Source organism: Cottoperca gobio, chromosome 24 (genome assembly GCF_900634415.1).
Source record: "Cottoperca gobio chromosome 24, fCotGob3.1, whole genome shotgun sequence".
In the NCBI taxonomy this organism is placed as follows: domain Eukaryota; kingdom Metazoa; phylum Chordata; class Actinopteri; order Perciformes; family Bovichtidae; genus Cottoperca; species Cottoperca gobio.
The window spans coordinates 19294026-19561525 of NC_041378.1; the positions used below are offsets into that span (position 1 = coordinate 19294026).

A 267500-nucleotide genomic window follows, 5' to 3' on the forward strand; every position below is an offset into this window, starting at 1 on the left:
CGAGCCAGTTCTCCACATCGCTCAGTGGCTGCTGCATATCTCTGCTCGTGCCGAGGCTGTCCTCCGTACAATCTGCTGCTGCCTTCAAGTGATGTCGGAAATGTTGTAATTACGATTTGTGCGCACGTAGCCTAAATGACTGGACAAGTAGTAAATGTCCTACATCTGACATTTTGTATTCAAATACTCGACTTGGCGTTAGGTAATGTCAGGTAAATTAATCCACATTGGAAAGACTATCATATGTATTTGTTTACCTCAATCAATATATATATATATATATATATATATATATATATATATATATATATATATATATATATATATATATATATATATATATATCTACACTACGAATATGTTTCTCTGCAATTATGTATTTTCTGCACTGAGTGTATTACAAACATAATAGGGGCACTTCCCCTTTAAGAAAACGGGTCAACAAACCATTACTTCCTGACTGCTGACGGAGGATCGTGTTGGCGCCAAACTGGGACCAATGAGGAGAAGGTCAACGCCTACTCCATGTATTAGATGCGATGATTTCAAATGTTTCGGGACACACTGGAGCGGAGCCGTGAGACCGCAACGATGGGGCTCTTTGAGCCATGCGGTCTATGGAAACGGCGACGCAAAATGTGTCCTCAGCTGAGAATATTTTCTATGTTTGACTTATCACGTTAAATAAATATATCGATTGAACTAGAGGATTGCTGTTTTGATTCGACATTTAGGCTCCGAGTTCTTCAGCTTTGTCCCAACCCTTTAGTAATGAATAAGCACGTCATCATCATGCCCACAATTTTATTTTCCTCTGTGGACACACTGCAGTGGAAGCAGGTCTGTGGAGTGCAGGCAGGAGCCACAGTGTTTGAGTTCATGGCCCTTAAGGTTCCTCAGCCACAAATACTGCAGCCTATGCAGGAATCATTTTGTGGCACATAGGGTGGGAATATCACAGAAACATACAGATATAGGCCGTACCTACCTGTATTTACTAAAAGCTAGGCATATTTTAATATTTCATGACATCAGCCTTTGTAAATTATTGCCTGCTACTTCAAATGATTTTCTAATGTCTGGATCTTTTTAATAGTGCCAACTGCTTTTTCTTCTCAAAGAATTCATGACCTTTACCAATAGTCTCTTGGTGTTTTTCTTTCCTGGTGTCGTTTCATTTGGATTGCCCTCATCGTTTGCTAGCTTCTCACAACAGAGGACACCTTCTGGCCGAGACCTGTCCTGTCCTTCAATAAAACCAATATTAAGGTAATTCGAGATATAGCTTTTTCATTTTTGATACTGATGAGTCATCAGCAATTTTACATTTCTCAGACTTTTAGTTTCATTCATAAAATAGTGATGCTCTGACTGCAGAAAACCCCAGATGAGTTGCTGACTAGCGGACCTGACCAAAGTGATTGAGAAATTGAAATAACTTTATATTTTAAAACAATATTTGGTATTTTCCTCAAACCAATGATGGATTAAATGAGCACACACCAGTTGACACCTAATTGATTGCAATATTTCTTCTGAACTTAAATGGACCATAAGTGGTAAACGTCAGTTCTCTATAATTTTCTCTATCTTTTAATGTGCTTACTGAACTCCCCGCATAACTCAAGTTTAGCTTTTTCTCTAATCCCTTTGTATTATTATTGTGTTAGTATTGAATATATAATAATCATTTGATCTCACTTAATGTCACAGTTCACCTCCGCTTCCTTTTTACAGTGGCCATTTGTCATCTCTCCTTGACTGGTTTCACCGGCAACAAAAACATTGAAAATAATTAACAACCCTATTCAAAGAAACAAGGAGAGGAAAACATATTACATATTGTTCTTATATTGTAGGATTCCCACATTACCATTAAATCACAGGTTCCTCAGTTTGTTGTACTGATTTGCAATTGTAATGAATCCTTCAAGTCATATACATTTTGCAGACCAGTTAGTTTAATAAACTTGCTTCACATTCACATTGTGTTTGTTGCTCCAAACACTTCCTCATACCTCAACAACGAAGTAGGTGATTTGTCCTCGCCTTCCAATATGACCGCTAAAAATACTATTTTTTTGAGTGTTTTCTGATCTGCCAACATTAAGAATAGGTGGGTTGGTGAAGGTTAGACAATGACCTTGGTCTAACTGCTGGTATCCACGATGTGAACACCAGCAGTAATATGGAAACAGGTTTTTAGATGTTATTATACATCTAATATACTGCTGTATATAAATCTTGGGTGCATCGTATATATTTAATATTTTTCTCTGGAAAGCCAGCTTGGACTTCTTCCTCCCTCTCAGGTCTTCACACTGTTGAGGATGAAAAGAGCTCATGTGGCATGATTAGCTACTTAGTTTTTATTGTTAATCTCTCAAACTCCAACTGCTGACATAACTTGACATAACCGTGACGCTGTCATGGTTATGTCAAGTTATGGTACAGAAGAGGACCCAACTGCAGGAAACAGACAAGGTTTTAACAAAAAGCGAGCCTTTAATAAACTGAAATCTGAATCAGAAAATACAAAGTAACAAATAAAACTGAAGAAACACAAACCGAACCAGAGGTAGACACGGGGTAGACAAGGGGTAGACACGGGTGACGCACAGCAGGAAACACGGCAGTAACACATACACACAATCAATCTTTATTTTTAAATAGAACATGATATTCAGTCTCAGATGTGTGCGTCAAAGAATTTTCAAGGCAAAGATACTTTAAATCCACTGCAGCCTTGCACTTCGCCAGTAGAGGTCACTGTAACTGAAGCTTCGAGTAATGAACCCATTTCCGAAACAATTGGCTGAAGTGGTTCAGTGCTTCACAAAAGCTTAATTTACCCATCACTAACGGCAGGTAACAGGCACATAATATGAAAGATGATCCGACAACGCACACTGGGGCAGACAGAGATATATACACAGACACCAAACGAGGGAACAAGACACAGCTGGGGGAGAAAGACAAAGACACAAGGCCAGGGTAAATAGACACAGGAGGAACACATTAACAATCAGGAAGGGAAGGAAAACACACAGACAGGAAGTACAGCTAGACATGACACAAGGGGGAGTGAACATTTAAAAAATAAAACAGGAAACCAAAATGCAACCAGACTGTGACAGAAGCAAGCATCACTCAAGCAGGAGGAAATAAGGCATCTGTTAGGGACTATTTGTAGAGGTGGATTTGGTGCTCGAGGGCACTGCATGTGGGATTGAGTGAAAATGAACTACAGTGTGTGCGTTTAGTTTTTTTTAAACAAAGTTTTATAGAAACAACAAATCAAATTTCCTTGACTCCACAATATTATTACATAAGTGAAAGTAGTACACAACTGCATCTCACTTTAAATCTAGTTTGTCATATTACTATATCCAAAACTATTTTGCAAAAAGGTTTTAAATAGTAAGAGCAAACTAGAACCCCTTCATCTATATCTGGAGAGCAAAGAAAGCACAAGTAACAGCTACAGCTCACTTTGAGTTTGACTAGCAACAAGTCATCTCATGGCTACCTTGTAGGAAGTCGGGCATTGAGCAGTATGCCTATGCCTTCTGATAGGATGTTGCAGCTATATTGCTGTTTTTCCTCCACCAAGCCACAATGATACCAATAGAAGGAATCGGAGTTTTGGGCTTCCGGTGGAATCGCAATGCATGCTGGGGTGGCAAGACTAGAAAAGTGAGCACCAACTCCACAAGGGCTGCCATATTGGATTTATTCTCTACGTGTTTACATTTTATTTAGCTTATTCTTCAAGCGTTTTTACATTGTATTGGCTAGTTTTTAGTGTGTAATCATCGCTCTTCTAGTTATGGGATTTGGATACCGAAATTGTGTGGTGAAAGGATATTCAAACAGTGGGAGAAAGCTAAATAAATGGGCAGAATCTCATTGTGAGCTTCACGATTGCAAAAATTGTGACTGCAAGCTTATTCTTCAAGCGTGTTGTAAACAAACCTACTACTCTACAATGAGTTCTGAACTCCTTTCTTATGATGAGGTTCAGATGTGGAAAGTCGAAGCTTCGAAAGTATTTTGCCGCAAGCGGAATTTAAAGGTTTAAGGAACAAAACTCGAGCTTATTGCCAGGGTGTTTGCTGCATCAGAAATGGGCATTGAGGAGCAACCAACAGCTAACGAAAGACTTTCAATCACAGAAAAAGAAAAGACTAAGCTTTTGGTTATGCCGAGTGGCGTTTCAGTGCCTGATCCCTTGACATTGCAGGATGGCTGGGTCAATGAAAACAACAGCATGACTTCTTGGCCGCCGATATACCTTAGCGATATAACATTATTTTTAATGTCTGACCATCCAGGGAACGATGTCGAGTTTCATAAACAAACTTTGAACGAATACAAAGAAGGCAAAGCATTTAGACTGTTTAACTTTGGCTGGTTGAAACAAATATCTTTCAATCCTCTCGCAGATTCTGAGTATAGCTTTTTGAAAGCAAAATGTACTCATTCAATGAAAATCTCCCATACGCCACATTCGGCATGGATCTGCGCAGTCAAGAAAACTGTCGATATCATAAGTCCTTATTGCAGTTGTGTTGCAGGGTAAGCTATTATAAATATATACCCAACTTGTTTTTGTTAATTATTATAAAACTCAATATATAGAAAGTACATTTGTCAATATATAAATCAAGTAGATAGACTACATACCCCTGGTCGAGTTCAGGATCAGGGAATTCATTTGTTGGTTTTCCTTGCATGAAATGTTCACTGCAAATCCGTGAAGATTTCTTGGGCTCCCAAGACTTCCCATTGCATTGGAGAGCTTTGGTCCATGCTAACCTTCTATCATTGTTTGTTAGTGCTGTTGGAAATGGAAATAGTTTGAACGGGGGCTTGCAGTCGCAACTTTTGCAATCGTGAAGCTCACAATGAGATTCTGCCCATTTATTTAGCTTTTTCCCACTCACACATCCTCTCACCACACAATGTCGGTGTCCAAATCCCATAACTAGAAGAGCGATGATTACATATTAATAACTAGCCAAATATAATGTAAACACGCTTGAAGAATAAGCTAAATAAAATGTAAACACGTAGAGAATAAATCCAATATGGCAGCCCTTGTGGAGTTGGTGCTCACTTTTCTAGTCTTGCCACCCCGGCATGCATTGCGATTCCACCGGAAGCCTGAAACTCCGATTAAGTCTATACATGTGACCTGTTTACGACCTTCATTGCTCTGGATTTCATGTTTGACATTGACAGACTTGTGAATCAGCTGACTGACTTTAAATTAGGTTTCTTTAGAGCAGTCTTTCTCAAAGAGTGGTCCGCGGACCACTGGTGGTCTGTGAGCGACCGCTAGTGAGGATATTGGTAAAATGTCACATTTGAAATGAATATATTATAAGTTTAAAGTGTTTCTCAAACTGTTTAAAAATGACTAGTATAGAGTGTAGCCTAGATGTAGCGTAGCTATGAAGGTTCATTTACGTCATAAATGATCTGCACGGTCAACTGACAAGATGGATTGATGGCTGTAGACAGGGTCAGTTAAAAGAAAATGAAATAAAAAATCTGACGCGACAATGAAGGTGCATCGTCACAGTTTGCATTTTGCTCTCAGTAGCAAATGATCTTGCTGTGGGTAAGTTGCGGCTCTGTACGGACATAAACTCAGTAATAAATGTAATCTACATTTCATATCATGTGTAAAATCAGCATTCACCGTTTAAATCTCATATGAACGAAATGCTTGTAGAATCCATAGTTGTATTTGTATTGTTGATTTAATGTGTGAACGAGCGATATAGAGAAGGTCACATAAAGCTCATCATTAGGCTGTCATTTGTAATATATTGTTAGAGTGGTAAGCAGGCCTATTATTTTGGGATATTTGGGGAGTTAGGTGGTCCGTGAGTGTGTTTTTATTGGTTAAGTGGTCCTTGGTCTGAAAACGTTTGAGAAACACTGCTTTAGAGGAAAACATAAACATAGGTAGTAGTTTGTTTATAGCGTCGCCTTGTGTGTGATTGGTAAACTGTCTGGTATTGATCTATAGTACTACAATGTCTCTCACAACCTATTACTATTTCCAGAGGCTCTGTAATCCAAGCAGCATGCAGCTTGATGAGCTTAATGAGCCTGTAGCTAACGTACAGAAGGAGACTGAAGAAAGTCATCAACACCCTGAGTGTAGAAGCTCAGCAGGACGCTCTGCAGCACAACAATGAGTTGATCTCTTTCCAAACACAGATAGCCAGCATCTAGGAAATGTTACATGCTGATGTCTCATACAGTGATGAGAAGTGAACTGAAACCCAGCATTGTCAAAGGCTCCACAAAACATCTGAGAGGATCACTGCTGCTGCTAGACAGACTGACAGGACATGTGCTGTGGATATTCATGAGACTCAGAGGACAAATTCTAACATTTAGGCGACTTCTCGATTTTTCTCTCTTTTCTTTCCATTTGCATACACATATATCAAAATGTAATGGACAGATTGTGTCAATGATTACATTATGCTTTGGGGAGAGCCATCAGGTCAAAATACGTTGGCCTCACCACTGAGAAAGCTAATAGTAATTAGTAAAAAAGCTTTAGTAATGTAACCAAAAACACTCTTAAGAACTTTCCTGCCATTCAAGCCACATTGACACAGCATATTCTGGACATCAGTGTAATCCATCAGAAGGGCTTCCAGCATTCACACTATGTGAGCCTGCGTGATTGCAATTGACTGATGTACTGTAATGTATAGAGGGGGATCTTCTCTCATCCCAGTCAGTCACCTGAACTACAGGTCAAGAAAAGCCACTCTAGCTTTGATAATATAATGATAATGAACATTCAGTAAGGAACTTTGCAGCGATCTGTGACATGTGGCTAGCAGCATTACACAAACTGTATAAGTGTGAAGCGTGGGACAAAATATCTTCACTCACAAAGAGCAAACCATTATGCTCAGACATCTAAAAAATGTACCAGAGAGAACTAACACTTTCATCTGCCAAGGCCACAGAGGATCACTTGAGGAAAAATGTGTTAACACTGCTCTGTCACACAGAGCTTTCCATCTCGTCTCATCAGTCTAACACATTTCCAAAGCTGCACACATACGTCTCAGTTGTCTCGGGGGGCGCTGGAAGCAATATTTTTGAAAAGGGGGTGTTTGTTTTTGGGGGGCGTTTGTTTTATAGGCTCTGCTATGTTGTTAAATCTGAGATTTGAAAAAAGAGCGAGGCAAAGTCCTTATTTACTTGGCAATAAACCAAATTCTGAATTGATTCTGACCAGTGTTCAGGCAACTGTGTTTTTAGACTTTTATTTTACTCAGCAATAAAGTGCTGTTTAAAAGCATGAATGTTTTTCCAAGGACACACCATGAACGCCGTGTTATTGACGTGGTTACAGATTTACAAGAGGGTGTTCCGCTGACAGGCGTGGCTCTCCCCACGGGACCCTTTTACAGAGCATTTGGACCTGAACAAACAGTTAAGAGTCATATTTATAAGTGTACACATATTTTATTTTATAACAATTAGAAAATGTTTTCCAATTGTTAAAACTAATAGGAATTAATGGTAACAAATTATCGCTCTAGTCGGTCTTGTTCCTTTGTGCTAGTTTTTCGCGGGAACACTTAAGAGTGCAAATTGTTTCACAGTTCTGAGGCTGCTGTGTTTAACACCAATTACAGTTTGAATGTCTGACCCGTTTCTGATTGGCTGCAGTTTATGACACTGATTAAAGTTGGAATCTCAAACTTCTTACGTTGCATTCGTTTAACATTCCTGAATAAAATGTCTTTGTTTGCTCCCTGGGTACATGGTGTATTAGGGCAATTGAAGGTAAAAACAACGACAAAAGAATATAATAGTATTTATTATTATTTTGAAACTTTATTAAGTAACTTCAATCAGAACCCTTCTAGCCCACTGGGTTTTGTTGGTTTCTTCACTGACGTTGGAACGAGTGGCCCTGTTGGTCTCATCCCCTCTTGTAGTCAGGCTTCACCACAGCAGAGTCCAGGTCTGGTGCCTAGAAATGAGATGGTGGACAATTTGTGGTTTCAGGTGTGTATGCTCTCTTACAGTGTGTCAGGTGGATCCAGGATGCCCTTTCAGCAATATGAACAGCCGTTGGCGTCGTCAGAAACACCTGGAATGGACCTTTTTGGGGACGGTAACACAGTGAATAGTTTCTCTTCGTTTTAACTTTTTGCTAGGCTTTCTCTAACTCAGGCAGGTTTTCTGCTACAAATGCTTTAAAAGTAGGTAAATAGTATGGTCTCCCATACAACATTTCAAATGGAGAGATGCCTGTACTGCCTGGCAAGATATGCATGATGGTAAACATTTTACCCATGACATGCCCGTTTCTTCCATTGACCAAGGTGGCTGGTAGCTGAAATTGTTTACCGGTCAGACAGATTTCTTACCAGCCGAAAATAATACTTTTGCTTTTTACCATTGTAATTTTCTATTATTACTATTTAGCATTTCATCTTGGTAGAAACTGTAGGAGCCAATTAGCGCTCCTACTATAAGTAGGAACCAATGTTTGTTGACGGTGGTGTTACTCCTTATTTGGGATGGAGGTATCTGGTCTTGGGGAAAATAACCTTTATCCTCTCCCAGAGGTCATCACTCAGAAGCAAATGCCAGTCACTGCAGACAACATTGCTACTGCTATAGATGTGGAAAGGTGGAATCATTTGAGAAAAATTCATATCCCAGCATAAAGGCCAATGTTGAGATGTTGATAGGAACCAATGCTCCCAAGATATTGGAACCTTGGGAAATTGTCAACAGCTGTGGAGATGGCCCATACGCTAAAAGAACAGCGTTGGGATGGGTCATCAATGGTCCCTTAAATGGAAATGGCAGTAATGTTGACATGGAGTTGTCTTCTGTTGTGGTAAATAGAATCTCTGTAAGCAACTTGATGCGCAGGCCTAACATCTGTGGAACAAGCTCTGATAATGGATCAGACAGGAATATGCGGTGTGACGGGTGTCTCGCTGGAGTTACCATCCTCCAAATCTCCACAGAGACAAAGCCTTGAGGAATTCTGACTTCCCCTGTTGAAGCCAGCACACTGGACACAGAGGAAAACCCAACAGAACACAAATCAATCACCAAGCTGTCTGATGATCGAAATGATTTGGATCTGTTTTGGAAGTGATGGGTTCGGGAATACCTGCCGTTACTACAAGAGAGGCAGAAGTGGAATCAAAAGAAAAGGAGTTTGGTCGCCGAAGATGTAGTCATCATGGATTCTTTAGCTCCACGTGGTTCCTGGCCTCAGCAAAGTATTGGAGGTTTTTCCTGACAAAAGGGGTCTGGTGCGCTCTGTCAAGCTGCAAACCAAGACCAACATTGTCCAAAAAAAAAATATTAAAAATAAATAAAATGAAATGTATTTGTATAGCCCAATATCACAAGTTAGACATTTATCTCAGTGTGCTTTACAGACTGTACAGGTTACGAACACCCTCTGTCCTTAGACTCTCGCATCGCACAAGGAAAAACTTCCTAAAAGAAACCCCACAATTAAAGGGGGAAATGGAAGAAACCTCAGAGAGAGCAACTGAGGAGGGATCCCTCTCCCAGGACGGACAGACATGCAATAGATGTGTGTACAGGATAAACAACATAGTACAAATACAACATTTGACAGAAATTATGTTGTGTTGAAAAAGGGAAAGTATGGATGAATCCAGGAAAATGTCAAAAAGGCTTCCCAGTGTCCAGCAGGACCAGGACAGCAGGCGCAGCCACGATTCTTGATCCTGACGTAAACTTTATCAGTGGCAACCTGTCACAGGTCACTTTACCTGTTAGTTGTCTCTGCTGAGCCTGGTTCCATGGCTGAGTCTTGCTGACAGGATCTGTTGGGAATCGAAGCCGGGTCTCCCGCGTGGTAGGGACGCTCTACCACTGTGCTACCCAGGGGTGATAGGCTCAGATGCAGAGACAGACACAGGCTTGGAGTGGGTCAGAAAAGAAGTCTTTACTTTTAGAGCAACAGGGCAGACAACTCAAATACCTCCAGACAACCAACAGGTAAAGTCTGGACAAAAACAGGATCAACAGAGGATATCCGAAAAGCAGGCAGCAAAAGGATCTCAAGAGCTAAAGAGTAAAAAGGCAGTTAACTAAGGAACTCGAGACAAGGGCACAAAAACGGACACTTCAAGAGACGGCTCAAAAACTCACAAACTTGGCCTCCGGCAACAAATCAAGACTCAGCAATGAACAGAAGAAAACAGGCAGCTTATAAAGGCTAGCAAACAAGGAACAGGTGCAACCAATGAAACAATAAAGACAAGCACATGACACACAGAAATGAACGGTGGCGACCCCACATGGTCAAAAGAGGAACTGCAGTCCAAAAACCCTGACAGTTTGGATGAATCCAGGAAATTATTGTGAGACCTGTAACTAAACTTTGTTTAGTACAAGAAGTGTAGATTGTTGAATTTATGTCTGGAAATTCATGTTTTCACCGTTGGCTCCTTTTATTGTTTGCAGTAAATTGTTTGTTCCACCTGTACTAACAATTAGGGGCCGGTGTGTAGGAGCCAATTAGCGCTCCTACTATAAGTAGGAACCAATGTTTGTTGACAGTGGTGTTCTGCTGGAAGGTTAACAGTTTTTGACCACACACACACATACATACACGGACACATACACAAGTTGGCGGAGGTAGCGTTTGCTCCCGCAGGCTAACCTATTGTGTGTCTAAATGTCATGGTATGTTTGCTGATGGAAAAATAAATAAATGGACTGAATGTTAATGTGACTAATGTTGAGCCATTATTTCCACTTGGTGTATTAATGCTGTGGAATTAAAATACATGCAGTTAATCAAAGACTGTTTCATCCCAGCTGAGTAGGAACTCATCCATCTGTTACTTTTCTTTGAAAGAGATAAATAACATGCTAATGATCATCAGGGTTAGGGTAAGAACCAAATCCAAAATGCCAGGTACAGGGACTTGTGAAGTCACACAAAACATTATTATGCAAGCATTCAAATCTTTAATGGAAATGTGATTAAATTACAGACTATGTCTGGCAAGCAGTTTTAATTATGTAAAAAGGTTTTTATATGACTATTCCTTATTAGATTCTGGAAAACTAAAAATGCATTGACAAATCAGTATTGTAATATGACCAGTCAGAATAATTCATTGATGATTCAAGATATCTTAAATTACAATCTGACAGGTACCTGTACTGTCTGATAATCTGTATATAAAGGCAATAAAATAAAGACTGCCACTGCAGCCTCCTTGCAAACACAAACACGTACTCAAAGTCATGGGTGAGGGTGCTCCCTGTGACAAATGGATGGGCGAGGACTTGGCAGGGAGTGATCCTCTGATTGGCATCTATCTGAGGCATCGCCTTTATCAGGTCAATGCTTCATTTCTTCAGCCTTCATCATATTGAACTTCAACTTAAAAGAAAGGACAAATACAGCAGCAGTAAAGTACATTTTCAGATTTTTAGGAACAGGGTCTAATTAAGTCAATTTTCAGCAGCTAGAACGCAATTTACCAGTAACAAAGTTTCCAAATCGTCGAGGTTGTGGAATTGGTTGATCCTGGTGTCTGCGGGAGGTGGGCAGTCCGGCCCTCTTGAGGTGTCTAAAAGAAGGTTCAGTGCATTTTTAGATACCTCTAAATCATGTTAACTTGTGGAAAATATATTCATAACTAGAGAAGACAATGTTATGAATGAGGTGACTCTTCGTCTTGTCGTACCACCAGTCTCTAGTTATCGGGATGTGTTCTGACAAAAAGGTTTTCATAGTACCACCCTTTTTGCAGAAGATGGACAGGAGGTACACCCAGGAGCTCCATAATGGAACACATCTGTAAATAAAAATAGCATCACATATGCAAACAGGATGCCCATCCTTGTTAAGATAACACAATATGTGGATGCAGAAGTACTAGATTTTATAGGACTGCAGTCAATGACTTACTAAATAATATTCACGTTCATTTAGGGAAACAATTTTGGATATTTTTGATAAAGACAATAATAAGAGAAAGAGAAGAACAGATCTATCTATCTATCTATCTATCTATCTATCTATCTATCTATCTATCTATCTATCTATCTATCTATCTATCTATCTATCTATCTATCTATCAATCTATCTATATATAATAAATATAATATTTATTATTATTTAGAAATGTTATTATGTAACTTCAATCTCATAATAACATAATATAGCAGCCTAATGATAAGAAAAATTATATAAGAATTTAAATACAAAATGTATATAATCAATATGTAATACAAATAATAAATACTATGAATAATAATCAGAATAATACAAACAGAATAATAATCAACATTAAAATACAATTAGCCTACATTTTATTTGATGGGGGGCGGTAAGGGACCTGGATAATGGATAGGGGGGCGCTGGCCCAAAAAAGGTTGCGAACCACTGGCTTACAACATACTGTTTATACGTCTGGTTAGGTGTGCGGCAACATTAGGAGTGTGCAGGAGTTACCATGGTGATGTACCTGCTTGAAAGTGAGCCACTGTTGAGAAACAGAAATGCCAGAGTTAAGCCAAGACATGCGGGTTCATGAGACTGGCTTGTGGCCAAGCAATCACTGTGGAATGCTATCGATCAACAACCCCATCAGGCACCCAAATATATTATTATGGTCCCTTTGTGCGGCTGTAGTAAAACCTTCCTTATTGCTGCTTTAACAAGACATAGCATATTACGGATAAGCAAAAATGACTACTGAAGGTAAGTTACATTTCCTGGCCAGAAACAAATGAATTTGAATAGATACAGAGCGCTGCGGCTCTGTGGAGACACTGTGTGATGCTTTCAGAGAGGGTTAGTCCATTCATCAGAAGCAGGTGCACTGATTGAGTTACAACACAGCTCAAGCTGTACACGTACTTTTTAAGACTCTATTGTGCAAATATACCTGGCCCTTAAAACTAAACTAAACATTTAGTAATTTTCATTTTTATTGTATTTAAAGTATATTAAAGATACACAATTAAAAACACTTTGGTTGGGCTTTTTTCTTGAGGTTTAGATTTACAATATTCATGATGAATTAATGTAAGTTTTTGTCATGTGTCGTCGAGTTTGTTGAGTTGTTCATGTTGTCTTGTCACTTCCTGTTTTATTTAGTACCTACCTCTTGTTTCTCAACCCAGATCCCTTTACTTCCTGTCTTTGTGTGGTTTCACGCCATCGTCAGCATCTGCCCCGCCCCTGATTCTTTCCACCTGTTCCCACTCACCTCTTGTATAAATTGTTCTGTCTCCCTTTGTCTTGTGCCAATTCGTCTGGTCATATCCTTGTAAGAGTGTATGCAAGTACCAGCGATCCATGAAGTGTGCTTATCCGATACATTTGTATATCCTCCTAGTGAGTGTTTTCAGTTGTTATTTTGATTTATGGAAGTAAACTTTTGTTTGTTCTACACTACCTCTATGTCTGGAGTCGTGCAATTGAGTCTTCCTTCCCTGTGTCCGAGTCGTAACAGTTTTTCCTATTTAGCAGATTTCTCTGACCATATACAACTATTGTGAAAGGCTTAATTTTCTCTAATTTCCTAATTCCAAGTGCATTATTATTGCTATCAGTAATATTTAACCTTCACAGTGATCCCTACACTGTACAATGTAATGTGGAAAATGACACAGGTAAAGTAATGCACAACTCATATCTCAATAGCTTTTACTTTACCCATGTAATGCTTTCATAAGCACATGTATACATACATATAATACATACTCACTTTTCTCTTAAAATCAGCAGGGTTTTTCATCTTTGACAACTTCAGTTGTTTTATAAATACCGGTAGTTAAAAATCACAACATTTGTACACATACATGTGTTTCTTTGGACAGCAACAACATGTATATTCCCACTACAGGTATGTATAGGTATGTCATATACAGGTATGTACATCGATGTAATAATTCCTGAAAAGGTGGTTGAATATACATATAATACTTTAATATAATATTACATTAATACGGAGAGAACGAATATGGAAAATGAACATAAACTGGTGTGGAAGTACAGGTGAACAGTACACTGGTTGAATACATGAAAATGTTATGTAAACTCTTTTCTTAAGAAAAGTACTTCTTGGTGGATGTGTATGATGTTGGTTTGTTCTTGACCTTGTTGAATATGACACTAGGTGGACCTTGAGTTAGGAATGTTTTGTCAAAGATGCATGACTTATAGAAATGACATTAAATAGACTGTCTGGTTCTGATATGTGGGATCACAAACACTGCTAATATCACACAATCCAGAAAGGCATCAACTCCGGTCAGCAGCAGAGCCTCTGCAGTGTCATTCCTGGATGTCTGGCAGAAGCCCAAATGAGCCTGTCTCCACGTGAAATAAGCTATCTGGAACGTTGCTGGAGTGTGGAACCAGTTTACTACTTGAAGAGCAAAGTGGCAATATAATACGAGACATAAAGTTGTGCCAGCTGCCCGCCGTCTTCCCATCTGCCCCTTCTCCAAAGGACAGCGCTGCTGTAGACAAACAACATGAGTATTTTTGGATTAAAACCCTGCACCCAAACCCCTGAAGGTCTCCTGGAAGGTTCCAGCAGCCTGATGGTTATGGAAACTCATCAAACAAATAACCTGTAAAACGGAGACACTTGCGCAGTTTGGTGGAATTTGAAAGCCCACCCACAGAGAGGTGCTGTGAAGTGTTTTAGTGCTGTTCAAAGTCGAGAAGATGTGGAAAAAATGCTATATATGCCAAGAAAACAATTTTATATTAAAATTCAATAATCTTTTCTTCCAGTAAAACAAAATACGACATGTGCTTACGTAAACAAGTAACAACCAATAAAAAAAAAACTTTTAGCAACAAGGGAGGTGTGTGTGTGTGTGTGTGTGTGTGTGTGTGTGTGTGTGTGTGTGTGTGTGTGTGTGTGTGTGTGTGTGTGTGTCACAGTCCTCTGTAGCTCCGTACGTGCAACATTCTAAGCCCCCCCAACTTTTTAGCTGTCCAATCAAATGCAAAGGATTTGATATCGATCTATCGAATATTTCCGTTTCACTGGGGAAAACATCACAGTACAGAATCTAAATAATTCTTAACTTCTGTTTCACTGGGACTGTAAGATAATAAAAAAAGTGTTCTTACACAATATGACTGTTTCCGAAATCATTCCCTCTTTCACGACTCCCAATAGGCACTAGTTTATTCCGTATTGAGGAGTTCATTGAAATTTTGGACACTTTTGAATCATCATTTTGTGTGTAACGTCACTTTACAGTAACTGTAAAATGTAATGCATTGCATTGTGGGATTGTTGGCAGAAAGTAGTCTCCTATTTTAAATCCAGTTGTTTCTATTTTGCCATTCCCTTTGATCGCTGTGAAACATGGCCATAAAAGACTGCACACTTTTTACATAAAAGCCTCACAGGAAAGGGAGGTTGGATAATGCCCTCAAAGTCGCTGGAGGGCTTTTAATGTAAAATGTCCGGAATGTTTAGGAAGTGTTGTGTTTTATTGACAGTACCTAACGATTAAAAAGTGGATTAGGGATTTAGGAAAGTTTTTTTTAGCAGATTTTGATCATATGCACTGAATGAATCAACAAAGCAGGTAAACATGGAGGAAGTGTTGTTTTCATCAACAGCAAGTGATGATTGATTAATTAATGAAAATACTAGCAGATCAGAAAACATGAAGGGGTCTTGTGGAAATATGATCAAATATACTTATAAACAAAGTAAAATATAAAAAATAAGGATATTACAGTATGTGGATATCTTCAGATTTGATGGGCTACATTGAATAAAATATCAAGGATGTGAAGCAAGGTCTAGTTGACTGATGACAGTTGAGTTTCTGCTTAAAAAACTTTCAGACAATCCAACATGACAGCAGCCTGTAGATCAGGGGTGGGGAACCTTTTTCCCATTTTTTTAAACATCCTTCGAGGGCCATACTAATTATTAAATGATTATATAATTTTAAAGACACAGCCCATTCATTTCACCTTTCTTATATGCTGTGCAAAAAAAGCAACTTTTTTATCCATGTATCTTTCCGTTTTATCAGAAAACAATCCTTTATTAGTCCCACAACGGAGAAATGTATCTTGTCACAGCAAAATAACATATGAAGTGAAAAGGCAGTAAACAATAATTAAATATAATACAAAATAATATCAGTACCAAGTGATTGATAGAAAATAAAGTGAGTATTGCACATGGCAGTGATAATTGCACAGCAGTGGTGGAACAGTCTGTTCTTGGTGTGGTGGCCTACCTGTCTATCTTTTCATGTTTGTATGTTCCACTGTGCAGAGAGCTGCTTGTTGGGCCAAGTTTTTTGACATGACGTGACCACGTGATGAGTGTTGTGACGTGATCCGCTCGTGTTGTGTTCAAGGACCCTGACCTTGGGAAAAACAGTCAGTCGGCCATTTAAAATATTGGCGTCTAGTCTTTTTTGCTAGTGGATTTTTTTGCCGTGCGTTTTACGAATTACCTCGAGGGCCGGATCAAATGGAGGTTCCCCATCCCTGCTGTAGATGATCCCATCAACACAGGCCTGTATAGTCACCAGCCCACTACTGTATATGCAGCAGTGTTTGGCGCCAAAGGAAGTGGAAGGAAGAAATTGAAGTCAGCGTGAAATCGATGAGGTTTCTTCTCACAAGTGAATAATCCCCCCCCCTTCCCTTCTATCAGTAAAGCGTCTCTATTGATCACACCTCCGTGGCTGCAGACAGGTGGGCAAATTGGCTTTGAGAAGATGAAAGGTAATTCGGGGAGACAAAGATATTCAGAGCCTGGTGTTGGTTTCAGTCAATGAGTACTCCCTGCTAGAAGTCCAGGTTTTTTGACTGATATTATTCCTCTCTTGGTCGTTTACTAGCCAGTGCTTGAGGTGGGAAAGAATATGTGCCAGTACTCCCCTTATTCACATCTTGGCTGAATTAGTAAATAACTATTAGCTACATTTAAAATTATACGGTGAATAAAAGATACAAGGAGATATTACTGATGTTTTTTCTTGACTCACGTTATTGTTGGATAACATATGCATTAATAGGCTCTTGGCTGCTAGGAGTGGCACTAGCATTAGCTCGCTTTTTCCCTGCCTACATTTAAAAACATTGGATTTGATTTTCGAAGCTCTGTTGTGTCATCTTCTGACTGTTCGTGTTCTCTTTGTGTTGTTCTTCTGGAACCAGGCCTACAATATTGTGGTTATTGCAACATAACATAACATAAGCAGGCAGGCGAGAATGGGAACAGGTGAGCGTCAAGTAGTGCCCCCTGGGTAATGCAGTTTAATTAGGTCCATTATGAATCACCCAGAGAACCTGATATGAGGGCAGAAAAGAGTACTGGCAGCTTGAGAGGTGCCGCCTCACAACAAGTCATGGAACACCAAAGAGTAGACCACTAGCTCATCTTGTTCTACCTGCATGATGTACAGTTTGTCCAAATTAACATGCTAATTCACAACATAATTTCTCCATACATCCATCCATCGTCTACCGCTTATCCGGGATCGGGTCGCGGGGGCAGCAGCTCCAGTAAGGAACCCCAATCTTCCCTTCTCCGGGCCACATCCTCCAGCTCCGACTGGGGGATCCTGAGGCGTTCCCAGGCCAGTGAGGAGATATAATCTCTCCACCGAGTCCTGGGTCTTCCCCGGGGTCTCCTCCCAGCTGTAATCAGAGGTTCGACTACCGGCCGAACCCTCCTTTCCAGTACCTTGGAGTAGACTTTACCAGGGAGGCTGAGAAGTGTGATACCCCTGTAGTTGGCACACACTCTCTGGTCCCCCTTTTTAAATAGGGGAACCACCACCCCGGTCTGCCAACCCCTAGGCACTGTCCCAGACTTCCACGCAATGTTGACGAGGCGTGTCAACCAAGACAGCCCCTCAACACCCAAAGCCTTCAGCATTTCTGGACGGATCTCATCAACCCCTGCGGCTTTGCCACTGTGGAGTTGTTTGACTACCTCAGTGACTTCCATCAGGGAAATTGACGATGATCCCCCATCAGCTTCCAGCTCTGCCTCAACCATAGAGGGCGTGTTAGTCGGATTCAGGAGTTCCTCAAAGTGCTCCTTCCAGCGGCCGATAACCTTCTCAGTTGAAGTCAGCAGGGTCCCACCCTTGCTGTACACAGCTTGGATGGTTCCTCGCTTCCCCCTCCTGAGGTGCCGGATGGTTTTCCAGAAGCACCTTGGTGCCGACCGAAAGTCCTTCTCCATAGCTTCTCCGAACTTCTCCCACACCCGCTGCTTTGCCTCTGACATGGCAGAAGCTGCCGCCCTTCTAGTCCTTCGATACCCTGCAACTGTTTCCGGAGTCCTCCCGGATAACATAACCCGGAAGGACTCCTTCTTCAGTCGGGCGGCTTCCCTGACCACCGGGGTCCACCACGGTGTTCGAGGGTTACCGCCCCTTGAGGCACCTAAGACCTTGAGACCACAGCTCATCACCGCAGCTTCAGCAATAGAGGTTTTGAACATCGCCCACTCAGGTTCAATGCCCCCAACCTCCACAGGGATGGCTGAAAAGCTCTGCCGGAGGTGTGAGTTAAAGATCCCCAGGACAGGGGCTTCCTCCAGACATTCCCAGTTCACCCGCACTACCCGTTTGGGTTTACCAGGTCTGTCCAGAGTCTTCCCCCACCCCTTGATCCAACTCACCACCAGATGGTGATCAGTCGACAGCTCCGCCCCTCTCTTCACCCGAGTGTCCAAAACATGCGGCCTCAGATCAGATGATACGATTACGAAATCGATCATTGACCTTTGGCCTAGGGTGCTCTGGTACCACGTGCACTTATGAGCATCCTTATGTTTGAACATGGTGTTTGTTATGGCCATTCCTTGACTAGCACAGAAGTCCAACAACAAACGACCGTTCGGGTTTAGATCAGGGAGGCCCTTCCTCCCAATCATGCCTCTCCAGGTGTCTCCATCGTTTCCCACGTGTGCGTTGAAGTCTCCCAGCAAGACTACGGAGTCCCCTACTGGAGCCCCCTGCAGGGCTCCATTCAGGGTCTCCAAGAAGGCCGAATACTCAGAACTGCGGTTTGGGGCATAGGCACAAACAACAGTCAGAGTTTTCCCCCCCATAACCCGAAGGCGTAGGGAGGCGACCCTCTCGTCCACCGGGATAAACTCCAACGTAGCGGCGCTCAGCCGGGGGCTAGTGAGTATCCCCACCCCGGCCCGACGCCTCACACCTTGGGCAACTCCAGAGAAGAATAGAGTCCAACCCCTATCCAGGAGTACGGTTCCAGAGCCAAGACTGTGCGTGGAGGTAAGCCCCACCAGATCCAACTGGTAGCGATCCACCTCCCGCACTAGTTCCGGCTCCTTCCCCCACAGAGAGGTGACGTTCCACGTCCCCAGAGCCAGCCTCTGCTGCCCGGGTCTGGTCCGTCGAGGTCCCTGACCATCACTGCCACCCGTGTGACAGCGCACCCGACCCCAACGGTTTTTCCCATGAGTGGTGGGCCCACAGGATGGATGGATGGGAGGCACGACGTAGCTTCTTCGGGCTGTGCCCGACCGGGCTCCGTGGCAAACCCGGCCACCAGGCGCTCGCTGTCGGGCCCTCCCTCTCGGCCTGGCTCCAGACGGGGGCCCCGGGCTTCCTCCGGGCAGGGTCTCTCCTTTCCTTACCCTTTCTTTCATGAAGTTGTTTTTTAACCATTCTTAGTCTGGCCCCTCACCTGAGACCAATTTGCCTTGGGAGACCCTACCAGGAGCACTAGGCTCCAGAAAACACAGCTCTCAGGTTCATAGGGACACACAAACCTCTCCACCACGATAAGGTGATGGTTCCCAGAGAGGAACATAATTTCTTTACTATTATTTATCTGTATCAGATCTATTATTTATCAGATTATCATCATAATGGAAATGAAAAAATAACCACACATGGACTAAAATATCAGAACAAAGCGCCTTAGAGTGCTCGGCCATCCTGACTGTAAAATTAGTATCAATTGTAAAAAAAATCGTAAAAACACATGAAATACACTTAAAGTCTTTGTGCATTTTGGTAAAAGCAAAAAACAGATGTTTAAAATCCCCAAGGAAATATGACTTTTTTAAAGATACTGAATTTTACCAAACCAAATCAATTGTACTAGCAATATGTGACGTCATGAGAACCAATATCTCACGAGATCATATTTCAGGCAATGGTTACAGTGAAAAACACTGGTTGTCAGAAGTGGGATTTGAACCCACGCCTCCAGAAGAGACTGCGACCTGAACGCAGCGCCTTAGACCGCTCGGCCATCCTGACTGTAAATTAGTATGAACTGTAAAAAAAAATCGTAAAAACACATGAAATACACTTAAAGTCTTTGTGCATTTTGGTAAGAGCAAAAAACAGATGTTTAAAATCCCCAAGGAAATATGACTTTTTTAAAGATTCTGAATTTTACCAAACCAAATCAATTGTACTAGCAATATGTGACGTCATGAGAACCAATATCTCACGAGATCATATTTCAGGCAATGGTTATAGTGAAAAACACTGGTTGTCAGAAGTGGGATTTGAACCCACGCCTCCAGAAGAGACTGCGACCTGAACGCAGCGCCTTAGACCGCTCGGCCATCCTGACTGTAAATTAGTATGAACTGTAAAAAAAAATCGTAAAAACACATGAAATACACTTAAAGTCTTTGTGCATTTTGGTAAGAGCAAAAAACAGATGTTTAAAATCCCCAAGGAAATATGACTTTTTTAAAGATTCTGAATTTTACCAAACCAAATCAATTGTACTAGCAATATGTGACGTCATGAGAACCAATATCTCACGAGATCATATTTCAGGCAATGGTTATAGTGAAAAACACTGGTTGTCAGAAGTGGGATTTGAACCCACGCCTCCAGAAGAGACTGCGACCTGAACGCAGCGCCTTAGACCGCTCGGCCATCCTGACTGTAAATTAGTATGAACTGTAAAAAAAAATCGTAAAAACACATGAAATACACTTAAAGTCTTTGTGCATTTTGGTAAGAGCAAAAAACAGATGTTTAAAATCCCCAAGGAAATATGACTTTTTTAAAGATTCTGAATTTTACCAAACCAAATCAATTGTACTAGCAATATGTGACGTCATGAGAACCAATATCTCACGAGATCATATTTCAGGCAATGGTTATAGTGAAAAACACTGGTTGTCAGAAGTGGGATTTGAACCCACGCCTCCAGAAGAGACTGCGACCTGAACGCAGCGCCTTAGACCGCTCGGCCATCCTGACTGTAAATTAGTATGAACTGTAAAAAAAAATCGTAAAAACACATGAAATACACTTAAAGTCTTTGTGCATTTTGGTAAGAGCAAAAAACAGATGTTTAAAATCCCCAAGGAAATATGACTTTTTTAAAGATTCTGAATTTTACCAAACCAAATCAATTGTACTAGCAATATGTGACGTCATGAGAACCAATATCTCACGAGATCATATTTCAGGCAATGGTTATAGTGAAAAACACTGGTTGTCAGAAGTGGGATTTGAACCCACGCCTCCAGAAGAGACTGCGACCTGAACGCAGCGCCTTAGACCGCTCGGCCATCCTGACTGTAAAATTAGTATGAACTGTAAAAAAAAATCGTAAAAACACATGAAATACACTTAAAGTCTTTGTGCATTTTGGTAAGAGCAAAAAACAGATGTTTAAAATCCCCAAGGAAATATGACTTTTTTAAAGATTCTGAATTTTACCAAACCAAATCAATTGTACTAGCAATATGTGACGTCATGAGAACCAATATCTCACGAGATCATATTTCAGGCAATGGTTATAGTGAAAAACACTGGTTGTCAGAAGTGGGATTTGAACCCACGCCTCCAGAAGAGACTGCGACCTGAACGCAGCGCCTTAGACCGCTCGGCCATCCTGACTGTAAATTTAGTATGAACTGTAAAAAAAAATCGTAAAAACACATGAAATACACTTAAAGTCTTTGTGCATTTTGGTAAGAGCAAAAAACAGATGTTTAAAATCCCCAAGGAAATATGACTTTTTTAAAGATTCTGAATTTTACCAAACCAAATCAATTGTACTAGCAATATGTGACGTCATGAGAACCAATATCTCACGAGATCATATTTCAGGCAATGGTTATAGTGAAAAACACTGGTTGTCAGAAGTGGGATTTGAACCCACGCCTCCAGAAGAGACTGCGACCTGAACGCAGCGCCTTAGACCGCTCGGCCATCCTGACTGTAAATTAGTATGAACTGTAAAAAAAAATCGTAAAAACACATTAAATACACTTAAAGTCTTTGTGCATTTTGGTAAGAGCAAAAAACAGATGTTTAAAATCCCCAAGGAAATATGACTTTTTTAAAGATTCTGAATTTTACCAAACCAAATCAATTGTACTAGCAATATGTGACGTCATGAGAACCAATATCTCACGAGATCATATTTCAGGCAATGGTTATAGTGAAAAACACTGGTTGTCAGAAGTGGGATTTGAACCCACGCCTCCAGAGGAGACTGCGACCTGAACGCAGCGCCTTAGACCGCTCGGCCATCCTGACTGTAAATTAGTATGAACTGTAAAAAAAAATCGTAAAAACACATGAAATACACTTAAAGTCTTTGTGCATTTTGGTAAGAGCAAAAAACAGATGTTTAAAATCCCCAAGGAAATATGACTTTTTTAAAGATTCTGAATTTTACCAAACCAAATCAATTGTACTAGCAATATGTGACGTCATGAGAACCAATATCTCACGAGATCATATTTCAGGCAATGGTTATAGTGAAAAACACTGGTTGTCAGAAGTGGGATTTGAACCCACGCCTCCAGAAGAGACTGCGACCTGAACGCAGCGCCTTAGACCGCTCGGCCATCCTGACTGTAAATTTAGTATGAACTGTAAAAAAAAATCGTAAAAACACATGAAATACACTTAAAGTCTTTGTGCCTTTTGGTAAGAGCAAAAAACAGATGTTTAAAATCCCCAAGGAAATATGACTTTTTTAAAGATTCTGAATTTTACCAAACCAAATCAATTGTACTAGCAATATGTGACGTCATGAGAACCAATATCTCACGAGATCATATTTCAGGCAATGGTTATAGTGAAAAACACTGGTTGTCAGAAGTGGGATTTGAACCCACGCCTCCAGAAGAGACTGCGACCTGAACGCAGCGCCTTAGACCGCTCGGCCATCCTGACTGTAAATTAGTATGAACTGTAAAAAAAAATCGTAAAAACACATGAAATACACTTAAAGTCTTTGTGCATTTTGGTAAGAGCAAAAAACAGATGTTTAAAATCCCCAAGGAAATATGACTTTTTTAAAGATTCTGAATTTTACCAAACCAAATCAATTGTACTAGCAATATGTGACGTCATGAGAACCAATATCTCACGAGATCATATTTCAGGCAATGGTTATAGTGAAAAACACTGGTTGTCAGAAGTGGGATTTGAACCCACGCCTCCAGAAGAGACTGCGACCTGAACGCAGCGCCTTAGACCGCTCGGCCATCCTGACTGTAAATTTAGTATGAACTGTAAAAAAAAATCGTAAAAACACATGAAATACACTTAAAGTCTTTGTGCATTTTGGTAAGAGCAAAAAACAGATGTTTAAAATCCCCAAGGAAATATGACTTTTTAAAGATTCTGAATTTTACCAAACCAAATCAATTGTACTAGCAATATGTGACGTCATGAGAACCAATATCTCACGAGATCATATTTCAGGCAATGGTTATAGTGAAAAACACTGGTTGTCAGAAGTGGGATTTGAACCCACGCCTCCAGAAGAGACTGCGACCTGAACGCAGCGCCTTAGACCGCTCGGCCATCCTGACTGTAAATTTAGTATGAACTGTAAAAAAAAATCGTAAAAACACATGAAATACACTTAAAGTCTTTGTGCATTTTGGTAAGAGCAAAAAACAGATGTTTAAAATCCCCAAGGAAATATGACTTTTTTAAAGATTCTGAATTTTACCAAACCAAATCAATTGTACTAGCAATATGTGACGTCATGAGAACCAATATCTCACGAGATCATATTTCAGGCAATGGTTACAGTGAAAAACACTGGTTGTCAGAAGTGGGATTTGAACCCACGCCTCCAGAAGAGACTGCGACCTGAACGCAGCGCCTTAGACCGCTCGGCCATCCTGACTGTAAATTAGTATGAACTGTAAAAAAAAATCGTAAAAACACATGAAATACACTTAAAGTCTTTGTGCATTTTGGTAAGAGCAAAAAACAGATGTTTAAAATCCCCAAGGAAATATGACTTTTTTAAAGATTCTGAATTTTACCAAACCAAATCAATTGTACTAGCAATATGTGACGTCATGAGAACCAATATCTCACGAGATCATATTTCAGGCAATGGTTATAGTGAAAAACACTGGTTGTCAGAAGTGGGATTTGAACCCACGCCTCCAGAAGAGACTGCGACCTGAACGCAGCGCCTTAGACCGCTCGGCCATCCTGACTGTAAATTTAGTATGAACTGTAAAAAAAAATCGTAAAAACACATGAAATACACTTAAAGTCTTTGTGCATTTTGGTAAGAGCAAAAAACAGATGTTTAAAATCCCCAAGGAAATATGACTTTTTTAAAGATTCTGAATTTTACCAAACCAAATCAATTGTACTAGCAATATGTGACGTCATGAGAACCAATATCTCACGAGATCATATTTCAGGCAATGGTTACTAGTGAAAAACACTGGTTGTCAGAAGTGGGATTTGAACCCACGCCTCCAGAAGAGACTGCGACCTGAACGCAGCGCCTTAGACCGCTCGGCCATCCTGACTGTAAATTTAGTATGAACTGTAAAAAAAAATCGTAAAAACACATGAAATACACTTAAAGTCTTTGTGCATTTTGGTAAGAGCAAAAAACAGATGTTTAAAATCCCCAAGGAAATATGACTTTTTTAAAGATTCTGAATTTTACCAAACCAAATCAATTGTACTAGCAATATGTGACGTCATGAGAACCAATATCTCACGAGATCATATTTCAGGCAATGGTTATAGTGAAAAACACTGGTTGTCAGAAGTGGGATTTGAACCCACGCCTCCAGAAGAGACTGCGACCTGAACGCAGCGCCTTAGACCGCTCGGCCATCCTGACTGTAAATTAGTATGAACTGTAAAAAAAAATCGTAAAAACACATGAAATACACTTAAAGTCTTTGTGCATTTTGGTAAGAGCAAAAAACAGATGTTTAAAATCCCCAAGGAAATATGACTTTTTTAAAGATTCTGAATTTTACCAAACCAAATCAATTGTACTAGCAATATGTGACGTCATGAGAACCAATATCTCACGAGATCATATTTCAGGCAATGGTTATAGTGAAAAACACTGGTTGTCAGAAGTGGGATTTGAACCCACGCCTCCAGAAGAGACTGCGACCTGAACGCAGCGCCTTAGACCGCTCGGCCATCCTGACTGTAAATTAGTATGAACTGTAAAAAAAAATCGTAAAAACACATGAAATACACTTAAAGTCTTTGTGCATTTTGGTAAGAGCAAAAAACAGATGTTTAAAATCCCCAAGGAAATATGACTTTTTTAAAGATTCTGAATTTTACCAAACCAAATCAATTGTACTAGCAATATGTGACGTCATGAGAACCAATATCTCACGAGATCATATTTCAGGCAATGGTTATAGTGAAAAACACTGGTTGTCAGAAGTGGGATTTGAACCCACGCCTCCAGAAGAGACTGCGACCTGAACGCAGCGCCTTAGACCGCTCGGCCATCCTGACTGTAAATTAGTATGAACTGTAAAAAAAAATCGTAAAAACACATGAAATACACTTAAAGTCTTTGTGCATTTTGGTAAGAGCAAAAAACAGATGTTTAAAATCCCCAAGGAAATATGACTTTTTTAAAGATTCTGAATTTTACCAAACCAAATCAATTGTACTAGCAATATGTGACGTCATGAGAACCAATATCTCACGAGATCATATTTCAGGCAATGGTTATAGTGAAAAACACTGGTTGTCAGAAGTGGGATTTGAACCCACGCCTCCAGAAGAGACTGCGACCTGAACGCAGCGCCTTAGACCGCTCGGCCATCCTGACTGTAAAATTAGTATGAACTGTAAAAAAAAATCGTAAAAACACATGAAATACACTTAAAGTCTTTGTGCATTTTGGTAAGAGCAAAAAACAGATGTTTAAAATCCCCAAGGAAATATGACTTTTTTAAAGATTCTGAATTTTACCAAACCAAATCAATTGTACTAGCAATATGTGACGTCATGAGAACCAATATCTCACGAGATCATATTTCAGGCAATGGTTATAGTGAAAAACACTGGTTGTCAGAAGTGGGATTTGAACCCACGCCTCCAGAAGAGACTGCGACCTGAACGCAGCGCCTTAGACCGCTCGGCCATCCTGACTGTAAAATTAGTATCAACTGTAAAAAAAAATCGTAAAAACACATGAAATACACTTAAAGTCTTTGTGCATTTTGGTAAGAGCAAAAAACAGATGTTTAAAATCCCCAAGGAAATATGACTTTTTTAAAGATTCTGAATTTTACCAAACCAAATCAATTGTACTAGCAATATGTGACGTCATGAGAACCAATATCTCACGAGATCATATTTCAGGCAATGGTTATAGTGAAAAACACTGGTTGTCAGAAGTGGGATTTGAACCCACGCCTCCAGAAGAGACTGCGACCTGAACGCAGCGCCTTAGACCGCTCGGCCATCCTGACTGTAAAATTAGTATCAACTGTAAAAAAAAATCGTAAAAACACATTAAATACACTTAAAGTCTTTGTGCATTTTGGTAAGAGCAAAAAACAGATGTTTAAAATCCCCAAGGAAATATGACTTTTTTAAAGATTCTGAATTTTACCAAACCAAATCAATTGTACTAGCAATATGTGACGTCATGAGAACCAATATCTCACGAGATCATATTTCAGGCAATGGTTATAGTGAAAAACACTGGTTGTCAGAAGTGGGATTTGAACCCACGCCTCCAGAAGAGACTGCGACCTGAACGCAGCGCCTTAGACCGCTCGGCCATCCTGACTGTAAATTTAGTATGAACTGTAAAAAAAAATCGTAAAAATACATGAAATACACTTAAAGTCTTTGTGCCTTTTGGTAAGAGCAAAAAACAGATGTTTAAAATCCCCAAGGAAATATGACTTTTTAAAGATTCTGAATTTTACCAAACCAAATCAATTGTACTAGCAATATGTGACGTCATGAGAACCAATATCTCACGAGATCATATTTCAGGCAATGGTTATAGTGAAAAACACTGGTTGTCAGAAGTGGGATTTGAACCCACGCCTCCAGAAGAGACTGCGACCTGAACGCAGCGCCTTAGACCGCTCGGCCATCCTGACTGTAAATTAGTATGAACTGTAAAAAAAAATCGTAAAAACACATGAAATACACTTAAAGTCTTTGTGCATTTTGGTAAGAGCAAAAAACAGATGTTTAAAATCCCCAAGGAAATATGACTTTTTTAAAGATTCTGAATTTTACCAAACCAAATCAATTGTACTAGCAATATGTGACGTCATGAGAACCAATATCTCACGAGATCATATTTCAGGCAATGGTTATAGTGAAAAACACTGGTTGTCAGAAGTGGGATTTGAACCCACGCCTCCAGAAGAGACTGCGACCTGAACGCAGCGCCTTAGACCGCTCGGCCATCCTGACTGTAAATTAGTATCAACTGTAAAAAAAAATCGTAAAAACACATGAAATACACTTAAAGTCTTTGTGCATTTTGGTAAGAGCAAAAAACAGATGTTTAAAATCCCCAAGGAAATATGACTTTTTTAAAGATTCTGAATTTTACCAAACCAAATCAATTGTACTAGCAATATGTGACGTCATGAGAACCAATATCTCACGAGATCATATTTCAGGCAATGGTTATAGTGAAAAACACTGGTTGTCAGAAGTGGGATTTGAACCCACGCCTCCAGAAGAGACTGCGACCTGAACGCAGCGCCTTAGACCGCTCGGCCATCCTGACTGTAAATTTAGTATGAACTGTAAAAAAAAATCGTAAAAATACATGAAATACACTTAAAGTCTTTGTGCCTTTTGGTAAGAGCAAAAAACAGATGTTTAAAATCCCCAAGGAAATATGACTTTTTTAAAGATTCTGAATTTTACCAAACCAAATCAATTGTACTAGCAATATGTGACGTCATGAGAACCAATATCTCACGAGATCATATTTCAGGCAATGGTTATAGTGAAAAACACTGGTTGTCAGAAGTGGGATTTGAACCCACGCCTCCAGAAGAGACTGCGACCTGAACGCAGCGCCTTAGACCGCTCGGCCATCCTGACTGTAAATTAGTATGAACTGTAAAAAAAAATCGTAAAAACACATGAAATACACTTAAAGTCTTTGTGCATTTTGGTAAGAGCAAAAAACAGATGTTTAAAATCCCCAAGGAAATATGACTTTTTTAAAGATTCTGAATTTTACCAAACCAAATCAATTGTACTAGCAATATGTGACGTCATGAGAACCAATATCTCACGAGATCATATTTCAGGCAATGGTTATAGTGAAAAACACTGGTTGTCAGAAGTGGGATTTGAACCCACGCCTCCAGAAGAGACTGCGACCTGAACGCAGCGCCTTAGACCGCTCGGCCATCCTGACTGTAAATTAGTATGAACTGTAAAAAAAAATCGTAAAAACACATGAAATACACTTAAAGTCTTTGTGCATTTTGGTAAGAGCAAAAAACAGATGTTTAAAATCCCCAAGGAAATATGACTTTTTTAAAGATTCTGAATTTTACCAAACCAAATCAATTGTACTAGCAATATGTGACGTCATGAGAACCAATATCTCACGAGATCATATTTCAGGCAATGGTTATAGTGAAAAACACTGGTTGTCAGAAGTGGGATTTGAACCCACGCCTCCAGAAGAGACTGCGACCTGAACGCAGCGCCTTAGACCGCTCGGCCATCCTGACTGTAAATTTAGTATGAACTGTAAAAAAAAATCGTAAAAACACATGAAATACACTTAAAGTCTTTGTGCCTTTTGGTAAGAGCAAAAAACAGATGTTTAAAATCCCCAAGGAAATATGACTTTTTTAAAGATTCTGAATTTTACCAAACCAAATCAATTGTACTAGCAATATGTGACGTCATGAGAACCAATATCTCACGAGATCATATTTCAGGCAATGGTTATAGTGAAAAACACTGGTTGTCAGAAGTGGGATTTGAACCCACGCCTCCAGAAGAGACTGCGACCTGAACGCAGCGCCTTAGACCGCTCGGCCATCCTGACTGTAAATTTAGTATGAACTGTAAAAAAAAATCGTAAAAACACATGAAATACACTTAAAGTCTTTGTGCCTTTTGGTAAGAGCAAAAAACAGATGTTTAAAATCCCCAAGGAAATATGACTTTTTTAAAGATTCTGAATTTTACCAAACCAAATCAATTGTACTAGCAATATGTGACGTCATGAGAACCAATATCTCACGAGATCATATTTCAGGCAATGGTTATAGTGAAAAACACTGGTTGTCAGAAGTGGGATTTGAACCCACGCCTCCAGAAGAGACTGCGACCTGAACGCAGCGCCTTAGACCGCTCGGCCATCCTGACTGTAAATTTAGTATGAACTGTAAAAAAAAATCGTAAAAACACATGAAATACACTTAAAGTCTTTGTGCATTTTGGTAAGAGCAAAAAACAGATGTTTAAAATCCCCAAGGAAATATGACTTTTTTAAAGATTCTGAATTTTACCAAACCAAATCAATTGTACTAGCAATATGTGACGTCATGAGAACCAATATCTCACGAGATCATATTTCAGGCAATGGTTATAGTGAAAAACACTGGTTGTCAGAAGTGGGATTTGAACCCACGCCTCCAGAAGAGACTGCGACCTGAACGCAGCGCCTTAGACCGCTCGGCCATCCTGACTGTAAATTAGTATGAACTGTAAAAAAAAATCGTAAAAACACATGAAATACACTTAAAGTCTTTGTGCATTTTGGTAAGAGCAAAAAACAGATGTTTAAAATCCCCAAGGAAATATGACTTTTTTAAAGATTCTGAATTTTACCAAACCAAATCAATTGTACTAGCAATATGTGATCGTCATGAGAACCAATATCTCACGAGATCATATTTCAGGCAATGTTTATAGTGAAAAACACTGGTTGTCAGAAGTGGGATTTGAACCCACGCCTCCAGAAGAGACTGCGACCTGAACGCAGCGCCTTAGACCGCTCGGCCATCCTGACTGTAAAATTAGTATCAACTGTAAAAAAAAATCGTAAAAACACATTAAATACACTTAAAGTCTTTGTGCATTTTGGTAAGAGCAAAAAACAGATGTTTAAAATCCCCAAGGAAATATGACTTTTTTAAAGATTCTGAATTTTACCAAACCAAATCAATTGTACTAGCAATATGTGACGTCATGAGAACCAATATCTCACGAGATCATATTTCAGGCAATGGTTATAGTGAAAACACTGGTTGTCAGAAGTGGGATTTGAACCCACGCCTCCAGAAGAGACTGCGACCTGAACGCAGCGCCTTAGACCGCTCGGCCATCCTGACTGTAAATTTAGTATGAACTGTAAAAAAAAATCGTAAAAACACATGAAATACACTTAAAGTCTTTGTGCCTTTTGGTAAGAGCAAAAAACAGATGTTTAAAATCCCCAAGGAAATATGACTTTTTTAAAGATTCTGAATTTTACCAAACCAAATCAATTGTACTAGCAATATGTGACGTCATGAGAACCAATATCTCACGAGATCATATTTCAGGCAATGTTTATAGTGAAAAACACTGGTTGTCAGAAGTGGGATTTGAACCCACGCCTCCAGAAGAGACTGCGACCTGAACGCAGCGCCTTAGACCGCTCGGCCATCCTGACTGTAAAATTAGTATCAACTGTAAAAAAAAATCGTAAAAACACATTAAATACACTTAAAGTCTTTGTGCATTTTGGTAAGAGCAAAAAACAGATGTTTAAAATCCCCAAGGAAATATGACTTTTTTAAAGATTCTGAATTTTACCAAACCAAATCAATTGTACTAGCAATATGTGACGTCATGAGAACCAATATCTCACGAGATCATATTTCAGGCAATGGTTATAGTGAAAAACACTGGTTGTCAGAAGTGGGATTTGAACCCACGCCTCCAGAAGAGACTGCGACCTGAACGCAGCGCCTTAGACCGCTCGGCCATCCTGACTGTAAATTTAGTATGAACTGTAAAAAAAAATCGTAAAAATACATGAAATACACTTAAAGTCTTTGTGCCTTTTGGTAAGAGCAAAAAACAGATGTTTAAAATCCCCAAGGAAATATGACTTTTTTAAAGATTCTGAATTTTACCAAACCAAATCAATTGTACTAGCAATATGTGACGTCATGAGAACCAATATCTCACGAGATCATATTTCAGGCAATGGTTATAGTGAAAAACACTGGTTGTCAGAAGTGGGATTTGAACCCACGCCTCCAGAAGAGACTGCGACCTGAACGCAGCGCCTTAGACCGCTCGGCCATCCTGACTGTAAATTAGTATGAACTGTAAAAAAAAATCGTAAAAACACATGAAATACACTTAAAGTCTTTGTGCATTTTGGTAAGAGCAAAAAACAGATGTTTAAAATCCCCAAGGAAATATGACTTTTTAAAGATTCTGAATTTTACCAAACCAAATCAATTGTACTAGCAATATGTGACGTCATGAGAACCAATATCTCACGAGATCATATTTCAGGCAATGGTTATAGTGAAAAACACTGGTTGTCAGAAGTGGGATTTGAACCCACGCCTCCAGAAGAGACTGCGACCTGAACGCAGCGCCTTAGACCGCTCGGCCATCCTGACTGTAAATTAGTATGAACTGTAAAAAAAAATCGTAAAAACACATGAAATACACTTAAAGTCTTTGTGCATTTTGGTAAGAGCAAAAAACAGATGTTTAAAATCCCCAAGGAAATATGACTTTTTTAAAGATTCTGAATTTTACCAAACCAAATCAATTGTACTAGCAATATGTGACGTCATGAGAACCAATATCTCACGAGATCATATTTCAGGCAATGGTTACAGTGAAAAACACTGGTTGTCAGAAGTGGGATTTGAACCCACGCCTCCAGAAGAGACTGCGACCTGAACGCAGCGCCTTAGACCGCTCCGCCATCCTGACTGTAAAATTAGTATCAACTGTAAAAAAAATCGTAAAAACACATTAAATACACTTAAAGTCTTTGTGCATTTTGGTAAGAGCAAAAAACAGATGTTTAAAATCCCCAAGGAAATATGACTTTGGAAAGATTCTGAATTTTACCAAACCAAATCAATTGTACTTGCAATAAGGGACGTCATGAGAACCAATATCTCACGAGATCATATTTCAGGCAATGGTTATAGTGAAAAACACTGGTTGTCAGAAGTGGGATTTGAACCCACGCCTCCAGAAGAGACTGCAACCTGAACGCAGCGCCTTAGACTGCTCGGCCATCCTGACTGTAAAATTAGTATCAACTGTAAAAAAAAATCGTAAAAACACATTAAATACACTTAAAGTCTTTGTGCATTTTGGTAAGAGCAAAAAACAGATGTTTAAAATCCCCAAGGAAATATGACTTTTTTAAAGATTTCTGAATTTTACCAAACCAAATCAATTGTACTAGCAATATGCGACATCATGAGAACCAATATCTCACGAGATCATATTTCAGGCAATGGTTACAGTGAAAAACACTGGTTGTCAGAAGTGGGATTTGAACCCACGCCTCCAGAAGAGACTGCGACCTGAACGCAGCGCCTTAGACCGCTCCGCCATCCTGACTGTAAAATTAGTATCAACTGTAAAAAAAAATCGTAAAAACACATTAAATACACTTAAAGTCTTTGTGCATTTTGGTAAGAGCAAAAAACAGATGTTTAAAATCCCCAAGGAAATATGACTTTGGAAAGATTCTGAATTTTACCAAACCAAATCAATTGTACTTGCAATAAGGGACGTCATGAGAACCAATATCTCACGAGATCATATTTCAGGCAATGGTTATAGTGAAAAACACTGGTTGTCAGAAGTGGGATTTGAACCCACGCCTCCAGAGGAGACTGCGACCTGAACGCAGTGCCTTAGACCGCTCGGAATCCTGACTGTAAAATTAGTATCAACTGTAAAAAAAAATCGTAAAAACACATTAAATACACTTAAAGTCTTTGTTCATTTTGGTAAGAGCAAAAAACAGATGTTTAAAATCCCCAAGGAAATATGACTTTTTTAAAGATTCTGAATTTTACCAAACCAAATCAATTGTACTAGCAATATGTGACGTCATGAGAACCAATATCTCACGAGATCATATTTCAGGCAATGGTTACATTGAAAAACACTGGTTGTCAGAAGTGGGATTTGAACCTACGCCTCCAGAAGAGACTGCGACCTGAACGCAGCGCCTTAGACCGCTCAGCCATCCTGACTGTAAAATTAGTATCAATTGTAAAAAAAAATCGTAAAAACACATGAAATACACTTAAAGTCTTTGTGCATTTTGGTATGAGCAAAAAACAGATGTTTAAAATCCCCAAGGAAATATGACTTTTTTAAAGATTCTGAATTTTACCAAACCAAATCAATTGTACTAGCAATATGTGACGTCATGAGAACCAATATCTCACGAGATCATATGGTCATATGGCAATGGTTACAGTGAAAAACACTGCCTGTCAGAAGAGGGATTTGAACCCACGCCTCCAGAGGAGACTGCGACCTGAACGCAGCGCCTTAGACCGCTCAGCCATCCTGACTGTAAAATTAGTATCAATTGTAAAAAAAATCGATGTGTCGATGTGGCCATGTAAAGTGTTCATTACCCACCAGGTATGAGTTACTAAAATGTTTTACGCTGACACATCTTCACTATGGCTGCAATTGCCAATATCCATGTACATATACAGACTGTCCATGTACAAGTTAGAAAAATCTTTTAAGTCACACATGTCAAACGCACAGAAACCTAGCAACCGCACTACGCTCTCATATCAGACGTGTGGATGTGAGGAACTTTCTACTAAGAAGGAATAGAGAAGAAGTGTCTAATCAATAAATCCGGAATACCGACATCTGTAGAGGAATTGGCTCTTGAAATTGAACTTTCTTTGAAAGGATGGAGCAGTTCAGGCTTCAGTACAAAGATGTAGACTTTGCAAATGAATATATGAACCTCTTGTCAATTTCAGACATTCAAGATTGAAGTACTTTTAATGTGATATACCTACCTTGTGAGGCTGCCAGCTCTGTAATCTCCTCAGTTTCACCCATTGAAGATACCTTCTCCACAATCCCACTGACTCACCCCAATGCATCCACCAGCTTCTCATCGCAAGAACAATAACCTGTAGCAGCAGTAATACCCTCATATTGTCCTCTCCTGACTCCCGTTCCTGCTCTTTACTTGAAACGTTTTCGTGCCACGCTTTTCATATTGTGCCGAGATGCTGCTCCAGAAGGGAAATTATGATTTGACTGCAAATGGAAGTCTTCTCTCTCTAACTCCCAAAGTCCGGTCTGATATTCTTGAAAGCCTTGCAGAAGAAATCATCAAGTACACAGCATATCCAAGGGATTATCAGTTTGAAGAAGTTGCTGAGGCCTTGGTACAGACCCACCCATGTTTGCATGAGAAAGCAACTCGCACTGGGCTTTGTGGATGGAAGCACTACATTAAGATCAAGATGATGAACTTCCGCACTAAGCTCGGCCGAGCTGAACACCCAGAAGTCATTGTCAACTCACTTAAGAACAAACCATAAAGAAGCCCTGAAAGGTAGAGGTTCATTTCTGTCCAAACCATCCAAGACGCGAAACCACAGACGTTGAAAGGGGTGCTCTACTGACAGAGGTAAAAATAATAGAATCAGGAATGATCAAGGAAAAGATGCAGCGTACCTTCCCGTACAGACAACAGGAAGTCCTTCAGGAGCCGATGATTACAGAGGGTTAGGGTTAGTTTACTTTGGGTATGTCGTTTGTAGGTATTTTCTGGTGAATTCGCCAACACTGTAAGAGGTTAAAGCAGCTTAATACACATATATCATTATATATTAATAATATTACTTATAATGTTAAACTTAAAGTTCAGTATGTAAATCAATGAATTGACCAATGTCATTTTCTTTTGGATCTTGTTGGTGTTCTTGTTTCACAATGAAGATGTAGACATCAAGCGCGACTGTCTTACTGACTTATTTATATATTTACATTGATGTTATGCTAATATGCTCGTGTGTGTGTGTGTGTGTGTCTGTGTGTGTGTGTGTGTGTGTGTGTGTGTGTACTGAAATATTAAATTGTGCAGCTATCAGTGTGGCACGTGATTGATCTTACAACGTGTCAGCTGTATATAGCCCTGGTAAAGTAAAACAGTTACAGGTACAAAGTTTGAGAAACTATGGAACACAGTCACGAAACACTCAAACCATTATTTCAGAAATTACTGAAATTGTAATTACATCATAAAGTAAAAGTTTGGAGTTTTCACCCAAATAGTTTTATAGGCTTCTCCATGCGAGTGTCAGAGATCCTCAAAGTTTGACCAGTAAGCTCTTTCCTTATCAGGAGAACAAGTGTTACTGTCTTCTTCCAAAATGAATGAGGTGGATCTGGAGCAGCAAACAACTAATTTTACTAGCGATTCAAAGAAAAAATGTTTTAAGGATGCACAACACACGTGGGTTTAAGATTTATTTGCAATGTTCTTTTCCAGTCGGCTGGCTTCTAAAATGACGGAACTAGTTTCCTCCCTTTAACTCTTACAATCCTCTTTTGTTGGTTGAACTTACCTCTGGCGATAAGAGGCATGATTACACTTCGGTTTATGTTGACCGTGTAGCCTCATATGTTACCATATTCTGTCAATGTATCCATCAGAGCTGCGATAGACTGTTCTGGATGCCAAAGTATGCCAATAAATCGTCTGCGTAAAGAGACTGTTTGGTCCATGTTGAGGTAGAAATATTATTTTCAAGTCGAAGGGCAAGGACTTTAGAGAAAATTTTATATTCACTGGGTAGAATTTAAATAGGCCTGTACATTCTCCAAAATGTGGGATCCTTGCATGGTTTGGATAAAACAATTAGTTGCTGCTCCAGTGACTCTGGAAGTTACCTGTTTCTATAGTGTGATGGCTTCTATCAGTTTGGGGCTCTATGCCTTGTAGAATTCCCTGGGGAATTCGTCATGGCCTGGTGACTTTCCTGAGGCAAGTAAGGTGAAGGCTTCCATCACCTCCTCTTTTGTAATACTGCCCTCTACTGTCTTCTTATTGTAATCTGATAATACAGGAAATAAAGGTTGTCCAGAAAATGCCTTACGCTCCCAAGGTTACATCCTTGAGATGTGGATTGGTAGCATCTTAAAAAAGCCTTGTTAATCTCACAAGGATTACTCGTTACGTATGTATTGCCATATTTCCTTCCTAATCTGCCAGGCTAATAGTTTCCCTGCCTTGCATTTTTATTGTGTTTTATGTTCTAGCTGTTTTGACTTCAATTATTGGATAATAATACTGTTATTCAACTGTATGTGTTGTTCTAATTTCTCAATCTCATTAAATTTGTCTTAGATCGGATTTTATCTAAATACTCTTTGCGTTCACCAGAGGTGTAAAATATGAGTTGACATCTGAGGCAAGATTTCATGGTGACCCATACAGTATTAGGATTTACTGTATTCTGATTTATATTAAAAAATGTGTCAATTTCCCTGATAATCATATTCACAAAAGAATCATTAAGTAGGTGGGGTGTAAATCTCCATCTATTATGCCTGGAACCTGGCGTGGATGCAGGTATTGTGACTAACAAGGCAGCATGGTCAGATAGAGTCCTTCCCAAAACTCACAAGAGGTAACTTTATGTACTGTGGAGGTGGGTATCAACAGTAAATCTATACGGGTATAACTATTGTGGACAGGAGAATAAAATGCTACCAAATGTTTACCAGCCCCATACCAGCATCTCCTCTCTTACAAATGTAGCAGTCTGTGCTAGAGAACTGGTCTTCTGTGAAGACCGATCAAGGACCGGATGCAAAACTAGATTAAGATCTCCACCAATGTCGACTTCAGTGTGAAGGTCAGATAGATTAAAAAATAATTTCTCAAAGAATTAGGGGTTGTCAATGTTTGTTGCATGGACATTAAAACCCCAAAACCCAAAAGGGTTCTTGGTGACCAATTTTACCTGAAATGTGACAAACCTATGAAATAGTATTTCCTCCTCCTCTAGCGTGGGATGTATATGATGAAAATAATATGTGGCTATAGCTTTCTTGACACTGTGATAGTCGGCTGTGTCAGGAATGGACAAGAGGGGGAGTACAGGAACCTGGTGGAGGAATTTGTGAGGTGGTCCAAGTCGAACCATCTGTAGCTGAACACTTCCAAGACCAAGGAGATGGTGGTGGACTTCCGAAGGATCAGGTCACACCTGCAACCTGTGTCCATCGAGGGGGTCGATGTGGAGGTGGTCAGGTCCTACAAATATCTGGGCCTGCAGCTGGACGACAAGCTGGACTGGACGGCAAATATGAACACTCTTCACAAGAAAGGGCAGAGTCGTCTGTACTTCCTGAGAAGGCTGGGGTCCTTCAAAATCTGCAAAAAAACTGCTGTTACTGTTCTACCAGTCTTTGGTGGTCAGTGCTCTCTTCTATGCTGTGGTGTGTTGGGGAGGAAGCAGCAAGAAGAGGGAAGCTGGGCGGCTGGACAGACTGGTGAGGAGGGCTGGCTCTGTAGTGGGCACAGAGCTGGACTCCCTGGTGACAGTGGCAGAGAGAAGGACCCTGTCCTGCTCCACAGACAGGCTCAAGAACTCTTCTGTCCCCCTGGCCATAAGACTGTACAACTCCTCTCGGTGATGGCAGGGATGAAGCAAACATTTCAAACATTCAAACCAAAAACTTGGGATCAATAAAGTACCAACCTACCCACCTACCTACCTTTAATTTAAAATGCTCTGTCAGATGTGTCTCTTGAAATAAGGCTAAATCAATATATATATATAATCAATATATATATAATATGTTTCCTTTTCACAAAATTGTTTGCCCCTCTAATATTCCAAGCCAGACATCCCATTGTTCTGACTATTTGTATTTTCATACACGGACTGCAACAATAAAGATAAAACCCTTCAACGTAAAATAAATAGTGTACACATTTTTTAGATACACATACTTTTTATTCCAACAATTCACGATGAGAATGAGAGAATAAAGGGATAAAAAAATAATAAAATGGGCATTTCCATACTTCTCATGAGTGCACTTTAGCTTATCACTTCACACCCACTGATGAAAACCTGAAATCGGACCCGATCCAGTGTAAGTTCTTTTCTCGGTGAAAGTGTCCTGATCCTTAGCTGTGTATGCTCCTGATTACGTCACCTGTCTGAAAGCTGTTTGTTTGTGTTAATGTTAAGGCTACTCCTTGTTCTTTTGCTTCTCCTATTTCAAAACAAAGGCAACTGATAATAAAGAGTAGACAAAGGAGTCGGTAATATATTGAATGGTCCATTGGTATATCTTGATAGATTATGTCTGCGAAGGAATCACTCTGCCACTTCAACTGACTCAAACGTTCTTGTCGCCCCACTGCGGGTATCTACCTTCAGGGTTGGAGGATAAAACATCCCGTATCTCATTTTTGACTCAATCAGTGTCAGATTTTAGCCTCCCCTTCATTTTATCAATAGATAATCTATTTGGATTAGATGGGCAGCAAATGCTTTGGGTATCACGTCAACTCTTTTTTCCATCGCTCACAAAAACCAGACTGTCCAAGCAGCTGCCAGCGTCTTTGGTGCTAGCCATGCTAATGCTAGCCGACACAGGCTCCCTCCCCTCATCAATTTTCTTTTTCTCCTCTGCCTTTTTAGGTGACATTTGGAACACAATTTTTTATGTTGGCATCTCGGGTGGAGGTCAAAAACGCAAGGACTAAACAAGAAAGATTACGTGGTATTTGTGAAGTATTGTGAGAGCTCTAGAGCATAAGAGATAGAGATAGAGATAACGTCTTCTGCCTCCATTTATCCGTCCGCTACAGTATGAAAAAAAAGAAAAGTCTAATCAACCAAATATTTTGCCACCCCCCTGTAGTACCTCCGCGGATTCCTACCCCCCTGTTGGAGACCTCTGCTCTAAATTATGCTGCCGTTCACATCGCCGCCATAACCGGAAGTTATTCCACAGTTCTTGAGAGATACTCATTATGGCAAACTGATTTTGAATGAGGTTTACAAACTACTGTAACAGACGCTGGAAGTTGACGTTAGATATTGGCTCTCGATGTTTAGTGTCTCTTTGGTTTGCAACTTATATAAAATATTGAATAAAGGTTTGAGAGTGGAATGAACACACATGAATTTTTACACTGATAGGGGCCATACATAGATTATTTTGCCATTTAGTTTGATCTGGAATTTTAGACTAACCCCTAACCCCAACCAATGCCAATCTTCTACAAATTGAGCAATTGTGTGGGTTTCATATACTCTCAATTCAGAAATAAATAAATGAAGACAGCCGACACCTCATCATCACTTTTCTCCTGAGTATCCAGTCTGTGTTGAGCTCAGCAACCTCTTCACTCTTTGCATGACATGTCTATTTTTAACATTATGTAAATGAAGACTGACTCAGCGGCGATCAAAGCAGAGACCTTGGACCGATTGACCTTTTTACATGACCTCTTTTTTTTACATTCTGTTTTTTTTTCTTTTAATAATAATAATAATAATAATAATAATAATAATAATAAATTGTATTTATAAGTGCACTTTTCATTTGAATAAACAAAACTCAAAGTGCAACAGAGTATAAATGATGAAGCAAAATATACATTTAAAAACATTAGGTAGACAGACAAGACATTTGGGCTTTACCAACATGCAGCCCATTGCTTTCTGTGTGTTACAGTACTGTTGTAAATACTGGTTAACGCCTGCTTTAGGCTGGTCTCACACTGCAGTCAGACCGGTGAACTAATGTGAGAATGTGTACAACATAACTAATTTAGACAGCCGCTCAGTGTAATACCCACACTCATTCTCAATCTGGCCTTCCCTTTTCTCTGGGTGCATCAAATCAAATCAAATCAAATTTATTTGTATAGCCCAATATAACAAATTATACATTTGTCTCAGTGTGCTTTACAGACTGTACAGGATACGACACCCTAAATCCTTAGACCCTCGCATCGCACAAGGAAAAACTTCCTAAAAGAAACCCCACAATTAAAGGGGGAAAAATGGAAGAAACCTCAGGGATAGACTGAGGAGGGATCCCTCTCCCAGGGCGGACAGACGTGTAATAGATGTCGTGTGTACAGGATAAACAACATAGTACAAATACAACATTTGACAGAAATTATGTTGTGAAAGTGAAAGATGTATCCAGGAAAATGTCAAAAAGGCTTCCCGGTGTCCAGCAGGACCAGGGCAGCAGGCGCAGCCACGATTCCTGATCCTGACGTAAACTTTATCAGTGGCAACCTGGCACATGAGAGACACAGAAACTCCGGGGATGATGAGTTAGTAACATACATTTACATAAATGCATATAGATAGAGAGGGAGAAGAAGAGAGAGGGAGGGGAGGAGACAAGAAGAGAAGGAGGAGAGCAGGGAGGTGTCCCCCAGCAGTCTAAGCCTATAGCAGCATAACTAGGGGCTGATCCAGGTCAAACCTGAGCCAGCCCTAACTATAAGCTTTATCAAAAAGGAAAGTCTTTAGCCTACTCTTAAATGTGGAGAGGGTGTCTGCCTCCCGAACACGAACTGGAAGCTGGTTCCACTGGAGAGGAGCTTGATAGCTGAAGGCTCTGGCTCCCATTGTACTCTTAGAGACTCTAGGAACTACAAGTAACCCTGCAGTCTGGAAGCGTAATGCTCTAGTTGGTTTATAAGGTACTATGAGATCTTTAAGATATGCTGGAGCCAGACCATTAATTGCTTTGTAAGTCAGGAGAAGGATTTTGAATTCTATTCTGTATTTTACCGGGAGCCAGTGCAGTGCAGCTAATACAGGAGTGATATGATCCCGTTTCCTTGTTCTTGTCATTACAAATGTCGCTGCATTTTGGATCAACTGAAGAGTCTTAAGCAACTTTTTGGGACAACCTGATAACAATGAGTTGCAGTAATCCAGCCTTAAAGTGACAAATGCATGGACTAGTTTTTCTGCATCATTTTGAGACAGGATGTGTCTTATTTTTGCATTGTTACGTAGATGAAAGAAGGCAGTCCTTGAGATTTGTTTTATGTGGGAGTTAAAAGACAGATCCTGATCAAAGGTAACGCCAAGATTCCTTATGGTGGTGCTGGAGGCCAAATTAATACCATCCAGACCTTCTATGTCATTAGAAAATGCGTTTCGGAGGCGTTTAGGGCCAAGTATAATAACTTCAGTTTTGTCTGTGTTTATCATCAAAAAGTTGCTAGACATCCAAGTTTTTATGTCCTTAAGGCATGCTTTAAGTTTAGTCAATTGATTGGTTTCATCTGGTTTAATTGATAGATATAATTGGGTATCATCCGCATAACAATGTTTAACTTATGTTTATAGAGTGGTTCCTTATAATATTGCCCAAAGGAAGCATACATAAGGTGAATAGAATCGGTCCAAGTACAGAACCTTGCGGAACTCCAAGACAATGCCAACACAATGTTCTAGTCTCTGTAGTAGAATGTCATGATCAACAGTGTCGAAAGCAGCACTGAGGTCTAACAAGACAAGAACAGAGACAAGTCCTTTGTCTGATGCCAATAGAAGGTCATTGGTAACTTTCACCAGTGCCGTCTCTGTGCTATGATGAACTCTAAATCCAGATTGAAAAACCTCAAATAAACTATTATTATGTAAAAAAATCACATAACTGTTTTGCGACTGCTTTCTCAAGGATCTTAGCGAGAAAAGGGAAGGTTAGATATCGGCCTATGGTTGGCTAAAACCTCTGGATCAAGACTAGGCTTTTTAATAAGTGGTTTTATTACAGCTACTTTAAAGGATTTTGGTACGTAGCCAGATAATAGAGACAGGTTGATCATATTTAATAACAAGGTGTTAATTCAGGGTAAAACTTCTTTAAACAGTTTAGTTGGAATCGGGTCTAAAAGACAGGTTGATGGTTTAGACGGTGAGATTGTTGAAGTTAGTTGGTTAAGGTTGATTGCATTAAAACAGTCTAGATATATTTCAGGAGTTACAGATGTTTTTAGAAATTCCGGAGGTTCAAGTTAAATCATTACCAATTGAGACATTATTAACATCAAATCTGTGGTTTAAACACCATAACAGTAAAGAGCATTCTTTGAAGTCATAGTTGTGCAGCTGCTGAGATGAGAGGAGTGATATAGTCATTATAACTTGTGATTATAATCATTGTGTTTAGTGTATGTTTGGTACACAACTCCTTGCATCGCAGAGGACAAAGGTCGGACAAAAGCAAAGCCGCCTTCAAAATCTGGCATTTGTTTCCTTGAATTCCTTGCAAAAATAAATGATGTTACACATTTTTTCTACAAATGCAGTCTTTTAATATGAAATTACAAATGCACACACACAATTGTGATAAGAGTTTGTAAGAACAGAGGGTATAAGCAGCGTATATTTGCTTTATGCCCCCAGTCAGCCTTCATCCCGTATGTAAATACTGTTATGACCCCTCATGACCTCATGACCTTATTACCTTATTAAAGGTATTAACACCCAAAGCTGTTCAATGCATTGTTTGCAGCATTATGCATCTAAAATGTCAAGCCCCTCACTGTGTGCAGGCAAAAGTCGGGCTGAATTATCAGTATTTCAGTTGAATCCCTGCCAACCGCCACAGAGTGTAGGGTTTGAAAGTGGATGAAATTAACATAATCATATTCAGCCTGTAATTAGCATAGTCAAAATTGAAGAGCCATCCTGTTATAAGCTTAGTCCTTGGTAGTGAATCTAATACATGATTACAATAACCCTAACCCAATGAAAGTGTATTTGATGTTGAATATGTTTTGCAGAACAGCCTCTTAGCTATCATGCCGACTCAATTAATGTGCTTGATATTACAGTTTTGTAATTCTGCCCGCAGACCAACAGAGCAGACAAGTAGAGTGAATAGTACATACTATATGATAATAATTTTGCATCAAACACAAATATGAGTATCCTCTCAATAACATGTGTCTGCGCTCTAAGAAAAGCTGCTGTATTCAGCACAAAAGGCCATTTGGTGTTATTTGTTGATAAAAACTACTAAAAAGTAAAGATAAAATTAAAGATGGTTTGTTTCAATGATCCTACCCCAAGAACTTGTATGCCAACATGGATGCAAAGTCCTTAAAGTACTGCGATGAAATGAAAAATGTAACATCTACAATTTCGTGTCAGCTGAGGTTCCACCTGATGATTAATGGGCAACTACTCTTGATGCAAAAATAAGTCCTATTGTCTAGAAGTCTAAGATAAAATGAGCCTACTTATCACTTCATTTGTTTCCTCAGTGAACCTTTTTTAATAATGAGTTTATGGTCTCAACCAATTAAGTCTTCAATACAGCCTGATGTTCGTTTTGTAGAGGATCGTCCCATTTAGAGTAAAATAGTCGTCAAAGCAGCGTATGCTTTAGGGCGGGGTTATCTTGAGATTGACAGGCCGCTACCACGGTGTTGTCTGGTCTGGGTGCTCTCTATGTTACAACTTTCATGTGTTTTCAGTTAATAAAAATTCATTTTAACATTTTGGTTGCCTTAAAGTTAATTTTTCAGCGTTCTGTTATACTTTGCTCACCCCTCTCATGTCACTTCTGGTCATTATCATCCTCCCCGTTGACCTTGGTGTGGAGCTGGAGGGATGTGTGGGGTAGGAATAGATTTGTGCTCGAAGTAATTTATTATGTGCTTCCATCTCCCCAAAATCTTAGTAATTTGATAGACAAGGATTAGCTTCACTGCAGCACATTGTGTCAGGATGTAAAACAATGTCTTGCAGGAGCCATTGAGCTTTTTGGTTAGATTATAGTAGGACTTAAAGTTAAGTTACCTATTGATAAATGCCTGTTTGCTTGAATGAGCCTTGCCCTTCTCCAGGAATGTTTCACTCCTAATATGGATTACAGCTCACTGAGTATAGCATTTTGTCTTTGTATTGACATTTCCCTCTGTATCAAAATGTTTGCATTCTTTCTAAAGTTCATTAAGGCCAGACATCTACTTGACAAGTCTGAACTCTCCATATTTGCAGGGACAGAGCATATGTATAACAGCTCTTCTATGCCCCTAAACTCATACCTCTGTTCATTATCAGACATTAAATTGGTGTTGTCCTCATAATTTTCATGATGTTACAGTTATATTGACCAGGGAAAACCAAAACCTTTCCACAACGCAACCCACTGCTCCTCCTTGAAATGACAAATGGCAGTAAACAGAACACAGCCTCACTCTTCTGCAACCTTTGAGGTGTGTCTACATGTCTCTGATGATTCATTAGCCTGTTTCACAGTGACCATCAGAGACAAGTTGACACTGCCCACAATCCACAGACTGCTGCTAATGTGTTGGTCCAGCTGGAAGTAAAACACCAGCCCATGTCAGCTCCTTCTCGACTAAACAAACTACGATTCCGCCAAGTGACATTTAACTCATCTGCACACGAATGATTCATTCTCCTGAAGTAATAACTACTGCTTAGATATTAACATAACATTAACATTGTTAACATTTTAACATGTATGTTGAAGATATTGCAGCATTGTGTTTAACAGTCATCATCTGAAGTGTATCCCTGTATCTCTGATCAAAATCAAATCAAAAAGGCGCTGAACCTAAGCTGCTCATTTAGATTGGATCATGCTTTGACAACGTCCACTCATTATTTTGCATCAACCTATACATTAGGATATGTGCAGATTCTGTTACTGATAGCAGCTGAAGCTGACTGGTATTGCATGAGTTTACTCATTACTCATTGGTCAATGTGAAAATGTGAAAAGAAAATGCAGTTTCATTTTCTTTTGAACCAACGAGGTTGTCCAACAGCACCGGAGAAGCTGTTATGCACTGCTGTGAATATTTATAGCAGCCATACCGCTAATTCATCACATGTACTGTACCTGTAACCTATAGGCAAGGTAATATCTCAGTCATCATTATTAAACCTCAGAATGATTATCAATTATTCATCTATCGCGCTCATATTGAAACAGACACTGCAATTCAGGATCAAATTAAAGGATAATAAAAAGCGAGGTAAATAATTTAAAATGAAGGTTAAAATGTGCCTTTGATTGACATTTTATACAACTCTATGTAGGCTGCAAAAATAATAACACAATCAGTGACATTGGCAAACAATGCCGGTGGTTCGATCCCCGGCCGCTGCGGTCAACATGTCGAAGTTGGGCAAGTTACTGAAGCCCAAAAGTGTGAACGTTTATCACTGATGTGCTCATCCAGTCCAGTAGCCTCTGACTCTGTGTGCATGTGTGCCTGCCGACATGGGTTTTGATCAATGAAGCAGATGAGTCTTCTCTTTTAAGTAGAGGACTATTTGTTTCTGTCTTAGTCATAAATACATCATTGTTATGTCTGAATGTGTAAATTGGAAAACAAAATGCACCTGTGTGCCAGCAGAAAGCAGTGAGCATACTGATAATGATTAAGTCAATTGTCAACCTGAACTGCATTGAAATGAAAACTACTGCCAGCACAAACAGAGCTCAGCATTATAACAGAGTTGACCTGATTGATATGAATTTCGCTCTCTGACTCATTGTTGAAATAATAGATATATCCTGTTGCAGAAAGATATGTTGTACTGCCTTCAAAAGCAGCAGCTCATTCTGTTCCACATGAATACTGACTGTCAACAACTTTATACTGTCTCCTAACAGCAAAACGTAGGTGACCAAAGGGTCATTCAGGATTGCGTGCGCGAGCGTGGCGCGGTTTCCATTTAGTTCTCCCCTCTCCTTTCTTCTGCTCTGTAGGTGTCTGCGCACGTGTGTGTGTCAGCTGCGAAGCCCCGCCCTTTGCAAAACGGAGACGAAGGAGAGAATGTGAAAGCGCAAAGTAGACAGTACAAACTGAAACGTGCACATACATTAGATCAATAACATAAGCGTTTAGTTTATTTAATAAAAGAGCACCTGTGAACGTGAAAAGTGAGTTGTGAATAAAACATTTTTTTCGAGAAAAATGAAAAAAAAACACCTTGAATTTCAGGCAGGGCGCTGGGCTCCGTTGGCAGGGCGCTGCGATGGTAGGGGAAACACTGTGATCTATCACACGCTTGTCCTTGAACGGCTACCTTCTTGTCAACCAAAAAAATCTTAACTGCTGAGCTGCTCTTCCGCTGCCAGATCAGATATATATATATATATATATTTTTTTTTTAGCTTTTATTTATACAGGTAAAGACATCTCATTGAGACATTTTCAAGAGAGACCTGATCAAATGGCAACAGCACCATATAAGTTACATACTTACAGGACACTAAACACAGAGGCAACAGTCAAAATAAAACTGTCATGATCGGGATTTTTGTATATCCTGTTTTATTTTGAAGTGTTCACTCCCCCTTATGTCATGTCTAGTTGTACTTCCTGTCTGTGTTTTCCCTCTGTGACTGTTGATTTGTTCCTCCTGTGTCCATTCACCTTGCCCTTGTGTTTTAGCTTCTCTCCCCAGCTGTGTCACGTTCCCCTCGTTTAGTGTCTGTGTGTATATATCCCTGTCTTTCCCAGTGTTCCTTGTCAGATCGTCATCTAAGTGTCACACTTGCAGATGTCTCCCCGTGCTCCCCGTGTCATCCTGGTTTGTCTTTTCAGTTTACTTTTTACCTTTTGCATTTGTTATTTTGTAAGCTTTTTGGAATAAAGCCCTCTTTTTGTTAATCTCCTCGTCTTGCATTTGAGTCCTCACCTTTTCCCCACCGTGACAAACATCATAAAAAAAGCATCTTGGACTTATTTGACACAGTCAACAACAATGTTAGGAGGCAGCTCTAAGGAGCAAGAGCTGGCAGAGAGAGAATTGATGGTTTTCCAAAATCTCCTAGGATCATTTAAACTGTCTATGGTCTGGGATAAGTAAAAATCACTTTTGGCTTTTTTAATAAAGTGCTTAATTTTAGAACAATAAAATAAAGTGTAGCAGCAGCTTGAGTTTCCCTTTTTCTTTAACTGTTTTACATCTTGATTTAACTCTCAACCAATGTTAGAATAAATCAGTCTCAACACATCTTAATTGAACAGTTTAATCCTAAACTGTTCTCTGTGGCTGATGATGCTGACAGGCTTTATTTTGTCACAAATCAAATCCATATTGGGCTCTGAGTGCTTATTTTCTGTGCCCTCAGTTCAGACTGGAGTGGGTATGTTTGGTCAAAAACGTTGTGCTTTGTCTCATAGTGGCGTTTCACATCACCACTTTTAATGAGCACCACGGTCTCTGAGCATATGAGACACTGGTGTTGTGCTCCAGTGGGAAGGATGAACATGAATGAGTCCATTCTGGGTTGAAAGCTCTGTTGACTTTTCTCTTCTTGGAGAGCGCCATGAGTAGTTATTGTTCTCTCCCTGTCTGCCGTTCACTCGTCTGTGTTTCTCTCCCTTTCTCCGTCTTCTCTCCCTGTATCGCTAACTCGTCTTTCCATCTGTCACTCGCCTCTCGCCTCTCATCTGTCTGTATAGACGGAATCGGAGTTTCGGGCTTCCGGTGAAATCGCAATGCATGCTGGTGTGGCAAGCCTAGAAAAGTGAGCACCAACTCTACAAGGGCCGCCATATGAAAGTATTTTGCCGCAAGCGGAATTTAAAGGTTTCAGGAACAAAACTGGAGCTTATTGCCAGGGTGTTTGCTGCATCAGAGATGGGCATTGAGGAGCAACCAACAGCTAACGAAAGACTTTCAATCACAGAAAAAGAAAAGACTAAGCTTTTGGTTATACCGAGTGGCGTTTCAGTGCATGATCCCTTGACATTGCAGGATGGCTGGGTCAATGAAAACAACAGCATGACTTCTTGGCCGCCGATATACCTCAGTGATATAACATTATTTTTAATGTCTGACCACCCAGGGAACGATGTCGAGTTTCATAAACAAACTTTGAACGAATACAAAGAAGGCAAAGCATTTAGACTGTTTGACTCTGGCTGGTTGAAACAAATATCTTTCAATCCTCTCGCAGATTCTGAGTATAGCTTTGTGAAAGCAAAATGTACTCATTCAATGAAAATCTCCCATACGCCACGTTCGGCATGGATCTGCGCAGTCAAGAAAACTGGCGATATCATAAGTGCTTATTGCAGTTGTGTTGCAGGGTAAGCTATTATAAATATATACCTAACTTGTGTTTGTTAATTATTATAAAACTCAATATATAGAAAGTACATTTGTCAATATATAAATCAAGTAGATAGACTACATACCCCAGGTCGAGTTCAGGATCAGGGAATTCATTTGTTGGTTTTCCTTGCATGAAATGTTCACTGCAAATCCGTGAACATTTCTTGGGCTCCCAAGACTTCCCATTGTAATCCTGTCTCTTTACAGCTTTGGTCCATGCTAACCTTCTGTTTTTGTTCTTTAGTGCTGTTGGAAATGGAAATAGTTCGAACGGGGGCTTGCAGTCGCAATTTTTGCAATCGTGAAGCTCACAATGAGATTCTGCCCATTTATTTAACCTTTTTCCCACTGTTTGAACATCCTTTCATCACACAATGTCGGTGTCCAAATCCCATAACTAGAAGAGCGATGATTACATACTAAAAACTAGCTAAATACAATGTAAACACGCTTGAAGAATAAGCTAAGTACAATGTAGAGAAGAAATCCAATATGGCGGCCCTTGTAGAGTTGGTGCTCACTTTTCTAGGCTTGTCACACCAGCATGCATTGCGATTCCACCGGAAGCCCGAAACTCCGATTCCGTCTATTCAGAGTCACAATGTTTGCCGCCTGGAATGCTCAGATTTGATTGGCTGTGTAGCATCACGTGGGATGGCTTAACTCAAATGCAATTGGTCTGTGAGTTACCTGAACCGCTAAACCAGTGCCGTAAATACGAGAAAAGCTGCGCCGGTTAAAATAGAAATGCCCCGTCAAAATTGAAAATCCCTCAATAATTTACTGATTATAGGTCCGGGTCCGGATAGGTCAGTGTCTGGGTCCGGACTCGGACCACGGTCCGCCAGTTAGTGACCCCTGCTATAGTACAAGTATATTATTTATAATCATCTACAGACCAACAATTTCAACGGACTTAGTAATAGACCAAAGGATTGTTACTAACTCATCATCCCCGGAGTTTCTGTGTCTCTCATGTGACAGGTTGCCACTGATAAAGTTTACGTCAGGATCAAGAATCGTGGCTGCGCCTGCTGCCCTGGTCCTGCTGGAAACTGGGAAGCCTTTTTGACATTTTCCTGAATTCATCCATACTTTCACTTTTTCAACACAACATAAGTTCTGTCAAATGTTGTATTTGTACTATGTTGTTTATCCTGTACACACGACATCTATTGCACGTCTGTCCGTCCTGGGAGAGGGATCCCTCCTCGGTTGCTCTCCCTGAGGTTTTTTCCATTTTTCCCCCTTTAATTATGGGGTTTCTTTTAGGAAGTTCTTCCTTGTGCGATGCGAGGGTCTAAGGACAGAGGATGTCGTAACCTGTACAGTCTGTAAAGCACACTGACACAAATGTATAATATGTGATATTGGGCTATATAAATACATTTGATTTGATTAGAATCTCGTCTATTTAGATATTGAGATGAAAATCACAACAGCAGGTACAATCAGCTCCTCAAACTAGCAAGCACACTCAAAATCAAAATCATAACTATGAGCCCACTTACCTATAAAGCCTCATAAATATCCTCTTTTCAGCAATATATTTAAAAAAACCGCTACTAAGCCATTGCCAGATGTCCACACGTTCGTTTCCGGTAGATATCCACTGTGAACATCGTCACATCGATAAAAGCCCATGAACAGGTGTTGCAATCTGTGAAATCAGCTGATCGATTTTTAACATTGTGCGATCATAAACAGTCATAACTTAATACCTTGTGCGCTCGTCGCGGTTCAGACACTTCCTGTTTGTAGCATGGACTCTTAGCGTTAGATTAACATTTCATTTGAACCAATCATCGGAGCTTACATGGGTTTTTTACAACCTTCATGAGCCAATGAGTGTCAACTTGATAAGGAAATCCCAGCCAGCAGCTCAGCCTCCCGGTGGCGCGCACATCGTATAGACAATGAACTACCACATTAAATTTGATTTATGTGATGTAATAACCTGTCCCTCTCCTTTAACAATATGCAAAACAGATCAGAGGAGAGGAAAACACTCAGTTCCCCTGGAGTGGAAGCTGGAGTAAGGCAGTATGGTCAACATCCAAAGATGGATGGGGTAATACTGTACAAGATACATCAGGTGTACTGAATAGAAATTTTGCAATTTGCACAAAGGAGTAAGAGGAATGACATGTAAGAATGCAAATGATTGTAATCCATTATTCCTCACCACCATTTCATCGTATCCTATGGATTAGAGAGTGTTTGTTTTAGCAGCTGAGGTTTTGTGAGCAGGTCCACAAGGACATTTAGGATAAAGTAAAGCTTCAGTGTTGTAAACAAAAGCAATAACTTAGTTCACGAGTGCTCAAACATTCCACAGACTTGCACAGATACATGTGAGAGCCAAAAACCTGATAAAAGTGGGGTCTACATTTCTAATTGTGGGAAGATAACATTGAATATTGACTTCATGAAAAGGAAAGAAAAGGTCATTTTTTTATGCCATATAAAATGGCAATGATAATTCCTTGTGGTTGGACATTTTAATAATTCTTCATTTTGTTAAGGACCCCCTGAAGCACATTCAGGACACTTATTATAGGTCATCTTGAAAATGCAAAACTCTTATAAAGAATTTGTATAAAAGAAATACAAGTTTTGCAAAGAAGAAGTTAGAGGCAATTCTAAAATGGAAAATGTATCATGTATGAAGGCAGACAAAAGAAAAGGGGAAAGGAAAAGAAAAGAAAAAGAAAGGATCAAATAAGAAGATCAGATCAGAAGTTAGTCAAATTATGAAAGCTCACAACCAAGGAATTTAAATAGATGGTCCTCTTGGAAATGCAAGACAATAGATGGCAGCATTTCTACACAAAGATCCATAACAATATTCAATTCAATTCCGCGTGTTGAATCCCAGCTCCTATGTGTTGATCATTAGCTCCTATATGCTGTAGTGTCATATAATTCACATTAATTTCCCACCTAATTAAACTTAAACATCCCACTGAATCTTTTGTAACCATAAGTGAGACACTTCCAGTACTATAAAGGAGGGAATATTCAAGAAGTAATGTAGTCATCATGATGGAGACTGTGGAAGTGATTTGGGTTAATGGTGACTGGAGAACAGGGTGATGTCTGGGATGCGTAGTGGTTATAATATATATAGAACAAACCTGTGTTCTAGTGTGAGGGTTGTTATTTTAAGTCGTATATGTCTCCAGCTCTACTAGAACATATATGGCATGTGTTTATTTACAAGTACACTCCACAGGTTATCTTTAAGGAAGCACTCCATCCATTTATAAGCCTAATTTACTAAAATGTTGGCATTTACTCCGTAAGCAATGTGCAACAAATAACACAATCCAATCGCATTACAAAATTAAAGTAGGATCCAATGTTTTTGGATCTTGACCCGGGAACTAAAGTCAGGATATCCCGGACCCCTCTGCTTCAATTTTGAACATTATTTTAATAAAATGTGTCTTGTGCAAGGTTCCCATCTTTTTGGAAGTTCATTATTAAATGCTGGATTACTGAACCCGTATTTTTCCTTCTATCCCGTTTTCCTCCCGTTTAAATATTTTCCCGTAATTATCCCGTATTTTTAACCTTTAAAAAAAAAGGCCTAATTAAAAAAAGTGTACAGTGGCCTCCGATAGAGCAGGTGGCAGTATTATGTTTAACATGAGCTGGAAAATGTTATCTGCCAGTAAACACACAGAAGAAGAAGAAAACGGGAAAAATAACACAGAAGAAGACGAAAGCATATGGATGAGAGTCACAGTGAACGGGAGATAGATGGAGACGCAGTTGTACCTGCTAAAAAAGTTTAAACTTTATGTAAGTACCTGAACAAATGGGAGGAGACCTTCCCTTATTTATTAAAAGCAGAGTCGGGAAAACTAATGCTTTTTGTAAAGTGTGACATTTAGATTTTAGCTTTGCACATGGCGGAAAAAGCGGTGTTCGCCAGCATGAAAAAGCATCCACATGCACTGTCAACGACTTCATGTGTGATAAGAATTGTTTCGGAGGCAAACCAAGTGACCAAAGCTGAGGGAAAGATGTCGATGCTTTGCGCCAAACATAATGTAGCCTTCAGCTTCTGTGATGATTTCAGTCGCAGTGTAGCGGACATGTTTCCCGACTCTGCCATCGCAAGGAATTATTCGTCGGGGAAAACAAAAGCCACACAACTCATCAAATAAATTGATGATAATAACTAATAAATAAAATACATACATGTTATAAACATGTCTGTACAAGTAATACATACATTAAAATAAACATGTATTTCCTGAATGTATATACCCGTCCTTTATGTGGTACATTTACATTATATGGGTGGGGGCTGGGTGGCAGAGAGCTGTTAAAATATGGAGTCCCCCCAAAAATTCCCTTATTTTGAAATTCGAATGTTGACAGGTATGTAATAACATTTCCATAACAGCATTTTTGAGAAAAGACTTGATAAGACTTTTGGGCAGATCCTTTTCATTTATTGGAACACAGTTGAGGTAGAAAACATGGGTAAAACACATGGGAAGCTAGTACAAACCGTCCAAACACAAAACAGAATACATACAAAAACACACAAGTAGATCTGATTATTATGTTAATCAAATGCATACTCTTTGATTTTGGTATAGCAATTTAAAGCAGACCCACATCTGAAACTGTTCTCCCAACTTTGATGTTAAACAGAGAGCTGAGAGGACATTTGGAGGTGCCAATGGCTGGTATAACAATATTTGTACATGTATCTTTAACTTCAATCAAATAAAAGTAGATTATATATTTCAACATATACATTAAGATTAAGTATACCCTTCTAAAAATAGATATGACATTTCTCACAATGTTTTCAGAAATCAATCAGAGAGAAATATGCAGTACCTTAACAACTGCTTGAATTAACATTATAAATGCATCGAACATCCACTTAGAAAAAAAGGAAAGGAAAGAGAAAGTGTTTTAACCTCAGAATCCTGCTAATCCATAATTCCTTCCTCCATTCATATCCCACCTTCTTTTTTACTATTGCAACCCTGACCAATCACAGCTGGGCTTTAGGCTGTCGTCACAGCGGCACTTGGATCCAACTGGGTGTCCTCACCTCTTCTCAGTGGGCTGCCCGGCCTATAGGAGAGCAAGAAAGGAGGGGTAAAGGAGTTTTAGCTCATGAGTTGATTATGTGGGGTCAGAGGGCTAATCCAATCTGGATTAGACCATGTGGTTTCTCTACAGAGAGGAGGTGAGCTGGTAACATATAACTGGGCACTGTGACTGTAGGTTTGAATTAGAAACACTTTGTAATAAAAGCAGAGTAACTAAATATCTACTGGTAATCGATATAAAAGTATAGCCTCACAGGGATATAAATAATCCATTTTAAAACTGTTATAAACTAAATAAATAATAATAAAAGGCTACAGACTCCTGACCTATCTCCACTATGCAGGGCTGGGCGACGGAGTGTCTAATGAAGTGTAGGATACATTTTTTGAAGCTTGACCCATATTAGGGACTGAAAGTCAAGTTTTTGACAATTCTCTTTTAATTGTCTCTCACAAGTTTTTGTTTCAGTTTCACGAAAGTACCAGTTTACATTACAATGCTTCAGTTCATATTGCACGTGAGTGTTGTAAATTGCTATTAATAACATGGGACTTTGGAGTCCCGGGGGTCTAGGGTATGGGGCAGTTTCCAGTTTTGAACAGTACAAATATTTTTTGTGTTTACCCCTTATCTGCAGCCCAATGTTTGGAATGGGTGTGCTGCTTCTTTCCTCATGCCCCTTGTTCTGTATCACATTTTTTTGTTAGTTTGTTTTTGTGTGGATGTACATTATCTGTTTCCACCTACAATCCCTACTCTACTCCATTCTCCTGTCAACTGCAGAGTAGCTTATATATAGGTCTCATCCCTTTTTTTATTCTAGGTATCTACTCGTACGTTTAAAGCCACCTTTCACAGAATAAAGCATTTTAAAAAGCTTGTTATATATGACCAAATGAAATTTGACAGGCAATTGTCTTGTTCTCATTGTCTTCTTACATGTAGAAGTGAAGTGAACAACTACAGACCTGTCTCTCTTCTTCCATTTCTTTCCAAAATTCTTGAGCCTACGGTCTTTAATAAACACTCGTCTTACCTTCCCCAGAACAACCTTCTTGAGCCGCACCAATCTGGTTTCAAGGCAGGTCACTCAACTGAGACTGCACTCCTCGCTGTCACTAAGAAACTTCACACTGCTAGAGCAGGCTCCCTCTCCTCTATTGTCATCCTTCTGGACCTTTCTGCTGTGATTGACACAATGAACCACCAGATCCTCCTATGCACCCTTCAAGAACTGGGAGTCTCAAGCTCTGCTCTCGCCCTGCTCAAATCCTACCTAAAGGACCTACAGGGTAACTTGAAGAGGGTCTCTGTCGGACACCTGTCAACTCACCACTGGGTCCCCTCCTTTTTTCTCTGTCCAATTTACTTGGCTCTGTCATTCACTCCCAGGTCCGAATTCCAGGTGGCACAAATCTCTCCTTGTTTGGCCGAAATCTCTCAGTGGATGTCCGCACACAACTTGAAACTTAACCTCGAAAAGATCAAATGTACTTTTCTTTCCTTTCCACTCAGACTCAGACTGCAAGGAATCTGGGTGTGACACTGGATGACCAACTACAACAGTCCTCTGCTCCGTTCACTGGTTACCAGTGGCTGCCCAAATCTGCTTCAAGACACTGGTGCTGGCTTACTGTGCTGTGAATGGATCAGGCCTTTCCTACATCCAAGCCTTACACAAAGCATACACCCCAGCTCGCCCCAGATACTCAGTTACCCCTCAAATAAAAAACGCTTGTTTGCTTTCCTGGCTCCAAAATGGTGGAGCAAGCTCCCCATTGATATCAGGTCAGCACACAGTCTCCACACCTTCTGTCGCAGACTGAAAACCCATCTGTTTTTACAGCACCTTGGCCAATAACAAAAATAAATAAATCAAAGAAAATTCTTATTTCTCTATGTGGCACTGGTTGGCTTATTTTTAGCTTATGATGGAGTTTTTATTCTATTGTTTCTGTATGTTGCACTGACATTGGTTTGGCTTATTTGAAGCTATTGTTTTGCACGTAAAATTATTTCACCGTAAGTCGCTTTGGACAAAAGTGTTAGCTAAATGTAATGTAATGTTGTTCAGTAGATCCAGTTTGTCATTTTGCCTCGAGAAACTGTTGAATGCTTTCAGTTTCAGAGAATGTGAAAGGGCAGAAATGCTACAACAAAGGCCTTTTCATCCTAATAAGAATCAACAGATTATTGTTACAATAGGCATGCACATTTTGTCTTATGCTCTTAGTAATTTATATAGTTTATATAGATTTTCTCACAACATAAGTTGAGGGTATGATTTAGGCTTGAACCAATGATATTTCAAATTTGCAGCCAACATCAAATGATTTATGATTCAATTACAATGACAATACGCCTTGTTTTACAACTTGATAAAAACTTCATTAGGAAAGACAATTGGTATTATAGGTAATCAAAAACATGAGCACTATTTCACAAATTAAGTAGGCCATCTACACATACAAGTAGATAAACCAGTTTGTGTGGCTTATTTATTTTGTGTTTGCTGGGAATGCAGATTGTCAGATGTGCTAATATCATTTACTTATTATTATACCCTAATCACAAGGATCTAACCCTTCCTCTGCTTCAAAATATGTCAATGTTTTATATAGCAACAGACCTTTAGCTTTATGGAAGCCTATGGCATAGTCATGTTTTAAAGCACATCATTTCTAACTATGGACACTGCGGCACACTTTCCCCAAGTATTACTATTATTCTATTCTATAAGTAACCAGCCGGTCAAGATTTCTCTCAGCAATAAAGCAACTACAAAGACGAGCAAGTTTTATTTGGACCCACAACTTTGTGATATTACTTACGTATATTCTGTGGTAACAGTCTCACTCCCCTTGGCCTGGGTAGAAGCTGAACATCCACCTTTGGAAAACTCTGAATGGGAAGTCAAACTTGGCCTCTGTTCTGATTGGGTGCGACGGGTAGAGTTGTCTATCCCTCTCGTGGGAAGCCGACCTCGGGAGGCCTCTCCCCATAGTTTGGGAAGTACAGAACCTCCAGAGGGGAAGCAGGGCTGAGAGTTTTGTGAGTCCTTTCGACAGAAGACTGAGCGGGCATCACGAAAAGACACAGACGGAATGATCTCTTCAGTGCTATTATCTGTGGCACGTGTCACTGTTTTTGGAGAACTCGGACGAGATGTGGACTGAGTTCTGAATGCAGGAGGGCTTGGAAATCTGTGGCACACAGAAGGACAAGATGGTGGTAGGCGGACTCTAGAGACAGGTGGGGCTGTCACAGGCTGGCTGTAAGTGGACATCTCACATTCATAAAATTCATTACCTCCGCATCTCTGCCCCATTCTGGCTTGAAGGGGTGAAGGTCCTCTGCCGCTTAATTTTGCTTTATCTCTCTTGTCAGAAGTTTCTCCTGCATTGTGCAGGTGAATCATCTTACATGCCTGTTGATAGAGACAGTTAACATTCTCCATTTCTGGATCCAGATCAGTTTCTGGTTGCTGCTGTGTATCTTGTGCCTCCATAACAGCATCTTGCCTTACAGGACGGGCAGGCAAGATACTGATCGATCTTGGCCTCATGCTGGCTCGGTTTGGCAGCACTTCCACATTCTGCATGGATGCCTTGAGGCGCTGGGAGACTCCAGTCTTTTGGTTTATTATTGGGAGACTTAGAGCCGAATATTCCTGTGACCCTTCCTTATTTCCTGGTATGCCGTCATTTCTCTGAAAGGAATTGTCCATCAGAACCTCTGGGGGCGGAGGTGGCAGGTTGTCAGCATCTAGGTCATCTCTGCCTTCAGGCCAGCTGTTATTGCTATTATTGTTATAGCTGTTATTGTTGCCATTGGTGACTAACCCCCCCTCATTTCTATTTACTGTGTCAGATAATTGAAGGATCCGACTTTTCCTGTGCCTCCTGATATGAGGTGGGATATTAGCAAGGCTCTGCCCTGGTCTACCATCAACCCCTTGGCTAAAGGTATTTATGAGCCTTCTGACAGAGCGATGCTTGGGTGGTTGGGGTGCTAACATTGGTATGAAACCAGGTGATTGATTTGTTCTGAAAGGGCCTTTTTGTGCACCTAATGATCCACTTATTGAATGCCGTCTTAGTCCAGCTCTATACAGGGTATAATGAGAACCTGCTAGCTCCTTCTTTTTCATTTGTTGATCCAAGTTCTTCTGGCTCTTTTGTAGCTCCATCATAATGTTTACACACCTGGTTGATGAAGAGTGTTCAGGTTTGGTTGCAGTGACAGCAGTCAGGGGCCGTTTTACTGTAGGCTGCCAATCCTGTATGTAATTACTACACATGGAAAGAAAAGGTTGACTGGGATCTGGTGGGGAAGAGTTCGACCTCTTCCTCTCAGGCCTTTCACCTTCATCATCCTCATACTCTTCATCGTCATCGTCATCCTCGTCCTCCTCCTCGTCCTCGTCCTCTTCCTCGTCTTCGTCATCTTCATTATATCCTACCAGGTTGGGTAAATTAGTGGGCAGAGTATCAAATGCACCACGAATGTTGATTCCAGATCCACAACTTCCAGATCCAGAACTCCCACGGTGGCGGCGATGCCTTTCCGACCCTGTTAGACTCTCATTTTCTCCCCCAATACCGCTGTCCTCACTGTGCAGAGCCAAATCGTCGGGGTTAGACTTCCTCATGGCAGCCTCTTCCACCCGTGCCAGCACTTGAGCCAACCTTTGCTCTGCTGCCTGCTTAGCCTGCAGCTTCTCAGTAAGTAATTTAGAGAGGGAAGAAAAATACTCCACTGCCTCCTCAAGGGTACTGTCACCCAGTGCTTTGACCGAGCCCCCCACAAACCTAATTTTCTCTGTTGAATGCTGGAGCAGTTGCTGTAATAGATCTGGAGGTGGATTTGGGGGGTTGGCTGGATCAGTCATACATTTTGGTGGCATAAAAACTGGGCCCATCATTCCAGAATTCAAGACCATGTAATCCCCATGCTCCTTCAACATGAACTCCCCCTCTTCAGCCATCTCCTCTAGAGCCTGGTTGATCTCCTCGAAGCGCAACACGAAAGCAAACATTGTGGGCTGTATGGACAGTTGTGTCTCTGCGGCCTGGTCCAGCAGGCTCAACAGGGTCTCATATTTGGAGATGTTTGGATTTAGAAAGGCATAGGCTTCCTGGTGAGCCCTCACCATGCATGGCGGGAAGTCCAACTTTGTCTGGACAATAGAGGATTTTTTCTGCTTTTCGGTAGACCTTCTCTTGCCTTTATTTTTCCTTCTTTTCTCCGTCTTTTTAATCTTATCCGTTTGTAAAACCTCTTTGACTATTTCTTGGGGAATCACATTCACCTCTTGTTCATTTATGTCCTCTGTGTTTTGGGCAACCGTTGTGTCAGAGGCAAACTGAGACCAAGCAATCTCTTTTGTATGATGTTCTTCAATGGGTAGAGGAAGTTCATTTTCTTTCTCGTCGGTCTTGAAACATTGATCCTTCTGTTCTTCAGGTCTAGAGTCAACACCGTCTTGTGGTGCTTCAGCCAGAAGATTCTTTTGAGGTCCAGGGCCTTCTGGCTTTGAAAATAACTTTCCTTTGGATGGAGAGCAACCCATTTTTGCATACAAACGTGGTTCAAGAAAACCTTAATCTCTTTCTCTGAAGAAAAATGAGTCAGGAGAAAAAGTGAAAGCCCAAGAGTAAATCCATGGGTAAGGATGTGTGTATTTCGTTAGTCAAGGTCTTCTAGAATCCTCCAACAATGTCCATTTGCTGGCAGTCAAGCCTTCTCATACTAGTTTGCCTATATTTATTCCGTTATTTTATGCTTTCTCCTCAGAATTTTGCGTTGAAAGAGTGCAGGAAAGACAGCTGCAACCTGTTGAGTGAACCTACCAAGGCTTGGGATGGTAAGGAGCTGAGAGGATAAGACGGATTGGGAGGTTTCTACCTTCTCTCTTCTACAGCATGCACAGATGGTCATGTTAAGTCCATCAACACACACGTTCACGCACACAAACACACACAGGCATGTAAGTCTTTAAGCTCATCAGGTTAATCAGAGCCAACTTTGTCAGGTGATGTTTTTAGCCTCATCCACTGTGCTGTAGGTAATTTCCATGCAACTGTTGGGTTCACTTGAGAGATAAACAACGCTGTTTTTTGCAGACTGATTACCAGAAATATCCAACTTACCTTGTTGTATCCTATATAATATTTTACCGCATTGTAAATATAGAAATATAGTACAACTTTTTGATGTTGTACACACACACGCACACACGCACACACACACACACACACACACACACACACACACACACAGACAGACACACACACACACACACACACACACACACACACACACACACACACACACACACACACACACACACACACACACACACACAGAAACTCACTTGTAGCCTTTACCGTAAATGTGCAAAGAGAGAAGAGTTTCAAGCTTTCTGAGAAAATGAAGACAGGAACTACATTAAGAGAGCTATCAAGTCACACTAGACACCTATCAGGTTGTGTTGTCACACCTTCATGTCATTGTGACAGTTTGGCACTCTTTACAGGAAATCTCTTGGACCAAAAATATTTGATCACCCTTACGTCAGCTAAAATGTCCATTTTAAACAATGGCGAACCTCAATGTCATCATAAACCAAAAGAAATTCTCACCTGGCATTAATCCAGTGCAAAAAATAAACTGAATTGGTTTGCGTGAGAGATATTGGTAGGCTTGTCATGTATTTATATTTGATTTCTAATCTAAAAATAGGTGGTTTGAACACTAAAGTTCAAAAGTTTGGAATATCCTGACTACCCTTTTTTATGTATTGTCTTTTGTGCTTTTGGGTTGGGGAAAGTACTCGTTAAGAACTAATTGATTTTTGTATGAAGGCCTTGCAATAAAAGTAATATTTTTCACATAGAGAACAAAACGCTGTACAATTTTTCAACCAGACTGACAATTAGGGCAGAAAGAGAATGACATCTTTGAGCAACAGTTTAATATGAATAGAAGAAATAACAAGTCATTGGTCAAAGAAATTGGAAGCTTATCATTAAAATGTGTGCAGATTTAAAAAGGAACCTGTTTTATTGTGCACAATATTGCCAACATATATGCCTATATATAAGCCTTTATAAAACGGACATGTCAAATCAAGCAATCTGATTGGTTCTTAGCCGTGGTATAATGAGCGTATATCACGGGTGGAATTGTAGTTACTTTTCACAACAAGTCAGTATCCCTCCGCGTCTGAGAAAAAGCTACAACCGTTACAGCTGTTAAATTACGTCCGTTAAGAAACAAACTTACAAAGCTTTACTCTGGAGGAGTGGATTGATCAGTGCCTATCTCCAGAGAAAAAAGCCCCTGAAAGACGACATGCAGAGCTACGTGAAGAGCAGGTAGACCAAATGAAAAAAAAACGAAACGAACAGCGTGAAGCAAACAAAATGGGCAGTTAAGTGCTTTGAACATCATTATTTAATAATAAAAACTATTTAAATTGGAGTGTGTATTTTTCTTTCATATTGCCACACTTGGTAACCGTTTTATAAAAGCAATAGCTCACTTCAGACCGTGATATATGCTCATTATATCACAGTGAAGGGGGTTAACTGCCTCCGCTTCGCGTCGGGCCGAACCACGCCCCTTAACTGTGATATAATGACCATATACCACGGCCTGTCGTGAGCTATTGCTTAAATATACAGTATAAATATATATATAAAGCTGAACCTAACAGGCCTGTTGCTTTAGCAACGCAATTCTTTAAACCTCACAATAGAAAGAGAAGGTTATTCAAAGTTTATTCCTATTGGAATTGGATCAAGGAATATCAGCTGAACATAGTATAGACTGAAAAATTACAGTGTAAACCTCTTCAATCTAACCACTGAGTAGACTGAAGAGGGCCCAAAGACAAAAAGACTAACAAACTCCTGATTCAAAAACTACAAATTCAAATTTGAAGGATATCTGGGGAGCGAAAAATGGTTACAACAGTATTCTCCCAAATCATGCAACGCTGTGTATTATAAAAGAAGCTAACTCTCTCAAAGCATCTCAGTAATCCTCAGGTGTATTGCAGGAACTGGGAAAGCTATTGGCTAACCGAACAGAAGGAGCTTAAACTGCTGGAGGTCTACTTAATGTGCTGTCTGTCTGTAAGGAACTTTACTTTTTGAGTACATTTATATATTTTACATTATACTTTAGCACAATTCACAGGTAAATATTGTACGTATAATATTAATATACTCTAGATACTCATGATATTCTCTCTTATTGGCGTGTTTGAGTTTTGCTCTGGTACGTTTGTGTACTCGGTTTTTATCTGTTTTGGTGACCTCTGAAGTTGCTCGATCCATTCCTGATATATGTTTACAATCTTTCTATACTTCTGAGTGTTTATTCTGTAATGTTATTATGTTGGTCTATTCCATACACACAATATCTATTGCATCTCCGTCCGTCAAGGGAAAGGGATCCCTCCTGTGTCGCCCTTCCTGAAGTCTTTGAAGGTGTTGTAAGATGTACAGATTGTAAAGCCCCTCGAGGCACATTTGTGATTTTTTTGGGCTATATAAATAAAATTGACTTGATTTGACTTGACTAACTCCACTGTATATTTAGCAGCTACAGTTACTAGTTACTTTTACCTAAGATTTGACCTACATTCAGCTTTTAAAATATGATCATCTTATAAAATATAATTAGTTCTTAATGATGGAGACTTGAACCTTCCCAACACACCAATATGATATAATATAATATGATATAATATTATATAATATGATGTAATATAATATGGTTTTGCTATACTTAATTACTTAAGTTTACCTCGCTCATATATGCAGTGTTATTGTGCTGTATGAAACTCTTGTTTATGGTATCTCTGATATGTTCTTTTCTGATTTGTAATCAGTATAATTTTCTTGTCCAATACCGTCTTCACAGTTTCACAAGTGTTTAGGTTGTAAAGATGTAAAAACCTCACATGCAATCCACTGTCTTCAACCTTATTTGAAGTGTTTAGCTCACTACGTAGCTGTGCACCTATTTACCTATTTATTTCAATATAACCAAACACATAATCCAGGTATTGTCACTGACACATGGATCTTACATTTTTTGATTCATGCACAAAAGAAAAAGTGATCTGATTGAGATCTAACTCAATCTAAGTAGATTAAAGATAACTCTCTATTTTCTGCATTTTAACACCGATTAAATCTCTATATCATACTAGTTCTTGGGTGTGTCAGCAGAAACAGAAAACACTGCTACAATAGCTGCATTGTGACTTCAACTGTTCACAGAGAGTTGCAACAGCACGGAGCAGGATGTTGGCTTCCTATCTTTGCTGTTACCAGGAAGTATTTGATCATTTTTATGAATGCTGACAATGCTACATCACTGGTTTTGAAAAGATCAGACTTAGATATAGGAAAATATGAAGCAGATGAGAGCTACAATGAGAGATTAAACTACGTGTTTTCTGATGTCTTCAGATCCATTGTTGTTGAGCAGTGTGGCTGTGTTGGCAGGACTAACGGCTTTAATACCTTTGAGGTGGATCAGTAGTAGTTGTGTAACAATCAAGTAGCTATGTGTCAGCTGTTGGCCTTCCAGCTTTGTCTCTTGAAGTAAACTCTGAAGTTGACCTCTCGGCTGATGACAGCGGGCTTTCCTTTACCATGCATATGTTAATGTGAGCACACAAACAGACTACATCCAAAGACCTGATCTAAATATCACTTACTGTTTATTGATTGATTTTAACCCATATGTCCTTTCACATATTCACTACTGTGGGTAAGTGCAGCCAATTATATATATATATATATATATATATATATATATATATATATATATATATATATACATATATACACATATATATATACGTATATATATATATATATATATATATATATATATATATATATATATATATACATATATACATATATACATATATACATACAGTATATCTCAAAAGTGAGTACACCCTTTAGATTTTTGCAAATATTCTGTTATATCCTTTCAGGGGATAACATTATCCTACTGAAACTTTGATATAACTTAAAGTAGATAAATGAGATATCTTTTTTAAACATAAAGAAGAAATCCAATCCACTGCAAGTGGAATGCCTGCCAGAGTAATATGTATGATGTTTAGTAGTCAGATGTAATGTTCTCTAAACATCTATCAGTCTTATCGCTGCACATGTTAAAGCCTCTTTTGTGATCAACTGTTGCGTCTACAATGGGCTTAAGAACCAAGTTAAAGCCTCCAACAATGATAATTATTCCTTTCCCTTGAGTCATTATTAACTCTGGTATTTGAGTCATGAGTTCAGGCCCTACATCTGGTGGATAGTAAACGTTCATCAGAGATATTTCAGTTGAATACATTTTTCCTACTGCCAAAATAAATCTTCCTTCCTTATCCTGTAAACAGCAACTCCCCTTCTTAATGAGCTATATGAGGACAAAAACACTTGTGCAGATGTTATTTTACTTTTTATCTTCTCCTTATGTCAAGTGAGTTTCTTGGAGAAACAGTATATCTCTCTTTTCCTCCTTCAATTGTTGAAGTACTTGTTTTTATTAATACAGCTCTTGAGGCTTAACATTGACTTAAATGAACATTTATTTAAATCATTTTCAAGTTACTCATAAAATAGATATTTTATGTTGTTCTATGTATATGCATGATTCTAGCTGTTAACTCTGCGTATCATTTGGTGCATCTTTTTGTTCTGTAGTGTATACTGCGTTGAGGAGTGTAGATAGGATATAAACAACATGGAAGGTGGGAAGGCCAAACAAATATAGTGCGTAATAAAACCAAAAGGTGACTTTCTTTGCTACCTTAAAGCTTTGGTAACATCTAGAACTAGTATTTATTGTACCTGTCATTTTTCCATCACAAAAAAAATATTAATGCACTCAGAGCTCCCCAAACAATCATAATATAATTTGGTACGTTCTGATTTCCTCTGTTGTGCACTTTTTCCTTTAAAGCTCCCCTTTTGAGTTTCTGACTAAATGTTGAAATGGATTAATTGCAGAGATTAACAGAGATCATTAAACTTGCATGTCTACATATATGTTACTGTCTTTTACTCACTTGGTGAACATTATAAATAGGGAATGTAAGGTATCATTAACAGTAGTCAGTGAATATAGATAGACAGCCTATTAAATGCAAAGTATTCATAGTTTACATTTGAGAAGATTATTTGAAACAAGCTCTCAGTCTCAAAAAGGTTGGTGACCCCTGCTTTAAATGCTTTAATCCATGACTCCAACTGGGCTTCCTGGATCATATTTCATTGTCTCAACAGTACCTGAAGCAATACTCCCTTACTAACCCATGTTGTTTTAACTGCTGCTTTTGGTCTAAACATGAATAATGTTTTATCATTTGATATGGCCCATCAACAAATAGTGCACAGCTTTTACATTCACTTTCAATTCACATCGTCTTGACAAAAAGAAAGCCTTGTTAAGTAGCAAGTTATTCAGCTATTTAACAGTATGTACTACAGTAAATGGTAAATGGACTGTCTTACAAATGTTGCACATATGAGGTACTTAGTTTATTCCAAAGTAAGTTTTTACAATCAAGGAATTTGCTTTGGTGTGTTGGTGCATAACATAAACAAAGTATAAGAAAATTAAATAAAAGCAAGTATTGCAAACTTAAATATAGAAATAGAAAATTAGAATAAAAATATGAAAATATACTGTAGAAATATGTAAAATACATCAACAGTAAAATGAAAGAGCTGTGTCGTTTATAAAGTGGTAGTTTGTGCAGTAATTTGCAAAAATGTCCAAGGAATACAAAATGTACAGAAATAAAGTCCTGACGATGTGGGTTAATGTAACGCATATAGACAGATGTGAAGTCGGTAATGTAATGTGTCGTGTCTATGGGAGGGGGAAAGAGTCCATGTCTGTGGGATCCTGGGCCATGTTGATGAGGCCAGTTGCAGATGAGAAGAAACAGTTTTTTCTGGCGTTTCTCACAGACCGCAGCCTCCTGCCAGAGGGGAGTGTTTCAAAGAGTTTTTGTCCAGGGTTGGCTGTGTCGGCCACCATCTTTCCTGCCTGCCTCACAGAGTCCTGGTGTCTTACAGGTCCTGGAGGGACAGCAGAATTCAGCCAATCTCCTTGTCACCTGACCGAATGATACGCTGTAGTCTGCCTTCGTCCTTCGCTGTGGCAGCAGCATATCAGATGGTGATGGAGGAGGGGAGGATGGACTCGATGATGGCAGTGTAAAAGTTCACCATTGTCTTTGGTAGGTTGAACTTCTTCAGCTACCACAGGAAGTACATAATGTTCTGATGTTCTGCCCAGGAAGTGGGAGGACTCCAAAGTGTTGACTGGAGATTCACCCAGGTTGATGGGGGCAGGTGGATTGTGGACTTCCTTCCGGAAGTCCACAATCATCGGCGCTGTCTTCACGAGTCAAATATTTTTTACTTTATATAACTTGTAGTGGTATACAACACAAATGTGTCATCCTTGGTTGTCTGTATGTTGAAGAATACAACATCAGAACTTTCTTTTTTTAGTTTATATAGATTTACAGCACAAAGATCTTACAAAAGATTGACTTTCAAAAGGGAAATATCAGTGCAGTGCATATCAAACTTTCCTGGAACCAGTTTTAGCAGGATATACTCCTCTTACGTCCCCTTGTCAGTTTTTTTCCTATCCCAAGATAGAAAGAATTGCTCCTCAATCTAGTTGCTGTATTTGATATGAAAAACGTCTCACTACTTTGTGAGAGTTTATTCAATCCAGGGGTATCTATGTCTATCTCTGTCACCAAATCAAGATTTGGACTGGAGATGATTCGCCATCTCCTCAGAATCCTTTCCAATGTATCTGTATTTGACCCCCAAAGTGCTTGGTAGCACGTGGGTAAAAAGTGACAAAAGATGATGCCATAGCTGGATACTAGAATTGCTGAAGCCTGAACAGGAGTGCCTTTTTCATTGTTGGTGATATAGACTGGGATAAAACACACCCATACAAACAAGTACATCAACATGCTAAAGATTATGTGGCCTGTTTCACTGAACTCCTGTGGAACCTTCCTGCCTTTAATGGCCAAGAGGAAGCCAACCAATGCTAGCAGAGCTATGTAGCTCAACATAATACCAAAACCTATGTATGTCTCACCTTCACTACACTGGATAACTTTCGTCATGCTTTGAGGGGAAGGAGGTGTGTCATCAATATGAGGAGAATCCAAGATCAGCCATAGAAGACAGATGATCCCCTGGACAGTAGTTATGATGATGACAATTACAGGTGGCTTGTAAAGTTTGTGTAGTCGCCGGCTTGTGAGCCGACCAAAGGGAAGGAAAGCCAGGAAGGTACGATAGGCCTTGACTAGGATGCAGGACACACACAGGGTGAAGCCCATGGCATACATTACCTGGCGGGCCCGGCACAGATGTACACTGGGCTTGCCCATGAAGCATATCACACTTGCGAAGCTCACTGACAGACCAGCCATCATCACACAGGACAATCTCACCTCAGCTCTTTTCATAGGTGGGGAATCTCTGTACACCAAAAAGATAATGAAGATAACCAACAAGAGCAACGTGCCAAAGGCTGCGGCTGCCATCATGACGATGGGATGAGGATGGCTCCATCGCAAGTAGGACTCCTCCCTTGGCCTGCACTCATCCCAACCCTTGAGAGACCAACTTCCATTGTGACACAATTTGCAGATATGAAGGTCTGTTAGAGATAAAGGTGATGTACATAATAGTCAGAAATAAGGCCACTCTGTTATTTTTAGTTCTGCAGGAGGCCAACAAATCTGAAATCTGAAGTTCACAGCAATAGAAACACAATATACTTTTAAAAGCCACCTGTTATTTACTTTGAAAAGAGGCATATGAACAGCATTACTCAAATATAACATATGGGCACAGCCAAAACTCTACCTGTAAGGGCCCCAGTGGGTTTATATTTGGATGTTAAATTTAACACAAAATCAGTATCAATATTAATCAGACATACCCCAGCCATCTGAGTAGTACCCCTCCAGACATTGGGTGCAGTTGTAACAGCAGGACACGTTCAAGATCTTCTTCACAGAGCCAGGAGGGCAGCGTTTTGAGCATCTACACTTAGGGTTCTGAAAGAGCAAAACAAGGGAACAAGAGTATCTGTAACTGATCAATCTGTAGAGAGATGGCCTGTAACTTTGAAACTAGCCTTTGTTCCACTAAACCTGGTCTTTCTAAAAAGCTGAAACATATCTTCTACTACTGTAAAATACAAACTATTGTTTTAGCATTAACAAAATGTCATGTGAGCAGCAATCAATGCTATAATGCTGTATGAGTATGCTGGTGTCTTACCGTGGTATTGGCTGTTGCAAACCAAATGAAATCTTTCTTATCGATTTCTATTTGTTCAACAAGGACGTGGTATTTCCCAATCCTTTGAAATCTTCTGTGGTGTCCATCCTTTTCCCACATTATCAGATCATAAAAACCTAAGAAATCACCATTTTTGTCAAAGAAGAAGTTGTGGTTGTCGAATTTGAACTGAACTTTCTTCAGTTCTTCAAGAAGCTGCAAGGGTAGAAAAAACAGTAAATTTGAATTGTTCTTTTGCAGAGATCAGTCATACAATTTCCAAAAGTATTATTATTACATTGTAATTTCTAAATTAGAAAGAAGCTACACTTTTAAATTTAAATCTGTTCTCATGTGAAGATGATATAAATTCTTACCTTCCATGGTGGGAAGTTGATTTCTCCCGAGCATGAAGAACTATTGCACTTAAGTAGCTTTTTGAGAGCATTTGCTGTGGCCCTCACAGCTACTTTATTAAGGAAGGCATCACTTGTATCCAGAGCCTTTACAAGATAGTCATCATTTTGCTCTTGAGGATCCTTGAAATTACATGCATCGCCAGATTTAATTTTCAGGAGATCAGGAGAGGGACAATAGGATGGAGGTTTGTTTGAGAAACATTCTGGTGTGCAGTTGAATCTCAGGCTCTTGTATTCTTCAATGAAGTTGTTGTATCCTCCTGGGGTTGCTGTTAGATTCTTGAGATATTCATCAAATGATTTACTCTTGCTCGTAACAAATGTAAAACCCAAGATGTCCCCAACCTTGTTGATGCCATCCATTTTGGCAAGAGAACTGCTCCTGGACCAGGCATCACTGGAAATCCAGATCCTTGATGTGTTTGTCTTGATCATTTCCTTAAAGAGGAGCTCCACCAGCTCTGCCTTAAGGATTAGCAGTACCACCTGGGCACTGGAGGATTGGATCTGCAGGGCGACTTGTTTGATTCGTTGCATGCTTTGGGAATGATCGAGGTAATGAGGCACCACCTCCTGGTAGTCCAAGCACACACCATTTTCCTCAGCATCCTCGAGAAAGCTCTGGAAAGCTGCACTGCCGTATTCATCATCCCCATACACAACCCCGACCCAGTTCCACTCATAGTGACGCATCATTTTGGCCACTGCTTTGGTCTGATGCTTATCACTGGGAATAGTGCGCATAAAAACTGGGTAGCGCAGTTTATCACTCAGGTCTGGTGCAGATGATGTGCTGCTAAGCTGAATAAGATACAATTAGGTTTTTTTAAGAATATTTTTGAATACAGAAAAAAATATAGTTAAATATAAATTGTATGCAAGATTTAAGCACCCAAAAGTCCCCTGAAATCCCAAAATTTGCACAACAAAAATAAGGACTACACCTTTAAATATTAGCAGGGTTAGTATATTACAATATTTGATATACTAGAATACTACAAATATGACAAATATTATAAACTTTTAATTATAATGAAATATGCTTGCTTGGTTCATTGCAGGAGGATAGCACTGAGACCTATGTCTGAAATACACGGCCTGTCACTGAAATTGATCATCCAACTCCCGATAAGAAGCCAAATATATATTCGACATATATTCACTAAATACAGGGCAGTGAAATGTTGCTGATCAGACAGAATTTTATGACTTACTAGAGGGATCATGTATACATTCAGGAGTCTGGCCACAGCTATGGACACCTCAGAGTATAAAGCTCCTAAAATAATCTTGACTCTGGGCCTGAAGTCGTTGTAGTCGCACTCTACATTCAGAGTCCTGTTGACTGTGAGCATGTACCCCACATTCTGCAACGCCTTGCTCGCATCAGAGCATGTGTCACACATCAAATACCCAAGACGCACTCCTGGGAGGAAGCCAGCTGCATTTATCGCCTCTATTTCGTGGATTGCAGCCAAGGATCTCATAAATGACTCCAGATGAAAACTGAAAATGGACAGTGAAGAAAAATATTTAAGTCTCTGGGTTCAAGGAACTGTGGTAAAAAAAGCAAACTGTTAACATATTTTTTTTATAAATGTAAATCTTAAAAAAGGTATCCAAAAAAAGTAATTAAAAACATTAACTCTATTGAAATGTCTTATTAGGGCCATTGTAGGTATACAAAAAAAAGAAAATTATGAAGCTGGGGGACTGGGGTAATATTCCGAGAACAAACTCAAAATTTCAAAGATCAAAGTTGTAAATTGAGATTAAATTTGGATATTCTCTGGGATTACAGTTCTGAGGAAAACCTCACCAATTGATGAGAAAAAAAACTTTCTCTGGAATTAATAAATCATAAATTTGAGAGATTAAATCCACAAATTTAGGAAACAAAAGAAAAAAAGAAAAGGGAAAATGGTGGGTTTTTCTAAAGAATCACATCGTTTCACTCTGCCTTTAATCTCAAAGAATTTCTGTTTTTTTTTCTCACACAATTTATAAGAGAGAATGAGAGAATACCTTTTTATTTAATGTTCTTCTAAATGTGTTGTTTAGTTTTTTCTTTGATTTACGTCATCAGAAATTATTTTTGCCTTTTCTCCGAATATTTGATATATTATATATTATAATAATAATAATAATAATAATAATAATAATAATAATAATAATAATAATAATAATAATAATAATATATATATTTTTTTCCTTTTTCTTTTACCTACAATGGCCCAAATCACAGTCTATCTCTAGGAGACATAATAAATACAATTCTTACGCAAACTAATAACACTACAAGCCACATATTTAAAATTAAAGATATACTTCCTGACACATATGTGAATACCATCTAATGTAGAAAATATATCTGTTCTTATACTCACTCTGAGCAGTGGTAGCTGTCAGGTCTAATCCGTTCATGTAGAGCCGTCACTTTATGATGGCATGGCGACAATATACCTATCACAATGTCCCCAGAAACCTGTGCCCCGCAAATAGACTGAGCAAAGTCACATCCATCCACAAGAGCTGGGATGATGCTCAGTATTGTCAGGGTCGAGAAGAAGCTGTTCAGCAGAGGGCACATCCACATCTTGAATGGCATGTTTAAAAAAGCACTTCAGGGATGTGCAGGAACACTTATCTCTCAAATTAAATTTGGGAGGGGCAAGACATCGTGTGAGCAAGAAACCTGTTTTAAGGAGGAACTGAAAATAATATTTCTTGCTTTAAGTGTTATCCTCCAGACACTCCCTTGTGTGCTGACACAAGGAAGCATATACTATCTTTACCTGATACAATTGTTGGGTAGAATAATGAAGAGTGCTGCTTCTGTGGTTCCTGAAGTGGAAGCGAAGTTATTTATTTGCCACTTGTTCTCATAAAAACAATATCATTCTCATAACTGTTTGCTTTTTGAAGTGGTTTTCTTTTTTGTTTGCTGAGACAGCCCAGCATGAACTGTGTTGTTCTTTAATCTGTTTGGCTGTGCACTCTTCTCTTGCCAGGAAGTCTGAGGGTGCAGCTAGAGTGCTCATAGTAGTTGAGTCAGACCAGAATTGGTCATGCAAAAATCAGGTACGACAAGACAAAGTGGCAGCACACCTACTGTAGGAGGGTCAAGACAGCATTCCAACTGCTGTGAAACTTTAAACGTTTAGGATTTTTTGTCGTTTCCCTCTTAACATAACACTCTTTTGTCACACACACAAGTTGTGTTGGGACTTTGTGTTATTTCCTCTTTTATACAGGTTAGTTGATGCTTAGTTTCAAGTCTCCATCCATCCACCCATGCAATTTCAACCCGTTCTAGATTTTCACCTTGTCACATACGCCTGGTCAGGGTCCCTTGCCGTCACCTTTTAACGCATTCGGTAATCCTAAATGTCAAACTATGAGGCTCCACCGTGGTCGCAGTTTTATGGTTAATGCTGTGAATTTAAAGAAAACTACTGGGTTATGTTAAGGTTGGTTAGAATTAGGAACACATTGTGGTTTGGGTTATAATAAGTATGTTTGGTATGTAAGTTAAGTATAGTCAACATATATTAGTCACCTTTGACTTTTGGTTCCACACGGGACACAGACAGCGGTCTCCTGGGTGAAAGTCTTGTGTTTGTGCCATCCATCAACCCTGACCTCCTTCCCATGTGATCTTTATACTAAATCACCTGACTTCCGTACTATTTTGCTGTGGCTGTGTTGCTGTGGTTTGTATTGGAATTAGTTGAAATCCTGTTGTGTTTCAAACAGACACTAAAGGTTGCCTTGTGTGTCGAGAGTCATGACAAAATGTTGGTATTTGACGACATTAGAATGCATATTTCCATATCTGTTAATCCTGAGCGGGTCACAGGGAGCTGGAGCTAACACAATTTAATATCCCAGTTCACCTGACCCACATGGTAGAGGGTGTCACAGGTCAACTCGGTTCTTGGGAACCAAATCCCAACCAGGGACCCAGTCGAGCCATGTCCAAATTATATTCAGAATTTACGATTGAACTCATTCTACAGTATAATAATACTGTCTTCTGCAAGCAGCTACAAATGCATTGATCAATATTTTATGGGGCATCATTTTACACAATTTCATTGTATAATCAATCAAATGCCTTGGAACAACCACATGGTACTATAGTATATCTGTATCTGATAGACATACATCAAATAATCCCCATTACTTATATACTGTGTGTATATATATATATATATATATATATATATATATATATATATATATATACTGTATACTCATAATGTAGCTGACAACTGTGTCAGCACAATGTAACTGGTATGTTTGTTAGATGAGAGTGACTCGTGCAGAGTGGCAGACATTGTATCACTGTTGTACAGACAGTTTGGGGTTTGTAGATTGTTTACCCAACAGCCAGTGATATTTCCAGTATAAAATACAAATAGGTGTAAACTGCTTCTTTCCTCCGGCTGTGAGACTCCTCAACTCCACTCCACATTATTATGTATTAACCATGAATATTCTTTATATCTCTCTCTCAGTATATATTCTATAAGGATGTGTATGATCGTAGCATCTCATTTTAATATTTGTATTATGTTCTACGTTTGTGTATCACACATGGGCTACAACTTTTTATATTCTATTTTGTATATTTCACTGTTGAATCTGAATCTTGTAAAATGGCACAATCCCTAATAAAGAAGAGCACTTCTTTTTGTTTAACAGTCTTGGTTTATGCTAAATAAAACGATTCTTCAAACACAACAGTGATCCATATTGTAATGCTTCCTATTGTTTTGTTTTTTAGCAACAAACAAGAGTTGATTTGATATATTAATTAGGTTAATATCTATATATATCTATATAGAAAACAGTAGTTTAAAAGTGATCCATCTAAATTACATTGAGAGCAAAATGTGTTATTGTTCACTTCAGTTTGTATTCTAGTTTCTGTGACTTAAGTTATCAGCTTACACATAATAATACATTCAATAATTAATAAAAAGCAATCGAGTGGTGGAGTTAGGTTTAGCACTGAGACTGTTGTTACAGTGAACAGCTTTGTATTTCAGGAGGATCATGATCAGCATCGAGGACCTTCAGATATATCTGGACAATGTTTCCCTCTGCTGGCAATTTAAAGCCAAACATGTTGTACGTGCCTGTCCGTGAAGAGCTGGCACACACATCCTCCGCACAGAGAGTGCAGGTGGGGGTCATTTGGGAGGGGAGGGGGGTGCAGTTGGTTGTGTGACGTCTGACTCTGAGCTGGTGAAGGGTGTCAAACCTGCAGTAAAACACACTCAGCTCCTCTGAGTTGATGGGTCTCCTGTAGCCAGAGCTTGATTACATGGATAGATTGCAGTAGACTCTGTTTTTCGGGCCCCTACTTGCACAATTTGATATTTGGTAAACAAACAAAATTATTTTTAACTTCAGAATGAACAAATGGAATGGATGCAAGAAATTTACGACAACAAGCAACACACAAACAATCACAATCCAAATCATAGTGACAGCAGAAAGTACCTGGGCATTTACAAAATACTGTAGCTGTGGTTACACTTGAATATTGTACTGTGGAAACAGGAACACACAACTGCTGCTAGCTCAGCTGCCTGCCAGCTGCAGCTCACCACATGCTGCAGCAGATGATTCTACCTGCCACCCCCGGCTGATTTTGACTGAATCATAAATAAATAAACATATTTAGCGTCCTGCTAGTGCTCGTTTTAATGTAAGTGCTCTGATTAATACATGTATTCTTTTATTTTGAAACATTATCCTTATGTTGTTGTTACAGGCTGCAATGGTGGACATGGCAATAAGTCTATTGCTCCCAGTAGCAGCAGCTTGTATATGAGACGTTTAGGGAATAACGGTAAATTGTACCGATAGTAATACTAAGTCCTTCACTTGTTGTAGGTTTGTGTAGAGCAATTGATTGTATTTCTAAGATGTGTGTTGGGAACTCACATCAGGGTGATCGAGCCATGAGACTCAACTACCCAGGATCCTTTATACTTCATTTCCTATTCCTGCAAACGGAAGTCCCCTAAACTCCGCCCGAGGACTCAATGTACAGTAGCGATTGGTTATTGTAAGCCCTGACGTCTTAGGGTCAACAAAACCACAACCCAACAATGTGTTTGACTTCCAGTTAGCCAGCACTGCTAATCTCCAGTCACCAGTTTAACGCATGAAGAGCTCTCCACTCTTCACAATAGGAGCAACAAGTAGTTGGCAAAGAACAACTCCATTCTGCAGGATAACAAACGGAGCGACCGGTCTCCTCCGTCCTGCACACAGCTGAACAAGCTGTAGCTCAAAGACACTGGACTCATCATCACAACCCTTCAGCCTGGCTCATTTTCTTCATCTCAAATGATTTGCCAGCTTAACTAACAAGCAAAGTAACCTTTCATGGACTGGGCATAGTATATTATTTAGTATACATTGACTTTACACGACTGAGTAAGCACAGAACATGTGTTGGTTTGTTTTTTATTCACTGAACTGTATTGTGCGATCTGTTGTATTGATCTAATAGGTAACATTAGGTGTTTTCACCAGTTGATGTGTTCGTATCGTACACACAGACATGCACACAAACCTCTTCTTAACCCGGCTCCATTATCATACATGTTACCCTCTCACAATAATCGTGAATTTCTCTTTTACACACACACACACGCACACACCTACACACCCACACACACGCACACACACACACACACACACACACACACAGTGTCATCCACCTGATGCAGAGATCCCTCTCTCACCTGGAGAAGGCTGGGGGCACTGTGAGAATCATCTTCTTTGATTTCTCCAGTGCCTTCAACACCATTCAACCCAGGCTGCTGGGGGACAAGCTGGAGCGCTCGGGGTGGATCATCACCTCACCAGCTGGATTCTGGGCTACCTCTCCAACCGTCCACAGTACGTGAGGACCAGGGAGTGTCACTCGGACACGATTGTCTGCAGCAAGGGGGCCCCCCAGGAAACGGTTCTGGCACCATTTCTCTTCACCCTCTACACTGCAGACTTCACCCACAACACAGCAAAGTGTCACCTGCAGAAGTTCTCTGACGACTCTGCTATTGTCGGCCTCATCTCTGATGGGGATGACAAGGAGTACAGAGAGCTGACACAGGACTTTGCCCTCTGGTGCCAGAAGAACCACCTCCTGCTCAACGCAGGGAAGACCAGGGAGCTGGTGGTGGACTTCAGGATGCGCCATCATTCCCCCCCAACACCAGTGAACGTCCTGGGAACGGACATTGAGATTGTAAAATCTTACAAGTACCTGTATCTGAACAATAAACTGGACTGGTCAGATAACTCTGCTGCTCTGTTCAAGAAAGGACAGAGCAGCGTTATCTGCTGAGGTCTTTAGAGTCCAGGGGACACTCCTTAAGACCTTCTTTGACTCTGTGGTGGTGGAGTGGTCTGCTGGGGCAGCAGCATCTCAGCTGCTGACAGGAAGAGACTGAACAGACTGGTGAAGAAGGCCAGCTCTGTCCTGGGGAGCCCACTGGACACTGTGGAGGGGGACAGCTGTCATCTCTATTGGACAACATGTCGCCCCCCTCCAGGACACTTTGTCCGCACTGTGCAGCTCCTTCAGCGACAGGCTGCTTCACCTGTCTCACGGAGAGATACCGTAGGTCCTTTCCCCCTGCAGCGGTCAGACTGTACAATCACCACGGCCCCTGGTACACCACCACACCAACAACACACTATTCCACCACTGTGTGCAATTATCACTGCCATGTGCAATATTCACTTTTACAACTTTTTATTAACAACTTTGTACTTCTATTACTTTTATTCTATTTCATTCTATTTAATTATTGTGTACTCGCCACTTTACTTCATATGTTCATTTGCTGTAACAAGGTAAATGTCCCCGTTGTGGGACTAATGAAGGATGTCTGATTCTGATACAGTGCGTTATAAAGTGCAGTTATAGGAGCCAACATCTGACATTATTACTCTGGCCTCATCACATATTTTAAGGCCCTTTTAAAATCCCTGTTGTTTTATATGGTGCAATTGACAAAATACATTTCTGATTAACCGAGTCAAGTAATCCCTATTTACTGACAACTACCAAACAATGCACACAGAGTAGGAGCAATGGGGAGGTCACTGCCCCAGAGCCCAGACCCTTGTCTACAGGGAAGCATACTTTGTAATGACAAATACATGATTAAAAACGTTTACTTAGTTTTAAATTGAGTATACTTTCAAGTTAATTCCTCTGGAAATGAACAGCTGACTAAACTAACTAACAACTGTTGCAGACGAAAATAATTGAATGAACTTTCATACTCAACAGTACAGTATGTGCAGGGTTGCGTTCTTCCTTCATTGATCATTTATTGTGCAGAGATTGTATATTTCATAGAGTCAAGAAAGACACAATAAGATCATCACTTGGATTCCTTTTAATTAAAAAAATCAGTCACCAATGATGTTTCACATCACCTAGCTGTTCTCAATGATCTATGAGATCCCATTACTGTTAAAACTCAAATAAATTAAAATCAACAGGGCTTCAATAGCAGTAGTATTAGTAGGTAACACTTAAGAATGAGGTTAGACAAATAAACGGATTATTAAAGCCTGAACTAGTGTTTAAGAATATGGCTGTTTGTTCCCTAGTGTTCCCACTACTAGCTGCTCTGCAAAACAGTTCAATCAAACTCCAGCTCCCACTAAATTCAATCAGTGGGCTAGCAGAGTGATAAAAGTCACGTCTTTAGATTCATTCATTTGTCCCCAGACTGTAAGTGTTCCTCTGCGCAACTCTATGATGAAGTGTTAGCGCGTCATAGCCATGCAGGCTGTTCAAACACACACGTGCACACATCATGCAAAAATAGAACAGTTTTCATCATGCATCATGTCACACTGATGCTACACATCCCTCTGCTTGTCCCGCTGGCTCACAGGCAGGCCCGGTGGTTTGAGGGAGGAGGGGATGGGCAGCTCGTGCAGGCTGTCCGGGAAGGTCGCAGGGCTCAGCTGCCTCAGAATAGTCTGCATGGCGGTTAGGAGCAGCGGCGCCGGGCTCCTTCCTGCCAGGTACATGCACGTCTCCTCGCCCAGCACCTCGCTCCAGCGCTCCGGCTCTCTGTTTAGAGCCACTTTCATTTTAAAGTGAACAATTGGCATGAACATGAGCAGGTTGTCCAGACACTGCCTCCTTCCTCCGCCGTTCGCCTCCTTGGAGTCCCTGATTTGTTCTAGAATGACATCTAGCGGCGTCAAGCCGTTGTGGTCCTGGGCTTGCGGAGACGCTCCGTTCCCCAACAGCATGATGACCGCCTCGGGCCGCAGGAGCTCGCAGGCCAGATGTAAAGGGGTTCTGCCGTCCTCCATGTGAAAACACCCGTCTCGGTCCGTGTAGGAGGTCACCCTGGTTATCCGGTGGGTCTCCTGTAAGATGAGGCCGAGAATGTAGCGTCTGTCGTAGCGGACAGCCATGGCCAGGTGTGGGGCGGAGGACGGGCAGCAGCAGAAGCGCTCCCCGGGCTTTGCTAACGCTTCGTCGGTGTACCGGCTGAGCAGGTACTGAGCGTACGCCTGGTGGTCGTGAACTATAGCGTAAAGCAACGCCTCAGACGAGGTATAACTCCTCTGGCTGGCGTCCTCCTCCTGGTAAAAAGTCTCCATCGTCCGTATTTCCTCCAGCATCCAGACCGGCTTCAGGTCCCGCACAGCCCGGTAGAAGAGCAGCGAGAAGGACTTGCGATGCTTCTCTGTGCTCTGAGCCGCCGAGCTGACCGTTAAAGAGGCCATGGCGACAAGAGACCCGAGTAACTTACGTCCTCAACGGGTCAGACAGCAGACAGCGTCCTTCATCGCTCTGGAGCCATTTCTTCTAGAGCTGCAGAGTGACAAGAGCAGAATACACACACATTATGTTTACTTACACATCAGCGAGTAAAAACGAGGCTGCAGCGCTGTCATTTAACTTACAAAGACACTCACATTCCTGTACGCTCCTGACAGCTGCTGCGGGATTCCTCTCTGCAGTACTGAGTTAGTACGCATGCGCATAATGTAGTAACGTCAAAAGAGTCTTGGAAACTTTATTGACAACTGTGTTCAAATATTTCCTGAAGGGTTAATAGCAGAGTGTATAAAAGTCAAATGTCATGGAATATATCCTACTGTAGAGTAGTACTGTGATTACGTTGAATACATGACAAATTATTTTTATTATTTTTACCTGCAGTAACCGTTACCAGTCCACTAAAACATGTTTTAAGAAATAATTTACTATCGCAGCCTTTTCTTTGCCCAAGGATGATTAAATAGGTTTTAAAAACTGTGCTATTTTTTTTTGACTTTTCTCTTTTTTTTGCTTTTTATTCTTGTACCCATTATGTTCCTTAAAAATCCATAACATTTTAAAAACAATATGACGAAGCAAAATCACGTGTTGGTGTCTCCAGGTCCACTGATGATGATGAGTCACAAATACAGTAGATTGTGGTCATTTTAAGGGGTCACTGCAAAACAATAGAAAGGGTAATGCAAAATGAATGCAATTAATTAAACAATTAAATAAATAAATCAAACAAGGTAATTTAAGGTATTAAGGTATTTAATGCCTGAACATTGTATTTTCTTGCAAAACAAATATATAAAGTTTGTGATAACTGTAACTTGTAATGGAATAAATATGTCCTTAAAACCTCTAGTATTTACTAGTATTTACTTTGTGGTAACATAGTTTGAAAAAAATTGTGCCTGTCCAAATCAAGGGACTGGCATGTATCTGACAATTGTAAAAAAATATTGCATCACTAAAGTGTTCTTGTCAGGAAACCATGTTTTTACAGTTCAGTGAGATTTGGAGAGTTTCCTGGGTCAAAATTGTGATCTCAAAGAGCAGAACGCAACCTTTCATCTGAAAATGAAAAATAAGTACCTGTAAAATACCATTTAGGTAGTTGTTTAGGAAAGTGCTGTTTTATTGTCTATTGTCTATTTGACATTTGACAAGTGTGTGTCTGCAGAAATTAAAAAGGGGAAGTTACTCTGCAAATAATATATATATATACAGTATATCTCAAAAGTGAGTACACCCTTTAGATTTTTGCAAATATTCTGTTATATCCTTTCAGGGGATAACATTATCCTACTGAAACTTTGATATAACTTAAAGTAGTCAGTGTGCTGCTTGAATAACAGTATAGATTTATTGTCCTTTGAAAATTACTCAGTACACAGCTGTTAATGTCTAAACAGCTGGCAACAAAAGTGAGTACACCCCATAGTGAACATGTCTAAATTGTGCCCAAAGTGTCAATATTTTGTGTGACCACCATTGTTATCTAGCACTGCTTTAACCCTCCTGGGCATGGAATTCACCAGAGCTGCACAGGTTGCTTCTGGAATCTTCTTCCACTCCTCCACGACGACATCACGGAGCGCACGGATGTTGGACACCTTGCACTCCTCCACCTTCCTCTTGAGGATGCCCCACATGTGCTCAATTGGGTTTAGGTCTGGAGACATACTTGGCCAGTCCATCACCTTAACCTTCAGCTTCTTCAGCAAGGCCGTTGTCATATTGGAGGTGTGTTTAGGGTCATTATCATGTTGGAAAACTGCCCTACGGCCCAGTTTCCGAAGAGAGGGGATCATGCTCTGCTGCAGGATGTCACAGTATATATTGGAATTCATGTGTCCCTCAATGAAATGCAGCTCCCCAGTGCCGGCAGCACTCATGCAGCCCCAGACCATGATGCTGCCACCACCATGCTTGACTGTAGGCAAAACACATTTGTCTTGGTACTCCTTACCAGGGTGCCGCCACACACGCCGGACACCATCTGACCCAAACAGGTTTATTTTGGTCTCATCAGACCACAGGACATGGTTCCAGTAACTCATGTTCTTGGATTCATTGTCTTCAGCAAACTGTTTGCGGGCTTTCTTATGCATCGGTTTCAGAAGGGGCTTCTGTCTGGGGCGACGGCCATACAAACCGATTTGATGCAGTGTGCGGCGTATGGTCTGGGCACTGACAGGCTGACATCCCACTTCTGCAACCTCTGCAGCAATGCTGGAAGCACTCGCACGTCTATTTTTGGAAACCAACCTCTGGATATGACGCTGAGCACGTGGACTCAACTTCTTTGGTCGACCCTGGCGAGGCCTGTTCCGAGTGGAACCTGTCCTGGAAAACCGCTGTATGATCTTAGCCACTGTGCTGCAACTCATTTTCATGGTGTTGGCAATCTTCTTATAGCCAAGGCCATCTTTGTGAAGCGCAATAATCCTTTTTTTCAGCCGCTCAGAGAGTTCCTTGCCATGAGGTGCCATGTTGTCCAGCATTCAGAGAGAATTGTGCCCAAAACACCAAATTTAACAGCCCTGCTTATCATTTACACCTGAATCCTTGTAACACTAACGAGTCACATGACACCAGGGCGGGAAAACAACATCATTGGGCACAATTAGGACATGTTCACTATGGGGTGTACTCACTTTTGTTGCCAGCTGTTTAGACATTAACAGCTGTGTACTGAGTAATTTTCAAAGGACAATAAATCTATACTGTTATTCAAGCAGCACACTGACTACTTTAAGTTATATCAAAGTTTCAGTAGGATAATGTTATCCCCTGAAAGGATATAACAGAATATTTGCAAAAATCTAAAGGGTGTACTCACTTTTGAGATATACTGTATATATACTTATAAATGTCAGTGTAACAAGTAATCGTAATATGAATCATAAATGAGGACAGGAACACTGCTGGATCTGTCTGAACAGGAATTATAAATCTACTGCTGAGGATGAGGTGCCCTCTTGTGGAAGAATAATAGCAGGCTGCCTGCACTTTTTCCTGGTATATGGTGTCAAAACATTGTGCTGCGTTCACTTTAAACTATAAAGCACAACAAGGGGTGAATTACTTCTTATGGTTATGTGCTCTCCATGGCATGATATTTTATTTATTGCAGTAACAGAGAGAATGTGTGAAACTGTTCATCAACTGTTCATCAACTGTGCCTAACAAGGCTATTGAATGTGAGCAGAGGTGAGCAGCTATTCCACCGTCAGATGGATGTCAGAGGAAGATTTCCATTTCGCCAATAATTTGAATTTCATTCACAATTCATAATAAGCAAATAGCTAATAAACAGAAAATGCTACATTGCGATGGTCGTAAATCAATATATTTTTATTACAAAATGGTCGATGGGTACCCCAAATCTGGCCCACAGGCCTTAAACTGAGTATCACTGGGCTACTGCCTCTCCTCCATCCCTGAACAGAACTGCAAAGTGCTGCTGTTAGTTTTAAAATGACACTTGAACTTCAGTGCTTTGTCCATGCAGGAAATGAACAGAGAAGGTAAAAACTATTTTCCAAAGCCTCCTGAACCAGCAGATCCACTTTGAAACTATTAACACTCAAATACAAATGACAATCAGGCTCTTTACAGCATACTAGGAAGCCATTAATGGAAACGTGTTATCTGCTATTTAACACACAAAACACTTTAGTCTGCACTTGACTGAGCTCTTTGACGTTTATAAATCTGCAAGTCTACATGAAAGACATTGCAACTTGGTGAAGGCTGAAGGAGGTTATCCTTCTGCATCAGGAGAGGAGGTGAGTCGCTCCAGGCCAATAGAGGACCAACGGCCAGTGGTAGAATCAAAAACAAAAACGTACATCTTCAGAATCATTTGAAAGATGCTGTAATCACATAAAAGCCAACACACTGGGGGTTTAAAGGAGTTCAGGCAGCAATGAGACTTATTTATGTGGTGACCATGTTCATGCATGAGAACAGGCTCAAAGACATCTGATGAAATGATGAGTTTCCTTTTTTTCTATTTAAATCAAAGGCTTAGACAAACAGATAAAGAAGAATAGCAGCTTACATTAGCAGCTAGCTTGGTTAACAAGATGCATCCTATAATAATAATTCCTGTTAACCTGTTAATATTGATTGGGATGCTAACGATCGATCGATTTGGCTATCGATAATAAGGCTTGTTTGAAAAAAAGAACAGCCGACTCCTGAGAGTATCTTTGAGTACAACCGGACGCTGAACAACACCGTGGTAGTGACCTGTCAATCACAAGGTAGCCCCACCCTAAAGCATACACTGTTTTATCGTCTTTGCTCTAAATTGGACCATACTTTCCAAATCAACATCAAGCAGTAGTGAAGAAGACTTAAGACTAGTGATTCAGACCATACACTCATTATGAAAATGTTTACTGAGGTAATAAATCAAGTAACAAGTAGGGTCAATTTCTACACAATTGGACTTATTTTTGCCACCAGTGGATTTGATACTTTATACTTTTACTGCACTACTTTTCAGAGGATATGACTCTGCTTCTACTCTATTACAGCTAAAGTTAGGTTAAGAGGTTAAGCTGTTGTAGATTACAGCCAACAGTATGTTTAACTTAAACAGTAGCCTAATGAACAATAGAAGAATTGTACAACAGTTGTAATAACAGCACATACATGCTCAAAGTTATTGATAATGAAATTCCAAATCCATAAGCATGCACATTTAAACACCTGGCTATCCATCAAAGATAGTACTTGCCCCCTTTAAAGATGAGCATAACACTATTCTCCTCAACAGCCAATTCCTCTGTTACAGTGTTGTCTGTTATTATTGTGTGTCTCAGCACAACATTGACAGTGTACTGCTTCTGTACGCTGTTCTCAGTACAGTGTACATGAAGCATTAGTTTTGTGTAGTAATCTTTTTTCATCACACTGGGGCAGTAGTGATCTACGGAAGGTGGACTCACACTGTATTGTAGATGTCTAAATGTCCTCCAAACAGGATGTAACAATACAACATCTTTATCAGTGTGCTGCATTGTTGTACATCACAGCATGTCTGCAGGTCTTTCGGGTTACTTGGGACACGGGATGGTTAATACAGAATAATGCAAGGGATCGGTTGCAGAGAACAGACTATGTTAAACTGGAGCAATGATTAAAATCTGTGCTACGCTTCCTTGCCTGGTGTCCATCATCCCTGGCTCTCATCACAGCTCTGGAGCACTCAGACCTCCGCAGACTTTCATCTCACACTGAAGCCATGTTATTTATAACCAAATATCATATCCAATGTCTCAATGGGCCTTACACTCTCATAACAAAAACAGTTACTGAGCCAAGCTCCGACAAGCTCCCAAAGAAGACAGCATCCTGTAACATCCAAACTTGGGAGTGGCAATTCAGACAACTGTGGTGGGGGGGGGGGGGGGGGGACTAGAAATACAATCATAAGCTTTTGAGTCAAATGTTGATATATTGACCTCATTTCCACCTGGTATTAACATGTGATCTGAGGGTGGATGGATGGGCCAAACAAACACTGGCCTTTCACCAGGATACTGCTGTTTGTACTTATCTAATACTAGTACTTAATCTTTTCCTAAACGTTACCAAGGTTCTGCACTGCAGGGCTCATGCAGGCGCACTGATCACTCTTGTTGCTGGACATTCGTAGGACAACGCATGAAAGATGATAAAAAAAAACGTTTGGAGACGTTGGACTAAGAAACTCACTTTCTTTTATTTTCGTTGGTCACTATAGTTCGATTCTTTACTGTCCAGAATGTGGGATGTAAAGTGGCTGCACCTCTCACAACAGAAATTATAAAGCACGGTTGCCTTGTTTAAGGAATTCAATGTAAAGAGACACTATCAGAAAAAACATGCTGACGCATACGACAAGCTAACGGAGTGGCCGTACTGAAAAAGTGAAGCAACTCCAAGCTGCTCTGGCATCACAACAGCGATTCTTCATGTGGGCCTGTGAGTCAAATGAAAACATCACCAAAGTAAGCTACGATGTGGCCATGTTACCTTTTACAGAGAGTACGTTTACTGTGTTACTGTGAAAATGGTGGAGAACATTTGCCCTGAGAAGAAGCAAGAATGTATTAATGTTTGCCTGGCTTGTAACACTGTGGTATGGAGAATTAAGGACATATCGTCAGATATTCAGAGACAATTGGGGGACAGGGGAGTGACTTTTGATTATTTTTCATTAGCCTGGGATGAAAGCACAGATGCATCTGTGACAGCTCCTGATCTCTTTAAGAGGAGTTGATGACGACATTAACGTAGCACGTGACCTTTTACGCATCTCAACCACTGCCCTCAAACCAGACCTGTCGACTGAAATCCAGATCTCAGTATCAGCCTTCTCATTAGTGTCAGTTACATGTTTCTTGATCAGTCTGGAATTCTGAATGTTTTGAACGGTAACATTGATCACTATTTACAATGAAAAGCCAAAAGCACAATTAATATATGTACTTGGACTTAAAGCACTTATTTTATTAAACTCTTGAATAAGATGTGGCTATAACTGTTAATGTTATGTACTTTCTGAATTATCTTCTAAAAGACAAGAGCAAAATTCACACGTTTTAAACTTTAATGATAACAGAAAACGTTGCATTACTTATAACTCCTGTTTAAAATGAACATGAGGTAGAGATATTTATCAACTTCATGGAAGTTTAAGGTATTCCATATAGTTTGTTACATTATTACATTACAGTTCATTTAGCTGACGCTTTTGTCCAAAGCGACGTACAAACAGTGCAAACAATCATGGAGATACAACTCCGAACAGCAAGAATCCTGCAAATACATTATCTTCAAACAGGTACAATCGTATAAGTGAATACTGTCTTCAAATAAGCCAGTTTGAAGTGCAACATACAGAAACAATAGAATACAAATTCAACTATTAGCTATAAATAAGCCAAACCAATATAAGTGCAACATACAAAGAACAGTTATTTAGTTTTCTTCATTCGGTCGAGGTGAAGTCGAAACAGGTGAGTGTTCAGTCTATGACAGAAGGTGTGAAGACTGTCTGCTGTCCTGACATCGATGGGGAGGTCGTTCCACCATTCTGGAGCCAAGATAGCAAACAGGCGGGTTTTGTTTGAGGAAAATCTGGGTCCCACTCGTAGGGAGGGAGTGGCGAGCCGATTGGTCGACGCAGAGCGAAGTGAACGCGCTGGGGTGTATGGTTCGACCATGGCCTGGATGTATTGTTCAATGTTATCTGACTCTCCAGTTCTGAATGAAAGGCAGAACTGTGTTTGTAGAGTTGTTCACACCTGAGTGGCTTATATTTGGCTACATTGCCATTTGAAAATAAAGATAATTGTGACAATGAAAATTGTTATATAACAGTGTATTTTGTATGTAACTTTTCTAGTTAAAAAATGTCAGAAGGGAATATTGGTGCCCGGCCTCTTCACATTATCAAATCTGGCCCTCTTTGAAAAAAGTTTGGACATCCCTGCCATAGACCATTTTTGAAGACAAGATGCACAACCACCTAAGAAAGTCTGTCATCAGGGGAGGAAAGCCATGAGATGTAGTCGAAAGCTTAGGAAACAACAACTAAGTTGACACAGAATTTATTTTTCATCAAAATGACTTTCAAAGATATACCGTACATGTATTTTACTGTAAAGTCTACAATCAAGGTCCACTTACTGACCAACACATCTTCCTCAGCAGATGGAACTGACTCTGTTGTCTCGCTCTACACACACTAGATGAAGTTAAAGAAAATTCATGGGGAAATACATGCATATATTAATGACTCTGTGATCCTGTGACATTACTCAGTGTGTCTAAAACTACAAAGAAAGTACTGAAAGCACCTGAGAGTCTGTTTTGTATAGAGTGGACTTTGGACCCAAAAGCAGAACTCGGACAGAAGTTTGCAAAAGGTTCACAAGCAACTCTATTTTATGGAGTGATTGCGGTGAGTGTGGAGAGTTGATCCGGGTATTTGCGGTGGAGCGAGGCATTTAAGGAGAGCCGAGCCAGCGGCAGGAAAGCAGACTGGCGAGACGCTGAGCAAGGCAGGTGGAAACCACAGCAGGAAAATGGACCTGAGGCTCAGGTAAATGCAAAGTTATTCAAAGTACAACTATTAGAACTAGAGACTGGTTGCTGCACTAGTACCACACCCAGACAAAGACACGCAGAGAGAACAAACAAGAAACACAAGGGAGGGCTCTGCTAATTTGCCAATCATATACATAGCTTGGGAACATTTGGATGGCTGCGAGACAAATCTTTGAGATGTGCAGGACTGAATAAGTTTCTAAAATTGAAAATTTAAATTTTAGTCTAGATGACTAGTAATTACACAGTGTTATAAAAACAACTGTGATTCTTTCTTTGTCTCTCAACGATGATACTTCTGTAATCTGATCACATGTAACCCATCACAGTGCAGGCCTGCTGAGTCGCAGGACGTCTGCCTTATTGTCTACAGCTCTCAGTGCTTGATTTATTTGTTTCCCCCCTGGATCTCACACTAAAGCAGAACATGGCTGGGAATATTTCATATTTTAGTGTGACAAATTGCCACGACTAATAGTCAGCTCTAATCAAAGATGCCTTTGATTTACAGCTGCAGCCTCTCATCACCTCCGGCTAAGCCTTTGATTGAATGTGCATTTGGTGGGTGGTCAGCAGCATGTTTGAGCTGTGGCCACGTCCCTTTTATCCTCAGTAATTACACTCCTCTAGTCCCACCAATTGAATTAAATGTCAGAATGAGTTGGCTCAACAAGCACTTTGAAAATATAATGTTCGCACTGCAGATCTGTATGGGGTCCTGATTTCTATGCGAAAGCGTTTAATTTTTCCGCCAATTACTGGTGGGCTCTGCTGTGCACAGATGCCATAGATCATGGCTGTGTGTGAAGGTCTGTTTGTGGATTCTGATCTGGGAGCAGTGATGATGACACAAGCACCATGTGAGTCTATTTACCAGGGTTACACCTCCATATCAGTCTGTAAATATTACAGCGTAATATAGCAAACATTCACCACAAAACCTCTGAAGGTCCTTTCCAAAAAGAATAGATATATTAAATATGTATTCCTCGGCTGTTGACAGAAATCCTTGCGCTGCCTGGAGTGCTGAGGTGAGGGACAACAAGTCTCCTGTCCTTGTAGGACTCAGCGTTAGCAGGAGACTGTCGAAGACAAAACAACACATTGATGTTTGTTCAAATGGCTAAAATGATATATGTTTACCTGATTGGGACCTTCAGGGCTGTGTGACACTGATGTCTGACTGCTGCTGGTTTCTACCGACAGTCCACTTCAGTTTCTTTGAACCATGACCCCCATCTTAAACTTTGTCCCAAACTGTCTGTTTACTGTTTACATCCATCACAGTTTACACACCAACTGTCGGCTGCAATGAGAAGTTATTAGTGACATTTCAAGAGCACTCATTTTCAGTTTGATCTCCAAACAAAGTGGTTTAGATCATCCGGATAAACTGTTGAGTCTAATAACGTGTTTGTGTGAAAAGGCAATTTGGGAAATATGTCAAATCAAAAACAGAGGATAAATTCAGATAAATGAAACAAAAATAAAACACACATGGCAATATAGTGAGCATCATTGATATCAACTCTGGGTTTTAGTTTTTATACACGTCACTGCGATAGGATCACAATTTTAAAGAAATATGGCAATATCATAAGTGTATATATAGTGTATAAGTATTATAAGTGTTTGACCCATTTCTATACCAACATTTCACTGACAATCAGACCTCCTTATACTCTATCCTGTCTGCTCTCTGCACTGCTGAATTGATGATCTGCTGCACTGTATATGCTGTATTACATGTAGGAGTCATAATGATGTACTCATAATGAGGATGACAGTTTAGAATGCTATCAAAATCAATCTTAAATCATCATGTTGAATCTCAGCATGGCAAATGCATTATAATGAAACGCACCGGTTTTCATCAGACTTACTTAATTATAGTTTTAATAGTGTTAACTTCGCGAAATAAAGATTTTACAAATGTGCCATAAATGTCACAGTTAGTTGTACGTAGCTGCATGAGAGCATGTAGTCAGTTCCTCTGCGTGGAACCTAAACACTAGTTAGTAGAACATGTTAGACAGTGAGCACCATGATGAGGACCTCAGACCAGGAGAGCGTTGCACTTCCTACAGAGCGACTGCTGTAGCATATCTGTTTGAGCCCCACTGTGGAGGAGGAAATCCTGCTGAGGTGAGCAGAGCGAAACACAGAAAGAGCAAGACGAGGGGACACTGCTGCGGCATTATCGAATCAAACAGAACACCGGCCTCTGAAAGCGACAGGCAGTGGCTTCTGTGCTGACTGATTTTGTTTCCATGAATGGAACATTTTGAAAGCACTGTTAAAGGAGTCAGAGCGAACCTACAGTACATGTGACATCCTGATTTCAGGTTTTCTCTTGTTCGTACAAGGTAACGTTGACAAAGTTGTCCATCCCTCCTATCTGGAATGTTTGGGTCAGGATTGTGGTGAGCTTCTGTCCAATCAGAATAAATGTATATCTCCTTCCTCTCACCTTCCAAATGAACCCAAAGACAAAAAAGATGTTTTACAAGGGAAACCATACTTATGCTGAATTAAGTGATATTACACAATTCACTTAATTCAATTCAGAAAATATTGCAAAAGCTAAAATATGGCTTCCTGCTTTGGGAAATTACTGGCACTATTTTAAGGTGTAACCAGAGAGTAGTTAGTCGGCTTAAACATTAAAAACCGCTAAAGTACTCCCTTTTGTTTAACATCCATAGAAAATATCCTCGGGCTAGATTGTCATGACATTAGTGGAGGATATATTTATATTTCCCAGCAAATGTTGTGTCTCCATGGCCTGATCTGCAGTGCTGTCCTGAGGGAAATCTTTCATCGTAACCCTTCTATTGGTAAGAAGCCGCAAAAGCATCAGTATGTTGTTTATTCTGCCTGACAATTTAGTTTTGTTTTGACCATTTCCTCAAGTGTTTTAGGTGGATTCTGTCTTGAGAGAAGCCATAAGCCTCTGTCCTATCTCCTCTAAGCCCTCCCAGCACAGTCCCACAGAGAACAACATTGGATCTTTTACCTGCAGCAGTCAGAGTTGCTGGCTGAGGATCAGTAAACCCAGTAAGGTGGTTAGCGAGACAGAATCAGAACAAGATGTAAAACACTGTTCTTGAATTTAGTGGAGATTGCCATGGCAGAACAAAGCCCCAGAGGAGAAGAGGCCGAGGAGTGACAGCTGGAGGCCGAGGCTGATGGAGGGGCAGAGAAATGCCCAGAAACATCCAGAACTTAGCAGAATGAAACAAAAAGAGAAAATCCTGTTCAGATACAGACACCACCACACACTCCTAGTGGGCCATCAGTGATGATTCAGAGGGAATATTGTTGTATGAGTTTACACTTGTTTTGTTTTTTAAAAGAATCCTGCTCATTGTGCCTTTAAAATCAATGTTTCTTTTCATTTCTTTTTAAGTAGCTTTGAGGTTGTAGGACCATCTTTCGCCACGCAGACAATATCATACATCATTTGTTTGAAGATATATGATGTTTAAACTGTGTAAGAACATTCAAATCTAATACTTGTTCAGCCTTTGGTATCTTTGGAAACCTTCGGATCTCCGCCAGAATTAAACCTTTTTGTGGATTTGATCAATGACTTAGATCTGACTGACCCAGGGTCAGTGAGGGTGAAGAATCTACATCCCCACCCTATTAGGAAAATGAAAGATGATGTCTGTATAATACTAATATTAACACACTATTAACATCTATTTTTATAATGGGAACCGAATTATGCTCGCATGACAGTAAAACACATAATATCACACATACAGTAAGAGCCCTTGACCTAACACTTCCAGATAGACTATAATGACACAGACTCCATTCAGGCCGCCGATGGCTTCCACTCATTTCTTTCTTTAGGAAACATATCTAATAATTTTCTAAATAATTCTGAACTCAATACTGCACAACACTGCTACGCCTCACGCCAGTCACCATTATATATCGGGTTCTGGTATGAGCAAGTCTAGTTATTAAGAGTATTAATGATGATTAATATTACAACTATGGTTATTCATAAATTATAAATAGGAGTTTATAATATCTGGTACTACAATGAAGTAGGTGCATTAGCTCAAAAATACATTAAAATGGCTGTCGGAAGGGCTTAGTTGTCAAAATAATTTATAATATTATAATGACTTATCTTTAGTATGACTTAATTTACACCAAGTCATCTCTAGGAGCACCAACTTTGACACAAAGTAAAACGATGGTGATGATCAGGTGACTCTTTTTTGGGGTTAAGATAATAACTTGTGTGTAATTATTTTGTGCACACAAGGCTCAGTCATTTCCTGCTCGGATGAGTGTTCGGGGCAGCAGGACGATCTTTTTGGGATTGAGTCAAAATAAACTACAGTATATGGTAATGAAGGAACATGTCACAGTGGGGCTCACTGATTAGTTTTTCACACTTTTTGGACCGTCTATGGAGCTCTATGGCACAGAGGAAGAGGATACATCAGGCTGTATACATACACCATACTTGTTAGTAGGATACACCGTTGCTGGTTTGGGTCTCCACAAGATGTTTGTTGATAATCAGAGAATAGAGGGGAAGCACTGACTTCACTTTCCCACCACAACACACCCACTTAGTCGGACTGACAACAAACAATATTCTGCAACATGGCTGCCGTTAGTAGGGGAAACTGTGAAACAACTATCTGCTGTTTGACTTGACAGTGATCCTTACAATTTATCAAAGAACCAGTGGTCCATGGACATTGACGTGTGGTCAGTAATTGGGTTTCCTGACATTTATATGAGCCTGATTTTGACGGCGGGGAAATACACAAAGCAAAGCCTGAAGGCATACAAAGCCTCAACGCTTGGTCCTACATCAAGGTGGGATTTGTTGGCAAAATTGATGTGACGATGACGCCAATAGATATTCTGGTTGTTATTCTGTTTTAAATGTTTTACACCTTTTTATTTGGAAGCTTGTAGACTAGCTTTGTTCGTAGCTAACACTGCCACTCACTAACTTCACGGTATGTGTGCAGGTAAAACACAGCCAGAGAATCAAAGTCATTGAATCCTTGGAGAGACAGTTATGATAGTTCATTGTACCGTTTTTAACTGTCCGTTATAAATCTTCTCTATCTACATCTACATCTTCTTCTTCTTCTTCTTCTTCTTCTTCTTCTTCTTCTTCTTTTTCTTCTTCTTCTTCTCATTTCTGCTCTGCTCTATTTCTACTACTACTGAATGGCTGTTCAGATTGGAACGTTTATTTTATTTTAGTCCCTGGGCAGGCACATCCACAATACGTTACTTAGTTAGCACCTAATTTTATCGGTTGGCTTGATAGAATGGGCCCACTGTTTATGTTTCATAGCTAATAATATTGGATATTCTAATAATATATTGGCTGCCAAACTGGAAATGTCCCCGATTTTCACTTCAGAAATCTTGTCACCTTATTGTACAAGCGTGGCAGGACTTGCATGCAGCAGCGTTAGGAAAACTGGGTTTGCCTTGGCCAACGTTACCTAACACTATATAACCAACTATATAACCCCCCGCCCCCCGGGCGAGCAACAGTTGTGTTTAGTAGGATATGATGTGAGTTAAAGTGAAGTCTTTGCATTTTTTTTTTTGCATTGTCTCTATCAGATATTTTCTGTTGCTGTCAGATGAGTGTGGTTATGATGGAATAAAAAATATTTTAAGGGACATTGCATCCTGAAAAGATTCAAACAAAAGGAAATTATAATAATACATATTGTTTCTGTTTACATCCTTGAGGACAAACAAAGTAATCAGTCACAATCACAAACTTCCGCATTTATTTTTCTTCTTGACGTAGATATCTGTGTTTCCTGTGGCACTGGGGGCTGAACGCTCCGTGTAACCTTAGGCTTTGACAGTATATTGGCTTGTGTCCGGACGGCAGAGACGAGGAAACAAATCATGTTTTTGTTTCCGCTGACATAGTACTTCTTCCCTGGAGGGGAACAACGGGCTAATGGATTGTGGGTCTAACCTGCGTAACGGCAGCAACAGGAAGTTTGATGATCCGGCGGGAAGTCGGCTAAATCAGTGCTATCTGCTATCTGCTAACGGAAGATCTGCCCGTCTCTCTCCCACACTCTAGTCCAGGGGTCGGGAACATATGGCTCGAGAGCCATATATGGCTCTTTCGATGACGCGATATGGCTCGCAGACAATTTTGAGCTGACATTTTTTAACATGATTAACAAGTAATAAACAATTATACTGTGTCATTTTAAAGTAAAACATTTAGCAGCGGATTTGTTTTTAGTTCTCCCCTCTCCTTTCCTCCGCTCTGTCTCAGACTGCACAGCGCACACACTTACACACGTGTGTGTGTGTGTGTGTGTGTGTGCGTGTGCGTGTATAGGAGTGTGTGTATAGGTGTGTGTGTAGGTGTGGGTGTAGGGGTGTAGGGGGCGGAGCCCCGCCCGTCGCGAAACCGAGCAGAGGAGAAACTGCGCAAAGCAAGCAGTAGACCGGGGGGTCAAACTCATTCACAGAGGGCCAACATTAGTAAACACTGAAACGTGCTCATATATGAGATAAATAACGTAAGCGTTTAGTTTATTTAATAAAAGAGCACCTGTTCAATGAAACACTGATACCGCTATTAGTACTCGGAGACGTGTTATATTAAAAAATGCACACGTAAAGTTGCATTCAAATTTATATGGCTCTCAAGGAAATACATAAAAAAAATATTTGGCTTTTATGGCTCTCCCAGCCAAAAAGGTTCCCGACCCCTGCTCTAGTCTAAGGAGGCGATGTCGCAAGTTGTTTCTGCCACTTTGGATTTAATCAAAACAAACTATGAAAGCGTGCAGGGATCATGGATGTGATGTTGACCGTGAGTCTGCTGAGTCAGTAGCTGTACTTCTTCTCCCTCTGTACTGAGGAAGACTGCAGCTACACTGACTCACTATCACCTCTAGAGGAACAAGTGGTATTACAGTCTGGACGGAGCTCAGCTAGCTGTTAGCATGCTAACTTCAGGAGATATCTCTGCAACACAACACAGAGACGTCTTTGCCATAACGTCATCACTGTTACCTCTTCACACTCTGGTGGTAATGTTAGTGCATTGTTTTAATGTTTCATGTTTAAATTCTGGCAGATCTTACACATCGAACCTTTAAGTGTCCACTATAGGACATCAAAACATCAAGATGTATGCTGGGTAAACTGGTAACAGAGTCTGTGGCTGGGTATATGTAAAGCCTGCATTTCAACACTTTAGTTTTTTTCTTATTTAATTGGCATCAAGTGATTTGTATTTGATAACTCGTGCCAAGTTTTGTGCTGACCTTGTAGGCGGCTTCTGTTCTGCTTTTTGTAGATTTGTTCAAAGCACAAACTACAGTGTTGAGTGCAATGGCAGCTCCTGTATGCACGAGAGTGCGAGAGAGCACACACACGATGCTCAGACTGGCCCGTAAACCAAGGTGAGCATTTAGTTTTTGTTGTTGAACCACGAAATGTAAACATAATTTTATCTAATCTGTTATAAATTCATCCAGTGAATGAATCCAATTTACCATAATGTTTCATAAGCATTCACTTATGGAAACGGCATGCATCTGCTTTCTCAGCGTAGCTTATTATATAGTTTGTGTGATTTTCAGTCCCCATACAACCCGACTGTTGCAGTCATAGAGGAAATGCTCTGACATCACAAGGTTGTCTCAGGAGATTTTTAGTTTTATCTTTGTAGCAAAAACAACAAATTTGACCACACAAATATATTTTACAGCTCCAGGTAAGAAATGTGCACAGTTGCACTGTAACAACACAGTGGAGCTTCTGCTCCTCTCCTCCTCTCCTACTGCCACACAAATTCCAGCTGGAGTATGGTACAAATAATATACAGAGACACTGTACACACGCAGTCATATCAGAAATATCACAAAAAAGTCATTCGGACAACACGTGAGAAATGACAGCATGGGTGTATACACTGGACTAAACTGTCTCGTGGGTCAGTTCGGCAGAAACATGCAACACCAGACACTAAAAGCAAACAACTTCATGTTGTTTAATAGAAACGTTCTCGATAATAAACTAAGGTTTATTATTACTTTTACTTATTAAACCCATATCTTCTCCAGATGGTTTAATACCATCTGGAGGATTTCTATGAACATTGACCAGTGTATGGAGAGAACACAGAGGAATGTTAGTTCTCAAAATGTGATCTCAACTGAAACGTTTTGGAAAAAAGTGTATCCGTACAACTTAAAGCACAATTTTCAAAACATATTCTGAAACCTTTTGAAAGATGTAAGTAACTTTCAAACTTGGTAGACAATATAAGAGATTTAGTGAGTAGACCTGTATATTTTAAAGATACTAAACAATTGTGCATAAAGGGGGAATTCTAGTTTTATACAACGTGGGTCCAAAGGAAACATGGCAAAAGAGAGGGGTACGTTGTGCTTGTTGACACTGGAGTTATATGGTTTGCACCTTTACAATAATCCAGTGGTCTGTGTTTTATTGTGGTTACTTACTAAATGAAAATAATACAAATACGCCTCCCAGCATCACTTAGGTGTCCACACACAGATTTCACCATTACTTCACATACAGATGCCCTATTTTGGTACAGAATCTGTGTATAGTTGCTGGTGGCGAGAAAGGGAGGAGAACTGCAGTAACAACTGACCCAAGTTCAAGGTAATTAAAATAGTGCATGATAGGCGATGAAGTTATATGATTATATCACATCTTTTTGCTTAATTATACTGATTCCTCGCAGGCTGATAGCAAATGTTCTGTGGTCCAGTCTTATAAATACTAAATATATTGTTACATGTCCTACCCCTATATATATATATATATATATATATATATATATATATATATATATATATATATATATATATATATATATATATATTTATATATAATGGATTCATAGCATCCAATATTGGCCTGAAGGCGAGGATCATTTCAGTGAGCTGTGGGAATTGTTTGGTTTTGGGGTTTTATTGGGTGTCAAAACAGAGAGAATCTTTTTTTTTTTAAATGAATAACAATAAAACCCCATAAAAAAACATTTTAGGACATTGGTCCTAACAAATGTATACAAACTAAACAGGCCTAATTATCAGGGAACATCCCACCCATTGCACCACTTTCTGCTTCAATAATTTGGCATCTTTTAAACAATTAACTGAGTGTTCACATATGGTACAGCCATAGTTTAGGAGATGATGGGTTTTATAATCTATGCAGTCCCAAACAATTTGATATGATTAGCATACAGAATTATTGAGCGACCCCTCAAATATATACTCTGTATAGAAAGTAAATATATTCCCATACAGCTTTGTCAATAAATTTGTTTTTCTTAAATCTTTATGAATAAAAGCATCACATCTACGTATATACACTTCACCATTCCACCAGAGAAGGTTAAACTGCACCAGAAGGTAACCAAAATTAATTTACAGTAAAAGTTTTTATAGCGTAACCACTGGTCAGCCCGTGCTCTTGTGTCAAGGCAGAGACCAGTAACGGATCGTTTGTGTTTGACCAGCAAAATAAAAAATATAAAACTTTAATTTCATGTATACAGTATAATAGCAGTCCATGGGCATGATCACATATTTCAGACAGCACTGCTCTGTCATTTCCCTTTAGCGCTGATCCATGTCTGTACAAAGTGTGACGCAAAAACAATTCAAAATCTTATTCCTGAAGTTTGTATTTGGCTATGACTGTGAAAATCTTTTGTCCTGTCCCACTTGAGTCTGAGCGATGGGGTGGAAGGGATGAAAAGGAATGTGCTTCATGCAGGACAAAGGCTCTTCGACCAGCGGGTCTGTCTTGGCTTGGCTGTTGGCCGTCTATTTGGGCAGTGTTTGTTAGTTTGACGGTCCATCTTTCCTAGACAGTACTCTCCATCACCCAGTCAGCACTGTCTATTGTCCCCTTGCTCCCACCCGTGTCCCCCTCCTCATCGCACCGCAGCAGCATGCCATTTACAGACAGGCTCCTCTTAGTCCAGATACTGCTGATCCTGCGTGGTTTGTTGCACAGCTTAGCAGCCCCGCCGCCTGTTATGTCGCCCATGTCGAAGGACTGGCTCCGTTTTGGCTTGGAGTCCAGAGGTAGCATGAGGAGCCTGCTGAGGCTGGAGTCCAGTGTCCGGCCCAGCAGCGGCTCCATGTCTGTCAGGGGTTTCCCTGCTGCCATGGCAGCAGTACTGTAGGCTCCCGGGTCGCGGCCATGTGTCCCCCGCAGCTCCAGCGAGTTGAATGCCCCGAGCAGGTGGTCCAGGTTCGTCCGGGGCTTGGGGTTAGCTGACCTCCAAATGTTGGCAAGTGTGCTGTTGGGGCTGTATGAGCCCCCCGCCATGGAGCCGGAGGATGAGGAAGTAGAGGTGAGGCTGCTTTGAAGGGAGCCACACTTGAACTCCACCACCTCGTCCTGCAGAGTCATTTTGGCCTTGACCTTCGGCTCAGGGTGAGGCTGGGGCATAAGAAGTCCATTTTGCCCGATTCGACCCCCGTTGGTCTGAGAGTGTATGTCACTGACACTGGTCAGTTTGCCCAACGGGGTTTCAGTATCTGCAGCTTTGTAGCGCACCATGAGGATAACGATGAACACGAGCAAGGTGGCGACGATAATGCCCCCCACCACCAGGATCATGGTGCCTCCAAGCAGCTGGCTCGGCAGAGACTGGCACTGAGCGTAGTCGTCCTGGGTGAAGAAATTGCTGCAGCCCACGACGTTGGTGGCCGTGAGTGTGGTGGCCGTGTCATCCCAGGCGGCTAGCACACACAGATCGTAGCGGGTCCCCGACACCAGATTCGTCACCAAGAAGGCTTTGCTGGAGGCCGGGATCATCCTAACAAAAAATAAACAGGTTAATTACTCTATTAAGATATATATATGTTCCTCTTCTAAAATCAGCATCTGAACAGGGTACACTTGTAATTTCAGCACATGGAGACTTAACTAACTGCTGCAAGCTCTTTGCACTGAGCAATTGTTCATTAATAAAGGAGAGCCAGGATCTCCATTTGCATTCCCTGGAGTTTCTCTCCACAGCTAGGTCTCTGCAGTTGCTGCTTTAACAGACAGCCAACAGTAATTGGCTTTATCTCTCAGAGCCATCTGTCTTGCTGCAGTGAACAGAGGGTCCATTTGATATTGGAGCTCTGGAGCAGGGATAAATAAATAAGTAGAAAACTCAGGAATGGCAAGAATGACTGGAGAGTGTGGCACATTTTGTGCATGCCAATCCAGCAAGCCTCCAACTGCCCAAGGCGAGACACTCAGCGGCCAGCAGCAGAGGGCTGGAGGTTATACTTCTGCAGTGACACTGACACCTGTTGTTTAAATTATATCACTCATTCATTTCTAGAGCCACTTTCCCCTGCAGGGCTTCGCAACCTTCATGAACCTGATCGTCTAACCTTTAGTCCTGCTTTTATCTCTCTCCAAGAATTCTACCAGCTTTGTCCATTTTTCAGCTGAAAATCTACTTTGATTCTAAACTGTAGTGTTTTTCAAACTAGGTTCAGGGCCATATGGGGCCTCTAAACGAGGGGCCTGTGGAGCTGTGGAGCTGTGGAGCTCAATTGATCAGCTTAGAAAACACTAATATGGTTCATTTTAAAGGCAACTTGTTCATTTTGTTTAGAAAAACTATGACTAAATACTTTTGTCAAAAACTTTTTTTTCCATGACTAAGACGAGACGATGATGACAAGAAGTCATCAAACACTAACTGTGACGGAATCAACAGTCAATATTGATGACAAAAAAAAGTCAGGCGGATGTGCATGCAGTTCCATTCAAACTTCAATGGAGGGTACTCATCGGTCTGCTGTTTGCTGAACATATCCTTTGTGTCAACAGGACTAAAGCATGGGGATGCGGAAAGTATAAATTGGCCTTAAGGCCTTGCTCAGGGTGCTTTTTTTGGCATATCCAGATTGTATTCAGATTGAATTTACAAAATAAACATGTGAAATACAATTTTTGGTGGTGATTTGAAATGTGACTCCAATCAGATTTCTACAGATACGTCTGAGTCCGGACGCTCTGGATGCTCAAGTCGGATTTCAAATGGTCTTTTGCCTAACTTGCAACATGAAATACACACACACACACACACACAAAGCCTGCCATGACTGCATCACGGAACATCGCATTGTCTAACAGCCTCCTTCGTCGCTGAGTGTTTCTGGTGCGACGGAAGAGTTCTGCGATTTTAAAGGCAGGCGAAATGATGAAACTCCGTCACCAGCATAGCTACATACTGATGTCTAAGTCATTACCACAGCAGCTCATGCAGGTTGTGATGTATGGACAAAAATCTGATGTGATCACTTGCAAATAACAATGCGGATTTGCCTGCAGTGTGAACGTAACCTCAGACTAAATAAATCAATATCTGGCAAAATTAACACTAAAAACATGGTATTTTGCTGTTTACTTCAGAAGTCTTTTTGAAGGTGTAGCATGCAGACATCCTTCATGTAATAGAAATATGAGCTGCAGGTTTTGACCCTTGGTCAGCTCATTGTGCCAATTTATATCACATTTTTCACCAGAAGGACATTTATCCGACAAGCAACAGGGATCATAGATGAGTCCAACACTGTTTTCTATATCCCAATTAGTCACCACAGCTCAAACAAAATAAGCTTTTTTTCCTATAGAAAAGTTCCACTTTTCAAACAACTTGTGCTACAGTTCATTACACTATTATAATTGGCTGCCTGGGATTGGGAGTGAAATTCTTTAGCCTAGTGATGCTTCCGCTGTGCGCTGCTCCCTCCTGTGTCTGGGTCTAATTGATTTCAGGTTGTCTGCATAGACTGGCTAATTCATTTTAATTCATAGGAATAAAGCCCGAGTCCAGAGAAACCTATGCCCATGCTTATCACGGAGAGATAAAGTTTTTTCCCGCCCCTTCAGGCTGCAAAAGGCAATTTGTCGAGTGGCCTGCTTAGCTCCCGATGATGGCGGGAGGCCATACCATTAATCAGAGTGAAAGCAGGGGAGAGGAAGAAAAGAGTGGGAGAGGAGACATAGGAGGAGATGGGCTCTTGGCTTAGGCTTCTTTAAGCTTTGCGAGAGATTTGTCGGTTAAATATTCGACATATTTTCTCTGTTCAAAGAAAGAGCTGACAAAACAAATAAACTATTACTCCAGGCTGCATTTTGTTTTAATATCATCAACCAGTAAAATATATATATATATAAAAATATTTCATGTTCTGGATTCTTTTTTGCAAAGAATAGCTGAAACCTTATTCAGACAAATACAGACAAGGTCGTGCCAAATTGTCTCCTGGCCCATTGATTCAGCCTAAACATCGGGGTGCTGCTGGGAAAATTGATTATGCTTATATAAGCAAAATCCTTAATGGCCTCTCTCTGGCTGCTCCTCACTCTTAGACTCTGCAGCTGTATTGAGGATTAAATGGGCCGTGACATTTTTGTGTCTGTGTCTATACCCTTGAATATCTCCTGGTTGCACTAAAACATCCCCTACATCTAACTGTAATGGATGAATGCATTAGGAAGAGGAAGTTGTGATGGAAATGGTGCCACCTTAGGCCTGTGGGTTGTGTTGCAGTCTGTGCTTGATATAACTCTGATAACAGAATAGCTCATGAAAACATGAAGCCAGCACTGCAGGGAGTCTTCATGTATCTAGCTATAAGCTCTCATATGGCAGAGATATGAGCACGCAACAGCCAACATGAAAGGGAAAGGTTCACGGCCAGCACCATAACTTTAAAAAGTAGCTTGAAGTATACCTTCTGTGACAGGTAGAGAATAGTCATAAAGTCTGCTACTAACTCTAACAGTTTTCATTTGTAAGAGGATGAATGTGTACTTTTTAGTTTCAAAAAGCACACAGTCTGTAGATATTACTCTCCAATCTTCTTTTAGTTTTATTCTCCACCAGCTCCTCTCCGTGGCATAGAATGGGTTTATCGTAAATGGGATTGATGAGAGGGGAGAAGTGGGACATGGAAACACAACAAGAGGATACAAATCAATGTGGAGCTGAACTGCAGAACTGGTGATCTGTGAGATTGTAACCACGGTGAGAAACACTGATAATATGAAAGTATTGATAAGTGCAGCTTTAAGATAATGATTTCTCAATGACCAACTCTGAACTGTTCAATCCAATGGTAGAAGAAGTGTCCAGATCTTTTACTCAAAGACATGTATAAATATCAAATTACAGATTAAAGATAATTACAGGTAAATATGACTGTAGAATATGGTGATTTGTTGATGTACTGAGAGTTCAGTCTTGACCCTCTTAAGCTCCTCTGATCTGCCAAACCAAAATCACAAAATCTAATTTGTAGCCAAAATTGAAGTTGTGGCCTATTTTGCTTTGTAAAACAGAAATGCACTTAAAACTTGAAATCCAACAAATACAATCTGTCTATAACTATAACTATTATAGGAATTTAGAATTCCCAATTGCATGTATTTGCACAGGCAGTTTAGAAAAACACAAGTCTCCTACTGGAATTCTGCACTAAACGATTGAGGTGACTCAACCTACGCTGAGGATCCACGCCTATAGCCCACTTGAGACTGTATGCATAGTTCCCTATCCTATCCCATACACTCACATACGCACTGAAGGCCTTTTCAGACATGGACAAATATCATTTATCTCTTAAAGTGTCTTTAAAGGTTCAATGTGTAGTTCTGAGCCACCTGCTCCAAAGAGACAGGGGGCAGTATTTCACCTTATTAAAAAAGCCAACTAGAGTATGTCAGCCTGTAATTATTATTTATATTGTGTATTGTATTCTACAGCTATATATCTCTCTTCTATTATTATCTTATATTTACTGTGTATTTTGTCAGTCCGTCAGACCGAACTTCTTGACGTAGATCGTAGATATCTGTGTTTGCCCTGGCACTGGGGGCTGAATGCTCCCTGTAACGTTACGTTTTCACAGTTAGTATGTTGTCTTGGGTCCGGACGGCAGAGACGAGGAAATAAATCATGTTTTTGTTTCCGCTGACCTAGAACTTCTTCCCTGGAGGGGAGCGTGCAGCCGCTCTGGCGGCTCAGATACGGCCGTAGTATATCCCAGCACCGGGAGTCACAGCGGGCTAATGGATTGTGGGTCTAACCTGTGTAACAGCAGCAACAGAAGGTTTGATGATCCGGCGGGGAGTCGGCTAAATTAGTGTTATCTGCTAACGGAAGCCTCCCGTAAACAGTGACAACTGTCGTTTTCTCGTTTCGGCCACTTTGGATTTAATCAAAACAAAATATGAAAGCGTGCAGGGATCATGGATGTAATGTTGACCCTGAGTCTGCTGAGTCAGCAGCTGTACTTCTTCTCCCTCTGTACTGAGGCAGACTGGACCTACAGTGACTCACTATCACCTCTAGAGGAACAAGTGGTATTACAGGCTGGACGGAGCGCAGCTAGCTGTTAGCATGCTAACCTCAGTAGATAAGCTTTGGCAGGTAAAATATATTTATTTTGCAGGATCGTGTTTGTTGTTGTAATATTTATTGCACCACTACCCAATGTTCTAAATAAGACTAAAAACATTAATGTCTTCCAGGTGAGTTTTAATTTCTCCACCCCTGAACTTCTTTAATAATGTAATACCAAAGTCACCTGAACGTGTTACAAGTGTATTGAAAGAAATTCCATTGAAAGAAACGTTTTGCCATATAAAATATTAAAATAAAGTGCTTTTTATTTTTAATGTCGAATCCATCCAGTAATATCTTACTTCTAGTTTAAATCCACACATGGCTTTCTCTAACACTGACACTATTAAGACATAAGAACTTCCTGCTCGTTACACATTACATGTCTTGCAATTGCAGAAGTGCACACAGGATATTTCCTTTGGTCCTGGTGGAAATGTCAAGCTCCTGGAAGAAGCTTGACATTTCAAAAGGAGCTGGTGTGGTCCTGCTCAGATCAATACACTGCAGTTTGTTTTTCAGGATCGAAGCAATGAATCCAACACACTTTTCGGCTCAGCTATTAGTCAGTAATGGTGTCTTTGGGAGCTTGATTTCAGTCCTGACACATCTTTCTAACAGAGCAGCACAAGCATTAAATTCCATGACCTGATACTGTAGCCATTATGTGTGCAGTAATTATATGGTGCATTCTTACCTCAGAAGTGGATAGTAATTACATTAGGTTTTAATAAATTATGAACATGAACATGCATGAACATAGCAACATGAACCTGTATTGTTTCTGTCTCAGCCACACCCAAACCACAGCAGCAGTTTTGGAACTCAGGCAGATTAAAAACCAGAATTTCCACCAAATAATAATATTATACGTATATATATCATCCTAGGCTCAAAAATAATTTTAAATGTCCCGAAGTCAGTGTAAACTGTCATAAATTCAATACGTTCCCTTTACTTAGTTATTGTCATCTGTATTTGTTATTTAATTAGGAAATCAATGATTGCTGTAATTTAAAAAAAAGTCTTGCCGTTATTAGTTTTAATTATGTATTATAGCTGAGCTCGTGTTAGGAAGTTAAACATGTCATAATTCCCTCTCTAATATCTATTTTTTATTGTTGTGAAATAATCTCGTTCGTACAATTGAAATTATCCAAGTTTCGTGCCAGAACCTACATTTGAACACATCATAATAATGTTATAATGTACCTCCGCCCAATACTAATTTTTCTTTAAAAATGTAACTCAATGCAACCTCCATTAACGTTAGCTGTTAGCTCCGTTATTTAGGCAAGCAGGACTGTGCTGCCAACCGGCTTCAAACAGCTAACATTTACTAGCTCTCCTGCTGATTTCAACATAATAATAATAATAATAATAATAATAATAATAATAATAATAATAATAATAATAATAATAATAATAATAATAATAATAATAACAATAATAATAATAATAATAATAAATTGAATTTATATAGCGCTTTTTGAGACCTCAAAGCTGCCCAAAACATAGATTTGTTGTTGCCCCCCCCAGGGCCTTGGGCCAGGGTCATCTTTTCCCTTTGACCCCCTCTGACAGCGGCCCTGTACATGGTTCATGCATGTTAAGTTGTCCCGAGAAAATGACAGCATCAGTCATTTCTGCAGGTTCCCCAAAAAAGTGAAAACATCCTAAGTCAGGTGACGTTGTTATGGATTGACAAAGTCTGTGCAGGCAGAAGGCTGATATAGGTCAACAAATTATCAAACTTGTCTTAAGTCGTAACATACATAATATAATATTGATGTAGTATTACTAATTACTAATTACTTAATGAGAGGATTAAGATTTGACATTTTATCTCAATTTTACCATAAATACAGGTGTGTGTATTTTGCCAAGTAAGATAACCTGTGATTAAAACATTATCATATACCCAAAAAACATAACTAACTCACACATACTTGCTCATAAAGTTTGTCACTTTTCACATAGTTTGTATACTCTTACTCAAGTTGTTATTCTGATGACTGCTTTAACTTTTACTTGAGTACTTGTTATTATATAAGTATATAGGTATTATGTATAGTACGTTTTTGGCAACTCTACTCACCTCTGATTATACTGCAGTCACAAACTTGGAATATCTCAGAATAGTAAAACTTTTAGGGATTTGAAAAAGCCTTCTCCTGTTTTGAATAAATTCTCTGGGCCCTCAGGCCTTCACATTCACCCACTCTACATAAAGGATCACCTAACACCTTAAAGTAACAATGTGCCAATCATGGAAACTGGGGCAGTGATAACATTGTCCTCCAGCTCCAGTGTTTGAAGAGGAAACAGCTGACAACTCTTACTTCTTGTGCACAACAGTGGAACACAGCTGAAATTATGAAGTTGTCTGGATCCTTTGAATCGCAGCAGCTACAGACTTATTTCCAAACTTCCATTCTTATCTAAACTTTTACCAAGAGTCGTCTCCACTCAACTTTCTTCTCAATTCAGTTCGGCTTTCATAAATCAGTCTGTGAAACATTTCTGGCTGCTTTCAGAACAACGTACAGCGCAGACACTGCCCTTATTAAGGTAGGAAATCACATTCTCATGGCAGAATGAAAGCTTTATTTTAATTCCTGTAGATTTGGGGCAGCATTTGCTAACATCCTAATTGATCAGCCTGTGAAACATTTCTGGCTGCTTTCAGAACAACGTACAGCGCAGACACTGCCCTTATTAAGGTAGGAAATCACATTCTCATGGCAGAATGAAAGCTTTATTTTAATCCCTGTAGATTTGGGGCAGCATTTGCTAACATCTTAATTGATCAGCCTGGGTTGGCATTAAGGACTTGTTGGTTCAGCTCTTATCTGTCTCATATTCAAATTCAATTCTTCAGAAGACATTATTGGTTCAGTTTGAGGTCACTGCTTTTACTTCTACAGCTCCCAATCAGCCATATTATCCATACTCAAAATGAGTTACTTCCCTTTTCTACTAATGATATGCAGCTACAACTAAGCTTAGATTACAAACCGTCAAAGAGCTGCTGCATTCCTTTTTGAAATGTCTTTCTTGTAAGTTTCTTTCGCATCTAAAGTTACACAGAAGCTTAGGTTTCTTCTGTGACGATCAATGCAACGGTTCCCTCTCCTCCCCTCTGGTAGGCGCTACAGTGCACTGTACTCCAGAACGAGCAGACACAAAATAGTTTCTTTCCACAGGCTGTCACTCTGATGAACACTTAACACAGGAAACACTCGCTGTGCAATAACCAAGTAAGGCATCATAAAACATCTACTGTACCTGTAAATTATGTTTCTACACTTTTTTGTGTACATGTACATATTATCATTATAGAAAAAATATTAAAAGGAACGCATATCAACATATATATATATATATATATATATGTATATATATATATATATATATATATATACTGTATATATATATATATATATATATATATATATATATATATATATATATAAAAACAACATATATATATATATATATAAATATATACACAACATATATGTGTCTTTTGAAAGTCAGATAAGTGAAAATACAAAATACATAGCTAATTTAATTAATTAATTACTGGCTAACTTGCTGCTAACTTGTCCCATGTCCTTTGCCAGTTGTCAGAAGGTCAGATTTGCATGGATATGTATGTCATATTTATTACTTTATTTAACAATGCGCTATGATCTTCTATAATTGTGTCTTACAGGTCTGTGCTGAATGATGAATGATGAATGATCATCAATTATTGCTGCTCTGCATGTCTGCATGTGTGAAAAAATTATTCTAGTGTAGGCTGTGTGTTGCTTCGTGTTGCTTGCATGACTACATTTATTTAATAATGGATATTGTTGCTGTAATTTTGTACTAAAGTTTTGTTTCTCTACATGGCTTGTGCACTAATTGAGAACGCTGTTGTATTTGCAGTTTTTCTGGTGTCTTGTTGTCCATCACCACCTTCGCCAAAAGACTGCAGTTGAAAATGAACCAGCTGCCTGACACTGGCACATTTACAGAAATGTTGATTAGTGTGTGTTGCACCTATAAATAGGTGTATATATAAATAATAATAAATAAATAAAATGAAATAAATAAATAAAATGAAATGAAAACAGCTGTTATTTCCGTTAGTCCTGTATAGTTTGGTACATATGCTATTTACATATTTACATATCGTTAAAAGTGTTTTACAATAGTATATTCCTTTTACATATTTATATTTAAAATGTGGATTTTCAAACAAGAATGTTTTTTGAAAGAACATACAAGTATAAATTAGATGCTAGAGTTGTACTATATACATTAATTACATGAAGGACTCAAAAACCTTCTTCCTACTTAATTATCTGGGTGAAACAAGAAAGAAAATATGCTTCATAATGAAAGCAACAAAAGGCCACAGCCCTGAGGCTACAGCTCTAAATATCTTGCTTTCCACAGTTTTGAGAAGAGATTTAAATGGCATTAAGTAATTGGATTTTTTCTGGCTGGTTTCACATTCGTTTTAGAGGCTGTTGCGGTGCAATACAAGCCTCATCTATTACAGTTTCATCCCCATCAAATGATGTTGGATTGACAGTAACCCCAGCCTCCTGAGCTTAGAAATTGCCCTGGTTCTGGACTGCTGAGCATAATCGAGCCCGGTATAGAACAGCACTGTGCTTAGTGAGGGAGATATCTCATGATGAAAGGGTGATGAAGAAGGGAAAAGCGTTGCTTTTATTGCTGTTAAACAATGATGGACAATATATATATATATGGTGTTGGCTGTATCTCTGGGATGTGCCAACATCTGTGTAAAACATTATGGAAAGCTCTGTAATACACTGATTCCAATGGGAATTATGGCTGTGTGATTCTGTACATCCGACCATCTTTGTTTAACACCAGATGCTTTTCCAAAACACAACATTTTGTATGTTTAGTTTTGTGCTAAGCCTCTCATTCAGATGCCATGACCTTTTCTCTCCATGCCCTTCCCTCCTCGTCTTTCAGTAATGACCATGTACTTAGTGCTGAACAAATATTGAAAAAAATATGAACATTGCCATAATGACAACTGTCATTTCTAAATTGCACAAGGGTGCTGAGATTTCAAATTAGACAGCTTCTAAAATAAATGATTAGTATTGTGCACATTTCTTTTCAATTTAGGTGAAACTGAACATATTAAAACCATAAAAGCTGAATATAATTATCTGAATACGAACAGCTTATCATTAGGTTGTTACGACAAAAGAAGACACAAAATGAGCTTTAACTTGCGTGTGTCTGGCCACCATATTAATTGTCCAAAAAAATCACTCTCCGTTTAGGTCTGATTTGTTCTCCACCAACTCCTAAACTAGAGACTAGATGTTCCATTATGTTCGCCAGCCAGTTTCTAACTTTTCCTGTGGCTTGGTGCTGGACAGGTAATGTACAGCAGGGGTCATAGTAAAAGCTTCATTCAGATTGTTTTGCACTTTCCTGCCAATTTTCCATGCTCTGCCAGTTCTAATAGTCTTTGTCATTCCAGATCCCTCTATTATCATCCCGTCTAGAAGTTGTCCCCAGCTCTTTACACTGTTCCTCCTGATCAATACCTGCCTGCACACCTGCCCCTTATTTAATCATAATCAGCCACTGGCTGCCTTTAAGCTTCAGCCATTTGCTAGAATGTCCATGGGCCATAGAGGACATTTTGACACATGAGAATAGGAAGAGCACAGGTCTAAATAGTAAAATAAATGATGGCATAATTCCTTTTAGCTATTTTAGTTTAAGGGTCCTAGTATTGTGCATGCCGATACATTGTCACACGATCATGGTTTACTGGGACGCTTGACAAAGGCTGTGGTACATTTCAAGATTCCTTAAAGAATAAACCTGTGTATATATATATACAGGTATATTCTTTAAGGAAGTGCTTACCTGTAGATCAGGACCTCATCATCAGAGCAGTTGTACTGGAGCTGATACATCTTCACCTTGGGAGCTGATTTGCTCACTGTCCACTTGACCAGTGCTGAAACAGATGTCACCTCAGAGACAGACACAGTCCTCTCTGGTTGGGTCTTGGGTACCCCTTTGCTGATCCTTGTAGTCCCTGTGATATCAGAGAGGCGTGACTTTGGTGGTGCTGGTGGCCCAGTGCCGTTGCTGAGATGGGGGAGCTGAACGATGGACACCTCCACGGAGGCGGTGGACTCCCCGGCCACATTAGCAGCAATGCAGGTAAATGAGCCAAAGTCCTTGGAGGTGGTGATGGTGATAGTTAGGGTTCCGTTGCTGTACACTGTGGTTCGGGAGGAGTTGCCAAGCAGCCGATCCTCGGGGGAGATCCAGTGGATGGTAGGAGAAGGGTCTCCAGTTGCTTCACACCTTAGGCTGGCCGTCTGGCCCTCCAAGACCAACATTCTGTGGGTGTGCTGGGTAATAAGAGGTGGCAGACACAAAAACTCCTCCTCCTTCACATTCCAAAAATAACGACCCTTCAGGGCAGGAGGGGAGGCACAAGTCTCCAGGTCGTCGTCTCTCTCAAGCCTCCGCAGCCACAGCATCTCACAGTTGCAGTGCAATGGGTTCCCGCCTAGACTTAGTGACAGCTGGGGAGCATAGGGTGTAGTCAGGATGAATGAGTCCTGTGCACGGGCAAAGATGGGGTCTGGTGGTAACTTCTGCAAGCGATTCGAGGTCAGGTCTAATCTCGCAAGCTTTTCCAGGTCAGTGAAGGTACCCTCTGGAATAAAGTCCAACAGGTTGTGGTCCAGACTAAGCTGGTGCAGGTTAATCATCTGGCGGACTGAGTCCCAGGGAAGGGAAATTAGGTTGTTGTAGGAGAGATCCAGATCCTCCAAGGTAGGTGCTATGTCCTCAAAGGCCTTGTCATGGATGCGTCTCAGTTGGTTGTTGTTAACGATGAGGTGCTGCAGGTTGACCAAGCCTCGCATGTCATCAGGGCCTACCTCCATTAACCGGTTGTTGTCCATATGAAGCGAGCGCAGTGTTTCCAAGTCACCAAATGAGAAGGGCTGAATGTAGCCGATGGTGTTCCTGGAGAGGGTCAGGTCCACCAGGTCTGTCATATTGGCAAAGTCCTGTTGTGTAATGCGGAGGATGTAGTTTCCTCCCAGACGGAGCTCAACCGTGCTGCGGTCAATGTCCGAAGGCACGAATAGAAGGCCTTTGGATGGACACAACGTCCCCAGGGATTCGGACAGATTCTGACATACACAGTACTTAGGGCATGCATGGGTGATCATCACTGTGGCTCCCAGTACCAGCAGGCAGCAGATGATGTGGTCCATGATAGAATCATACATAGGAACCTGTGTGAGAAACATAAAGAAAAATAAAGACGGATGAGTTAAAGGTAACATTGGTAAACATTATCTTTAAAACTTCTTCATCATTTCAACAGGGAACCTCTGAAAGAACATAGAATCTGGGTTAAACGGGTTAAACGATCTGAGATGGAGCTACAAGCCTAACTATGCCTTACCAGAAATGATGAAATAATAATAATATCCATCTGTTAAATGGGATCACTTTAAATGTCTGTCTGCATCATTTGAAGAAAGATGTGTAGAATTTTTTCAATGGTCACTTCCTCATTCAGAGAAAGTAGTTGCATCCCATTCAGAGGAATGACCAATGATAACAGATGGTAATACACTTGGATTTGGTGGAAAAGGCTCTGCTCTTTGTGTTAGCTCCCGAAGAATTTGAGTTGCTTCCCTCAATGCTAGTCAAATTATGTTGGGAAAACTAATACTGCGTACATGAACACACACTTACTAAAAAAAAAAAATCTCAGTTAGCAGTTAAGCAGGAGGTGCTTGGGGTGGTGGAGTTGCTGAAGGAAATGACATTAGCACGAAGTGTCAGGACTGAGAAGTGTCGGGTTATATAATGGTCGCGTTCAACACCGTTACAAATTATTTGGACATTATTAGTCACGTGGTTGCGAAACAGCTGGTGGTCAAGCATGACTGAAGCAGTTGATGCCAAGCAGCTGATGGAAGTGTTCTGCCTGAAGTAACGTTGTGCCCCATGAGTACAATCTTGTTATTACACGTTTGAAGGGAGGCCAAAACTGTGGGATAAAATCCAATAGTAATTTCATTGACATTTAATTCAAAACAATATACTGTTTATTGTCAATTGTATGCATCTTGTGTCTGTCTTGTACAGTGTGTTCCATGATGGCATGTCAGTCTTCGGCCCTTAGGGACACTGGATCTATTCGGGATGTGATGTAACCCAGATCTATTTCTCTGGGTGGATAGAGCACTCAGGTGTATAGAATTCTGCAATCATAATGTAGTCCTGCGATCAGGAAATACAGTGCAACAACTCAAGTGCAGAGCATTAGACAGCAGGCGCTCAGAGACTTGGTGTGAGCTGGAACAGCGGGCTGCCGCGGGGACTGTGGTGATAAGCTGTATCTTTTATGGGACAGTCATAAATTAGCATATCTTAGTAGTCAAATAAAATAGGGCCATTCCAGCCTACTACACATGATGCAGTCTCCTCCCTTCCTTGTTACCCCATTATGACTGTAGAGACAACCTGCAATTTTATTCATGCATTTTTGCACATGTGATAATCTTTCTGACAAACAGCGTAATAACTTTGATAAAGGCAGCAACAGCCTAAAATAAAAAAGTATTCCAAATTAATTCAGTATACCACTGTGCTCATTTACATGCAGTGCCATTATTCAATGTTATTATTTAGAACAAACACACAGATAAACAGCATGAAATAATAAAAACAGCATGCTTTCCAATATAAACTGAGATCATCCCTTTTTTCCTTGCTGGCTCACACATGCATGCACACATCTACATCTGTACAGTGCACACATACACTCACAGATGGCTGCACACACCCACATTCAAATGTTCAAACACTCAAGTACACACCATTGCATTACCGAATATAGTCTGTGATGAATCCTATATTTGCATTGAGTTTGACTATTTCTATTCCTATCAACTGCAACCGAACATTCTTTTTAATAGTGTAATATTACTCCATTTCCATGATTGTCTAATCTTTGGTAGAATATGTACCTGTATTTATCTGATCACATGGGACAGTATGTCACTTGATCCTGAGGTAAAAGTTACAAAATTTTGTGACTGACTTTCTGGCAGCTTGTTTTTATCTGGTGAAATATTATTTTTGGGGATTTTTTTTGGTGCAGTTTCTTTTCAAAATGCAGATTAGGTAGATTACTGGTCCTCCTGCTATTTGCAAAATAATTTTGTAATCCTACCTGCTGTTGTTTTACGAATGAAATGCCTGTGCACCAAAACAAATCCTAAGAACGCTCTACCAGACTATTTGTATGGAACAACAAATGCAAAACTTTTCATCGACTGATGCTATTTTAAAAAATCAATATTAGATCAACAGAGTGATATGAAAAATGGCCCAGATTATTGCTGTACCCAAGGACCCAAGTATCCAAAGCGCCTGAAACTGTTATTAATAAACTTCATGCGCTGTTGATTGGTTATTTTGCCCCAAACTTCAGCCTAGAATACGGTACATTACAAATGACCTGCAAAGTCCTTAAGTATGTGCTCACTGGGCTTGGGGTACACAAATAGAAATCTTCCATCACAGAGAGCAGGGCACTGAGGAAGAGTGTTTAGTAAATCATCCGGTCAAAGTCAAGGGCGCTCTGTGGAGGATGGATGGTGTGGAGGTCAGGGAGTTAGCAAAACGAGATCTCTCCTGACAAGTCAAGCATGGCGGCCATGCAGGTGAGTCGCTCATATGTTGAACAGCGCCAGGACAGCAGTAATCAGCGAAGGCCTTGAAGTGAACACCCATCACAGCTCCTGACAGACAACCCTCGGGGCCCGCCAGGCACTAGCCTTCATGCCCTATCTGGCCCAGAGGTGAATGAGTAGCGACCAGCTGGAGAATCATTTCACTGCAACTCTTATTTCGACAGCGGCAGGCCCCTACTGTTGCTGTAGAAAGACTTGGAAATGTTCTCAGTGTTGTCATGATAACCACAATTTCAACACTACCTCCATACCGTTTGTGAAAGATTGAAGTCAATATTAAATTTCCTGAACATTCGCAGCTTTCACCGACCGTGTTGTGCATGCTGAAATTTCATTTCGGCATGAGCTCCAGAGGGTATAGAGTCTGCACAGACATCTCCTGGCAAAGAGGAGCAGAAAAGTGGCAGAAATGAAATATACAGAACCGCGGTCTCCTGACAGCACACTGCAGCAGTCAGTGCAAAATTCATCTGAAAACAAGTCAAATGTGTGAAAAATAGGAACAACATCAGTGTACCTCACACAACAGTACAGTACAGTACAGTACAGTGCACTGGCTGATTAAAATGTTACCAGCAGATAAATATGGCCTAAAACTACACATCAAAACTCTGCAAGGGGAGTTACAAAAGATACGTTTCTGTCTCTCACTGGTTCCATTGTCTGCTGTAGCATCATGACAGAAGATCATTTTTAGATAGTAAACTTTGTAATGTTACCAACAACTGTCTTGTCACCACAGTACAGAGGGTCTAATGCAGAATTCCTTTTAAAGTCGGAGGATATATGAATTTTCAAACAATTCAGCTGACAGAAAGTCTGAGCACACACACACATCATCTTTGCCAAATATGCTGTTCCACATACAACAGCTAGTTTGTATCTTAACAGAAGGCTGTCCCTTTCTTCTCTGGTTGAAAGTTTCAGTGTATTTTACCTTGTGCATTGTTGCACCTGTAAGTAAACCTACAGTAATGTCACAGGTTACTGGAGTGCACCTGCCCAATACTGCGGCAAGGTGGGACGTTAAACAGCAGGACGTCAGACAATATTTCCAGTTACTCTGTAAAAGTTTATATTTAGTTGTATTCTTTCATCCTCCCTCACATTACTGTTTCCCTTTCTGTCCATATGACAGGGCCAACATGTGCTCAGGTGGTACATTTAGCTGTTCTACATCACATGCCAACCACTAATGAGAAATGATGACTCAGACATTGGTGAATAATGTGCCTCTCTGTCCTTACATTGCTAGAACAAGAATCATTCTCATTAGTAAACAGCTGGTGGTGAGAGGTTTCCCTGTTGGTTTATACTTCTCTTCCATGTCACAGTGAGGATGTTGCCTCTCTGAGTAATTGGTGTCTACAAGTCTTCTTAGGAAATATCTTCAAATTCAAATAATGGATGTCATTTAATGTACCGGCATCAATAATATGAACAGTGCTCCTGCGAGAGAGGCATACTCCTAGGGACGAGGGCATGAGCATTTGTATGTGGCAGGCTGCCCTTCATAGGCAAGTCTAAAATACTGTACAAAGTGTGTCCCCTCCTTTCCCTTACAAAGATGTGTTGCTCATTGGGCTGTGACTGTGACATGATCACACATGTAAGTAGCGAGTTTCCACAGCAGTTATTCATAGAGGTTGAACTGTGCTAACGTGTCATCGCATAGACAGTGCTAGCTTGCTGTTCTGTGCCGTGCTAGAGTCCACAGCCCAGCATAATTGCCTTCACTGATGTAAACGGCTGTTCCTTCTGTACTCAACTGCCAAAGTAAAGGAGGTTAGAAAGAGGTTAGAAAGAGGTTATGCAACACTTTTTTATACTATACTTGTGTAATTTCTCTGTATACTCTGCTGCAATGAGGATTTGCACTGGGGAGGGTGACACTGTGACAATCAGACTTATCTCCTTCACAGATATGAGATTTGAGTGTAAGTCTGTGTGTTGAAACTTTTGTCTGCAGGAGAGCAGCTGCGGAAGCAGGATCAGGGCCCTGACATTTAATCTTATCTCTGAGACATGGCAGACTAGCTTCTATTAGCATTCTGTCGCCGCCGGGTTCTGTGAACAGCTCTAAGTAGCTTTTGGGGCAAAAAATCTCCCTATCGTCTTCAGAAGTCTGCCGAGTCTGCAAGATGTTACATTAGCTTTGCACTTTAGCGGATGAATGAAGAGTTTAATAGAAACAGTTAAAGTGTTAGCCTGAGGAGGTGTGACCTGTGCAGAGGAGAGGAGGTTGTGGAGGCTTAGAGAAGAGACTAGACGGGGAAAGAAAGACTGCTGGGTTTGTTGAACCTGTTTGTGCTGTGACGGTAGCTGCTGGGCAACATATGTTTTAAGCTTAGAAAGAAAAACATTGTTATGCACTGATACATGTATTTTACATGGGTTGGATAGATTTGTTAAAATATAATAACGTAAAAATACAATATCTATAGAAAATATATTACATTACAGGTCATTTAGTGGACACTCTTATCCAGAGCGACTCAAAGTGAACTAAGTACAGGGACAGTCTCCCTGGAGCAGTTTACTGTGAGGAAAAATACTTCGAGAAGCAGTGGGTCCTCCCACTTAGTGACTCTATGTTGTGCCTGGTGCATCTAAGTCCTTTGGATATTACAGCATATTGTGATGCATGAATAGACCGACAACTTGACCGTGCATTAACATGAGTTTCTGGTTATCTAATCTATGGAATGTTTATGGATTGTTTTGTATGTATATACGTATGAATGCTGACGTCACACATAATTGTGTCATTCCCTACCTGTCACACACACCTGAGCCCCCACGTGCACACTGGCTGTTTCTGAGACATAAGCACTATACTTTGGAATGGGACTTTTTATGCTGAAGTGCCATTTTGAGTTCTCCCGCATGGCTGCAAGTATTTTTCTAGTTACACCGACCTCATTTATCAAAAGTGACAAGGAGGCGTTTTCATAAGAGCCACTCAGGGTAAAGATCAGCTTATTCAGCTAACTAACAGAAAGAAAACACCCTGAGAGTCGATCCACAGCGCTGTCGCTCTCTGCCTAGTTCAGATGTGGGTCTGCCCAGCTGTGCCTCTCTGTCTCTCTGTCTCTCTCTCTCTGCAGGTCTCAGCTCTGCTTCCAGGAGGCTCTGTTCAAAAGATTAATAATTGGAGTTGGAAGCAGAAGTGACATCATGAAATTGCTTTTCCTTTGTCTGTCTAATTAACCTTCTTGCTAAGTGCTCTGAATAGTCTCTCAGATTCCTCTTTGGTGTGACAGCAGTACTATGGGACACTTTGGCCTTGAGTGGAAAGGCTGCGAGAAACTCTTTTGGGTGGTAATTCTTCCCAGATACAAATTATGGAGGGATGCTGGATGGGCAAAGAACAAGAAAGAACAAAGACTGTAGAAAAACATTGACATAGCACCCATGCACTCGGTGAGTGATTCCAAAATTGGGGTCGACAAAGCTTCACGGGGGGTCGCGGCTTCTTCTTAATTTTAAATTGGGTAAGAGAACTTAAAACAATAGAATTTTTTTTATGAAATTGTTAAAGTTTGGATTATAATTTAGGTATAAGGTTTTTACAGAGCAGCAGTAGAGATTATCAACGCATTAGCTAATTTCAATAAACCAGGTTTTATCTGTGAAGAATAACAAAGAAATGGACAACAACCGATGATATTGGTCAAACAAGGACATCATCTGCTCAATATCTGGGCAGAAGATGAATTAATCAGCAGTTATAAAAAAGATAATCTGTGAAGCAGACTATTATAATGGGAATCAGGTTTTTTCACTTTACATAGAATTATGTTAAATCATGTCGCCGAATGACTTACTAGATTTAATTTAACAATATGTCAATGACAGTTGGATACAGTTGAAGACTTTATTTACCTTGTCAGTCATTTAAAATATAAATGAACTAAAAACAACGTTAAACATCTTACTTTAGTTCATTTAACTTAGTTCACAGAAAGATTGTGGAGCTGTGGAAGTTAAATATCAGCCAAAATAAAAAGTATTTCTTTAGGAGTCATACAAAGTCATACGTTAGGATTTAATAGTATCATCTGCGTAACGGGGAACCCAGATCTGTTCTATTGAGGAATATGTTAAAGCAGTCTGGAAAAGTAGCAAGGCCAGCGGTCAGTGACTTCAACATCTCTAGTCTGTACTTCCATCATGGTGGGGTCACCAAAGGCAGATTCAGTTTTTTGGAATTAATACTTTTTGGGAGTTTAACAGCAAAAGTGACCCGAACACATTGTAGCCCACTTGTGTTATGGATTGTTCAATGGTGCTTACTGTAATTCCAGTAGGACAGGGGTGAGATTGTTTGAGATGATTTTTGCTCTTGCGGCTTGAGGCCTAGCTTGGAGTGAAGCGATAGTAGAAAAGCGACTAATGGTATGCTATGGCCTGAGCCTTGGCTGATATTGATGTGGAGGAGATGCAAATTCAGAATGCTTTGTTAATGCAATTGAGAACAAATTATCACAGCTCACAGTAGTTACTTGTAAGTGCTCCAATGGTAAGTCATATTATAATGTGCAGGCAGAAAATGGTCTTCTTACTCAAATAAATACATATTTCTTCTTTGTAACTACTGCCTGAACTTCTGTCAATAAATCAATTCATTTTAGTCTTACATTTTTTTTTAAATGAAAGGTAGTACGTCAAAGTCTCCACAAAGACACACAGAAACATTGAAATGATGATAACACTGAAGCTCCACACCTTCATGCACTACTGATGAAGGTAGTACATGTGGTATCAACAACTGATGGAACAGGACCTCAAAAAACCTTTCTAGAAACCTTTCTGTTCATTTCCGAAAATATGAAAGAGCCTTTCATTCTCCTGCTATGCTGCAGCTGCCTCTAACCTCCCTCTTTGCACTATAGATCATACTGCCACAGAGCACTGACCTTTATGGTCAAGCCTCTCCAGCGACAATACTGAGAGAGATAAGGGGCTCCAATGAGAGGAGTCTCCTTAAATGCCAGTGCAGCTGAGTGAAGGGCAACACACACCATGGACTGGCATGGCTACTCCCTCTCTGAGTATGAGGATGATGACAAATATTTGTGGTCACAAATCATTTAAACCTCAACAGCGAAATCTCATGTCAAACTAAAATGGCACTCGGAACAGACCTCCGGCAACGCCACAGTTGTTTACTGAAGCTCCGTCCACCTGGTGAAAACGCCCTCAAGCTTCGATACAAAAACACGAGACATTTCCTCGTTTCTGCCACCCCGGACCGAAGCAACATACAAACTATTAAAAAGTATCGCTACATGGAGCGTACAGCCCCCAGTGCCACAGTAAACACACATATCTGAGCTCCACGTGAAGATTATGAGAAAGCAGTGTTATTTAGACTCTCAGAGTTTTACCAGTTTGGTTGAATTGTGCGTATTCTTAACCCCTGACTGACAGACATGCAGATAGTCAGACAGCCAGACAGGAGTAATACATACACAGTAAATATATCAACACTAGAGAGATAGAGAGATATATAGCTGTAGAATACAATACACAATATAAAGAATCAATCAGAATACTCAAATACTTAACATAGGAGAACATACTCTTTTAGGCTTTTTTTTTTATAACTAATGACTGATTGTATGGTCCCAGCAGTAGAGGTGAAATACTGTCCCTATTTCTCAGAACTACACATTGTACCTTTAAACAACCCGTTGATATCTGCTTCCGAGTTGTTGTTCCAACTTGAAGGTGTGTTCACGTTCATTTCGCAGTCGGTAATTCATATTTTCCACCACATAAATGCAGCACAAATGTCCTATCCTGCAATGCTAATGAAAGTGAAACATAATGTGTTTCTCCATAATCCCGCTGACAAACCGAGCCAATAACATAACCTCTTGGCAGAAGTAACCACACTTATTTCATATTTAAATTACTTTTAGCCTTAGCTAGCTATATAAAGGAGAATGAACTAGAAAGTTCGCTTTGATCTCTGGAACAGACAAAACACCCAGTTGTTGTCCTTGAGCAAAGCGCTCCTCTCTTGCTCATTCGCTGTAAGTAACTCTGGATAAGAACATCAGCTAAATGTCAAAACTGTAAAATGTAAATTACAAGTTCAATACGGCTTCAGGACATTCAAGGACACAACAAGCTTTGTCTCCACGACATGGCACAAATATGTATTACTGTACACACTGCACTTACATTGAAGACTCACACACACACACTCACACAGAGCCCGATGTGCAAACACAAACTTTAGCTCTACAGTGGACATCCTCTCACTTTGATATTCTTTACTCTCACCTGCTTCTGATTATTTATGATGTGCCCTTCATTGCTCTGCTTTCAAGAAGTGACTCGCTTGCTCTTTAAACTATAAGCAAGTCATAACACACATTCATTATGCATGCAGCTCAGCTCATACATCTCGACTCCCGGACTCTGAGGCCAATCAAACGAGGAGCCAGCGAGAGCACGGAGAGCCGTGTTTGTGAAATTATCTTCCAAACACGAAGCAGTAAGCTATAGTTAACCCATTTGCCTGCAAGCATCACTCTTTCAGTACTCTCCTCTACTCTCCTCTACGATCCACTGCGCTGTCTTCCAGCGAACACACAGTCACACAATACAAGCTTTTAATCTAAGGATGGAAAACAAACTTTCACAGTATTTATCATCGTCAGACATCATCTTACCTCATCATACTATGATTCTCATCACAACAGAAGTTCATCTGTCAAATTTCAGTAGAGATGCAGCCTCCAGACAAGCTAATATCTGCCTCCAGCTGCTGACATACATCTGAGGAGAACCATTGCTCCACTAGTTTCTACATGAAGAAATGTGTTCATTATGCTGTGTTAGTGTCTCATTTCATCATGTGCATAAAAATAGCAAGTCTAAACACGCAATAATGCCAAATATACTGTACTTCACATACATATCAGGAGAAGTGTTGCATTACTCATCAGGGCTGCATGGTATAAAAGCAGTATGTGACGCAATGAAACTTGAACTCCTGCGTGAAAGTTGGGCATGAAGCAAAGCCTCCACACCCTTCATTTCCACCTCACTACTTTTCGCACTTCTCCCTGCTTTGGCATTACATGTTGGAAGTGGGGGGGTGTAATTGTGGGGGGTGTAATTGCCCAATATAATTCCTGGGATGCTGTGCTGCTTTATAGAAGTAGTTCTCCAAGTGTCTAGTGGTTGCAGAAGGGGCATGCATGACAGGTGGGAAATATGTAGCTGAACCTAATTGTATGTGATGTATGTGGTCAAAACAAACAAACAAGTAGCAAGGCTATCCAGATTTAACTTATTAGGGTTTATTTAGATGACTGAATGTGTAAGATGGACAGATTTTGACCAATTAAGAACATATGACAAATCTCATCTTGGTCCAGGGTCTTTGGCAGCTTAAACAAAGTTTAATGTTTCATTACGAAAATAAAACTTAATGTAAAGTTGGAAGACGCTTCTAATTATGTTATTTCAATAAACTCGTTCTGTTGGAAATGTCCCCAGTGTTGGCCGTGACATTTGTTCTGCTTTTAAATGGCGCCATGAGATAAAAGGTTTGAAAGCCATTGTCGTATATGGACTCAGAACTTGTGTTATAGGTTTAGTGAGTTACCATCGAGCTTAACACACTTTTATTTTTAACATGACTAGAGGGCCAATGACCACTTCCCCACTTCGGGCCCCCTTGCCTCGGATCCCACCCATCTTCAAACTCTGCATTCATTTTGATCTCAACTACACGTCTGTAAAGTTTTGTGACTGGTGGTGGTGACAAAATCTACAACTCAAAACCTCCTCTGTGGTAGTTCCTGCTACAGCAGGTGTCTGACTCTGACACAGACTCACAAGCTGAAAACAACCCCAGCGTCATTGTCTCGGCCGGTAACAGTAAAGGGACTCAGAGTGTGCGTCCTGTCCAGACTCTCTCTACTTGTTCGTCACAGCTTCTACTGCAGCAGTCAGAGATCAACAGAGTAGATGGAACATTCATAACACGTCCACATCAGGATCAGCACATCCAGCTCAGCAGGGTGGACCAGAAGAAATGGGAGGTTCCATTTACCTCTGCAGCTTTATCTATCTGTACTGCCAAATGACGGTTGTGAAACGAGAGGCCAGATGTACACATATCCATCAGTAAACTTTGAAATTGTGTGATTTTTTAAATAAAATCATATTTGTGCAGGAGAGATTTTGCAGAGTAAACCTTCCTGGACTGTTTACTATGTGCTGCTGTGAGGTAATACTTTCATCCTGTTGTTTATCTCCCAGCTTCATATCACTACTACTACTCCACTATCACTTCCACGCCACTCTACCTCTGAATATAGAAACACTGAATAACTCACGATCATCCAACACTCTATTACCGTGTTATAGGTCAGCCCATTGTTTGAGCTACTGTTGCCTTTTGCACTTTTGATACCACATTCGAAAATAACTGCCCAGTAGTGTTCTCTCTATCGCAGAGAGCTTTCTGGATTTCCAACTTCCCTCTTATCTGTGTGTGTCAGACACGTTCCAAATCCTCCCACACAAAAGCCTGGCAGGCACACACACGTACACTGCATTCTCACTTACACTCGAGCACAGTTGGAGAGGATCACATTCCTTTTTTTAATGCAGGATGATTTGCTGAGTGCAAAACGACAACACCCTGTATTCAACTGCTGCATTCAAGCCAAGAAGCAGAATGTGGAGGGTGCACATTGGAATGGTTGGCACGCTGATGACCACGATGCCCATGTGGAAGCCACCGTTGGCGAGGGCTCAAACTTTGCAGCAACCCGTGTTGAAAATGGGACTAGTCTTTAGCAGCTTTGCCAGTGTTAGGCCGAGGTAGGACAGGAAAGCAAAACATGTTTTACATCTTATAAACATCACTGTGTTCATTTTCAGGGGGCGTATCCTTCATGTTCACATTTCAAGACGGAATACATCATACCAAAAGTGACAGAAAAATGTAAAATGCATCGTTCCAACATCTAAAATGAAAGAATTTGAGAAAATTCTAAAGAAAAAGATAAAGGCCCCGAGGCCCCAAACTGTTCAGGCTCCCAAAGCCACACGTTCAAAATAAATTGTGTTCTGGTAATATGTTTAAAGAGTCAAAAAATAAAAACATGGCACGAGGTGAAACTAAAATTACCGGCTTGCAGTATGACTTTGCAACCAAGTTACAGTTTACATTCATGTCTGTCCAAAATGTCATCACTTCATCACTTTATTCAATTCATAATTTGTGTAAAATATTTGATAATTAGCATATGAATTCTTTAGTTATGGCCAAAAACATGGCATGATTAAGTTCAAGTTCTTGAGACGTTTTAGCCAAATTTGTAACAATTCCCTCCAGGCGTTCATGAGAATGGAGCGGATGGACTGACACGCGGACAGACAACCTGAAGACATAACGCCTCCAGCAACAGCTGTAGCAGGCATGACAAGGATCTCTACCTTGCAGCTGTCAAGTTGTGTAAACTCCCTACTAAATGTTTTTGTTTGCCAAGCATCTTGAACCTAAAATATATTTAATGTTTAAAATCTAAATCTGACTTTCAACCAGTTGCCACGGATGACCTCTGAGGTTCACTGGCCTAACAGGGTAACGTGCTTGTCTGTACCAGAATGTAATTATCAAGGGAATTAATATCAAGGCTTTTTACCACCCAGGAGCACAAGGATCCACAGGAGGACGTGCAGAGAAAGTAAAAATAGACCATCGAAAAAAGAAGTGATTACAAGGTGTACAGATTGGTATGGCAGTCACGATTGCGAAGATGATGATGATGATGATGATGATGATGATGATGATTGCAGTCTTACTGCTGCTAAGAAAGCCATTCATCCTGTGCGGCTCTCACTTGTATGCGCTATTTCAGATCCCAGATTACAAAGCACAGAATCAGGGGAAAGTCTACCGTTTGGATCAAAGTGTTGATGTGTTTTATTGAAACATGGGATTTATTATTATCACAGTTTCTGCAGTCATTAGTTCATTAGACACAATTCAACAGTTGAGCAAGTAAATATAAGCTGGTCTTTTTCTGTTATGTGTGTATGAACCTTTCAACTCACAAAATAGAGAACATTGTTATTTTTCGCATTCTAATTTAAGCCTTATATAACTTAATTCATAGGTGTTACAGGCTGATCTTAACGCAGAGAAGCCAGCGCACTCCCCACAACCCCATACATGGTAGCATTAAACTACAATGAGACAGGACAGGAACTGTTGTTCACTGGTTTCTTGCAGCTCTCTTGGTGCTGTCAGTGAACCAATGCGGAGGTTTTTTTAGATTATTCTGAGATGAATGCAATCCTCCACAGGGATCCTGTCTTTTGTGGACCATGAACTGTGCAGCTGACCCACTTTACACTGTTTACTGTTGGTTAGCTTTGCTTTTGTTAAGATGCTTCACGGGACGTTCAAGGAGAGTATTCACGGCTCGGATTGTGGGAGTTTACTGTAAAAGAAGGGATTAATTACCTTAGTAAAATGTATCGACAGAACACAGGGTAATCTTTGAGCAATGAGAGCAATTAAAGCACAATGAAATATTAATAAGCTTGGATTTCTCTGCCCAAATCCCACAAATTGCTCTTTCTCCTGAGGGGGAGCTATGGCCTCTCTGAATGCAGTTTGCATCTGTTGGAAAGGCGAAAGAGAAAAATTCAAAGAGGCATAAATTGTCTGGAGCATACACTCTTCCTCCATAAACACTCATGCAGACAATTTATGTGCCGCTCTCCACTGTCAAATAAGTCATTGGTGTAATGAAAAGCTGTGTGTGTGTGTGTGTGACCAGTGGGTATATTTAGCCACGGAAGTGTGCGGATAAAATGCCATTATATTGTTCATTTCAAACCTCCACTCATAGTGAGTGAAGCAGACACACTGGCAGTGTTAACTGTCTCCACTTTTTTCCAGATTCCTCAGATTTATTTTAAATTAGCAGTGAAAGAAAACATTTATTTAGTCGTTTCGTTGGTCTCGACAGAAAAACACGAAGGCAGGACGTCTCTTTGGATTCTGTCCAGGGTTCGAGTTATAATCTGGCTTTATTGGGGTCTCTAAAATAACTGGGGGGGGGGGGGGGTCCAGGGGCGTCCTCACCCAGAGAAAATGTTGCCCGTAAAAGCGCACATTTTGTGCTCTGTGTATATGGAAAATGAAGCGTTTACAGCAGACTTTTCTATGCTTACTGCAAATTGTCAAGTTCTGAAGAGTTCTGCCACCGGTGTGGCCCGCCTGTCCTGTGTTCCTAATGTGATTTGGCATCATTTAGCTAACATTTGTCAAACAGTGAAGACGACACTCTCAGCTGAGCGTGCACACATTCATACAGAGCATGTGGGGGCAGCAGTGACACATGCAGACAGGCACGTTCCTCTATCCTCATGCCTGTTGTCTGAAGCTGGTTTTGGTTTGAATTATTCTTCCATTCAAAACAGTAACACCAGAGCAGCCGGGGTTGAGTTGCTCATTTCATAGCTGACACACAGTTTAGAAATACACTGTATTACCGACATACACCTGCTCAGCGCAAGTGCTCCCAGAGTCAGGAGACGCAAACAAACAAACACAAGACTTCTCCCGTGTGAAACCAAAACTCAACGAGTTATTTTATGTTAAGTAACAAACATACTTATTTCAACCCAAACCACGATCTTTTAGTAAATCCAACCACGTAGTGTTGTTGCCAGTAGTTTAAACTGGGATCATAGTGGAGCCTTCTGCTTTGCTGCCAAGGTCTCCGAACCAAGCGTCCGTATGTGACGAGTTGGGAATCAGAATGAGTTGCTATCGGACCAGTTTCTTCTTGGAAACACACTCAACTATAAAGAAATTGGCAAAAATGATTGTCAAATTTATTTGTTAATATTTCTCTATTATTCTACTATAACGGTGGGCCAGTGTATGTTTGATTGACGGCTGAACACAGAGACTCCATGTAAACTAACTTGTGTTTGGTAACTGTAGCTACAGTAACAAGATAAGAACAATGTTTAGTTAGCAGTGAAAGGGGAAAATAAGCACTGTACCATAAAGCATCTAAACTGACCAATGTGGACATTTTCTCTTTAATATGCTACAGCTGGAAATCTAATATTTAAAATGCAATGGTTTAAAGTTTGTGTTGTGTGTCAGGCTATTGTCTGGCTGTTAGTGTCATAGTCAGCCAATAATAGAATGATGACAGATACAGCTTGAAGCCCTGGTCACACTAGAAAGTGGCAAATGTGAAGTTCATCTGTGACACAGCACAATGGAAACAGATTTAGCAAATAAATCATGACGTACATAAAGCAGGTGACTCAAATATCACTCATAACATGACGGTGGATAAAAAAACCATCATGAATGGACTGATGAGGAGACTTCGTGAAATGAATACAGGAAAAACAAACCGTAGACCATATTTCTCATTGTTTGAGGTTTGACTGGATCTCTTTAAATGTAGCCATTTTGTTGCTCTGCAATGTTTTAGTGACACCCGACTCGACAATCAGCGCCACGGATTGTTTAAGGAAGTATGTCTGTTTCAGACTGTCAAGCTCTCGGCTCCCTCAAATGTCAGCACAGTCAAAACACGCTGCTTGTGGCATTCATGCATGTCAAAGTTGAACTCTAAATATTTGCACAGCTGTAACTCCCTGTACAACCCAATGAACACATCAACTGGCTGCACTGATTCCATTGAAAAACATCGATCTTGCTTTGAAATTTGCCTTTTCCGCTCGGACAAGCCTCATCTGTACTTCCAGCAAATGTTAGCAAGCTAACACGCTAGACTAACATGCATAGTACACATGATTCCTTCTTATCATCAGCATGTTACTATTGAAGAAGAACAAATGACAGTGACTGAGATGTGTTATCCTGGACGGCCTGCAGGCGATGAGCTGGCTGGCTGCCGGACTTCCTCAACTGTTTCTGCTGAATGTGTCCTGGCACCAGTTGTGTCCCACAGTTGTTGGACTGGAAACCAGTTCAACGCTTTTGAACACAAGACTACAGAATGATGTCCAACAGCTGAGAAAATGGCACCAACATCAGAGTCGGCAGCTCTGTCTACGTACTGCACTCTTTTTCACCGTCGATGTTCAAATAGAATTTCACCTTGCAGAACTTTAAAAGCAGTTATTAAATCTTTATGGAAGTCAGTAGTGTTTGCTGAATCATGAAAGCACCTATTGTATATGTGCGTGAGCAAGATGGTATGTAGACACACACAAACAGAATGAAAGTGAAAGCCAACAATGCAGTGATGTGTAGACAACTGGGAGATGAGGTTATTAGCAGTGACAGTTTTTATTAAGCTATCCGTCTCAAACGCACTGACACCAATCCTCCCTCTGAGCTTGCCTTTCTGACCCTTTTATTACACATAGTGAAAGCACAGCAGTCTGATGGAGATGACATTTTAAACGGGGAGACTTTGTTGTGGCTGGATTCAACTGTGCAGTGTAATACAGCCAACACATCCAGGCCTCCAGTCTCACAGTGGTATATGCTGGTGGATATGAGCTGTCTGGATCTCCACTATCATGAACCTCATCACAGTTGAACAGACGTTTATCTGTCAAATTACAGTTCCATCAGCCTCGGATGAACTAATATTTACCTCCAGCTGCAGATAGAGAAACACTCGCTCCATCAGCTGAGAACAAGGAAATGTGTCCACTACGCTGTAAAGATTTTAAGCATTTATTCATTTGAAAACAACTGGAGCACTAGATCCCAGTTTATCACTTCAAGCCCCCGTATACAGAAAAATATCCCTGTAGGGACTTAGAACATACTTAGGTTCAGGTACAGATAACATACTTTAAGTTCTTGTATGTAACACCAGTATAATATTTTAAAAATATTGGTAAAACTGTGCAGAGGTTAATTCTTGGAAACAATAGATTTACAAAAAATCAGTCATAACTATCAGGATGGAGTTTGACATTGCAACCACATTTTAATCATATCTCAAGATTGTTGGAAAACCAGTGAGTGGAACTATAGTTAAGATTAAAGTTAACGTTTCAATCTCGAAGATCTTCGTCGTGTTGTCTGTGGCGGCACCTAAGGCAATAAGCAGTAACTGCAGGTGTGTTTTTGGATCTTATTTTCTTTGTTTGGCCATAGAAACGTTTTACACTCAGCCCGGTGAGGTGCACCAGAGCTAACCTGCTCATTCAAAAGGTATGCATGAATGTATGCCCTCACAGTATAGTCTAACAACAATCTTAGGCAGTTAGTATATATTTTCGAAAACGCTTTTTTTTTATGAAAGCTGTGAAGTTTAACTATTTTTTTTTTTTTTTACTTCAAGTATTCCATGTCCCCTCCACCACCATGGGACACACAAACTCTTCATTTAAATTCTTAAAAGCTAGCAACATATCAGCCTAAGGCAGTTTGCTCTCTTGCACTTCAGGGGACAGCAGTGGTGTAATACGCATTAATACTGCCCTTAAAAAAATAAAAAGAATAAACAAAACATTAGAGTGCAATTAGATGAATAAATAAAAAAGAGGATAGGTTGGACAAATTGTCAAACATTCAAGCACATATCTGCAGTATGTGGCCTGAAACAATAATACTCAACACTTGGCAAACACAAACCTGCCACAACAAAATGCTGATTTCAGTGAAGCACAGACGGGGAGCAAAGCGATGGCTAAATAAGTGAGTTCTGTTTCTCCAGCGGCTGTTAGGCTTTACTATGTCCCGTCTGTGCAGATCCATCCATTAGTTCTGGATTTGACAGATTTCTGGTGCCGTCAAGCTGTGGCAGCCTGCATACAGGCTCCAAATCCCTGTTTGTTTTCTCCAGGTGTCTCAGTGACACCAACACCCCCTCTACCTGGCACTCAGTGACTCATAGTGCTTTTGCTAGAGGTCCAAATGCTGAACAATAATGACTCCCTCTGCAATTATCAACAATTATCTTCAGCTTGTGAGCATGCTGGTGGAGACATCTGCTACTGGGATCAGTCAGGTCTCTGCTGTTCAGCCTGCAGCGTGCTTGCATATATTTGGGATGGAAGATAGATGGAAAGTTAAAATCCGAAAGGCTTTAGGACAGTGACCTGGTTCATTGGTGCTGACACAGTACAAGACGGTTAGATGGCGCAGGGCGAAACAAAACCGGACCTCACATATTTAGCTAAGCACATCAATTGTACTGTAGGACAGCAGAGTAAGCATACAAATACACAGGTACACACTCAGGTACACGCTCAGTACACGCTCAGTACACGCTCAGGTACACACTCACAGCTGTATCTTGAAAGTTATTAAGGATCACAATGGTTTATTACAACTTGGGTCTTATTTTTAACTGTTGGCCATCGTTTCTTTAAGTAATACAAACAATATTCACCACATATGGTTCATATTAAAAGCCTTTCTGAATCTCCAAAGGGGTAATCCGACCTGTTCCTGGTAGGCTTTCAATTTGAAACATCTTCAGGAAGTGTTGCATTTCACTGATGGGTAACTTAATAGCAATTAAATAAGACTGAATAAAACCGAATAGGAGAAGCAACTGGGAATAATTAGTGAATGGAAACAGTGTTTGTGTTAACAAGAATATGTTTACTGCCACGCTGTGTTGTACTCTTGAGTATACTTAGGCACATCTGTACTTAAGCACAGTTGTGTGTTAAACTAAATGCTAATGTCAATATGTTCACAATGACAATGCTAACATGTTTACATCTTTGTTTATCATGTTAGCATGCAAACATTTGCTAATTAGCTTATTAGCGTCAAGACTTTTTTTGTTCATGCTGGCAACAATTTGAGAATCAGTCGTCATTTGCTTTTATTTGAGAATTTAAGAAAACATTTAGAAGACACTTATTCCGGATGTGAATGAGGAGTTTAATCTAGAACTATTTTAGTCTTGGCTTTGCGTCGTCAACAACCAAGGTAGCAGCTGTTGCCTTGAGGCTCTGCAGTCAGCCAGTGGCTTCAGAATTTGGTTATAGAAAATGAAAATGCTGTCGTTAAAATATTAGAAAAAAATTAGTCAAAAAGTTTGTTTTGTGATTATGAAACCCTGACTTTCTAATAAGGAATGCACTGTGATGCTGGTCCCAAATGAAAATAACAGCCTTTATAGGAAGACACTTTAAGAGGATTTAATTTATAGCCTGACATTTCTTAGAATCAGGATCAGCAATATAAAGCAAAAGATTATCTGCACATCTCAACAATTTATGCCCTTCTCCAGGTCTCAGCAGTCCCTTAAAAATGAGCCTCAGAACAAGGAAGGGAAGGAATATAATAAATAAATCCAAATTATGTGGTTTACACAAATCCAAGTTTACTAGGAGTAAGATGTTAAAACTTCCTTTCTATCCAGTTGAAGACAGAATTTGAATGAGCTAAAACTCTGGTTCCATTCTGTGTTCTTCATATGTGAACTATTTGTGTCTTTGCCATGTTACTGCCAACCACACACAGACAGCTTCATCTCCACAGAGTGCAGTTGGCATTAATATCTCCAGAGAGTCTTGCTGGATAAATGCATCCGCAAACTGCCTGTAATGTAAATGAAAGTGTAACTAATGAACAGGATTTTGTCTTGTCTGAACGCTCTGCAATCACAGCGGCACAGGAGATATTAATGCCAACTGCACTCTGTGGAGATGAAGCTGTCTGTGTGTGGTTGGCAGTAACATGGCAAAGACACAAATAGTTCACATATGAAGAACACAGAATGGAACCAGAGTTTTAGCTCATTCAAATTCTGTCTTCAACTGGATAGAAAGGAAGTTTTAACATCTTACTCCTAGTAAACTTGGATTTGTGTAAACCACATAATTTGGATTTATTTATTATATTCCTTCCCTTCCTTGTTCTGAGGCTCCCTTCCATCCATCCATCGTCCATCGTCACATACAATAATTCCAGAGACTGAACATTTGCTGTAGAATTAAACATGTAAGCTTCTTCTTAGTGCAAGTTCTGACTTGCACTAAGAAGAAGCTTACATGTTTAATTCTACAGCAAATGTTCAGTCTCTGGAATTATTGTATGTGACGATGGACGATGGATGGATGGTACTGTACTTTGTTGCTAATTACCAAATATTAGCATGTCAGCATGGTGAACATGAAAATTGTACCTGCTGTATACCATGTGTAATATATGGCAACATTTAAATTTTAAACCCTAACCCAATTGCTAAATATTATTAACAGAATGTTAAGAGGTAACAGTGTTGAAGTTATGTCAAAGACTTCATCTATTGAGTTGCAGAGATATCTACTGAAGTTAGCATGCTAACTGACTAGCCCCGGCCTGTCTTATAATAATAATAATAATAATAATAATAATAATAATAATAATAATAATAATAATAATAATAATAATAATAATAATAATAAGCTTTATTTGTTTAGCACCTTTCATACAAGAATTGCAGCTTCATAGAAAAAACATAAAAAAGAGTACAAAATTAGACAGAAGAGCATTTACAGTACAATAATCACAGTGTTGATGTAAATGAGTGTGAAATAGCATTAAAAATAGTATGAAATATAAAATATAAAATAGCATTGGAAATCAGGCCAGATTTCCCTATCTGTGCCGGGAAAAGCCATCAGAGCCATATTTTGAAAGCATGAAATCAACAATGGGCCCCTGTGGCCTTTCAACTGGTTTACTCCTTTTGACTTTTTACGTTTCAACCGATAGCTAATAGGGCCTACTCTGTAGGACTTTTTATTTATCTTTCGGGTCGCCGCCGGGTAATTATTTTTAAACTAATCTCCTCTGGGTCGCCGCCAGGTATTCTATATTTATTTCAATGCTTGCTTTAGTATAACACAATAATCTTACTGTGGGACGACGAAGTGACCGCCGTCTGTTTTAGTGTAATCCACCCGTATTATTCACTTTACTTACTTTTGTCTCTACAAACGTCTCTCTGTCAACTAAAACAACACCAGTTGATTTACTGGGCCTGTCACTCAGGACTTCCTTGTATTTAATTTACCAGTACGTGTTCATAAAGCCAGTTTTTCTCTAATAATATTCTTTACTTTTCCACTAATTGTGTAAAGAACTTGAAACACATTTATCAGAGAAACTTCCTCTTGTTCCCGTGGTAACAGTCTATTTGATCTCAGGTTTTTCAAAAATACACACTCTGAAATGTATCGAAGTTACCTTTACACATTCAATGTTAAAGCAGTTATAGCTGCATTTAAATGGGTTTAAAGTAGCAGCATTAAAATAGCAGCTTTAATATTACAGAATAAAAACATTTAAATGATTAAATAGCAGAATATAAATAGTAAAATATCACCATTAAAAGGCTAATAGTAAAGAGATAAAATAGCAGCTTTAATAAAAGCATTTAAAGTAGCAGCATTAAAGATTGTATAAAATATCACCATTAAAAGGCTAAAGTAAAGAGATATGTTTTTAGCTTACTTTTGAAGATATTGAGCGAGCTTGCCTCCCTAATGTCTGCAGGTAAAGTGTTCCATAGCTTTGGTGCATAATTGCAAAAGGCTGCATCCCCAATTTTCTTTTGGATGTTTCTGGGACATTTAATAAACCAGTAGTGGATGATTGTAATGTTCTTGGGGGCACATAGTTTATTAGAGAGTTGGCAGTGTAACTTGGTCCGGTTCGGTTTAGGGCTTTGTGTACATGGAGGACCATGTTCCTCTAGAGGTGATAGTGAGTCACTGTAGCTCCAGTCTGCCCTCAGTACAGAGGGACAAGAAGTACAGCTGCCCCAACTGGCTTGTCAATAATACAGCCACGGTCCGTGTCTGTTTTATTGTTGTTTTTTTGGATTGAACTCTAGGTGGCAGAAGCAATAAAATGACTCCATTGCCTAGACATCACAGCCGCCGTGAGGCTGTTTCGCCCCGAGAGACGGAAGTAGCTTTAGTTAGCGGAACTACAAATTGCACCTTTAAGGGAAGATTCCAGTATGATTCAACCTCATACTGTATGTGGCTAGAGTGACTCTATGGGTCACGCTAACTTTGCCCTCGCCACTTCGCAAAATACACGTGAAAAGCAATTATATGTGAGGGATTGATATGACCCACCTTACACCCTAACAGCTACATTTTATTTCCATGCCTGACAGCCTGTATGACACATACATGAGCTGTGATTGTGTACACGACAGAGAAAAAAGTCAGCGATAGAGATGGCGGGTGGGTCTGTCCTTAGTTTTGTCTGAATGCCTCCTCCAGCGCAGGAAGCGTTTATCCCGCTGCTCTCCCACTCGTCCTCTGTCGCTTGTCTCTGCTTGGACAAGCTGCTTGCATTAAGATTGAGGGATTACATTTCTGCCTCCCTGTACATGACAGACAAACCTCCAACTCAACAAGCCGGGTTTTTTGACAGCTTCAGCTGTAGTTTGATATAAAACTATTGAAAAATATTATCAGTCAGGTGTGATAATCTCACTTGTTTTCACTGCAGTTCAAACTCACCTAGGGACCTGAAAGATATTAAATTGTCTGCAAACAAGTGGAGCATTTTGCAGTGTTTTAAGGTCTTTAATCTGCCATGTTTTAAATGCACATCCTTCACCTAAGAAAGTGCAGTGTTTCTTAAACGCTTTTTAGTTTTTGTGAAATACATCATATTATATCCAATCTGTCACACATATACTACTACCCTATATATCCCATGGTGATTGATCACTGATAAACATCCGTAAATCTGCCTTGAGATCATACAAAAATGAGACTCCTTATAACTTCAGATTCTGGCTCGTAGTCATCCTTCCAGTGATCGTTGTTTGTACAATGATGATTACATTGCAAACAGGAATTAGTAGCTAATTCAGCATGCCTTTTCATGGTGCAGATTTGTCAAAATATAAAGAAATATCGTGTAAAATGGGGCTCACAGCCAATTCACTGTTTTCCTGTTTACATCACCCAAAGCCAAGCGGCAACCTCAGGGCTGAGCAGTGAAGCCCACGTGGAAGTGCCAACAATAGTAGTTTCCTGAATGGCCACTTGAGGCTGCCTCCAAAAGGGAGCAATCTTCTTAGACCTCCATGTTGAATTTGCCGAACTTTACAGCAGAAATAAACATGTTTTCAGTCGGGTACAAAACACGGTTTTGGTGGCTATAGCATATTTACCTATTCATGACAAATGTGCGGGGGTATATTCTTATATAAGTCTTCCGTTTTAAGGCATAAAGTTCCGTATTATTAGGGGTGAGGCCAATTTGACGGGGCGGCTATCTCAGGTTGCTAACCGCTGTAGCAAAACGACTCTTCAGAAACCTACAGTTGATGTCACGGATACTACGTCCATATGTTATACAGTATATACAGTATATGCCCAAAGCGTGAGAGGAACCCTGTTGGATAAATTAAAAAAAATATTCATCCCTTAAGAAAAACAATAGGAGTAAAGCTGCCTTCACATGATAGGACATGTTCTCTATGCTAACTGAGAGGTAGCCTGCAGAGCCCTGCGTTGAAGGCAGCTTGTTAGTTTTGTTTCTATGGTTACCTCCCCTGCTTGCCTGAGACGCTTCATACAGCTGTTATCTCATTGGTTGCGCTTTGAAAGGTCAGCGGCAATCAATGTCAAAGTTGAAACAACGGCACTTCCCGCAAAAGCAGCTTAACAAAGTCCATGAAAAGGTTCCTTGCTGTTACACTATCTGCTTTTATGCACTAAAGCCCATAATTCTCAATCAACAAAGTGATATATCCTAAGTACAGTTTAATTCTAAATGTATACATTTTAATTACCCTGACTACACACAGCTCTTTCTTGCTGTTTCTGCAAGTTAACAGCTAAGAAAGTCTTTAAGTTTAAAGCTCTGTTATCTTGGGATCTGGCTTGAAATTTTCGTTTAAAATCTATATTGCTAATCCTGTGAGCAGAACATATATAATCTGTTTTATACAGGAACAGAACAGTTTTTCTATGATTAGTAAGAAGGCGATCGTTAAAGCAGATTTCATATCAGTTCTGGACTATTGATGATTACATTTATTAAAGTTGATTGACATTCTCTTTCAGATAGGTGTAATAAACATTGGTATTTGTAAAGCCCTTATTGGTAAGCTACCACCACTTAACTATGATGCTGGAGTGAAACTTTGGTCGCTATCAAACGCTCTCAAATGATCGACTTCTGCTTAAAGTCCCTGATTATGCTCTGACCTTGGAAAGTCTGCCTTTTTCCTTTAGTGCTCCTCATTCATGGAAGAAGTTCCAGCGCACTTTAAAGATCGATACCCATCCAACCTACACACAGTTCCAAAACATGATCAAAAAGTACAGTATATCAATCTGTATCCGTTTTAGCTGATCTTTGTTTTATCTTTGAATTTTATTTAGTTGTGTAACGGCTTTGACTTGCCTGTCATTGATGTCAATGTGAACGAGGACAACCTCAGTGAACTTTTCGAGTTTGAATAAAGAATGTTTTATACAGTAGGTAAATTAATGTAGTATGTTTGCCAAAAATGTTTTGATTAAAGGTATATTTATTTGCTTTTTCACATCTTTCAACAGCATCCACATCTGATGCCAAAGACCAACAGAGACAGAGGTCATGATTAAAAGTTTTTATCAAACTACTATTTTCAAGGTTAATTTCCCTTTAAGATGACAGCGTGATCAAGTAAAATATGGTTTTGCTGTTCAAACATGCTTAACAGCACTGTTGGCATCACATCTGTGACAAAAGCGTCAGCTCACAGAGGAAACAGTGGGGTGTATGCTGTTCCAGAAACACAACTACACATATAAACACACAATGGCATGCTTCAAATGAGCTATTTACACATTAACGCAGGAAGACAAAGCACTTTCAAGGCCTTCATTTGCATTTGTGAACCTTTGGCTGTGCAGATTTTACACTTTCCCCTCCTTCCCTTCCTGTGTTTTGTATTATTGATAGGGTCAATATGATGGTGAGAATTATATGACTTTACCATAGAGAAACCTTCATATTGTCCGGCAGTGGCTCAGTCAGTAGGGGCTTGGACTGTGAGCCGTGGGGTTGCTGGTTCAAGTCACCGACCTGACCTAAAAAAGGTGTGACTGCTACTTGGAGAGGTCCCAGTTCACATCCAGCCCTGCTGTGGTGCCCTTGAGCAAGGCATCCCCATTGCTCCCAGGGCGCTGTACATTAGCTGCCCACTTCTTCTGGTACTAAGATGGGTTAAAAGTAGTGATGTGAGGCTTCGAAGCGTGTGTCGAGTAATTGCGGAAGATTTTTGTGAAGCGCTTATCTATCTATCTATTATCTTGTGTTGTCGTAGTATGGGTTGTTGCTGTTGAGTTGTTGGTATTGCGTTTGTATTGGATCATCATGGAGCCAGCCAACTAGCAAAACAATTGTTATGCACGCCAGCATCATCTTCCCTGTGAGCAAGTAACGGTCCGGGGTTCGAATCTGACCAGTGGCCATTTGCTGCATGTCATTCCCCTTCATCCAATCTTAAACTGTACTATCATTTAAGGCGTAAAAAGCCCACATTTCTTTTCCCAGCACTCTTCATCAATCTTTATTTTTAAAAAGAAGATGATATTCAGTCTAAGATGTGTGCGTCAAAGAATTTTCAAGGCAAATATACTTTATATCCACTGCAGCAAGAAGCTTTGAGTAATGAACCCATTTTCGAAACAATTGGCTGAAGTGGTTCAGTGCATCACAAAAGCTTCATTTGGCCATCACTACTTCACACACCTAAGCCATGCCATTATAATCACTCTGCCGGTTTTACATTTATTGTCCACTTACAGTAGAGCAAATGAAGCACCATGAAGCTTCGGCTCATGAGTGAACCAATTGGATGGAAAGCTTCAATGCTTCATGAAGCTTCATCTCGCCATCACTAGTTAAAAGCAGAGAACAAATTTCACTGTGTGTGCTGTGTGCTCTGCATGTGTGACCATTAAAAAGAGGGTTTCATCCCTCTGATTCTATCTATAATTTCATAAATTTATTATACTGCAGTTAATTACATTTAACTGTCGAAAAAAATCTCTTAAGCAGTGCCTTGAATGCCAAATTCAAATCCCGGCCGAGGAAACAAACATTTTGAACTAACAGTTTGGTCCGGCCCCAGAGACAATGAGGAAGTGGACTGAGGTTTGTTAATCCTGATAACACTCTCTGTTGTTGTGGTTTTGGTTTGGGGAAAAAGATGAGAATATCCCGAGGATACCTGCAGTAATGATGTGTCTGTTTTGGACAGTAATGATAACGCTGATTAAAGCAACTCTGATTTATGTATCGCTCCCATCGGAAAATGAGAGCAAAATGTGATATGGGAGTATCGCCCAGGGTGAAAACAACTGCAGCCACGACATGCACTGATTCACTTGGATGATTAGAGGGAGGGAGATGTACGTGTGTGTGTGTGTGTGTGTGTGTGTGTGTGTGTGTGTGTGTGTGTGTGTGCATGTGCGTATGTGTGTATGTCTCTATAAAACCCTTTTTGAAACTAAGCATATAAACCAGAACTCCAAAGGTAGAAATGTATATCTGCAACAGATTTGAAACTGACTAGTCAAAACATTCATTTAGATATGTTTAATAACATTTTGACTACTGAAAATTCTAATTGAGATACTGTATCACTTAATGCATTGTGTGCGGAATCTAATTAAAGATATCTACATTTCAGTTTTGACTGTATGAAATGTGATTTCCAGATATATTTTATTTATTTAAATCCAGTGTCTAGCAAAAAATTGAATTATAGACATCTTTGATTCAGTACACTTAAAGATATTGAAATGGTTGGGAAATCTAAAATAATTCTTAAAGGGGCATCTACAGTTGACTAGTCGAAATCTGTGACTGTGATCTGTTGAAAACTGTATTCTGACTAATTAAAATTAATTTGTGCAAATGTGATTAAAATGAAACATATTAGATGTTTCCTGTTACAGTAAACAACACAAACACATCGGTCAGTTTAGATACTAAATGAAATGGCACTTTTAGTTCAGAAAGCTATTGGTCACACATCTATGAAGACCAAGGGGCAACTCCTGCGTCTGAGAAGAATCCAACTCAAAAGAGCCTTAAACCAGCAGGGCCATTGTCTGGTTGTATAAAAGTCTGAGATAATGACCCTACTTCTCACTCAGAAAACATTTTCCTCATGAGTTTATTGTCTCAATGACTAGTTTCAAGTGTTCTTCAATACAGCCTGATGTTCATTTTGTAAATGATGATCCCATTTAGAGTAAAATAGAGGATAAACAATAAACCTTGTGATTAACACGTTGCTGTTACGGCGTCGTATCAAGGAATTTTTCAGCATTCAGTTGTACTAAAAGAGAGTCAGCTGTTAATTCAGTAAAGTACATCTTGTTTTAACTTAGAATGTTTTCTGCTAGCCAAAACTAGAAAACACAGATGCACCTAACTAACCATGCTAGAAAGCTAACTTAGCATTTTCAATGCTAACGGTACCTGGCCCCGCCGGGCCTGCATCTCTCCAGGTCCATCGTTTTGTCTAAATATGGTCACTTCTTCTTCAAAAAACCAAGATGGCGACAGCCAAAATGCCAAACATTAGGCTTTAAAACAGTACTTTAAAAACTATTGGGTGACGGCAAGGTGGCTACGTCCACTTCTTAAATACAGTCTATGATGAAGACACAAAAATGATTTGCACCTAGCTAGTCAAAAGTGTTGACAAAACAAATAGAGCCTCAGACTTTGAAGCACAACCCACATTATCTTTCCAGCTGATGTACTTTCATTCAGCAAGCACCCTCATCCCACTAAATCACATGCAAATGATGAATTATATAGTTCAAGGCACTACGTAACATCCCATGCGCTTTTGTAAATGCTGTCTAACCATGCTAAATCTGACTTATTAACTTTTCAAAGCTAACAGGCATAAAGAGAGTAGTGTTAGCGATGTAGCCGTACCCTGACAATGCCCACATGGCCTGTGTACACTGATGGCAGTGTGAAGACGGAGGCTGGTATTACGCCAGGCAGACACACACAGTGTTTCCATATGGTGGTCCCCTCAGAGGGAGGACATATCTGCTGCTCTGCCAGACTGCCTCTGTGATCTGGTCCACTGGGTACTGAGCTGCTGAACACATCAGCACATTATACCATATTTTGTGCAGTCACATTCATGTCAGGTCCTTAACTATAACAGCAAGTTGGAGGACGTACTGCAAATTCTCAAAAAGAGGCCTTGAATGACCTTAACTGCAGAGTAAACAATGACCATATTCGAAAGACTCTTATATATACACACGATAGGTTACTTCTATTATTTCTGTCAGTTAGAAGCATCCATGTTTTTTACCCACTTTAACTTGTTGTATGCTTGTCGTGCAAACTCAACTCAACTCAACTTCTTCCAGTTTCCTCCTGTTTACTGGTTATCTTGACACATTCAGATTAATGTCAATGTCCACACATCCACAACTGAATGTTTTAGGCCTAAACTGATTATTATAATATATTGGAAAATTATGGATGTTGATAATTAACCGTTAAACCGTGAACCGATTAAGGCAGTTAAACAGTTAAAAATATATAAAACATTTGAAAAATTAAAAGCTGAGGATGAAGAAAATAGAAAGTACGTTCACCAATTAATTCCAAGTGTTAATTAATTCCTATTGTTTCATATTAAGAGCATATTAGGAAAGGGAGATATCCTGACCTTTCATTGACAGTAGCTTAACAGCGGACAAAAAACAAAACAAACCAGAACAACAGCAAAGTAATTGGAAATCACAATTGTAATTAATGTATGAATGAAAATAGTGTTTGTGTTTACAAGAGAAAGCAGAAGAGTGACGAGTGATGAGTAATGTCTCCCACTCGTCCTTCACTAAATACGCTTTTTATCTTATCTCTTATCTTAGCAACCAGCCTTTCTTTGCTCATGGTGGAGCCCAGATATTGTTCAACACTCAGCCATTGTTTGAATGCAAGCTTTAATTGGAGAGCTTGCAGTATGAGATTAATTGGAGATTGGAAATGATTGAGTAAGACATTCAACATAATGTAGAAGTATTAGTGTGGGTAGTTTACATTAAGTCTAAGGGACTGTGTGAAAATCACTGATTAGGGTGAAATCCCCTTGCTGATTTTTTGCTCACGCCTATTCAATTTATCCTAATCTTGGGTAATTTAGGACATGGCACAGTGTAAAACATTTAAATGAGAAAAAAGCACAGATGATTTATAATCTAGCAAGAGCCAGCACAGGAGGAAACCAAAACACAGCTTCCACTTAACTGAGTCTTCAGTGTGTGCTGCTTGTATCCCTTTTTAGTGTCTTCTGCTGCTGGTGGGGAATACACAACGCCTCATAGCTGTTTCTCTCCTGACTGCAAGGCTGAACAAAACCATTTACAACTACGGTCTGAAATAAGACAAAATGAACAAGGTTCAATGTCTGATTCACATTTATGGGTTCAGTAAATTCCATGTCAATACTTAGTACATCAGTATTCCAATAAATTACTCTCGTATTGAATGATTCTGCAACGCACGTTTTATGCCTACTGCCAACTTTTAGTCCCAATTATGTTCCCGCTATGTATCGAGAACATTAACAGGAGGATGGGGAGCATGTTAATAGTAACTGTAATAGTATTTTTGCTCATCATTGTGATTTCTTCATCTTAACATCCATTTCTTCATCATTACATATTGGCTATATCCAGCTACTGAGAAAATAAATACTTAAAAAAACATAACCACTGGTCGGCCAAGGGGATTGCAATAACTGCCTATTAGATTTTGATATTTCTTATGATTATATGGACACTTTTGGCTCATGGAGTGGGTCAATGTCCACTGTGGACAATGAAAATCCACAGAAAGATAAGGGAAATAATTAGTTTTGATTAGTTTTCCAGATACTTTATCATGGACCGGTTTGGTTATTGGGTAAATTTCCCCTGAGCTCACGGCATAGCTATCTGACCTGTTGTGGACATACAGTATCTTGTTTGGACGGATGGACAGACAAACTAGTCACATGACTCATTGCATTCTAGATCTGCTGAAACTGTAAATTAATATAAGAAAGAACATTTGGTTTGATTGCATAAAGAGGATGTGGATGCACGCTGGGCGGTGCAAATTAAGGCAAACATGTGACTGTGTTCATTTAAACAGTTTCCACTTTAAGATTCTTTCTGCAATTGGTATTAGCACAAGTGTGAGATGCGACGTATCCTCAGAGGTGGTACCAATTAACCTTGGCATAGAACCTCAATCTGATGCTAACACTGATATTAATATTCTCTTCTCTTGCTCCTCCACTCAGGAGAAGCTCCTGACTGAAAGCTCTGTTTTCTCTCGCTGACGAACAGACTGAAGGTTCTCAAGCAGATGTGTTTTCTCAGCAGAAATACAGAAGAGTTAAATGAGTAAAACAAGAACACGTCCAGCATCACATGTTGCTAATTGTTGTTCTGATCAGTGAAATAAAACAGTTTGGAATTTTCCTTCACAGTCGGCGGGACAGTAACAGAAACACTGAGAGCTTCCTGTACTCGTGTCACTCTCTTTTGGGAATTTCTCCATCAACAGCAGCATCTGATCTCATACACATGCAGGGTGGGGGAAATGTTGCGGTGCTCAAATCCCTCAGCAGCCCCAGAGCTGGGGTAAGGTAAGTGGATGTTAGAGAGAAGAAAAAAACACAAAATACAAAAAGGCAAGGGTAATTCATCTTTTACATCCACAACCTTGCATTGATTTAGATGTCGCCATGACAAACACTTGTCTGTATCTAGTGCTATTTATAAGAAGGTAACAACACGTTTCAATGCATAAATCAGGGACATTAGAAGCAAAAAAAGCTACATAGTGCTAGTGTACAAGTCTGAGAATAAATGCAACACTTTTATTTATTTAGAACTTGGAAACAAAGTCCAACAGGCTAAGGATGGAGGCAGGGATTGTTGAGTGATGAGAGTACATTAGAGGGAGTAGAGGAGGAGGATGTGGAGCACAGGATGATTCAGTGCGGAGACTGGGAGCTGAGGCTATTAGACATAGATCGCAGTCTTATCGCAGCATGTTGAGCTAATATTTTTTGAGGTGAGGGAGTCCTCTATCAGCCCATTAGAGAGACATTAAGTTATTTTAATTAAGTTATACTGTGCAATTTTAACCAATTTATTGGATTAAAATAAAGTTTTAACACTTAATATCTGCTGGAAATTAGAAGAACGTCTGCTATGAGAATAATCAGGATGCGGGGGCCACATTAATGAACATGAACACAGTGGAATGGAGCAGAAACCAGCGATTGTATTGTGATCAATTGCAGTAAAGCGTTCCTGTCTATTGAACAAATTCAGTTATACAATAAAAAGGTTAGATTTCCTATCTGGTGGCAGTAACAGTTGTCAAATATTTATATTATTGTATTATTCACAGGGTGGACACAACTGAACACATAACAGCAGAATGTAGCAGAAATTAAACATTTTATTGAATTTGATTGCAGATGGGCTCCTGCACATCAAATTCATTTGGTAATTGAAACATAGTTTTCTTATCTGGTAACAGATTCATATGCCTCCACTGACTCGCCTCTGGTATAGAGGGGGTGGACAAATTAACAGGAAGATCTGACAGTAAAGGAGAATTGTATGGGCGGCGGTGGCTCAGGAGGTAGAGTGGTCGGCGATTCGATCCCCGCCCCCTGCAGTCAACATGTCCTTGAGCAAGATACTGAACTCCAAACTGCTCCCGATGAACGGTGTGTGAGTGTTTATCACTACTGATGAGCATGTGGCACCTTGTAGAGTGCGTGAATGCTGACATGTGTTGTAAGGCGCTTTGAGTGGTCACTATATAAATGCAGTCCATTTATTGCAGTTTCTTTCAGTACATTAATTACATTTGCACATTAATTTAAACATTCTTTTTTTAAACCTGTAGGCAGGTATAGTTCTCACAGGTCTGCTGACTCTTGTGCAAATTAACAGAAAAGAGTTGGAGTGTATTTGATGGCAGTAAGGGGTTCCTGTCTCTTGAACTTATTCATTTAATAATTGAAAAATGTAATTTCTTTTCCAGCAACAGATTGTCTTCACACATGGGGGTGATAGAATAAAATGTCTCTATTTAACACATTCATGTATCACTTGAACGATTAGGTTTCTTATCAGGATAGTCTTCACGTAGCTTCACTATCTTTCCTATGCAGTATAAAGGAGGAAAGATGGTCATGCTGTCAGTTGAAAGGCACAGAAAATAAACATTGTATCGTATTTTCTTGTGTCTATCGAACTCATTTGTTTATCGATTGAAAGATTAGATTTGTTATCTGGTATTCTTCACAAAGCTCTGCTGCCTTTCCTTCAGTATACAGGGGGTGGACAAAGATAGTTCTGCCGTCCTCCCTCTCTGTCACTCTCTGTCCTCAGCACTACTTGAGTTGCCTGATGAGTAAGAGAGCTGTCTCCCTGACCTCTGACCCCTGACGCCTGTGGTGCTCTGCCTTTTAGGCTTGTGCGAGGTTTGCTCCACCCCGGGAGAAGCGAGAGGGGACTTTGATCTGCGAGAGCTGAGATTGCTAAAGCCCTTCTGATTCTGAGGCGGCATGAAGGCCGACAGCCGTAATACCACCTGACAAACTGAATCAGCTTATCAGTGAACCAAACACTGCATCAGACTAAGCAGTAGGAGTCCATGTTGCTGAGATTTGCTTGTCACTCGTCTTGCTCTTGAACAGGTATGAAAGGTGACAAGCCAGCTTAATATAAAGCAGGTCATAGAAAGTAGTTCAACAGTACATGGGTTTATAAAGGCTGAAGGCAGAGTCAATGTTATTATATCGGAGCTGTCATATAGTTGGTATGCCCACTGGAAACCTATGCAAAAACTCCAGTCGAAGAAACAAGTACTTTCATATTTGTCGATATACTTTGATTATTGTTGATCTACAACCTTCCAATTCTTTGAGCAGGCATGGCTTCAGAGCTTCAATAAGAAACAATGTCACAATCTACAGTAGGTACACACTATTAATAGAAGTAAATCTGTGAATGTAATGTGTCACATTTCTCTTTTGATTGTCTCATCAGGGGACATGTGACTTATTAAACCTGGAGTAAAAGAAGGCCGACAGGTAACTGTATCTCAACACGGCAGGATAGGTAACTTTGTTTACACAGCAGACAACATAAGTTACATGGGCCTGTTTCATAATATGTGCTACATGATTCGCAACATAAGAAGTCTTTGACAATATTAATTATTCAAAACAAAAGCCATACTTGCATCCTACAAGCACCCTGTAGGATCGCAAATGTATCTGCAGTTTGAGAGATAATGCTTGTTGAAATGCTGATTTGAATTAGTAGCTACAGTGTTTCGAACTGTTTATAAGTGCCGTTGTATTGAGTAAAATTGTAATATTAGCCCAATGAATTAGCAAACTAAAGGATAACAGCAGAATATCGAGAAAAATTGGACCGTAAATGAAATAAGCCGAGTGCGAGAGGGCAGGACTCTGATCCTTCAGTCCTGAATGAGAAATGTAGTAATTCGAAAAGACTCTTGAAGCCTCCAGCCAGTGGACTTGTTCAGACGAGGATGCACCTCAATACTTGGAAGGTGTGCCCGAGGTTGTGTACAGTCGGCGTGGTGCGTTGAAATCCTCACATTATCCGTGAAACATAATCAGAAGGATTTCAGCCTGGGAATGCTCTGATATTTCATGGGCAATTCTCAGATTGATCCACTCAGCTGCAATTGCTGCTCATGCTCTTTAGATAAGAGAAGCCGACAGAAAGAACGTGACTGAAGAAATACATGAAATCCCATCTGTAGGAAATCCCATTGCCCTGAGAGAGAAATGCACAACTCTGCAGGGAAAGCTCTCCCCTGTAGGTTTTAAAACAGAACACCAGTCACCAGAGAGAAGCGTGGTGAGACACAAGAGGTTTAACCTTTAAAATAATGCGTGTAGAGTAATCGTTTGCACCTATGAGTTCCTATCTGTTCCATGGGCGCTGTTTGAAGAACTAGCTATTACATTACGTTTTAACAAGCTTTAAACAATTTGCTGAATGTTTAGTCATCCCATAAAGACAATTGAGAGTCCCCAAAGTTAGTTTTCTGTAGTTAGTTAACATTCATGAGTTATGTGTGAATGAGTTTTCCTAACTACCAAATTAAAACTCGAAGTCTGCATGCTGGTGTCTGCCTTGCCAAAGATGATTCCCTCGAGCAGGAAACACCAACGGTTTGATGAAGGTACAGCACCGACTGGACTGTTTCTATTTGTTAGAATGTTGCTTTTTCTGTAGATAAACAATCAGGTGATCGCACCACATTTTCAGTTAGTCATCCTTAACTTGAGTAAATTACATATCCTCGCAGTCTAATATCAAACCTTTGTTTAAGGTGACTTACCAGCAGTTTGTCATTATTCAATACAATGCTATTTTGAATGGCACAATATTTTTGAGTGCCCTTTTTAAGTACAGGCTTTTATGTAATATTTAAAATAGGAGCAAAATGTGTAATTTTTCTGTAGAATACCAGCTGGTTAGAACAAAAAGATCCCAGGGAGTCCTAAACAACAAGTAGCAATATATTACTTTCTGTAGAAATAAGTATTCTCTAATTCTTTCTAAACAAAAACAAATGTAGTCAACTTTTTTTCAAAACCAATCACAATTTAAATTGATAAAAAATCATAACAAGATATTTTCCTCTACATCTACACCCAAAAGAATAAATCACTTGTGATTTTGAAAAAAAAAATGAAAAGCAGTAAAGGTGTGGTGCATTCAGAATTCTTCTGTAGGCTCTTTTATTTGCCTGCGTTGCTCTCGGCGGCCTCCTCTCCTATCTGGTTGCTGCAGATTGATTTGCTGTTTGCGTGCTGGAAGGTGATGCATAGTTGCCTTCTTTGGATGAAAGGCATCTGCTGTCAATGCCTTTAAAGTCAAACATCTGTTATTGCTAAGGACATCTTTGGATTAGCTTGAAGAATGATGAACTCCACAGAGCTCCTACAGCACTGATAGATCCTGGTTCTTAACACATGTATCAGCTGCTCTTCTAAAACTACTCCAGGCTCACTGCTCAAATATAGTTTTATGTGAACTGTCTTTACTTCTATATATTTAAATACAGCAGCAGCGAGTGCTTTAAAAAAGAAGAAATGTGTTGGTCGTGGAGGCGACAAGAATTCCCTCACAGTGTATTTTCTATGTCATTGAAGACCTATGCAAACAGCTGAATACCTCAGGAGTATTGCTTGATGATATTGAGAAAGTTTTCCAGCCTTTGTCATGGGCAGGAAGCTTGTTGCAAACATTGATTTATATAAAGTACAATAGATGCAGCCTTTGGTGTTTGTTCCCACTGCTCTACATAAGCCTGAGGACAATTTTAGTTACTACTCCCCCATTTCTTCACAGTCTTTTTACAGCAGCTTTGAATCCCAAAAAGGCTGTAGTCTGCCTCAGCAATCAGAAGTAATGTATTTCTAACATCCATCCTGTGGTCAGCTCTGCCAATCATAATGAGTGTACCAGGGGTCAATCCCAGCGAGCAGGCTCTGTCCAACATGGTCGTGTGCCAACAAAGTGGATTATGGTCTACTGTCAAAATCAGATAACAAAACATAAAATCCTCAATATATGAAGTCCATAAAGTTCAAGCAATTTTAAGAAGATCTTCAAAAACATTTTTTTTTACTGGCCTTCATTTTGGATTCATCATGGATTAGTGTGGACTCAATTGTCCCACTGCTGCAGAGCATTTGGTGCCTTCCTTATCTTTCCTCTACAGCCAACGTCAAGCCAAAGTTTCCACTTATACTTAAAACAAATATTCCATTATTACTGATTACTGAGCACATTCATGCTCCTCAGAGGTTGATACCTATTCTATTTCCCGTTCCCCACAACATTTCCTCTAGCACAACCCTCAGAACAAACTACACATTTTAGTAATTGTTAAATGATCTGCCACGTACTTAGTTTGAAACCATAAGATTGATGCATTAGCAGGGCTGTAACTATCAGATAGTTTGAGCTCATTACATATACCACTAGTATCAGTTTATGCATAGTGTTCGCTACCAAACTCTGTTCTTATAAGAATGATTGGGTCTCAACAATTGGATTCAACACAAAGTTTGGTGCACACATTTATATTCCCCTCAGGATGAATTGTAATAACTTTGGTAATTCCGTGACCTGATAGTGCTAAATGTTAGCATGCTAAACTAAGATGGTTAATATGTTACCAGCTAAACATAAGCATGTTAGCATTGTCATAGTGAGGATGTTAGCATGCTGTCGTTAGCATTTACCTAATAGCAACACAAAGCCCAAGTACAGCCTCACAGAGCTGCTAGCATGGTTGTAGACACTTAGTGTTGTGTAAACTCTCAGCTGCAGACATTAGTATCAGTTTGGCTGACTTCATCAGTATCTGTGTGTTCATTGTATCTACCACTCTTACATTGTTGGGTGTAATAGATCACGGTCTCTAAGGTCTGCTAGGCAGGCTTGAGAAAGTTAGTCATGTTGGACTTCAATGTGCAACAGAAGGCTCCCTCCCCAGGTATATCCTTTCACAGTTTGGACATTTTTGTTGTATTACAGTTGGGCACAGGTTGTTTGTTCATCTTGCTGTGTTTCTGGCAGTTCTTACCTGCACTGTGCTGTCTCTCTGCCATAGATTCACTCACGGGCTCAGCCCGCTAATCGCAGCCTCCTCGTGTCTCACTCCTACACCAACAGAAACAGACGACCTGCAGAACAGAGGATGACAGCACATCTTCAGCTCAGACATGCTCTGTCACACAACAACAAGACTTGCACGGTCATGCAGGCTATAACAAGCACCCTGCAGTAACACATATTTAAAGCACCATACCAGTGTTTTCACATGGTTTATCTCATTTATTTGATATTCATTTACAAAACTGCTGGACACTGAAGTCTACCAAAGTGATATAGAATTGTAAAGGAATCGTTCATAACTAACTACTGACTCCAGCTCCGTGCGTAATATGCAGCTCTATCACTCTAGTAAAGAAAGCAAAATATCCAAAATGTTGATCTATTAGATAATACCGCTTAAGTAACGCCACATGCTTTATTGTTGTCTAAGTTCTATAGCTTGGTCGGTTTGATCGGTCAGAACACAAAAATGTTCCCTCCCTTTGGCTCAAACTAATTTTGTCCAAGAAGAATGACATTTGGTATGGAGGTCACGTGTTTTTGAGGTTGTGTGAATGCATGAACGTGTGGATGCCTGCCTGTACATGGTCGCAGCTCTTGCCAATTTGCTTTTGTTCTTATTGGGAAATGGATTGTGCAGATTAATTGGATTCATTCAACTAGTAAGGCTGGAATTATTGTTCTTCTTAGATACCAAAAAACATGTATGTGGGTCGACGCAAAGAAGGGTCTCATGGGTAACCATTCGTTGCAGTTCAGGCTTTTAGAAATGTATACTATTATAAAAAACTAAACAGCAACACCAATGTTTCCAAATGACCCATATGAACATCCACCTACGAGCACACTGGAAGTGCTTGGGTCAGCTTTGACATTTTTCTATATTGGTGGCAATACGAGCTGTGATGGTTTCAGGAGTTCCATATTTCCATAGTGGTGTTGCATTTCTACAATAAGCTTCTCGGCGAAGGTTTGATTTCAGATGTGGGCGACACAATCCCAGTAAAGAAATATATATATACATACATAGTATATACTGTATATCCTTTTCAGCCCTGAGAAGCTTTTAGGCCACATACAGTCCCAACATCCTTCACCAATAAGGTAGAGCAGCCTGTATGTAGCCTGAGAGGCAAAGCCCTGGGCAAAAACATCCTATCTACTTTTTGCAGCTCGTTAAGCCAATTAGTTTGAAAACACGATATTATAATGACTGAAGGCAACTCAGACAAAAGAAATTGATGCACACACACACATACAGGACTCTGCTCCACCACACACACTACACACTTAAAAAATAAAGTGAAAGTGGAATTAGATGTTCAGCTCAAATAGCTTCCTGTCCAGCTATGATGAATAGAGTAACAGCCAGCTCTAGTGCAGGAAAACCCCCGAGATAAGTTCCTGTAACACCAGTGTCACTGTAACTAGTCTCAATGGACGCTCTGCTGGGACAGAGATGAATGGTAATGACATTTGGTTCTCTCTGTGCTGACATTTAAAGCCAATTTACACATTTTACATTTGAGCTCATGTTCAGAGTGAATTAAAGATTCAGCTTGCTACGACAAGAGGAGTGTATTTAATTGTTGTTGTTTATTGTGATTTATGTTTCCAAGCCAACACTTGTACCGTCTGTGTTCATGGAATGTGACCGATGGATGCCCTCGGAAGGGGTTTACTCATAATAAGGCAGTGCTCCGGCTTGTTAACAGAAGAGAGCGGTGTGTTGGTATGTGCTGGGGTTTTCTGTCCTTGGTGAATCCACACAGTGCAGAGCAGAACAGCACCACAGGCAGACCTCGTATCAATATCTGCAAATCCTGTCTGGCAGCAGCCTGATCCCACAATCATTTACAGAATGTAAATAGGATGCTATCATCTAGTTGACCTGTCGCAGACCAGTCTCATCACACCTTTATCTGCATATTCATCCGACTAGTAACAGCTGAGTGATCGCACCCTTCCTTATGCTATGTTCTATTGTTTTCTGTCATTTCCAAATTACAAAGATCAAAAACATGACATATCTCATGTGTGGGTTCAAATAGAAAGACACAAAATGACTGCAAAGACACGCAAGGCAACTCAAAATGAATACAAAGAGTCAAAAAGCAACTAAAAAGAGATTCAAAATGACAACAGAGAGAAACAAAGTACCACAAAGAGATGTAAAATGACTACACAAAGGAACAAAACAACCACAGACAACAATAACTACAAAGAGACACAAAACCTCAGAGAGATGTGTAAGGATTACAAAGAGACACAACACAAGAAGAAGAAGAGGTCAAACAACTTTTAACTCTGTGTCTTGCTCCTATGTGAAATAAGTGGTGGGTCCATTTGCATGTATGTGCTCAGGGGCCCATTGTCTCATGATCAGGCCCGGTACCAGGTGCAATGCAAAGAAATGTTATAGTTTTAGAATAGTGGTGTTAGAAAAGTCCCACTTATAAATCTTTGTAAAGGTAAAAAACAAACACGCAAACAGCTGCAGTCCAAAAATAAAAGTAAATCGAGTCACTCAGTGCATACAGGTCTGCTGTTATCCTGCTACACTTGTGTTAAACATGCATGAGAGAAACTGAGCTCACAATGAGATCAGTTCCTGTGTGGGACATCATCTGTGCACAGTGCTGACCACACGGAAGCATGAGCATCACTCACTTAAAGCCACAGTATGGCAACCACACAGCTCCAACCTCTCACACTGTATTTCTGGACAGTATCATCCATATATACCTAACTTTAGTGTACTTTTAGTCTGGGTATGTTTTTCCTGGTTTGGGCATCTTATTTCCCAATGAATGGAGATCTTATGGCAAACAATGATGTGTTAGACCAGTGCTGGAGGAGGTACTCAGATCCTTAGTTTTAGTAAAAGCATCAATACAAGAATGTAGAAATACTCCATTACAAGTACACGTCCAGTAATTTAATAAAAGTACAGTTTTATCAACAAAATATACTTAAAGAATCAAAGTAAAAGTATTTTTGCTGCAGTAAAACGGCCCCTGTGACTGATATATTATTATATCTGTTATATTAGACATTGTTAATACAGATTTTACTGTTGTAGCTGTGAGGTGGAGCTATAGTTCTAACAACTTTATATACAATTAGATGTGCATTAAGAAGAAAGAACAATATGTATATTCATGTTTTCTCTAATCTTTGCTTGTAATTTATAATACATATTAGATAATTTGACTTCTTTGGGCCTGAAACTGTAAATGAAATGATGAGTTAAATGGAACGTGAGTGGGGAGGGGAAATGTCTCTTTGAGAGACTAACAACTTATAGACATCTGAAACTCTCTGTGACGGCCACATGCCTAAAAGGTTTGGATCACTGATTTCTTATTTAACAATACATTATATTATATTATATGGACTCATCATGTGTTTTATATAATATACAATATTAATCTGCGTATTTACCATAGCTGTCAGATAAATGTAATGGAGTAAAAAGCTCAACATCTCCCTCTGGAAATTGGAAATACTCAAGTATAAGTGCAATTATGTCAAAATGTAACTTACTTTTACTTAGCACAGTGCTTGAGTAGATGCACGCAGTTATTTTCCACCACAAGCTCGCGTCCACATCCGGACTGAAATACAACTGAACCCAGACTAGCAGCAAACACTCAGACTTCCAGCTTCACAGCAGCTTAGGTTAGTTTAAATATCATCTCTTTCATCCTCTGACTGTTACATGATTTGGCCAAATCAAAAACACATTTGAAATGAAATGAACTTAGTTCTCACTGAGAAGCTATTTATCCTATTGTCTTTGGTTGTATGTGGGAACACAAATAACCCTAGCATCAAGACCTTTAGCTAAGCCTTTACCTTCTTTCTTTACCTTCAGTTTAATACTATTCATTTAGAGCTGCTGCTCAAACACGTTCCTCATAGGAGTCCGGTTATACTGTCGATTACTAAACATTAATCCACTCCTTCCTGTCAATCACAACCCAGTATAACACTCACACTATTGATCGACTCTCTCGCCTGTGACACTGCAGATGTGTGTGTTGTGTATCCCTGATGTGGACAACACTGTGCTTACAACTCTGTGTTAGTTTTCAACATGTACTCCTGTTTCTGTTTAGTTTCGAGATACACACAGAGATCCTGTTCCTCTTTGTGTGTCCACTTTAATTCAGAGTGAACACTGTGCAATCTATGGGAAAGTGCATTATAGGCGTGTGTCAAACAGCCTGTGATGTGAAAGCGACACAGGCTGCACCATACTGCTCAGTGATCATATCTTTATATAACATCTGTTACGAAACAAATATGAGCATTGGTTGTGGTTTTATTGTGCTATGTGTAGGTACGGTCCACTGACTGTGGATTCCCCGTCCACGCTCTATACGACGTCCAGTTTAAAGGGAAGTTTAGGAACATAAATCTAAAGATAAATGTAGAAATGATGACTGATTATAGAATTTGAATGCCATTAAGATTGATGATTGACCCTGTAGCCTGGCACTAGAAAACATAACTAGCCACTGTACCTCAATATACTCTAGTTGGCACCATATACACCTTTTTATTGTCATACCACACTGGTGGTACTAAATGTTCAGAGAGTCTATATCAGAGCATAACTATACTCACTGTGTGGAGTCATAGTGCAGGGATAGAGTGTCATATCCTGCAGTAATGAAGTGTGTGATCCGACACAGGAGAATGCATGTATGCCCGGGTGCTAATACATTCTGTGCTGTGGGAGGCCTTTGTGTGAGGGAGCTTCTCCCAGAAATGAAGCTAATCCTTCCTGACAGAAAATCACTGCGGCACCAAAATGTTTAATAACCTACTTTCCGTGATTACACCGTGGTACACCTGCAAAGCTCATTAGCTTTAGGTTATCAAGATGAAAGATTCAAAGGGTTTTTATAAGTCAATTAAAAGAGATGAAAGATAATGAGTTTGATGGAAAGCTTTAATAGGCTTTTCTGTTATATGTCTTGTTGAATAAGATAACACATTTTCAAAGGGCTCAGATCCTAATACAAGGGGGGGGGGGGGGGGATTGAGGTGCATCTTTTTTTTCATTTAGGGCTTATTGTTTTTTGTTTATTTTTGGTTAACAGATTTTCCTTGGTTTAACCTGATGATCACCCAGATTTTAAATTCCCAGGCATCAAAGAGTTGAAGCGCTCATTAGTGCTAAAAATCCCACTTCATTTCTACATGGTGTATTTGCCATAAATGTGGCTATTGTGACTATTGCAGAGTATATAACTACTCTGTTACAAGTACAGTAAAAGTCCTGCAAACAAAATCTTACCAGAGTAGTATCAGCATCAAATATTTAAAGTAGCAAAAATAAACCTACTCATTATGCAAAGTAGACCATTTCAGATTCATATATATTATATTACTGGATCATAATTATTGATGCATTAATATGTTCATCACTTTAATGTTGCAGCTGGTAAAGTTGTGGATTATTTTAATCGCTTGATATATTTGGGTAGTTTGTACAATATTACATCCTGATTAATTAGTTGATTTATATTTTGAATCAATCTGAATCAATAAAGTAACTAAAGCTGTCAGAGGAGTGTCTTGTAGTACACTAGTATACTACACTTGTCATGTAGTGTAGTATATATATATATATATATATATATATATATATATATATATATATATATATATATATATATATAAAGTAGCAAAATGCTCAAGTAAAGCACCTACAAATTTTACTTCAGTACTGTACTTGATAAACATGATTTTTACATGTACACTTCAAAGTCTGACCAAAAATGAAACGCAGAAAGAAGCTGCCTGTAATAGTAAAAACGGCGACTTGCATACGGATCTAACTCTGGATCCCTGTCCACACCTTCACCTGCTTTTATACTGAGCATATACAATGCTGCAGGGATGATGTTTTTCTGTACTTTGAACTGAAGTTATTGTCACACTGGTTCCCTGGACAAAAAGTATCTTAAGCTTGTGTTAACCAAATACCTTTTTTCAGGCTTCTAACCCATTGAAATAAACCCATTGGCATTGCGCTCCCAGAATGCAGGGTTACTTGTGGTTCCTAGAGTCTCTAAGAGCACAATGGGAGCCAGAGCCTTCAGCTATCAAGCTCCTCTCCAGTGGAACCAGCTTCCAGTTTGTATTTGGGAGTCGGACACCTTCTCCATATTCCTTCTCCAAGCTAAAGACTTTCCTTTTTGATAAAGCTTATAGTAAGGGCTGGCTCAGGCTTGCCTTGGACCAGCTCCTCGTTATGCTGCTATAGGCTTAGACTGCCGGGGGACACATCCCTGCTCTCCTCCTCCTCTTCCGCTCTCATCCCCTCCCTCTCTCTTCTTCTCCCTCTCTATCTGTATGCATTTATGTAAATGTATGTTACTAACTCAGCATCCGGGGCATCATCCATCAGTTTCTGTGTCTCATAAGGCAGGTTACCGCTGATTAAGTTTACGTCAGGATCATGAATCATGGCTGCGCCTGCTGCTCTGGTCCTGCTGGACACAATGCCTTTTTGACATTATCCTGGATTCATCCAAACGTTCTATTTTTCAACACAACATAATTTCTGTCAAATGTTGTATTTGTACTATGTTGTTTATCCTGTACACACAACATCTATTGCACGTCTGTCCGTCCTGGGAGAGGAATCCCTCCTCAGTTGCTCTCCATGAGGTTTCTTCCATTTTCCCCCCTTTTAATTGTGGAGTTTCTTTTAGGAAGTTTTTCCTTGTGCGGTGTGAGGGTCTAAGGACAGAGGGTGTCGTAACCTGTACAGTCTGTAAAGCACACTGAGACAAATGTGTCATTTGTGATATTGGGCTATACAAATACATTTTATTTGATTTGATTGGCTTTGAGACGAGGGAATTGGAATTACTAAAATGCAGACTCATTTCCGGGTTTTAGGACTCAATACTGCACCACTTATATAGTAACATAATAACATAATGACAAAGCTTTGTACAACGGGGCATATAGGCAAATCATTTTTTCACTTTGGTTAACATTGTGATGTAGGGAAAGGTCTTGGCAGAGGTCTGCACTATCCAATTGCACTTCCAATTTTATCTGTGATGAGTAATAAATGAAACATTTAGGAGCAAATCTTTTTAAGCAACTCTTTTTAGTGTCTTTCCCCGGGCCAGCTTGTCAAATGTACTGAGTGCTTGTGAATCCCAGACTTTTCCCACTTGCTGTTATCATAGGGTGCTGCTCATAGGAGGAGCAGTACACGGACCCAGCGGCACTAAATGAACGAGCCAGGACCGATTGTATCGGATGGTCCCATCTCCAGAGAAGGGAAGTTGTTCTTCTGACTCTACAAAGTAAAATGTTATGTATTTTACTGTTTTCGGTATTTATGAAATATAGCCATAAAATATGATTGGGTAATAATTTAACCGATTATTCCGACACCACATGAATGCAGCACAAAAGCCATATTATCACTGATCAGTGACATTTCTGTAACATTGTATTGAGCTTACATAGCCTACCTACATACAGTACAAGTGGAATGCTGAATCAATGCATTAAAATGAATATACTATATTTAATGCATTAAAGAAAGGTTTTGCGGGGCGTGACGCACTAGCTGTCGAATGTGCATGTACTATAATGGACTGTCACGGAGAAACTGACACCATATTTTGTAAAGAGTATCAAAACTCAAGAGGTTCGAAAGGTTTGATACTTTTACATGTATCACCTGAAAGGAACCGAGAATGTGAAAAGGGTCGGTGTGCACATCACTACTGGTTATATTGTCTGGTTAAACATCAATTACCCTCTGTATTGTCTTTATTCACTTAACAGTCATCCCACTCTGAGCAGGAAGATAAAGCATGTTTCTCTCCTTAAGAACAAAACTTCCTCTATGTCTCATTTCCTCTCCCCACATTTGGTTCTTGAATGCACCACATAACAATGAAAAATTCAGCAGTAGGTAAAAGGCTCTTGTTTTTCTCCCCACTTGAATTATTGCCTGCTCTAATACACATTCCACACTCACGACTCACATTTATACTCTGGATATTTACGCACATTTCCTTTGCATAATATTTCAACTAATGGGACACTAATGGAAGCATTCCTCTTTAAGCCACCTCTTAAAGCAAGACATGCTTCCTGTTAAATGGCCAGTCATAGTCTGTCTGCGGGGGCCAGCGAAAAAAGAGCTAAGAAGGACTTTAAAGCCTAACCATTGGGAAGTACTTTGTGTTACCGACTGAATATTAAAAACTGCCAATGAAGAGTTATTCAGATCTTTTTAATCATAATTTAAATTAGTGTTTACAGTTTGTTATTTTTTGTTTAGGCAGCTTGTGTATGTGTATGTAGTATTCAAGAGATGCTTTTCTTTTCTTTTAAGGATTTTTTTTTTTTTTAAACAAATTAAGGCCGAAGTTATGATTATTAAATTATTTCATTAAATCTATTTATTTATAACCTTTATTTAACCAGGATAGGTCTCATTGAGATTAAAAATCTCTTTTTCAAGAGTGTCCTGGCCAAGATAGGCAGCAGCATAGTTACAGACAAAAAACAATAAAAAAAACTCAGTCACTCTGGAAAACAAAAAGACGGGTCAGAATTCCAGTTTTTTCAGGTTGTGCATGATTTAAAAAAAGAAAATGGATGCATGTTTTCTTGTTTTTATCTTGAAATGGGTAATCTAATTTATTAGATTATTGTTTTATTAATTAATATATAATGATTTTGTTTTGGTTATTAATAATTAACTAATTGTGGTGTATGAAATGTCAGGAAAAAAATGTTTGTCTGATGAACAACCATCGTTCTAGTCGTTAATTTTTTTCTATACTTTTCTGTCAATCAACTAATCTATTGATTGATTTTTTCTGCTTGAAAACAAGCATGTTTATATTCCTCAAAGTCAGGTATAAAAAAAATATTGTCAAAAATCTTAACAAAATCTCTTGCGTGGTGGTCAGGATGGATGGGAAGTAAGCAAACATTTGTTACAGGTCTGTGACAGGATACAAACTCTTGTCCATACCACGACCTGCACTGTCTTACTTTCTGAATCACTTCACATCGGGCACACTTCCTTCACTGGCACCATAAATATATTGTGAGGTGTATAAGTGAGGTGATTCCTCTGGATAACAGAATATTCTGATCAGCACACAATCCTTAATACAAAGCAGTTTCTTTGTCATCTGCGGGAGACAGCTGTGCAATTTAAACATTTAAATCAAAACAATTAACATGTTAGGGGACATTCCTGTTTTGTGCTGCTTGTCCCCAACATATCAGCCTGAGGAGACAATTCAGAACTGACATTTTGGGGTCAGCATACACATTTCTTGAGGAAAGCGAACTCCAAAAGTCGATTTTCAAGGAATAAAGTGTGCTTGCTGTGGTCTGCCCACTCTTAAAATATTAATCTTAAATAAAAGCCAGTCCTTGGTAATCTGCACCAAAGCAGCCACATGACACAGTCTTCCTGGAAAGCCAGCGTAAAAAGTACTAAAGCTCCATTAAGTTGTTGGGGTCCACATCCTTGGTTGCAGATGATGATGGAGAGAGCGAGAGAGAGAGAGAGAGAGAGAGAGAGAGAGAGAGAGAGAGAGAGAGAGAGAGAGAGAGAGAGAGAGGGATAGAGAGGGAGAGAGAGAGAGCGGGAGAGAGAGAGAGAGAGGGAGAGATAGCGGGAGAGAGAGAGAGAGGGAGAGATAGCGGGAGAGAGAGAGAGTGGGAGAGAGAGAGAGCGGGAGAGAGAGTGGGAGAGAGAGAGGGAGAGATAGCGGGAGAGAGAGAGAGAGAGAGGAAAAATGCAGCACAAACAAAATGTTCTGAATTCAAGGTAATAACTGCACAAATAGCTCTAAAGTTATATAAGTTGGACTTTCAGATGAATCTCATCGCCAAAATTGTGATGACTTACAGTGTACATGTTACAAAGTGCCATTAAATTGCATTATGGCATGAATTCACCTTTTTTGTCCGAAGGGAATTAGACTCCACCACAACACTGGCAAAATACTAAAGGTTTATATTTAACTCTAAAAACGTCATCACAAAGAGCTTTAACAGCAGAAGACTGTGGCTGCAAGGATATATGTGTAATTGTATGAATATAGAGGACGGTAAAAGGAAGATAATCATCCCTGTATCCTTGGAGACTTGATCAATTCTGCAGCCCACAATTTACGTTTAGCAGCAATGTTGGGTGTGAGTGCAGGAAATGTGCGCTTTATGTAGCTCAGTGAGGTTGTGCAGGTCCGGGTGGTGGATGGGCGTGTAGTGAGTCTGATGTGAGACACACAAGTTTATGACCTGTCACAACCAAACAAATCATGTTGGCTCTTTCTTTACCATGACCAAGAGCTTCCCTTCAACCTTAACCATGCAACTACCATGTATGGATATCCAAAAGAATAATAAAAACATAATTCAGGGTTATGTAGAATCGCGGTCTGCCTGGTGATCAGGCGGAGATCGTCCTCCTACATTAAGACTTAAGTACATCATTATTTTGAGCTGGTTTCACAGAGGCAATACTACTTGGGAGTTTTTAAAAGGCACTTCTTAAATGCAGACTTTTCAATAACACAACCTTTTCGTTCCAGACGTGTAATCCATATCTGCCAGCCCTTGTTATATAATCCTAAACGCCTGCCCTTTCTTCATCTTCAGCTTTGACATTTTGTGAATTCCTTCACGACTTTATGTGGTTTTAAAGTCACTCAGATGTCTTTGCGACTGGATGGAATACTCACAGTGAACAGGGCGAGGATTATGAGGTGGAAGAATCACCTGAGGTCAGGACTCCATCTTCACACCTCTGCAGGGCCTGGTGCTCTGAACACATCCTCATCATCACAGCCTCCTGTGGGAAGACAGACAGAGAGCACTTAAGCGATCAATCACTGTTTACACACTCGCCTGGCATCACTTTTAAGGGCATTCCCCAAACTTCTGACCGTCTGATGACACTGTATATCGATCTAGGAGCAAATCTCTTCCGTTTTACTTTTGGCATCGAGCCTTCAGCCACAGAATGGAATGACCCATTAATGATGAATCCCTTTCATCCAAACACTGCTTCCAAATTATTTTATGGTAAACTAAAGTGTTGCAGGGAGCATGAACATAGAAACGTTCCTTAGAGCTTCTAACACACTTTAGAAGGTTGTTCTACTAAAGTTCTATCTATGGAGGAACTAACTTGGTCGATTATGCCACTCAAGTAGTACTCAAGCTTTTCTTTCCTGTGTGTTCTTTCTTTCATAATACTTATATGTCTCCAGGCATTACTCCAGTGCCCCTCTGCTGCCACCAGTGTTTGTTTCTTATCATGCATCTGTGTCACCAGAAGATACAATATGTCTGAAGACATCATATTTGATTTATGTCAGTCCTCTACTTACTTTGAGTCATTTGAGTCGCACGCCAATGAAGAAAATATTAATGTCAACAGATATGATGCTTTATGAAAGCATGTTGACATCCTCTGTCAACTTGTAGGCTGGAGGCGAAAGACCCTTTAATAATGCCAGCAGCAGTGTTAAATTTAATGTTGCACCTTTGCTTTTCAGATTGGGTTATTGTTTCTAAGTAACAGTATTTCCTGGACAATATTTATTATTTGGACAACATACATACATACATACATACATACATAGTCTTGGTCACAACTTTAAAGGGGAATTACACCATTTTATTATTATCATTATAATTTTATTCCTATGGTCTAAGACAGGGATGTCAAACATGCGGCCCGTGGGCCAAAACCGGCCCACCAGTGGGTCCAATCCGGCCCGCGGGATGACTTTGCAAAATGTAAAAATTAGTTGTTTTGATCCTAAAGTAAAAGCCTTTGTAGATACACTGTGATCAGTAAGTTGTAAAACACAAGTGAAATTGCACCTTTTCTTCTTAAGAAATGTCAGGTTGTTCATAATGTTTTGTAAAAAGATTAAGTTTGAACATTTTCAGAATGTACTTTTTTGCACTAAAACGAAGGGGAACATTTGGAGTTGTTGTTATTTACAGGTTATTATGATGTGATTTTACTGGTCCGGCCCACTTGGGATCAAATTGTGCTGCATGTGGCCCCTGAACTAAAATGAGTTTGACACCCCTGCTCTAAGACATATTAGAAATATTAGTAAACATAAACTGTCTCCCAAATCCAGTGCTAAAGCTCCAATGTGTGATGTCATCAAGTATAAAGTCTGGAACTGTTCCATAGACAATGAATTGGGAAAGATTACAGGTTACAGATGACACTGAGGGGGATATAAAGGTTCTGTTTCAGAATTGGAAACAGTACAATAAAATGGAGCTCATTTGGGTACAAGAAAGAATAAACAAAGAAAACAAACATTCTGTGGGTCCACACAATCAGTCTCCCATTCATTGTGTATGGTGCAGCTCCAGACTGTACTTGATGACATCAAGGGTTTGAGACTTACCTCTCTGGTTTCTTGGCTTTGAGAGTGAGTAGCTCATGTTCTCAAACATTGATTGCAACTCTAAAGGAAATAACATATTGGAATTATTAATTTAAGTGCTGTTCCCCTTAAAAGCTTTCCACACTTGCATTTATTGCCCTGGGCTAACCTAATGCTAATGAAATCCCAAGCTTAGCGTCAAGGAAAGTTACAGTTTATTACAACTGGGCTTTTATTTAAGTAGCTCTGGTAATGGGTTCTATCAGTCATGATAACAATTTACTTGACATTTCTAAAATTGTATCTAATGCGACAAGTGAACAGTCCAACAGTCTTTAGGACACGGGAGTTTGTTTACGACCTGATTGTCCGACTGCTTATGTGTTTTGTCCTTCTGGGCTGTTTTAAGGAAGGTTGCCGTGTTACCAGATCTCTTGCTCTGGTGAGTGTATTGTTATCATAACTTAGAAAATATACCAGTTTTTCTTTGAGTGACCTTGAGCTAAGACTGGTTTGCTCACTTGTGGAGATCCGGCAATGAAGAGCCATTGTCATTACGCTTTTATCTCAACTTCATTTCAAACTAGAAAACTAAATCATGTTTCTACGGAGTACGAAAGTGACTCTGTTCCAAAGTTGAATATGGAACTTGAATCTCCATGACTCTCTGTAAATATAACATCATCGCTTGTGTAAGAAAACTGGAATGAGGTAGCATCTTTGAAACCCAATCTATAATGAAACATAATCAATCAAAACACTGCAGCATGTGCAGCTTTCAGCTCAGCATTGACTGCACTGATGGCACGAACAGAGCAGAAAGGTGAGATACCTTCACAGAGAATGAGGAGTGCATGCTGTGCGAGGCTCCTGTGAGCTGACAGAGGGTCTTCACAGGAGGCAGTGCTACTCATCAGAAGACAGGTTGTGACGCAACTGCCCATTTACAGCAGCTCCAGCAGCAGCTGTCTGTCTTTCTTTTGAGGAGAAACACAACTGCAAAGTTTCCTCTTTCAAACATTAACATCCAGGAAGCTCTCAGTCACAGTGAAGTGAGCGCTGCTCATTAAGTCCCACAAGCTGCTTAGTTCCCACTAGTTTAATGCCGACTGCGGCCGATGCTCAATATGGATTATGATTTCTGATCACATTATTCTCTCTGTTCCAGAGAGCAGTCAACTCTCTAATTACTGTTCTGAGCACAGAGGCCATGTTCATCCTTACCACGCAATCAAACTGACTCAATACAATTAATTGGTCACCGAGACATTTAGTCAGCTTTCATTTCAAACCCATTTAATGCTGACAATCAGAAGAAAGTATTTGGTTGAGAGGTGTTGAACTGACTTCAGCAGCAGCCAGGCTGTGGGACTGCAAACACTCACGTCTGATTCTCTGCTCTACTTTTCTGTCTCACAAAGCGTTCTCGCTCTGCCTCTCTCACAGCTTTCTTTCACATATTTCACTCCCAGTTGCTTTCTCTCCCTATTAATATTATATATTCCTCCCTCTCATTTACTTTTCTTCTTTCCTCTCACACCCACCCAAACATGCACAGCTGCAGACAAGCTCCAATTCTTTATTGTCATATTATGCATAATAATTACAGTGAAGCGGTTGTCAGCAATAAAAACACTTAGTTCTCCAGCCTCCTCTGATAATGCTTATACAAATATATTTCCTGTGTTCCTGTGGTAAACAGTCCCGTAAGTAAAAGCAGTATGAAGGTACAGTGATGTACATTGACAGAGTGATACAGTGAGTTCTTGAACATTCGTGTTGGCCTGTGGGAGGAAGCTGTGCCTGAGCCTGGTGGTGCAGGACGGGGGACACGTATGTATGAATACAACTCTATCGCTTTTATTTATTTGATTTATTATCTATAAATAATACTTCTAACCCTGGATTAAGCTCAACTAAGTATTTTTTAACATTAAATGCCAAGATTTTGTAAATTCTGTCTTTTATGTTACACTATTTGCAAAGACTCACTATGGTATGGTTAGGTTATGAAAAGATGGCAATTTCTGTCCAATAAGATAAGTTTAACCCTTTAGAGGGGTTGGGGTTAATGGACAGAAGTACTCTATTATATCCCCATCCACCACCCCAACCTCCTCTTCTTTCTGTTCCACCTTGCTCCATAAAGGCAACACTATCCAAATCATCCAGTATGAACATCATGTATGGGGGTATTCGACTGCTGTATGTGTTGCTCAGGCTCGAGACATCATTCTACAAAGTGGTTCTAAATTACTGTGAGTGAGGATTCCATGTTAGCTGTAGGTAGAGCAAAGTGACACCCCAGAAAAAGAGTAAGCAGCTGCTCTGCCAAGGAGGACAACTCAAGCTCACCAGTGAATCACAGTGACAGCTATATTCCAGTTACTGAGGCATTCTGGGATACATGACAGTAGAAAAACATCAGTCATCTTTACATGTGTGAAGTTAAACCAAAAGGTATCTTGACAAACTAAGTGGAGCAATTAGAACAGTGAGGTAAAACGCTTTGAACTGCAGAAATGCTTTCAATGTGAAACATCTGCAGGAAGTTGAGTTGTAATGACAGTAACTCAACACCAATCAAAGAAATGTGAGACTGAAATGTTTTAGTGAGAACAGTTAACAGAGAGAGCAGCAGATATGTGAGTCTGGTATGACTCTGGAATTAATGTTGTGGAGATACATGAATGCAAATGTATCAATACAACAGTTAAACACTAAGGTAGTGTTGATTTTGCATCAATGTCTAAAAACATTGATATATTTTGCACTTGTCAAGGAGGAACTAACAATGAGGGATTATCACAGGCAGCAGCATCATCACTACATTTCACACTCCTAATAGAGCTTTTAGCATCAAGCATGTGTCACACACCGATGTATCACCAGTGAATCATGCTCCGCAGGCCATCTTCAATGATTGATAATTGACCTCTTTTTTTGAATTTGCACAAACAACTTCAAAATGTTACCACAATATGACACAGGTCTGCCTGGAACACCGTACATAAGGGACCCCGCATGCCAGCAAACGGTGGCATGTTATGTAATGATCCGCTGTGTTAAATGAGAAAACTTGCTGGCACAGGCATTTGTGTACAAACAGAACCGCACAATAAAAATATCTTGTTTCCATAAATAACTGCGTGCTTTGCTTTTATTGTTATTTCTTTATTAAAACATGGCATTTCACCTCCAGCTTTTTTCCTCCATGACCCAGTTGAGAGCTGCAGCGAGTCTCAGCTGGCTGCTGACGGTGCACTCACACCCCAGCAACTATATTGGTAACCGTTTCCACTTTAACATAGGAAGGCGCCCAGCGGTGTGGTGTGATGCACTCTGTAAGAACATGCAAACATAACAGTGAGCTGGAATGATAGTCCGAATTCAAATATTACAGTGAGGTGCAGAACAAGTCAAATCTGAAAGCATCGGCTTTAAGAAGAAAAACAACTCTGATCTTCCTACACACCTAGTGAAATGTCGTGGAATATGTGTTGACGACGGCATAAGTTCTGATTCTGATCGTTTATTTCAGTGCAAAGATCGGTAGCAGTAAGGTGGAAGGTCAGGGTGCACAGTTTGCGTTCCATCACAGATTTTATTAACCATTACCATAATATTTCCTGAGCCTTCACCATACTGTGATGCCGTGTACTGATTTTGTAAAAAGCGAGTATTTTAACAAATTTGTCATTGGGTGAAAAACAACCAAAATGAATGTCATTAAATGTGTCTCTGAATAAAACCTGTGCATGTTTTCTGACAAGCAGCCCAGAGAAGCTTGTCCCAGCCTTCAGCTGTGATGTACACTAAGCTAAAGGAAATAAATAGATATTTGATGATTTAGCAAAACCCCTGATTATATTTAGTGACTATGTCCAAATGGCAACGTTACTTGGTTTGTGCAATATCTACGTTTCATAACTGCAGTATGGTTGGGGAGCAGCAGTGGTTTAATAAATATAAATCCTAAAGTTAACAGCAGATCTGTTATGAGACGCACACTATGGTCTCCTACATGTCTGTTATCCCTTTCACCCACCTTTCACCCACCTTTCACCCTGATACATAGACGTCACACTATTTCCTGTAAATTAGGAGGAAGACCTCAACATGTACAAGATAGACTGTAGACTTCACAGACACAATAGTCTCTGCAGACATACTGACTGCATGTTTGTACTGGGATTCATGTGAAAATGATGTATGCAAGGCAACATGTTTCACAACGAGCAGTGTCACAGACAGACAGTTTAGAGGACACCTGCAGGACTTCACACTTTGTCCACACAGTTCACTAATAGCCCATTCTCTCAGCATTTGACCTTCTTTATGAGGAGGTGACTCATGATCGGTGCACCTCGCCAATTAAGTCAAATGAGCCATATTTAAATCCAATCCATTGAATAAAATACACTAGTTACAACTGCAGTCCCACATCTTGGATCCTGCCCTCCAAAAATACATTCCTGGCTATTTCAAGACTGGAAGAAAAGGAGATGTTCTTTTTTTTGCATGCAGACAAGAAACAAATCAGCTGACATTAATTATCCGGCAACATCCGCTCATTAGTTTGTTTGAAGCCTGTACTAACGACACAGAAACTTTGATGTAATCCAAAGCCTCTGTGGGAAACAGCGTAAGTGAAAGAATGTTTTGATTGAACCATGGGAAAGAAATGAGACAACACGCGAGAAGATGATGCATGATTATGAATACGTTAAGATGGCTGTGTGATGAAGCGCAGAGACAGCTCTGACACGCCAAAGAACAAAACTCCCATGGGTGTCTCTCTCATGCCTCGTATCGATCTCCATCAGCTGCCTGGCTGGGCTAATTGGGAGAAAAACACACGGGAGAAGAGGCACAGACCTCATTGTGTCTTTGATCCATAAAACATGATGAGTTCAATTCCTGTCTCTCCTTTTATTAACTTAATCAACTTGCCAGGAAATGAATAAAACATTTGTCGAGAACATGCAAAGTGAAAACAACAACAGGAAATGACTTCGTCTGGTGCATGTGCATGCGCGTGCTGGTTGGAGAGAAACGTCTTTGACATTGAAGGGATCTTTTTTTCCCTCTTCATCTACAAAAACACATGCTGTGGCAGCAGCCTGAAGGACTGAGCTACGGGCTAATACCTGGTAGGACTGGGCAGATGTCACCGTGTCTGTCTGCATCAACGACAAGTACAAGTGCGCCTGCAGAACAGCAGGGTCCCCAGGTAAGTCCCCTGAACATACATACAGCTAAACCCTTGTTCATCTTATTTGTAAAAAAGAATTCAGTGTTAATTCATTACTTATTGTCGCCCTGAATACAATGACTGTTAAAGATGGTAGTACCAGTAGTAATAGTATCAGTAAAGGTAGTGTGTAGTGTTTAGAAGCAGTATAGCTAGGTTTGATAAGGATGTGGTAAAGAAGCGCTTGTGGTACAAGTGGTAGCAGTAAGAGGAGTTGTAGTTATAGTTGCAACAGTAGTTGTCGTAGAACTAGGGCCGAGCGCTGTAGAACCTCAAAACTTTCACCATAAAACCTTCCACAATAACGATAATACATTTATGAGATAAAGTTATTTCTGAATCTCGTTACGTTGTACGAACCACCGTCGCTTACTCCGTAGCAATATAATTGTTTTTGCTTAAATTGAATTTGATCAATTCAGTCCGATAACATTTGACAAGTCTAGAAGAGCCACACGTTTAAATAATTGTATCTCTATTCAAGTTAGCATAACGCTAAACCGGAAGTTAGCCGGATCAGCCAGCAGCAGTCTGTAGTGCACAGAAGTGAGATGGCCAACAGAAGTGTTGTATATACTGTACACAATCAACCGATTCTCATAATGGAATATTATAAACCAGAATTAACTTTCTTATTCCTTTCTTTATGGTTCTGTCCTAAATTGAATATTGTGTTAGTTATCAACATCGATCAATATAACAATGAGTCGCTAGTATAGTATAGCTAGTACAATGAGTCGTAAGTGACAGTAGTAGTGTCGGTATTAATTGATATGAATACAGTAGTTTTTTGGTAGCAGGTTAGTAGTAGTATTTGTAGAAGTAGTAACAGTATCAGTAATAGAAGTAGCACTTAGCAGTAGTAGCCTATTGTTAGGTGTAGTTTTGGCATTGGTATCTATGGTAAATAAGCACTTGTGATAGTAATGGTATATCACAGTATCAGAAATAGTAATTTTTATAGTAATTTGTAATATAGTAGTAGTGTCAGCAGTAGTAATAATAATTTTAGTAGCATAACAATCAGAGTAGCACTAGTATTATATAATACTAGTTGTAGTAGTAGAATAATAAAAGCTGTACTTCTAATTATATGTGTAGTGATATTATAGTAGTAGCTTTATTATTAGTGGTAGTGGTAGTAATAGTATTAGTAGTTGTAGTTTGGGTTTGCAGCCATGAGTCCCGCTGTGTTGACAGTAAAGCAGCTGATTTCACTGATTAAAAATGTGCCTATAAATACATTTAAACCTGTAGTATTTCAAAACACAAAGGTAGACCAAGTAGCAAATGCATCTGGTATGTAATCCAATACCAGTAGGGGGGAGTGTGGCTCCTGAGTCAGGGGGCTTAATTTATATAACCCGTGAGCACACAGAGTAAGTCCTTAAACCCACACCGTTATACAATGTCAGCATGTAGACCGCTGTGTTTAACTCACTGAACATTGGATCCCTGTTGTCCTTCACTGGAAGGAAATTGACTGCACCAATGTCACCGAGGTAAATGTCAGGTACTGTCATCAGTGTAATCAGAGGTCTGTCCATGGTGTACCTAGCATTACTTACTGCATTCCTACACCACTTCCCCTTTAATTTACACATATTAGCTTTAAATATTTACTCATACAGTAACATGGCTGTAAAGCAGGCTGAGGAACCGTACAACAGAAAAGTTATTTTTAGAGATGTCACAAGGCTGTGTTTCTATTCCAACTCGCAGATGAAGAGAAACTAAGTGGAATTATTGGAATGGGTATTATTTCCCTGTATAAAAATGGAAAACATTCCATTCCAGACTGATCTAAATACCAGTGGAGTGGAAGGACACAAGGCAATGCAACTGAACCGAGCAGTGTGTGCATGTTCCAGGAGCTCAACAGTTCCAGTATAATAATAGCACCAACAAGATACCAGATCCCTAATATTCAGTTTTTGTATTTCCTCTTCCACATAGAGGTCAGGGTCAGCTGCAGAGTTGGAGCTGGTTGGAATTAAGTGACTTCATCAGGGCCTCAGTGTGCTGACACGGGGGCTTGAACCCAAACTTGTCCAAATATAAAAGTGCCTCCTTAATCGCTGTGCCACCTCATGCCTCAGCTGACTCAGCAACGTGAAGAGGAGTCTTTTCCTGTCTTTATGCTCCTGCATGAACAACAACACAATGACAGGTTAAAAAAAGGAAGGCCTTGGCAGGAGACGTGGGCACACTCTGCTGCATACAAAGCAGCTCATGGGCTTTAAGGACACATCGAGAATGTTTTATTGATACATGGATGTGAGTCATACAATGAGGCCATGTTCCAGTGATTAAGAGACACACAATCCATGCACAGAATGTGTACACCAATCCGATCCCATACTTAGATTTACCTAAATGTTGATTCACATTGAAATCAGCTCTGGCCTTCTACATTTGACTCACTTGAGCAAAATACTGAATGACCTGATTCAAAGCTTAAGGAAAGTTGAATCATGCAACCTCTCAAATTGACGTGAAATTATCCGCTATGCAAAACTATCTCAAAACATCCATTTACAAACTACACACACCTTGTGCATTATAATCTAAGTCTCATTTATCCAGTCTTACGCTCACTACTTCCCAAACTAGGGATGTCACGATACCAGAAATGAAGTAGTCCATATTAATAGCAGGGAAATTCCACAAATCTCTATACTGATGTATATTCCTGTATTACATAGGAATACTGTTAGGAAGTTTAACAGGTCATAATTCCCACTCCAATATCAATTTAAAATTGCTTCTTTAAACAACTGCAAACTTGAATTTGTTAATAAAAACAACATTCTACAAGATTACATTTGAAACAACCACATTACAAGGTTATATTTCACCTTTACCCGATACACATTTTTAATGAATGGATCCTGAATGCACTTTAATGCAAGTCAATTACACCTAACAGCTAACAGCTAACAGCTAACGTTAACTCGCTCTACTCTTGCCGATTTTAACACGGATTTGTGTCGTGTACAATGTAGCGTTAACAGGGCTGCGTCAATAGTAAGTTTAATGAAAAAAAGTATCACAAAAAGTCAAGCTGCCTTCACATGATCAGTGGTAAAACCGCTCTGCACTGTTTTCGATGGAGAAAGCGCTCAAGTTTTAAATTGTTTCAACTTTGACCTTGATTGCCGCTGACCTTTCAAAGTGCAACCAATGAGATAACAGCTGTATGAAGGCAAGCAGGAGAGATAACCATAGAAACAGAAACAACTCGCTGTTCTCAACTCAAGGCTCTGCGCCAACCTCGCACTGAGTGAAGAGAACATTTCATGTGAAGGCAGCTTTAGGGAGAGAGGGAGCAGAGAAGAAAAACCTGCGGTCCAGGAAGCATGCCAGAATTTCCTTTTGAAATGTAATGCTTCGATGGGACGCCGTTAGTCCGTGGCCACCTTTATGATTGATAATTGTGGTACTTTTTGATTATCCATACAGATTGATTATCTACTATTTTAATTCTGCTATTTGTATAATGGTACAAACCGTATAAATGGTATAAACAGACTCATTTACATCAACACTGTGATTATTGTACTGTAAATGTTCTTATTCTGTCCTTGTACTAATTGTTATGTTTTTGCTGTGAAGCACTTTGGGCTGCAATTCTTGTATGAAAGGTGCTATACAAATAAAGCTTATTATTATTATTATTATTATTATTATTATTATTACTATTATTATTATTATTACTGTAGAAACACAAGTACCGTCACGGTTTCAGAATTTCGGTACAACTTGATACCCAATTATCAGTTCTCATGACAGCTCTATCACAAACACATGCATTTTTGCTAATACCTTACTATATAAAACACTTTTGCATAAAAAGTCTGGCTACTCGTCTGTGCGAGTACTGTTTATGTATTTACATTACATTACAGGTCATTTAGCAGACGCTCTTACAGGGAACTAACTACAAGGACGGTCCCCCTGGAGCAACTTGGGGTTAAGTGCCTGAGTGAACTCACAACCTTCTGGAGTTGAATCAACTCATGTACTTACTATCAAGAACTTTTCCCCGTTTTTGGATTCTTCGTTCACCTTGGAGGTGTGTGAGAAAAACAAGGTTTTCTTTAAGAATTAGAGGTAACACAGAGTGAGTAATTGATATATATTTCATCCTTTCTTTCTTCTCCTGGCATTAATGGATTCCGATGGTATACAGATGCGTGTGCTTGAATGAGAACGATCCGTCTTCTAATCTGTTACATGAGCTCCACCATTACAAAGCTATACCTCTTAACAGCACCAATGCACTACAGCATGACGGCTTGTTATGAGTTGGAAGAAAATATATTTTCTCCTCGCCAAATGGGATTGTAGATAAAGCTGTAATTTATTCCCGTAATTCTTTGACTATTTAGGCCTAAGCAACCTTCTTAGAACAAAATGCATGTCAAATCAAATTTACTTATGAAGCAGTTTAAACAAAACAAATCTGTCATAAGGGCTTTACAGAGTAATGAGTTTCCAGAGAGAAGACAAACAAACAAGTCACAAGATACAAAGCTTAAATCCATTTGCATCCTCACGTGCACCACCATGCGTGGCCAAGACAACTCCCACTCCCTCCTTGAGGAGCAATTAAGACTTCTCTGTTGCAAAATGTGTCACAGAGCAGGTGAGACACTTCAGCACCTCACTTAATGTGTTAATATTATGCACCAACTTGAAATATACTAGTTATTTATGTATATCTTTGTTGTGTGTGCCTCTCCCCACTATGTAAAGAGACTGTAGTCTTGCAGTCACAGTGAAGCCTTTTCAAATAAATACCATAAAGTTCTGTCACATGCACATAATTCCAATGTTTGTCGTGAGTTCTTGTGATCAAAGGATAATTCTGTTTGAAATGGAAAATGAGTAACAATGTGTGAAACATTAGGGATGTAACAGTATGTTATGATGAAGTTATGTATTTGTCCTGATCTCTGGATGTTCAGTCGGACGAGCGACTTGGATTGGTAATGCTTATAAATGCCTTATGAACAAAATAGTTACTGGTTTTGGCAAATGAACAACGGTTAATGTATGGTTATGGTTAGGTAACTAAAACACAAAAAAACTAAGAACATGGCTAATGTTAATAAAAAGGCAAACCTTGATTGCAGGTCTGTGATGGGACTCCAATCTCCAGCATTAAAAACTCAGCCATGCTACATGCCCATGCACCTCCCCGACCTCCACACTTTGACTTGTTGGCCCTCCATAGGACAGACTACCTCATGCAATGGCACTGAACGTTGGCAATGGACGCAATTTATGAGACACATAATCGTCCGAGAGGAATATCATCCCAAGGCATACTGGACTGGAAGAGTGCAAATGAGAAAACTTTATAATCTCCAATGTCATTTCGATCAGCTATTCTCGACCACCATCTAGTGCCATCTAGTAGGATGCAGAGGTACTGCCAAATGGTTGTATTACATTTAAAAAACTGATTCTTCTTCTTGTCATTTACAAAGATAGATATTTTTTATATCTAACACTGTTCAAGAATCCACATTTATAAAAAAAAACATAAATTTAAAATGCATAATTTCAATGACCAAAACTCACAATGCCAATCACCACACAAACCACTGTTAGCTAATGTGGATGACCAGTGTGGGATGAAATATGACCCTGATGTGGTATAACACATATTTACAACACATTTTCTATGGTATCAACCTGAAAAGATCAAATACAGAGCTTGAATGCTGTAATGTTCCTCGACGTTGTGCCATATCCCTGTACAAACAAGAACAAGCTGCATATGCAATGGCAGATGGTTGCACCCTTTCAGCAGCAGGCTGATATCCACACCGAGGCTCTCTGCAGGTCCTGGGCCAGCTAGCTGCTGCCATGCTGGAAGTGGGCGGCTGATAGTCTGTTGGTGAATCAGCTCTGTCATCACTGGATCAGATCAACAACCAGAGGGTGTGTACAGAGTTTGGATGCCTGCACTGGGTTTGTTTTACACATTTTGACATCATGTTGAGATATTTACATGGCTTTACAATGTAATCAGATACATCTCAATAAAAAAAATATACAGTTTAGAAATGCTGTTTTGTGACCTCCATCACTGTGTTTTACAGAATGGGTAAAAGCACTGCCTTTGTGAACACTACGAGAATCTTTGTCAATTATCCAATGAGAGCCAGGAGGTCAGCCTCAGAATAACAGAGAATAACTTCAGAATAAAAGTACACGGCACAATGTTGCATAATAAATTAAAACTACCACACAATCCAAATAATAGCATCATGAAAGTAGGATACACCTACTAAAAACCTACAAAAACAACAACATGAACAAAACAATGTTCTTTCATTCCTAGCAGATGTTATCTTCTGAGTTCTAAATCCAGAAAACCTTAGAAAGTTATTATCACCCCCTTGGTCCCACAATGACCTTATCAGTACCAATAAAAGAAAAACGTCCTGTCACTTTAACATGACTTGGATGTCAGATTATATTTTCCAACACCGGCTTGAGAATAATAGGATAACATCGTTTACTGTGCCTGTCTGTGATGGATGACATATTTTTATCATCTCACAGTATACATCTTTATATTGCACTTTTCTCCCGGCTATTGTGCGCTGCTGAGGTGCTTTGCATATCAAACACGGATAACAGCAGCAGCAGCAACACATAGAAAGGTAATGATTTAAAGAGTGATAAAGATGTTTGATAAAGCATTTTACAAACTATCGACAGGTCTTAATTTCCTCAGGCACAAATATCATTTTCTACATTCCACTCACATCTGTAGTTTACCCCAGTGTGGCACGTCCTTTTCATTTTCAAATTGAGAAGGATGAGAAGATGGAGGTGGGGTTCAAAGCAGATAAGGATAAGCATTTGAGGTGAAGCCACAGGCAGTAGAAGATTGAGGTAGATCTGCAGAAGGGAGGATTGGAACTTTCCAGGGAGGATATCTTTGCTTTTTAAACATCCCCAGCTCTCTGTCTCTGGGAGGCCGTAATACAGTTGTGGTCGGTACAGGAGCTAACACCCCCCCAGCTTAGTCTGACAAACACATTACCCAGCACCGCTCACATGGGTAGCATGAGGCATCTGGTATCCACCAATTGTTATTCACTGCAGATGGCAACAGCAACACTTTAGTTGTGTTATTAAATAAATCTACAAGCCGGAAGATCAAAACCACAGGGACTCACCAACCTTGGCAACAAGAATAAAGGTAATGAAGGCCTTGTGGTAGCACACGCCAGTGAAGGACCGGCCGCAGCCATTCGGGATGTTGGACACGTTTACCTGGGCGAATAGCAATCACAGACTTTGTCCAATGATTAAAACAAAGATGAAACTGTCTTTGCCCGACCCCATCCTCTCTGCTGCTGCTAATGGGATCCTCTGAGCCTGAGGACAGGTGTGCAGCTGTAATGACTGACAGCGCTGCAGGGGTAATATTTGGCCAGCGCTGCTCACTTTGATCCTCAACTCTGATGAGGCTGTACATCACGCATCCCGTTTTTACTTGATCCTGAGCTGCCAGGCTTCTCTGAGGGATCAACACACAGGATTGCATTTTTGATAGGTGGAACAGGAAAGCGAGATGTTAGATCTGCATCTTTGCTTTAGGCTATGCATGAGAGAACACTTTGGAATCACCTTGGAAATGGTCAGTTTTGGCAAGTTACTCAACAAGTTAGTTGCTGCGACCTGGGCAGACATTGTTATTGGATCAACACTAGTAGTCAGATCAGACAGGTTGGAAGAAAACCTCCAAATAAAGGTGAGCCGTAAAATGACAACTGTCTGTTGTAAACATCCATCACAGATTCTACCAGACTTTGCAAACTATACTCCCAAAGTTCTGTGTGTAACCCTAATTCCATCAGTACAACTACATGCAGCTCATACTCACCATGTTAATTATTCCACTTCCACTTTTCAATTCTTCGATTGTTGCTAAAGTAAAGCAGCATCCTTCCCTTGCCTGGTAGGCTTTCAATTTCAAACAATGAGTGGTGAAACACAAGAATGTGTGAATGAAGACAGCATTTCGTGAGAGCAGTACATTGGTGAGTATGCATATTGAGTATGACATGACTCTGTTGTTGTACTGATGGAATTATTGCTGTGGAAATTCATTACTATGACTTCACCAAATCCATTTTTATTGATGTATTAATGTGTAAGCAGCATTTTACTGTTATAGCTGGCTGAGGTAAAAACAAATGTTCCTACTTTACATGATGCCAGGTAGATAAATCTATAACAATGCATTATTGCATACGCATATTTTACATTTAGTTTCCTAATCCTAAAGTAAGTAGTCATTTTGTTTGACAAATAAATGTATTGGAGTAAGAAGTACAATATGTCCATCTGAAACTGTGCTGCTGTTGAATTGTATTGTGTTATACCGAGTGGTGGATCTAATATTTAGAATTTCTTCATTGATATAAATGTGGTAGCAAATGCTACTGATGCTTCTGAGCTGCTGACTGACACAACCGGAATGTTTAATAATCAAACTTTAAACGCCTCCTTGTCACTCTGGCATTAGAAGGTACGCGTGTACTATACGCTGCACAAAGTCAAATAAAAACCAAAGTGAGATTGAGCATGACTGCTTGCAACCCTCTGATCGGAAATATTGAAATGAACAGGACTTACATAAGCGTGAGTACTGCACCACTTAGAAAGGGAGGGTGTCATCCAAACGTTTTGACCACAGTTTTACCTCCCTAAAGGCCCTGTCACACATATCCGTCAAACATTGATAGCGTATCACTTACTTATTTAAAACCATCTGGCCAACGGAGCTGGAAAAGTGCCATCTGGTTCACGTCATGCTGATGCTGGAGAACGGGTAACATGCTGAACGCTAGCTGTACTGTAGAAACACGTTTAATAAGTTACTCCGTCGTCAGGCATAATCTTAACATAGGGTAGGAATAGGGTATCCACTCGTTATCAATAAGTTGGCTGTAGGATTCACCGTCAGCCGACGTAGCCTATATCTAACGTACCTCTAACGTAGTCACGTAGGTATTCACGTACTATATTATATTTAAGTATTTACGTAGGTAAGTATTCATGTACTGTATTTATGTAGGTAAGTATTTGCGTACGTATTCCGTATTCACGTATGTCTAATGTAACGTCTGCATATCTTATGAAGCACACGTCGGGTACGTCCGGTAATTTTGAACATGCTCAAAACATCAGCGTTCAACAACGCACCCCAGCGTAACACAGTGAGCTCTTAACGAATACTACTTATACCTTACCTTATATCTACGTACACCAGCGTAACACAGTGAGCTCTTAATGAATACTACTTATACCTTACCTTATATCTACGTACACCAGCGTAACACAGTGAGCTCTTAACGAATACTACTTATACCTTACCTTATATCTACGTACACCAGCGTAACACAGTGAGCTCTTAATGAATACTACTTATACCTTACCTTATATCTACGTACACCAGCGTAACACAGTGAGCTCTTAATGAATACTACTTATACCTTACCTTATATCTACGTACACCAGCGTAACACAGTGAGCTCTTAATGAATACTACTTATACCTTACCTTATATCAATCGACTAGACTAGAGACTAGACTTTTTCTCCCTGTGGTGACAATCTGTACATATAAGATCTGGACAACTCCTAATTTCAAAGAGAAAATTCTTAATATGTGAAAAGTGGTATCTCCCTAATGTGCTGTTTCAAAACGAAACTGTTCATATGAGTGGTTCTTACATGAAGCCCATTGTAACGAGCCCCACTTATTAGAGGGGACTACAGCAGAAATTTACTGTCTAGATTAAAAGGCCTCATGACACGTATCTGCATTTCTTTTGACACATGAATAATATATTTTGTTATCTTCTCCCATGCAGCGCGGCTTAAACTTTGGAACTTTTCTCTTTTTTACATAAGGGTGTCATACTTTTTAGGGTCATGCTGTCCCCAGTAGGGAAAACAAATAGATATGATAAACTCATGTGACATCGGCAAAACAGTTAAAGACAAAATGAGGCCAGGATGAACCAGACTGGGACAGACTGGCAGGCTTATAGGACAGTGTGCAGTTTTGTTTCTTTGGTTTCAAATGAAGGGCTAGAATTAGCTATCCATCTGCCAATTAGTCAGTCCACAGGCCTAAAGGAAACACAATATATATCCATTATGTGTGCTCACATGAGGCAGTGGACCCCACAGGGTTGTCTTCCTTACAATTCATTACTGTGATACACAATCCTTCCCTTGGGGCAGAGCCAACACTATTACCTTGGACAAAGACCGTATCTGCCTCCCACTGCTGATATCACAATCTGTGAAACTCAAGGAGAGCTAGCGGTCTTTCACACGCACTCTCCTCCTTCACTGATAAGCTCCCATTACACCAATGTCATACTTGCACTTCTTATCCAGACCTCCTCAAAGTACAACGCCTACATGTGGTCGTATACTGCCTTCAAAGCAAATGCTGTAACCAGCACACGCAAGTGTATTTCCTCCTATTTATTCCATTGTACTCATAATATAATATAAAACATCACAACAGTTCAACATACGTGCATAGATCCTGGCACAATTATCCAACCGGAGTCCAACAAAGCTACTGTAGGTCAATTGCTATGGAGGTAAATATCCCAAAGTCCGAAGCCTTTGGGATATACTGTATCTCTAGAGACTTTGAAGTGGCTGAATGATGAGCTCCTGCTCAATGTTATGCAATAACTTATTTTAGCCTTTGATCTTGTTCAGATTCTTTGTGTAATTGTCTGGTTGCATCATTACTGAGCCGAGCACACAGCTAAGGAGGTCATGGGTTGTGTGTGGTCGGTCCAGGAACACAGCATAGAGGCCCTGCCGGACCGTCCATGTGCAGCAATTGTCACAGAGCAGACTCGCTGACAAACGAACAGAACCTTGTCCAGAACCTTGTCCATGACCACATCCAGCCCTGAAGGCTGGAGTCAGCAAATAAATACAACATTAACACCTCCAGCTAATTTGTCTGATTCATTTTAGAATGCTTTTAACTAAAATATAAAACACATGAAAGAATTGTATGAAGCACAGCAGGTGCTATGAAAAGTGTGCTCACACATTGACAGATACTGTTGACATTAACATATAGGGATGTCAGAGACAACACAACATCGCCTGAAGAAATTCAGTGTTCGAGACCCTGAACTGGTTTCCTTTACATAGATCGCGTGCGTCTGGAGCCGGAGTATCTGGCCCTGTCTGCCAAGACTGTAGAGCAGGCCAAAAGGCTGCAAAGTATGCAGAAACAAGCCTGTGAAATCATACTAGACCTGAGGTGCTCAGGGTACCCAGAGGCTCTCTGCACTCTCACATTGTGTACTTCAGCAGATAGACGCACACATCTGTCTTGACTTCGCCAGTAAGCTGCTTAAGTCCAACTTTAGTGACTGGCTATCCCCTCTCAGGGAGGAGCTCACAGGCAAGACAAGGAACGCAATCAAACTGGCTATCCCAAGATGTCCAACTGAGAGCTATAGGAGATCACCAATTCCCTGCATGTACAGACTTCTGAATGACAGCGGATTTTAGATTTCAGGTCTGTGATATGAGATATTAGTTTTTAGCTTAGATAATTGCAATTTCAAATGTGGGCCTATTTGTAACTCCCAGTCTATTTTAAATGCTGCTGTCTACTTAGTATTGATGTGTAATAGCTAAATCTTAGTCTATTTAAAAGGGTGTGGTCTATTTAGAATTGACGTCACATTTGAACAGCAAAATAATTCAGTGTTTTAATGACAATTGTCTTTATGAACCTGTGGTAATGCTGAAAGGTCAACAAACTAAACAACACAACACAACACATCCCATGTATGTTCAGTAAGCACCAAACTTAGCTTGTCCATGGCCTGACAATCTAATCAATTACCACCAACTTGTACACTTGCACATGACCACTACACGTCTACTTGACACGTTTTTATAAAGTTGTGATACATCTGGTAGAATATTGGCTTTAATAACCCTTTGTGGCTGATTGCTGTTTGGCTACAGTTATACAAGTAGATTTGTGAGTCAAATTCACAGCTGCTTTAGAGACAGTCAGGGTTCGGCCAGCAATGAATAACTTGGACAGTGTTGTTTATTCAGTTAAATTTGCAGCAGCACATAGAGACTGGAAGCCCCGGTGCAATGGCGCTCATGAAGATGTATAGGTAAATATCCCCTGGGATACACCTGCTCAGGCAGCACAATCTCTTTTAAGCAATGAATCTGCAACACCTTTGCTGCTGAGTCTTAATCACTGTCACTGAAAAACAGGTCAAGCACTAAAACATTCTTGCCTTGCAATTAAACAATGCACACATACGGTATATTTTGCATTCTGTGCATCTGTTTTTTGATTTCCTTGCAGAGTATAGGATTCAACATCCTGTATTAAATAAGAGTCAGGGCAAGGTTCAACACATTACCTCAGTGCCCTGACTTACGTTAACAACTATAATAAAGAATGTTTTCTCAGTAGAAGTATAAAGTATATCTTTATTATCAGAGATATAATGCAAAAACACCCTGCATCTCATCCTGTTTGTGTTTCAGTACCTAAAACTTAATGTTTTAAAAACAAAAAATTCATTCTGGAAATGAGTGCATGAATCAATAGAAAATCAAGCAAAAAGATTTTTACAAAATTCTTGAAGCAAGTTGGTTCGCATTGGAAGACACTTTTCTGTGCTTTGCCAGATTTTTCACTTTTTTGAAGAAAATACAATGTTAACTCAAACTACAGCCATAAATGATTTCTGCAGTGTAGTAGTCATTGTGTAGGACTGTAGTGAAAATACTTGCTCGTCCACAATCTTTCATGTCTTTGACATCTATTGTATAACTGTTAACCCGGTGTCATTTTAGCGAGCAAGCTAGCACGCTTGTTAAGTAGGCTAACAGTTAACTGACAGTCGGTAAGAGAGCTAACTTATTGTGACTAATGGGCCTTAAAAGCATGTCGGTGATGGTGTTGCCAATTATTTTGCAGGATCATGACGTCTGACTGAACAGTGACGGAGTGGATTTCCAAACCGTATGGAATCCTCATGTTGGGGAAGTTGTTTGGTGTTCTGTATATTGATGTGTATGTTCACAATCAGGTGATGTCAGAGTTACACAGCTCGACTGTGTACTATAGGTAATATCTCTTCATCCTACACATGAGAAGTGTCTGGGCTATGTGCCTAAATCATTATGAATCATTCTCTTGGTACCATGAATACACATTCCTAATTTCACTGTAATTGGGGATGTACCAAACGTATGTACCAAATCTGTACCAAATTGTTGGATGGATGGAGCTTCAGCAGGACGTACCACGAGCAGGGTCCCTTGAGTTCTTGTAAGAATTTAATGGAAAAGATTGGAGCCTCCAAACTAAAACTAATGATTAATATATGAATGTGCAGATATGCCACTGATATGAATAATGTTTGGGTAGGTTAAGGCACATAAAGTACTTGCTTCTGGAAAAATCATAGTTTGGGGTAAAGTAACTACTTGGGAATGTTGGGTTGGATTAGAAACAACTGCTGAACTAAACTTAATCCTTTGTCTTCCTTACCAGCAGAGGCGGGTCAGCCCGGACAAGTCCTCCACCTCATGTGAAGTTCCCTGAGAGTTGTCTCTAATGGCTGTGACGCATCAAACCAATTATCTGCCGTCGGTCAATGTCAGTGAGCGTCTGTTGGACTAATTTCTTTCTGTCAGCACTTTTGGGCCCAGCATTCTGAACCGTCACCACTAGTGCTTTGATGTCTGATGGTGTGTCTGGGCTTTACACATCAGAGCTGTGCTGAGTGGTTCGAGTCATTCAGACCCGAACATCAGTGACACTAAAGGATGCCAATCATTGTGAACTGAATGTGCTGGCCCTGCCCAGCATTACTCAAAGACTCAAAAAGTACCCAATGACCTTACGTGGGTTTTTTTTAGAAAGATAAAGGAAAGATGGAAGCACAAAGCTGGCCAATCAGAGGTAGATGTGTGAATCATGTGTTCAACACAAACACCCACACGTGTCAGGCTCATGTGAGATAATAGAGCCTACAGATTTCAATAAGCGTGGATGAATAGAATCTCTGGCCGCACCTACACCATCATCATTGCCCCCAGCTCCCAGTATATACATGCCACTCTTTATACAGATATGTGCCAACACCTCACTCCTACTCTTTTTTGTATATGCTGGAAGGGAGTTTACTTGTTTACTGTGGCATTTCTGCACAAACTAAGCCAGTAAATAAGGAAGAGAAAATGTTTTGTAACTATATAGACACATAGACACTATTGTAGGAAACAATAGATGCTGCAAAGGCATCATTCATTAGTGAGTGCATGCTAATATCCTGTCAATTTTTAAGTTGTTGTGTGGAAAATAGTGCCTTTGTAATCAGAAACCTCTGGACATCAGGGAATAGGAGTTGGGGTTTTTAAATCCACAGTGGTGCCTTTGATCAAACAGTAAACTAAAAGGTGCTGACCTACACACTGTTAATACTTTCCACATCCTCTTTACGTGCGAGCTGCGACTGGAGGCGCTCAGCAGTTACAGTATGCAGCACAGGGAAACTGGTTATGCAGCAGCACACAGCTGCTGTCTGAGGAGCAGACACTCCCGCAGCAGCATGAAGAACATTCACATCTCTCTGTAGTATCGTCAGGCTGGACGCAGCTCATAACAAGACTCCATGTTCCCTGTTGTGTTCTTATGCTAAACACATTACTTGCCCTCTCAGGAATATGTGCGGCAAACAAATGCATTAGCTGCCCTTGAACGGTTTCCTCCCCTGTTCACAGTCTTTGAACACTATAGGACTGCCAGTCCTAATCATGTGTGTAAAGCCAGAATGAGAGTACATTATCTGCACAGCAACAGCAACAAGAAACACAAAAAAAGCTGAGAGAGCACAAAGCGCACAAAGCGCTTCTCTTTCTAACAGAGTTTTCACCTGGCCTGGTTTCAGACCTCTGGTCCGCCACAGACACTTCACTATTCAAATAATTCTGGCATAGTGCTGATTAAACAGCTGTGCTAATGCAATGTTTGATTCAGGTGTATTGCCAAGGGTAAAATACCTCCCACTTGCTGAAACAGCTGTACAAGTATCAGCAAACCACTGAAAAGATTGTCGCAAACCTTCCATTACTTGCAGTTACATGAAAATAAAACTCTAATTTAGTTGATAAAGGATGGACGGTTCCTTGTTAATGAACCGCTACAATTACATAAAGTAGCTAATATAGAGTATTGTTATATGTATTATGTATGGTGTGACTATGGGGCTAGCAGTCACGTTGACCCTCTTGGAATAATGTATCCCACACACACTCACATTTAATGCAGCCTTGTGTTATCCTGCAGTTTCCCCGTGGCTTTATTAACACAACACAGAACAGAACAACACAAAACTGCAAAATATGCACTAAATCTGAAACTGAAACAACCAGGAGGATTGTCCTCTTATGGCACAAATCCCACCAACTCACTTCTTCTGCCCTCTTGTTAACATACAGTAGTAACATGAAGAAAACTGGAATGTTTAATAAGCAGGTATATCACCATGTGAATCCTTTTGGCCTTGTCGCTGGACCACAAAGCATGAAATATACAACCTGCTAAAGTAATTGAATCATTAGTATTGATCAATAATCCTATTACCACCTTTTCTCCCCACACTTGATATATTATGGTCATTTGCAATACAAGGCAGTAAAACCCAACAGTCGGAGTACAGTGTAACAGTGAGAGTGTTTGCCAGTAGCACCCTGACTGGGAGCGGTCAGCATGCTGTGCTGTGGGATTGTGGGTCGGCTGCTACAGAAATTGATTCAGCTTAAAGACACAGCAGCCAGGTATCTGTTCCCTCACCACGGGGGAGAGTAGTTCTAGAGGGAACTCGCTTTAAATGAGGCCCTCTGTCAGAGTGACACCGCCCAACTGCCACAGTGCTGGAGAGACTATGCACGGTGCTGCTCGGTGGCTCCGAGTCTAACCGACCTTCAGCAGAGCCAGAAACAGCAGGGACAACCAGAGGAAATCAACTGAGGAGCTCCGTTTGCACACAGTAAAGTACACATTAAATATGGACCAAGCCTGGAGTCTGGCCTGTTGCCGATAAAGGGTGGATAAAAGAGATTGAGGGGGGGGTTGGAATTATCTGCTCAATTACTCAACATTTAGCTTCAACAGCACTAATAATATCTTCCATCAGTACAACAGTGTTGCAGACTTAGCTCAGGGGTGTAACAAGAGAGAGTACACACATACACACACACACACACACACACACACACACACACACACACACACACACACACACACACACACACGTTTCAAAAGCCAAGTTAGTGAGAAAAATAGGATGGGAGATCTGGAAAGTGTTGTATTTAGATGAATGTGTGTATGTGTGAGTATTAGCGTATGAAATGTTAATTATAGATATCAGTAATTCTGTTTTTAACTAGTAATACATAAATAAACATAAGCAGTATCTACAATTGAATGTCCACATGTTGAAAAAGGATTGTGACTTGTGGAATTGTAATTTCTCATTTCAGAAATCAACAATTTCTGATACATACTTACGTCATTGAAGATATGTCATTTTGACCAGTGGAAATTAATTTTAGGATATCTAAAATTTCATTCTGACTAGTTATAAAAGGAATTATAGATATTTCAAATATAAATGTTAAATATCATTTTCACTAGTTACTAGTTATTTCAGATTTCTGAAATGATGTTCTTACTAGTTACAATTCCAGCAAGAAGACATATCAATAATTACATTTTGAAGAGTCAGAATTACATTCCATTTAAATCTGTCATGTAAGAATGTAACAATCGGAGATATCTACATTGTGCATTATCACCAGTAAGAATTGAATTGTTTGTATCAATAATTAACACTTACTAGTGAGAATTGAGTTATACATATCATTCATTATATTTGACTCTGGTCAAAATTACAACATGGATATGTTGTCTTGGAATCGTAACAAGAGAGAAAGCACAGCTTGTTGCTGCAACTGCTATTACTGCGACTGATTACATGTCGAAAGGGCTCGTCATAAGGCTTCTGCAAGAGAAAGACAGCAGAGCAGCACAGCAAGTCACATGGGTCGGCCATCACAAGAGTAATGTCACTCATTTTCTCTGCAACAGAAATACAGTTTTCTTTGCAGTCACTTCTACTTTAATGCTTTGTGATCATTCAAACTGCTTGGAAAATAAGAGATTATGCCGTTTGAGGTGCTGAAGTTCTTTTAGTGTGAAATGTCTGGAGGACATCTGACTTCTGGGAAAGTACTTCTCATCGAAGAAACTACTCATTTAAAAGAGTGTGAACTATTAAATCATAAATAAATACAAAATTCATAAAATGACACATTATTGCTAAAAGGCAAAGCTAGTTAATTTCCATCTAACAAGCTGCCTCACAAATAAATTCTTCCACTGTGCACGTTAGTGCTGCAGAGGGTGACGGGGGACAGGGACCCCTCGGACTTCATGGCCCGATGATCATGAAGCACCACATGAACACAATCAACACCCCATGACACTCTGTTTGTAGAGGGTTTAAATAATGGATTGATGACCGGTGGTGCGTCACAGGATGTGTTCTCGGGGCTTTGCAGACACAAAGACAGCTCTCAGCAGATCCTCGTCTACTTGTGTCTGAAAGCTGTCAGATGATCGGGGAACCTGCACAGCGGCTCTTTGGAAAGGATAAACAACAACACAGAGCAGCTCAATGAGTGTTAACGGGCTTCTAGCTATCATCCAAATGTCCCTGTCCCTGCATCATTCTCCTCATGGTACACAAATGATACCTGTATACATACTGTACGTTTGTCTGTACAGAAATCTGGAAAAAGATGGTTGAGCAATCAAACCGTGAGTTACTTGTTGTTCAACATGTTTCCAGCAGCAAACTGGAACTGTGTAAAAAGTGAGATGTTCCTCTTAAGTTTACTCACCCCAAGCTCGGAATGTCCATTCACCATAAATCCATAAACAAGCCAAGCCGATTGCATTAAGTTTTGCTGGCTCTGGACGGGCTGACGTGACCTCAATCCGCCGCCTCGCTGGCTGCCGACTTAGATTATGGTCGTCTCAGCCTGTGTGAGAGCTTCTACTTCATCAGGTCCGGCTTAAGCCTCATACACACTGCCCATCACTGGCATGGATTAGACGGCTACTGCTTGCACACGTCTGAAGCTGTCTGCTCTCACTGAGTCATGCAGCTCTCCCCAGACCCAAACATCACCTGAAAACCCTTTAGTCCAGAGGTTTGGTAGAACTTATCCTCCTTAAAACCTAAGCCCTTAAATCCAGCACTCTGCGCAGCATTATCAAGTCGGGGTTTATCTTATAATTCCTGGACGAACAAACGTCGAAGTCTTGAAGTGTTAACAGAATTAAAAGCACTTTGAAGTTCTGCAACATGCAACCCAAATCACATCCAGGATAGTAATGATGTTCTCAGAGTGTTCCAACTTCTACTTAAGCGCTTTTGTATGATTAGCAGGTTACTGTTGAAATGAATGTCGACAAAGTTTTGGCTAACAGAACTGTCAGCTGGAACAACTTTTTACTCACCTGTAATTTGGGGAGATGAGGCTCCAGGGACACAGCTCTGCAACGGAATTCACGGCCATCTATGTAAAAACAAATACAACAAACATGAGGATCAGTTTTTAAATACGTCCAGTTTCTCTTAAAATGTCAGTTGAAGTGTAAGCAGGGGAAGTGTTCAAATAAAAGCAGTAGATTTGTCACCACTAGCTGAAGTGTCTGTTGAAATGTAATCACAGAAAACAGTTGAGCTCTCTGTTATTGAGTACGAGACAAAGGCAGTTCAAATGTCAGTTGATGTGTATAAGTACTACAACAGTAGGTCAAAGCCCAACAAATGAGAGCAGTGCCAAATATATTTACACCAAAGTGCTTTTATATAATCAAGATGAACTGAATGGTGTGTGTGTCCTGATGTTCAAGGATATTTGAAGAACAGGACAAGACTAGATTAAAACATAGCAGAGAGAAAATACTTTGATTAGTAAGGACTTTTCTTTGACTAAAACTGGACTAAAAGGTTTTAAGTTGTCATCGTCTAAAACTATGAACTACTCTTTAGATTTTCATATAAAGAGTAAGATTAAGACTGAATCTAAAATATATGCCAACCTTCTTCAAATGGCTTGTTTAGTCTGTCAAACAATCATAGAGGAGAGAAGATCGAGGAGAACATCAGCAAACATTTCAATTCAAAAGATCAGAACTACTGACTTTGTTGGCACTTTTGCTTAAAAAATCAACAATTAAACAATTGTCAAAATCTAATTAATTTCACTGAATGTCAATCGACTAATCAGTTAATCAACTAATTGTTTAAGCTTAGCCTGTGATCTCTTTAAACTAACAGCTTCCCCTCAGCCCTGCTGAGGGAAGTTGTATCACCTTTAAAAGAGAGTTGTACATATTCCCATTGGTCGAGGTTACAAAGCAGATTCACTGGTGATGAGGTGTTTGAATCCCTCCACTCGCTGGGAAAACAGGCCGTGTAATTATGCAGTGACGAAGCACAAACGTAAAAAGAATGTGTGTTAATCCTTTGTCAGTGTCGGTTCATCTTGTTCATCCTGGTAGAACGATACAGTCAAATGTTTTGACTGTATTGTTGTTGACTTTTGTTTTACTTAATAACAAATCTCAATAGTCCCAGCCATCCCCATTTGTTCCTCCTTGTTGTTGTTTTTTTTTTTTTATTCTTGTAGCAAATTAAATATGCATAAACATGGACAAAAGCCAGCTTGTACTTGTGTCCAGTGGATAGTGAAGTATAAAAGCTCTACAAGCGACAGCTGATCCTGGGAATGCTTCCCTACCGCCTAAAAAAGCCATTGTGCCTGAGTTGCATCTTTCCCTGTCAGCGCCTATATATAGGCCTTCAGCTGGGAAATGAATAAACATCAGCTGATCTGTGCGGCTGCCTGCTGACGGGGCGTCCTCAGTCACTCAGGTGGGTTGACACTGCTGCCACAGCGACGGCATCGCTCCCCTCACTATCAACCTCTGAAGATGCTTCAAAAGAGCCACCAGTCTGGCTCCGGCATGTTCAAATGTAAGTAAACATCTTTTTGTAATGTGCGTCACAGGCACAGAAAATATACAACATAACGGTGAGTTTTTTAATTGGCCAGTTTGCTGCCCTATTAAATACATTATTTACAGCCTGTTAGACGTGTAGTCACAGAAGTGAAACAGTGATGCTGCAGGCTCAGTAACTGATCTGCTCAATCTCTAACAATCGAACCTTTGATGTCCCCAAGTCAAGTCTCAAATCATCATGTTTGGTGTCCTGAGTTTGACTCAAGTCTCCAGTTACACTATGTTTGATTTATGTCAGGATTTGTATCCCAAAACCCTGAACCAACGAGAGGCTGAGGGCAGCTTGTAGGTGGCCAAACCCAAAACACTCAAAGCATTTGCTGCTGCTAATATGTGATTGTTGTGAGTGCTGTCTGAGAGAGACTGATACACCTGTGTGTGATCAATGAATCCATTTGCAAGTAAGAATTTAACTAGAGCTCATTTGTATGCACACAAGAGAGTTAAGAGCAATGCTTTCTGGTGGGAGCACCTGATTGGCTTTTGCACTGTATTACTGTCTGCAGGGCGAACAAGTATCTGTGGCTGACTTGGGGAAAAGCTCCATTTTTTTTGCTTCAGACTGGAGGGAGCAGATCCGCCCAGCTTTCCACTGCACTGCCTCCTTTTGCTTTGGCCATTCAATTGACAAGCAGCCATCCGGCAAGAGCACATTAGGTTTTAATGTGAGCGTGATGCATGCTTACCATTCCTGAAGGGCCCAAACGCACTTTTTGTCACTGTCAGCCGCAGACCGAAACAAAGCAAAATCAAGAGACAAGCGGCGCAGTTTTTGAGACTGTGTGCACATGCACAAAGTTTTACAAGTCTCCACTCTCATTGACATTCTCAGATCACACTGTGCTGTTTTACCAGTGGCAACCCTCGCCTTTGAGGGAAGCTCTAAAAATGCATTATAAAAAATACAGAATACTTGTAATAATATAATGCAGCGTTTATTAGACAGCATCCCAAATATGCTTTCAAGGGCGTGTCATGTTGACTTTACAGGAGACACTGAAACTCCTGAAAGTGTGTATATGATATGCACAAATGTATTGCACATCTGAAAGCGTTCATCAAGTGGTCAGTGGTGTATTTAAAAATGTTGCACAAGTAATCCTAAATGTCAACGTGACTGTAGTATTGCCCGATCAGGAAAGTCCTCGAAAAAGTGAGTAAGTAATGCAAATCATTTCAATTTCAGAGTTTTTTAAGTCTCTCTCACACACACACTTACACACATGCATCATTTATTATGATCTTGTTGAGCTCCACTGCATTTCCTTCATATCAACTCATTATTGTTGAGCTAGTTATGTTGGAAAAATAATCAAAATCAATCAATCAATCAAAAAGTCATTTTCCAAGCCATGGACATTATTTAATAATAACTAATGCTTTTGGAAGTATTTATCGACAGTATAATTACAAGAGAGACTAAATGCTAAAGTATATACGGGTGTATTTGAAACATATGGAAATGTATTAATGGATTGCCCATTTCATTGTCACGTATTGTTATTGTGGGTGGAGAATGTCTCGGCAGCTGGTGATGTGACCCTGCTCGATCCACCACCATTAACATCTAATTCATCATCATTATAATGTCAGAGTTGAATTTCAAACTAGTGAGCTGGGAGGACAATTTAGGATTTGTGGGCACTGGCGGATGCCATAAAAACATCAGGGAACGTGTCTTTCAGCTCACCTTCACCCTGACTCTCACTCTACTGCTGCTGAGCAAGATATTGGAAATGTCTGTTTCCATAATAATAAAAGTATCCCTGTGCAACACGAAGCCAGACATGGTAATGCTACGACCTTTACCTGCTATATCTTGCTTTTGATGTACAGGTCTGCAGAGAACCGTAAACACACAGCCAACAGCATGTGACAGGATACCTCACAACCTCACAATGAGATGCCACAAGTCAAAATAAGTTCACAATATATAACGCATCGTTTCCGCAAAGTTTTGCGTCCGTAATCTGCCCCCTAGTGTTCAGTACAAGGAAATGCATCTCTATGTGGATGGACGCCAACGCATAAATGTATATGAGTCATTTTCTCCCACTTTTATTTAACTTCGATTTAGGTTGTGGCTATGCTATGCTAACTTCATATTTCAGCAAAATAACATTACAGAAATTCAGAATGTTTTACTAGCTGAGCTAGTTTCTTTTTACTTATACAATGACACAATTTAACTGTAAAAATAGTCAAGTCAATTAAATTAAATACGTTTTCAACACACTCGAAAGTTCCAGGCCGAAAAGCTGCTAGTTGTTGGATCCCTTCTGATAATATCAAGAACATTACCCTTATTAGCAATGCAAAAATTAAGAAGCCTACGGATGCTTTTGATTCCCCTCATGCATCACATGACCCTCACCTGTTGTACTGGTCCACATCTATTAAACTTCCACCACTCTATTTTCTGCCTAAAGTCAATGCCCCGATTGGATGTATGTGTAGGAAATAAGTGTATTTGTGGTCATAGTTCATCTAGATTGAACTTTGACCACAAATAAAAACAAAATTTGATGGAAAATCTGTGTATTGTGTATGCGATGTCTTGCACAGTTGCACAAGAGAGCACAAAACACTGTGCAAAACACAAAATGTTGCATCACACAAATGATTTCATCGCTTTCCTTTGTGCTTTCCATCCATGCAGGTAGTTTAGGCTTCATTTCACTACGCTTTGAGATGTCTGTCTCCAGTAGAAAGTGTCAAGTAAACATGTTGCCAGTGAGATGTGTTGATTATCCACAGCAACATTGTTTCTTTTGAAATGTAGATTCTCATCATCTCCATTGTATTGTGGAGACCAATATCTCAAAGCTGGACACAAAACTAAAAATATCTGCAGGACTAGATGCCATTAGAGGGAAACAAGGTGATTTGGGTGAATCAGCCCTTTAACAGCTGTACAAAGTCATTGTACTACTGAGTGTGTTTGATTAGAGGCACTTCAGTGACTCCTGTGGTACTTGGCAGCCACAACACTATCATAACTGCAATAAGAGTAAGGAAGTGGCTGTGTGGTATTACTGCTGTGTGTAAACTACAGAACAATTTACGGCTCATCATGGAGCAGTAACATCTCCAGCAAACCACTGAATACACAATGATGTGGCTCTTCTCAGATTAGCATGTGGAGCTTCCAAAAATGTGTGCAGGTTCTTCACTAAGCAGTGACCTGTTAGAGTGAGAACGCTACAATTAAATAGGTTGAGCACGCTAATGCCTGAGGCCTCTTTGTTTTCTATGCCAAGTTGATCTGATTAGCTGCGCTAAATCCAGGGACATCCACACACACACACACACACACACACACACACACACACACACACACACACACACACACACACACACACACACACACACACACATCTGCCTCCTTACAGGCACCCTAACAGTAACACTGTTCTCCAAAGACCTGAACGTGCTCATATCCCCTGGCAGAGACTATATGGAGGAGGCTCATGGGATAATCCAGCTGCATATATTTCATGCGTCTTGGCGGGCATTCAGGGGGAAATACCCCCACTACTAACTGCCAGTAGTCTGATTCTCAAAGTTTCAGCAAGTTTACTGTACAAATACTGCAAATAGATGATTCCATGTGTGAAAATGTATGCTAGGCATCGTGAAACTAATCAAATCAAATGTTGAAATCAGGACAAATTCACTTGCTGGATAAAACAAAGAGGCATTTTAAACCTCAATACAATGTAGAGTGGTTAGTGTAAACACGGCTCAGTGTTAGCCAGGTGCTCCCAATGCTTTGTTTGGTAAAGTCAATTGGCTTTAGATTATTTTATCTAATCATTACTTGATGATTCTCGTTCACATGAATACTGTTGAGCTCATTGAATCCATAAGAGTCTCAGACTTCCTGTCAAACCTAATTTAAGACTGTTTAAGGAGCCCACCTCTTGCACTAACCCTCTACGTTGTATTACGTTTGAATTGCCTCCTTATCTTATCCAGCCCCTCTTGGTTTTTAGTGAGATCCACCTGGTCATCCTATTTGATGGGTATATGAAAGAGAGACAAGAGAAGACAGTGAGATGTTAATGTGAGCAAGAGCTGGGCTAAACCTCACATGTGTTTTAGTCCCCTGAGTCGCAGAGCACCCAAACCGTGTATTTATGTTTTAATCGTTTCCGCCAGCTATGAGAATGAGTCATCACACTCCTCTCTGCTGCTTTGGATGGAAAGGTGTGAAATGATATGAGGAATACAGATGGGGGTGGGGTGACATCACCCACACACATTAAGACGTATACATCTACCAAGCACGCACATACATGCATACACATTCCCAGCATGCACACTCACACACTCCTAATTGCTGATTGTACAGCAGACTAAAAGTTCTTTCTCTCAGCAGCAATCGTCTCGTCTCCACCCGGAGAAGCGCTCATCATCAGAGATGGCCCGTCTGTGCTCAGCCGGCGCAGGTTACTGCCTCGTCACTGCTTCGCTGACTGCTTCGCTCACTCCTCAGAGCAGAAGCCTGTGTGGTTCCATCAAAATGTCTTGTTTTATACATCAGTCTGCAAGAAATATCCATTTTGTGAATAACTCTTTATCACTGATCATTACAGATCATTATTATCAAGTGTTAACATTATATGTTCAATTAGAACCTCCCACATGTTCAATATGGAGTTGCTCTCAGATAACATCAGTTATCTTCTTAGAAAATATGCCTAAAATATGAGGACAACAGCACATGTCACTCGTTATTATTTATATTGTGTTTTGCTCTTCCCAAGCAGAAGTGAAACTCCCTACAAACATTTAGCAGTTGACACAGAGGCTGCAGTAGTGATATTCAGGAGCGAGTTGATGGTTGTATGATTGAGCAGTTGGTTGTGTGAAGGTTCTAAATACTGTGCATTTCAATGTAACACGAGATCCATCAGATTTGGGTTTGACTACTTTGTACGACGGACTTTGGTTTGTTTGGTTTTGAGGCACTTTGTAATAATCTAGCGCCAAGATGGATGCACCTGAGTTTTCAGAAAAATAGTTACGACTTCCCCGCTCCCTGTCTTCATCTAATTAAGCGCAAATATCGCAAAAAATAACACAACTGCAAAAAAAGCACACATTTCTACACACACTGTGGCGTGTGCATGGCAACAGATCATGCAGCACTGCACTGCAGCTCTCCTGTAAACTCAAATCTGCTCCAAGGCTTTTTCTGTTCTCCAATGACAGAAATGAATTATCAATGCACTGAGAGCATGCAGTTGTATGTGAAGTGTTCCATGAATAGGAACACGTTAGCATTTGTACACGCTCTTGTGTATTGTTTGTTTGTTGTGATGTTGATCATTTCTTTAGAGGTTACTGTTCTCATGGAGGAATTCCTCCACTGGGACACAAACTCTGTATCTGACAAAAACAAGACAACAAGTTCACCCAGTTAAACATGTTGGACAAAACGAACAAGCTTTAGATTATTTCACAACGTGGTTCCTCTCATGGCTGTGCAACAAGAAAGCTAATGGGGGTTTCACAATAGACAAATTGACACAAATTGACTTCTTAATTTGATCTCATCCAGACGTAACCTCCCCACATTGTTACAGTCATCCTCCAGGGATTATTACCATCCAGAGTGAATGTGGTAGCCATCGCAAGTGTCAACCGACCAACAGATTGCCATCAGTACGCCAACATGTCAGAAACCATAAAAGATTACTATTTCAAAGGCTGTATTTTATATATATATTGGACGTGTGGGTGAGAAAAGTATAATGGAGACTGATGGATAACAGATATAAAGGGAAAGTATAATGTAAGACTAAGGGATGTCACAGCTGGGAAAATGTGTCTATACCTACTGGAACATGATGAAGCAGTGCTATGTGTCTCAGAGGTAAAGATGCATCACACACAAAGCAAGGTCATGTCCAGCACGGAGACCAAATCCTCATCATGTAGCTACAGCAGGGGTCGGGAACCTATGGCTCACGAGCCATATATGGCTCTTTCGATGACGCGATATGGCTCGCAGACAATTTTGAGCTGACATTTTAACAAGTAATAAATTATTATATTGTGTCATTTTAAAGTAAAACATTTAGCAGCGGGTTTTGTTTTAGTTTTCCCCTCTCCTTTCCTCCGCTCTGTCTCTGACTAACTGTGTGCGCACGTGTATGTGTGTGTGTGTGTGTAGGGGGCGGAGCCCTGCCATTCGCGAAACAGCTGAGGTGAAACTGCGCAAAGCAAGCAGTAGACCAGGGGTGTCAAACTCAATCACAGAGAGGGCCAACATGAAGACATCGTTTCGGAGGTGAAGCTTGGAAACTGCAGCGCCCACAGAGTCACACTTTGCCTTGAGTGTGTCGTTACACTGGAGGTCAATAAGCTCCATTTGGATGTTCACATGTGCTGTTTCCACGTCAACTGCAAACGGATTGCTGAGCAGTTCATGCGCAGTCGGGAACACAGCGGTGGAGATGTTTGTCAGTGTTTGGAAACACGTAGTGACTCAAGACAATGCAATGGTAGGGGAAACACTGATATATGGGAATATCAAGGAAATACATTTAAAAATATTTGGCTTTTATGGCTCTCCCAGCCAAAAAGGTTCCCGACCCCTGTTCTATGGGATCATTTGAGTTCACTACAGTTTAGCATTTCTCACCGCTAACGCTGCTAAATAACAGTAGTGGACTTTAATTAATACTGAATGATTGTGGACACGGTCCAAAATCATCAAAATAGCATCAATTCTCAAATGGTTGTCAGGACCTTTAGTTACCGCAATGTAGATGTGCAACTACATCAAACCTTAAATGGGACAGACCTTGATTTAACATGTTAACAGGTTAATACAAACTCAAACCCTTCTTTAAATGTCAGGATAAATTGTGAAGTGTTGTGTCTTCCTCACCACTCTGCTGTTCTCACTTTCTCTCACAGAAATACTGCTTTAAATGATTTACACTTCAATTTTTTCTTTTGGGTTTGTTTTTAAGCTACTATCAAAGACTCAACACAGACGGCACAGATCTTTCACAGTAAAACTTTGGGATCCCTCTCTGTCCTGATGGGCTTTCAAATATCTGCAGGAGGCGTTTCACTGCTGGTCAGGTGACTTGGTATAAGGAGAGACACAGCACCCGTAGGGAGGAGGACGGGGTGGACGAACGGGTCAAACAAACACAGGACTTTCACCCAGGAGACAGCTGACGGTGTCTCTTGTGAAAGCAAAAGTCAACGTTGATTTATTTATGTTGACTACTTAATATACGTACGTGCTGTAACAGACGTAGTTATTCAAACCCAAACCACAAGGTTTTCCTAAACATAACTAAGTAGTTTTGTCAAAAGCCTCATAGTTTATCTTCCCAGTGAGTTAATAAAAGTGACGCCAAGGGTTCCTGACTAAGCGTCCGTGTGTGACAAATTGGGAATGAGAAGGACAGTTTGAGCCAGAGCCCCAAAACGACGTATCTTTACGTTCAAGTGACTTCCAGACTGAAGTGTGAAAATAGTGCCCAAGCACTGACGCACATGAGTGATATAAATAAGAGGAAACTGCCTGTTGAGCACATCCACATCTCTTTTATTCTGCTGCAGGCACTCGCTTCTCCCAACTCTAAATCTACACCTGCCGCTTAAGTGTGTGTGTGTGTGTGTGTGTGTGTGTGTGTGTGTGTGTGTGTGTGTGTGTGTGTGTGTGTGTGTGTGTGTGTGTGTAAGAGTATCGGTACAGAGTGTGAAGGGAAAACAGTGGGTGTAATCATACTCTATGAAGGACTCTGACTCTCAATACTTCATGTTCAAAGACTACATTTACTTTGAAAACAGAACTTGACAAAACAATCTCACCACATGGTCCATTTGACGCTTTTTGAACGGCAGAATCAGTCATTTCAGCAAGTGCTTTAAAAGAACCAATGTTTATGTTCAAGCTACGAAGCTAAAAGTGAGAATATGTCCGGAGCCAAGGAGGAAGTGAGGTGACATTATTATAAATATATTATTATATATTACAAAGTCCCTGCAGGGAGGTTGGGTTCAAAAACATCAGACTTTCACACAGCCATGACAACAACGGTCCCCTAACCATAACCACTTATTGTAACCATGACAACAATGGTCGCCTAACCTTTAATGAAGTGGTCAATTTAACCCAAAATACAATGTTTTCTGAACCCTAATCAAATAACTTCCGTTTCTAAACATAACCGAAGCTTATCCATGATGTTGTCACGTTACGCGACTCGATTTTCCTGGACGTCAGAGCAGAAAACACTCCTGTGTGTTGTTCTACAAGCAACATAGTTTGTTTATGAATTTGAAAGACATTATGTATTATTTACAATGTGAACAGTTACAGGTTATTCCGTCTCCTCAGTGTTTTTTATTTACCTGGCCTTTACTGGCTACTGCTCTTCATTTATTCATGCTGCCTATTGTTTGAGAATCTGCAATTATTTGAATATTTGCTTTCATAGAAGAATTTATAATATTTTTACATTTGTGAATTCTTATTATTCCTTCCGTCTTTCTGAAGGGGACATTTGTATTGTTAAGACAACTGTTAGCAACTAGACACAGTATGATGACCTCTGACATGCTAAACGTGTGGCACAGAGTAGTGGTTCCTGCAAGTAGCTACAATGTAGCACGTGGGATTCCATGTCAAACTCAGACTCACTTCCGTAGGGAATTATGAGGAATTATGACTAAATATGCATTTTTATAAGGTGATTACCAGCTACTCACTGATACTCTAACAGTGTGGTTTGGTGCGAGAGCATCTCTGCTTCTGGCACTACATCTTTACTTAGGCACATTAGGCCAGCTTACTGTCTGTTCAAAGTAGGACCATGCAGTTTTGGAATTGTTGTGGTCCGATCTGTCGTGATGAAATGAAAGGAGGGCATTCAGAGTATCATTGTCAAAGCTCTCATGTGCAATGAATTGTGCCTCATCCGATTTTCATGGTTTACTATTCTACTATTCTATTTTAGTAACTCATATCTGATGCCAAACGACCTAAAAGCAATGTTGTAATGAACACATGCACATGAGGAACAAAAGATCTCCCATATATTTCTGTACGTTCCTGTTTTCAGCAAGCTGAATAAACAATACAAGATATCGTTTATTTGTGTCAAAGATTGTTGGCATGTGCTCAGGGGGTTTGAGCGATATAGTCCTTTTTTTATTTTCCTTGATAGTGACAGAAATAATTAGACGTAAAACTTCAAATAGTGGGTGGGGCTTTGTATTTACTTTTACACCAGAGAACCTAACCTTTATTTTGAACAGATATTTAAAAGAGACAGACCTTTCTTTTATTATCTTGATAATTTCATGATAATGTATATTTTTACAGACAAGAATTCAATCAGTACAAAAACGTCATATTCACAGATCTTTTTTAATTAATTTACAATTTCCAGTTTCGTTTGGATTTGCTGTTAAGTTGCTGTCAATGAGTGTGTTTACATGTGCAGTGAGTATCCTAATTAATGTGTTTGAGACCATCTTACGATGGGATCACACACAATGTCCCTTCACACAAAGTCAGCCTTCAGTTCCATCTCAACCACACAACTGTAAAGTGTTGTGACACCAATGGATACATTATTACATTACATTACAGGTCATTTAGCAGACGCTCTTATCCAGAGCGACTTACATTGAACTACAGGGACGGTCTCCCTGGAGCAACTCAGGGTTAAGTACCTTGCTCAGGGGCACAATGGTGGCAGCCTGAACCTCCCAACCTTCTAGTGATTTTTATTTGGAAGGCGTACCACTAGACCATCAACACAGATACTGTTATATTATCTCTATTGGTGTGAACAATCAGAGGAAAGTGTTTACTTTCATTGATTTTTCATTTATCGGAACAATGCCAAAGTGGAGGCTACTGGAACTAATTACTGGATGAAATGAGCATTTGTGTTAAAAAGACAAATTCCAAAAAGCAGAGTGATGAATGATCACAGATGGAATTAGTGCTTTAATGAGTTCTTATTATAGTACAGGTAATGCCACCCTCTTTTATAAAAGAATGTATGGCAGCAAGTCTTTACTGTATGTAGTGAACACAGTCAGGACAGTGGAGACTGAGGTGACTGTTGTGTTCTTCAGATCCCTGTTTACAGTTGAGCAGGCTGCAGTGTTTCCTTCTGTCTGGCAGGGCTGCTGTCGTACGTCTGGCTGACATTAGGTGCCCAGCAGCGTTTCTGATACAGTCATTTGAGCATTTTCTGCTGACATATCACTGAGGACGGTTCCATGGATTAGTCCCTTTCCCCCTCATGCAGTGGCCTGCCATAAAGCCGTGGGCTGGCTGCCAGCCTGCTGGCCTGGCCCAGATCAGCACAGTGTCTTTAATTCTGTAAATGAAGGATCAGTGGGGCAGCATTAAACTCTGCATGTTGTTATCTGATATAGTTGAGGTCAGGATGCCTACAGATTCTCATATAACACGCAGCAGTTGTGAGGGCATTGTGTCCTACCTTACATAAGGAGGTTTTGTTATAACCTGATGTTCAAAACTCATATTAGGATGTTTTGAAAATGCTTTTAAAGTAGTAGTTTAAAGGACCAGAAGTATATGGATGTGAATCAGCAGCCCACTGTCATGTTCAACACACATTCTACCAACCGCTTTGAAGGTTATCAGGTGTGGAGTCAAATCATGTGATTTGGACTGAATATGGACATAACCTGAACCTCTTTGGGGCAGCAGAAACAAGTTGTAAACTCAAAGCAGACATATCATCATCATCAAGTTGATATGGCTTGTGAGCAGGTAGTGTGCAGTGAGTTGTTTAGAGCCTTTGTCTGGAAACAGCTGCAGCCATCACAGTGGTGAGAGCGAACCAGAACTGGAAAGGGGAGCTGCAGGTGGTAAGAAATCATACAGGAATGATGAACTTAACCTAAATATATAACCTACTTTTTATTCATTTCAAGTTAATTCAGCTTAAAATTGATGGGTTTTATTTTCAGTTTGAGTTGATGAGTTGTTCTGAGTTGAATGAATGTAATGCTGATAGTTCACTCAACTCATTAAATGAAGTTTCTAAAGAAACTATATATATTAGCAGACTTCATGCATGCATTGTTTGTGAGTCAAAACTCTCCCGAGACTCTCCTTTTTGTAGTTTGAAGCAATACATGTTGAGAGAAGTCATGGTTGTTTCAGTCCCTGTCTCCAAACATTTATAATTTAACAAAGTCCCTTGGAGCAGCCTCGCATGTTGTCTTTAAAAAAGCTGCAGCTGGAAGTTTATCATGTCATCAAACTGAGAACAGTAAAGTTTGACTGAACAGTTGTGTAGTCAAAATGTACATAAAAAATACAAAGTCAAACAAAAGCTTGTTACTGAATAACATTTTCTTGCTACCAGCGTACATCAAAGATCCCTTCAGCTTTTTGATCTCACCACAAGGACACTGTGATCTTTCTTTTACTTCAATTTTCGTCTTACTGTAAGTCTTGCTTTTTACTTCTGGTTAAAGCGAGTCTTGTAATGTCTGTAGGGTCCCGGCTCTCAGGGTGACAGGGGAGGTACACTGATGTCAGAAGGACACAGAGCACTAATGCAGCCCAATGCATTATATATGGACCCATCAAGAATGTAGTCCTTCTCCTCTAGCACTTCCAGTCTGTGCAGCCTCTGGTGCTGGTGACAGTGGGTGGCTGACACAGGCGCAGGTACACAGCAAGGTGACAACGTGTTGATAAATGTGAGTTTTTAAAATTCCTTATTACAAATACATTGTTTTCCACCATGTAAGTGATTCTGTTGATCTTAAATTATCATCTTTAAGATGCAGTGAGTTTAGAGAGCCAAGTAATACAATTGCCATTTATGTTGCCTTTTGTAAGTTTATATAGATGTAACTGACTGTGTTAAAACCTCCTAGAGTGTGCGGGCCCGCCGGCGGGCCCAGCAGGTGTTTTATTGCGCCTGTACATGGACATTTTTCAATTCTGAAAAAATAAAATAATAATAATTATATTTTTGGAAAGCTTAGAATCTCGTCTATTTTAATATGGAGATGAAAATCACAACAGCGGTACAATCAGCTCCTCAAACTAGCAAGTACACTCAAAATCAAAATCATAAGCCCACTTACCTATAAAGCCTCATAAATATCCTCTTTTCAGCAATATTTTGAAAAAGACGCTCCTAAGGCATTGCCAGAGGTCCACACATTCGTTTCCGGTAAAAAGATATCCACTGTGAACATCGTCACATCGATAAAAGTCCATGAACAGGTGTTGCAATCTGTGAAATCAGCTGATCGATTTTTACATTGTGTGATCATAAACAGTCATAACTTATTATCTTGTGCTCTCATCACGGTACAGACACGTCCTGGTTTTAGCGCGGGCTCTCAGCATTAGATTGACACTTCATTTGAGCCAATCGGAGCTTCGATGGGTCTTTTACAACCTTCATGAGCCAATGAGTGTCAACTTGATAAGAAAGTGCCCACCCACTTCTTTTGTTACAGAATGACCCTGGAACAGCTCAGCGTCCTGGTGGCGCGCGCATCGTAAAGGGAATGTGCGCCTCTTTCGTTAGATGCGTCACTTCCCTTGGTTTGTTTTTTCAAAATAAAATGTATTTCCAAAATAATATTTATTATTTATTGTACAGAAAAAAATACAAAAAAACATACAAATATTAGAAAAAAATGTCTTTATACTTCACTTACTCTGTGTGATTACTACAAACAGGTAATATGGGTATATAATAGTTATTTATAAATAGATAAAAAATAACATTAATTAATAAATATTATAATATGTACAGTACATGTACATATTGCACCGTTGGTGTACACCTGGTGTTACTCTGAGACAAACCTGTCTAATAAATTAAGTTTTTATCCCTTTTTATCTGAAATTTGGTGGTGAACTTGATAACACTTGGTTCTATGTTTCTATTGTGTATTTCAGCTCTGGACTACCAGCTATACCCATCTTCAGACATCTTTTTCAACAAAGAAATTCTGGCGGAGTGTATTTTCTTCAAATTCAGTATATTCAGACCACTATTACTCAGTGCCAGAAGCACTTGGAGTGATTCTTCACTGTTTTTACAAGAACAATAAGAGAGTTATCTTTTGAATGAGACCAACATCATGCAGCTGGTGCAAATGGTTGAAGAGCAGCTTTCAATTTACTTTGGGTATGTCGTTTGTAGGTATTTTCGGGTAAATTCACCCACTTCCTAATAAATGACCTGTAATGTAATGTAATGTAAGTAGGTATATGATATCGTCACTTATCGATCACAGGCCACTCAATAGAATTGAATTGTATCTTAGATTTTGTGATATCAGCAAATATCATATCGTTGTCCAAAGAATTGATATAATATGATATTGTGATGGAACTTAATAAGCGTAACGTTGATACACACTCCTCTCTTGAGCGTCTAGCAGTGATTATAGCGTCAAAAAACAACACAGCTTACAATAAATGAAATGATAATGTATTATTTGACTTTTATTTTATGATCTACGTGGAGTAGAAAATAAGTTTTGTCTAGCTTACTCCACATAGATCATAAACCCTTGAATATAAAAAGGACTCATTGAAATCGGTTGAGAAATGTAGACCAGGGAAACGGTAGCTCCCCTGTTCACTGGATGTATCGCAGCAGCAGGCCAAATCAATCAATGCAGCGTCTATGCATATATGTTTAAGCACTTAATCATAATCAACAGTGATGTGAAAAGAGAAGTTAAATCTCGGTAAGTCAGAAAAAACAAAAGTTTGTGTCTGTGTGGCAAATAGTGTTTGTGTTTGTTACTGCGAGCGACTCATATTACATTTGAACCATTGTTTATATAAATATATAGATTAATGCATCTTGTTAAGAACAATGCAATAAGAAAATAATCTATTAAACTTTACATTTTGGATTAATTCAGCAAGTAGTTAGTGTTTAGATTCAAACAAACATTTCTAACGTATTACTATAACCTATATATTGTTGTTGAATTATCCATAAGAGTGTGAAAGAGTGTGAAAGGAAGACTTTATAGTACAGATTTACAATGAGGGGTGAGAAGAGATGTGTGGAGCTTCTGCAAACTCTTTATTCTCTATTTGGACTATTTCTTGCATCTCTATCTGATATATGTTTAAAAGGAGCATGTATAATTAAGACTTATATATTTATATTAAGAGAACAGTCATTGATTAGGAGTAGAGACTGATTGTAAACTTAATTTACAATCAAGTTACATCAAGTTACATCAGTGTCAGGTGGAAACATAAGAAAGCAGTGAAAGATTTAAAGTGACAGTACATCCTAAACTGATACATCAATTAAAATACAATTGTTTTTATACCTCACCATTTTCCTGCTTGGATTTAACTATATAATATAATATTATATAATACATTTAATATATAAGAATGAATGACTTTTCTCCTGATTATTTGGAAGCATATTACATTCAGCCACGAAGAAAAGTCTAATTAAATGTTAGGAATAACAACATTTTACTCATCATTTTATCACTTTTATTTATCTCATCATTTTGACTTAAAAAGTCAAAATCTTACATACTATTTTATCCTTTTCATTTCTCTCATTATTCTTTGATGTAGTAGCTGATAAATTAGACTTTTTTTTTGTCGTACCAAAATATTTAAAAAATATATATTTTAAGGTCTTCAGACATTTCCTCTTTTCAAACCTTGATTTCCTGTTGTGTTCCATTGTATTGAATTCGGAAAGTTGTCAGTTTATTACCTCTCACCCTTTTTGTTTTTTATGTTTGTGTTAGACGTTATCAAGCTTCCCTGTTCTTTGTGGAACAAAAATATCCATCTTGATTTAAATATCCGATTGTGGTATTTTCCCACTGACTGCAATTAAATGAATCCTCGCTGATTAAATCTGACTGCATTAAAGTAATCCCATTGAGAAAAAAACACCACCTAATTAATATGTGTGTCAAATATCCCGGGGCTATGTTAATTACCAATCACTTAAGTGCTCCTGAAGACATGCGGTGAGTTTCATTCATGGATGTCGGACTCAGTGAGGACCGGTCTGAAAGCAGGAATACAAATCGATTGTGAATCATGAGTGACGACACGCAGGATAATCAGCTCAGCATTTCCAGGCCACTTATATATAAATTATTTATAAATGTTTCTATGTGTACCAGGGATCTGAGCACTTTCAGTCCTGTTCATATATATTCTCCTAAAATTGAATATTTATGACTTTTATTTGCTCAGGAAATTAAGTGAATTCAACCCAAATTTGAAAGAATTCCAGCACTGGAGGGAAACAGCAGCAGAATACAAGTCACTGAAAAAAATGGCCCTTGGTTCCCATTGGATCGTTTTTCCCGCTGTGCTGCTGTTTTTGTCTTATTAACATTATTAAACACCTATGAGGATATTTCTGCTGCAGAAGTGCCAGTGATCATAATATTAATATATATATATATATATATATATATATATATATATAAATAATGATAAACTGCTACAGTCTCCCAGCTTGATTGCAGGTTTCCACTGATTTGTCTCTCGTGTGGAACAGCATGTCATGTACAAGTGTGTGTAACCTCATTACCAATTTAATCTGCCTGCTACCTCATTGTGCAACACATTTGGCTCACACTATCACTTCAAGTGCCTAAAATACATTAAGAGACACCAAAATAACTTGGGGAAAAAACAAATACATTTATAACTCTTCCCTGCAGCTCCTCACTAGCAGCCATCTGTTGTAGCTTTGGAATGCAACAGCGGCGCGCTGATACATTGTGGACACTCCATATTAAACTTATTTTTAATCCATCCTTAATCTTTTTTTTATGTATTGCTTTAATGCAACCGAACCCAAGTAACTGTTACAGTTGCAATATTAATGTTTTCACGATACTGGCATGCATAATGTATGTTTTTGTACCATGACATATTATGCCACAATATGTCATCCCACTCTCCTATAAAAGTGTCGGGTTTGAACTCTCTCAAGCTGTCTTTTACTTGCACTACTTATGCTGTATGAAGAACAACACGGTGAAGGTCTGTGGCGCATGCAGAGCTGTTGGAGTGAGATCAGGGAAGCAGAGAGGTGCAGGCACGAGGAGGATATGACCGCAGCATTTTCACTTCACTTTCAAGTGTCGCCATTCAGAAGAGTAGAAACACTTTGACTTTAGGCATGGTCGGGGAATACGACTCGCATACCACTATTTTATAAGCCCACTTAAAATCTGGATATCTCAGCCTCTGCTCCATCTGCTCTGTTATTTTCTTCTATCTCTTGTGTGTCCCCACTTTATGGAACTGCAAAGCTTAATCACCAGAGAACCTTTATAATTTAGTTGGTGTCAATTCTGATTCTTATTCTCACATTGTTTTGCACACACATGCTACAACATGGTGTGCCTTGTAACAGCACCTTATGTTATAACACTGTATTATGTAATAACTAGACAAAATGTCATATATGCAATACTTGCATTATGTAATAACCTTTAACCTGTAACAACAACTTAATTCATAAAAATTGTTTCAACATTTTAGCAACAATTTTTATTTTATGAATCCAAGCATGAATCATACTAACTTAAAATATATTTTTTATATACAATTAGATCCATAGATTAAAAGATCTATAGCAAAGACTAAATAAAGAGTTCCTATTCCTAGAAAATATAATGTGTACAGAAGATCATTGTGGTTGGTTATTACATAATGTGTGTACTATTATAAGTTGGCAACTCCCAAATGTTGTAATAACCACTGCAATATGTAATATTTTTTTACAAAATGTGGGCACATGTATTGCATTTTGCGTTTAAGCTGTTTATTACAAAATGCAGCAAATTAATATGAGCACTGGAGCAGTATTTAATATTTAGCGATACTTAGGCTCACAGAGTCGGAGCACATGTCGCAAGCTCAGTTTTGCTACAAAAATTCATTTTGAAAATGAATTGAGCCCGGCAACTGGAAGCGGGATCAGTTGGACACCCAGGGGGAGACTTCAGATGATGACATGACTCTCCGTCTCCTGAAACCCCAAAGATGGAGAACATGGAGTTTAATGGAAGCATGTTTTGTAACTGATGGATGCTTTCAGTGCAGGAGTAGTTGTTAATGTTGATGCCTGAGTGAAGCACAAATCTGTCAGTCAGGCACAGCCTACTTAAAATGACATCTGCCTGAAGCAAATTCCCACAAACAAGTGAGAGATTAAACACAATTGGGCTGGTGTTGTCAGGTCATATGATATGGTCCTCCTGTATGCTCACACAGCGGTTTGTATGATACATCACAAAACGTTATTCCTCATTTGTTGCGCATTATCCCACGTACGTCAACACGTGTCTATTTCTGCTCATTACATGCATACAGTCTTTTCAAAATAAACTTCCATCTTCACAGGAAACAACTTGGTAAGGTTTAGGAACAAAGTCACGTGACAAATAGGTTTTGTGTTTCTGGACCCATCCATCCATCCGACCTTGTCCCTACGCAGACTTTGTGGCTGTTTATACTTCCTGGTTCAGAATTAGGATTACATAGGAATTGATTTGGTGGGATGTATATGAATCTCAGTGCATTACTTCTAATATGTATCACTACTAACAGTGTATGAGAACAACCTGCCTGACTAAACAGTGAGCCACATACTGTACAGTAGATGTGATGTGGGGATGTGAGCTTTGGTAGATTTTAATCTCAGAAGTTCACTTTAAAATGACAACATTTAAATTTTTATAGATGTCTTTCCAGTTCACAAACCTGTAGTTTTTGCACTTTTTTAGTATTTCTTTAATGTCCAGTTATGTCTCTTATAGTAATCTGTTACAGGGTGGTCATTTGTACTGTTTTTGTATAATGAAAATGCACAGTATCAATCATCACACATAGGGGTAGGTTTGGTTCCTTAATAGAGACCTGATATATTCTTATAGAAAATGCAGTACTGTATTTGCATCTTTACCACAAATAACTGACCTTAGCTATGATTTTGACTGATTTTCAAATATTTTAGGACAATATTAACTGTAAACAAAAATTAGAGATGAATGTCAGCAGTACATGAGTTAAAACATACAAACACATTTGTATGGTTAAATAGAAAACCAGTTTAATTATGTCCTCAGAGTTTCTGTTAATGTGTGTATGTATACAGTGTAATTAATGTGTTCATGCACAGGGCTCACTAACACCACCAGACAATGTATGTACCATCTCAGGCAAACTGGTTAAACAGATCAATGTACCTCTGTCCCCGTATTGTGGAATCTCTGCCTGCAGAAAGCAGGTCAAGTTATAAATAGCTTTAATACCATCCTCTGTACTCTTATGTGCTTTAAATGAGCAGTGCGTGTGTGCACTGTGGCTCAACCGTGGATCCATTTGTATTGAATTAGTGTATAAATAGGCCAGCGTGGCAATACACACATTAGACCTCACACAACCTATATTATTATATACATTTTTATTATTAACAAGTAACCAGAACAAGTAATCATTTTAGAATTGTTTATGATATTTGTTGGGGACTATTTCCAGCGGCATAATAATCCACATTTGGTTGCAACAATGTTTGTGAGATTGAGTCAAAATAATGTGTCGTAATAAAGGAACATGTCACCATCATTGAGCATGTGTTTTAATAATCAATAATGGAGCTCTATGGCACAGAGGAAGAAGATGAGGTAGTGGTCTAGTGGTACGTCTTCCAATTACAACACCTGAAGGTTGTGAGTTCAATACCAGGGCTGCCACCATTGTACCCCCGAGCAAGGCACCTAACCCTGAGCTGCTCCAGGGAGATGTTCAGTCGTCTGCCAAATGACCTTTAATAGAATTTTTTTAATAATATATCAGGTTTACACAAAATACTTACAACATATATTGTTAGTTTGTCTCTGCACATGGGATATTTTCTAAAAATTTGAAAATAACCAGACTTCTCTTTCAGTTCCATTCTATTTAAATATGTTTTACTTCACAAAGACAGGAGCTAAAGGACAGCTGAAGCACAAAGGTGATTGCATATATTTTATCGAAGGACGGATGCAAAACGTGCAATTAAGGTAGTAATTTCCTTCCATTTTTCTTTTCTTTAACAAAATAAGTTCCATATGAGAAAAACAAGCAAATTAGAAGAGGGAGAATGTATTATAGTTTAATTACATTAAGTCTTCACCACCTTCTGCCTTATCACTGGTAGGAAGGGGTTGCCAAATCTTCAGGATGGTGTTATCTCTTTAGTTAGTCTCCATATGAAGCACGTCCCTCAGATCCCTGAGCCACGACTGAGTTGGAGGACTGGCCTCTGACTTCCTGTTTTGCATCTCTTTGTAGTTGTTTTACGTTTCTTTCTGGCCATTTTGAGTCTCTTCCTGGTTGGAACATGTCTCTTTAAGTGACATTTTGTCGGTGAAGGCCCTGACCCTTTGGGCCCTGACCCTTTGGGCTCTGACCCTTTGGGCTCTGACCCTTTGGGCCCCTGCCCGGTAGGCCTGTGCAGTAATCCATCCTCGCACTGAAGTGCTAGTAAAAGGCCCACACTGGCTTTAAAAGGCAACATACTAATGCTGCATCTGATCGAATGTTACCAGGGACAGCAACACCCCCTGCCTGAAATATTTTTCAGGTTGAGATAGACTGACACTGCTCCTCTTAATAAAATAAAGTTCCCGGCAGACAAAGTCCTCAGGTCTGATTTAATCACTGACACTCTCCTTTAAGCCCCTTTTCCATCTATAATTAGAACCTTAAGTTGAGACCCTCGTCTGTTGGAGACTGGCTCTCTCAGTAAGGAAGAAGGAAATTAAGCAGGCATGGCTGCTTATCTTCACTTCTAGCTACATCAGTCACTCTTAGAGGGGAACACTACTGCCTTTTACCGTTAATGTCGCTTTGCAACTGTGTCTGTGTACTTTCCCTTAACCCACTTTCAATTAGACATTTAAACATTTACACAGGACAGTGACACAGCAAACATGTATTTTAGATTCCTGGCGGGGATGAAGGCAAAGCGGGCAATTTCTTTTGTTGTTAATAAAGTGAGTAGTCTACATTGTGTTATACTGTGAGCAATAATATTATAGCATTTATTTCATTATTCATGTTCTACTTCACTTTTAGTCATACGTTGACCCGTATTAATCTGAGTTTACGGAGGCTGCTTTGTGTTCAGATACAACGTTGATGTCAGTGGTGGATGTGTGTGTATTAGTATTAGAACTGAAGCAGCATGGCACTGTGTGGGGAGGGGTCTCCCTGTAGCTCAGTGGTCGGGAACCTTTTTGGCTGGGAGAGCCATAAAAGCCAGATATTTTTAAATGTATTTCCTTGAGAGCCATATATTTAATAACATTGGTATCAGTGTTTCCCCTACCATTGTCTGTAATCCCCCCTCCCCTCCAACGGAACCCCGCGCCCCCCTGTGATTTTTATTTATTTAATAGTCACAACTTTTCACATTGAATAGCTCTTTTATTAAATAAACTAAACGCTTATGTTATTTATCTAATGTATGTGCACGTTTCAGTGTTTACTGCACGGGTGGGTGTCAAACTCAAGGCCACAATTATATCCGGCCCGCGAGAGTATATAATTTCTCTATCATAACTGGCCCACCGGTTTTGGTAATTAAATCAATGCATGGCACAACCACGGGAAAATACATGTTTGAGGAAGTATTTAAATGTGTGAATGAAATGAAACTGCCCCGGGACTGACGACAGACGGAGCCTGCGATGTGATGAAAAGAGCGGATTAGTGCAGGATGCGGGAGAAGATGCAGCGGGAGAACTGTGCAGGTGAGCTGACGGTGTATCACTGCATCACACACCAGGAAGCGCTGTGTAGTAAAGCTCTGGAGATGGAACATGTAATAAGCACCGTAACACAGACAGGAAACTTTATAAGAGTCAATGTAAGTCTTTTCCTGAGGAGATACATTCTGAACATGGCGGTGCGATGGCTGAGTCGAGGGAAAGTGCTGAATAGATTTTTCGAGTTGCGTGAGGAAATCTGGCCGTTTTTGGAAGCAAAGAGAAACACACCACAGATCTCTGGGACGATGTGAGCTGGCCTGTTTGTGCGACATAACGAAGCATCTCACTGTTAAACCTGCAGCTTCAGGGCCGTATGATCACGGACATGTATGATGCAGTGAGAGCGTTCCAAGCCGAGCTGCCTGTGGGAGACTCTGATGCAGAAGGAAACTTTGGTCACTACGTGTTTCCAAACACTGACAAACATCTCCACCTCTGTGTTCCCGACTGCGCATGAACTGCTCAGCAATCCGTTTGCAGTTGACGTGGAAACACCACATGTGAACATCCAAATGGAGCTGATTGACCTCCAGTGTAATGACACACTCAAGGCAAAGTATGACTCTGTGGGCGCTGCACAGTTTCCAAGCTTCACCCCGAAACAAAGCCTTAATGTTGGCCCTCTCTGTGATTGAGTTTGACACCCCCGGTCTACTGCTTGCTTTGCGCAGTTTTTCCTCAGCTGTTTCGCGGAGGGCAGGGCTCCGCCCCCTACACACACACACACACACACACACACACACACACACACACACACACGTGCGCACACAGTTAGTCAGAGACAGGGTGGAGGAAAGGAGAGGGGAGAACTAAAACAAATCCGCTGCTAAATGTTTGCGAGCCATATCGCGTCATCGAAAGAGCCATATATGGCTTGCGAGCCATAGGTTCCCGACCCCTGCCATAGAGCTTAAAAGTAGCGAACAAAAACTGATTGCATTCTTCTTCAAATCTCCCTTATCCAATGACCAGTAAATGAGTGCATGTGAAACACAAATATGGATTTCAACATTGTTGTGCTCATGTGAAACAGTGAGAATAGCAGATGCAGAACACAGGCCCACACACAGCAGTGTGCCATGAATAGCAGTCACACGTGCTCCTCGCTGCGTGTACTGTACAGTATGTAGGTTGATTTCTTCCCCCACCATTAGCTTCACTTCAAAGCCTTTTTCTTCTTCTCTTTGCTGCTCCAGTCCCCTGGGCTCCTCCGTCCTCCTTTCAGGGTTTGCCTCATGTCAACAGCTATGCAGTGAGATCAATTACACAATGCATCTGTGTGAGCAAAATGACTATAAACAATCTCTGGCTGGGAGTTTGCACTCCCACACAACACTTCGTCATTAGGCTCACGTTATAACACAGCCTTTCAAACGGAAAAAACTGTGAGCGTTTTTGCCACTACACAATTAACAACATGAATTGATTAAGTGGAAGGAGTCTCAAATTATTTCTGAAAATTCATGATCCTGTAAACTGGACTCTGCCGCCTTCAGCCAAGTTTGTAATCAGCAACTATAAAAAGCAGATAAGAAGAAGCAGGCCAACAACAAAACATAATGCCAGGCTAATGAAAGTCTCACTCCTTCTTTGGTTGTGTCCACTAAACAGAACCGACACAGACACAACCATCGTAAGCGTTGAGGAAAAGCACATCATGTCAAATGATATCCACGGCATGGCCAGCACAGACATATGAAGGTTACCCATAATAAAGCCCAGCATGTTATTTTTCTGTACTATAATTTAAACACTATTATTATTATTTTAAAAGAAAAATGATAGGGTTTCCAGCTTCCTTCACCACCTCCACAGCATAAAACCATAACATCCATATATTGCTGATTAACACACTGGGCTGGAGGATGCTGTGGCATGTCTCCTGCAGACCCTCCTTCAGAACTTGTGCTCCTTTGTCGTCTATGCCAGGGTTCTGTTCATTGGCCTGAGCTGCGCCCCATGCTACTTCACCGTGCTCGCTGTCATTAACAGGAACAAACTCCTAAGACTCACACACAATCCCTCTAAAACCACTGGCATCTCTACTCCCAACCTCCAGCCCTCATTGACACATGCCATAGCACACGACCCCAGCCACCCTGAACTCATGCTTCACTCTCCTCCCATCTGGAAGCAAATCTCTCATCTTTATTTATTTTTTTTTAAAGATGCTACATTAAAAGCTTCTATCTTTCTATCTTGTGTAGGACACCACCTTGCCACATTCCCTGAGTCTGTTTGAGACAGTTTGTTTTTTAATAAGTTGTTTAGAATGACTGCTGTTGATGGAATTAGTGTTGTATAAATGTAAATTATACTGAATTAATCAGGGACCCTTGAGTTCTGGAAAACTGTGCCAATGAAAAATATCCCAATGTCAAACAATGTCAAGCTACTATCAATGTTTGGGTCAACATACGTCTGTGAGTCGGTGTTTTCTACCCTGAAACACGTGAAATCAAAGTATCCATCTGTTCTGACTGACACACATGTGAAAGAATTGCTTCGAGTGACCACAACGGAATACAAGCCAGATTTGAGGAGGATTGTTCGAGGCAAGGAATGTCAGAAGTCCCACTAATTTAAAGAAGCAACATGCATAGGAAGATAAAACAATTTATCCATTTTTTTTTACTAAGAGTTTGTGTGTGAGAGTGCACACAATGTTCATTGTTGATAATAACTGGCCTCTGAATACTGGTAGGAGAGGTTTAATTCAATTTCTGTCAATATTATGGTGTGTGACATTTCCAATAAATCTGTCTGAGCAGAGCAGAGCTGTGTGTGTGTCTGTCTGTGTGAGGGTGTGTGTGTCTTTGGGAGGGAGGGTCTTTGTTTGTGTGTGTGTGTGTGTGTGTGTGTGTGTGTGTGTGTGTGTGTGTGTGTGTGTGTGTGTGTGTGTGTGTGTGTGTGTAAAGTTTTAGATTTTCATTTGTGTCTGTGTGAGAGAGAGGGGAGGAAGCGAGTGAGGGAGCACAGAGAAAGGCTGAGAACAAAAGAGAGAAGGAGATGTGACATCTGTGACTGTGTGTATGATGTGGCTCTTTGCAGTAACATAGTAACATTTTTGGCTCTTAACCTCTGACTGGTTGGCCACCCCTGTCTTAGAATATTAACAAATATAGAGATGCACTAATTACTTCTGGGCCTCTTCTGATTTCTGAATTTATTTAAACGCTGACCTGCGTCATTCAGATTCCGTTCAATCGTACGTTTATACATATCAGAGAAGACTTAGATAACATATTATTCTATCCTGTGTATGTAGACTATTCTTGATAGTCGACTACTTATTATCTAACACTATTTATGTATTTATTTATCTAATTATTGAAACAAAGCCATTTAATAAATCAGTTTCTATTTGCACAAATGTAAAGGTGTGTGTATGCCTGGGAATGGATTACAATAAGTGCCTGATTCAGTTAGTTGTTCCAAATGTTTTTAAGGTTCTTCCTCTGCATATTTTGTAATGGCAGGCGCTACAAACTGCAGGTTTTATGTCTCCACTGTGAGTCACGCTACTGTCTTTGCGGCTGTGTGCGATACGTAAAACCATCATACCATCGCACGTGTGTAAATTTGACCGGCAAAAAATGGAAATATGAGACTGATCGGTCGTTGCATCTCTTCTCAATAATACTCATAACACAGGGGATTAAGAACTGGATCTGTCTGCATTTAAAGAAAATGAAGGAGCCAGCCACTATTTAAGTAAAATATTCAGTGAATTTCACATTTTTTGAATGATATCCCTTCCTATTTCATCGTCTCCGCTGACAAAGACCAAAAACAGTAAGAATGAATAGGTTAAAACTGTTATCTGTTCCCCTCCAGTGCCTGGTTGGGTGGCATGCATCTCTGGAGAGGGAGGCATTAATTATGTCTAACAACAAAGGAGGCCGGGCTTTTTAGGAGCGTGACGGCAAGTATTTATCACTGATAAAACCGGAACATTAGTTGGAAAACAGGGCAACACTATCAAACACTTTAGTGAAATGTAACATTGTTCCAGGGCAGGCGCTCCGGCTCCTGAGGGCCGTCGATATTCACTCACCAATCCTCCCGGGACACACTGACTTTACAAAGGACAGTTTAGAGAAATAGTGGCTAAAAATACCAAGAAACCCCAGATACAATAAATCAGTGTGTGTGTGTGTGTGTGTGTGTGTGTGTGTGTGTGTGTGTGTGTGTGTGTGTGTGTGTGTGTGTGTGTGTGTGTGTGCATAATGAGAGGGAACAGGGAATCAGCTGGCTGATTGGGCAGTGACGGGACAGAGCTCCATTCATTAGGGAGCAGGATCAACACAACAACAGAGACCCTGAGAGGCGCCTGCTCTGCCAAAGCAAACAGGATTTGCTTTTTCATTCAATCTACCTGTTTTCCATGAAGTTAATTAAGGTACTCGGAACAGGAGAGACAAACAAAAGTAAAAGCATCCGGCCTTTGAGGCTCATGCAGGAGAGGCAGAGGCAGGTCTAATTGGCTGAAGGGCCACAGTGCAGTGAGTGGCACTGTGTCAGCTGCGGCTCACCAGCACTGACACAGTAACCCTCTGATAGGCCTGCTAACAAAGAGGAAGGAGGCCAAAAAAAACACTTGACTCTTTCTTCTTCCTCCTCACTTCCTACTCTCTGCATGCATCAACCTCCCTCCACATTTCTTAGCTGGTTGTTTTTACTCTAACATTTCACACATACTGTAGACTGCACAGAACCATACTGAGCTTAACATGTTTGCATCACTATTCATGTCTAATACATTAATCATGATTAAATCAGCTAAGGAGTTCATTCAGTATAATTAAGCTGTCAAGTATAGTCTTGTGTGTGCAATACATACTGTACTTTATCTTTGCAGTTTTCTATTAATATCATTTATGGTTGTTTTTTTTACATATCTTCTTCTTTTACCTCGAATTCCATTGACATTTGTCTCTCCATGGCTGAAGAATGGCAATGGATTTCAATGCAAAGTGAATACAAAAAAATATACAAACACTTGCATCAGATGTAAAAGCTGAGGGCTGAGAGTGTAACGTTTCATGGCCACATTGGAATGTGTCTCTGACTCCTCTGACACATAGCTCAATGTCTCTATTGTCATATCTCTGCACCCTCCTGGCCATTCAATGTCCTACAGGGGCAACCCACCAAGACCAATACTGCAGGTTATTAACTGGGTATCAGACAGCAATTGCAGCCAAGGAATAAGCTGCTTATACTGAATGTTCACACAGTGAGCAGGCACAGCCTCATGAACTATTTAGATGAGAAAAGTATATTCTGATTAAAAGCTGACATCTCAAAAGCTGCCACAGTTGTGTGACCTCATTTCAGGAAACAAAGACGTTTTTTTGTTAGCCTGGATAATCTGATTTGAGAGGCTCCGTATGTTACGTATGCGATGTTGTTTAAAGGAAAGATGGAATGAGTGCAGAGGCAGCACGAGGTTACTCGTTTACACCCACCCAATTTGGACCTGTACATGTTTACTGCAGTTTGTATTTTATTTATTATTTGATGCCAGTTTTGCTCTCATTTGGAAAGAAGACAATTTGACTTTCATTCATTTAGTTTTTCAAAGAGTTAATTTTGATTTATTTATTATTTTACAAATGTTGAAAGTATTCGTAAGTAAAGTATTTGTAAAGTATTTAATCAATTGTTTCACTCAGCACTCATGTACAAATGTATATGCTATTCTATTGTAACTTCTTTATTATAAAGTATTCTATATTTATTGTTTTGAAGCTCTCCATTGTTTTTTTAATGATATTTTAGTTTCACGCATAAATTAAATATTTGCTGCTTAGAAATTCTGAAATACAAACATTTGCAGCGTTCCACTTTATTGTATCAATTTATATATAATGTGATTATACCACATCAGTTGAGGTTGAAAGCGCTGGAAAAAAACAAGAAGCTCATCTCTGATTTGAGATTTTCAAACAGATTAACTGATAATGATTAAAAAATGATTATTATAGTTGGAGCTCTATTTAGAATGAAGTGCAAGGTAAATGATGTGTGTCCAATGGACCTACAGAGCTAATCCTCTCTGGATCCTGAGTGTCTGTGGGCCAAATGCCAAAGCTCTGCTCATTTATTCATGATTACTGATCCCTTCTCGTATGGCCAACCCAATCCTGGCTCTGACAGGTCAGCACTCACAGAGCCAGACAGCAGTCCCTGAAGACTGAGCTCAACAGCAGGCCAGAGGCTCATTTCCTGCCCTCTCCCCCCTCTCCCCCCCCCCCTCTGCACCTCTCACGCCTCTATGTGCCAGAAGTGTATGGTGGCCTCGTACAGACACTGTGTTTACACTGAGGTCAGCTGGGAGGATCATTTCAGCTTCTGTTTGGGTTTTGTTGATGGTAGCGTGGCATTCTCATTTGTCATACAACTAAATAGAATATTTTTTTCTTTCTTGTAGGGAGGACTAGATGACTATTCAACGATTCAAACTTAAGAGTCTAAGAGAAAATGTCTGAAACAAACAACCATTCCATTCAGGATAGATTCTTCTTTTTGATTCTGTTGTTAATAATGGGTGTTAATTTAACTTAATTTACTGGTGATAGTTTGGTATAGTTTGGCTGTGGTGTTTGAGGTGTGTGTGGGGTTTTCTCTTGCCGGTGTCTCGCCGGTCTGCGTCTGACGCCATGGTAAATGGGGAATTCACCAAGCTTACGAGGAAACATGGCATTAAGATTTCAGCCGGTTTCCCGTGTAGTGTTGAAGCTATAGGTTTAGTTGTGGGGGAAAAGGTCGGACACAGCAGTATTAAGTCACTGGCGCGGATGAACGCCGCTGTTGTCATTTTCCTGGACCAGCTGGAGAAGGTGCTCCGCGTCATTGAGACAGGAATCGTGGTGAACGATTTGTTTGTGCAGGTGTTGCCACTCACGCAACCAAAGTTTTTATTTCTAACGTCCCTCCGTTCATAACCGATGAGTTTCTCAGCAGGAAGCACGGGAAAGTTGTTTCCCCGGTGAAAAAGATTCTGTCTGGATGTAAGTCTCAGTTACTTAAGCATGTAGTGTTTCACCGTAGACAGGTATATATGATACTTAATAACCGGGATGTGGAGCTCAACCTCCACTTCCATGTTAGATGATTATGATTACGTGATTTTTGCCACCTCATCGGGCATGAAATGTTTTGGTTGCGGAGAGGAGGGACACACTGCAAGAGCTTGTCCGTGGCGCGGGGACCCAGCTCCGTCTGGTCCAAGAGGGGCGGCGGCTGCTGCGGCGGAGGGCTCTCTGCTGAGGGTAGCCGTGGCTCCGGCGGGGGGATCTCCACCGGCCGCTCCGGTTGTGTCCGAACTGGTGCACGAGATGTGTGGTATTGATTCAATTGGTGTGGGGGAAAATAATGGGGGAAAAAATGACCAAGATATTCCAGGTGAAGTAGGAAGAAGTGAGGTCGAAAAAAACAAGGAGGGAGAAGAGGTGCAGGTAAAGAGGGAAGGTGGTTTGGGAGGAGAGCAGGTAAAGGAGGCAGGTGATTTGGGAGGAGAGCAGGTAAAGGAGGCAGGAGAGGTGCACATAGAGGAGGCAGGTGGTTTGGGAGGTCTTCCAGTTCTTCCCCAGAGTCTCACCTGGAGAAAGGAGGGAATAGAAAATATAGTCCAGAAGAACTGGGAGAACGTCACTGAAAAGATCGAGGGAAAGATTTCCAAATGAAAATGGCTGCTCCCTCAGATATCTTTTAAAGGCAGGGTTTTGGTTTTAAACAACCTTGTGGCGTCCCAACTGTGGCACCGTCTGACCTGTGTGGACCCTCCCTCAGGCCTTTTAGCTAAAATACAGAAAAAAAAGGTAGATTTATTTTGGGATGGTCTACACTGGGGTGTTGTATTTATCCAGAGAGGAGGGGGGACAGGGCCTAGTCCACCAGGCCAGCCGAACAGCCACTTTTAGACAGAAATATATTACCAGTCCAGCTGATTTGGTGTGGAGAGACGTGACCAGCTGTATCCTCAGACGTGTGAGTAACCTGGGGCTGGATACTGCTCTGTTTTTAACTGATTCAAAATTGTTAAGGGTAAGTGAGCTGCTTCCGTTTTATCAGAGTGTTTTTAAGTGTTGGGCCCTTTTTAACTATAAAAGGTACCCTAAGTCTGACTCTCTGCACTGGTTGTTGATGGAGCCTCTAATTCACAGGGCCAGGCTGGACATCAGCAGCAGCAAAACACCCGGCCTGATGGTGGCGCTATGCAGGTCAAGGACCCTCTGCTTACAACAGCTGGTGGATGCAGTGGGGCCGGCGCTGAATGATGCCCGGGCCCTGGGCTCTCTGCTGGGTCTAACCTCTAGCCGAGTGGCTCAGATCATCCTCCAGCTCTGGAGCCAGAGACTCTCTGGAGAGGAGAGGAGCCTCCTCATCAAGTACAGTCAGGGAAACCCAGCAGTCCCATTTCCACAAATCTACCTGAGCCCTGGGCTGGGAGAACTGACCGGCCCCCTGCTCAAGGTCACTAACCCAGCAAAACTGTCGCTGCACAGAGCGGACAAAACTACTTTCTATGCGAACTGTGTAAAAAGCATCAACACCTGCTGTTTTAAATAATTGTCCGTTTTGTAATCTACGTGAGACTGTCTTCGATGTTTTCACTAAGGGCCGGGGTGATGGAGGTGGGGAGATGACGTGCCATGGTAATGATATTGTTAGGGATAGTTGTTTTGGCGGTGATTTGGATCGGGCGGTGCATTTGACGTTTGTGATCTTTGCTGGTCGCTGTGTCGCACTCGCACATAGCATGCATCATTCGGCCGGTGATGTGTGGTGTGTGTGGGTGGGGCGGGGTGACGAGTGGAGGTTTCAGATGTTGGATGTATTGTTTGGTTCGGATTGCTGCTGGGATAATTGTTTTTGACGGTGTTGTTGTTGTGGTGGGTCTTTTTTTTCATTTTTGTCGCACTTGGCGTACATGGGTCCTGATGTGGGGGTGCAGGAACTGTTTTGGTCCATGGATTGAGGGGGGGGAAGGGGGGTGATGATTTGTGGTGATCGAGAACGGGATGTTTGATGAATGATTGGAATATTGAATGATTTAATTTGTTGATTTCCGGGGGTGTGGCGAGTCATTTTTTACCCATGTTGTGCCTTAGAAGGGTAGTGATACAAAAATGATTGTTTATGATTTTTGATTTGTGATGATAAAGGGTTAAATGTATATATTTGTATTGTTTGTTTTAAGCACATAATTTGTACAAATGAAAAATATGTAAATAAAGTGTTTAAATTTTTTTAAATAATAATAATCCCTCTCTCTCGCTCTCTCTCTCTCTCTCTCTCTCCCCCTCTCTCTCTCTCCCTCTCTCTCTCTCTCTCTATCTCCTTCTCTTCTCTCTCTCCCTCTCTTCTCTCTCTCCCTCCCCCCCTCTCTCCCTATCTCTCTCCCTATCTCTCTCCCACTCTCTTTCTCTCTCTCTCTCCCTCTCTTTCTATCTTTCTCTCTCTCTCCTTCTCTTCTCTCTCTCCCTCTCTTATCTCTCTCCCTCCCTCACTCTCTCCCTATCTCTCTCCCTCTCTCCCACTGTCTCGCCATCTCTCTCTCTCCGTGGGGAAAACCTGGGAAAAAGCAGATCTTTGGTTTGGAGCATGCGGAGTTGACTTATTATTTCTTTTGACAGACAATTAAGACAAAATATAAGAGAAATTTAAGAGAATGTTGGCTTGGAATGAGGCCCAATAATATCCTCCAAAAGTGTCATTCACAGTGAATCTAAAAATATGTGTATCATGTCTGTGTTATCGGATTTGATGGAGTTAGGACTCAGAGAGGAAAGAGAGCGATTTTTGACACAAATTGCATTAATTGGGTGGTAAGGGTTTTAAAGTACTTTAATTGCCTTCATACACTGTGAGTCACAGCCACTGCTGCTGCTGCTCACCTCACATCTCCCACCCTGCACCCCCCCCCTTTAGCTCTCCCTCACAAGTGAAAACCTCCGCTTTATGTTGAAGGAGTCACCAGCATATACCCACTGGTTTTTCACTCATCCACATTAGCCAGCCACAGTGAGCACAGCATGGCATTATTTTTTCATCCATGGAAGGCAGAGGAAGAGGGGCGCTTATTAATTTCACGTGTGTGGCCCTTACAGTCGTAGTGAATGTAGTCTCTCATTCACTACAAGAGGCACACCCAACAAGTGAACCCCGTACGCCACCAAACGACAGTTAGTTTTCTGACAGTTTACACAGCTCGTCTATCGTCAGGTAATTGATAATGCAATAAATTACAAATTGAGATTAACCGCTAATCCATTACTTATTGACATCTTTACACAAACTGCAACTAACAATAACAGACTGATTAAAGATTTATCTTCAATACATAAACAGTTATAACAAATGCACGCCATAAAATAGCAGATGTTGAGACAATCATTGATTATTGACTAAAATCACTCACAACAGTACCAGAGCTGCTTGGTTGCACAGAGCACCTGTCTCACTGAGACTCATAATTGTTTCTTGTTCAGATAGATATCATGTAGAATCCCCACAAACTCAAACTTTTTTGAGTGATCTATTTACGATGCATTTTAGTTTTTCAATTTGAAGACACATCTTGACCTCTTTAATCTACCGTATAAGAGAAGGAGGGCAGGTAGTCTTCCACCTACAGAGGATTAATCATCGAGCTACTGAAGTGAAATAATATGGCTTTCAACTGAAGGGTACACCAAATATACATATATATCCCATTGTTGCTGGTGAGTGCGGACCTCTAGGGCAGCTGATTAGGATCAATTTTAGTAAAATAGAAAGGATGAGTGAGTTTAAACTGCAGCAAGCAGTGACATATGCAGATGGGTGAGTAGTGAATACGATCAATAAGAAGATCCTAAGTAGCATCAGGGATGGTCTCATTAGGAACGGAGCTTTTCTAATACATGTGTTGGTGTTGCATTTGAAGAAAAACTGCATCATCCTTTATGAACACTGGAGCATGAAACGCTACTCTCACACAGATGGTCATGTGTTAGTTCAAGCAGGTGGAGGGCATATGGACAACAGATCACTAACCGAAATGCTTCTTCCGCCACCTAGAGAAGGCTCAGAAGGCCTGGCATGCTGCTTGTTACTTCCTCCCAGCCTGCCAAGGACACACACACTCACTCTGTCCAAGGCAGATCACTCAGGAGTATGAACACTTGACTCTCATTGATATCCATTCATACAGCTCTTCTTGGAGAAAATTGAGGCTGAAGAACTGACAGGCATGACTATGTAATCCCAGCATTAGTAATGTTCAGGGAGAGGTCAGAATCGATGGCAAATTAGGGGACAGTGCAGCCGTCCATAGCAACAGATGAGAGAGTCTGACACCAGGACTCATGCAGAGAGGAGGAGGGAGCAGAGTCCCGCTGTCCATCGGCCTTTCTACCTTCTGTCTCTTATTCCTTCCAGCCCGGTGCCCGGCTGCTGTAACTGACTCAGTGGCTACCTCTTTACTGACCGTAACAACAGTAGGTCAGGCTAACTGTGACATTAAAGCAACATCACGCCGCAGGGCACCACAGAGGCAGGCACTTCTCACTCCAGCAGCAGGAGCAAGGTTTGTCTCTGGATTCCTAATCTACACCAGTGCACAGAAACATCACAACCTCTCAGTCAGTTATCTGAATCACTGGTTGTTTGGGTCTTTTATTGATACTGCACTGAAATGTTGGTAAATGTATGAGCGGGGCCAAATAGAGAAAATCAAATATCACAATATTTTTTGACTAAATACCTTGATACCAATATTGCAACGATATTGGATGGTTGGTGCTTTGACATAATATTTACACAATGAGATTTTTTTGATTTGATCACTAATGTTGGTAGTCTGACTAAAGCAAATAATAGAACAGCTAGAACAGTCTTGTTAGGTCATAAAAAATCACTGCGGCCCTGGTTCAAATCCATATTGGAACCTTTGTTTTATGACCTCTCACGTTACTGCTGATAAAAGGCCAAATGCCCCACGAAACACTCATTTGCATCAATTTATGAGAAGCAAAAGAGTCTGGAGAAAAATGTTGACAAATGTTTCAAATACATCAACTCACTGAACATCATATAAGTGCTGTGACTATTAGTTGAGGACATTCCCATTGATCACTATCCTCCTCCATGTGACTGTGCTGTTATGTTAACCCTTTAGGAAGTTGATTTGTTAACTAAGTATTATTTTACCATGGTCTGTTTGATTACTCGATTGTGATTGGCTGCAGGGTGTCCAATCATACTATAGGATACTTACTAAGGAGTTCCAGTGAAGTCTGTTCATCTAAAAGTAGATACCATAGCAACGGGGACGCAGTCAAAGCCTCCGTTTAAAATGTATTGCAGCACCTTAACCTTAAGCTAAAATCTAATAACAACAACAAGTGGCTTTGGCATTTCTTCTAACCTATGTGGAGACAAATTTGGTGACTGGGATGCGGCTGAAGAAAGATAAATTAAAAAGAAAAACGGGACACAATGAGTTAACACAGGGAGATTTAACTTGGATTAAAGATGAAATCAACATCATCTTCTGAACACCACAGGATGGTGACTGTAACACACAAGCTACAGCAAGTACACTGTCCCTCTGAACTTTGTATCACATAACTTTCGTCTCACATCCCAGATGCTATTCAGTCGCTACTTGCTGGTTCAGGCTACAGCCGACATTACACATTTGTATATCTGGATAGCTAGCTAGTCTTTTAGCTAAACATACTGTCAAACTGTATTTACTGTTTGTCAACCGTACGCAATATTATTGACTTTGAATCTTCCCAGCATAGCGTTAGCTTTCTAGCTCAGAACTGAACCAAAGACTTCCATGAGCTGAGCGGACTAGAAGTATCTCCCACTGCCAAGTTGTACCTAACGTACCATTGCATAAGAACCTCATGCGATGGTAATGTTTGTTCCAGGTATTAGTCAGGGAAACAGAGTTATGGGTTGCAAAAAACTTGATTGCTAAACGCATGGGAAAAATGGTCTTCAAGTGAGCATATAAGCGGGATAATGTCCTTCTAGTTGTCCATAATCAGGAACTACTGGACTCCTGCTTTGGTTCCGTCCTCCCGTCTTCCATTAATTCCTGATAATGGACACCTGGTCGGGCATTATACCTTACATACCATCACCTCTAACAAGTTGAGCTCAAAAACAAGCATTCAATATAACATTTGTAACATTTTACCCAGGCTTTATTAGTCAATTTAAATACAGTTCCTATCCATACTGTTTCCAAGGTGGGGAATTAATGTTAACGCTCAATTTATACAATTTTGACACTGGAGACTGGGCTTTGTGTCAGTGTGGATAATATTAGAGGGAATGATAATCTTTATCAAAAAAATTAACTGTAATCATTGTTCTTATTTTCATTGAAAAACATATTCAAATGATTATGGTGTGATTTTAGCGAGGATCTGTACCAAACAAAGAAGTTTTCTTAAGTCTGTAGAATATGATATCTCTGCAGCATTACAATATTTCATTTTCCAAAATGGTATTTAGACACATAATTCACCTTTAACAGATATTGTGCCTCCTGTGATTTAAAAATTGTATTTGCCCATAATGCGATTTCACTCAAATTTAGATAAATTGTTCAGCCCTAATCTAGTGCATGTGAAGTATGTGCGCTTGTACCGAGGACAGTGTGGGGACTTGGGAGGACGACAAAATTCACACTGACCATGTATTGGCCTTAAGACCATTACATTGTTTTTTTGTGTGAATCGTCTCCATGGTTAACATGGGGTCAGTCATACAAACTATGATTCCTGTGTGTACATGACTGTGCTGTCCTGTCATTAAAAGCCCTGCTGCTGTTTCTATGAGATGATGACTCAACGAAACTGTCCCAGACTGCAGCTCCTGTCTCCTGCTGCTCACACTGATTGGACTTCTCACAACACATACGATACCGTTAAACTAACAAGATGCTACGAACGCTTCTCATCCACCTCTACACAGGCTGCGCAGGGAGAGGAGCTGCAGGCTGATTCAGTGAATGGCCAGAGAGAGGCATGACGAGCTGAGATGAGAAGGAGCGGTAGGGGCACAATGAGAATGCTGCTCAGGAGGATGTCAATGATGGTGGCTATAGTCTGTGTCCAGGCCTCAGTGAAGACTGAGACGCAGCTCTCTGTTTGTCCCTATGGAGCTCAGGATGGGGCTTAGTGTACGTCAGCCAAGAGCATGGTGACATATGTGCCATTATTTATAGCCAGCAGATCCGCTGAGAGGCCCAAGGGCTGCTTAGAGAAGGTATTATTTGAGAGCCCAAAGACCAACCTGGCTACCGTCAAGCTCACTGGACATTTCGTAGCACAAAACAACCCACAAACACAACAAGAGAGGTAGAATTACAACAAAGATAATCAAGCGTACGCTGATGTCAGTATTTACTAGATATATTGTACATATTTTTATAGTATTTCTTCATATATTAATTGTAATTGTCTTCTATTCTATATGTACGTTTCTTGTTTTTTTTACTTGATTTTATTTTTTATTTAATTTCCTCTTACTGTGTTTATGTTATGCACCAATACAACAAAGCAAATTCCTTGAACGTAAAATCTTGGCAATAAACGGGATTCTGATTCTGATATAAAACAACAGGAAACCAGTTACTCATTCTAACACTTTTTTGCAACACTGGAATATGTAAAAACGAAATAACTCTGGTCTCTCATGACACATTTCATGCTTTGCAGTCGAGCTTTCTTGCTCATATTCCATTGAGTGCACCAGTGAGGTGAAGCAAGTCATAGCTCTGACAGATTTAAGCTATGCTTACTGAGGGATTAGCAGTTTCACTGTGGCGCCTGGCCTGGGAACTCAGTGATGGACGACGAGCTAGATTAATGCCCCCACACACACACACACACACACACACACACACACACACACAACAATCAGGACAAAGTGCTGCGACCTCTAGCATGACAACAAAAAATGTGTTAGAAGGGTTAATGGTAATTCAATTAGAGTGTGGCTCTAATCTGCGTGAGACAAAGGTCATCTTTTAGTAGACAGTGGGATTGGGGTCAGAGGTTTCCTCACTTGGCGTGCTGCTTCACCTGAATCCACACTGCCTGCCTACACCTCCCAATCCTCCCCTCACCAATCCTATTCAGCACAGTAAACAACTTCCAGCCCTGAGCCCTGTGGCTTCCTCCCCACTGAGCGGGACATACAAGGCCATGCATTATTCAGCTCTGAACAAGAAGCATGGGAAAAGTCAAGGTCTTGAACTGTGAAGTGACTCGATAAAGGCCACGCGCATGCACAATTCTTAACCCCCAATGCTGGAAGAAGACAAGGAAGGAGATCGAATTCCAAATGTGCTCAATAATCAAAGTGGCAAATATGATCAAGCAGGAGATTGTCCTCAGGCTGATTCACAGGCTGCAGTGTGCTGGGTTTTAATCGGCTGATTTGATCATTGCAGGGACACACTGAACAAGTTTCTTGTGTTGTTACAATCCATTGTATCCATTGTGACTGAATGCTGCCTGCTACACTATATGTGATGTGCATCTGTCTGCAAATGTGAAAGCACTCTCAGAGGCTGTATGAGTATTGACATATGTTGACTAAACACTCCAGTTGTATTTCAGTTGTGTGGCAACAATAAATTAGGCTGAATGTAAGAGCAGCTGAGAGCTGAGGTGGAGGGGGGGGGGGGGCGTTGTGTATCTTAACTGGGGAATATTTGATCCTGCAGCGCATTGCCTGCGATCCTGCAAAGGGGGGAATAATTGAAATTCTCAGCGATGATATTTCACTTCGTTTGATGCACTCATCTAAACAGGGCACTGTGATATCGAGCAGACATTGAGACCCATAATGGAAGGGGTCCAATTAACACTTAAAGTATCTAGTAACCAATTCCCTGCTGCAACATATCTGACTAGGTTGTATACATAGAAACACGGCAATGTGTCCCACAGTTAGAACGTGTAGTTAACGGTCCACAGCGCAGATTATCAAAGGAGTCAGTGTGGCTCACTGCGACTTCTTACCTCTTGTATCAGGCGTTTTCAGAAGGTTCCTCTGTCCGTGTGATGCAGTCGATCACGGCATTGTCGTTTTCATTTCAACATTAGTTCCAACACCGTTTGTAATTTCCATCCCTCGTCTTGGATTCCCGGTATTGTCTGTTCACTGTTTCCCTTTGCGCGTAAAAACCGAGCGTGGCGCGCACCGCTCTGCCGCTCGCAGCCCGCTCTGTCCACACTACTGGCGAGCAAACCACCTCACTGGCTCCCCGCATCGATCGGCTCCAAATGTGGGCTGTTGTAGGTTTGAGAAGACGGAACAGCACGTATAAACTTTCACGGAGTCAGACATTTCTGTTATAATGCTCGTTTGAATAAAAATCCATTCGCACTGCGCAGATGAGACGGAAGAAGATAATATCCTCTAGGAGCGGAGTAAAAATCTTTTTTTTCTCCGCGCTCTGTGCTGTTGTCTACGTTTTGATCTGACTGCAAATATCCGCAGCCTGTAGTCCTCTCCATGCACCGACTGCGCCCTGTGTTGACGGCAGACAGACACGGGAGATGGGCTGGAAGTTCATGTGACACATTTAAAAATGCAAACACTGGGCGTTTCATATCACTCTCAGACAGCTCATTAGTAGCAGCAGCACTTGTGAAAGAGATGATGATCGCAATGATAATGATGCTGAGAACATTCCTGACAAAAAAAAACTATACATTTTTGCAAAACGGATACAAAACTGGGTTCAACTTTCTGAAGAGGCTCCCTTTAAAAAGGGCTTATAAAGTGTAACTGATGGCGTTATTAAGGGTTAAGGAATCATTTCATACACTCTCATGGTGGAGTTCCCCTTTTTGGTACCACTCTCAAATAATGGTTAATAAATCCTTTACAACTGTACCTATACAGATGAGACAATACTGAATAGGTTTAATGTATTACTGCATGTATAGTATTGCATGTCTGCTTATCTGAATTCATGTTGTTCAAATTTAATTTAGTTTTAAACGTTAGACATTTAGAGATTTTAAAAGTGCATTTGTGAATCATAAAAAAGTTGAATTTAAAACCAATTTGAACTTAAACTTTAGCAGAATTTAATCAAACAGTATTTAAATAAATGTTTTTAAGTGGTAGTACCTGTGGCTCAGGTGGTAGAGCGGGTCGTCCACTGATCAGAATCGGCGGTTTGATCCGCATGTTCGTGGGCACCTTGGCTGCCCTGCATCAGTGTATGAATGTGTGTGTGAATGGGTGATTAGCACTGTCACTGCAAAGTAGGATTTAATATTAATAAATGGTTAGAATTTAACAATAATGTTTTCAGTTTCTATTCTGAATTGATTTACCTTGCTCCCTTACTATTGATTATGAAATGTCAATAACAGTGGTTAAACCATTAGTTACACAGTTAAACGTGTTAACAAAATAACATGTTAATCAAAATAATAATGTATAAAGCACATAACAACGTATCATTATATCAATATTTAAGATGTGTTTGCAAAGAGCAATAATACATGGAGAGCTGGATCTGTGGAACAATCCTGAGTATGATCTGAAACTGTGAAGTAATATTCAGAAATTCAAACGATAAACATAATAGATAAACACAAAATAGTGGTTTGCCGCCAAGCTAGTGCTTATGTACATAACAATTCATTTGAATGTTAATGCAATAATTGTCAAGGGGGGTGTTTGGACCCAAATGAAGCACACAGGAAACCAGGAAAAGTTGTTAACAACGTTTAATTATACAACTCGGCAGATACAGGGCAGGACAGATAACCAGCACAAGTCTGTACAAAAGTCCAAACAGACAAACCAGTAAGGGACAGGCAGAAGATGGGTCACGGTAAGGCAGAGGATCTGGAAACAGACGAGACGGGCAGGTCAGGTCAGGTCGGGTCGGGTCAGGTCAGGTCGGGTCGGGTCGGGTCAGGTCAGTAACGGAAAATCAGTCCAGATCAGAGTGGTGGGAGTAACTGGCTGGTGAGGTGGAATGGAGGCGTGGTTAGTTGAAAACTACAGAGGTGCAGCAGGTGTAGAGAGAAGCACACCGTGACAATGACCCACCTGTTTGCTATCCTGGCTCCAAAATGGTGCAACGACCTCCCCATTGATGTTAGGTCAGCAGACAGTCTTCACACCTTCTGTCGTAGGCTGAAAACCCACGTGTTTCGACTGCACCTCGGTCAATAAACAGAAAATAAATAAATAATAATAATTATGTTCTTTGTATTTTGCACTTAAATTGGTTTGTCTTATTTTAAGCTATTATTATGAACTTAAAGGATTGTACCTATTTGAAGCTAATGTACTTGCAGGATTCTTGCTATTTGGAGTTGTATCCTCATGATTGATTGTTTGGTACATCGCTTTGGACAAAAGCGTCAGTTAAATTAACTGCAATGTAAAGATAAAACATTCAAGTGTGTTTACTGTCTGTGCATTAATGTATACAAGCTTGTGTGCATGTGTGCGTGTGTGCATATATGTACATGCATGTATGTGTTTATAGGCCAAATATACATGTACAGTTGTAGTCAAAAGTTTACATATTGGAAACAGTCTTGAGTTTCCAATAATTTCTGCAACTCTTATTTTTCTGTTATAGACTGATTGGAGCACATTCATAAAGTTTGGTTATTTTATGAATTTATTATGTGTCTACTGAAAATGGGACCAAATCTGCTGCGTCAAAAAATATACATACAGCAATGCTAATATTTGGTTACATGTCCGTTGGCCATTTTTACCTCCATTAGGCGCTTTTGGTTGCCATCCAAAAGCTTCTGGTTGAATCTTTGACCACTCCTCTTGACAGAATCGGTGCAGTTCAGCTAAGTCAGGACTTTGGAAGGCCATTCTAAAACCACCATAATACTACCACCACCATGCTTGACGGTAGGCATGGTGTTCTTAGGGTTAAGGCCTCACCTTCTCTCCTCCAAACATATTTCTGGTCATTGTGACCAAACAGCTACATTTTTGTTTGATCTGACCACAGAACTTTCCTCCAGAAGGCCTTTTCTTCGTCCATGTGATCAGTAGCAAAGTTCAGTCGAGCCTTAAGCCTTCTGGAGCAAGAGTTCCCTTCTTGCACGACAGCCTTTCAGCCCATGCCAATGTAAAACAGGACACTGACACCTGTGTTCCAGCAGCTTCTAGTTCATAGCAGACCTGCTTTCTGGTTCTCGGTTGAATCTTGTCTATCCTGACCAATTTTCTCTCAGAAGCAAGTGATCACTCACAAGAAGTTAAGAGGCCATGCCACAAAGCACATTTGATTGACACAACTTACAACATTACCAACATTAATAATTCATGTTGCTGTATGTATATTTTTGACGCAGCAGATTTGGTCACATTTTCAGTAGACTCATAATAAATTTATAAGAGAACCAAACTTTATGAATCTTTTTTGTGACAAAGAAGTATGTACTCCAATCACTCTATCACAGAAAAATAAGAGTTGCTCAAGACTGCAAAGACATACATGCTCTTTTCAAGTGTATGTAAACTTTTGACCTCAACTGTATATCTGTACTGTGGAGCTTGTTCAGAAATGTTTTCGTATTGTGAAAAGAGTGTAAGCTGCGGCTTCTGTCTGCACCTTATTGATCGTTGCTTTATTACATTTTTTACTTCATTATTCATTATTTTGTGGCTGTGCGAGCATTAGTTTTATCATTTTATTATTTACTTATTTGTTTAAACTTAAAGATCGACATTCAATTGTCAAGTTGCTAGCTGAAGGCTCTGTGTGAGCTGCTGGGGGAAGGGGGAGGGATGAGATGTACTGATGGCCACTTTACATTCACAAGTTCCCCACCATGACCAATGGACAGGGATCCTCCAGCAGTTTGTAATAAAGGGGGCAATATGTAATAAGGTTTTTCCTTTCTACATTACCATCCAACGAGTCATCAGATGGGTGATTTTACAGCAACCTGGTCTCCTAAAAATTATGCCAATACAACTAAACTGCATTGTCGATTACATTTGATGTATCACAGATATGTTTCTAATCAGTCCATGGATGGAGGAGATCCGGGTGGATTGATGGGTCAAAAAACTTGTTTTTCACTCAACATGGTGTTCATGTTCCGAGTGAAATCAAAAGTCGAGGTGGACCTTTTTTAAATTTACATCCATAACTTATATGAGGTAACAAACCCTGACCTTTTTTCTAAATCTAACAAAGAAGTTCTGTTGCATATTGTTATCTTTGATTTTATAATATTAACCTCATGTTTAAAACAGCAACCTGAATCTGAGAGAAAATACTCTTTCCCTCGAAACTTTAAGTGTATGGGGATGATATTTTGTAGGAGACACAGTTGAGGGGACGACAAATGCCTTCATCTCAGCTCTGACTCTGTCTTCTATCTCCAGACTCTCACCCACTCGTACCAGGAGTGCTCTAGCTACAGCACATATGTCAAACTCAATAATTATCTTTGGCCCGCAGGATACTATCTAATTAATATTAGAACTGGCCCGCCGGTATATTGCACGCACCACTAATACTAGAAATCACACAATGCACTGCCACTGCGTTGGCGCGTTAATCGAGGGCCCTAAAGTGCGAGCCCTTGCCACTCCCACTCTTTCATCAGCAGCCGTCAACTTTCAGCTATCCCTCTACCCAAAGAAATGGCTAAACGAAAGGTGGACTTTGAAAACAGGGGTTTTCAAGGCAGGTGGGAGGCAGAGTATATGTTCGCGGATGTAAAGGGCAAACCGTCTGTCTTTATGTGCGGAGACGGTGTGGCTGTAATCAAAGAAGATAATATAAGACGACACTATAAAACGAAACACCACGACAGGTACAAGCATCTGGACATGAAACAGAGGCTCCAGAACGTAGAAGAGTTGAAAAGAAGTCGGTGTCACAGCAGGCTATGTTCACAAAAGCCAAATCACAAAGTGAGGCTGTTATAAAGGCTAGTTATATTGTGGCAGCAGAGGTAGCTAAATCAGGCCGGCCCTTTACTGAGGGAGAATTTGTTAAAAACTGCATGATGAAAGTTTGCGACGTCATGTGCCCAGATAAAAGGAAAGCGTTTTCAAATGTGAGCCTGAGCAGAAACACTGTTGCTGATCGTGTACGTGAGCTTGCCACCAATCTACAACAACAGCTGGTAAGAAAAGGAAAAGATTTCATCGCATACTCCCTTGCTGTGGATGAGAGCAGCGACACTTCAGATACTGCCCAGCTGTCCATTTTCATCCGTGGAGTGGACTCAAATCTATACATAACAGAGGAACTTTTGGGATTAAGATCAATGCATGGCTCAACTACGGGAAAAGATCTATTTGAAGAGGTATCCAGATGTGTAAATGAAATGAGGCTGCCTTGGGATAAACTTGTGGGACTGACAACAGATGGAGCGCCCGCGATGTGCGGTCAAAAGAGTTGATTGGTGGGCAGGATGCGGGAGAAGATGCGGGAGGAAAACGGTGCAGGTGAGCTGACAACTTATCACTGCATCATACACCAAGAAGCGTTGTGTGGCAAAGCCTTGAAAATGGAGCATGTAATGGGCACCATAACACAAGCAGTCAACTTCATAAGTGCCAAAGGTTTAAATCACCGCCAGTTCAAGTCTTTTCTGGAGGAGTTGGGTTCAGAATATGGTGACTTGCCCTATCACACAGAGGTGCGATGGCTAAGCCAAGGAAAAGTACTGAAAAGATGTTTCGAGTTGCGTGATGAAATCTGTCAGTTCATGGAAAGTAAAGGGAAAGACACAACAGAGCTCAGGGATCAAAAGTTTCTGTGTGACATCACGAGCCATCTCAATGCGCTCAACCTGCAGTGTGACCGTGTGATCACAGACATGTAAGCTGCAGTGAGGGCTTTTAAAACCAAGCTGCGCCTGTTGGAAACGCAAATGCTGCAAGAAAAGTTGAGCCATTTTCCGTGCTGCCAAACTATGAAAGAGCAGGTCTCTACCGCAGTGTTCTCAAGTGCACAGTTTGCTGAAAAACTCAGCATACTTGGTGGCGACTTCACACGGCGATTTGCCGACTTTGAAGCCCAAAAAAGCAGGTTTGAACTGCTCAGTAACCCATTTGCAGCTGGCGTTTAAAGCGCACCAACCAACATACAAATGGAGCTGATTGAACTCCAATGTAGTGACTCACTCAAGGCAACGTATGACTCTGTGGTCGCTGCACAGTTTCCACGTTTCATCCCGGACACAATGCCCCAGTTGCGTACCCAAGCTGCCCAAATGCTCTCTATGTTTGGCAGGACATACCTGTGTGAACAACTGTTCTCTTTGATGAAGATAAACAAAACATCACACAGGACTCGTCTTACTGATGAACACCTTCACTCATTCCTGAGGATTTCCTCACCCCAAACATTGATGAACCAGGTATCTGGCTTAGACTAGTGTGCATCACAGAGCAGCAAACTGAGCTTTAATGTGTTTCCTTTTTGCACTTTTTTCTTGCTACCACAGGGCATGTTTGGTTTTTCTTTGAAAGAAATTATTTTTTGGCTGTTGTTGGCCTGTGGAAAAATGTTTTCATTAGAAATGACTCTGGAAAAGCTGCAGAGCCATAAGAAATGTATGCAACTGATTTTTCATTTATTTAATATGTAATGTTGTTTTTATAGGCAATAACTAAAGCTTTGTTAGTTCCAGGTTCAATATGTGCAATAAGTTCATTTCAATAGGTTTTGCAATAAATATTCCGGCCCGAGACTTGTATCGATTTTTTTATTTTGGCCCACTGTGTATTTGAGTTTGACACCCCTGAGCTACAGGATCATCATCTTCTCTAACATTACTACACCTATTACTTCCCGTGCCCGAAGATCCCTGAGGTGTAGTCTTGTGAATGACAGATTATCTGTTCTCATCTTGGCTTGTAGAGCGTTGTCTCCAAAAAAATTCAAGAAAAGTTGGAGGTTTTGAACGGTGCAAAGAGAAGAGCTTTGTCTTGTACTGTGAGAAAATATATGAAGGTCCCAGCAGCACTGACTGAATGTGAAAGCTAATCTCTAATGCACTTTCATTTTACAATAAACCTTGCAAGAAGAGAGGGATCAATTAATTCCCAGGCTCTTCTGCTGTGGAGTCAAAAGTCTTTGAATGGAGTGCCACAAAAATATGAAAGCTCTCACACAAACAGAAATGGTCCAAGTACTCAGAAATCCTGTAGGAGCCTGCAGGGAATGGAACTCATCCACACATGCTCATTCCTCCTGCATGAGCAAGGCTTGACTGCGGTGTAGACGTCCATTTGTCACCATCAAACCTTATATATTGAGTGGCAGTCCATATTCTCTGTGAATTCATGCAACACACTGGATGTAGAAACATACTGTAAAATCTCCAAGCTGTCAACCAAAACGTTTGTTACAGCTACTGTATATAATCAGTTATTCAGCATCCTTATTAAGAATACATACTCATGAATATATAGTTTATTATGTATAGTCATTTTTAATTTTAGAATGCAGTTTAGATGTATGGGAACACAATTGTGTAGGAGACTGGATTAATAAATCCACTGGTGGGATTTAATTCTCAATTTCTCTTGTTGTCGTTCCAAATAAAAGTGATTTAAGCTTTTGTCTCAACCATCATTACAGTTTTTCATAGAAGGGGCACAGGGGTAGCAAAAGCAATGAAAAGCAAAGTTAAATTTATTTATATAACATATTTCATAAGGAGGTCAAATGTGCTTCACCTAAAAACAAATGTATACAGTACAAATAAATAAGTAAATATATATACACATACAAACAAACCAATACAGTTTTGATACCCTTTGGACACAATAATGGACAAGTAATCAAACGCACAGGAGAACAGGGCCTCGTTCTTCGTTTATTTTATTTTATTTTTATATGTATTTGCACACACATAAGAATGCATGAAATTCAGTTAGTAAAACATAATAAATGTGACAGGAAAGGTCAAGAAGCCACAGGCTTATAAAACAGACCTCACCTCAATTTAAAGGGCCAGTTTGTAGTATTTAAAGGAATCAATTAAATAATCGAATATAAAAGCCATAACTATGTTTTCATTAGTGTATAATTTCCTGTAACTAAAAAAAAGACACAGTTTTTGTTACCTTACAATGAGCCCTTCATGTCTACAGGTCTTCTTCACGGACTGCCATGTTGCACTGTCATGTTTCTGCAGAAGCTCAGAACGGACAAACCAAACTCTAGAGAGGGACGTTCACGTTTTCACATCACCTGAAGGCCACCGTAGTTCTCCAACACGCTTTTAAAACTGCGGTGACACCAGCCACCGCCTGCATTTTATCACTTCTAAAGTAGTGTTATGGTAAAGATGGCCTCTGAGCAAGGTGATGGTCCTGAAAGATACCACGCCGTTACCACGGTTGTTTTTGAAATCTGCTCCTCGTCACCGCAGTCTTATAGGGAGAGCTGAGCGGAGGGATGTTCTCAGCCCAAAAAGCACACAAAAAAACTAACCAATGAGAAGACAACAATCCAATTAAAACAAAGAAACACGTAAATAAAAAGAGTGAAGATAAAAACCAAAACGTTTTTAGATGAGTTTTTGGTTCCTTGAAGATGTCTTCATTTATATCTGACTTATTGTCAGTTAGCTGGATTTTTTTTTTTTTGAGCATGTTCAAAAACTTTTCACAGCCTCAGCGTTCAACAACGTACACCAGCGTATTGCCGATATTCCGTATACGCCAGCATACGTTTCCGCCATACGGCGAAGGAATACGCTAGGAATGCGTTATGCATCTGTTGGGTATTCGTCAAATACATTGGCCATTCGCTGTGATACGTTTTGTATAAGTACGTGATAAGCTATTAATAGGCTCTGTATACGTTCATATACGTTGTATATGCTAATTTTAATACGTTTACCAATAAAAATGGCTTAGATCGATATTGTAGATCATTTTAGATTCAGGTCATTGTAAAATCCCTAAGATTTGTCATCATCACAATTAACATTTCATAATGAAATGTATCTATACTTAAATAAAATGTATGTAAAAAAAAAAGAATATATATATATATATATATATAACCAAACTAAGTTTAGGTTCTGACAGTTAAAAGACCAATGAAGCCAGAATATGTAGCATTTAATTTGACATTAAATAGGAATTTCTCATTCAAACACTAACATGTATTTAATGATTTACTGCAGAACTCACTTTGCTGAAAATTGTTTAAACTGTTTTTAAAAGATATTAATAAGGTTTCATTTTCATAACAGGCTTATGATTTATTCAAGTTTTTTACTGTGAGGAGAACCTCACCAATCATGCACCAACAACTCATAGGCAGAGCACATTCACTGATAATAGCTAGACGTTTATCGCTGAACAAAGTGTGGAAACATTGTGGAGCACAATGTAGGTCGAATTGACACATGGAACAACACAAGAAAATGACAAAATATTGTTAGTTAATCTATTGCCCCAGTGCATGCTGGGACGATTCTCAACACACCTACTTCATGTAACCACAATCACATGATCAGCATTGAATTCAGATCATGGTTTCAACTCTCCACTAACTTTGCTTGTATTTCAAAGTTACCCAAGATACAACTTCATCCAGGATTTACAGTTCAATCAACTCCTGCAAATAACCAAATTAGCTGGATGAAAATAAACAGCATTAATTTAGCCTGATATATGCTTGTTAGACTGAATACATTAAGCTCTGTGTGAAGAACAGGGCCCAATAAAGTTTTCCGGCTGTTAAAACAATGTTAATGTTGGAGCACATCTACCATCGGATGAAACAATAATGCCACCATACCGACACCAGTAAATGACAGCACCAACAGTGAAAGAGGAATAATCTGAACTTCCTTAGAAAGCCTGTGTAGACACATGTTGACAAGTGAATGACTCACATTCTGCACACACTGAAGTAGGCGTAAATGCCAAAGACAAAAACATAGCACACTATTGATGCAAAAATTGCAATGTTATTTCTGCTGGAAAATGTTCATGTGTGCTCATGACTGCCCTTCAATGGATGTCTTTAACTAATGCTTTGCTTACTGTACGTATTGTATAAGCAGAGCTTCCCATTAGGACTGAATAGAGGATTAAGTCACCTGTTGATGTGGGCAGCGCTCTGCTCAGAGCCTCGAGAGGCACTGTGTCTGCATGTAATTCAATCCAGACAGCATTACACTTCCAACTTTCCATTAACTAGACGCTGGACGTTGAATGCATTTTAATCCTCTTTGCTTATTCTCTGAAGACTCTTATGAGGCGCCATATGCAAAACACAGGGGTGTCCACAGATGGCCTGTGGGACGGATACCTCCCTGCTTTGCATAAGCAGTCAGATAGCAGGCTGGCAGCAGGGCTCTCATTTCCATCCAAGTAGCATCAAAGTGAGACCCGCTTTTGGAACAGAGCTCCTGTGACACCAGGCTTCTTTTTCCTGGCACGTGCCAGAGATGGAAGTCGTGATAGATCAGGGAGGACACTCGTCAAGCAATGCACATGCTTTTTAGAGCTGAGGATTAATCAGAGGTCACACCAGAGTGCATGATATCAGAGTCGAGGTCAAACCTCCAGACGTCCATGCATTTAACCGGTTTATGCACCATCCGGATCTTAATCTCCTTTCCATGTGCATTAGAACGTAAATTCTCTGTGGCTTTAACAATATGCTACTGTACCATGCCTTAGTAAGATAAATCCACTTTCTACTTTGTGTGATACGACAGAGCTGAGGACCAGATCAGCTTTCTGACCCATTAGCACCCAGACAAGTAATGTTGAACAGATACGTGAGCATGTGTCGTTTAAACCTCAGATGTGATTCGTTGCACTTTTTCAAAATCACCAGGGCTTCAATGCAGATGAAGAAACATTTTGTGATTCACAGTAGATAACAGAAATGTAGAATTTATGTTTACATAAATAAATCCATTCTGAGGGTGTCACACTGTGCTGACACAGGATGCATTGAGTAAGCAGCACACAGGATGTCTTGTGAAACATGCATTTCCATCAGCATCTACACAGTCATTGGAGTCTGTGCAGGCTCTCATCTGCATGTTGTTGTACAGATGTGCATAGCTTCCAAGAATAGTCAAAATAGTTAAATGTCTTGTCCCAGGAGGGTTTCAGGGGTTATTTCATGTTATGTCTGGAAATGCAGCTAAAGTATGTCCAACAGGGAAACAAAAGTGAAGCAATGACTAAACAGATGTGCATATCGGAGGGTGGGTTGTCAGATTTAGTTGATGATCCCAGGGTTTGAGTATTTGTCTCTGTGCAGGAACCAAACCGAGTACTCTGCTCCGTCACTGCACCTGTTCGCCAAATAAATAGTTCCAGCTCATAACTCCCCCTAAAAACACAAAATGTTACTTTGACATTTACATTTATGTACAGATATATCAGGTTATTGTAATCAGATATTTCAAAAGGTGTTGGTAGGTGTGTTTTCTTTTTAACTTGGGAAGAGTCAGGGTAGATGTTTGTCCCTTCTTCCAGGCTTGATGCTAAGCAACCAACACCTGGCTTCAGTTCCAAAAGTAACCAAGGTCTAATGTGTTTAAATTTAAGTCTGGATGGTAACCTGCCTTTTGCGAAAGTTCGCAAAAACATTTGCCCTGACGGCATATCCTAACGTTAACTATTCAATGTCAATGCCTGACCTCAAATGGAGAGTTACCATAGAGACATGAACCACTTAAACAGCGGGCAGAACAACAATGTGCTCCCAAAAATAGTGACGAAACCAGCGACCTCTAGCACCTGTAGTAATCATGACGGGAACAAAGGAGGAAGTCAGTTTACTTTTTCAAAGAGTGGCAAAGACACAAAGTCAACCCATTGTAAAAATATTTTGTTAAAGCGTGACCACATCATCAATAATCTTAAACCCTTTACCTTATTATAGTAACCGTGACAATTTTTCATTTGAACCCATATTATTATTTTTCCTTGAACCAAACTAAGTTCCAAACCCTAACGTCACGCCAGAACAGCGATATATTTTTCGATAGTGATTTGGTTTTGAAAGTCATTGACAAATGATGTCATCAATATGGGCATCAGATCAGAAATATATTGTAGATATATATTATTTGGGCAGAACACTGGTGTTCTGGGAGGTTACGAGTCTAAATACATAAATGATCGACGCAAATTCCTATTACTGCTATTAGTAATTCAAATCATGTCTAAGTATTATAAATACACACATTTTATCCCCTTGAATTACAATCCAAAAAATTAATAAGTTCCAGACAGGAGGAATGTCTCCTCTTAGCAATAAATGCACGCAGCAAAGGAAAAGCTTCAAACTAAAGCAGTGAAGACCGCAGAAAAGAATTGAAGAAATCACAGGTTGCCTCGAGGCGAAAGGAAGTGAGGCCATCCGTTAAATAATTTGATAGGAAGGCAGGTGTTTGTTGTTCGCTGACAGCTCCTGCTGTGGGATGCACTCTCCCCCCAAGCAGAACAAACAGTTGATGAGAACATTGATGTTTTCATCTGGGAAAAATGTCTTCACCACTGCTAAATTATAACAACTCAATTAGGAATTGAGGAATCTCAAAGCTGAAAGTAAGATGTAACTATTTTCCTTGTAGCTGCAAAGTTTGTGCTCAGGTAGTACAGGAGATACAATGAAGGAATGTCACAAACCACGGAACGAAAAAAACATAGGATCTAAAATACACGACTCAAACTAAAATATCTTTTAATCCAAAATCCCATTAACAAGGAACATACACTTGATTAACTTTACAAGATCTTACTAGACAAACTGGCACAAGACAAGGGGAGACAGGACTATTTATACATGCGGTAAGGGGACACAGGTGACAACAATCAGGGGCAGGGCAGACCATCACAGAAGCGGGAAAACACACAAAGGCAGGAAGTTAAGTGACCTGGAACGAGAGGGAAAGGTGAGTTTCAAAACAAAACAGGAAGTGCAAGACAACACTAGATAAGTGTGATGGTAACTTAACATAACGTGACCTGAGAGACATAAAACACTGAACATGAACTAAACTATAACATAAATACATGACATAACATTAAATAATTTGACGGGACATGACAAGGAACTATGTTCATCATGGCTATGATATCAGCCCTGCTGTAGTGAAGAAATAACTACTAGACTTTTAGGGATAGCAATGTCACAATTTGGTAATAATAAAATAAATTAAAATAATTAAATTGATTGCCATGAAATGTTGTGCATACATTTATGATACATTTCTTTCAATGCTTTGCAAGGGAAATACATTTCCCACGCAATTAGGTATGTTATGTTTATACATGTCCATTCCCTCCTGGCATATTTTGTGCCTCTAAACAGGAATACCTTAAATTCCTAAAAGGCCCTTTTGAGTCCACAGCCCCACGAGCTGCTTTGAGAGTCTGTACGTTGGCCCAGTAGTTATTCCAGTTAAATGCTAATGTGTGCATGACAATGGCCCATACATCAGCATTGCACAATGTTCACCAGCTTACATTAGCGTGTTAGTATGCTAATATTTGTTAAATGATACTTAAAGAACAGGTGAGGCAGATGGTCATGTCATTACTTTTGAAGATATTTGGCCATAAACCAAAGCATTCGATGCATTAAAGGTTTCAGCTGATGATGGCTCTACTGGAAAAATAGTTGTAGATGTAAAGTCAGGCAATCACCCAACAATTATTACAGTTCATCCTGAGGGGAACATGAATGTCGGAAACAAATCTAATGGCAATCCATGTAGAGAACTTTCAATCCAAACCAAAGAACATTCCACCTGCTGCTGGAGCGGAACATAGTGGAGCATCAGGCAGCTACGTGTAAAGAGGAATTGACAGTTCTTCCTGAATAGATCTGTTATTCAAATTCTAGGCAGGAAACATTATTATGTCACCAAAGTAACAATTCTGTGATGACAGGACTTCTGTCCACACACGAAAACAGCTAAATATGTCTCTGTTTGCCCTCTTTTCAGTTGGCAGACAACACAAGTGCATCACAGCCAGCACTTGGTAAGGAGTGGGACAAACATGGTTGTGACTAGAATTAGCTGTGTAGTTGGTTAAATTGACAAAACATAACGTAGTGTAAAGTAAGTGATCACACAGAAACTTCTTAACGCCTTACCCTCACTAGAAAAAAGTTCAGTTTTCCTTTTACACACTGAAACACACTGCCCTTGTGAGATGTATACTGCACATACACACCTGGACGGAGGGTTGAAATGGAGAGAAATAAATAAGCTTCTCAATTTAAAAGGCTTTGTGTACTCTGCATTGGACCTTCGTCAGTCATTTCAGAATGTTCTACTAAAGACAGAAATATTCACCACACAAACACAAACACACTACAATAAAGAATGAAAAGATATTCAAAGCATTGGGACAAGAAGCATTTTGGCCTGATTACATTATATTATAAAAATGTAGCCTACACATTAGTGTGATGCAGCCATCGCAGTGACAGCTCTGTCTGGGCGCTGACATCACAGAGCGGACGAACAGAAAGGCATCAGCAGATGTAAAGCAGTCATGAGTCACACAACACATCACCTTCTTCTGAACCCAACCTGCAGCAACGCTGGGAGAAGTCTGCGACTCCTTACCTCAGTCAATATAAGAATATCAAACCTAAAAATAATCCATTATTGAATAAATGAGGGCTGATATTGTACAGTTTTAACATCATTTGTGCTGTAAAATAAAATTACAACAAAATGTGAAACTTTTTTTGTACCACAGAGCTTACAGTCATTTTCTTTATAACCCTGTGGATCAAATAAACATCAACAAATCTATCAAGGGAGCCTGTGGCTCAAACACATCCGGTTTCAGGATTACAAGCTGTAATTCTCTATTAGCTAAAGTTTCCATGCTGCGAGCCCATTCTTACTGCTGCTTTGGCTCAGGGGCAGCTGGTTTAAATCTAAAAGCAGTGGGTGTGGGGTTATGTAAAATGTAAAAATAAAACAGCAATAAAACAGTTTTGCTGGGTTTGATGTTGAATTTGAATACTCAGTTTTTTCTGTGTATATTACAGAATTAGCTTTAGCCATTTAGATCATGCCGATGTTCAGTCAACCTAGAGAAACACATGTTTAAGCTTCACACTCACACATTTGACTGGGAGTCTATGGACATAACTCTGACTCTGATCTATGCAGTCTCCCCGCTGGGGATCAAAGGTGGAACTGAGAATCTCCAATTCCTTTCTCTCTGTTCATTAATCGTGAGGACACTCAAGAGGTTCAAAGTGTGAGGAGTCTTGAGTTTACAGTCAGCTGTGAAATTACACTGACTTGTAGCAGTGGAAAAAAAATGACCTACAGTAATAGTCTGAGAGGATTCCAAACTCCCCCTGAAAAAAGGTAATGGCAGTAGAGCCAGCTCATGTCTCGTATACATTTCCAGGAACACAGAAAGCCCCAAACTCTCCCTGAATCCTAATGAAGCCCTCACATGGAGACTGAAATGTGAATGTTCACAATTAAAGGGTTACTTGTGAACACACTTGAGTTTAGAGGGTTTCATATTCATATATGTTTGAGTTTCCATCCGATAACTGATGGATTGCTTTTAAGTAGTGCTAAACTGCTTTAATTGCCATCAAATACTACAGCAGTTCATGCACTCTAACTATTATGATATTTACTTGCTAATACTGTAACACTGTATGTATACTGTGTACATCACAAGTGGTTCATTGTATGAACATGCACTGCTGGTATTTTAATGTATGTTAACACGTAACATACATCATTTATAAGAAGTAATTTATAATACGTGAACAGTAAACAAATTCATTCTATTAATTACATTTTTAGGATAAATACCATAAGCAGAAAAATAAATGTGTAATAAAAGATACATATTTTTACTGTGATTATTGTTGTTGGCATATATCGTATATATTGCATTGTAAAGTACAATCTAAAATTGAAAACAGGCGGTGCGTCAGCTCCGTCACCACTCCTTCTTTGATGTCTGTTTGGTGTGTCTGGGTCTTAATGGGAAACATAAGCCTACTTTATATCTCCTTCTCCTGAATGTCACTGGTGTAGGTGGCTCCAGCATTCTCTGAACATGAGCTCCGTTGGTGGCAAATAATAGGAAGTTAACATGTTGGGAGCATAGAGAGTGGGGTGGGGGGGGACCAGGGAGTCGGCCCATAAACCATTTTAAGCGAGTAATAACTGTGTCATGCTATTTGGAATGAGACGACAAGTTTGTGAAAGAACGGCGGGGGACTCGTAAGATTTAGACCGCCCACTGATTCCAAAGCTCTGCCGGGAGGTTGACAGTTCAAAGGCGCGGCAGAGCCGTAGCCAGTACAGGATATAGGTCTCTTCTTTTTATTTATTTTTATCACTGCCTTAAAACCACAGAGGAGGGGTGTAAAATACTAACAACATTATATCTGCCAAATGCTTGACATGATGGTTAAAGGGAGGAGGGTTCCCTCAGACGCTCTCCGTGGTGCTGAAATACACATCCGAGCTGGAGAACTACGCTGAGTAAATAATATTTTTTATCTAATAGCTGTGGTCCCGTTACATGGTCCGTCCTCTAATATTACCCTGAGGAAAAACATTACATTTAGGACGATACTGAAAATAAATTTGAGAATAACAAAATAATGTTCATGTTGTTTGTTCTGTCCAACCAGTTGTAATGAACAGTAATGAGCAGCCTTTGGAAAATGCTAACAAGGCTTTAGATCAGGGGTGTCCAAGGAGTAGGACTCCCGCGGGCCGGGGTCCAGGGTGCCCCCCTGTATCAGGGAGGTCTCAGATCTCAGAGAGAACTGCTCCAGAACTATCCCACGGCTAAGCCAGCTCATACATTTCCGATAGCAAAGCCTGGAAGTGATTACACTCTTGATTGTATGAGATCTGCCAGTCTTTGAACCCTCCAGTTGGGAGAATGTGCTAACTACTGAGCCACCTGACAAGATATGATCTAAAGGATATGTTCTTAAATTAAGGATATATGTTTCAGCTTCTAATATTTTAAGCCATGCTAGCAGTGAGGCAATGTCGGGCAGCCAGTACAGTTCATGATCCACAGACTCACAGACAACTTATTTAGAAATACAGTTCTCTTTCTCATATCAACGAGAAATTGAATTTACTCTGAGACTTTAAATTGTAACATGAAAACTATTCTATTCATGAAACAGCAAATATTCGACAGTGGATTCAATCAGGTGTTTAAAATAGTATAATATCAGAATTTCTCAGCAACAATCTTTGTGTTAAAGAGGAACATTAAAGCTTCCACATTTGCTCTAAACCTTGTGTTACTTCCATAAACCACAGATCAATTCAATGCAGTGCAGTGAGAATGGAGGGGAGATGAGTCCTCTGCAGGTGGGTATCGGTATTTCTGTGAGCTGCTCCTTCATTCACAGGGAGCAGATGGCTGCTTCCATTGATTTTAATGAGTGCTGGAACAGATGTGGCAGGTGTCAGTCATCTGCTGCAGAAAGACATTAATGAAAGGTTCAGAGGACACGCGCATAGTCATTATTGAAACCTCAGTTTCAAAGTCTGTGTATGATGCTTTTTTTCCTACAAGCTATACCAAACTTTTACTGCTCTCTCTCTAATATCTCTGCCACTGTCCATTTGCACTTTCTGTCAGGCTGTGTTTCCATTGTGTCCAAATGTAAAGCACCTCTAACGAGAGATACAGTCGACATGTGCAATACAACAGCACACGGGTTAAAACTACTGTCCAGATTTGCATTAAAGAAATTGTTCGTTCTTGTTGTTAAAAACAGCAGTTGATGAAACAATAAGTGCTTTTCCATTAACCTATTCTTATGTGCATTTTTCAATGAACATTTAAATTTGCATTAATTTTCAATTTGCACTTAAAATAAACAGAATGGAAACTTAAGAACAAATGATTGTCCAAATATTGTATTTGTGCTGGAATGAAAAAAGTGAACCCTTTCTGCTGCATTGGTTAAAGGGCGACTAACAATGGCTATTATTGAAAACTCATTGCTGTGGTTTCTATGGGTGCAGCTCTTTTCTTTGCAGGGTCTTCCTAGTTCTTCTTATGCTAATTCCAGTGAAAGCACTATTGTTGTTGCTATAAATGTATTTTAAAAAAATCAATTTTTTCTTCTTTTAATAGCACTGAGTGTAAAAGCTCCCCTGCTGTAGATATTACATGCATTGCCATTATGGTACACACATCAGTGAGCAAAGCAGGCATACATCCTATATGAAATGTCATAGATTATACCTTAAATGTTCTGGTTCGGGTGTCTGCAGGTCTGTGTGCACTTGGTTCAGTACTTACTTACCTGTGCTTCTGGATCTGACAGTAAATCCATCCTCTGGCACAAACAAATAATCACACACAATCGCTTCGAGGCTGGAGTTGACCCGGAGACAGCGCACCAATCACCCTGCCAGTCCTGCTTTGGATCGGGCTTTATCCTGGATAATTTGGCTCCAACAGCTTCTCCTTCTCCCCTGGCAGTTTACGGCCTCAGACTCCAGAGAAAGCGGTGCAATAAACAAGTCTAGTGACAGCAAAGGTGAGAGGAAACACAGCCCTTAGAGAAGACAGCTTCGGGGATTTTCTTTATTGCTGTCTTCCAATGTTATTTTGCACAGGAGATTTCAAATCAGTCCTGAAGGAACGCTATCAGGCTGCCTCCTCGCTCTGTGCCCACATACTAAACCTAACAAAGGCCATCACAGAGGCTTCCCCCTCCTTTCTTTTGTTCAACACCGACTTTTTGTGTTTAAAAGGCTGAGATGACTTAGAAGTGACTGTGAACAGGTTATCCTCCCTATCTTTATTCTAGTCACTTGCATTGATCTATCAGACTCTGCAGTTGTGATGCAGTGGAAGATCAATGACTGAAAGTGATGGGTCGCTAATGGGATGGACAGACTCACATTCTAGTGTTTAACACTGGATTTGCACTTAGCTAATTTGTCCCAGCTGTAATTACAACCAAATCAGGTCATTAGCTGACCACAGCTGCCTGACCGAGCTGCTGGAAATCCTTCTGTGCTGAGCAAAATGTTTCAGCTGGAATAGTGATTAAAGGCTCACTGGCTGTGAAGACATCACAGGATTTATAGCTTCTATTATCTCCAACTGACTATTTATGGAAGTTTTCTAAAGCTGTAAACATTACAAAAGCTTAAGATTTACATTATATATATATTTTTTTTAAATGTATTTACATGATGTAATCGCTTTGATGTAATTCAATTCAAATTGTACAGTAAATAATGCATACACACATTTCAGTGTTCAGTACTGCCTTGCACTGTTGTCTGTCTTCTTTAGTCTTCTTTGTTAAACAACACTCTACAATGAATCTTCTTTTCCACTGTTTACCAACACACTGGTTGAACGTCTTCTCTCGCATTTGTCACAGAGCAGCAGTTACCAGGCAGGTTTGCTGCCCTTTAATTTCCTGTCAACGTCAACTGTCTGTGGCTCTACTGATCCGACAAAAGACGTAAATCTAAATCACCTCAACAATATATTGTTTCATGAAAAAGGTCTCAGTTATTCCCTCAACCAGCTGGGCATTTTAATGTTTTAGGGCAGTTATAGATGTATGTTTAGCCATTTTTCGCCTTTATTGGACACCTGACTGAAACAGTTAGCAAAAAACATGATATATTAAAACAAATAGGCTGTCTGATTAAACACAGTAAAGAATATTTCTCATGTGCTGCACAGAACAGCACCTGTTGTTTACTACTATACGGCACTTTACATCTTCAGGCAAATGATGTATGCATTAGGAAACCATGATGATTTTCCACTGCAAATCACACATTGCTCTGACCCCAATGTGCCTCAAAGCAAAAAAATATGTAATTTCACTGTAATTTTCAAGTTGAGATGACTGATGACTCAATGAGTTTGAGTACTGTGTACTCTGCATTTATAGAGGGTTTAGTGTGCTGTATAAATCTCTCACACAGCATTAAGTCGAAAGGTTCATTAATTATGAGGCCTATCAGCAGGGTGGACCATCAGAAGCACTAACCTCTGTGTTCAGGAGCAGGCTGACCCACTTTCCTGACAGAGCTTTTTATCACCTCGTTTTTCATCAGCTCCACTGCCTGCCCCAGCAAGCTGGACTTTGTCAACTGTCTGAGACTTGATAAATTGTTAGAGGGGTGCTGATATTGTGCGGTGAGGGAGTCAGTATGAGAGCGAGTATGTGGCAGGGTGGAGGGGCCAGGGCACAACGCCTGCCAGGCTGACTGATAGAAAGGTAGAGAAAGGTTACTTATTGGGTAACATCACTGATGGGCCAGTTTTATATAATCCTCCCTACTTCTGGATCATAATTAACATCATTGAAAAAAAATGGGAAAATGTTCTATTGTTTATTAATACCACATCTGCATAAAAACTCAAGGCTCTGTGTTCAAAATTAAAAGTAATAACACAAACCTGTTTTTCTAAAAGCCAGCCACAAGTTCTCCTTAAAGTGATACTCCAACCCAAATATGTCGTTTAGGTATTTCACACTGTAGTTTTGAAAGGAGGCTAGTAAAGGAACAGTGGTGTAGCCGGCTTAAATACATGTCAGTTACTATGGACTCATGGTACATTATTGTATTGTTTAAGTTTGGTATGTGAACTAATATGTGTACGCAATGCAGGGTTTGAAGTGAGATAAACCTATTGAGTAATGTATACTACTAAACCAGGGGTGTCAAACTGTTTTAGTTCAGGGGCTGCATACAGCACAACTTAATCTCAAGTGGGCTGGACCAGTAAGATCAGAGCATAATAACCTATAAATAATGGCAACTCCAAATGTTTCCTTTGTTTTAGTGCAAAAAAATACAAGTACATTCTGAAAATGTTAAAGTTTTATCTTTTTACAAAACATTATGAACAACCCTGAAATTTCTTAAGAGTGTGCGGGCCCGCCGGCGGGCCCAGCAGGTGTTTTATTGCGCCTGTACATGGACATTTTTGAATTCTGAAGAAAAAAATATATTTTTTATATTTTTGGAACGCTTAGAATCTCGTCTATTTTCATATGCAGATGAAAATCACAACAGCAGGTACAATCAGCTCCTCAAACTAGCAAGTACACTCAAAATCAAAATCATAACTCTGAGCCCACTTACCTATAAAGCCTCATAAATATCCTCTTTTCAGCAATATTTTGATAAAGACGCTCCTAAGGCATTGCCAGAGGTCCACACGTTCGTTTCCGGTAAAAAGATATCCACTGTGAACATCGTCACATCGATAAAAGTCCGTGAACAGGTGTTGCAATCATTGAAATCAGCTGATCGATTTTTACATTGTGTGATCATAAACAGTCATAACTTAATATCTCGTGCTCTCATCACGGTACAGACACGTCCTGGTTTTAGCGCGGGCTTTCAGCATTAGATTGACACTTCATTTGAGCCAATCGGAGCTTCGATGGGTCTTTTACGACCTTCATGAGTGTCAACTTGATAAGAAAGTGCCCACCCCCTTCTTTCGTTATAGACTGACCCTGGACCAGCTCAGCGTCCTGGTGGCGCGCGCATCGTAAAGGAAACGTGCGCCTCTTTCGTTAGATGCGTCACTTCCCATGGTTTGTTTTTTCAAAGTAAAATGTATTTCCAAAATAATATTTATTATTTATTGTACACAAAAAAACACATAAAAAACATACAAATATTAGAAAAAAAATGTCTTTATACTTCAATTACTCTGTGTGATTACTACAAACAGGGAATATGGGTATATAATAGTTATTTATAAATAAATACAAATAATATTTATTAATAAATATTATAATATGTACATGTACATGCACATATTGCACCGTTGGTGTACGCCTGGTGTTACTCTGAGACAAACCTGTCTAATAAATTAAGTTTTTATCCCTTTTTATCTGAAATTTGGTGGTGAACTTGATAACACTTGGTTCTATGTTTCTATTGTGTATTTCAGCTCGGGACTACCAGCTATACCCATCTTCAGACATCTTTTTCAACAACAAACTTCAGGCGAAGTGTATTTTCTTCAAATTCAGTATATTCAGACCACTATTACTCAGTGCCAGAAGCACTTGGAGTGATTATTCACTGTTTTGCAAAAACAATAAGAGAGTTATCTTTTGAATGAGACCAAAATCATGCAGCTGGTGCAAATGGTTGAAGAGCAGCTTTCAATGTACTTTGGGTATGTCGTTTGTAGGTATTTTCGGATAAATTCGCCCACTTCCTAAGAGGTTTTAAAGGGCCTACGAAATAATAAACATGAATTTCTACTGAGGATAGCAAATGCTATTTGTGGTGTAAAATGATGTGTTATTAATGACACAATGATCGCAGTATTTAATAAATCATGCATTAGTATGTCGACCACCGATGTTGACATCGCCGCTACCGGAAACACCCGACGCCGTGTTCTGATGTCACAAGTAGAACACAGTCCACCAGTTGAATACACAGACAACACGGCAGACGTGGCGATGTCGGACTCTGGCTCGGATATTTCCACAGAATCGAGTGACAGTGAGTCGTCAATAGACTCGTTGCACTTTGAAGAAGAGGAGTTTATTGAAGAGGATGCCGGTGTCGTGGATTTAGATCATGCGGGCAAGTTTAACGTGGTGGAAACAGAGCAGCTCGAGACACAGTATTCAAAATGGAGACACAGACGGGAGCGGACATGCGGATGATGGTGACAGTGATCCTGGATTTGGCGGAGATCCTGTGTGACAACAGAACACAGACAGGTATATACATTTGACTATAGTTCATAGAACTTCTCAGTATATAGTAAATGCATCATAATAAAACGTAACATTATCCTCGATCGTAAATGGATCACAAGCTATCCTATATCTAGTCGATAGCTTGATTTCCTTGAATTGTTATGAATTCGACTAGTTGTCCGCAAATTGCTCGATAACTAAATATTAAATTACTTCTCTACTTGGACACATCGACGTCTGTAAAGCTTGATAACTTGATTCTTTCTCGAAGTTTCTGCGGTTGAGGTTCTATCATTGTGTCTGATGTCAAACGTCATATATTACGAGCTGTATATAAAGCATTAGCTATTAGCTAACAAACAGACCGGAGGACAGCGTTGTTTTATAAAGTATAGTCTGCCTACTCACCGTCTTTATAGTAGCCGGAACACTTTCCAGATGTTCCTGAAAGTTACGATGTCATAACTTTACGAGACTTACGTGAAACGGGTAACAAGTTGCTACTAGACAGATCCGACCTCCGTACGACCATAACAGGCTTATGAGCTGCTTACGAGCCTGTCGTGAAACACATGCATGTAAATAGTATGAAATTAAGAAGACGTTAATATTGGCCTTTTTTCTGGATATTGCATATTGTGTACATGTCCTTACCATTCTTCTTTTGTACAATTAGGTGTACATGTGAAAACTGTACAATTATGGAAGCAATTGAAGAGCTGCTGCCAAGAAAAGGATGTCATGGAGGAATTCAATGAATATGAGGGACATGGTGCAAACATAACCTGCATAACAGATCACCCAGGATTCAAATCAAAGTGTCTGGATGTTTGGGTGTTGCAGTCAGCCTACCACAGGTATTCGAAGAGGGACAGACAACAAGGAGGTGATCAGCCACGTAATGAGTAAGTTACTTGTGTAATATGTAGAACTCAGAAACTTTGATGTATTTCTGGGAAGTCGAATGGTCACTCTGGCAGTCACAGAATAAATAGATAAATAAGCAAATTGACATGTATTATCTTGTATGTTACAGAATGTATCACTATGTGGCACACCACCAGGTGGTGAGATTTTGCTGGGGAATACTTGGCAAGAACCACAGAATGCCATCATGTGCCATTCAAAAGATCTGTGCTACGTTTCCATCTGACAACTACACGTCGTTCAAGTATCAGCATTTTATTAGAGTCAATAACAAAACACAATGTCAGTTCAGTGATTGAATCTGCTTCTCTACAGCACAACAGCATCCCTCTTGTTTGGTTCTTCCACCGACTGCTGAGTGGAGCTGGGACTTCGAAAGGTTCCTCATCAACATTGTCTTGGCACAAAGCATTGAGTCTCGGTCAAGAGTTCAGTAACATACTCTGCAAAAAAGACGTTTTATAATCAAGCATTATATATAATATATATATGTATGTATGTGTGTGTGTGCGTGTGTATGTATGTATGTATATATGTATGTGTGTATATATATATTATGATGCTGACCTTTGGAACAACCGACTTGGATTGGAACTTGCAGTCCAGCTGACCTGACACGTGGTCGCGCCTACATGGACTTGTGGTGTGTCCGTGGAGTGGGATCCGTCTGCACAGCAATTTCTTTCCGACATGTCTGAAATATATCAAACACAGCTTTACTAATAAATCTTTCAAACCAGCTTGAAATTGTATTGCATGTTTATACATGTCTGCGTAAAGGAAATATCTAATAACATTCATAATAAAAGATGTGGTTGAATTGATTTAAGAGTAGGCTAAAGACTTTCCTTTTTGATAAGCCTTGTTGACATTTTCCTGGATTCATCCATACTTTCTATTTCTTTTTTTTCCAGCACAACATAATTTCTGTCAGATGTTGTATTTGTACTATGTTGTTTATCCTGTACACACGACATCTATTGCATGTCTGTCCGTCCTGGGAGAGGGATCCCTCCTCAGTCTCTCCCTGAGGTTTCTTCCATTTTTTTCCCCTTTAATTTTGGGGTTTCTTTTAGGAAGTTTTTCCTTGTGCGATGCGAGGGTCTAAGGACAGAGGATGTCGTAACCTGTACAGTCTGTAAAGCACACTGAGACAAATGTATAATTTGTGATATTGGGCTATACAAATAAATTTGATTTGATTTGAGAGCAATTATATCAAATTATACAAATATATGAATTATGTACATGCATGTGGTGATTGTATGTTTAACATGTCATGTGCAGGTCTGCTGGTACTACAACTGTAATGTACAGATGACCTACAGTCTGTATACTTACTGGTGTACACACAGCTTCCTCCCCAGTGTGGATGTCCAATAGATGGTCGCTGATCATACAGGTATCCTCAGTTCTGTCAGTGGCTTCATTCAACAATGTTTCAATACCTCTGTAATAATAGGGTGATAGTTAAAAGTTAAATAGACTCACGCTTTTACTCAAACTACAGAATAAAATGGGGAAGCCTGTTATAAACATTGAATCTATACTTAATTAATCTAATGAAGTGTAATTAGCTAAAGTTATTAATACTACAAACAATAACAGAGATATTGGCTAGGGCCTGGTGTAAACTCGTTACATACAGTAGGCCTAGACCGATTATGGCTTTATGCTTGAAACAATAAATACATTAAACAAGTAGCACGGCTTATCTTTGCTCTCTCCCTTTTGGCGAGTGCATTTCGTTGTCTCTTTGGTGGAGGACTGCACCGGCGGACGTGTTTGAATTGGCGTGCTTGTCTTGTCCATAAACGCGACATTTTATCATCTTTTGGCCACAGAAAGCTAGATTTGGAGACGGCCCCACATCCCCATACAACACATCGCTTCACAATTATCCTTGGCGATCAATTGTTGTCCGTTCTTTCTCATAATAATTGACAGCAGTCTTTGCTGGACACTTCAATGCAGACGAACACTATGTTCTACTTGTGACGTCATCGCCCAAACATTGCCGAACTGGATGCTCTCGGCGCAGCGATCGATTGTTGTTAGCAGAAGTCATTTTTCTGCTGTTATGATCGTGATTTATTATGAATACATCAATATTAAAAATATATATATGGCACATTTCACAATAGATATGCTACCTCTATCATATACCAAGCCCAATAACACTGATGAAATATCATTTCGTAGGCTCTTTAAGAAAATAAAGGTGCAATTTCAACAATAGTATTAGTTTATCATTTACATGTGTGTTACAACTTACAGATCACAGTGTATCTACAAAGGCACAAAACATTTTGTCACAAGTATCTGAAACAGTATTTTACTTTATGATCAATAAAACTAATGTTTACACTTTGCAAAGCCATCCCGTGGGCCGGATTGGACCCTCCGGTGGGCCACATGTTTGACACCCCTGACTTAGGGTATAGGCATGAGTTGCTCTCCTGTGACCATCAGCAAATTTAAAATGTTATCTGCAGCGAGGCCTCTAGTATTACTCTCAGCAAAGAAAACAACATTTTGTAACCCAACACTGGTGAGGCCACATGTTTGACACCCCTGTACTAAACGTAGAAATGATGTATCAACTTTAGCAAGATAAATGTATGAAGTATTGTATACTACAAAAACATTACTTTGGGTATATATGAATTACACTTTAAACTAAAGCCTTTGTATATAAGTAACTGTATATATATATTGTTTTATTTGATTTAAATTGTTCTTTATTCTAATTGAAAAATGTGTATATATGTTGTACAACTTACATTATATTGTGAAACCCTGTGTTGTATAGTGAAAAATAAATATACCTTGTGACCTTCTACATTTACAGTTGGGTAAATTAATATTTAAAAAAATGCAAATGTCTATTTAGGTTTGTTTGACATCCCAAACACCGTTCTCCTCCTTATCCTTGATGTTATCATTATACTCATCCCTGCCATTATAGACAACCATCACAGGTTAAAAGTTCACAGTCAGCAGGAACATCACTGCACATCAATTTCAATTTTCTTCTGGTAAAAGATAACCACTGTGTAAATTCTGCCTGGCCTTTTACCTGCCCATCACTGTGAGCTGATGCACTCTTCAGGATTCACTGAGAGCTCAGTCGTGCACAAAACATGCTATCTACAGGGAGGGGGAGGGAAACCCAAAATAGGACATGCATATGAAATCCATTCATATTGATGAATGTGTCAACTTGCACACCAGAGACTTGCTTATTCTGTTTGCAGGGCCAAATACATATGAACTAGCAACTTCTAATTCACAAGCAGCATTTAACCATCTATGGTACGCATGGTGATGCCAGTTTGGAAAAAAATGTTTGGAATGTTTTCTTGTCATAGAATAGACCAAATAGACATAATCTAAAGACATTTTTTTGGGGTACGTTGCCTTGAGGCAACACCGTACCATAATGGTAAGTAATGAAAAAAGAGTGTTATTGTTTCAAATTTGAACAACATTTATTTAAAAACACATGGAAAATATTAAATAGCCTCAACAGATAAAAATGCATGCCACTTATAATATGAAAATAGTTATTTTAATATTTGAACAAGATTACAGGTCTGAATGTTGCCTGCAGGCAGCATTGTACCATTGTGGAACCACCCATTGGAATGAATGGGTCGAGAGTTTAAACATATTTTATCTAACTATTTCACTATCTCACTGCTTATGGAAATTCATGAAGCAGTTCTTCTCAGCAGTGAAGTATAGATAAGTGACACACTTTGAACACTACACTTTCCCTATACCCTTACAAACAGGGTATTTGCACCAGCCCTTTTTCCCCACACACAGAGGCCTAAGGTCAGGGTTGACTAGATTCATTAGAATGATGGTCTCTCCTCTTCTTCAACACTTTCCTCTCGTTGCAAAGGCAACTTGCAACTTCAGCTTTGAATTTCAGCAAGCTGTACACTCTTTTCTTTGGGATGCTAAAGTCTTGCAGTCCCTGCGGTACAGGAGCCACGCGTATGGCAACAAGGTACCATAGAGGGTTAAAGTGTATCACCACACACTTGTGAGGTAATAAACCCACATTATTGCTAGTTCAAAAATTGTATAACGTTGTATAATTCAACACCACTACGTGGGCTGGGCTTATACCGTGTTTCTACTGTATCTACAGCTCTGCTCGATTCACTTTAGGAACCCACTCTATCCCCAATGTTCACTGTGGATAGAGGTTTGATTCTACTGCACGGTGTACATAGTGTAAAGTGTAGTTTTTTGGACTGCCATATTTAAAGATCTGGGTTGAGTGAACAAAAACATTGCGATCGCTCTTGACGGTAGCTTGCCAAAAATGCAGGGTTTGTGCAGGACGTCCCGTATCCCGCAAGTGACGATTCTCCCTGTCCAATCAGTGGTCTGCAGTGCTTAACTTCACCTTCTAGTATCTGCTCCGCTAGTTTGAAACCTCGACCAACGTTGTACGAAAAAAAGTACTAGATTCTATCCATAAAACAGCGAGGTAAATTGAGTATAGATGTGTCGTACCATGCAGCGGAGGGCAGGGGTCATTTTACCTGAGGGGACATTCTGTAAAAGATACAGTGCATCAGAGTACTGCACTGACTCAGCTGATAGACAGCAGCAAGTCCATGTGTTTATACTGTGTTAATGCTAATAACTGTAACAACAGAAACATGTGTATATCATCAAAACTACTGATTCTACTCGTTTCTCCAAAATACTTAAAAAGTACAAATATGCAAAAGTATATATTTTATATTTACTGTTAGATGATATATCTGTCTTTTGTGATGGTTATGCTTAATTTAGCTCAATCTAAGTGCATCTCTCTAGTTTTCTTCTCTGTGGTATTCAAAGCTTTAGTAAGACTTTCACTGCTTGGCCTCTTCAGTTTGCACTCGTCTTCCTTTCATTGGATGTGATGCCTGGGTGTATGTGATTGAAAATTTGGACTTGACACTAACTATACTGGGGTTAACTCAATTTATATTCCATTCCATATATTATTTGCATATATTATTTGCATATATTATTTGCATATATTATTTGCATATATTATTTGCATATTTATTTGCGAAATAGTCTACGAGACAACAGGTTAAATGAGGCATTAAAAATGTAAATGTACACTTATTGGTGTATATTCATGTAATATTCACATGGGAACCAATGACTGGAAAACCGAATGGGATCATTGTTGTGGTTACATTTGACTGATCTTCTCATCAGGAAATGATGATGTGACAATCAATTGTATAGTGACTATAAATACAGGTGTATTTTTACTTATTAACTTTAATTTGTTTTATGCAGGCCTATATGTTTTCTGATGTAGTGAAGTTTATATTGCATAAATTGTTTATACCAGTACCATCATAAAGCATTTAGAAAACAATCATAAAAATAAGTTACAGCATCGGGAACTTTGATTCATCACAATGGAAATGAGTGTGTTTTCACAGACTTGACATGAGGATATAAGTATGGACAATAAGTATGACCAACATCTGCACACTTGGATTGAGCCGACAAGGTGATTGCACTGGGAGTAGGTTTTGTTGCTAATAGGAGGCTGAGGTACAATCTGCTTCATCTCAGGGCACCAAACCCCAATAGGAGGCCAGCTGCACCCTGCGAGAGCCAGATCTCTTTGACCTAATCTCATACCTGACCTTGACCTATGCCGTAGAGAGCGCGTAACTTAACTACACAACTACACAATGTAATATATGGCGCATCTCACTAGCTAAACCGTCTGTCATTCACTGTATTACCAGGAAGTCACAGGACCAGGATTTTGACCAGGAGAATTGACTTTGGTTGTACTTTACCAGACAACAGCAATGCTAAACTGACATGCTTGATACGTAGCTGTTTGAGTTTCAATCCCAACTATCCAACAAAGATCAAAGCAGATGCTTCTGGTGTGAGGCTCTTTAACTAATGCCCTTTCGGTATGGTTCAATATGATCTTCATCACCCAATGTGGGTGTCTTCACCTCACACAGGCCATTAAACACAGTCCCTAAACATTGAACTTCCCCCTACTCTACCCAGCTGCTACCTTCTGGACTTCCTGTCTTAGTGTCAAGCCAGTACTTTGTCTTGTTTTTTTACCATCTAAAACAGTGATTTTCAACCACTGTGCCACGGCACACTAGTGAGAGATCATCAGATATGCCGTGGGAAATTATCCAACTTTGTTTTTTTAAATCAATTTTCTCCGACAGCACTCGTACCGGAGCTCCGACACCTCCACCCCCCCTCGCACTGGAGCCCCGACAGCCCTCCCCTCGCACCGGAGCCCCGACAGCCCCCCCCTCGCACCGGAGAGATGGATTGTCAGTGTTTGGAAACACGTAGTGACCAAAGTTTCCTTGCTGCATTTGAGTCTCCCACAGGCAGCTTGGCTTGGAAAGCTGTCACTGCATCATACATGTCCGTGATCACACGGCCCTGAAGCTGGAGGTTTAACAGTGAGATGCATGGTTATGTCGCACATAAAGGCCAGCTCACATCGACACTTTTAGTGCCAGAGATCTGTGGTATGTTTCCCTTTGCTTTCCAAAAACTGGCAGATTTTCTCCCGCAACTCGAAAAATCTATTCAGGACTTTCCCTCGACTCAGCCATCGCGCCGCCATGTTCAGAATGTATCTCCTCAAGTTTCCTGTCTGTGTTACAGTGCTTATTACATGTTCCATCTCCAGAGCTTTACAACACAGCACTTCCTGGTGTATGATGCAGTGATACACCGTCAGCTGCATCTTTTCCCGCATCCTGCCCACTAATCCACCCTTTCACCGCGCATCTAAGGCGCTCCATCTGCCGTCAGTCCCTTCAGTTTGTCCCGGGGCAATTTTATTTTGCACACATTTAGATACTTCCTCAAATATGTCTTTTCCCGTGGTTGTGCCATGCATTGATTTAATCACCAAAACCGGCGGGCCAGTTATGATAGACATATGATATTTTCTCATGGGCCGGATGTAATTGTGGCCTTGAGTTTGACATCCGTGCAGTAAACACTGAAACGTGCACATAAATTAGATACATAACATAAGCGTTTAGTTTATTTAATACAAGAACACCTGTTCAATTTGAAGAGTGAGTTGTGAATATACATTTATTTTTATTAAATATCTGGCTCTCAAGGAAATACATTTAAAAATATTTGGCTTTTATGGCTCTCCCAGCCAAAAAGGTTCCTGAGTCCTGCACTAGACCATCACCACCCAAGATATGGTTTAGTGGTTAGAACTATGTCTCAATTTAAAGGTCCAGAGTTCAAACCCCACCCCACTGACACCTTAATGTCATGTCTCGTCGAGTTTGCTAAAGTGTTCATGTTGTAGTCACCGTGTCTTACGACCAGTCTTGTCGGTCACTGTTTGTCATTGCACTTCCTGTTTTATTTTGTACCTACCTCTTGTCCCTCATTCCAGATCCCTTTACTTCCTGCCTTTGTGTGTTTTACCGCCATCGTCAGTGTCTTTCCCTGATTGTTTCTACCTGTGCCCACTCACCTCATGTATAAATAGTCCTGTCTCCCCTTGTGACAGTTCGTCTTGTTATGTCCCAGTGTATTAAACTAGCGTGTCAGCAGTATTCTTGGTGTATCCTCCTTGTGAGCGTTTTGAGTTTATGCTTACCTTTTTGCAAGTAAATTATTTTATTTTACACTTTACCAGTGATGGGCAAATTAAGCTTTTGCGAAGCACTGAACCACTACAGCCAATTGCTTCGGAAATGGGTTCATTACTCGAAGTTTCATTTACATGACCTCTACTGGCGAAGTGCAAGGCTGCAGCGGATTTGCCTTGAAAATTCTTTGATGCACACACACACACACACACTAACACTGAATATCATGTTGTATTTACAAATGAAGATTAATGAAATTGTGTATTGTGTTATTGAGGAGAGTGCTGGGAAAATATGGCATAGGTTGGGTGTGCTTGTGTAACTCTGGCAGGGGGTGATTATGTGGGATGGGGAACACTCAAAGACTTTTATTGAGGTACATTATCCTTTCAACAGTTTTTGGATTGAGCCGGTTTCTTTTATTGCTCACAATAATCACTTCCCCACATTTGGAAAAATATTTTTCCCATTGTGTCATAGTATAACATTAACATTTTTGTCATTGGGATAACCTTAGACCCTGACACTCTCTTCTCTTCGGACAGTTCTACTGTTGCCTGGTAAAAAGGGCCAAGCAATTGCAGGCATGCAGCGGCTGTTTCATAGTCCTCAGAGGTAAGAGGTCTCACGTCTGTTCTCAGCGTCGCAAGAGCTGCCCCCACTGACTGTCTCTCTTTGAAATGGCGTTGTAGCATGAGGAAGGTGCTGTTCCAGCGTGTGTCCACCTCCTGAATAAGCTTCATGACTGGACGATTCATCTGCTCCTGCACTTCTCTGAGCTTCTCTTTTGCTGTTGTGCTGGTTTTGAAGAATGTGACTACTTTCCGTGCCCTTGTGCGTAGGTCTTGTAGGCCAGGAGTTGCATCAAGAGACTTCTTCACCACTAAATTTAGTGAATGAGCAAAGCAAAGTGCATGTCTTAGATTTAAACTTCTGACAGAGGCAACCATATTAGCTCCTGCATCTGTCACAATCGAGGTCACTTTGCCTTCAGTGCCCCATTCGTCCATGGGAGACCTCATTGCAGCAGTGATGTTAGCAGCTGTATGAGCTTCATGGAAAGGCTGCACTGCCAAAAGCACTGTGGCCAGCTTCGCAGTCATCCACATAATGACAGGTCACTGCTAGATATGCATCCATATTAATGGAGGTCCACATATCAGCAGTCAGGCTCACAGCCTCTACCCTCTGCATGACATCCTTGGCCTTGGCCTTCTCCTTGTATTTCTGGACCACCATGTTCTTTAGAGCCCGTCTGGATGGAAGAGTGTATGTGGGATCAAGCAATGCCACAAACTCCTTGAAGCCACAGTCATCCACGCTGTGAGTCTTTCACCACCATATTCACAAGCGCCTCATCCAGCTCTCGCTTCCGGTCCACTAAGACGAATAAATAAAGACAAAGAAAGAAAACGAATAAAAGAAAATAAGCTTTTATGTGAAATTGCATTTAAATGGAGTAGGCTATGAGTCATGGAATACAGTTATATTATATTGTATTAGTGTGTAATACATATACCCACTTGTGTTTCCCTGGTTAACAGCAGCAGCTCCATGTATCGCAGTGAAGTGCCTAATCATGGAGGAAGTATTCCCATGATACTTCAGTTCAGTTGAACACGTCAAGCACCGGACCTGTAGAGAACGCCATTTGTAAATAAAAATGAAATTTCAATCTATAAAGCTATAGCCTAATGGCTACACTAATCATATACATCATTTTAATACGTTACATATTAAATAGCCAGGACACATACCTTATCATGAGCGATCAGATTGAAGTGTTCCCACATGTCAGAACAACCTCTCTTCCTGGCTGGCTCCATAATGATCCAATACAAATGCTATACCAACAACTCAACAGCAATAACGCATACTACTACGACAACAACCCACAAATTGTGCATTGTTTAGAGCTGTTATAAAGTGTTGAGGCGCTCAAATTCAAAACTGTCTCAACCTGTCAGAATCGAGACGAGGCAGTGGCAGCGAATCACCTGATTGGACCGCGAACCATTCCGGTGATTCATTCAGGAAATGAAGCAATTATTGCTTCGGACGTCATATGTTATGTGATTTGAAGCAAGCTTCGAAGCTGTGGTTCTATGGAATTGTAGTCCAGAGTTTGAAGAAACGTATCAAAGCTTCAGTATCACACTGCTATCACTACACTTTACATCTGCATCTGGCTTTGTGAATTTGAGTCTTCCTTCCCTGTGTCCGAGGTTGTTACACTTAAATATTTACCAGTGTGCCTAAATACAGAATAGAATAGAACCGCTAAGGTTCCTGCAGTTTCTTAATGTTATGTTTGGTCTTTATAATGGAACATGATTTTAGGGTTTGTAGCATCAGATGTTTGCAGTGTGCAGGCTTTTAATATCTGGATATGTGATGCTGCGCTGAAATTCTGTAATTTCTCTCAAGTCTCAAATGTTGGCATTTAATGTAAACTGTGATGTAAAAATTCAACAAACATGAGTGTAATTTCTGAGCCAGAACAGGTCAGTATGGAAAAGTATCATACAGGACATTCACATTTAACGCCAGAAAAAGGAGGGTTACCATCCCCCCTCACACAACTTGTTATCAGGTTCCTTATTTCAGTTACGTCGTGACAACTGAGGCAACACCATAACAATTGAGCACATTCCATTTACTGATGAAGGCTAGGAGATCTAGTTGAAAGCTCTTTAAATAAACAGTAAATGGGCCGTGGGTCAAGATTATTTTTGTCAAACTACTTCCCAAGGTCAAGAATGAAGTTTCATGCGTCGACCACATTCTGAACTAGCGATGTCCTAATTAAGGTTTTTTTGGCCCGATCAAAACAGAAGATTTGCATGTTGATAAACTAGGCATGAATTCCAATGTTATTTTATACTATTTTAATTCTGCTATTTTTATAATGGTACTTCAGACTCATTTACATCAACATTGTGATTATTGTAATGTAAATGCTCTTATTCTGTCTATTCTTGTACTAATTGTTATGTTTTTGCTGTTAAGCACTTTGGGCTGCAATTCTTGTATGAAAGGTGCTATACAAATAAAGCTTATTATTAGTATTATTATATTATTATCTGTCACACGTTCCACCCACGATTAGTTTGTTTTCATTTGGTTTTACCTTGTCAGTAATTCTCTTATCATTTCAGATCCTGGTTCATCCTCACTGCCTGCAATCAATTTATTCCCCTCACCTGGTTTCATCAGCCCATCTCCTCACCTGCTTCTCATTCCCTCATTAGTTCTCTCAGAGGATATATACCAGTTCTCTTCCACTTGTTCCCTGCCAGATTGTCTTGTGTTTTCCTGCCAAGCTCTCCAGCGATCGTCTAGTTTACCTGTTTTCCTGACCTGCCCGTTTTGACCCTGCCTGCCTGTTTCTGGACTCCGATTCTTCTGCCTGCCCCTTACTGGATTTGTTTGCCTTTTGGACTGATTTACCGGTATTTGACCCTGCCTGGATTACTGAGTAGATTAAAGAACTATATTATATTCTGCCTGTCTCTGTGTCGTGCTTTTGGGTTCAGGTGTGTCTGTTCCAGCAAACCTTACAGTATCTGGCATAACAGGTATAGCTACAAATTTGACATATTTTTCACAAGCATTTTCATCCGTATGTGGATGAAAATGCTCGTGAAAAAAAACATTTAATTAACTGTAGAAGCCCCACAGGTAAAAAAAGAGAAAGACGTCCCCCATTATTTGACTTTTCCTAAAAGCACCCCCTGTTGTTAAAATGGATCAAGATGAAGCAGATTTAATACATGGCCATTTAAATGTGTAAGCACCAGCGGCTACAATCTACCTCTATAAAGAATGGTGTAATATTTGTGCTATTAACTTTGCGCATTTGGATAAAGACTCTACATTGTGATGGGTTTAGTGTATAATAGAGCTGTGTCATAAGGTGCAGGCTAACCTTCACAATGGACAAGAGAAATAGATTTATGAATGTACATCAGGCATGAGACTTGCTCAATGCATTGAGTGAAGAAGAGTCTTTATAATGGGATGTTTCAGGACTGAGTGTGTCCTGGGTCTGTTCTTGTGAGTAGCATTGATGGACTACAACTATAGCATTTTGTTGCTGATATGATACATAAATGTTCCTTGCACCTTGAAAATGAATGCATTCTAATAGCAGGTACATTTTACCTGTCGGTGGTTTTAAGTATACAGCTAGTGTTGTAGTAAATGTTTATAGGAAACTGACTTACATTTTATGATAAAAGATAATCTATGTATTTAGTGTGTAATCTTATATACATGTAAAATCTATGTATTCAGCATATTAACTTGTCTCCATGCCCAGTGGCGAGGTAGAGTGAGCATGTCACTGGAGGGGGATAGTAAGCAGTTTGTCTGAGGAGAGAGGCTCAAGTGTCAGGGGTGTGCACATCGAAGCATGTGAGCACCCAATCACCAGAGAGTTATGGGAAGGATCAAAACACTAGGGTTACGAGCAGGTCTGCCATAACATAAAGAGACTTCATAATGCTGAAGTCAGCAAAAACATGGCCACGAGGGTAAGATCATATCACACGTGTGACCTACATAAAAGTGCTGAAAAGCAAATATGTAAGAAAAGGGGGGTGTCCATCCCCATCTTTCACCAATCAGGACTGAGTATTATTGTTATAAAAGGTGAGCATCAGTTAGTATATCTTTAGTCTGGTTCCAGGGGCAGATTCTGGTTTTTTTCTTTGTTTTTGAAGAATAAACTCTATTGCATTTGATCGTCTCCAGTGAATTTTTTTTTTTTTTACCTGTTTTGAAACTTCAATTACTAGTTAATTGTGCTGAAGACTAAAAGTTCTGGCGAAGAGGTCCAGAATTGGACTTCTTTATCTCTGACACTACCCAGAAAGTTTTAGTGTTAAATTATTGGTATGATATGAAAAGTGTGACTGGGAGATTGTTTTACTAGAGAGGACCTATTATTGTATTTACCAACCCATTTACACTAACTTTTACTCGCATAAGCAGTGAATTGCTGCACTGTCATAAGGAGAGCAGCCCTGCACGATGAGGTGGACAAAACAGTGAGGACAGTAAAGATGTGGGTGTTTGATTCAGCCTGATCACTGGCAGGAATGTAGATAAAATTGTTTTGTTCATAAATAATGCAATAATACATTTACCCCCACTAGTGTGTCACTGTATCTGTGCTAATGTCATGTTCCTCATTCCCCGGAGCTTTGTTCAACAATACATGGAATAAACGTCCTCCAGATGACATTACTCGGAGGAGGAATTTAGTCTTGTCTGCCAATAACTCTCAAAGCAGTGAGACTGTTGACTGTTTTGAGAATTTGTATGAGATTACGTGCATAACGGATTGTTTTTGATTCAAGTAGCTCTTTCAAACTCTGACTGTCACCAAGAACATACTGTACAGTCTGCAGCGTGCTGATTATCCTGTGATTGTTGACTTATGGTAATTGTGAAGGTTTACAACAACAGAGCTGATTAGAATTCAGGAGGACTGTTGGCATTTGCAGAAGATTATTTATCACAGTTTGTATTTGTAAATTGGTCTGAATCTTATTCATGAAGCTGCAGTATAGGCAACGCAATGGAGATACAACACAGCAGGACATGAGCGAAGCGCAGCCAAAATCTCTTCTTCCTGAAGCTAATGAGGGGGGTTAAAGAGGTTCCTCCATCACCTCAGAGTCCAGCTTCTTTGACACAAAGTGCACCCTCGATGCCCCTCATAACACCGTTGAGTGGATGGAAAGCTTTGATTCATCTTTTAGTGAGTGCTCAGAAAATGTCCGTCCTTTGAACAATTTGCGCAGATAGTCAGCAGTGCTCAATAAACGGGTTAAGGTGTATAAATACAACCGGATTCCCAATTCTTTTGGAGTACTCCAGCTTGGGTTAAGAAAACGGGATATGGTGTGGCAGAGAGTCCCAGAGAAGGCCTGTGAGCCTGCAGGTCCTCTCCTTAGCTGAACACTCAATTCATTACGCTTGATCAAACTGTTAACTGGGCAGTGGTCGGAAGCCAAGGCTCCCACAGCACATCCCAGTGAAGTTCAGTAATGAGGAGAATATTGATTTGGAGACAGAAACGGAGGCATTTCGCAATCTCGGCTCACTCTTCTATTCCCTGCTCATCATCTGTCATTGCAGGGAGTCATTTGTTAAATTATTTATTTAATGGTGGTACAAGGGCAAAAATGCGCTCCTCATTAACTTTAACAGTGACGTTATGAATGTCGAAGTTATTACAAGCAGTTTGGTGTTTGACACACAATATAATGTATGTACCTCACCCCACTAGCTGTTGTAATACATACAGGAATCTGTGCTGATTGGTTGCTTCAAATATTCTGGTTTCAACAGTACCGGCCGTTGCCTTGTCTGAATTGCCAGTTGTACGAGTTATGGCGTATCACGCAAATCAGGGGTCACTAACAGGAGGACCGCGGTCCGAGTCCGGACCCAGACGCCGACCTATCCGGACCCGGACCTATAATCAATAAATTATTGAGGGATTTTCAATTTTGACGGGGCGTTTCCATTTTAACCGGCTGCATCTTTTTTCGTCTTTACGGCACTAGTTTAGCGGTTCAGGAAACTCACAGACCAATTACATGCAAGTTAAGCCATCCCACGTGATGCTACACAGCCAATCAAATCTGTGCATTCCAGGCGGGAAACATTGCGACTCTGAATACAAACAGATGAGAGGCGAGTGACAGACGGAAAGACGAGTTAGCGATACAGGGACAGAAGACGGAGAAAAGGAGAGAAACACAGACGAAGAGACGAGTGAACGGCAGACAGGGAGAGAACAATAACCACTCATCGCGCTCTCCAAGAAGAGAAAAGTCAACAGAGCTTTCAACCCAGAATGGACTCATTCATGTTCATCCTTCCCACTGGAGCACAACACCAGTGTCTCATCTGCTCAGAGACCGTGGTGCTCATTAGAAGTGGTGATGTGAAACGACACTATGAGGAAAAGCACAACGTTTTTGACCGAACATACCCACTCAAGTCTGAGGTCACAGAAAATAAGCACTCAGAGCCCAATGTGATGTTGATTTGTGACGAAATAAAGCAAATAGGCCACCTGTCAGCATCATCAGCCACAGAGAACAGTTTAACCCAGGATGTGCTAGTCTGGGTTAAACTGTTCAAGTGTTAAAATGTGTTGAGACTTTATTCTCACATCAAGATGTGAAACAGTTAAAGAAAAAGGGACACTCAAGCTGCTGCTACACTTTATTTTATTAATTAAGATTAAGCACAATTTTTCAAAAGCTATTTTATTTATTTTCTAAATTTTATTTTTAAATGCAACCCGAGAAGAACACTATACATTTCTACAGATATATATATATATATATCTGTATAGTTCAATGTTAAGTGACAATAAAATGTTTTTAAATTGTACTTTCTTTATTAGATTTGACAGTCAGTTGTTGATGACGTGCAGATGTTGATACAGCTACTAGGCTACTTCATGATGCTCCGGACCTTTGCTCGCAGAACTTTAATGGACCTCTTTGAATTTTAGTTGAATACCACTGACGTAAATCCTTGGATGACACAGTGCCTGAGCATTGTTAACTCTCCTGAGAGTTATTGTGTGCTGACCACGTGTCAGATGTGGTGGTAGCCTCAGCTCTAAAAACATGTTAAATCAATGTTTTGAATCAGCAGCTGAGAAACATTTCAAAGATTAGACGGTTTATTTCTGCCAAAAATCTGGAAACTGTTATTGCCACCTTCATCACCACTCTCTGCTTTCTCTCTGCATCAGCAAAATGTCTCTTTCCTGCTTTACAACTCATCCAAAACTGCCACAATTTCAACTGGTAAATAAAAACATGATCACATTTCACCAATACTATTTCCCTTACATACACCTGACATTGGCTACCTGTTGCCCTTCAAAATGAAAACACATTTTTACTCATTACCTTTAAAGCCCAGTGAGGCCTTGCCTCAAATTATATTTGTAATGTTTCATTACCTTGTGCCCCCTCTCACTCCCTAAGAGCCACAGATGCTTCTCTTTTTTTGGCTCCAAGGTAGACTTAGACACAAAGGCTGGACCTTCACAGTTATTTTGGAGTAACTACACATTCTTTCTTCCTTTAAAACATATTTAAAATTATTCAAACAACATCATTATTTATTATTGTATTGTTTTATTTAGTTGGAATCATTTTGTTATAACTATTGTACTTCATAACTGTGTTTTGAAAAGTGCTAAATAAATCAAGTTTTATTATTATTATTGCTAGTCAGCTGGCTAAGCATGAATAAAGGATCTGACACCAATCAGCTAATGCTAACCTTACTTCAGTGCTTTTTTTAATAGGCGGAATGCTACAGTATGCTTTTATCTTATGTTAATTATTGACTATAACAAAAAGGCTTCTATCTGGCCTGCAAATAAAATACTTTTTAGTAGAATTTAGAGATTTCTTAACTGGTGCAGTGTGAGACTCCTTCTGTTGCTGGGTCTTCTCCAATAGCAGGACAAAGGTCTGGCAGAGCAAGCAGGAAAATCATGAAGGGAGTGACAGAAACAAATGGATGGCTTTTCCAAAACTCAGGGAAATTGACACTGAAAATCAAATGAGTGAGTCTTTATTCTCCCCACAATAAACTCATCAAGGCCTGTATGTCTGATCTGCTCAGAGTCTGTGGCAATGGCTATGTTAAACACGGTTATGAAATAAAACAGATGTCTAGGGTCAAAAGGTGCACAGTATAATGATCTCAGAGCCCATTGTGATCGATCCACAAGAGTCCTTTCCCGCTCCTTCAAAGCTCACGTAAAAGCATTGTTTTCTGAAGATACAATGGAATTTGGTAGGAAGTAAAACGTTTCTTGCAGAAGGGGGATGTGTGAAAGAATTGCTAGAGAGTAAACAAAAAGATGCTGCTCGAAAAATGAGCAAATCCTGCTGTCAGCGACAAAAACTGACATTTTTAGAAGATGTGCAGACACAGCTTAATGCTGTCATTAGGAGTAAAGGCTTAGCAGTAGCAGCAGTCCTAAGAATCAACGGATGTAAGTGATGCCCAGCTTTTTGCTGTTTGTGAGATTTTACTATGTGGAGAAAGAAGGATTTCTGTATGTTTAGAGAGGGGTCAGTCTAAAATATGTTTATCACCACCGATGGAGCACCCTCCGTGATAAGGAAAAGAGAGAGCAGCTGTGACCCGGATGAAAGAGGATAACCCAGATCTCTCCTCATACCGCTGTATTATCCACCAGTCTGCACTGTGCTCTTCTCTGGCAGAAGAGTATGCTGACGTTATGAGAACGGGGATGAAACTTGTTAACTTTCTCATCGCATCCTCAATCCCATCAACATCGCCTGCAAAGAGAGTTCCTAAAATAAGTTGTTGCAAAAGCAAACAACGTGCTGCTGCACAGCAACCAAATAGATGACTAAGCGAAGGCAAAGTACAACGTGTGTTAGTACAACAGAAGAGTCAGAAAGCCACAAAGTTCTCACTGTTTTTTTAAAGGTGGGATGAAAATGGATGTAATGATATCCCATCACGCCTTAATAAGCTTAACTTGAAAGTTGCAGGGAATGAACAACTCACTTTGTGATTCAAAAGCAGCTGTCCGATTTCAAAGCGAGAGAGAGAGAGAGAGAGAGAGAGAGAGAGAGAGAGAGAGAGAGAGAGAGAGACAGACAGACAGACAGACAGACAGACAGACAGACAGACAGACAGACAGACAGACAGACAGACACAGACAGACAGACAGAGAGCTTCTTCACCCAGACCTTCACGTGGGCACATACTACAACTCTACAGATGGTTCTGATTGATCTGCAAGCCAATGTTTCATTAAGCGAGCAGTTTGGACTATGTGAGCATTATAAAAACAGTTCAAGAAGCACTAATGAGCACCTGCCTGTTTGGGAATGGCACTGACTCTACTCCTCCCAAGGTTAACATTAGCAGGAAAGTCAAAAGCTTCAGTAATTCAGATGTGACGTTAAGATAAGAGAGAGAATATAAAAGGGGGGAACAAGACCTCCTTTAAAAAATTATCTTTATTCAAGTATCTTTTTAAAATATAGTTCCTTGTTCAAAGAAAACTTACCGTTTTTGCTTGTTACATGCATACAGTCACTTCAAAATAAACTTCTAATGTATGCCTACTTAGTTTTTAGGTTTACTTACGCAACAAAACTACTCAGTTAGGTTCAGGAAAAAGTTGTGCTTTGAGTTTAAATGAGTATGTTTGTTATTTATCTTTCGTTTGTTAAATATGTAAATGACGTAACAAAAGTAAAGGCCCTGTCACACAGTGCTGTATGGCAGAAACGTATGCGGGCGCATATGAAAATTAGCATATACAACATATATGAACGTATAAAGAGCCTATTGATAGCGTATCACGTACTTATATAAAACGTATCAGAGCGAATGGCCAACGTATTCGACGAATGCCGAACGAACGGTTTTGAACATACTCAAAAACGTTTCACGGCCTCAGCGTTCAACAACGTACACCAACGTATTGCCGATATTCCGTATACACCGGCATACGTTTCCGCCAGATGGCGAAGGAATACGTTAGGAATGCGTTATGCATTCGCTGGGCATTCGTCGAATACGTTGGCCATTCGCTCTGATATGTTTTGTATAAGTACGTGATACGCTATCAATATACGTTCACATACGTTGTATATGCTAATTTTCACATGCGCTAGCATACGTTTCAGCCATACGCCACTGTGTGACAGGGCCTTAAGGTAAAATAAGTCAATGTTGAGTTGGTTTCAGACGGGACACTAACAGCGGCCTCCTGGTTGAAAGTCCTGTGTTTGGGTATATAATCGCTGCTAAACCAGTACGGGATGATTCATTGATACGATTCATGAGAAATGCATCCAAGCTGGCATGTTTGGGAACATCTATCACAATAAAACATTTAAATATGATTAAAAAATATGGCAACATAGCTGAATTTCCTAAAACTGAATCTGAGAATGATAATCTGATGGGTCACAGAATACATTATAAAACCAAATATCTCATACATATGAGAACTTTTTATTTAACTTATTATTATTCATTTAATGATGTTCAATTTTACATTTCGTCACTACTTTATAGTTGATCCAAAAACACCATAAAAAGTATTTTTATTTTATAAATTCTGACATTGCAATTTAAAATCTCAAAATAAATTTGGTCAGTCCGAGTGGCATTAAAAAAAAGTCTTTAAATCTAACTTGGCTTAAGACGTAAGAACCCATACTTAGATAAATAACTTATTAAATAATTAGTTAATATCCTCACTATACTTTAAATAGTAAAAAAAGACTAAACCCATCTCTAGAGCACATTACAGTCTGCAGACTTCAGCTTCTCACTACTTTTTACATCCTGTCACAGCACACATCTGGAGTTTCCTGGTTATTGATTTAGAAAGATATATAAAAAAAAAGATTGTCTCCATGGAGAATTCAGTTACTGGCTTTTCGGTTAAGGAGTTACTGTTTTTTTATGGCATTCATTCTCTCCTGTCTCTGTATACGCTCCTACAAGTACTGTGTAAAAGATGAAGCACAAAAGGTGACAAAAGATCTCTTATCTCGACCAGCAGATGATACATTTTGAAAACAGTACCACATAATCAACTGCTAAAGTGAATTTACGCAGCTGTCCGAATGCTGGATTGTATTGCATGAAGTTCCTCTGGGAAACAAGCCAGACCAATTGTCATTTATTGGTAGCGGAGGATATCGGAGGCAGCAGCGCTCTAGTGAATACCCAAACAGGTTGAGGCTCAGTGCTGTGAGAGTAAAGAGACACTGTGTGAAATAAAGCATCTTGGGACTTTAAAACGGGGCAGCACTCAGACAAAGCTCTTGTTTTTTCTTCATCACCCAATTTTCAGGGCACAGAGAGACACGGTAAAAATAGCAGACCCTAGCTTGTTCTTCTAGGCCAGCACAGCGCTATGTTAGATTGCTGCTCAGCATCAGCCGGCTGATTAAGTGTTTCTGAATCTGGCCTTTGAAGAGACAGACAGACAGAGAAAGAGAGAGACGGACTAAAATGTTTTCAGAGAGTAAGAGAACATTTTAATTTAAAATGAGAGTGTTCCAGCCAAATTAGAGGACTGAAAAAAGGCATCATTCTGGGCATGAAAACAAGCAGTGCTTTCAGAGCAGCAGGAAATGAGAGCAAAATGCAACAAAGAAAAACAAGGCAACCACTTCCGGACAAGGCATACATTGTTTGATTGTGGACTATTATGTACTGAAGGCTGAACATAGAATACATTAGACCTTGACAAGTAAAAGTAGAATTCAAGCTTGTTTACTGTTGAGTTCCGGCCATCGGATCTGTCACCTAGTACGCAAACGCAAACTATTTTTTCCCAACGTTTGCCTGATACATGAATCTTTACGTAAAACTGAGCAAAAACTATCACATCAGCATATAATGTTTTATATTATTATGTATTTTATTATATTATTAAACCAGCACCAAATAAAAGAAGCATTGTAAACATACAGACACTTAAAGCTACTTAACCAACCGAGTAATGGTCTCAACTATAAATCACAGGATGATGAACTCAGCTTCAAGGATAATATCAGCGGCATCCCCAAGGAGGTCGCCTTTATGTAAACCCAAGAAACATTTCCAGAATCAAAGGCTTTTTCTTTCCCTAACTGACTCAGAGAAACTCATGCATGTGTTTGTTAAAGGGCCTACGAAATTATATTTTGTCAGTGTTATTGGCCTTGGTATATGATAGAGGTAGCATATCTATTGTGAAATGTGCCATATATATATTTTTAATATTGATGTATTCGTAATAAATCACAATCATAACAGCAGAAAAATGACTTCCGCTAACAACAATCGATCGCTGCGCCGAGAGCATCCACTTCGGCAATATTCGGGTAGTATAATACAGCCGCCGCCAGTGTTTGTCTGTGTTGAAGCGTCCAGCAAAGACTGCTGTCAATTATTACGAGAAAGAACGGACAACAATCGATCGTCAAGGATAATTGTGAAGCGATGTGTTGTATGGGGATGTGGGGCCGTCTCCAAATCTAGCTTTCTGTGGCCAAAAGATGATAAAATGTCGCGTTTATGGACAAGACAAGCACGCCGATTCAAACACGTCCGCCGGTGCAGAGTCCTCCACCAAAGAGACACTAAATACACTCGCCAAAAGGGGGAGAGCAAAGGTAAGCCGTGCTACTTGTTTAATGTATTTATTGTTTCAAGCCAAAAGAGGATAAAATGTCGTGTTTATGGACAAGACAAGTGCGTCGATAAATATATGTATATGTATATGTATATGTATATATATATATATATATATATATATATATACTGAGACTGAAATACCATTATAAAAATAGCCGAATTAAAATAGTATAAAATAGCAGAATTAAAATTGTATAATAGCTGAATTCAAATAGCAGATAACGTGTTATGGTTATGTCAATGGTAATCACTTTAACCTTATTTGCTTATTTATCTATGTATTCTGTAACTTTGCCAGAGTGACCATTCGACTTCCCAAAAATACATAAAAGTTTCTGAGCAAATTACACAAGTAACTTACTCATTACGTGGCTGATCACCTGCTTGTTGTCTGTCCCTCTTTGAATACCTTTGGTAGGCTATCTGCAACACCCAAACATCCAGACACTTTGATTTGAATCCTGGGTGATCTGTTATGCAGGTTATGTTTGCACTATGTCCCTCATATTTATTGAATTCCTCCATGACATCCTTTTCTTGGCAGCAGCTCTTCAATTGCTTCCATAATTGTACAGTTTTCAAATGTACACCTAAATGTACAAAAGAAGTGGTAAGGACATGTACACAATATGCAATATCCAGAAAAAGGCCAATATTAACGTCTTCTTAATTTCATACTTTTTACATGCCTGTGTTTGACGACAGGCTCGTAAGCACTATAGGTGAGACGGTCAGTATACAGACTATACTTTATATATATCCTCCGGTCTGTTTGTTAGCTCATAGCTAATGCTTTATATACAGCCTCGTAATATATGACGTTTGACATCAAACACAACGATAGAACCGTAGAAACCGTAGAAACTTCGAGAAAGAATCAAATTATCAAGCTTTACAGACGTCGATGTGTCCAAGTAGAGAAGTAATTTAATATTTAGCGATCGAGCCATTTGCGGACAACTAGTCCAGTTCATAACAATTCTCGCTAGTAAGCTAACGATAGCTATCGATCTATTTACGATCAAGGATAATGTTCCGTTTTATTATGATGTATTTACAATATATTGATAAGTTCTATGAACTATAGTCAAATGTGTATACCTGTCTGTGTTCTGTTGTCGCACAGGAAATCTGCCAAATCCAGATTCACCGTCACGTTCATCCGCATGTCCGCTCCCGTCTGTGTCTCCATCTTGAATACTGTGTCTCGCGCTGCTCTGTTTCCACCACGTTAAACTCGCCCGCATGATCTAAATCCACGACACCGGCATCCTCTTCAATAAACTCCTCTTCTTGAAGGTCCAACGAGTCTATTGACGGCTCACTATCTCTCGATTCTGTCGAAATATCCGAGCCAGAGTCCGACATCGCCACGTCTGCCGCTTCTGCCTGTGTATGTCTGTGTATTCAACTGGTGGACTGTTTTCTACTTGTGACGTCAGAACACGACGTCGGGTGTTTCCGGTAGCGGCAATGTAAACATCGGTCGTCGACATACTAAATCATAATTTATTAAATACTGCGATCATTGTGTCATAAATAACACATAATTTTACAACACAAATAGCATTTACTATCATCAGTAGAAATTCATGTTTATCATTTCATAGGCCCTTTAAGAGCAGGTGAGATCATTGCAATAATCTGCTTATGGGTCGTCCAAACAAAGCAATCCATCGAATACAACATATTCAGAGCTGAGCCGCAAGAGTTCTAAAGGACAAAAAGGACAAAAAGATCAGACCATATAACTCCAGTCCTCGACACCTCTGTGCTTACGTTTCTTTCGCTATGTTGTTGCAGCCTTATACAGGTTCTCGTTTGAGATTGTGTTGCCAGTAGATGTTAAGGATTCAGCGGCGCCAGGTGTCGTGAAATGCATCAACCTTGTTTTGCTCATTTTTGATGACCCTGACTTGGAGCCATACAGATTTGGCGATGAAGGGCGTCTCAACGTCTCCCGGAGAGACTGCCACTTTGAATATAGTCCAATAAACAAAATATACAACATGGCTGTATTGTTGACAAGCCATAAGCAGCAGCTGTTCTTCTGAGGGCAGACTGGAGCTACACTGACTCACTATCACCTCTAGAGGAACAAGTGGTATTACAGCCTGGACGGAGCGCAGCTAGCTGTTAGAATGCTAACTTCAGTAGATATCTCTACAACACAACACAGAGACGTGTTTGACACAACGTCATCACTGTTACCTCTTCACACTGTTACTAATGTTAGTGCATTTAAAATAAAAGTTGTAAGTGTACATTCTGTACACTGTACACAATTGTAAAATGAATAAAGCATGTTGGAGATAAAGAGTCTGGGCATCTTCACCAACACTTTTAGTCTGGACCCCCCCCTTTTCTTACAAAAACGTTCTGGGATATGATCTCACCCACGTGGCCAGGTTGTTGCTGACATCAGGCTCTTTATGTTAGGCTCGCATCCCTGCCGATTGGCCATGCCCATAACTCTGTGGCACTCATATATTATTTTTTATCATTTTATAATGCAGAGCATTTTTCTAAGAACATTTACTATAACAAGCACTCTTTTATTTATTTACCATAGAGCAACTAAAGCAACACTTTATTGTGGAAAATTCATTTTAACTTTATCTTAATGTTCTTAATCTACAATCTTGTTTGTTGTAGCCTACAGTTAATTGATGAATTTTGCAATGTATATGACCATTTCGATCTGTAATGAAATTGCCTAAAGCAATTGTAAAATGAATTAATCCAATAAACTGATTTTTAAATAGTTTTTTTCTTCATCCTTACTTATTTAAAAGAAATAGATGAAAATGAACAACTTCACTTAAAATAATTACATTTCTGCGAGTGCTGATGCTGTTGCCGTTCTAGTATTAAACCTTATAACTCCAATCAGAACTCTCTGCTCTCAGAATCC

The 267500-nt window shown here is 40.0% G+C and overlaps 4 protein-coding genes, 1 long non-coding RNA gene, 40 other non-coding genes and 1 pseudogene across 46 annotated transcripts; 1 reads left to right on the forward strand and 45 right to left on the reverse strand.

The window, feature by feature from the left end:
- Nucleotides 1-7862: 7862 nt before the first annotated feature.
- On the reverse strand, nt 7863-10231 carry LOC115003803 (uncharacterized). The gene is made up of 3 exons (XR_003831706.1): nt 10204-10231; nt 9822-9971; nt 7863-8023 (listed from the first exon to the last, which is right to left on the reverse strand). It is a non-coding gene; the product is annotated as an uncharacterized LOC115003803 (long non-coding RNA).
- Nucleotides 10232-20245: 10014 nt separating this feature from the next.
- On the reverse strand, nt 20246-20328 carry trnal-cag (transfer RNA leucine (anticodon CAG)). The gene has a single exon. It is a non-coding gene; the product is annotated as a tRNA-Leu (tRNA).
- Nucleotides 20329-20567: 239 nt separating this feature from the next.
- trnal-cag (transfer RNA leucine (anticodon CAG)) lies at nt 20568-20650 on the reverse strand. Its single transcript has one exon. It is a non-coding gene; the product is annotated as a tRNA-Leu (tRNA).
- Nucleotides 20651-20889: 239 nt separating this feature from the next.
- On the reverse strand, nt 20890-20972 carry trnal-cag (transfer RNA leucine (anticodon CAG)). Its single transcript has one exon. It is a non-coding gene; the product is annotated as a tRNA-Leu (tRNA).
- Nucleotides 20973-21211: 239 nt separating this feature from the next.
- trnal-cag (transfer RNA leucine (anticodon CAG)) lies at nt 21212-21294 on the reverse strand. Its single transcript has one exon. It is a non-coding gene; the product is annotated as a tRNA-Leu (tRNA).
- A 239-nt stretch (nt 21295-21533) lies between these two features.
- On the reverse strand, nt 21534-21616 carry trnal-cag (transfer RNA leucine (anticodon CAG)). Its single transcript has one exon. It is a non-coding gene; the product is annotated as a tRNA-Leu (tRNA).
- A 240-nt stretch (nt 21617-21856) lies between these two features.
- On the reverse strand, nt 21857-21939 carry trnal-cag (transfer RNA leucine (anticodon CAG)). Its single transcript has one exon. It is a non-coding gene; the product is annotated as a tRNA-Leu (tRNA).
- Nucleotides 21940-22179: 240 nt separating this feature from the next.
- trnal-cag (transfer RNA leucine (anticodon CAG)) lies at nt 22180-22262 on the reverse strand. Its single transcript has one exon. It is a non-coding gene; the product is annotated as a tRNA-Leu (tRNA).
- Nucleotides 22263-22501: 239 nt separating this feature from the next.
- trnal-cag (transfer RNA leucine (anticodon CAG)) lies at nt 22502-22584 on the reverse strand. Its single transcript has one exon. It is a non-coding gene; the product is annotated as a tRNA-Leu (tRNA).
- Nucleotides 22585-22823: 239 nt separating this feature from the next.
- trnal-cag (transfer RNA leucine (anticodon CAG)) lies at nt 22824-22906 on the reverse strand. Its single transcript has one exon. It is a non-coding gene; the product is annotated as a tRNA-Leu (tRNA).
- A 240-nt stretch (nt 22907-23146) lies between these two features.
- trnal-cag (transfer RNA leucine (anticodon CAG)) lies at nt 23147-23229 on the reverse strand. The gene has a single exon. It is a non-coding gene; the product is annotated as a tRNA-Leu (tRNA).
- Nucleotides 23230-23468: 239 nt separating this feature from the next.
- trnal-cag (transfer RNA leucine (anticodon CAG)) lies at nt 23469-23551 on the reverse strand. Its single transcript has one exon. It is a non-coding gene; the product is annotated as a tRNA-Leu (tRNA).
- A 239-nt stretch (nt 23552-23790) lies between these two features.
- trnal-cag (transfer RNA leucine (anticodon CAG)) lies at nt 23791-23873 on the reverse strand. Its single transcript has one exon. It is a non-coding gene; the product is annotated as a tRNA-Leu (tRNA).
- Nucleotides 23874-24113: 240 nt separating this feature from the next.
- Nucleotides 24114-24196, reverse strand: trnal-cag (transfer RNA leucine (anticodon CAG)). Its single transcript has one exon. It is a non-coding gene; the product is annotated as a tRNA-Leu (tRNA).
- Nucleotides 24197-24435: 239 nt separating this feature from the next.
- On the reverse strand, nt 24436-24518 carry trnal-cag (transfer RNA leucine (anticodon CAG)). Its single transcript has one exon. It is a non-coding gene; the product is annotated as a tRNA-Leu (tRNA).
- Nucleotides 24519-24759: 241 nt separating this feature from the next.
- trnal-cag (transfer RNA leucine (anticodon CAG)) lies at nt 24760-24842 on the reverse strand. Its single transcript has one exon. It is a non-coding gene; the product is annotated as a tRNA-Leu (tRNA).
- A 240-nt stretch (nt 24843-25082) lies between these two features.
- trnal-cag (transfer RNA leucine (anticodon CAG)) lies at nt 25083-25165 on the reverse strand. Its single transcript has one exon. It is a non-coding gene; the product is annotated as a tRNA-Leu (tRNA).
- Nucleotides 25166-25404: 239 nt separating this feature from the next.
- On the reverse strand, nt 25405-25487 carry trnal-cag (transfer RNA leucine (anticodon CAG)). Its single transcript has one exon. It is a non-coding gene; the product is annotated as a tRNA-Leu (tRNA).
- Nucleotides 25488-25726: 239 nt separating this feature from the next.
- trnal-cag (transfer RNA leucine (anticodon CAG)) lies at nt 25727-25809 on the reverse strand. The gene has a single exon. It is a non-coding gene; the product is annotated as a tRNA-Leu (tRNA).
- Nucleotides 25810-26048: 239 nt separating this feature from the next.
- Nucleotides 26049-26131, reverse strand: trnal-cag (transfer RNA leucine (anticodon CAG)). The gene has a single exon. It is a non-coding gene; the product is annotated as a tRNA-Leu (tRNA).
- A 240-nt stretch (nt 26132-26371) lies between these two features.
- On the reverse strand, nt 26372-26454 carry trnal-cag (transfer RNA leucine (anticodon CAG)). The gene has a single exon. It is a non-coding gene; the product is annotated as a tRNA-Leu (tRNA).
- A 240-nt stretch (nt 26455-26694) lies between these two features.
- trnal-cag (transfer RNA leucine (anticodon CAG)) lies at nt 26695-26777 on the reverse strand. Its single transcript has one exon. It is a non-coding gene; the product is annotated as a tRNA-Leu (tRNA).
- Nucleotides 26778-27017: 240 nt separating this feature from the next.
- Nucleotides 27018-27100, reverse strand: trnal-cag (transfer RNA leucine (anticodon CAG)). The gene has a single exon. It is a non-coding gene; the product is annotated as a tRNA-Leu (tRNA).
- A 239-nt stretch (nt 27101-27339) lies between these two features.
- trnal-cag (transfer RNA leucine (anticodon CAG)) lies at nt 27340-27422 on the reverse strand. Its single transcript has one exon. It is a non-coding gene; the product is annotated as a tRNA-Leu (tRNA).
- A 239-nt stretch (nt 27423-27661) lies between these two features.
- trnal-cag (transfer RNA leucine (anticodon CAG)) lies at nt 27662-27744 on the reverse strand. Its single transcript has one exon. It is a non-coding gene; the product is annotated as a tRNA-Leu (tRNA).
- Nucleotides 27745-27983: 239 nt separating this feature from the next.
- On the reverse strand, nt 27984-28066 carry trnal-cag (transfer RNA leucine (anticodon CAG)). The gene has a single exon. It is a non-coding gene; the product is annotated as a tRNA-Leu (tRNA).
- A 240-nt stretch (nt 28067-28306) lies between these two features.
- Nucleotides 28307-28389, reverse strand: trnal-cag (transfer RNA leucine (anticodon CAG)). The gene has a single exon. It is a non-coding gene; the product is annotated as a tRNA-Leu (tRNA).
- Nucleotides 28390-28628: 239 nt separating this feature from the next.
- trnal-cag (transfer RNA leucine (anticodon CAG)) lies at nt 28629-28711 on the reverse strand. The gene has a single exon. It is a non-coding gene; the product is annotated as a tRNA-Leu (tRNA).
- A 239-nt stretch (nt 28712-28950) lies between these two features.
- Nucleotides 28951-29033, reverse strand: trnal-cag (transfer RNA leucine (anticodon CAG)). The gene has a single exon. It is a non-coding gene; the product is annotated as a tRNA-Leu (tRNA).
- Nucleotides 29034-29273: 240 nt separating this feature from the next.
- On the reverse strand, nt 29274-29356 carry trnal-cag (transfer RNA leucine (anticodon CAG)). The gene has a single exon. It is a non-coding gene; the product is annotated as a tRNA-Leu (tRNA).
- Nucleotides 29357-29596: 240 nt separating this feature from the next.
- Nucleotides 29597-29679, reverse strand: trnal-cag (transfer RNA leucine (anticodon CAG)). Its single transcript has one exon. It is a non-coding gene; the product is annotated as a tRNA-Leu (tRNA).
- A 240-nt stretch (nt 29680-29919) lies between these two features.
- Nucleotides 29920-30002, reverse strand: trnal-cag (transfer RNA leucine (anticodon CAG)). Its single transcript has one exon. It is a non-coding gene; the product is annotated as a tRNA-Leu (tRNA).
- Nucleotides 30003-30242: 240 nt separating this feature from the next.
- trnal-cag (transfer RNA leucine (anticodon CAG)) lies at nt 30243-30325 on the reverse strand. Its single transcript has one exon. It is a non-coding gene; the product is annotated as a tRNA-Leu (tRNA).
- A 239-nt stretch (nt 30326-30564) lies between these two features.
- On the reverse strand, nt 30565-30647 carry trnal-cag (transfer RNA leucine (anticodon CAG)). The gene has a single exon. It is a non-coding gene; the product is annotated as a tRNA-Leu (tRNA).
- Nucleotides 30648-30887: 240 nt separating this feature from the next.
- trnal-cag (transfer RNA leucine (anticodon CAG)) lies at nt 30888-30970 on the reverse strand. Its single transcript has one exon. It is a non-coding gene; the product is annotated as a tRNA-Leu (tRNA).
- Nucleotides 30971-31210: 240 nt separating this feature from the next.
- Nucleotides 31211-31293, reverse strand: trnal-cag (transfer RNA leucine (anticodon CAG)). Its single transcript has one exon. It is a non-coding gene; the product is annotated as a tRNA-Leu (tRNA).
- Nucleotides 31294-31533: 240 nt separating this feature from the next.
- Nucleotides 31534-31616, reverse strand: trnal-cag (transfer RNA leucine (anticodon CAG)). Its single transcript has one exon. It is a non-coding gene; the product is annotated as a tRNA-Leu (tRNA).
- Nucleotides 31617-31854: 238 nt separating this feature from the next.
- trnal-cag (transfer RNA leucine (anticodon CAG)) lies at nt 31855-31937 on the reverse strand. The gene has a single exon. It is a non-coding gene; the product is annotated as a tRNA-Leu (tRNA).
- Nucleotides 31938-32176: 239 nt separating this feature from the next.
- Nucleotides 32177-32259, reverse strand: trnal-cag (transfer RNA leucine (anticodon CAG)). Its single transcript has one exon. It is a non-coding gene; the product is annotated as a tRNA-Leu (tRNA).
- A 562-nt stretch (nt 32260-32821) lies between these two features.
- Nucleotides 32822-32904, reverse strand: trnal-cag (transfer RNA leucine (anticodon CAG)). Its single transcript has one exon. It is a non-coding gene; the product is annotated as a tRNA-Leu (tRNA).
- An 888-nt stretch (nt 32905-33792) lies between these two features.
- trnal-cag (transfer RNA leucine (anticodon CAG)) lies at nt 33793-33875 on the reverse strand. The gene has a single exon. It is a non-coding gene; the product is annotated as a tRNA-Leu (tRNA).
- A 19625-nt stretch (nt 33876-53500) lies between these two features.
- On the reverse strand, nt 53501-59121 carry pcare2 (photoreceptor cilium actin regulator 2). Its single transcript, XM_029425901.1, has 3 exons — nt 57915-59121; nt 56381-56621; nt 53501-53570 (listed from the first exon to the last, which is right to left on the reverse strand). Exons 1-3 carry the CDS (start codon nt 59119-59121, stop codon nt 53501-53503), a joined length of 1518 nt encoding a protein of 505 aa, XP_029281761.1.
- A 6347-nt stretch (nt 59122-65468) lies between these two features.
- On the reverse strand, nt 65469-70945 carry olfcb1 (olfactory receptor C family, b1). Its single transcript, XM_029425902.1, has 7 exons — nt 70737-70945; nt 69564-69855; nt 68308-69150; nt 67931-68146; nt 67587-67704; nt 66327-67301; nt 65469-65680 (listed from the first exon to the last, which is right to left on the reverse strand). Exons 1-7 carry the CDS (start codon nt 70943-70945, stop codon nt 65469-65471), a joined length of 2865 nt encoding a protein of 954 aa, XP_029281762.1.
- Nucleotides 70946-76766: 5821 nt separating this feature from the next.
- Nucleotides 76767-78424, reverse strand: zgc:112001 (ankyrin repeat domain-containing protein 9). 2 transcript variants are annotated; one of them, XM_029425722.1, is made up of 2 exons: nt 78334-78424; nt 76767-78229 (listed from the first exon to the last, which is right to left on the reverse strand). In XM_029425722.1, the coding sequence occupies exon 2, from the start codon at nt 78139-78141 to the stop codon at nt 77257-77259; it is 885 nt and encodes a 294-aa protein (XP_029281582.1). In that variant the 5' UTR covers nt 78142-78229; nt 78334-78424; the 3' UTR covers nt 76767-77256. The 2 variants fall into 2 exon arrangements, with proteins under 2 accessions (XP_029281582.1, XP_029281583.1); XM_029425723.1 differs by having other exon boundaries at nt 78322-78382.
- A 16799-nt stretch (nt 78425-95223) lies between these two features.
- lrfn2b (leucine rich repeat and fibronectin type III domain containing 2b) lies at nt 95224-220391 on the reverse strand. The gene is made up of 6 exons (XM_029425713.1): nt 220060-220391; nt 181604-181662; nt 156016-156125; nt 145224-145323; nt 107673-109069; nt 95224-97151 (listed from the first exon to the last, which is right to left on the reverse strand). Exons 5-6 carry the CDS (start codon nt 109061-109063, stop codon nt 96188-96190), a joined length of 2355 nt encoding a protein of 784 aa, XP_029281573.1. The 5' UTR covers nt 109064-109069; nt 145224-145323; nt 156016-156125; nt 181604-181662; nt 220060-220391; the 3' UTR covers nt 95224-96187.
- Nucleotides 220392-224698: 4307 nt separating this feature from the next.
- LOC115003964 (general transcription factor II-I repeat domain-containing protein 2A-like) lies at nt 224699-226446 on the forward strand (annotated as a pseudogene).
- The last annotated feature ends 41054 nt before the right edge of the window (nt 226447-267500 follow it).

Coding starts and splice junctions, on each gene's coding strand:
- pcare2 (XM_029425901.1), bottom strand. CDS start 59,121: ATGGGTTGCTCTCCATCCAAAGGAAAGTTATTTTCAAAGCCAGAAGGC. Junction 56,622..57,914: donor AGAGTATGAGGATGATGAAG/GTGAAAGGCCTG, acceptor ATGCCCGCTCAG/TCTTCTGTCGAAAGGACTCA. Junction 53,571..56,380: donor ACTGTTACCACAGAATATAC/GTAAGTAATATC, acceptor GCTCTCCTATAG/GCCGGGCAGCCCACTGAGAA.
- olfcb1 (XM_029425902.1), bottom strand. CDS start 70,945: ATGTGGATGTGCCCTCTGCTGAACAGCTTCTTCTCGACCCTGACAATA. Junction 69,856..70,736: donor GACAGCTACCACTGCTCAGA/GTGAGTATAAGA, acceptor GTCCATTTTCAG/TTTTCATCTGGAGTCATTTA. Junction 67,302..67,586: donor GTACTACTCAGATGGCTGGG/GTATGTCTGATT, acceptor TATCTCTAACAG/ACCTTCATATCTGCAAATTG.
- zgc:112001 (XM_029425722.1), bottom strand. CDS start 78,141: ATGGCCTCTTTAACGGTCAGCTCGGCGGCTCAGAGCACAGAGAAGCAT.
- lrfn2b (XM_029425713.1), bottom strand. CDS start 109,063: ATGTATGATTCTATCATGGACCACATCATCTGCTGCCTGCTGGTACTG. Junction 97,152..107,672: donor GATGAGGTCCTGATCTACAG/GTAAGCACTTCC, acceptor ATTTTTTGTTAG/GATGATCCCGGCCTCCAGCA.